This window comes from Budorcas taxicolor, chromosome 19 (assembly GCF_023091745.1).
Source record: "Budorcas taxicolor isolate Tak-1 chromosome 19, Takin1.1, whole genome shotgun sequence".
In the NCBI taxonomy this organism is placed as follows: Eukaryota; Metazoa; Chordata; class Mammalia; order Artiodactyla; family Bovidae; genus Budorcas; species Budorcas taxicolor.
This window is the reverse complement of record NC_068928.1, coordinates 28,248,233-28,536,590: the sequence shown is the minus strand read 5'-3', so window position 1 is coordinate 28,536,590 and position 288,358 is coordinate 28,248,233. Positions and strand designations below refer to the sequence as shown.

The following is a 288,358-nucleotide window of genomic DNA, read 5'->3' as shown; positions in this document are numbered from 1 at the left end:
ATTATTTTTTCCCCTTAAAGAATTTTTTTTTTCATTTTAAACCCAGGGAAGGAGAAATTTCCAAAGGTTATTAGTTCATTAGCTGTTAGAAGGAATAATTGATCTGTCAACTCAAAGGATTTATAAGGATTTGGCTCACAGGATTCATGAAAGCAGTGGCATACGTTTAAGTTCTGCCTCAAAAGAAAACATTTCAGAAGGGGCTTCTCTTACTTTCCTGGAGATAAAAATTAGCATCTCGGTAGTGATGAAAGGCCCCCAATTTTTTTTTTTAAGAGTCTATCTTAAGGCGCTACAGCTGCGGCATGTGCACCCATACCTGAGATAATTGGATGCGTATTTCAACCTAAAGGATGGATTACAAATAAATATTATAAAGTTTTGAGTTTCTTTTACTGTTTTTTTTTTTTTACCCCTACTAAAAGGAATGGAACACAACTAACATTTCTTCAACCTCAAATGGGGTTTTGCTTTTGTTTTTTTTTTAAGCAAATGCACCCAAATTAGGTTTGGTTCACAAAGGAGAGCCTGACTGCGGAGCTAACAGACCCATCATTAGCCACCCCTGCCCTCTCAAATGGCCTGTCCATTCCCCTGCTCACAATATGGGCGAAGGCCGTAAACAAGGGATCCCAGAGCGCTCCGGACAAGAAACATACAATGGAGTGGGATAAATTTCGTTAGCATAAATAGCAGTCTCCAAGGGTGACTGGTGTGAATGGATTCCCGCTGTGAGGGTCTCTGTGCCTACGGAGGAGATCTGTGGCTTTAAGAGCTGTGGTCCCACCCCCTGGGCTGTGGAAGTGCTCAGCTGCCCCCGCTGGGCTTGGTCCGAAGGCCCCCTGTGGGCCTCCTCTTTCCTTTCAAGCTGTGAGTCCTAAGGAACTCTGTGACAGCTCCTCTTTCATTCTGCTGTGCAAATCCTTGAGCTGTTCCTAGTGCTTTCAAAAGGGAAATATAGGACGTTTTACTTATTTTGTCCGGCAAGAGCATTGGAAGCCTGGTAAGACCCAGGATTATTCCGGCAGTAAGCCTGGCAGAGATCTTCCTCTTTGTGATGACTCGAAGTTCCCTAAGATGACCACTAACCCAGTTTATACCTCCTGCCTCCGTTACATCATGCCCTGTGGGCTGCCATGTGTGTGAAGACGTGCTTCCTGCTGGCCAGCGTCTGGATACCCAGACAGGAACTATACCAGTAGAATTAGGTGCATCCAGGGGTACATGTCAAAGGTTAATTTCTTCGCAGCCATGAGCCAGAATATTCAGGTTCTAGAGTAAACCATTACTTTAGAAGAGTTAAACAGTGCATGTTCACTTTTCAAAACAAAACAGTGTCCTGATTCATCCATCCCGATCATGATCCCAAGAGTCAGTCACTTTGAACCGTTTTTGCTTGTTCTTCTTCAAGTGATTCCTTGAGTATTAACACATCATTTTTTATTTCTAAACTTTAGACATTACCTATTGACTTCCTGGTCCGATACATAGGGTTTCACTCACTGGGTGCTCAGCCTCTTTGTTTCTAAGATCGTGGTTTTTATTCCTCTGTGTATTACCATTGTAACTTTCAGTAATACTTAAATCTCGATCTCCAGTTCCTTTGGTGGTACACAGTACATTTGCCTCACGTTTTTTCCCAACCTCTTCTCATCTCACAGCCCTTCACTTCTGTCAGGTGTTGATAATTTGCATTCTATTTTGACCACGATTAAGATTTCTAAACTGTGGTTGTTTCCAAGTTAAAAGCCAATAAGTAGCTTTCAGATTATTTTATCTGTGTGAATGCTGTGGGCTGAAAAACCAAGAGGTGCACTGTGGTTGATTATATGTCCATCTGTGTAATTCCTAACTCATAATCCCTGTGTTAGTCAAAGGAGAATGTTGAGATCTATTCTTTTTTTAAATTCCATCATTGGTTTAAAACCATGCCACATTTTGGTGTGCTAGCATTTTTTTCAGATTTCTTTTTGTTGTTGTTGTTATTTTTTAAATTCTTCTGATTGTTTTTTCTTTTCCTTGTTGTGAGAAGCTTGTCTTTTTCACCATACCTGGTATCTTTTGAATCCATTTCATTCTTCTAGAAGCCCATGAACTTCCTGTTTTCATTTGCTTATTCTAAATTACGTATTACTTATGCCATATAAAACTTACCCTGCCCTTTATATTTCTTGGATATTCTGATAAAATTGCCTTCGATTTTCCATATATTCATTGCCTTTATTTGTCTTGAAGTTTTTCTAAACTGAATCTCCCTTTTTTCCTGGAAACCTACATCCTCAAACCCTCAGGCTTTCTGTTCCAATCTGAGTGGGATTATGGCTCTGTAAACAGTATTTATTGCTAAATCAACTGATATGCCAGTGCTCTATTTTCTATCACTTTTTTCCCCCCAGATAACTGGTTATTCCCTTTCTTTTGTTCACTTTTACATGCATTTGTGGATAATTCTTTCCAATATATCAACATGTCTTTAGAATGCCTCACAGTGCTAATTTCTCTGTTGGAAAATTCATCAGATAATCTCAGTGTTTTTATTCATCTTTAGGTTTGTTTGTTGTTTGTTTTTTGTTCATTGGTTTTCCTAGTAGTTTTCCTTCTAGATGGCTCTTCTTTAAGCTAGGTTATTTTGGGTCCCCTCCACCTGGGGTTTTCAGACTGCTTGTCACCGTGGTATTTCTATTTGTTGTTGTTCTATGTGCTTATACTATTTCCCTGATCTCTCTTTCTCAAAAGTTTTAGTCCTTGTTTTGCTGAACAACGTCCTTTCTAAGAAAAGGGACAAGAATGGTATGCCTTATGAATTCTCACATGTAAAAATGCTTTATTCCATCTTCATGCTCAGTTGGTAGCTTGTCTGAGTATAGAGTTGTGAATTATAAATTACTTCAGATTTTGCTTTAATATCTAGTGTTGCTGATGACAAGTCCACCCAAACTGATTCTTGTTCTTTTGTTTGTGACCTGTTTTTATTTATCATTGACATGCTGCTGCTAAGTCATTTCAGTCGTGTCCGACTCTGTGCGACCCCATAGACGGCTGCCCACCAGGCTCCCCTGTCCTTGGGATTCTCCAGGCAAGAACACTGAAGTGGGTTGCCATTTCCTTCTCCAATGCATGAAAGTGAAAAGTCGAAGTGAAGTCGCTCAGTCGTGTCTGACCCTCCGCGGCTCCATGGACTGCAGCCTACCAGGCTCCTCCGTCCATGGGATTTTCCAGGCAAGAGTACTGGAGTGGGGTGCCATTGCCTTCTCCAATCATTGACATACTGTTTGTTTATTATTCAGGAGCTTTTAGAATCTTTTATTGTTGCTGTCAGAACAACAGAACAATGCATCTGGTTGTGGGTCTTCTAATTTGTAGAAGCTCTTATTCTTGATTGTTCTTTATTTGTTGGAGTCTGTTCTTGTTTTTATAGATGCAATATTTTCCCCAAGTCTCTTCAAGAATACTAGAGTCTTTCGTCATGTTGTATTTTATTTTTCAGTTCTCTTCTTTTATCAGAATTATCTCTGTATCCTCTATGGTCAGTTTTTCTATTTGTTTACTGATGCTTTCTTGGTCATGATACGGACTTTGCTTAACTGCTTTGATGAATCCTCGGGATGAGTGTGTATGCATGAACCTGGAAGTAGAAAGGCTGTGGGAGCTCTGTGTATACAGACAGATCTGGTTGACTGATAGGCCTCATTGCCAGGTTGCAGAGGACCCGCTTCCCACCCCTCACAATATGCCGCAGGCAGAGTACTCAGCTCTAGGACAGCAGCACCCACACTGGCTGCTCTAGTGCCCCAGGGAGCTTTTGCCCAGTTTCCTTAGGGAAAGTGCTCCTCGTTTGTACATAGGTGTCAACACTGGGTTTTGCTGCTTGGCAGGTGGGAAGGTTCATATAAAGATCTTCCGTGAGTCCTGTCCTCAGTTCCATTTCTCTCACACTCTTGCTTGGTGTCTCTCAGTCTGGAGCCTCCCAGGAACCGTGCTTATTATTATTAGCAAGTTGGCACCCTCTTCAGTGGTTTCTCAGCCACTGCTTCCTCCTCACTTTGCATAGCCAGCCCTTCCTCATTTGTCTTCTGTCCTCTAGAAATCGGAGGAAAGCTCTCTTTGACCAGAGCTTCCTCTTCAGTCCTGTTCGTTGTGGTGGGCTGTGCCTCTTCTTCTATGCCTCTCTGCTTTATCTCCTCTTGAACAGTTTCTTTCAGCACAAATCTGATCTTATGTCTGTTACTGCTATTCATCTGCCCAAATACTTACACAGAGATCTTAGTAGGTAGATGTCCTTAGTAAGCTAAAGTTCAGGGCCTGAGATTTAGGCCAGCAAGTATTCTTTGAGTGTATACTACAGTAGGGATTATGGGATGCATAAAGATGTAAATGATACATTCCCAATCTCACAATCTAGTGGGAAGCCCATAGCTTAGGTAGAGCCAGGCCCAGAATTATGGGCATTTTTAGATGTTTGGTGTTTTGGTTGGAAGGAAACTCAAAGGCTTGCCAGGAACAAACCTGGCAATACTTCTCCAGGAATTGATACAGTGAAAAGCCACGTGACAGCTCATTCATTCTTCATAGATTTTAGGATTGTAAGGAACTGTACTAGAAGTTCATCAGGTGCATACCCTGCCTCAAGGGGAAGTAGGATGTGGATCTAAATATTTCAGTAAAGGAGATAAGACACGTATCTAAATATCTCTTCAATACAAGGCAAAATGAGATAAAAGGTATAAGAGGAATACAGGTAAAATGTTACAGGAATTTAAAGAGTGAAGAGGTGACTTCATGCAAGTGTGCATGTGGAATAAACGAAATTAAAACAAACTCATTGAAAGACAGAAGACTTAGACAACCTGGATGAAGGGGAGGAGAGGGCATTACTCAGATGAGTCCAGGGTACAAGGAGAAATTTGTCTCGACTGGGGCCAGAATTTCCAAGATGCTCATCGTGTGTCATCATGAAGTGATACTCCTGCCTTAGAACATTGCTTCATAATTGAAGCATAGGTTTTCTCTGACCACTTGTTGCTCGGTTGAGGGTCTTTATGCTTCCACCAATTTTTGTATCCAGAATCACAAAAATATAGCTCCCCCATTCCTGCCCTCCTGTTATTCCACCCAGGGAAGCCCATGCCACATGAAGTCAGCCTCTCCATTCCAGCCTCCTCTGGCAGAGAGTTTCTGGTTTCCTTTTTTAAGATTTTTTTCAATGTGGTCCATTTTTAAGTCTTTATTGAATTTGTTACAATATTGCTTCTCTGTTTTATGTCTTGTTTTTTTTTTTTTTTTTTTTTCTTTTTGCTTGTGGGATCCAAGCTCCCTGACCAGGGATTGAACTCGTGCCCCCTGCATTGAAAGACAAAGTCTTCACCATGATACCACCAGGGAAATCCCAGGCAGAGAGTTTTGATCGACTCCCTCACCACCCACTTCAGCCCCCTCCTAACTCTCCTCCCTGAATTACAGAGGTTGGAAAGTTACGAGGTACATTTCTCAGACCCCTTGCCCCTGAGATTCCACACCTTTCCTGGCTTCCACTGTAAAGATGTGAAAAAGCAGTGACCGCTGTGAGGTGTCAACGAAACCCTGAGAGACCGGGTCTTCTGGTGGGCATGGGGTTGGGTGCGTTCGGCTGTTGGCGAGGAGCCCAGCAGAGACCTAGGCCAGTTCTTGCTGTCCTGTGTGTCACGGGGCTGGCTGCTGCAGCAGTCGTGCCCAGCTGTCACCTTGCGTGGCGGCCCTCTTGGTCCCGGTTATATATCCTCCAGATCTGGTTTTCGGCTTGTGCTGAAGATCTGGTGCTCCTTTTTTTTTTTAAGCCCCCTTTGCCCGACCTAGCTAGAGTGACTGTTGTCATCAGCAACTAAAACCCCATGGATATGATATGTTTTGACCTTCCAGCCACCCACCCTTGCTCCTTGAGGATTTGAGTGCTCAATCCCAGTTCTCTCTCACTCTGCTTCCTGCCATCCTGCAGTGGGGTGATCCATCTACCATTCTAGCTTCATCCTTTCTCCATCTCCCTGGCTACAGCCTGGCGTCTGTATATCCGGAGTTGAATCACCTGTAAAAGTTTCTCTGCCTCCTCTCATCCCTCTTCCCCACTCCACTCAGAGCGACCTCCAGCCTCACCATCCCTCTCTCTTCTGACATGTCAGTGAAGCTTCCTTTCCCTGTAAGCCCCAACCGAACGAGTATTCATCTCAGCCATACTCCTGCCAGCACTCAAGTGTCTCACCCTTTGGACCTACCTGTGCATTTATTGTCTCTTACGATAACCTTGAAAATGTTCCAGGCTGGTATAGGGTCCCACCGCATACTTATTACTAAGGATATCATATGAGTTAATGCTTAGAAAGTATGTACTATGTTCCCGGCGCTGTTCCAGGCACTTGATTAACAGTCCAAGGAGATGGGAACATTTAATGCCCACATTGTACAGATGAAGAAACTGAAGCACAGAAAGGTTGAATGATTTGCCCAAGGCCGCACAGCTAGTCAGTGGCTGAGCTGGGATTCCAACCATACCCTCTCTGCATTCCCTTAGTCTGTTTTAAAAGATGCCAAGATACCTGTGCATCTTTATGTGGATATTAAGAACATTTTTTTCTATGTAACCATAAATGTGATTAGTATCTCAATGCTATACCACAACTTGTGGTTTCTAAAAGCTGCATCCCATTAATATATATGCCAGCCCTTTTTTTTTTAATGAAAAAATATCTTTTTTTATCTCCCATGTTACTTCCTCACTGTGCATTCCAAATCTCAATTCTGTTGTGAAATCTGGTGTCATACTATCACAGATAAAACTTTCGGGCAGCTGCTGAATAGCTAGGGTAATGGATGTCCCATGCTACCCACTGAGTCCTCATCTCTCAGTATCAATCCTGTTACCCCCCAGTAGTGCATTCTCTTCTAAAGAAAGTCTGTCAACTAGGAAAGGATGTCAATTAGTACTTCTTTCCTCCACTGTATTCCAGGATAAGTCTAGTGTAGTAGGATCATTCTTTGGCTTCAAAACTCAGACCATGGAGACTTGAACGCCAGCTCAAGCGCTGAGACCTGGGATAGGAGACTTAACCTCTCTAAGCTCTAGGCATTCCGTCTATAAAAGTGAGGGTAGCCCTGTTGTAAATTACACTCGAACAGATCGCCCGGGTACACTACCCCCTCCCACCCCACCTCCGCCATCCAGACTTAATCCCAACACATTACACTACACTCTCCTCCCCAAACAAGCACATAACCCATCACCACGCCCATAACAACTCCAAAAATTTTAATAAATTAAAGAATTTATAGAAGGTTTCACACTGAGACAGAACAGGTTGCAGTGTAATTTGTACAAAGCAGATCTTTCCTTTAAATTAAAAAAAAATTTTTAAAGCGCTGCTTTGTCATCCACTACTCTTTCCCCAGAAGCACCTTTGGGCTTCATGGTCACCCTCCTGGCCCATCCTGGCCCAGGCAGGATCTCTGCAGGTCCTCTGCCCTGTCAGACAGGTGTGGGGAAGTGTAAATTCCTGGAAGTCAATGAGTATTCATTTAAAAGAGAAGCAGCAGAAGTATTTCACCCTGTTCAATTATTCCACGCAAAGCTTGACTTAGAGAGTTCATGGTTCCTTGACTTGTTTCCAAGAGTGAAGATGAGCGAGTGCTCCACTCCGGTTTGGAATGCCTCCGGTCGCCGCTGTGCTCCTCAAAGGGAAATGTCATGCCTGTTTATGCCGGCTGTTCACAGTTCAGTTACTGGAAGCAGAAAGTCAGCACTGATACTAACAGCCTCCACCGCCAAGTTCTCTTATTTAGATTTCGGTTATCAGAGCTCCCTGTAGGCTTGTCATTGGGTTGGTTTCTCCCTCCTGCCAGAGAAACAAGGGTTTGTTTTCTGCCTCCAGATCACTTGCATTTATTTCCATTCCTTTCCTGGACATTTTTTTTTTTCCCTCTCTCTCTGAAACATCATTTCAGGCTTTTCGTCAATTTGACCAATAATAGTCAACTTGATTATTGACTAGTGTGTGCTACAAGGAATACTTCCAACAGGGAAGATGTATTCTGTTTGCAATAGGCCTGAACACGGCTATTGGTGGCTATTAATCGCGTATGAAATAACTTGTATCTGCATGGAGTTTACGGGCTTCCCAGATGGCGCAGTGGTAAAGAGTCAGCCTGCCAAATGCAGGAGACACAGAGATGTGGGTTCAGTCCTTGGGTCAGGAAGATCCCCTGGAGTAGGAGATGGCAAACCCACTCCAATATTCTCCTGGAAAATTCCACGGACAGAGGAGCCTGGTGGGCTGCAGTCCATGGGGTCGCAGAGAGTCAGATATAACTGAACACACACAGCACATACAGAGTTTGTGGAGTTAATGCAAGGAGGTTAGGGAAGCCCCATATCTTCCTAGAGTAATCATTTTACTGGCATCAGTGTCTGTACCTCTACTATTTGAGGAAATTTTTTATATCTTCAAAGTCTGATAACCTGCTCCCGCCCCACACCTTTCCTTTCATTTACTTCCTACAGGGTGAACCTCACCCATCAGAACTAAACAACTGTTTGGAAAGTTAAATGAAAATTCATCAGAGTCCGAGTGTTTATTGCTTCCCAAGAAGTTTCTTCATTGTAGATCATCCAGTAATGAATGTGTACTGTCAGGGGCCAGGGATTTTGAGGGATGAATTTCCCAGGGTTTAATCATTTCATAAGGCCTCTGAGTGTGACTTTTTCCCCAATAATCTACTTATCTCAGTAATTTACCCCTCCTCCTGCCTTGCAAGGAAAATGAGTCTCCCAGGTTGTTTGCATGATAAGTAGCTGGGAATTGTGCGAGCCTTTCAACAAGCAGCCCTGAGTTAATTGTAGCAGCCTGAGCTAATGGTTTCCCATGTTAGTTGGCAGGTTAAGTGAAGAAGAGGGCTTGAAAACACCCTTTATCACAAGTACCACGCATTTGAAAAGCTGCAATCTTAAAAAATGTTTGCTTCGTGGAAGATATTTTTCCCTTGCAGCATAAATGGGTGAGAAAAATGTCCTTCCAAAGATAGGACTAGCCATTTTGCAAATAGCTCTGGATGTGGGCTCCCTGGAGGGGTTGGGAGGCTTTTGTTTTTGTTTCTCCAATGGATCATGCTAATTTACCCCCACCTCCTCTTCTTTTTTCAGTCAAGTCAGAAATTGAAGGATAACCTTGTTCATTGCAGGAAAAATCACTTGAAAAAAAAATACACTTCCTAATACTTTCTGGTTGTACCTTTTAAGGTATATTTCACATGCATCCTTGACATTGTTAGTACAGTCACACACCATCCAGCAGGGACAAAATGGATTTTCTATTCAGGGGAAAAGTTGGAATACAGTTTGCTTTGAGAGGAGGGGGCCAGGGGACATTCTGCTGGGTGTCCTCTGAAGGCAGAGGGGGCTGCGTGCCCTTGTCGACTGAAGAGAGGCCCTGGAAGAGGGAAGAACCAGAAACTCCTGCCCTGCTTAGTCAGCGCCCTCCCATCCTTCAGATCTCCAGCTCACTCATCCTTCCTCTAGGAAGCCCTTCCTAATCCCCAGGCTGGGGAGTCTCGTGTGCTCTTCCATCTTTCTTTTATTTTCACAGTTGTTGTTTAGTCACTAAGTCGTGTCTGACTCTTTGCAGCCCCATGGACTGTAGCCTTCCAGGCCCCTCTGCCCATGGGATTTTCCAGGCAAGAATACTGGAGTCGCTTGCCATTTCCTCCTCCAGGGGATCTTCCCGACCCAGGGATCAAATCCTGCATTGGCAGGTGCATTCTTTACCCTCGAGCCACCAGGGAAGTCCATCCATTGCTGTAATTGCACTTTTTTTTTTGTATGGTCTTTTTCTCCTCAAAGTTGTACCTCCTATATGTACATAAGGATCCTGTCTGTCTTTCACATACCATTTTACGCTCAGTATCTAAATTCTCAAAAAATATTTCCTGCATGAATGGCTGGATGAATGAGAGTACAGTCAGAGATACTTCAGTGAACACCATTAAGGTGAATTCACAGGTTAACTGATGACCGTGCAGGAAGAATTTGAGACTTGTTAAGAGGAAGAGAGAAAGGAAGAAAAGAGTCACAAACCTCAAAAGCAAAAGGATACTTGGGAGCAAAGAAAGAATGTGTATGTGACATTCCCTGAATAAAGTGACCTTGGGATATAAAAAGGAGGAAAGAACAAATGTGAGTGGTCTAAGAAGCAGATGACTGAATGGATCAGCCAGGTTTCCAGCGTGAAAGAGATGGCATGTTCATCCGGGTGATTTCCAGGGAGTGTGGGCAGGGATGAGGGCCCAGCTAAGAGGTGCTGGGGCACCAGGGATCAGCCACAGTGGGAAACTATTACTCACTCCTGTCAACTCCCATCCCAAAGGAGCACAAGGGGAAAAACAGTGTTTCTGAAGCTGACTTAGAGCTAGAACCAGAGAAGAGGGCAGCAGACAGGACATGTGGATATAAGGGGGTACAAAACCGCAGTGCTGACACGGGAACAAATAAACCAGCCTTTCCCTCTCCTGACCTGGGATCCAGCCAGTGCCTCCATCGGCCAACCCAACAGGAAGCTAGCAGGCAGGAGAGCCCAGGTGATGTAGTGTGCGGAGATCAGCCACCTGTATCCCCAATCCAGAGTGCAGAGAAGAGGGGGAGAAAGATCGAGAGAAGCAAACGGAAAATAACCAGCCCAGAGAGAGAATTGAGACTCATGGTTTTTTTGTTCATTTTGTTGGAATGGTAAGGATCTGTGTAAGTACGTAATTGAGGCTTCCCTGGTGGCTCAGTGGTAAAGAATCCACTGGCCACTACAGGAGATGTGGGTTCGATCCCTGGGTCAGGAAGATTCCCCCGGAGGAGGAAATGGCAACCCACTCCAGTGTTCTTGCCTGGGAAATCCCATGGACAGAGGAGCCTGATGGACTACATACAGTCCACGGGGTTGCAAAGAGTCGGACACACACGACTGAGCAACTAAACAACAACAAAGTATGTGATTATATACTGTAGTGATACTGATTATTGAAGAATGGCAAATGAGTTGTTTTTAAAAGGCCAGTTTTTCCAAATACCTACCTGTAACTTTACTTTTTAACTTTTCAATTTACTTTTTCTTTTGAATATATATTTTAATGAACAAGATGTACTGTGGAAATTTTACTCCCCTCCTGTCTGCTTCACTTCCTCCTTCCCCACTTAGTAACCACTTTTACCAAGCTTCTCATGTCTTCCCCTAGTGTATCTTTCTTGCAGATTCAAGCAAATATGCATATGTGTGTGTGTGTGTGTGTGTGTGTGTGTGTGTGTGTGTGATATCCCTACCCCCCTTCATACTGTCTCCTGCACTGAGCACATGCATTACTGTAGGTGTCGATGGGGGTGTGATATAGCTGTAGGACAGACTCCCACATGTGGCAGTTTTGATCAGTTTGGCCAGATTGCCCTCTGGAGGGCTTAGTCCTTCCATTGGTATTGCATGAAAACTTCTCCGCAGCCTTGCTGAAAGTGTGTTGCTCAGCTTTTGGAATTCTGCCAATCTGATAGATTGGGGGGAAAAAATTCATTGCATTAGGTTGAACCAAGTGAAACTGCAACGTGTTTTGATCAGTAACATGATTCTCAAAGCTCCTAGGACTCTTTCCCTTTGGACTGCAGGGTTCAGTTGTTCAGAGCGTGCACTGAACAAGTCTAAACCTCAAGGCTTGTCGTTCTTAGGCAGTCACCATAGATCTGTTGAGGACAGCAGATTTATGGTGTGTTGCCATAGGAAGGAGCACTTGTTTCTAGCACACACAGAGTCCCTGTTCGGGTTAGTGGTGGGGTTATATCCCCCACTCCTTCATCTCTACTTCATCTTTCCTGCCTCAGACTGGCTTTGTCTCCCTGGTGGAGAACACGACCGCTGGCAGCCTCACATTCAAGTCCCCCTTGCTCTGCGGAAGGGTTGCTTCTTGAGAACAGTGAGGAAGGTCATAGGGAGGTCTTCTTTCTGACCTGGCTGGAATCTTGTATCTATCCCAAAACATGGGTTATTATGTTCAGCTTAGCCTGTGGTCCAGGGCACAGGCTGGCTGTTTCCTCTGAAGAGTGTGGAGGTTGGTTGGGGTGACAATTGCAAGGCAGGAAAAATTATAGCTACCGACAGGGAAGATTTGATGAAGTGTAGGAATATGCTATCGTCCCAGATCGGCTGGCTTCAGTTAAATTGCAGAGATGTAACTTTTTCCCCAAGTTGATATATAAATTTCACATAATCTGATTCAGAATTCCAAAGGGAGTTTTGTGGGGCTACTTGACATCATGATTTTAAAGTTCATCTGGAAAAACAGACATACGGGTGAGAATAGCTAGGAAAAAGTTTGCCCAGTGAAAAGGAATCAGCTTAATTGGTACTATTTTCATCAGTATTATTTTATCATCTATCCTGGGCTTAAAATATGATCCAGTGTTGACACCAAATTTTTTAAGCTTTCCTCCCTGAACAATTTTTGCATAACCCAAGGAACTCTGAATTAGGTATCCAGAGATCTAATATCTGATAGTCTTACATCACTCAAATTATTCTGTGTATCCGCTGTGCACAAGATGCTGTGGAGTTACATTAGATGCAGAAGGCGTACTCCCTTCCCATCCGTCACTCCTTCTATATTAGTCTTTTCCAGCCAAAGATGGGTAACAGACATTTTAAGTTTGTCATTCCTACATATGATTCAGGGAATACGTTTGCCAAAATGAAAAGAGCAGAAAGAAATGCAAAAGATCCGAGCTGCAATTACACAGATACAAAAAATCTTGGCGGGGATTCCCCTGGTGGTCCAGTGTCTAAGATTCCATGCTCCCAATGCAGAGAGCCTGGGCTAGATCCCTGGTCAGGGAACTAGATCCTGCATGCCTCAGCTGAAGATTGCGTGCCACACCTAAGACCTGGTGCAGCTAACTAAATAGAAATAAAAATATTTAATTAAAAAAAGCTTCTTTGGTTGGTGACAAGCTCTAGCTCCTGCACACTGTTGACGGGGATGGTGGATAACATGCATTTTAAACATAAGGATATTTGTGGAATAGCAGTAAGAAAATTGCAGTTGTGCAGAGTTTTCCAAAATGCCGGAGCTGACTTGAGCAGGAAAGCATGCATTGACTGCCCTAGCCAAAGGAGGGACAAAGGAGGGGAGAGGAAACATCGGTTCAAAGAATGTTTGCCTGGGAAATAAATGCCGGTCAGAAAAACTGACATTTGTGATTCTGTTTTGCGTTTACAAATGGCGCTCTTCTTGGGAAAGTAAACCCATGATTGAAAAAGAAAGCGGATGTGTAATGCATGAAAATGCCTTTGTAAATACACGTCAGGTCTCATTTCTTTGGCTTTTGAAGCAATTGGGGGCTTTTCAACTCTGGAAATTTGTTTAAAAAAAAAATAGGCAGGATAAATGTTTGTCTTCTGTGATGTATGTTCATACCATACCCAGGTTCAAAGTTCTTAATGAGATAACTGCTTCGGGTTCTCTTCATCTCCAGATGTTGGCAACGTTAATTGATGGAGACAAACCTGAACTTAGAAGTAAAGGAGTTTACATTACATTCAGAGAAACGGAGAGCTTGAAAGGAGGGCTTCTAGAAAGAAGTTACCATGCTCCACTGACTGGAAGCACAAGTAGTGTAATCAGCGTTCAATAGCGTTAAGAATGAATGCAGAAACGGACAGTCCCCTCCTCCCTCCAAATCCTGGGGGTTTCGCAGCTCAAACTCAGTCCCCCAGTTGGCTTTGTACAGGAAAGGCAGATATGGTAAGACTCTGCATTTCTAAGGAACATATGTTTGGAATTAATCAAACCACATTTGCCCTAGCTGAAGCTGGAGTTCAGGAAAACGTGGACAACCCTGGTGAGATCTGAATTCAGGAGGAAAGGTCATGGGGCCCGTGCTAAAACCCATGTCGGAGAAAGCTCATCCCGGCCACCAGGGCACCTGAAGCCCCAGAGCAGATGTGAACCCAAGCTGGCCTCAGATGGCCAACCCCCAGGCCAAAGGGAAGCGACCTTCTTCAGCTAACGGGGAGGGAATGAAAGTGAGAGAGAGCCCGCGGAAGACCGACCAGAGAAAAACCAGGTGGGGAGGTGAGCCCATCTGGCTAATTGGTCACAGGCTGTAAATCCACCCTCCCCCACCCCCCCCAACCCCCCCCCCCCCCCGCGAGCATCTTTCTTTTAAGCCACATCTGCTGTGGCCCCTGAGAAGGACCTAGGTCTTCAGAGGAGAGGCAGAAGGACATTTGCAGGGGTGGATGCCCTTCAGTTTGCGGGAGCTTTTCGGTTTGTTTGTTTGCTTTTTCCAACATTTATTTGTTTGGCAGCATCGGGTCTTATTGTGGCTCACGGGATCTCTGTCGCGGTGCTGGGACTTAATTGCCCCGTGGCATGCAGGATCTTAGTTCCCTGACCAGGGACCAACCTGTCCCTGGTACCCTTACCCTTCTTACGTGGCTAAGAAGTCACATATGCTGAAATCAGAAGGGTTTTTCCTCTTCCTCTCTCAGGTACCAAGGAAGCTTTTCCAAGCCCATTTCATTGCCTCCTTCAGCCCTGCTTTAAAACAACAATCTTGTCTGGCATTTTAAGTAGATGAAGAGTCTCTCTATGAAACTGAAGTGGCGGGCAGGGCAGCAGGAATGCGATACATCCATCCTTCAGAAGTGTTTTGTCATTGAATCCTCACATCCACCCAGTGTGACAGACACTCTCATTATCCCCACTTACAAGCTAGAACAAATAGGAAATTCACTGAGTTCTTAACAACTTGGGTGCTCTTCTGTAAGTGTGCTATGCTTCAGCAAAATTTATGTTTAAGAAAATGAGGCCATTTCAGCCCCAAGAAGTGAAGTCACGGCCCCCCCAAGGTCACCTAGCTGGTGTTAACCCTGATGTGAGGGTTCGGCCATCACCTCCATGTCCCTGTAGAGTCCACCCTGCACATTTCCTGGTAAATAGTTCACATAAGTACCTGTATTTGCAAGCTCTTACACAGCTAATCCTTCATTTTGTCACTTCTTCATTATCTAAGAAATGTCTCTTCTTTCAAGGGGTTCAGAGTCTAGTAGGGGCAGACAGACTTTTTTTTTTTTAAGTCAATAAAGCGTTACAGGGTTCTAAGATATAATCTCTTCATGGAAGGGGGGCGTCAAGAAGGAAGTGGCCAGGGTAGAAGAGAATGACCTCATGGAAGAGGTTACTTGGAGTGTTGGAAGGTGAATAAGAGGGTCAGGGGGTAGCAAGGTCAAAGCTCCCATGGTCGGTCTGCTCGGCCGCCATAACAAAGGGCTGCAGACCGACTGGCTTTAGGCAACAAGAATGTATTGTCTCGTGGTTCTGGAGAAAGGAGGTCCAAGGTCACGGTGCCAGCAGAAGTGGTCTCGGGGGAGACCTGTCTCTTGGAGTTGCATGTGGCTGCCTTCTTTGCTGTGACCTCACATGGCCTGTCCTCTGTGAGTGTGCAGAGAGAGAGAGCGAAGTCCTCTTCTAAGGACATCAGTTCACTTCAGTCCCTCAATCGTGTCCCACTCTTTGCGACCCTATGGACTGCAGCACACCACGTTTCCCTGTCCTTCCTATGCCTAAGGACCTATCAGATTAGGTCCCCACCCTGGGATTTCTTTGGAAGGGCCAATGCTGAAGCTGAAACTCCAGTACTTTGGCCACCTCATGCGAAGAGTTGACTCGTTGGAAAAGACTCTGATGCTGGGAGGGATTGGGGGCAGGAGGAGAAGGGGACGACAGAGGATGAGATGGCTGGCTGGCATCACTGACTCGATGGACGTGAGTCTGAGTGAACTCCGGGAGTTGGTGATGGTCAGGGAGGCCCAGTGTGCTGCGATTCATGGGGTCGCAGAGTCGGACACAACTGAGCAACTGAACTGAACTATGTGTGACCTCACTTAACCTTCCAGTTGGTTGGTTGGTGTTCAGTCACTCAGTCATGTCCGGCCCCATGGACTGTAGCACGCCAGGCTTCCCTGTCCATCACCATCTCCCAGAGTTTGCTCAAACTCAAGTGCATTGAATTGATGATGCCATCCAACCATCTCATCCTCTGTCGTCCCCTTCTCCTCCTGCCTTCAGTCTTTCCCAGCATCAGGGTCTTTTCCAATGAGTTGGCTTTTCACATCAGGTGGCCAAAGTACTGGAGCTTCAGCTTCAGCATGAATCCTTCCAATGAATATCCAATGAAAATGCTGCCATTTTCAGGCAGACCATCCTGGACATGATCAAAGACATGATCAAGGGTTGATTTCCTTTAAGACTGACTGGTTTGATCTCCTTGCAGTCTGAGGGACTCTCAAGAGTCAAGCTATCAGGCGTGCACATTTGGTTCCACTGTCTGTCGGATTATTTTCATCTGCCTTGAAAATAATCTCCAGGGAGTTGACTTGCCAGCCAGGTGGAAGACCCGTGCTAAGAGAGAGGGTCGGCAGCCGTGACCTTTGAATACCTAGTGGTGTCTGAGGACTTAGCACAGGAGCTGAGGAGCACATTCTGAAAAAAGAGCCCAAGGATGGCCAGCTCAGAAGGAAATTCTGCCTTTTTCAAACCAGCCTGGGGTAGTTAGGCGAGATGATGTTGCAAGCCCTGGTCAGCCGAAGCCAGCAGTGAGAGCTGTGCTCCCAAGGGGCTCAGTGTGCAAGTGAAAAAGGGGGAGTTCTCTTTCGGGGGGTGGGTGAAGGGAGGAAACCTCATCCTACAGGCCTCACTGGAGCTCAGCCCTTCGCAGGTAGCTCGCGCGCGAAACCTCTGAGTGCTTTTTTTCCTCTTTATTTTGTCTGCCATATGATTATTTTCTGAAATCTGTGTCGTGTTATGAAAGAGACAAGTCGAATAAACAGATTCTATTTTCGTCCAGAGCCGTGGCTCCGGCAAGCGTTCCAAGTCTGAACCAGGAGGAGCCCTCTGGGTCCCGCGCGGCTGTTAGTCTCTCTCCGGCCACACGGTGGCGACACACCTAAGCCGTAGGGGTGGGTCTCAGAGCCAGCAAACAGGGAAGCCCCAGCGCCCGGCACCAAGGTTGGGAGTGTGTCACTGACTTTCTCTTGCCCTCGTAAGAGTCAGGTTCAGTGTCCACTTACTTGTCATGTTTCCCTTTGACCACGAAGAGGAGTTGCCCAGTGGACGGTGGGCGGCATCCATGCCCCGCTGGCCTGGTCCTCCTGGATTCACACAGCTTCTGCCCACAGCTCTAAGTCCCGTTCCCAGATTCAAGTTCTTGTCGGCTTAGCTGCATCCAGCCTGCACTCCGGAACACACAGACATGTGAGGAGAACAGCCCTGCTTCCCCTTAGTTCAACCAAGGCAAGGCTGGGGGATTGCAATGAGAACTATTGCTTGGAAATGGCAGCTGAATATACACAACAGCTTAAATTAGCTGGATAAGTTCACAGAGATTGGCCTGCAGACCAAGACTTGGGGATAAAATAGCACAACAGTGGGCAGTGAAGACCAGCTGGCAAGGCTTGTGGACCATCCAAAGCCACCTCAGGATCTGAGGATCTTGTAGGGCAAACTTAAATATAGCCCAGCTTCTGTCCCAGGGTAGATTTTATTTATAATTTGTAACCTCTGTGCCACAAAGCTGTGAAGTAGCTTACAATAAGACAGGGTGCGCATCTGTGTAAAGTCTCAAAGCTGCTAAAGGAAGAAATTTAAATCAAATTTACAAGAATGTATGTAGAATTTATCAAACCAATAAACTGAGACCATGTTGAAAGTGAAAGTCGCTCAGTCATGTCTGACTCTTTGTGACCCCGTGGACTCTACACCGTCCATGGAATTGTCCAGGTCAGGATCCTGGAGTGGGTAGCCGTTCCCTTCTCTTATCTTCCCAACCCAGGGATCGAACTCAGGTCTCCAGCATTGCAAGCAGAGTCTTTGCCAGCTGAGCCACCAGGGAAGCCCACGTTGGAGCCTCAAATTTAGCACCAAGACTAGAATCCAGGGAAACATAACACAACAAGGGAGACAGGATTATGTGACACAGGACACCATCTAATAGGAAGGAAACAAACTTTTTCCCAAGAAAGGCAATCTTGCTCCTGGTACCAAATATTTATCGCTGTAACTGGAGCATATAATTCAACAGTGATTTTATAGAGCTCACAGAAGCTCTTCCATTCGTTTGATAGCAATATGTGTTTGGGTTGATACTCCATTTAGATCTGACGAAATCCCTGTCTTCCCGGAATTTGTCTCCACACCCACCAGGCTGTGTAACATCCCCTTCTTATTTATTTGTTTGGCTGCGTCAGTGGGATTAGTTGTGGCACGTGGGATCTTGGTTGCGGTGCCTGGACTCCCTAGCTGTGGCTCACAGGCTCCAGAGTGGGAGGACTGAGTAATTGCTCTACAGCAGGTGAGATCTTAGTCCCCTGACCAGGGATCAAACTCTTGACCCGTGCATTGCAAGTCTTGCACCTCCCAGGAAGGCTTAGCACAACCTGACAAGAAGGGTGTGTTTTCTGGACTGTTCCCCACCTCTCCTTTCCCAAATGGGAGCTTTTGGTGGCATGGTCAAGGTGTTGATCTACAAGTGTATATATGTTGGGCATATGGGAGGTGATTAATTACAAATCGTAATATAGAGAACCATGTGTGGCCTGGATGGAGAAGATGGCCATCAACCGGAAATCCAGGGCTTAACAGAGCAGAGCTTCCATGACCGTTCCCGTGTCCAGTAGCGGGTTGTGATGTGAGGTTTCTCTGCCTTTGGGGAGGAGGTGAATGTAGTTTGGTTTGCACTTGGGAGAGCTGTATTAGGATACATGTGTTGTTAGGTTATTGCAGTTTTACACGAGTGTGTGGATCTGTGTGCCCAGGCACACCTATGCCTGCTGGGCAGCCCAGGGGAGGCTGTCATAGGCCTGTGCTTCTATTTTCTGGAGCCCAATACTATGTTTATTCCATGTGGTCCCTGTTCCAGCCACACCTGCTCTCGCTTCCTGTGCCAAGCCATAGCGGTAGGCATTTAACCCAGACCCCAGTCTGGCGATGAGTCAGAATAACACCTAAGCATGGTTTACAAAGACAGATAGTGGTCCAGGGTGCCTTTACCTGCCCTGCTAGCCCTCCCACTCCGAAAGGGAAGTCCCCTCTCTGCCCTGTTTCTTCTTGCTTTTGCTCCTTGTTTCTAAATAATGCGCTTTTACTAATATTACTCGATTGGATTGCAGTTCTGGGTGTCGTCTGTGAACTTCCTTTGTGGAAGACGTTGCACTTATACTTTTCCTCTGTGCCACCAACAGCATTAAATCACAGTTGTCAGTTAAATCACTACTGAGCATTTTCATCTCAGCTGTATTACATTTTTTTTTGGTGGTGATGCCAGGGAGCAAACTCAGAATGTATTAATGTTTATAGCTGAACCATGTAGCTTACTATAATCAGATTTCCTTTCTTACATGCTGTTTCATTATTCCTAAACTTACTGTTATTTTTTCCTCCTTTGCTGTTCATAATGCTTGCCCTAAATTACTTCAGCACTGAGAACTCCCTATGGATATGGTGAGAAGCACATCAAATGACCTGTCTTTTTAATGTTTTCCTTGGGGCTCAGCCCTTTTGTAGCTGAAGAATATCTTTATTCTGCTCCTTGCAGTTGAGTGATTGACCACATCTATAGAACTTTAGGTTGGAGGCAGTTTGTGACTGGAATTTTGTAGGCATTTTTCATTGTCTATCTTTCCTTGTTGATTCTTGAGCCAGGTTGACCACTGAACTTTGTCATGTGCCCTGTTTTGCTCTCAAGAACATCCCTTTAGCCTGAGTCATCTAGATTTCACGTGGAAGGCCTTCCAGTACGGTCTCCCCTTGTCCAACACTGTTGTGTTGGGTACTCGGCCGACCCTTCAGTCTGGAATTCATGCCTTCAGTTCTGGGCATTTTTCATTATATTAACGTCTTGATAATTACCCCCTTGGTTTTTTTTCTTTTTTCTTTCCTTCTGGTACATTCATTAGATGGAAAATGGGCTTTCTCATTTCCTTATTGTCAGGTTGGTCAAGAAGTTCGTTAGGGTTTTTCATAAACTATGAAAGCCCAAATGAATTTTTATGCCAACTCAGTATTTTCTCTCCTATTTTTCCTTTCTTTGGTTTTTGTTCATCTTGGGGGCGTTTCTTCAAAACTTCTCCTGAAATTTCTCTTTTGCTGCTGTTTTTTAAACTCGCAAGTTTCCCGATTTCTTAAATGTTACTGCGTCCTAGTGTTACAGATACAAAGCATTTTATATTACTGAGCATATTAATTATTGTTTCTTTGCTATTTTCTTCTGTTCTTTGCATTGTATCTTTTTACTAAATTCTTTTTTTCTGTTTTTTTTTGGGGGGGGTATGTTTGGAGTCTCATTTTTCCTATAGTCAGGTATCTAGTGATTCATGTCTACCCATTAATATTTAAGAATGAAGCACTGAAGAAATAGCTGAAAGTTTTATATGCATGGGTCAGGCGTGGAGAGTTGTAGGTCTCACAAGAGATTATCGGACAGGGAAGGACCTTTTCATTTTTTCGGGGTCCCCACGTGCTGGCGTCTGTAGGTCTTTTCTCATTGGTTAGTCCCTTTCTGCTGAGAAGGGGCCCTGTGGTCTCCTGCCTGGTGAATAGAGGCTTAGCTATGAGTGTCAGGGAGCCCAGTATTGGGGGTGAGGCGTCTGCTTTCACCCTCCCGTGTGAAAATGTGTGTTTATCTTGTTTCCAGCCTCTTGACTCCTCCCTTCCTCCTCCTGCACCTGTTGCCTCATGCTCAGAACTCCTGTGGTCCCATTCCTCCACTGACCCTCTTTCCCAAGAGGATAGTGCAGTGGTTGGTTGTGCAGGGTGACGGAGGGATGTGAGGTAGAGTGGGGCCTCATGTAATCTTTGACCAGCCCCCCTGTTTTTGGCTCTGTCTTCAGGAGTACCTGGTACGACCGTCCCCTAGCCTTGAGAGGGATCCAGCCCCGTAGCCAACGTCCTCTTCCCACCCCCATCCCTACTCACTTGTTTGTTTCAGCATCTCCTCTCAATCCTTCATCACTTGCCCGTGTGCTTTCCACATTGATACATCTGATTGGATGTCATTTTCTCCCTTATTATTTTCGATCACAGGTTCATGCCATTTCTCCCCCTAGAGATGGAGCCCTGGGGCAGGGCAGAGGTAGCTGCGGGTATTTTGATTGGCCGCGTTTAACAGAACCAGCCCATCGCATACCTTGCACCCTCCAGTCTTCATTACAGTCCCTGCTGTAGGTAGAGGTACTCCCACACTGCAGATAAGGAACTGGAAGTCCCCTCCCCCCACCCAGAGGCAAGGCCCTTTGTCAGGGTCACTACTAATCAGTCACAGAGCCAAGACTTGGACCCAGGTGTGTCTCTGAAACTCACACTCTTCTGGCCCCATCACACTTCTGATTCCCCAGGGCTGCTCAAGGGTCCCTTCTTAGCACACTGCACTATATCCATCAGGACCACATACCACAGGCAATCCCAAGGGGCCATGCCATTCAGCTCACAGGCCTTTTTTCCCCCTTCTTCCCTTTGTTTCCTGAAGCAATTATTTCTCTATTTCATTTAAAGACCTGGCCTCCGCAGCTGCTGCGGACAGCTTAGCGTTGTCTCAAGGTTGAAGACGAGAACCAAGCCGTGAGCTTATGAGCCATCAAACTTGAAAGATGTATTGAGGTGAAATACCACTGCAAAGCCTCCCCACCAAACCTTTTCTTTTTTTCCCCTTAAGTGCCTTTTTTCTTTCCAAAATGAAAAAAGAACCATTTGTACTATACATGCATAATAAAATCCCTCCAGCTCACACACATAAAAATCTTCGGTTCTGGCGCTGCTCAAGACAAGATTTTTTTGGTAACTGCCCACCCCACCCCAACACAGCAGACAGTATAGTCTTCCAAAGCCAAAATTATTGCGTGTCTTACAGCGATACTTTGAGTCAAAGATCAGCGTATGTGTGTGGGCTGAAACACGTGCCTTTCCTTCTCCCCTCCAGAGAAGAATCCTGTCAAATAACATTGTTTTCATACCGAATATTTAAGTTGCAAATGTGAGCCATGTGGGCAGGGGTTTGAAATCAAGACAGCTAAACTGTGAGGTGCTTATGGAGTTCAACCATTTGCAAGAAGCATAGACTGACTTCACGGGGAAGCATGCAAGAGGCGTTGTTCTTCCCCTGTATGATCTTGCTTTATTTTTTCCCTTCTTCCTAGCCTTCCCAAGTCTGGTATTTCCCTTGGCATTCTCCAAGATGTCCCTATAGTTATTGGCAAATGTGAAGCGCAGTGATGCGAGGCTTCCAGAAGTTTGTTGCAGCTTTTCAGCACTGAGCAAATCAGTCACTTTTGAAGGGAAAATGTGAAGGTATTGTTTGTGTTTAAAGTGTTTGTTTTTCTAAGCACAAGTGCCTTAGCAACTGTACGTGAAGACAGGTTTATTTGAGCAGAATTTGTAGTAAACAGGGTGTGTGGTTATGATCCAGCGATGGTACACCGAAGTGTCTCATTTGCGATTTGCAGGCATGCTATAACCAGGCCGTGACCTTTCTCAGAGACAGTTTGCCGCTCCGTGTGTTTCCCAAAGATGATTCTTGCTTCAGAGGACCAGAGGTCCACCCACAGGTGTCCTAGATCTGCCCCATATAGGGTCAGGCGGGCACCCTATGGCCCACGGTGCTTTGGACTGAGCCCTGGCCTCCTGGAGGTCGGCCTTTGAGAAACAGCCCATCCAGTGTAGATCCAGGAAGCAGTTGGGCCTGGGAAGACCAGGATGTCCCCAAATCCCCCCTTTGGATTATGACTTTATTTATTTTTTCTTGGCCATACCACATGGCCTGTGGGATCTCAGTTCCCTGACCAGGGATCAGACTGGTACCCCCTGCACTGGAAGCTCAGAGTCTTAACCACTGGACTGCCAGGCAAGTCCCCTGGATCATGACTTCGGTTTTTCCTGATTCTGTTGTTTTAAGTCCAACCAGAGTCAAGTTTGGCCGCTCATCAACAACCAAAGAGATGTTTCTTACAACCAGATGTCACCTGAGGCACTCATTAAAAATGCAGATTCCCCAGGGGCTTCCCTGGTGGCTGAGTGGTAAAGAATCTACCTGCCAATGCAGGAGACACATGTTCATTCTCTGATCCAGGAAGGTCCCACATGCCTAGGGGCAACTAAGCGCATGAGTCACAGCTGTGGAGCCTGTGAGCTGCAGCTGCTGGAGCCCACGTGCCCAGAGCCCATGCTCCACAACAAGAGAAGCCATGGCTTTAAGGAGCCCGTGCTCCACAACAAGAGAAGCCACGGCTATAAGGAGCCCATGCTCCACAACAAGAGAAGCCATGGCTTTAAGGAGCCCGTGCTCCACAACAAGAGAAGCCACGGCTATAAGGAGCCCATGCACCACAATGAAGAGTAGCCACGGCTATAAGGAGCCCATGCTCCACAACAAGAGAAGCCATGGCTATAAGGAGCCCGTGCACCACAACAAGAGAAGCCCCCGCTTGCTACAACTAGGGAAAGACTGTGCTTCAACAGAAGGCCTAGCACAGCCAAGACAAAAAAGTAAACAGAGTTATTTTCTGAAATGCAGATTCCCGAGTTCAGCCCTAGGCTTCACTGAAGCTGGCTGTCCAGATCCTGAGGCCTGGAAATCAACCTTTCCCTCCTAGCTCCAGTGACTTCCCCAGGCATCCGGCCCCAGTCCCTGCCCCGTTCCCCTCTGCCACCCCCCTACCCCTTGCTTAGGCAAATCATATTATCCAGGACCATATGTTTTCCTTGTTGATAAGGATCACATGATGCTATTATTAAAAATACAGATTCTTGGGCCACATCCCAGAACCATTGAATCAGGATTGCAGGGGTGGAGGGGAAGGGTGACTGAGAAGCAAGGAGCGTGGAACCTAGTATTCCAGAAAACTTCAGATCCTAAGGTTGCCTGCTGGAAACCATCAGAGGGAAGAAACCAAGCCCCATTTGTGCCTTTGAAAGACTTCGAATATATTAATTAAAACATAAAACCAGTGTGGGGGATTCCCTGGAGGTCCAGTGGTTAGGACTTGACACTTTCACTGTCAAGGTCCAGGTTCAATCCCTGATTGGGGAACTAAGATTCTGCAAGCCACACAGCTCAGCCAAAAAAAAAAAAAAGGTGAATGACTGAGGATAACCCAGGTAACCAGGGTCTTTGGGCCCCTGACAAATCACATCAGAACTTCTCATAAGTTACTTTTACCTGTTTCATTTCTAACAACTTTTGAAGCTTTCTAATTCTGCTAAGTTGGAGTCAGAATATAAAATCAGTCCTTATTCTGCTGGTTAAGAAATTAGTGGTGGTGGTTTAGTCGCTGAATTGTGTCTAACACTTGCGACCCATGGATTGTAGCCTGCCAGGCTCCTGGCTCCATGGTATTTCCCAGGCAAAAATACTGGTGTAGACAGCCATTTCCTACTCCAGGGGATCTTCCCAACCCAGGGATCAAACCTGGGTTTCCCAAATTGCAGGTGGATTTTTTTACCTACCGAGTGGGCCACCAGGGAAGCCCTAATTAAAAAGTTAAAGGCAACTTTCAATTTATTTTTCACTAATTATTTCAAAAAGTTCATTTCATTTGCCTTGATTCATCAAAAGCAAGTGTTTGTTTTTATGCTTTTGAAGGAAAAAGAATTTTAACACCCATCATTTCTTGTATCATTTGAAGTTTTCAACTCCATCTGTATGTAAACCATGCGCTTCTAAGATCCAAAAACCATGTACTGTTTGTCTGTGTGGCACCTGTGTGCCGATTGATGCCTTGTGTGTTAAATGACTGCTCCGTGGAGAAGTATATTTTATTTTACTAAGTTGATTTTCTTTAACTAATACTATCACAGTTAAGCTTATCCTCTGTTTCTCTGGTGATGCCTCTGACATGTGGTTGATTATTGGCTTATTAATTTGAAGATTTATGGCTGGGAAAATGCTGATTTTTCTTTTTATTATTTTTTTAAATGTAAAACTGAGAGACAAAACATACAATTGTATATACCTGAAAAAGAGATGTCCAGATCCCCTATATCCTGCTGGGGAAATTTCGTTGCATAAATGGGTTACTATTCGTTGATGGAAAAATTAAGTTAACTGGAATCCCCAATTCACCAATCATGCCAGTTAACTGAGGTATTAGTGTCCTGGGTAAGCTCTTAGAGCTATTAAATTAAATGGTCATGACATGAAACCTCAGAAAAGTCTCATTGTGTCTAGAAAGATTGTGTACAGGTGTTGCTAGCCTGCTTTAGAATAAGAAAAGGCTTCAGTATTCTCAAAAATCATTTCCTCTCCTGAGGAAATGCACCATAGTAAAAAAAAAAAAAAGCCTTCCCCAGTGCAGTAATTGCTGGCTTTCTGCTTCAAAAGAAAAAAAATCCTTGAATATTATTCAAGTTACAGTTTCCATCAGGCTTTTCTGAATAGATGATAATACTTTGGTGTTTGATTAATAAATTCCAGAAAATGAACTAGAATCCCTACAGACAGAAGTTGTGGGAAACATCTAGTTGCTTAAGAACATTGTTTTTCATTTCAAAAGATGCTTACAGTTTAAGCTCAGGAAGTAAAAAGGGTATCTTCCATCTATTGGAAAAGCTCTATATTCGAGTACTTTTCTCAAATTTATACTCTGACCCTATGAAATGAAAACCCTGAGAATTCTGTTTGAAACACAAAACGTTGACTGTTGATCAAAAGGAAAAAGCCTCCCTCGTTTAACGAAAGACATTTCTAATTGTCTACAGCTTCTTGTCAGAGTAAAATGTATTATTTGATGGTGGAGGGTTCAGAAGTTACTACAGGCAGTCCTGAGGGCTCCACAAAGTACTTTCTCTCAAATTCTGATAGCCTGGAGTCACGTTCCAGTTTAGGGGGTCTGTCACTGTGAACCCCTCTTTTTCCTATACCTGATTTCCTGGACTGCCTTATCCTCCAGCATCCCTAGCAAGGTTCTACAACAAGCATCTAAGCTCTCTCGCTTCCACCTGTGCTGGTGGGTGTCTTAGACATCCAGTAGGTACATGCGGTTCTTCGCTTGGTTACCAAAGGAAGACAGATTCATTCCCGTAAAGCCACTGTCTCATTTCACATATTTGAATTTGCAGATTCAACTCTTGGCTCTCAGAAAGGCTTGTTTCCTCTTAGAATCCCTCTTTCAGCTGGGTAGGCTGCCACAGGTGAGCCAGGGAAGCTCAACTCTGCTTCTCTTGCCCAGAGAGTTTGACCAGAGGCGTGTGGAATAGAGGAGACAGCCAGCTTTCCTCTGGCTGACCTTTCGCCACTCTCTGATCAACAGCTCAGTCTAAGGATCAGGGTACACGGGGGATGGTTATAAGTTAAGAAAACAGACACCTGGAGACACTGTTTCATTAATGAAAAAGGATGGCTTCCAATTACGTGCCTTTCCATTGAAACTTTCTTACCAGACTGTAAAACACTGTCATGTTTGGAGAAATACAAGGAGTGAATGCACGTAGCCTAGGATGTCAAAGAGGAGGGACTCTGGTAAGAAAATATCATCAGGGACCAACCAAAATATTATCACATACAAGAACGTAAAGTGAGTATCTGGGAGTCTTGGGAGAGAGGAGAGAAGAGAAAATGGGGAGGCGGTGTGGGGCTTAGCGTCTGAGAGGAGCACGGGCAGGAGACCCCAAGGGCCTTGCAGGGTGGGGTCTCTATCAGCCGTCGGCTAGACCAGTACCCGAGCCCCTTACCACTCTGACAACCGCTCCAACAGGCCATGCCTGCTTCACACTTGGGATCATTAGAGTAGATTGTTGGCTGCCTCCAAACCCCCACCAAAATAGGAAAATTTCCTCAATGGCTGGCTAGCCCAACGGACAAGTTTTATATAATCCCAGTGGAAGAAAAGCAAATACCAGGCTGTCAAAACTTGCTCGAAATAAAACCCAAAATGTCCAGAGTCAGGCTTGTGATCTTCTCCAGCCCTGCTCTTCTTTCTCTATTTGCTGATTTGATGAGCAAGACCACCAAGCACTCAGTTTTTCCAGCCAAATCCCCAGGAGTCGTTTCTGGCTTTCCCCTTGCTCTTGGCCCCCGCGTCCAGTCCGATGCCTGTCCCTGTGGATCCCGCTTCCTGAGTGGCTCTGGAAAAGCCTCACAGGTTTCCTCCAGGTGCCTGCCATCTTCTGGGTCCCTCCTGGCATCTCCTGACCCTGTTCCCTGTCTCCCTTCCAACCCACCCTCCTCACAGAAGCCAGGGCATGCTTCGGGAAAACGTGAATTTGCTTTTAGCAACCTTTTTCCTCTTTGCCACCATTTCTCTCTGCGGAAACCTGTCAGACCCTGTCTGCTTGGTGACAACACTCAAGGCCCTCTATAACCTGCTCTCCTCCTTATCCCCTGCACACACATGTACACACATGCATACACATGTACACACATAGACACAAGCACACGTGTGCATGAGTATGTGGATACACGTGCGTGCATGCATACACACATGCACACACACACAGCTCTGTCGCAGCAAAGGCCCAGTGGTGAGTGTTTGTGTCTCCACACTGATTGTCTTAGACGTATTTCATTTTATTCACCTCTCTAGGCCCTGGTTTCCTTATCTGCAAAATATAGGGATCTCCCTGGCAGATTCATAGTAATTTAGCATATTCCTGAACCCCCGTTGCTGTTTTTATTATGGCTGAGTTAAATGTTTCTGCTGATTTGGAGAGAAGGGACTTGTGCCCAGTGTGGGATCTTCCCGCCCAGGCATATGAGTCTGGCTGCCTTTTTCTTCACACTTATTCTTGAATGTCCATTCAGTATTATGGCATTTTCAAACTATCAGTCCTGCCCATTTATTATTAAGTTCTTTGTTCTCTGTTTATTAGCTGAGTTATGAGTCAGATTTTTTCATCGTGTTTTCTGGTGGCTTGAGACCAGTTCATTAAGAAAGGGTTTGTAGCATTCTGTTTGTTAACTGCCCTGTTTACTTCAGTTCATATAGGTTTTCTGTTGACTGTTCAGTTATCTGCAGGTTAGACGTTCTCATTTTCTGCAAGCAATAATTGTCTCCTTTAGTTCTCGAAGAGAATCCAAGGGCTAGATGTGGTTAGGCCTTGAATTCAGGTTAAGAGGAGGGTTGACTTGAGCAGCAGAGGGCGACTGTGGACCCCTGGTGGTCCTGGAGCAGGAAGGCAGAGTTGTCCCTAGTAGTAGGTTCATCTAGAACCAGGCGGCTGGCAGTGGAAGCAGAGAAGGGGGTTGGAAGGTATGCTGCCGGTGTTCATCCGTAGGACTTGCTGCACCTCTGCACAGTCTTCCGTTCAGTCGCTCAGTCGTGTCTGACTCTGACCCCATGGACTGCAGCACGCCAGGCTTCCCTGTCCATCACCAACTCCCAGAGCTTGCTCAAACTCCTGCCAATAGAGTTGGTGATGCCATCCAACCACACATCTGTACAGTCTTAATGTTACTGCAAAGTTTTGACCATGACTGTTGAAATTGGTGAAACCCAGGTTCATATGCAAGGCCCAACACAAAAGAGCTTTGAAACCTTAGGTAAATCGCTTCACTTCTCTGAGCTTTGGGTTCCGTCACCGGCATCATCATCGTCACAATCGTACTGTCGGTTTGCACGGTTGTTATGGGGCTTTGAGATGATGTACGGAAGATGGTGAGCCGAGTGCCCAGCACATGGTACACTCTCAGCTTCTCTCGTGACTACATCCTAACTTCTGGGTCGCCAGGAGGAGGCGCTCCATCAAAGCAGGTCTGATCATAGCCCCTTGTTTGGCTCCTTTGCACTTACCCATGATTTGAGAGTGTCATGTTGCGTGGTAATTGGGATCTCTCTCTTATTAGCATGGAAGTTCCTTGGGGAGAGGGGTCATGTCTATCTTGACTATTGTAGTCCCAGCCTCTGACGTCGTTCCTGGCACAGGGTCAGTTAGTGATGATGGAGGATGCGTGGCTTCTCTCTGCCCAGCTTAGACCCCATCCTGACCCATGTACATCCTGCCCTCAGTGACCTTCCCCAGCTCTCATCTCCAGCCCTTCCTTCTCTCCTGGCTCCACCCTGTGCTCCAGAAAGCTCCATGATTTCTTATTGGAGACGCATGGATAGGGACGTTCTCCAGAGTGACAAGGACATTAACTGGAAAAGAGTTTGCTTTTCATCCACCTTCAGTCATGAAGACACTGGTTCTGATAATACCTGCAGACCCTGAGAATCTAGATTTGAAAAGGGGGTGGATGTTAAAAGGTGACTGACAAAAACCAGTTTTGTTCATGTCTGAGTTATCTCGCTGATGGCCTAAAAAGTCTGATTCCACAAGTGACAGAAAGCCTCCCTGCGATCTTGCTGATGACCCAAAATGTTGAAACTAGAAATATGTTCCTTCCATCTGACTCTGTCGTTTAAAGCGCATATATCTGTAGCATGATACACATGGTAACTAAACCTTTGTTCTTTGGGAGATCTTTTGGGCTTCCCTGGTGGCTCAGATGGTAAAGCGTCTGCCTGCAATACAGGAGACCTGGGTTCAATCCCTGGGTCAGGAAGATCCTCTGGAGAAGGAAATGGCACCCCACTGCAGTACTCTTGCCTGGAAAATCCCATGGACAGAGGAGCCTGGTAGGCTACAGTCTATGGGGTTGCAAAGAGTCGATTATGACAGAGAGACTTCACTTTTTTTCTTTCTTTCTTTGGTTGGAAACAACACTAGAGTCACTCACATTATCATCGTAATAAGCTCAGTGGGTTTATCCTGAGGACCTGGTTACTGTTGTTAGGGAACACGGCAGACCTGGGGAGCACAGCAGACCTGGGGAACCTGCATTGCTCCCAATCCCCTGGCTTAGCTCCAGAACAAAGAAGCTGTTTGCGCAGCTCAGCCTCACGTGCTGGGCTGAGGTGGGCCAGGTGGGCTGGCTGACCTCTCTGTGTGCCCTGTCCCCATGGCTTCATGGGCAGCATCATGGGGTATAAGTGGCCACTGCCTTGGGCCACCCTCCAGCAGAGCCTTGGTCTAAGCAGATCCCACTGGAAGGGGCTATTGAAATACCAGGAAACATGTCTGGTAAATGCTTAAGAAGAAGAAAAGGCAATGTTTATCATGCACTTACTGTGTTACAGATTCTGTTTCCGGGCATTTTATACAGTACTCTTATCCTCAGTTTACAGGGGAGACCAAGACAGGTTAAATAGCTTGCCCATAGTCACACAGACGGGAAGTAGAGTCGCCAGATTTTGAACCCAAGCAGTGTGGCTCTAGAGCCTTCCATGTCACTGACACTGTGGGTAAAGACAAGGAAATGGGGCACATAAACAGGGAAGGGTGGGGAGGGCAGAGCAACCAGGGAGAGGACCTGAGAGGGGGGAGACGGGGAGCACTGGTGGGCCCCAGTGTCATGGGGCCTCTACTGAGGAGTGACAGGGGAAGTCAGTGCTGAGGGAAGAGACCCCTGCGATGCTTGTGGGTAAGAGTGGGCTATAGTGAGAAGGACACCCCTGGGGTCTGGGTCAGCCACTCAGCCCTGATATGCTGGAGTAAGAGGAGGTCTGATCATCAGAAGCTGAAGAAGTGAACCACTGACTGTAGTAGTTAAGGGATGAAGATTCGGGTGGTTCCTGACCCAGGGACCTTGAAAATAAATTGTTGTGCTTTAGAGGGACTTTGTCTAAACAATGTGGATCTTACCCATAAATTTGGTTGCTTTCCCTTTGGGCATTTACTGATAGAAGTGACGAACAAAAGTCAGGCTGGTGTCAGAACCCTTCTAGAACATTGGTCAAGACCTTCATTACCACCCTGTCCAGCAAACGGGTGATATGTCTGAACAGGAATGCATGTCTGTCCTATAACAAAACCCAGTTAGGCTGAAAAGCAAAATGGGAGAATGGCGAAGTGACATCCATTGGTAAGTTGGACGATTTTAATGAAAAAAGTTACTCACCTGCCTGATTTTCTGGTACCAGAGTCTCACATGCAGTCAGTCACTCATAGTCATTTCCCCAGAAGCAAGGTGAGACCGTGGTGATGGACGTATGGGCTGTGAGTCAGTTGCTCTGATCTTCCATTTGATACCTGAATTCATCCTGGCCAGAAGAACAGCATCCCATATCCAGAAAACTGCTTAAGGGGACCACTTGGAGCCAATGGTAGAGGCTGCCCCAAGACCCACAGGCCTGGAGCCATTGCCTTGAAGTCCAGGCCCGGTAAGCCCTGCTGGCTCCGGGGCAAGGATGACCCGCCGAGATTTCCAGAGTGAGATTCGGCCTGAGCGGGGCCTCGCCAGAGCAGAGGCTTCAGGCCAGTAACGCAGCTAGCCAACAGCCTGTGCTGGCCTCCGCGTTTGTTTAAATAAAACTTGAAATTGCCAGCAAGCTCTTAAGCCAGAGTCTGTCTCTGTGAGGAAAAGTCAGACTGTGTACACCTGCCTAGCACCACGCAGCGTGACCCAGGAGGAGTTCTGGTCTCTCCCGCCACCCCACCAGGAGCAGCGGCATCTGCAGAGAGACCTCTGGCTGTGTGTGGCCTGGCGTGGTCCTCGCTGGTGGGGAGAAGGGGCACCCTGAGGGTGGCCACCAGAGTCAGCACCCAGTGCCCAGGCCCCCTTCGTCACACTGCCTGCCCAGGCCCGGCCCCACCCCCGCATCAGGGCTTGCACACACACACACCCACTACCACACTCACACATTGGAGCCTGTAGAGGGGTTGCTGGTTAGCAGAGACTGGAGCTCGGGGGTGTGGGAAGGGGGACTGCTCCCTCTCTGTTCCAAGATGACCTTTTTTAGACCCAGAAGGGGAAACTGGGCTCCAGTTGCCTTCATCCGAGGCACTCACAGAGTGCTTCCCACGTATCTCGTTTATCCTCACGACACCCCTGAGAGGTACGTTTGTTTGAGATTTCTACACAGTTATGATTATGCCTATAGACTGGAGTTCCTGACTCCGCATCATTCTAAACCCAGAGTCTCATCTCATCTCACTTTTCCTAACACAGCTAAACCCTTCAGGGAATGAAACGTCTCAGGCCTTAGCCCAGCCAAAGGGTGATTTCCACCCCCCCCCTTGCCCTTTCCTTCTTTTTTCTGTTGTTGTTAAGTTTGATTTATTACTTTGCCTTCTAGCCAGGCTCGATGGATGGTCAGAATATTATAAATAATGTGGATTGAAAAGATTGTGCTGAAATGTTTATTGCATTCTTAGAAAGAGAACAGGAGATGGCGTGGAGAGCGTGGCCGTGGGGAAGGAGGGGCGTGGGGGGTGGGGGAGGCAAGTCTCACCCCGAGGCCATGTCAGTGGGTGCATAAAAGACAGCGCTCGAAAAGGAAGGCTCATATATTGCAGCCCCACAATCAAGAATGCAGGAGTGTTCCAGCGGGTGTAAAGAATATACTTCAAGAATGCCAGGACCATAAGGAACTAATCATTAGCCATCCCCCTTCTTGTTTCCCCACCCACGGTGCTTGAAGGAGACGGCTAAAGGAGCAGCCACCATGCTTTATGACCAGATCCCCAGCATCCTGGCTTTGGGGCACCCTCTGGGATGGGGCGGTGTGTGTGTGTGTGTGTGTGTGTGTGTGTGTGTGTGTGTGTGTGTGTGTGTGTGTGTGTGTGCAAGTGCCTCCTTTGACTGACTCAGCACCCAGTGCTTTAGCATCATGAATCTCTATTCTTTGGGTACACCACTAGAAATACACATGTTCTCCAGGATCAGCACCCCCACACACATACACGGTGTGGGAAATAAATGTCACATTGGCCCACTGGCAATCAGTGGTCACCTGTGAAGCTGGAATCACACCAGGCTCTTCTTCCTCTCTCAGGGCCTTCCTTCTGGAAGGAAGAAGGGTCAAAGCTCCTTAGCAACTAAGGCCACCTGGGTCAATCTGATGCTTGATAGAAAAGTCTGGCAACCTAGTGGAGATGGTTCTCTTGTTCAGTCATGTCTGACTCTTTGTGACCGTGTGGACTGTAGCACGCCAGGCTCCTCTGTCCTCCATTCTCTCCCAGAGTTTGGTCAAATTCATGTGTGTTGAGGCATTGCTACTGGCCAACCATCTCTCAACCATCTCTCAGAGGATTCTGCCCCCACCCCCTTCTCCTTTTCCCTTCAATCTTTCTCAGTCTTTCCCAGCATCAGGGTCTTTTCCAGTGAGTCAGCTCTTCACATCAGGTGGCCAGAGGATTGGAGTTTCGGCTTCAGCATCAGTCCTTCCAATGAATAGTCAGGGTTGATTTCCTTTAGGATTGACTGATGTGATCTCCTTGCAGTCCAGGGGACTCTCAAGTATCTTCTCCAACACCACAATTTGAAAGCCTCTATTCTTCACCACTCAGCCTTCTTTATGGCCCAACTCTCACATCTGTACATGACTACTAGAAAAACCATAGCATTGGTTCTTTGAATCGTTCTCTGTTCTAAGCAGGGGTCGTCTTTGGGCCACTCTAGCTGTTGGTTTGGTCCTGCAGAACTCAGAACATAGCTCTCTCAGTCAAGAGGAAAGGAGGCCAAGGTGATATTGGTGTGGGGCTGGGGGCAGGTGGGACTGGTGTGTCAGATACAGCCTGCTCGCCTTCTCACTGTGTGTATCATCAGCTGGGACAGTGACTTTCTTCCTGGCTGGGGACCGCAAGCGTCGTCTATCTAGTACCCAGAGAAAGCCGTGGCTGCTCTTGTGCTGTTAACAGATTTTATTTGATCTTGTGATGTGGAGAACCACCAGCAAGCTTTGATCCTGACCTCTAACCCAGTGGTTCTCAAACGTAAGCGCCAAAATAATCACAAGCAGGGCTTGTTAACACCCAGCTTCCGGGAGGCCCCTCCATCCCGAGACCCGGACTCAGTAAGCATGAGTGGGGCCCTTGAAGCTGCATTTCTAACCAGCTCTCGGGCGATGCTCCTGAGACCACAGCATGAGTAGTACCACTCTGAACACAAGCATGGCGTTGGTAGCATCAGGTAGTTTTTGGTAATGACCTTCTCAGGAATATCAGCAAATGGCAACTGAATAAAAATTCCAGGGAATGAAGGAAATGTGAACAGGAACTGTTCAATGTGATACAAAGAGGGTCCCCTTGGCTGAAAATTCTGAGCCTGAATTGTGTGTTAAAAAGAAGCCCATGAGCATCTGGTAAAATCCTAGCATTTCACCAAAATATAACTGTTCATTTACCTGAAAGATACACATAGAATCTGTTCTTTCCTAGGATTTGATACCAGGTCACTAACCAGTAATGGGCAATGTATTGATTTTGAATTTGGCAACACCATCTTACTTTACCTGTACCCCCTTATAGATTTTTTTAGAGCCAAAATTTTATGATAACCTCTTTTATTGATAGTTTATGCTCTTTCATACTGTTCATGGGGTTCTCAAGGCAAGAATACTGAAGGGGTTTGCCATTCCCTTCTCCAGTGGACCACATTTCGTCAGAACTCTCCACCATGACCCATCCATCTTGGGTGGCCTTATACGGCATGGCTCATAGTTCCATTGAGTTAGACAAGGCTGTGGTCCATGTGATCAGTTTGATTAGTTGTGCGAGTTGGACTACAAAGAAAGCTGAGTGCCGAAGAATTAATGCTTTTGAACTGTGGTGTTGGAGGAGACTTGAGAGTCCCTGCGACTGCATGGAGATCAAACCAGGCAATTGTAAAGGAATCAGTCCTGAGGATTCATTGGAAGGACTGATGCTGAAGCTGCAGCTCCAATATTTTGGCCACCTGATACAAAGAACAGACTCATTGGAAAAGACCTTGATGCTGGAAAAGATTGAAGGCAGAAGGAGAAGGGGACGACAGAGGATGAGATGGTTAGATGGCATCACCAACTCGATGGACATGAGTTTGAGCAAGCTTCTGCAGTTGGTGATGGACAGGGAAGCCTGGCGTGCTACAGTCCATGGGGTCACAAAGAGTCAGACACAGCTGAGCAACTGAGCTGAACTGATGCTCTTGCATGTGTTCACTCACTCATTTATTTCAACATACATCGATCCCTTATTATGCGCCAGGTGCTGTTCTAGCAGTTAAAATATCCACACGAACTACTGCCAAGTTATAATGCATTTGAAATCCATACTGTTGTTGTTTAGTCAGTAAGTCCTGTCCCTCTCTTTCACAACCCCGTGGGCTGTAGCCAGCCAGGCTCCTCTGTCCATGTGATTTCCCAGGCAGGAATATTGGAGTGGGTTGCCATTTTCTTCTCCAGGGGATCCTCCCAACCCGGGGATCCTCCCAACCCAGCAATCCAACCTGTCTCCTGCATTGGCAGGCAGATCCTTTACCCCTGAGCCACCAGGGAAGCCCGAAATCCATTCTACTGTCTCTGAATATCCCAAACGGTATTGGAATCTCAACAATGCGGTGCTATTTAATCAACCAAAACAAAAATACGTATGTGTCGAGCAGATATTAAGTGACATCTGTCCTGGTCACCTGTGGATAACATGTTGGAGACACAGACACGGAAACACAAGGTCTGTCCTCTCAAAGAATTTTCCGGCCATTAGGGAGGTAAAGCCTGAACCCAGTCTCATTAATTTCCCCAAGTGTTAAGTCCATTTCTCTAATGCGCGTGTTCGGTATGCAGAAGCCACCCAGAAAAAGTGGTTCAGAGACCGCCTTGGGCACAGGGGAGGAGTTGTTCCTGGGGGAAGGAATGTTTTTGAGCTGAGGCCCCAAGCCAGTGTTGGGGTGCCGGCTGTAGCAGTTGGCAGGGGGCTCCGAATTGGTGCAAACAGTCCCTGCCAAGGCACCAAGGTGTGAGAGAGGGTGCATGTTGAGTGAGAGGCCGGGGTGGGAAAGCTGGATTATTTCTTTGGGACTGTGTCAGAATTCCACTTTTTGTATTTTGCTTTGAAATGATTTCTGAAATATCTGACAGACCATTTTTTCATGTGAGCCAACAGATATTTCAAAGCCAAACCTGACATCCTGAAATCGTCTCGACTTTTTTTCAGGGGAGTGGAGGAGGAGACATTAATGACATCACTTTAATATTATCCTCAGACACCTGTATCATCTGCCCTCATAGCTCACATCTGAAAGGCAGACTTTCCATGTGTTTTGCTCAGCGTGTCAGAGGCAAACGCCCATCATCAGCTTGAACAGGCTCGTAATGTGTGACCCCTGACACCCTGTGGCCATCAGCGTGCCTTTCTGCGACTGTACTTTTGTGGTCTCTTTAAGTCCCTTACACACTGACCACCTTCAGAGGAAGGAAGAGGACGAGGACTTCTTCCCGGGTTGCCTTATCCTTGAAAGTTCCTTGGTCCACGTGTTGTAGGCCAGCACTGCAGGCTGGTCCTTTGGTTGGGCTGGTTCCCCGTCTTTGAACTCTGCTGAGGGAATCCCTGAGCCTCAGAGACTTCTGTTCACTTTTTCTTGCCAGTAGAATCCTTGCTCAACAGTTGCTAGGCTACTGCATTCTAGAGCATCTGATTGGGGATCTCACCCGTTTGGGTATTTTTTTTTTTCAGTCAGCTCACTGGTGACATCATTGACCCTGAGCACCTGTCAGAGCCACACTGGGGCTAGGAAGGACCAGTGTCCACCCTGAGTGTTCACAGAGGAACCCACACCTGTGCTTCACTAGTTGGTGCTGCTGAAAAGGCGCCTTTCTTCTGTGAAGGTCAAGGTTAATGGATCCTTGCCGTTTGTAGAAGGATGTCTTTGTGGGTGGTGAAGAGCATTAGAGAATGTTGTTCTGGAGGGGGCGCCGTTGCAGGGGTCCACACGACAGTAAGATGGCACCTTCACTCCACAGCGTGAACAGTCCTGTGGTGAGACCACGCATGGGGTGTGTGCTCTGCAGCCTGACCCATCCTGGGTGTTTCCTTTACTGAACTGCAAGCCTGCTGCTGCTTTGAGAAAGGGGCCCTTTTCCATGACCCAGTGCAGAGCAGCTTCTAAATCTTTGTGGTCCTCACCCAACCCATCCTGATGGCGCCCCAGGGCTCACAACTCTTCATGCTGCTCACGGGAAGCTAGCCCCTCACCAGGGTGCTGGAAGGTTGTCAGTCCACCCTTGCAGCCAAGCATCTCACTGCAGTGATGTCATTAAATTCGTGTCTAGAAGCAGCAAGAGGAGGCTCCGGGTAGAAGACTGCATGTCCTTTCTGATGGAGCAAATATGAATTGCATTTATTGATGCCCTCTTAATTTATGATACATTAAGAAGTGTATTTTAATTTTGGGGCATACAGGCAGCTGGAAAATTTTGCATGAGCGTAAATTACAGAATCTGGTTTCCTGGTAGCCTTTGAGGAGTGACAGAGATTTTCAAGAACAGTGCAGCAGTCATATCTGGGTTGTACTGAGTGGTCGTGCCTGAGGGCAGGCGGCTAGCCACATATCTCTCAGAGAACCCTTTCTCCTGGGTGTTGGTGGTGTGAGCTGGAGGGGGCTAGGCAGCATTGGAGGCTTAAGGGGGTCACAGATGGGGGACAGATCAAAGTGTCTCGTGGCCAAGGGTTGAGGACCCTGAGTGTTCGTAGCCACACCAGTGGCGGCCAGTGTCACTCAAGAACACGCCGTGGGCCAGGTCACATGCTCCGTGCCAGGCCTTTTACCTCGTGGTGTCTCCATGACAACCCTGGGAGCTCAGGGTTAGAGTTCTCCCGATTTGGGGCTCAGAAGATTGGTTCCTTCCCCGAGTGACAGAGTTATGATTTGAGCGCGAGCCATCTGGCGTCTCCACCCACGGTGCAGCTCTGGCTCTTCCGCTCTGTGGCCTCCCAAAGAGGGAAAGCGTGCGTCCATGCCCGTCCCCCATCCCTCTGCTGCACGGTTGGGAAGTGCCACGTCCGGCGCTGGGAGGTGGTGGGACAGAGAGCTTGCGGTCACTTAATGGCTGTGGCTCGAAAGCCAGAGTGACCTCTGGCTCACAGTAGGGCTCATTGGGCTGCCTCGGTGATGGGGACGGACTGCGCAGACAGGCTGAGGGACCAGGACACCATTCTGGTTCTCTGGTAAGAGACTTGGCTCTTCACATGAAAGGACCACTCCTGGCTGCTCCCCCCAGCCCTCATTTTTCTCTTCTCCCACAGCTCTTAGCAGTCATCCTTCTTCTGTCCTCCCCACTGTGGCTCTTGGTTATATATAGTCCCTGTCACCTTGGAGGTGACAGAGAAAAACAGAGATTAGGTGGGGGGCCAGTATGACTTCCAAGATGACAGAGTGACCCAAAGCACAAGGAACGTGCTAACCAGCCCCATGTCAGCTGAAATGCATTTACCCAAATTCACCCAAATTTTGGGTGACATCTTGTGTCTGCTCTGTCATCTGACTCCTACCTCCAAACCCCGCCCCTTGCCGCCAACCCCCAGCCACCACCCCGCCCCGCTTCCTCTCGACTAAAGCCCCCAGCTGGTGGCCAGCACTCTGTAAAGTGAGAGGGCCCTGGTTAAGGCAATAGCCCTCAGTTTAAGAAGCACAGTTTTCACCAGGGCATGGAACTACAAACCCAGCCACCTGCGGACACATGGCCTGGACCACACATCCCCGCAGGCCAAGCGGCCGCAGAGTGTGCAGGCCAGGGTCCCCCTGCGCTGGCCAGGGCTGGCCGCCACTGGCAAGTCCTTCCTCTGGCCCACCTTTTCTACACTCCATAATAAGTCCCCCTTCTGTTTCCACTTGTCATTACATCACCCTTCATTCCAGCAAACTCTCGTCATGTGTTATTTCTAAGCCTACATATTATTAGCATTCAAGGCTGGCAGTCCTCTGATGCCGTGTAGGAAGGCACCCTAATCTCACCCGCAGTGTGTTTCCAGGTCCCGCTGTGGGACGACCGGGTTCTGGAAAGAATTAGTGCCCCCTCCCTTCCACATACCCCTGGAACTTGAGTAAGAGGAGAGCATGCCTCAGACCAACGCCCGCCCACAGCCTGCACACTAGGACAACACAGGCGGTGTTCCTCTTTCTCGTTCCCCTTCTGGCACACAGTTTGGCTTCTCTGGTGGCCCAGCAGTAAAGAGTCCACCTGCCAATTCAGGAGACGTGAGTTCAGTTACCTTGGGTCAGGAAGATCCCCTGGAGAAGGGAATGGCAACCCACTCCAGTGTCCTTGCCTGGGAAATGCCATGGACAGAGGAGCCTGGCGGGCTACAGTACATGGGGTCACAAAGAGTCAGACATGTCTGAGGAACCACAAAAGCACGTGGTTTACTTATTTTTGGTTTTGTCTGTTTTCATCCGCTGCACCCCCAACACACACACACACAGACACACACAAATAGCAACTCAGTGAGGCCAGTGATTTGTCTGTTTGGCTTACTGCTGATATAACCAGTGCCTAAAATGATGCCTGGTGCCCTGGACATGTTCTGTCGATGTTTGTGAAATAAATCAGAAGCCTAGAGAGAGAGAACCCAGAGGGTATCGGCACTGTTTCTGCTTTCCCAACCACACTGGCAGTGGGGACCTTCTGTTTCATTTGTGGATTAAACACTGATCAAGCGACTCCATGTGAATGTGTGTAAAGAATCTACATGCCCAACAGCGCTAACGGTGGCACTGGTGGCTCTTGTTAGGACTGTAGTGGCGGGAGCAGCGGGACTTGCTGGATCCAGGCGCCCCATGGGCATACATGGTGCGTCCTGGGGAGGAGGGGACCCCAGTGGGGAGGCTCTGAATGCCTAGTTCATGCTATCCAGGGCTCCTTGTTAGCACTGTTTATAGAGGGTGCTCAGTTGCCCTGATCTTCGCTCCAAATACCTCTTGCCTGAGAATTGAAGGGCAGCTTTTCTTCACTTTGATGCTTCAGGACATCTCTGGCAAATCAGAAAATACTTTAAAATAATAGAAAGTGTGTGTGTGTCAGTCACTCAGTCGTGTCTGACTCTTTGTGATCTCATAGACTGTAATTATAAGATATGTGAATGTAAAAAGGAGTTTGGTCTCCGAGAAGGTTTCTTAATGGCGACAGCTATTTCAAGTGGGACCTCAGCCCATTCGGACTAAGGTGCGAGGTGCACCCCAAGACCATAGGCGCCAGAGAGCTGCGCCTTCACACTGTGCTTTCAGCACTCAACCAGTAAAGCAAAATTGTCCTCATGGGATGCTCATATTTTCCCAAATAATTCGAGACAAATTATTGTTTCTGCTGATGGTGTCTTTACTGAAGAATCTTAGTTACAAGTAAGAGGAAATGACTCTGGCTCCTTTAGGTTAAAGAACAAGTGATTTATTTGAATGACATTGGGTCACCTGTGAGACTCTTTAAGTGTTGCTGGGGCCAGACAAGTCTCAGGAAGAGTTGGAAGACAGTGGCCTACATGTGTGGTACACCCTTCTGGAGTGTCCCCTGGACTGTGGCTGAGCCCCACCTCTGTCCCTCCAAACTCACAAAGTTCCTGGAGAAGCAAGCCTGGTTGTCTTCGTATGGGCTTCACTGCTAGACCTGCCAGCTGTGACTAGGGACAGGGTCAAGTTGAACAGACGTGGCCGCTGCCTCCTCCCCTGCCAGAGGTGTGTTCTTTCGAGGTTTGGGACTCTGAGACTCAGTTCAGATCTGCCACCCAGTAGCCTTTTGCATCTTGGTCAGATGATTTGCTTTAAACAAAACAGAACAGACGGGTAGGCGTCTGGTGTGTTGAGAAAGCCTGCTGCAGGTGGCCAGTCCTCCCTGCCTGTCTCTACCTGAGCCAGGACTTTGGCCTGAGCGCCTTCCTGTCACCTTGCTCATCGTCCCTAATTAACCCCAGGTGATGTTTCCCGGCCCACAGGGCCCAAATGAAGGGGTGAGTAACGGTGAATCCACAGCCTGGCCGGAGCCATCCAGAAATCATCCGACACTTCGTCAAGAGGGAACTGTCAGAACAAGATATCCATAACCAAGCTCCTGACGGCTGTGCTTGGAGACACTTGAATTTCGGCCAGACTCCAGCCAGAGTTCCATTCCCAGGGGTGACGTGCAGCACAGTGAGGGGATATTGCTCAGCAGATATTGACGCGCCAGGGAATTGGCATTCAATTACTGACTTGACAACTCATCATAAGCTGCCTTGGACAGCTGATATGAAGGATTACCTAGTCACAGTTGGATCCTGTTGTTGAATTGCGGCGATCGCCAGGCCGAACTTATTTCAGGGAAGGGAAATGAATGACACTTTAAGAACACAGATGGAGACTAGCAACCAGTCAGCACTCTGTGCAGGAAGCAGCACTAATGGCTGGGTTTTCACACGCTTCCTCCAAGGAATGGTGTCTTCTGTGGGATGTTTTGTTTTTGTTATGGGGAGGTGGGGATGGGTTTGATTTTCCACCTCTCCCATGAGGCCTGTAAAAAGACGACCCATATCTTCACTCCATCACACCTGGCCCACGGTAGGCACTCGGTACATTGTATGGAGTGTGATTCTGGTGTGGGTCAGCCCTCGGTCAGGGCACTTGACCAATATGTCTGGCCGCTCCATCAGAGCCTCGTTTGCCCTGGGCCAGTGCAGTGACCTCTCAGGTCCTCACGTTGGGGCTCCGTGGGCCAAGGGTCAAGTCGCCAGCCGGCAGCTATGACAGGGCCGCCTGACGTCCAGCAAGGCCCTGGTTCCTAGAGCCCAGACACCCGGAGCCTGCCTTTCGCTCGGCCTCGGTCCAGCTCCTCTGCCCCGTCTCGTGCAGTCTTAATTCCTTTTAATTTCCTGTTTCTAGGCAAGTCCTTTTTTCCTCGCCTCTCACCCCCAACCCCTCCCAGGTCACCCTCCCTGCTTCCTGCTGAGAACCACGCTGTCTCTGGCCCCCAGATGTTCCCCGCACCACCCTCCCCTCGCTCAGTCTGCAGAGTTGCTTCCTGGTGAGTTTTTCTGTTTACACAGAGGAGGACTTCCTGTCCACATTGAAACAGGGTGCCCGCTGGGGCGGGGGTGAGTGCTCCCCATGTGATGGGCTGTCAGAGCACAGGGGTGAGTAGCCAGCATCATGTCAGCGCAGATCCAGCCCAGCCATACTCGGGGACGCCGGGCTTGTCCCTCCAGAGACTCACTCCAAGGACGACCCCAGAGCCTCAACCTCAGGGAGCTGGCGCCTTCCAGAATGGCGTCAGTACCAGCATGTGCCAGCCCCTGCCCCCAAGGTGGGGGGGCTGGGAATGTCACATGACCCTCCCACAGCCTGGGGACACGTGTGTCACCTGTCGGCCCCAGGGACCAGAGGGGTGGGGCAGCCGGCTCACACAGGCCAGCACGGGGCCGAGCTGGGCTCTGCAGGTCCTCCCCGTGCTCTGCACCAGGAGCCTAAGCTGAGACCTTCTCTGAGGTCAGACACTCATCCGGTTGGTGTGACGCGAAGCCACGGGAACGTTAAGATCCGTGTGATTCCAGTTTTCTTTATTTTCAGTCTGAACCAAAGCATAGGCACTTTCCAAGCCCGTTCTTTGCCTTCAGATGTGTTTCTTGGTATTTCTAGAGGGGCTGTGCCATCACTTCTGGGTCCCAAGCCCCGTCTTTTCACTCCTTCACCCCCTGGACCTCCGCGGACCACCAGGCCGCCACCTCCTCCCCACCTGACGCTCCATCCCAGCCGGTCCTGTGACTGCTCCCTCCCTCCTGGGCTCTCAGAAGGGCCACATGAGGCGGATCGCCCCGAGACCCCACTTTCTCACCAAGAAACAGGGGAAAGTTATTGCTCTGTCAGCTCATTGCCCAAAGGTGAGAATGCGACTGGGGTGTGAGCACTGGAGAGCTTTCAGAGCACGTGTGCCCCGCGGCAGAACGGGAGCCCTGACGTTTGTACTTCTCGTCTCGCCGTCTTTGTCACGGCTGCTGCCATCGCGAATGGCCCCCGAGTCCCGCTCTGCCCATCCTCCCTTCCGGTCAGACGCATCCCGATGCTGGGCACACCTGCCTGGTGCCCTTTAGCTTTGCTTTTCCGTCTCCCTCTGCCGTCTGCAGCTGCGTCCTCAGCACGCCCCTGCCCTGCCCTTCCCCAAAGGGCTTTCCCATTTCGCTTTTCCACGGCTTCTCTCACCTGGTGTCCACTTGGCTGGGCTCTGCCTGCTTTCTGACCTCAGCCAGCGCCTCGCCCGGCACAGCTGCCCTTCCTGCGGCTAATAACCGACATGGATGCTGCCAGATATTCCACTCTGAGCATCCAGCCTTTCCTGGATGCCCGTCATCACCGCTGGGCCTCGGCTAGGATCGGGCTGCTGCTCAGCTAAATGCCACCCAGGTGTTCCCCTGTTTTTGCTCCTCTTCCTTCCCCTCTGGAGTGAGTGACGTTTGATTCCTGTCGTTAAGCCAAGAGGCCGGCTCGCTCATCTGCCGCACACAAGGCGCCATTCTCGGGCCGTGGGTCACACAAGGAGTCGAGATGACTGTCATCATAGCTGCCATTTATAGAGTGCCAGTTATGATCTCGAGGTTTTATACACTTCCTTTTATTGAATCCTTACAGCAAGCCTATGAAGTCGATACTTTTAGGCTGTTCTGCAGGTGGTGGACCTGAACTCGGTGTCAAGTAACTTTCCCAGCATTTCACGCTGGAAAGTGGGCGTGCTGGAAGTCGGGTCTTCCACACACGGTCCCTGCTTTTGGAGAGCCTGTGACCTGGGGAAAGAAGTGTTAACAAGTAAGATAAGAATTGAAAGATGGAGGCCAGTCAGTGGAGAGCAGTGGTCTGGCTCTGAGTGCGTCTCTGACTTCAGGGAGGTGGGGGTCTCTGTGGGTGGAGAGGTCTTCGTGGAGAAGTGGAATCCAGGCTGGGGTGAGAAAGGGCGTGCACACAGAGGGGCAGGAGGGTGAGGAGGAGGGATGGGAGGTCTGGTGAGGAGATGCGGGGAGCCCGTGAGAGCCTCGGAGGAAGGTCTCCCCAGCAGAGAAAGGGAAGTGCCAGGACAGAACAAAACCAAACTCAGCACATCAGAAGTGACTTTGGAACAGTATTCTGATGAAAGCACAGTTTGGGCAGAATTCAGATAGGGGACTGAGGTGTGAAACAGATTCAGGAGCAGGCAGGCCAGTCTTCCCACTGTGTCTGGATAGACCCAGGCCCCCATGGTGGTTTCTTCCAGCCCGGCCGAGCTGCCAGGTGGGTCGGAGGAAGGCGGCTTGTGCCCACACCCCGTGGCCAATGAGGAAGGCAGACACAGCTCCTTAGTGGGCAGGTCTGGGCCAAGGAGTGAGCTCGAGGGGAACTGCCACGCTTCAGCCCTTCAGCCTGAAAATCAGAATGTCAATACATTCACCGTCTCTGTACTGTGTCTACTCTTTTCATAGCTTATTTGCCTAGTAACAGGATTAAAGAGGATATTTACATGAACTTTTGAAAACAAATATCCAGTTTTGTCTTTCCTCCTGCTTATTCCTCACCCCCAACTCAGGAGGCTGTTGCTGCGAAAAAAAAAAAAAAAAGCCTGTTTGATCAGTGAGAACCCACTGGTTAATACATAAGCAAATGTCACCTATTGGGGGAGGGGACAACTAGAGGAGTCCTCCATAAATGTCCTCTGTGAATCTTCAGCGGCTGCGTGAGGGCTGTTTGAGGCCTGATCCTTCCCGTGAGAAGAACAAAGCAAATCGAATAAGATTCGTTTTGGTTCCAACCAACCGACCACAGCCGGCAGCCAGTATGGCTTTCCTTGTGATGAGCAAGAACCAGATAAAAAGACTTGCAGATAAAGTTGGCCTTTACCCCGCCCGCACCTGCTGCATGTCTCCCCTCCATTCCCCAATCCTCTCCCCTCCAGTGGCTCCCCGCCCCCATGCTGATCACTTGGGTTTTCTTGCAGTTTCCTAAGAGGCACATGTGTGCCCTGTCGCTCAGTCATATCTGATTCTTTGGCAACCCCATGGACCGTAAGCCCACCGGGCTCCTCTGTCCATGGGATTTCCTAGGCGAGAATGCTAGGGTGGGTTGTCACTTCCTCCTCCAGGGAATCGTCCCCACCCAGGGATCAAACCCGCATTGGCAGGCGGATTCTTGACCACTGAGCCACCCGAGAAGCCCTTCCTAAGGGGAGAACTGACCAGCCCAAGGGCCTGCTCCCACTCTCTCAAGAAAAGCCAGACTCCACACCCCGCCTGTCCTCGTCCTCCCCATCAGTAAGCACTCGGAGCCATTGCCCCACTGTGGCAGAGGTGTTGGCCTCACAGCTGCCATAGTTTGCTGGTTTCCACTGTTTCACTGGAAAAAGACCATGGCCCCTGAATCCCGATGAACAATCTCCAGCAAACACAGCACTGTTCCTGAGAGACCATGTTTCATATCCTTTCCCCGTCTGCAAAGGACTTTTTCTCACATCTTTTTGGTAATTGCCATGAGCTGGACTTGTAAATATTAGATGTGGTTGAGTAATACTCATCTGATGAACTGACCAGAGGAAACGGACATTTTTTTTCCACTCTTGGAATTCTGGCACCCCAGGCCTGCCCCCCAAAACGGGGCACTTGGGGATTGGAAGGGAAAGTCTGCCTCTCCCGGTGCCAGCAGGCCCCGCGCGGGGCGGGGTGACGTGTGGGCAAAGGCTCCCGGCGCCCGCAGCCTCGCCAGGTGTTCCTGTGCCGGGCTCAGGGGCAAAGAGCGTTCATTGTTTTGGAAATTGGCAGGTTCCCAGAAGTTCCACTGTCTTTCCTCGGTCTGAAATGTCAAACATTTCCTCAGCGGGGTGGGGGATGGATGACGGGACCCCCTGAGGTTCGAGCCCTGCTCTGAGGCAAGAGAAGGGAGTTCTGTCTCTCACATGTGGCTGAACGCTGTTCCCGTCCTGCCAGTGGCCAGTGGCAGCTCAGCCTCTCTCGTCCTCTGAACTGGATCTTCCTTCCTACATCTGAAGTGTTGGGGGCTCCCCCCTGCCTTTGTCTTTAAGAAATAGCAGCCTCTCTAAGGTTCTGCATGGTGGTGGTGGTGGCAGCAGCGAGTTTTCTAATGATGCCTTTTGGTGATACTTCTTGACATTTCTGTAGATGAAACATGTCTGGGATTTGCTTCCAAAAAATACACCAGAGGAGGGTACGGGTGAGAGGGGCACCGGGGGAGGGTATAGGTGAAACCAGGTGGGCCTCAGATTGACCCTTGTTAAAGCCAAGTGAAGAGTTCATCACAGTTCCATGGACTTCTCTGTCTATTCTTATGTTTGCTTCCATTTTCCCACTATGAAAAATTATAAAAAGGAAGAAAGGGGGAGAAAAGAAGAAACTCTTTATCTCGATTTTTCAGCCCAAAGACCTCTGGGCCTCTCTCTCTGATGAACCCTGTGCTGTATCTGGGATCAGGATTTCCCCCGGACAGGCCCCCCTGGTGCAGGAAAAGGGCAAGAGCATGGCCAAGGGGTCCCCGCCCCCTGATTCCAGTCGCAGCTCTTCCTCTCACCAGCTTTGGGGCCTTGGGTGGTGACAGAGTAAGCCTCCCAGAACTTCAGCCTCCTCATAGAAACTAGAGATGAGAATTACCTATTGCTGAGACTCGAGCGAGGCCACCTGGCCCACATGAATAATCCATGCACGCCATGGCCTAGCTCTCCCGGGCTTTTCAGAGACCCTCAATTTCTCTTTCTGAAACAACCTTCAGAGGAGAGAGACTCTATTCAAAGAAGGTGCCAGAGTTGTGTCCGCATTCCAGAAAAGCGCGAGTCCTTGAAGAGAATGCATTGCAGCGATAAGGTTTGCAAATGTCTGCTCTTTGACCCCAAAGAATCCACGAGGCCGCAGTTGGCTTATCACTGTCACTCGCCACCTTAGAATGACTTCCTCCATCGACCCTGGGTGCACCCCAGTTTACGTAAGCCTGGAAGCCTCATATCCGGAGGAGCCCTGTTTTGCTCTGAAAGGGTTGGACATGTCAGCATCTTATTTGTCATTGCTCTCCAAGTCCCCCTTTTCATCTTTGGATTAGAACCCAGTGTATCGCGTCTTATCGAGTTGCCATCTATGATGTCAGCTGGCGAAGCCCATTTTCTTTCTTCACGGGCCTTGGGGAACCTTGCGCACCTGTCCTGTGGCCCCATCTGTAGAACCCGGCTTCTGTGAGAGAATAAGTGGCAGCTGACAGAGGAATGGCTGTGTTGGTGATGGTTCCGACGGCTCCCACCCCCTGCTCCCACCGCGCTGTGAACCGTCTTCAGGGCCCCGGGGACAGGCTCTCCTCCACCCTCCTGGTGTGGCTGCAGGGTTTACAATTGGGGTCGAGCATCTTTGGGAGTTTGTCTCTTGGCCTCCTTGACACATCTTCCCAGCTCCTCTCTCCCTGTTGTCTGTCCCTTCAGTGTCTTTCTCATTGGCTCTTCTTGTTCCTTCCAGATACTCAATGCATTTATTCCTTTCAAAAAAAATATTTAGTTGTTCTTCAGTTGCTCAGTCATGTCCAACTCTTTGCAACGCTGTGGACTGCAGCACTCCAGGCTTCTCTGCCCTTCACCGTCTCTCAGAGTTTGCTCAAATTCATGTCTGTTGAGTTGATGCCATCCAACTATCTCATCCTTTGTCACCCCTTCTTCTCCTGCCCTCAGTCTTTCCCAGCATCAGAGTCTTTTCCAATGAATCAGCTCTTTGCGTCAGGTGGCCAAAGTATTGGAGCTTCAGCTTCAGGATCAGTCCTTCCAATGAATATTCGGGGTTGATTTCCTTTAGGGTGGATTGATTTGATCTTCTTGCAGTCCAAGGGACTTTCAGGAGTCCTCTCCAGCACCACAGTGTGAAAGCATCAATTCTTCAGTGCTTAGCCTTCTTTATGGTCCAGCTCTCACATCCATACATGATTACTGGAAAACCATAGCTTTGACCAGACAGACCTTTGTCAGTAAAGTGATGTCTCTGCTTTTTAATATGCTGTCTAGGTTTGTCATAGCTTGTCTTCCCAGCAGCAAGTGTCTTTTAGTTTCGTGGAAATATCTTATTTATTTGTCTGTGCTGGGTCTTCATTGTGGCATGTGGGATCTTTAGTAGTGGCCTGTGGGATCTAGTTCCCTCACCTGGGATTGAACCCAGGGTGCCTGCATTGAGAGCGCAGAGTCCTAGCCACCAGACCACCAGGGAGGTCTCTATTTATTCATTTATAGAAAGAAGAACATCTCGTGCTTCTTTCGTGTGCCAGGCCCTGCTCCAGGCACTGGGGACATGGTGGAGAACCCACTGGGCAAAGGCCCTGCCATGGATGCTCCTGTGGTGATAGCAGAGGCAAAGAGTAACTAACCAAGGACGTAAATCAAAGTTTAAGAAGGTTCACTGCAGAGACAGAGGACAAGGTCCATTGCAGGTCACGGAGTAGTTCCTCAAAGCCCAGAAACTGATGCTGAGTTTGGGAAGATGAGCAGGATTCACTAGGCCAGGGGTGCCGGGAGAGAGTGCCTTCAGGACAGCAGGGGTCCAGGCCGGGAGGCAGGGCACAGGGCCCGTGGGAGGACCTGGAGGCCAGGGTGGCCTGAGGACAGGTACAGGGTGTGGCTTCAGGGGTCCCAGGGCCTTCAAACACCATGAAGTGTGTGGATTTTAAGCCATTAGACGGTTTCGAGCCAGGAAGCAGCCTGATCTGATTTCCATTCCAGTTCCCTCAAGGGGAAGGGATCAGGTAAAGGGAGCAGGTCAGTCCCCGCAGCGACCCAAGCAGGAGACGCTGGTGCCGGCGGACGCCCGAGGCCGCTCCCCTTGGACCGCAGGCTTCACACGTGGGAACTCAGACCAGATGTGTGCTGTCTCCTTCCCAGCCTGTTATCGTTCTTGACTCCTTGGTCCTCATCACTTGTTCTGCTTTTCCCATAATCACCCTGATTTAAAAATTCAGGGCCATTTGTGAGCCTCTCCTGTGGGCCATTGCAGCCTCAGTCCGGACTAGAGCCACAGGGGCAGCCTCTCAGGCCGACGTGGCCTCCCAGCTTTGATCCTGGATGAGTGTTGGTGGCATGGCTTCTTCCTCAGCTACCACTCAGCCCATTTTCTCCTCCTCCTTCCTCAAAAAAATGCAGTCTTCCCCCTCATCTTCAGGAAGAGCCCGGGCTTGGGAGGGTCAGAAATTGTCCTGCCACTTCCCATCGGTCCGTCTGCTTCCTCCATTTCCATTATTTTTTAAGGAAAGATATTGCACAATATAAGCCTTTTCCCCAGCCAAGTAGTAGTGGGATTCCTGCCCAAGTGGAGGCTTTGATCAACCTGAAGATGTTTCTGGAGGGAGAAATGAATGAAAAAATGTGTTTTCTTCTGGTTCTGGCAAGATGAACTGAGATAATAGTCACACATACGTACATGCATACACACACCCACCCACCCTTGCTACAAGCATCTTGAAATGCTAGATGAACTATCATACCACCCCCTCGAGTGTTAATGGATGGCTGCGTTTATTAATACAAGGAAGAAAGGAAATGCACAGACGAAAGACGTGGGGAGAGAACCAGAGCCCAGCCCCTGAGGTCATCGTTGGCCGCAGTGACACAGAGCAGGGTTCCGCAGATACCGGAAAAGGCCAGACAGTAAACGCGCTGGGCTTTGCAGACCCCAGACAGTGTATCACATCTCCTGTTTCTTTTTTGACAACCCTTTCAGAATATGAAAACCACTCTTAGCTCATGGGTTGTAGAAAAACAGGCCACAAGCCAGACACGGCCCATGGGCCACAGTTTGCAGACCCCTGACGTAGAGCGTTGGGTTTTATGAAGACAGGAGGAAAAAAAATCATAGGTCCTCAAGAGGAGGTGCTCTCCTCTTGGTTCACTGGAGAAAGAAGGCGTGTGAGAAAAAGTGCACCCACTGTCACAGGGAGGTGACACGTGGAAGCTTGCCGTGAACGTTTTACTCCTTGCTCAGTATTTAAGCCCATGAGCATGGTGTGCTTACTTGGGTTGGGTTTAAAATTTACCCAGCCTGAATTACATTGAACCCTGGGCACCTGTGCATAGCATTCAGGGAGTCCATGAACTTGGATGAGAAATCTACATCCTTGTCTTCACAAGCCTCTGATTGAGCTTTGGCACTTCTTTTCTTCAGTTAAGAAAGCACGCAGCAAACCACAGCAGGGCTAACCGTGCTTGCGATATTGTCACTCACAGGAGTCACAGATGCTTTCACACCAGAATGTAGTACATGTATCCTTGTCAGAGGGACCTGATGGGCTGCAGTCCCCGGGGTCTCATGAGTCGGACACAACTTAGCAACTAAAACCACCACCACCATCACTGTCTCAGAATTTTTAAGAAGTGCATTTCGATAAGCTTGTTTCAGCAAAATTGGAAATCTTAACATCACTTCTAAATAACCATTGGGCCAAAGAAGACATTGTTGAAAAATTTCAAATATTTAGAATTTAGAGGGAATTCCCTGGTGGTTCAGTGATTAAGACTCCGTGTCTCCACTGCAGGGGACACAGTTTTGAGCTCTGCCTGGAGAACTAAGATCCCACATGCCACACAGGGCAGCAAATAAATAAATAATATAACTTAGAAAGTAGCAACAATGAAACTATTTTATATCAAAACTTGTAGATTTAGAGTGGTACTATTTAGAGGAAAGTGGAAAATGAATTAACTTTTAAGTAAAGAAGTTCAAGAAAAACACAACAAACTAAATCCAAAGAAAGTCTGAATTGTAGGATTAATAAAAGTAAATGGAGAAATTAATAAATGAGAAGTGATCAGCAAAGTCAAACTTGTTCTCAGAAAAGGTTCATAAAAAGGCTCATTTGTGGCAAGGTTGGGGGAAAAAAGTGCACAACCAGGTGATGTGAGAAATGAAAAGGACTGAGGCAGATGTGGTGCTAAAATTATTGGAGAATCCAATGAATAGCCTTATGCCAGTAATTTTGGATACTCAGGAAAAAATGGGCAATTTCCCCAAAAAATATAACTCAACAACACCAACTCAAGAAGAAAGCAGAATTCCCCATGTGGGGAGCTGTCCAAGTGTGGCATGAGTGTTGAAAACACATTGAGCAGCTATTCAGTCATTCATCAGTCCAACGGTTGTGCATGGAAATAAATGGCAGCAAATAAAATAATCAGAACTCCACACAGTATGTCCATTTCGCCCAATGGGACTTGCTACAATGATGGCGATGTCTGTCCTGCATTGTCTTTGTCCAGTAGAGTATCCATCGGCCACATGTGGCTCTTTAGCTCCTGAACCCAGATGTGGCCAGTGGTTATCTAGCTAATAAGATCAAGAACACGTTAGCGGCTTCCTACAAGAGAAGAAGTTGCTGAACCCTCGGAACCCTGACCTTTGCCAAAACAGCTCCTCAGCCTGTGGTGGGCAGTCCTGGTGGGCCAAATGGCCACGTGACCCCCGACACCCCAATAGTTTGTAGAGCATGTTCTCTGTCTCATCTCCTCTGCTCCTCACTCCCCTCTCGGAGCCTCAGTGGCTCAGGGGTCCTTCATTTCTCAGTGCTTGCTGTGTCACAGCCATGCCGTGTCTCTGGCATGCCACCTCCATGCTGGCCTCCAGGGTGAAGGAAGCACCGATTGCCCACCGGAGAAGTCAGCATGGAAGCTGGTGAGGGCATCGGGTGAATGGGCCGAGTCCTCCTGGCCCCTCGCTCTTCATCTGCATTGAAGGAATGGGCAGTGGTAGGTTCAGACATGTGAACCAAGGGAGGCGGGGTGGCCTTGGCTGGATGCAGGGAGCAGGCTGGCCGGGAGTACATTGTGGTCCCAGCCAAAAAGTTGAAGTAAAACTAGAGAATATTAATATTTAAAAAAAAAAGTAAAGCAAAGGTCCCTCTCTCAGAATTCTTTCCAGGTGAAAGACATAAGTTTCTTCAGCCCAAGAAGAAAAGGACAAGCCGTGTGGATGGGGAGAAAATGGATTCTAGAATCAGTATTTCTTTGTGAACTCTAAAGCCCTTTGCTTTATCACACCCTCATTAATGAGGACACAAAACATGGCCAGGTTGCACACAGAAGCCAGAGCAAGGCGGGCTGAGTGGGGAGGCCCCACCCGCTCAGGAGCACGGGCACTTTGCCGGCACAACTCTTCAAGTGGCGAGATGGCAGCCCTTTGGGGTCCCTGGAGCCCCTCCCTCCTGCCTGCGAAGCCAGAGGCTGCTGACACCCCTGGCACACCCTGGGGCTCCCTGGAGAACTGCCCCGCTGTCTCAGAAGATACTTCACGGGAGAGGCGAGGCTCTGCTAGTGGAAAGCATTACAGGGGGTCTTGTATGCTTCTGTTTTTCAGGGATGATAATGGTGATTTTACTGCTGCTCGTGGCCATCGTGGTAGTTGCAGTCTGGCCGACCAACTAGTGGCCTTCAAGGGACCACCAACCAGGACACCTGCCAGTGATGGAGTAAAGCCGAGCATCGTCTTGGTACCCGAAAGCCGCTCTCAATAAATTCCCCCAAAGTTCTGACCTCGCCGTGCGTTGCTTCAGCAGAAACAAACCGGGTGGTGCCTCTGCTGAGGTATCGAGCAGGATGGCTCTTTGGGGTTCTGCCTTGGTGATTGGGGTGCTAGCCCAAGGTCCCTCAGCGGTTACTGCCCCTTGGCTGCCAGTAGATTCCGGCCACCCTTTCAGTGTCCCGGGCCACCTATGGGATGATGCTGAATTCCAACTGAATTCTTGGCAGTTTGTAACCTGGAGTGTCTGGTCTGCTCTGGGCAGTCACATGACCACATGGTAGGCCAGCGAGCAGCCACGGCCGCATGTGTCTTGGAGGGAGGAAGGGGCTGTGATGCAGGCAGGGCTCTGTGTAACTGCCCCCCTGCCCCCCCAAGCTTGCCACTCCTAGTGGTGAAGTATCTCTGGGCTCTACTTTGGGAACTACCTTTGCACCTAGAATCACGTGCTTTTTTCCTCCCTTGACGTAGTAAAGCACTTTTCCAAAGCTGATGCATCTCTCTCAGCAGCGGAATCAGGTCTGATGAACCAGGCGGGGAGATGGGAATGACCAAGCAGGAAAGTACCACGTGGGGTTCAAAGAAAGGTGTGATTCTGCAGTCAGATCAGAGCCTTTCTCTGGCTTCTAAACTGGCCCTGACCTGATGCAAAGAGTCGACTCATTGGAAAAGACCCTGATGCTGGGAAAGATTGAGACCAGGAGGAGAAGGGGGTGACAGAGAATGAGATGTTTGGATGGTATCACTGACTCAAATGGACATGAGTTTGAGAAAATTTAGGGAAATGGTGAAGGACAGAGAAGCCTGGCGTGCTGCAGTCCTGGGGGTTGCAAAGAGTCAGACACAACTTAGCAACTGAACAACAGCAAACCAGCTGTGACAACCTTGCGTGTGTATAAGTGTGCACTGCACGCATTGCACACATGTATGCATGTGTGATGATGAGGGCAGACAGATGGGCTAGACCTTGAGCGGAGTGCCAGGCCATCAAGGGTGGTGGTAGATTGGGTGGGAAGGGGCAGAGGGCCAAGCTTCGTGCCTTCCCCCTTGGCTGTCAGAAGGCAGGCCGGGCTGCCAGGCCTTCCTTTGCCATCCATGGCTCAAGGAGAAAGAATTGAGGTTGGTGATAGAAAAATTAGGGTGGTCTCCAAGCACAAAATTTCACTGGAAGAGGCCAGATCAGGTGTGTGGGAGGGGAGTTTTGAGGTGGGGGGTCTCCTGGGGATTCCCTAGAGACCACAAGACAGGCGTTGGAGGGCTATGTGCCCCTGGCACAGCTTTATCTCCTGGGACCCCGAGACCTGAGATGGCAGTGAGCAGGGAAGACCTGGGTCCAGACCCTGGGCCTCCGTCAGGGGAGCCCTGGCTCCGTGCTCAGTCTCTTGTAAGTCACAGTGAAGGGTGGGTGACCTTCTTTCTGACAGCTCTCCCCTCGAGGGGCTGGGTCGCTTCCAGGCCACCTGGGCAGTCCCACTGCCACCTGCACACGGCGCTCTCCCGGGAGGCAGTCTAGCCCTGGGCCTGGCCTGCCCGGGTTGCACCTGGACTTGGCTCTGTGTTAGCCAGGACGGTGTTGCAGTCACAACCCCCACAAATCCCGACGACCTAGATCCGTCCCAGTGTCAGGGCGTCCTCGCTGCTGCTCGTCCACGCAGGTCAGCTGGGGGCCCAGACCCAGGCCCGGGGACAGCCCCACGGCTCTGGCAGAAGAAAGGGGACTCCGGACACCCTCACACCAGCCGTGGATCGCTCTGCCCAGGAGGGAAGCCGTCAGCTCTGCTCACAGCTAGCTCACTGGCCTGACTGTCACCTGCCCTGCTCAGCGAGGGGCCTGGAAGTGCCCAGAAGACAGAGAGCCTGAACTGGGCAGTGACGGCCCCAGTGACCAGCACACCGCTCGTCAGCTGTGTGACCACGGGCCAGGTGCCGTCTGGGCCTGCGTTTCCCCCTTTAGGAAATGGAGAGAAGACGGTCTCCTGCCTCCAGAGCTGCCATGAGGACCAGGTGAGTCGGCACAGAGTGCCCAGAGCAGCTCAGCATAGTCTACACCTGCTGGGCCAGGTGGTCTCCACGTCCAGGGCTCAGGCATCCTCTCCAGCCCAACCTCACTGTCGTGAGGATATGAGAGTGAGCCGGGGCACAGCAGCGGCTCTCCTGTCTGACTGGACCCCACTGACCTCCTGGGCAGCCAGCCCATGCAGACCTGGCGAGGCCCTGGGAGCTGTGTTCAGACTGGGGCCAGAGGGCGGGGAGCAGGGCAGCCGTGAGCGGGAGCCCCACTTTAGGTAGGGATTAGGACAGGTAGTGGAGGAGAGGCCATGGAGGCGCGCTTGCGTCAAGGCCAAGATACCAGCAGAGGGACCGGGCTGGATGGCGGGGGGCGGTTTGGACCTTAAGGGGTCCTGGAGGCATTTTCCCTGTGGGTGGGGGGCGGGGTGGTTGCCAATGGATGCCCCAATGGAAGAGCAAGAATCCAGCCGTCTTGTACTAAACCCCAAATCTGTATAAACAGCGTCTCCTTGGAGTCCCCCACTTCGGGGCTCATGGGAGGGGCATTGAAGGCCTGTTTGACTTTCTCACCTCCTCTTGACTTGCTCAGCATGGAGCCCCGGCAACTCGGAAGGCATCTCTGAGCCAGAGCCCCGGCGGCCTGGCTCAGCCACACGGGGAAGGCCTTTCCGAGCCAAGCGTGGAGCCCAGGTCCTCACACAGCGGCCTCTGTCCGCCCGGCTAAGCACGCTCAAGGCCCGGCCCCCGCACTACTGTAACGGGACCAGTGGCTTCACTTCTCTGGACCCAGGGACAGGGCGGGCGGAAGAAGCTAGTTGGTTGAGACCATGGGATCTGTCATCCAGGCCTAGAGCAGGGCTGGGCAGGGAGGCTCCCCTGTACCCTGGCTTCCTCTGGGTGGGCTTCTCACGGGAGACACCCACCCCACTCTGAACTGAAGGGCGGCCTGAAATTGGCAAGGCATCTCAAGTGGCTGGGCGGAGCCACTTAGGCTCTGCTGCCTCAGGACACACGGTGCAGTTACGTGGCCTTTTCCAGTTGGGTTTGGCCACACCTGGTTTGCCCCCTCCCACCCCCACACCCCACAGAAGCATCAGGACCGGAGTCCCGGGATGGCTTAAGGGCTCTGGATGGGTGGCATGAACAGCTACAACTCTCAGCATAGAAAGAACGGCGAGACCCTATCACCTTGGTTGCATTTTCAATGAAAGTAACTTAATTAAAACAACAGCATAAGTATTGTTGAACTGAACTGATCATTTACTAATCATAAGCCTTTAAAGACTCTTGTTATTTAGTTGCTCAGTTGTGTCCGATTCTTTGTGACCCCATGGACTGTAGTCCACCAGGCTCCTTTGTCCATGGAATTCTCCAGGCGAGGTGTACCATGTCAAGGAATCCAGGTACCTAGTTACAACTGGTACTTTTGTTCTGTTGAAGCCTCGCGATTATCAACAACTGTAACTAAAGCTTAGTTTTCAGTAGCCCCAGGACACCTGCTCCCGGCAAAGCCCTGGACCCTCCTTCCACGGGGCTCCTGCAGGACTCTAGACCATCCTTCTGCTTTGAGAAGTGTTGGGTTCTCTCCTGACCCGTCCTCTGAGAACTGCCGGCTATCCTGTGGCTGGTACTTCCTGCCTCTTGGCATAGACTAGTTCAAGGTCATCTTTTATCTAGCTGGGTTTTCTAACCTAGCCCTGCTGAAGGTAAGTGCAGTTTTTCCCTCCAATTTTTTTTGAAAAGTGGGCCAAGGCTCCTCTTTCCTGTCATTGCTTCTTATGGCCTCAGAGTTCCTCCCAACTGCCTGCAGTAACAGAAGGCATCTCCGTCTTTGCAGACCAGACTTGCTGGCCTGTCGGGTCTCCACTTTTTTTTTCCCCAAACACTGACAGACTTAATTGTGTGTGTGTGGGGGGGGGGGGTGGTTCCCACCTGTGATCCCACCCACTTAAATAAAAAAGTGCATAGAAAAGAGATTTATAAACTTCTGTACAATATCTACATCCTGGACCCCCAGGACCCAGGGGTGATTGCTGGGTGGGCTGGAGGCAGGGCCCTTGGCACCTGTACGCCCACATCCACCTTGACATGAGGGTGGGGGTGAGATGCTCTGTCGAGTCTCCACTTTGATACAGTATTTGAGTGGATTAATTCACTGCTGTACTTCTCACATGGGCGGGCTGTCCTTTCACACCTAGGTTTTCTTGGTGTATTTCTTATACATCTTTATTTAGTCTTAACATGGACAGAGCTGGGTTCAACAGAATCTGAAACCCAGGTGTGTCTCTACCATGAGTAGGCGGCCCCCGTCCACAGTGCTGTCTCAGGCCCTGGCAGGTGGAGACGTGGGGGAGGACTTTAGAAATGTGGGAGCCTCCTCGGCCAGATCCTGGGGAGCTCGCACCCAGCGGGTCTGGGCTTTGGACTGAACTCTGCTGGCCCCGAAGTTCCTGATGGGAATCTCTGGTTCCTTGTGCCTCAGCATTTCAGTCTCTGAAATGGACTTTTCCAACCACCTTGGGTCAGTGCTCCACAGGGAGCCGGCTGATTTCCTGCACTGAGTTTGGCAGATGTCTGTCTTAAATCCGGCAAATGGTCCAGCTAGGTCTGAACTGGCTTTGAGGGGAGCCCAAAGCTGCAGAAAAGCCTCGCTTTCCCCTTGGCCTGTCTGGCCACTTGAGACCTGTATCTTGTCTCTGCCACGGGTGTCAGTGCTGCCCTTATGACGGGGCTTACACCAGGGACCAGCCCTGCAACCACCTGTGCTGGCTTTGACCCCTGGTTCTGAGAGCACAGCTCCCGTGCCTACAGCCCTTAAGGAGGCAGGATGGGCCTTATTCCTTCCTGCGTGTGTGCTGAGTTGCTTCAGACTCCATGGACTGCAGCCCTCCAGGCTCCTCTGTCCATGGGCTTCTCCAGTCAAGAGTACTGGAGTGGGTTGCCATGCCCTCCTCCAGGGGATAGTCCCAAGCCAGGGATTGAACCCGTGTCTCATATGTCTCCTGCATTGGCAGGAGGGTCTTTACCACTGGCATACCCTGGGAAGCCCTTAGTCCTTCCTGAGCAGCAGCTCATGGCCTCCCAGCCTGATCACGCAGGGGGAAGGGCCTTCTGTGCCATACAGGGGAAAGATGAATCTGTGTCGTTGAGACTTGTCTTCAAAACAGCTGGGTGCAGAAATTATAGCTTCCTGGTGACGATCGGTTCCACTTTGCATGGCAACACAACATGTTCCTAATGACTGAATTGTTTATTTAATAGAGAAATCACAACCATTTGGAAGTTTAAATATAGCCTCCCAGAAACCCAGTGAGCTCAGCTCCTGGTGGCGCTGGCCTCGGCCCCATCCCTGCACCTCACGAAGCGTTAGCGACACGATGGCTTGAGAACATTCTCAGGTGTCACTGACCCTGCTGTCTTTGCCGGTGAGTCTCCCCTCTACTTGAATAGAAGAAACTGGTTACATGAAGGGCAATAACTCTACTTACAGGTTCTGAGTCAGATGGGGAAGAGCAAAGGCAGGCTCTGGCTTATCCCCGGGGCCCCCAGTCTCCAGGATCTAATGCCTGATGACCTGAGGTGGAGCTGATGTAATAATAAAGTGCACAATAGATGTAATGCACTTGAATCACCCTGAAACCATCCACCATCTCCCCAGTCCATAGAGAAACTGTCTTCCCCGAAACTGGTCCCTGGTGCCAAAAAGTTTGGGCACCATTGCTCTAGAGCATCATGGGGCCTTGGTCTCAGGTTTGTCTTCCTGGGAGCTCTTAGACCAGAAGCCATATTCCTTAAATGGCCTGAAGACTCGCCAGCCTCTCACCCAGCAGGCTGACCACCCCTAGCTCAGACCACCAATAAAGACTGGGAGACAGAGAACAGTGTACAAGAGTTTATTTAATTGATATCTGAATTTAGTTCTATCATGTGGGGCCCACGTTACAAGTTCCATCTGGGTCCATTACAACGCTAACCAAAAAAAAAAAAAACTTAAAAATCCACAACTTTTTCCATGTCATTAAATATATTCATATATAATAACCATAATATATTAGTATGCATTGGAAAGGAACACTGACCCAAACAATATGTCATGGTCACAACTAAACATTTACAATTCCGAGTGAACAGAACGCAGTGGGGCGTGGGGAGGTGGAGCCACGTCCAGTGACAGGGAGAAGGACTGGCTTGATGCTGGCAGGGGCGAGGCCCTCTAAGTACACACTTCGATACCCTTAGGGCACGACTTGGCTATGGCCATGAACCGTGGCCCAGTAACCCCATCCATGGGTCTAGTTCATCCACTCCCCAGGCTTCCTTTGAGCAGTGAGACCCAAACACTTTTCAGTTGCCTAAAGGGACCATCTCCTGACCCCGAGGGGTCTCTCCTTGATTTCAGTCTCCAGCCTGGGGTTAACCCAAGACAGGATGTACCCATTTCCTGTGGTCACTCTGGGGGCAGAGTGCTAGGTGAGTACCAGAGGCCTTGGGGCAGCTCCCAGCCCCCCCAGCTTGGACTGCGGGGGGCCCTCCCACTTTACCACCAGGACCTGCCTCTCACCCTGCTTTGCTCAGGACAGAAGCCAAGCTGCAGGTGAATCCAGGGGGCAGCCCCCTCATCCTTCTTCCTTCCCTCCACCCCAATCCTTAGCATTACTATGTGTCAGAAAGGCAGGGACCCCGCTGTCAGGGGCTCCAGACCCCCCAGCAGGTAAGAAAAAGGACAACTTGGAAATCTCTTAAAAAAAAAAAAAAAAAAGACTAACCTGGTATGTTTTTCTTCAAACACCTACATATCACAACTCTGGTTAATACACTCTTCAAAAATCTAGTTCCATTTTACATCCTTTCCTAACTGTACAAACCGGAACCTCAATTCCTATTTCCATTTCCACCCGGGAGGGATGGGCGAGGGAAGAAGAGGGGTGCTTTCCCAAGGGGGGGGTGGCTGGATTCAGAGGAGGAGTGGGCTGGGTTCTGGCTGGGTGGGGAAGGCCACCTGCCAAGACTGACCTCCCCCCTGAATTCCCCTCCTCTCTGGCTGACTGGTGGCCCTCACATTCCCCAGAGGCCAGGCTGCTCTGCTCTCAGGGTGCTGAGCCAGAGGGCGAGACTGGCTGAATTTAAAGCAAGATGCATTGCTGCCTGGTGGGCTGCTGGCCGCAGAGACCACCAGTGCAAGTCCCCCTCACAACGGGGGCCGAGACTTGGGCCTGGAGTGGGAGCTGGCAGGGCTGCCATGCCCTCCTGGGCAAAGCAGAGAGGCCAGGCTGGTGTGGACAGAAACAGGATGACTACCCACAGAGGACAGAGCCTCTCGTGGACTGTGAGCCAACAAAACACACCCGAACCACACTGGGGAGGTGGCGGTGGAGGGCCAACTGTGTGGAGAGGGCCCTTCACTTCCAGCCTTGGCCTTGGAGTCAGGCAGCACAGTTACCCCTCCCTGGGCCCATTCTGTCCTTCCCCTGCCCCTGGGGGCATCTCTGGAACCCCTCCAGGCAGCCAGACATCCTTTCTGCCTACACCTTAGGACCAGCCATGGCCTGCCTGCCTGGAACCTGGAGTAAGTGTACACCAGCCTCACACACTGCCCTGGCTGTCACCTCTCAAGATGTGACTGTGCCCATCCCAGCCCCCAGGTCCTGACGTCTGTTCTCCAGGCCAGATGCCATCACCAGGGCCAGCATCTCACGGGTGACTCACTCAGAAGCACCCCCCACAGCCTGCGAGGGAACCAAGGAGGGGTTACAGTGCCCGGTGAGGACCCCTGTCTCAGGGCTGTCGTGAAGATAGTGCGAGGTTACGGGGGTAAAGTGCCTGGCACAGAGCAGGTGCTTGGTAAATGGTGGCGGTGGCGATGCAGGAGGAAGCAGAGGAAAGCCAGACCAGGAGGGCCCGAGCTTCATACTTGGTGTGACCCTTCTGAGCAGCCAAACTCCAGCAGGGAAGATGAAACCAATTTCCTGACTGAGAGAGGAGCCAGGCCTCAAATTCAGAGTGCCGGCTAGGGGGGTGGGGGCCCTTGGCACAGGTCCTGTGTGAGGCCATCAGACCTGGACGTTTAGGGCTGCCGGCTTGGAGATGGTATCTCTCGGAAGCTTTGGAAAGGGAGCCTGACCCCACTAGGGGGCCGCCAGAGAGGAGGGGGCGAGGTGCCACCCAGGCCATACCAGGATGGTGGTGGGAAGCCTCCTCTGTCCGCTCCTTGGGGAGCCAGGAGCGAGGGCCCAGCAGGAAGTGGTCACGGCTTCCCTGGTACCTGGGACCCTAATGGTTCCAGCCCTGCCAGCCGGACAAGGGCACTCCCACGCCTCCCTGAGCCAGCGGAGCAGATCCCCACTCCAGCCAGCGCACTCCCACCCCCGCCAGGCCCAACTGCCTCAGCAGCCTGCCTTCCAGGCCCTTCCCCGCTGTTGACACTGCTGAGGGGCCTTGTGGGAGCTGATGTCATTACACAAATAGTGTCGCTGCCGTAAGCCCAGCCCGTGCCCCATCCCCCTCCCCTGGAAAATGTCATAAAGGGGCTGCTTCCAACTTTCCAGAAAGGAAACTCTCTGGGAGGTTTTGCGTTGGCAATGCCTCCTCCATCGGGCAGCTCTGGCGTGAGCAGTGACCGACCACCCGGCGTGAGCTTCTCAGGGGTGTCCCTGGTCCAGAAGCCTGGCCAAGCACCAACCCCCAAAGCCCGGCCAGGGCAGGGCCAGGAGGGGGCTTCACTGCTCTGGCTGCACAGACTGGAACCCCTCCCCACCCCCCACCGCCGGGAGGATGGCAGGGGCAGGTGGAGACCGCAGACGGCACGGGGAGGGCTGGCTGGACAGGCCACTTCCGCCTCCCCCAGGCGCCCCCAGGCCGCTGCAGACGGGAGCCCCCGTTTTCACAGCCAGGGCTCCTGTGGCAATCCCCCAGGAAGGGTCAGGGGAACCAGACGGGGTTTTCTGCTGGGGCTGCGGGCCTGGGCATCACAGGTCTCCTCCTCACGTGCCCTTCTCTACCCATCGCTGCGGCCCACCTGCGCCAGCCCCGGCCGCCCGGCCGCCCTCCCGCCCCAGGGAAACGCATCTCTGCTCTGGAGGGAGCCCGTGAGGTAGCTAAGTCTCGGTCCTCAATTCTCTGGGGCCTGGGGGCGGGGCCGCCGAGGGCCCCGGCCCCGCCCCCACCCTCCCCCAAGCTGGGAAGCCCCCGCGGGCAAGTCCACGCCGCGGTGGCCGGCCCCGCGCCCAGCCCGCCGGCGCGCCGCTGCCTCCGCGCTAGGCCTTCTTGCACTTGCCCTTCTTCTCGCGCTGCTGGAACTTGCGCAGCCGCCGCGCCCACGTGTCCCGCCACTGGATCACCAGGCTGCTCTTGTCCGCCACGATGCCGCTCTGGTCGGGTGAGTCCTCCGCGTTGCCCAGCAGCAGGTACTTCTTGAGGGGCTTGATTTTCGGGCACTTGCAGGCGATGTCCCGCGAGCGGATCCACAGGTTCTGGTCGCCGCGGCGGATGCGGCTGGTGCCCTGCTTGTACACGGAGATGATGTTCACCGTGAACTTCCACCAGTCCCCCGCCTTGTCTGCCTTCAGGATGTGGATCTGGACGGCTGCAAGGAAGCACAGGCAGGGCATGGGCCTCGGCTGCCACCTGGGCCCCCTGGCTCCTGCCGCCAAGAGGGCCCGGGATGGGGCGGCCGGTTAAATGGAGAAGGAATAGGAGATCCAGTGCTGGGGAGTGGCTGCAAGCAGGAGCCCCACTGGGGAAATGGGTGTGCGGAGGCGAAGCCGATGCTAGAGCCCTGCCTGCTGACACATCGGCCAAGGCCGCTGCTCGGAGAAGTCTTACTTCCTGCCTGTGTTGAAGGTGCCACCCAGCCCTGTCTTTGGGGACAATCCCCCTTAGAGTCCAGGAAGACACTATAGGAACTGACCACACCCCCTGAATTCTGGGCAGAACCCAGCTGTTCGGGCAGGTGCCCTCCATGAGCACAGCGCTGGCCACTGGGGGGAACCAAAGCGGGCAGTACCTCCTGGGCATTTCCAGAGACCCCACCACCTAACATCAAGCCTCACGACACCCCCAGACACACAACCTTGCTCCTGATCCAATCTCAGACTGGGGTCTCAGTGCCCAGGGGCCATGCACCCTGAACAGCCCTCCAAGGCGGCCACAGCACCTCTTCTGAAGTCCAGGGTCCTTGTACTATCCCCTGCCATCCCTGCCAGGCCCCCGTGTCCTCTGGACCCTCCCCAAGCCTCCAGGCCATTCCCCTCCCTTTCGGTTCTCTGCTACTGCTTTCCCTAGTATGGGGGCTCTCTAGCTGGAGCAGGCATCGGAATCCCCTGGACGGCTTGTCACACACACATCACTGGCCTCGCCCCAATTTCCGATTCACCAGGTGTGGAGTGGGGCCCAGGAAGGCACACTTCTGACAAACTCCCAGATGGTGCTGATCCAGGGAACACACTTTGAGAATCAATGCCCTAGTGAATGTCAACAGATGCTATTTCTGCAGGATATAAGGTATAAGAGAAAAACATTTTTAAAGGTGTGTGTGTGGGGGGGTGGATTTTGTTCAAACCACTAGGTGAAATAGTGGGTTAAAGTCAAAAAGTTTTCTTACTGTGGGACTTTTCAGAGCCTTTAATCTACAAATTGTGTGTGCCTGCACAGCTGTGGGTTTCCCAAACAATTCTGACTGCAAGGCCCTTTGGGTGGTTATCTCAAGTCACCAGAGCCCCACAGGGCCTAGCTGAGGAACATTCTGGGTGCAAGGGACACACACCATTCCAGAGGCTAAGTGCAGAAGTCTACACTGTACTAACGTCCAGCCAAAGGAAACTTGCATTCCTCCTCCATCCCCGCGGTCAGAACCCGGCACCTTTCCCTCCACCCCTGGTCAGGCTGAAGGTTCTCCTAGCAGCTGTGTAGACCTGAGCCCTCCTGAGAAAGGGGCTTGTCTCTACAGGTGAAGACGCTGAGACAAGGTGGGCTTAGTGGCTCCAGGAGCCACGCAGACATGCACCCAAGGGAAGGCCGAGCAGTCCCACCTGCCCTCTTAGCTCTGGGCCCACTCACCCATGCTGGCCAGCCTCTCTCAAGGTCTCAGGGGGCTATTCCCTGGGCCCTGCCCACACCCCTTCTCTGCCCATGCTTGGCCCAGGACAACAGGAAGGGGCACGGATGGCTGGGCCCTCCATCAAATCCCACCCTTCTGGGGCGAAGCAAGTGGCGGATTTTCCCATATTTTCATTTCAGCTGTTCCTGGGCATCCTGAACTTTGCACTCCAGTCTGAGGGCTCCAAAGAATGGCTGCCATGGCAACCGTTTCCATGTTTTCGTCACCAAGGGACTCAACACTCAGTGTGAACTCGGAGGAGGGGGTGGGGAGCCCTCCAGCCTGGAGCAGTGGCTGGGCTGTGTGTTTGACTGTGCAGACAGAGGTCACCGTGGCAACTGAGTGCCCCTCAGCTAAGCAAAGGAGGGGAGCCGCCCCCAGCATCCCTGGGAGCCCCAGCTTCCTCTCCTCAGGACTGAGCTGAATGCAGAATGAACCTCCCCCAGGGTGCAGCTGCCGCCTGTGCGGGACCTCAGACCCCCGGCCTAGTCACAGTGTCCCACCCTGCAGCCAGGGTGGGCTGAGGTAGCCCAACAAGGATGCTGCCGGAGGCACCCCGGAAAAAGTGGCTTTGCTTATCTACTGGTGTTACGAGCTGAACTGGGTATTGCTCCCTGCTGGTAAATTAATACACTTGAAGTCCTAACCCCCAGTAACTCAGAATGTGGCAGTGTTTGGAGATAAGGTCTTTAAGAGGTAGTTAACAGGAAGTTCGAAGGGTGGGCCCCAACCCAATCTGACTGGCGTCCTCATAAGATGAGGACACAGAGATCAGGACACAGAAACACATGGAGGGAAGACCACGTGAAGAAAGAACAAAACGACGACCACCTCCAAGCCAAGGAGAGCGCCTGGGGTAACCACTCCTGACCTCTTGATCCAGTACTTCCACCCTGTAAGGCTGGGAGAAAGCAAATTCCTGTTTGAGCCCCTCAGTGGTACTTTGTTCTGGCAGCGCCGGCAAACTCATAACCATTGGAATCAGAGACTCAGGATCTGGGGCCTCAGCTCAGGGCCAGGTGGGAGGGGAGGGCTGTGAGGCCACAGAGAGCTGGCTGGGCAAGGTCAGGCCCTGGGGTGGCCTTCTGCAGGGATGTGGCCCTTCCCAGCAGGAGGCCTGAAGAACCCTGCCCCACCTTCCCTGGTCTGCACCCCCCTGCCTCTCTCCGGGGCAGCCTGCTTCCCCAGCCTGGAGGAGGCCTGCCAACGTGGAGGATGCAGCCTGGAGGGGGACCTGGTGGTGGACACAGGTCGATGGGGATGAAGTGCTGGCCCTCGTCCTCATCCCACCCGAGCAGCACCCTGGCAGCGGGTGGGATGGACCAGGGGCAGGGCAGGGGCCGGTGGTGGTAGATTCATGTGATTATGCTGGAAAGAGTCCATGTTTCCGCTGCCCTTGGCAACGCCTCCGCATATTACACAGCCCACCAAGTATGAGCTGCACACGCAGTGCACAGGCCAAGTCCCCGCGGTGCACACACGGCTGAAAATACTCAAAATACACATTGAAACAGTGACCTCAGGCAGACCAACTCGGCCCCCTCGGGGAGCGTGCAAGACTGAAGACAGCGCGGGGCCGCCACCAGCTCTGACGCCCTGCTGGCTGGGGGCCAGGAACAACCGGCCTCCACTGAGGGCCCACAGCACCGCCCAACTGGGTGGGGGCGGGGTTGCGATGGCCAGGGGCAGCTTCTTGCCCACCCTAGCCGCACGGAAAAAACTAGACGCTGGAAGAGCCCTGATGCTGGGAAAGATTGAAGGCAGGAGGAGAAGGGGACGATAGAAGATGAGATGGTTGGATGGCATCACTGATTCAATGGACATGAGTCTGAGTAAACTCCAGGAGTTGGTGATGGACAGGGTGTGCTGCAGTCCATGGGGTCTCAAAGAGTCCGACACGACTGAGTGAACTGAGGCACACAGGCTCCAAGGCTGTGTCCTTTACACCCACACGACGCTCACTCCAGGCTAACCAGCCTCAGCCCCCGGGACGTCTAAGCTCCACATCCGCATGCCAATGTCCTAAACTGGCCAGAACACGGAGCTTCAGGGAGGATCTCCCACTGCTTATTCAGAAAGAAGGCAGATGGTGAGATCAGGCCGGGGTGATAAGAGGCTTGCCGAGACCCTCCCCTCCCCTCCCCCCCCAGTTCCCCGAAGAAAGAGCGAGGGTCCCAGCACTGAGCTGGGGGTGGGGGGCAGGACTCTGAAGCACAGACTGAGGGAGTGGCTAAAGCAGACTGGCTGGAACAGGAGCCTGCCCCACCTGCTGGTGTCTGCCCACTCCCAGGCTGGGCCACGGTACAGGTGCGCTGCACAGGTCCCACAGATCTGCTCCTGTGCAGTCAGGAGGCATTAGGTGTAGGGAGGAACCCCTGAGGAGACGCAGGTGAGGCTGGCTCCAAAAGGTACCCCTCCACCACAGAAGAGGGGACCTGCAGGATCAGCAAGCAGGCGAAGAGTGCAGCCCTGAGAAAGCAGAGTCAACCTCTGGGTCCCAGGGGCTGGGCTGCACCCGGTCTTCTGGCCTCCAAGTCCCCAGGGCCCCAGAGCTCTGCTGGTGCAGCAGCAGGCAGGCTGGAACAGGGCCCCCTCAGCAACTCCGAGGCTCACGGGAGGGCCTTGAGCTCCAGGAGCCGACCCCAGCCACCAGGGCAGGGCTTAAGAGGGCCGATCTCCCCTGCTGGCCTGTGAGTCTGCCGCCCGGCTACCGGGCACATGGCTCTCCGTCCCTCAGTAGAGGCCTGCCCTTGGCCCTCAAGGGCGGGCTGTGGCTCTGAGAGGGAGAGCAGCGCAGTGTGCACCAGCCCAGGGAGGCAGGGGTCAGCATCGGGCTGGTCTGAGCCATGGGGCCTCGGGCTAGAAGGCAGGGCAGGGGCCTTGCCCAGGCCCATTCCTGGCTCAGCCCGAGGCCCCGACATGTCCTTCCATAAGCGCAGACCTCTGGTTCTCCTTCCCTGGGGCCTCCACCTCCACAGAGTCCTGGCGCTGGGAAAGTGGGAGGCTGGCCAGGGTGAGCTGAAAAGTGGAGCTCGGGGTCCCACCTCGAGCTCAAGCTCAGATTCCTCCAAAGGGAACCGTGCACCCCAAGGCAGCCCGTTTCCTTCAAAGCCTCGCTCTGTCCCCAGCTCTTGCCCTGACCCCGGAGACCAAGGATGGGTCAGCTCTGGACCCTCCGAAGACCAGGCACTGCCAGCACCTTGGACCATCTGTGCCAGGAGGCAGCACTGGGCTGACTGCTGCCCCCCACTCGCAGGTCTGGGAGCTTCTAGGTTCTAGGACCCAGCACGGCCGCTGGGTCAGCGACGAGCACACAGTGCACGTTCATCTGCCGGCCCAGCCGAGGTGGACGACCTGCTGGGTGGGGCCTGGGGCTGTGGCCCTGGGGAGGGGGGCCAGGCCTTTCTCCTCCTTTCCCCACCAGCTTGGGACACCTCTGCACCTAGGCTTCCTGCCTCCTGGAGGTCTCCTTGATTTATGGGCTGCTCAGATGGGGTCCCCAGGGGCTTCCCAGCAGCTGCCCCTCCCAAGGAGGCTTGGGTGGTCAGCCCTGGCCTTCCCCACCCCACCGTGCCCTCCTGATGGGCCAGGCCAGCCCGAGACCCATCTGCCTCCAAGACGGCGGCCAGGACAAAGCAGGGAAGGACACCGGCCCCGCAGAAGCCATTAAAACCATGCGGCCCCATAAATCTTCCGGTATGGAAAGCGTGTCAGGAACTGCAGCTGCTCTCATAAAGCACAGCTCTGACCACATGTTTCCCAGCACCAACACCACCCCCCAACCCCGCCCTGTGAAGGTCAGAAGCAGCCAAGCAGGGCCAGCCTTATTCTCAGGGATGCTAACCTACGGCAGGGGCAGGTGGGCGGAAGGGGTGTGGATGGGGTGTCACAGCAGCCACCCCCCCCCGTTTTCATCCCATCAGGTGGAGGGCTGGAGGTGCACTGTGGTCAGAAAAACCCCAGGGCTGCCACCTCCTGCCACACCCACCAAGGCTCCACCTCAGACCTGGTATAAAATGGGGACCCCCCAACTTGGGGTTAGGGAAGGTTCCATCCTTCCCTCCCTCAGCAGAAGTAATGGTGCACCCTTCTCTCTCAGACCAACGCAGAGGTGGCTTCAGTTTCCCCTGCCGGGTCCTGGTGTTTTTAGGCTCTGTTCTTGGGAAGCGAGAGGGGTGAGGGGGCCTGGGATGAGCTGATTGCCTGGGGCTCCCTGGAGGAGGGGACATCAGGAGATCTGGGTTCAGAAGACCAGACTCTGGGGATGCTAGGGACCCTGTTCCCCAGGGAGATGGCCTGGCACGCCCAGTCCTCAGGCGAGACGAGCTCAAGAGACTGGCCACCCTCTTCTGCAAGAGGCTCAGGCAGGACAGTGGACCCAGGCCTGGCCCTGCCAGTGCAGGGCACTCTTATCACAGAGACTGGTCTCTCCTGCAATCAGCCTAAGGGAGAGAGCACCTCCCCCCACCAAGGCTGCCCCCCTCCCCATCAGAAGGAACTGTAACAGCCCAGCCCACTCCTGACCCGATGTACCCCACCCTCCCATCACGGCATGGCCACAGCTGTCAGAATGTGATCCTGGAGGACAGCAGAACCCCGCCCCCTGCCCCCCAGGGCCTCACACAGCCTCAGGAGATGCCCAACCACCCACACCTACCCCCAAGGCTGACTGCAGCAGCCCGACCCACCCAGCACACACACAGGGCAACAGTGGGGTCACTGCCTGTCTGCCGAAAGGTCCCCCAGGTCAGCTTCCATCACCACTGGGGCTCCAGCCTCAAGGGGAAGAGGCAGGCATGAGAGTTGGTCCCCACGCCCCAGGGCCCACATCCTGGCTGCAAATGCCTACCTGCTTCTCAGAGGGGCCCAGCTAAGAGCCCTCCACCCACAGCCCTGCCAGCAAACCCCACTGCACGGGGCAGCGCCCCCCACCCCAGGCTGCCGCCTGGCCACACCCAAGATGCTGCAGAGAGCCCTGTCCTGGAGGGAGGGCAACCAGCAGGGACTTGGGTCCCTTGCCACCCTGTGAACACCATACTTGCTCAGCTCCTAGAAATCACACCACCCTCAAAGGATGGAACCTGCTTCTCCCAGGACGCCCAGAGAAAGGGCCATGTTGCCCGAAACAGGGACCAAAGCAAATCCTGACCAGAGCTCTGCCAGGGTGGGAGGAGCCCATTCTGGGGTGGCCCTTAGGAGCCTTGGAGAAACTATTCTGTTTTTAAGGCCTCGGCTGCCTCCCCGCAGGTAACCCAGGCTGCTCAGAAGGTGTGTACCCCCGGGGTGCACCCCCTCCCATAGCAGCCTGGGCCTCGCACAAGCAGGTAAAGCAGCAGGAGGGGTGGACCCCGGGAACAGCAATGGGGCTGGGTCCTTGTGCCAAGGCTCTGACCCCAGGGAAGGGGGGGCCGTCAAGACTCACGAGATCCACTCCCCCTGGGGAGAGGTGCCCATCCCAGCCCTGCCTGGGGGTGGGGAGGGACATACTGTGTGATCCTGGAGACAGGTCACTGGGGAGCGGGGAGAAGACAAGTGCTGCCTGTCTGTAGGGGAAGCCAGCTGGTGTCCCCAGACACCTTGGACAGATCACCTTTCCCCACCCCCACCCTGACCCTCGGTCTCCTCATCTGTGAAATGGGAAGAAACATCTTTCACTGGGTGCCCTTCCCTACCCATACCTCCTTCCTAAAAACAAGACGTTCAGAGGAAAGGAAGCACCAGGCCTCAGCACCCACAGCTGTGGGGGCGGCAGAGGTGGGTGCCTAGGCTCTGGGCCCTGTCCGTGGGGATGGGAATCACTGTGGCGGGCAGGGCTGTGCCCACTCCGCCCCCCCCCACAGTGCATGGCGGGAGGCCCCGGTCAGTGTAGCACTCTGCGGGCTCAGGGGCTTCTGCCGAGCTGTCACTGGGGCCTGCTGCCCGCCCAGCCCAACCCAGTGGTCACCCGCATTCTGCGACCTCAGGCTGACTCATGCCGACCCAGCTCCACATCTGGCCTCCATATGGGGCTGGCACTCCAAGGGGGGAGGTCACATCTGGCTGGGGAAATCGGAGGATCCCCAGGGGGCCAGTGACCCGCGCCCCCAGGGAAGGGTCAGTGAGCCTCTGAAACTCCATGCCACGTGCTGCTGGCTGGGCTGCATCCAACTTGCTGAGCTGGGGAGAGTACTGGGGCAGGGTGGGGAGGACTGGCCTCGCCCAGCCATCACCACCAGCTGCCACCCGGACCTGGCTAACCACCCTCGGGGGACAGCCCCCAGGGTGCTCCCCTAACATCTGAACCCCTGCTCCAAGCCGTGAAGTCACAGTCTGCTGCAGACATGGGAACCTGGCCCCCAGAACAGGGTTGTAACCTGCCCCGTGTTCTGCCCTTGAAGGGACTGACCCCGATCAGGAACAGCCACTGACCCCAAGGTCGAGATGAGGAAGGGCAGGAGGTGTAAAGAGGGGCAGAGGCCATCATTTGCCAAGAGGCCTTGTGTCCCTCACGAGGCCTCCCCATCACCCCACTCATCTCGTCCCCGGCCTGAGCATCGAGGCAAGAGCCGGCAGGCGCCCCTCTAATCTACACCAGCTCCACGGGCTTCTGCAGTCCCTCCACCACCAGCATCGTCTCCACTGCCAGCTCAGTCTCCTCCCTCCTCCATCATGGAGCTGCCGTGACCTCCCTCCGCTGCACAGCCAAGCCCACCACTGAGTGGTCATACCCACCCTGCCTCTGCCAGAATCACTGACATCCTCGCCCATCATCTTGCCTTCATCGTCTCCAACAGCCCCCCCCATGGTGACCACTCCTGCTGTTCCCCCACGGAGATGCCTTTCTGGCTTATCAGGAGTGAGAGAGTCAGGGGTCCCGTGGGGGGAACCAGCCCTTGACCCTCAAGCAGGGGCAGCACCCATTCTGTTGCCAAAAGCTCGGCATCCTGGCATGGGAGGCGCTCGCAGGCAGGGCACATAAAATCTCAGGCCTCAGGGGCCCCAATCTTGGGCATGCTCCTTATCTTGCCGAGTCTCAGCATCCCATTGGCCTGAAGAAAAGGCCTTCCCTTCCTAGGTGTTTTTGAGGACTCACCCAGGGTGAGAATGAAGACTGTGAGGTGCCCATCCGGGGCCTGCAGAGGAGGAACAGTCACCGGCCTGACAAGGCCTCATCTCTGGGGTTTCTGCCGCCCCAGGAGAGACAGGGCATCAGTGCTTGGGGGAGGTGGGGTCCACTTAGGTCCCCAGGCTCTCCTCTGCCAGGGGCCCATAAGACAGCACATGTGTGCACACACATGCACACTCACACAGCCTCACAAACCCAGTTCCTCCCCGCAGAAGCCAACAGGACTTCCGCTTGGAGCTGTTATCCTCAGAAATCATCCTTGAGGGATGGTGGGAGGAAGGCGCGAGACCGATCATCTCGTGAAAAGCATTCTGATTTTTCCATCCGTTGGTGCCAAAACGTCTTTCAACAAAGGGGGTGACTAATAGACATTTCTGGGAACGAATCATTTTTCCAAGAACTGGCAAAAGTGAGATGATCTCACCTTTCAGAATACGGCCTGTCTGTCCTCTCCCTCCGCCTCTGAATCCCAGGGAAGCAGAGGTGGGTGGCAGCCTGCTGTGTGCCAGTGTGAGTGGGGCTGGCTCTCTGGTGGCCTCTGAGTGGCTTCTGCACACAGACGTGAACCCTCACCAGCCTCCCTAGCCTCCGCCCCTGCACCCTCATGTGCCCTCTCCTCCCATCTCCCCAGCCTGCTCCTGTCTCTGTGCTCAGACACTTTGCTCCCTCTGCCAGGGAGCCTTGCTTTGACCAGTGAGCACCAATTACCTGGGCTGCCTCCTCCAGGAAGCCCTCCCTCCACACACTCTCTGCAGGATGGGCCAGGCCCCGCTTACACCCACTGTAGGCTAGACCCTGGCCAAGGAGTCTGTGGTCTAGACTGGATGGGGACGGTGGCATGACAGGGGCAGGCTGGCCCCCCTTCCATGTGAATCAGGGGGTAGAAGCCAAGGGGTGTCTTAGCCTGAAGTCACTGTCAAGAGGTGGCCTTTCCTGACAGCCCCCACAGTAAATGCCCCGGGAACAGTGTCATCTGGCCATCCTGTCTCCACAGACCGAGGTTCTGGAGCCCTGGCTTCTAGGTAAATGAGCCACAGAGCCAGTGACTCCAGAAGGGATGGACACGCTCTGCCCATGTGGGAGCCGCTGAGCGAATGTGGGCTTCATGGTGAATGCTCATGGGTGCACACAGGCACACATGCACACATCTCCACACATACACACACTCACTGGGCGCGTTCTACATGAAAGAAGGGCCCCTCTTGGCTAGGTTTTCCTGAAAAGTTGACAGGAAATGCTACTACACTCGAAAATAATAAAAAGCCCCATCTTTGTGCACAACTGCCCCACCCTGAGCCTGCCCTCGAGTGCCTTCTCAGCATTTGCAAGGTGAGCCGATTCCCCTAGAGGGCAACAGAGGACTGAGCCCCAGGACGGGGCGGGGGGGGGCAGCGATGACAGCGGCGCCATGAACGCCCCCTGCTCCTTGGAGATGGCAACAGGGCCACCCTCCTGCCACATCTGGAAGGACAGCGCATCCCTTCATCGACCTCCACTGGACAGAACAGGAAACCAAGGCCCGGCCTGGTCCGAAGTCACACAGCAAATGTGGAGTCTTCCTCAGGTTCTGGGGCCAGTGGCCCTCCCCTACCTACAGATGGGAATGGAACTGCCATCCTTCCGGTCCTGAGGTCTCTCCAGACCAGAAAGGCATGGGGCTTGGCCCTCAGGCCTCCGCAACCCCAATTCCTCCCTGCTTCGTGTGCGGCCCACCCTCACCTGCTGGGCCCTCTCTCACCAGGAACACGGGCAGGACCAGCAGACCCCAACCAGCCCAGGCCACTGCTCCAGCCCCACTTCCCCACGGCCTCCTGCCCACTGGCCACCGCCCGGGTCAGCGGAAACCCAGATCTGGGTGTTCTGGCTGCACAATGTCAAGACTCTCCCGAGCTGGCCTCAGAGGAGGAAGGGGGCCTGGGGCCTGCCCTTCACTGACTCCCACCCCACCCACCCTGCTGAGGTTCTAATTAGCAGCTTCTGGAACATCCAAGCGCCCTAGCTGGAAAGTGGAGGAAATGCGTTTCCTAATTGGCTCCCTACAGGGATGTCAGTCAGAGATAGGGTGGGGATTATGCAGCCCCCTCCCCGACCCTCCTGGGCCCACCTGTACCCCCGCCCCACCCCAGGCCAGCCAACTCCCCTCGCCCCCTTCTCCTGCTCACCTGGCCCAGGTCTGCGGGTGTGGAAGGGACCCCTCCTCCAGGGGCCAGGCCGGGCACGCAGAGCCCAGAGGGAGACCTGGCCCCCAGCCTCAGAGCAAGGCCTGCAGCTGCAGCCCGGCTGTCCCCGCCCAGCCACCCTGGGTGCCACTCACTCCACCCTCCACAAGCCTCTCCCGGCCTGCCCCCGAGCCTGTTGGGGTCTCCCTCCCCAGAAGCCCCTGCAACCCCCACTCTCAACACTTCCTTGTCCTGCCTCCTGCTTGAATACACAGGCCTGGGTGTAGAGCTGGGCGGGCTGCTCACCAACTCTCAGGTAACCCCAAGAGTGCCATGGACAGTGTGGGGGACCCTTTGGGGGATGGGAGGAGCAGCGCCAGTCCGGGCCTCCAGGCCAGGGTGTGGGGATGAGGACCTTAAAGCTGAAAGTGCCATGCTCCACACCTTGTCAGCACCCTGAGAGGGCACCCCGCTTCTCTCCTGACTCTGCGGCTCCTCAAATCTTGCCTGGCAGCAGAAATGTGGACACCTGGGCAGTGGGCTGGCAATAGTGTAGGGCCAGGAGCTGGCGTGGCTGAGGTGAAGTCTAGGAAGACCTGGGTTCGATCCCTAGGTTGGGAAGATCCCCTAGAGAAGGGAACGGCTACCTACTGCCGTACTCTGGCCTGGAGAATTCCATGGACTGTATAGTCTGTGGGGTCACAAAGGGTTGGACATGACTGAGTGACTTTCTTGGTTTTGGGTTGGATGGGGTCCAGGTGATAAACGTGATGGGGGGCAGGAGGGAGGCTGGGGCTCTGCTGGGCCAGTCAGCCAGCCAGACCGGGGCCCCATCTAGGACACTAGCTTCCCTCGGACAATCCAGGAGGAAATCAAGGGCGAGGAAGGGAGGACTGGGTCAGGGAGCAAAAGGCAAGAAGAGCCCAGAGACTGAGTCCCCGCTCCCAATGCACAGCCCTGTTGTCCAGGGTTGGGGGGATGGGGTGGCGCACAGCCAAGGCAGGGCTCAGGGCAGAGCCCCCTGGGTCTATAACAAGAGGGAGCCAGGCCCCCTTCTGCAGAGATAGGGGCCTGCCTGCTGCCAAGGGGTGGGCAGGAGAGTCAGAGGGAGCCGAAGTGCCCCCGGAAGTATCAGGGGTGGGGGAGGCAGAATTCAGTGGAGGAAAGGAAGTCAGAAGAGAACAAAACAAGTCCTAGAGAACCAGGTGGAAGACGGGTCCATTGGGTGATTTTAAACAGAAGTCCAATTTTCCCTTTTCTCACTGGAGGAACAGAATGGGGGCGGTGGTTAACCCTGCACAGAAAGTCTCCCCAGCATCTGTCTGGTCAGAGGACGCTCCACACTGAAATCTAACCCACTCTTCCCCCAGGTGGCCGAGCTGCTCCTTCCTCCTGTTCTCTGCGGGGGAGGGAGATGAGGGGTGGCGGAGTGACAGGCCGGGGGTCTCCTCTGTGACCCTGGCTCTCTGACCCTGGGCATCCACACTTGGCCCCCAGCCCTAAGCCTGGGACACCACAGGACTTTGGGCCTTTTTGCCCACATCCCACCTTGCCAACCCCAGCAGACGCTGACAGCTTAGGGTGGGAGCGCAGGGTCACCCAAGCCTCACCCCAAACCACCGGGGCCTCTTGTGGCTACTGTCACCCTGGGTCAGAGACAGCACTCCCTTTATCCTTAAATCGCCCCAAAATTTGTTTCCAAAATCAAGGTTGTTTTTTCCTGTGAAAGTCGCCTTGGGATACAAGCACTTTAAAGGGGCTTTTTTCAGGAGTTCGCTATGGACCCAGGGCCTGGCTGCTTCGGAATGGACACACAAAACCTACCAGCTGCTCCAGTACGATCATGTACTGGGTTTCCGTGTGGGGTGTGTGAGCACGTACCTGTGTGTACACGTGTGCCTGTGTATATGCACACACAGGCACACGTGTGTGCACAATAAAATGAGGAAGTTTTAAAAGTTCTCAACATTCCTTTGGGCCTTTTCTCTTCCCTTTGCTAAAAGGTCCTGACAACTGTCCTCATTAAAGAAGGATACCTTGCATTTGGTTCAAACAGCTGCCCCGATGAGATCCCGAAGGCCTGGCGTCCAGGCCAGGTTGCCAGAACCCCTGGGGTCTGGGAGGGACACCATGCAGGTTGTGGACAATGAGGTCTCAGCACCAGGTCACTGTTCCCTCCCCAGCCCACTTCTTCCTGCCCTGTCACCCGGCTTCCAGGGACCAGCCAGAGCCACTCTATACCAGGAGCCCACCAGGCACGTGGCCCCATGCTGAGTGCTTCCATATGACACAGTCGGGCATCACCCCCAAATGACAGATAAGGAAACCGCAACTCAGAGACGCAACCGGACTCGCCCCAGTTCCCTCAGAAGGCACTCGATCAAGGCAGACTAGGAAAGATGGGCAGAAAACACGGGTCGCTGGCCTTTCCCCAGAGGGTGACGCTAAAAGGGGCAGGACTGCTGAGGAACAGAGCAGCAAGACCAGGAACACCCAGCTGGAGTGGGGAGGTGCGCAGAGGGAGATGGGCAGAGTCGACTTTCGGGTCCAGGAAGAGGGGGTCCAGCCTCAGCCCGAAATAGCCAGGCCCACCGGGTCAGGAGGAGGGCCCCAGAGTGGAAAGACCAGGCCCCTGGATGGGCGCCCAGGCTGCGGCTACCTCCTACCGGAATGTTGAACACCTTGACCTCCACACCCTGGGCCTCCCCAGCTCCGCCAGCAGACAGCTGGACCATCTCCTCGGGATTTCTGTTCGCCTCTCAGCTATCTGCAGATACCTGCCGGGGGCTGTGAGAGGCTCCCCTTCTCCCGCAGGCCCCCACCCACCCTTAAGTCAGTCTTGACCCTGAGTCCTGTGAGGTCCGGCCAGCCCAGGCTGCCAGCCAGCTCAGGGATCAGAAACCACAGCGCCAGCGCAGCCCTCCCACGGGGCAGAGCTGATGGAAGGCAGCAGAGGAGAGCCTGACAAAGGAGAGGTGCAAGGCCCCCGCCTCCAGGGCACCGGGGTAGATGCTGCAGGAGAGACTGGCGGGCGGGATACTCTTCCCGGCAAGGGAGCCTGAGGCCTGCAGTGCAGAGTCGGTGCAGACCCCAGCTCCCGACAGAAAAGGCCTTCAGTGATCCCTGAGGCTCTGGTCAAACTTCTGATGCATCAGAATTACCAGCGAGGAGTTTAAAATGCAGATTCTCCACCCAGCCCTGGAGGTCCGTTTTGCGGAGTCAATCCTCAAATCGGCATTTTAAATACACCAAGGAGCTCTCTCCCTTTCTCCAATGCCCGAAGGACTCCTCTTTGAGCTGCAGAGCCTCAGGCTGAATGCCCATGAGTACGGATGAGGGTACGGAAGACCAAAGAGGTGAAGCGACTGACTTGCAGCCACACGGCCCCTCAGGGGCAGAGTGAAGCCCAGGACCCCCCAGGGGCAAGGATGCAAGGCCAGGGGGAGAACGCAGTGCCCACACCTGTGGCCACCCACCCCCACCCCAAGGAGGAAGAGCTGGGAAATTCCCAGGCACAAGATCATCCCCCTCAGCTCCCGGCCGGTCACAGGGACTCTGGGACCAACACCCACGCGGGGCACCTTGTACCCCACTGGTCACGTGGTGCCCTCCCCCTCCCCCTCCCCCAACAAGGGGGCTCTCACTCACCATAGTCCTTCTTGCAGTATTTTTTCATGTTGATCTTCAGCTTCCCTTTGGAGGCCTTGCAGTAGGAATCACAGTCTGCAGAGGACAGGAGAGCACGGACAAAACTTAATTAGGGGAAGAATAGGCTGGCAGGTGGGGTGGGCAGCCGCCTCCTTAAATACCCAGAGGCTGGTGATACCCACGAGCCGGGCAGCCTGGGCGGCCATTCAGGGCGGGTCTGGCCCTCTCGAGTAGGGCTGGGACAAAGAGGTCCCCGCCTGACCCACCCCCCCACTGGCCCCCCTGGCCTCCGCACAGGGACTCTGCGGGCTCCTGCATTGTGCCACCCAGGGCTTCGGAGCACCACACAAATTCCCCTGTTCTTAAGACGCACCCGGAGCCTGATTAAAGCCGATAGAGGCCTCATTGTCGCCCTGCGCCCTGGGTCTGTGTCAGGCGCTAGCTTCCATGGCGAGCAGCCTCTGGCTGGGGTCAGGCCCCAACAATAGAGGTCACGGAGGAAATTAGCAGCCTATGAAGCAGGAGAAAACCCCTTTGGTGTCCACACTACTGGAGTGTGCAAATAAAATGCCCCACGAAGAAGAGTTCAGTTCTAATGAGCCCCACCACTGCTGAGAGGCAGGGCTGCTGGGCCTGCGTCTGCAGGGTATCGCTTCAGGGGGGTCCCAGTGAAAGCCGGGCAGGATGTGGGGGGGCCCAGGGGCCTGCTTCCCTTGGGGGTGGCCTGTGTCGGCCCAGCAGGGGCAGACCTCCAACACCGGCCCCACCAGGCCCTCTCCCTGCCAGCTCTTCAGGTGAAAGTGAAAGTTAAAGTCACTCAGTTATGTCCAACTCTGCAACTCCATGGAATTCTCCAGGCCAGAATACTGGAGTGGGTAGCCGTTCCCTTCTCCAGGGGATCTTCCCAACCCAGGGATCGAACCCAGGTCTCTTGCGTTGCAGGCAAATTCTTCACCAGCTGAGCCACCAGGAAAAGACCAAGAATACTGGAGTGGGCAGCCGATCCCTTCTCTAGGGGATCTTCTCAACCCAGGAATCGAACTGGGGTCTCCTGCACTGCAGGCAAATTCTTTACCAGATAAGGTGATACAGTTCCTTTGCCTGATCTGTGTTCGCAAATCAGCTGTTGGCATGATGGCCAGCCCACCATGGAGTCTCAAACATCACTCCAGCCCCCCCTGCACAACCACTCAACACGCTGGCTCTCACTAGATTCTCACAACCCTTCTTTGAGCTGTGGGGATTATTCCCATTCTACAGATTAGGAATCGGAGACCACCTGCCAGTGCAGCCCTGGCAGCTAGCAAGTCAAGGCTGGGCCTTGAACTTGGGTCTGAGGTGGAAGGTCACTGTACCCACTGGAATTGGGCTGGGTGTGTGTCCTGGCGAGGGGACTAGAAAGGTGAAGGGGAAGCACACACATGGCTGCTCCAGAAACGGGTGCCAGCCCCTCAGACTCCAAAGGGGAAAACCTAGGCCCAGGTGGAGTAAGGAGCGATTTGTGTGGGAGCACAGGACAAGCAGCCTAGGCCTCCTGGGCCCCCTGCCCCCCAAACCATCACTTAGATCTGTAGAAGTATTCAGAGAGCACCCCAGAGTCAGCCTTTGGTCCCGCGGGAGATGGCTGCCTCCTTCAGGGTCCTAATTCAAGTTGAAAGAGCTCTATCCTGCTGCCCTGGGAGCCATGGGCCTGGCAGTTCTCTGCTGCCATTGCTGCTGCTGCTGCTAAGTCGCGTCAGTCGTGTCCGACTCTGTGTGACCCCACAGACGGCAGCTCACCAGGCTCCCCCATCCCTGGGATTCTCCAGGCAAGAACACTGGAGTGGGTTGCCATTTCCTTCTCCAATGCATGAAAGTGAAAAGTGAAAGTGAAGTCGCTCAGTCGCGTCTGACTCTTCGCGACCCCATGGACTGCAGCCCACCAGGCTCCTCCATCCATGGGATTTTCCAGGCAAGAGGACTGGAGTGGGGTGCCACCGCCTTCTCCACTGCTGCCATTAGGGCATCCCATTAGGAACCAGTCTCAGGAAATGAGAGAAACAGCCCCTCTTCCTGCTCCCTAGGGTGCGAGTCCTTGGCCCACCCCCTGTGCATCAGCATGCCCTGCCCGGGGGCCCCAGCGTCCACAGTGCCAGCCCCTGCTGCCACCTGGATGGCTGTGTGGCTGCTGGAGTCAGGACCTCTCAGAAGCTGGGGTGTGGAGTATCCTGAGAGAGAGGCCGGGAGTCCACCAGGGACGTTGAGACACCGCGCGACAGTGACCCAAACCCACAGTCAGCGCCACTGGCACCCCTCCCCCACGCCGTGACACCGTACCTCACCGCTGGAAAGAGCCCCTCTCAGCCACGCCTCTGCCAGCTCAGGCAGGTGACGCTCACGGCAAAGCCACTGCTGGGGCTGAACCCAGGCCATGCACAAGTAGCTTTCATTTCTGGCGAGCTGGCTGGAATCCCAGCCTGCTCGCTCCTCTTGGGAAAGAACTGAACTGCCAGCAGTGCTGACGACGTCACTGCATGGATGGCCTTGAACCCACTCATCGCTTTTTCATGATTATTATTATTAGTTTGGCCCACATCATCAGTACTTGTATTCCGGTCAATCACCTGCCATGCCTCCTCTATAGGGTGGAATCTCAGCACCCCCTCAACCACCACCTCCCATCACAGCCCTGGAGGCAGCCCCTGACAGCACACCAGTTCCTCCCAGCCTCTGGGCAGTCCCTTGAGGGAGGGACCATGACTTTCATCCTACAGACAGGACAGGTGAGTTCAGCAAGGCACCACAGTGCTGATTCCAAGTGCGCCCTGCACTGCAGGCAGGAGGGCAGGTGGCCCCTGGGATGACCTGTCCCTGCACCTCCAGCTTCCCCTCCTCCCTTCCCTCCCTTCTGGCAGCATCTACAGCTCTTCTCTTCAAAGTCAAGTATCCACCTGGGCCAGAGATTGTCCCTGAAGTGTGTGGCATCCATCACTGCCTGATTAGATCCAGCTCTGGACCCCGTGAGAGCAATCACAGCCACCCTCGTGAACATTAAAAGTCTGTCCCCCAATAACCACAGCCACCCACAGGGCACTAACCAGGCACGAGGCACTGCTCTCAGCCCTGCCTATGCTTCTAACAGCCTGGTTCCCTACCTGGCTACACAGTGGAATAGCCCAGAAGCTTTAGGAAAACACTGATGCTTGGGTTCCCCGCAAGACATTCTGATTTCACTGGCTTAAAGGATAGCCTGTGTGTCCAGATTTTTAAAGTTCCCTAGGTAAGACCAATGTGCAGCCAGGGTTAGAACCACAGTCTGAACCGTCTGCAGCCGTGGGAGGTAGGCCAGAGTCTCTGCACCCAAGATTTGTAAGGAGGACCCGGGTTGGCAGAGGAAAGGCTCAGAGGAGTGGCTATTGACTCAAACTAGAGTCAGAGGACAACATCAAGCTGCTTTGCCCTTATAGGAAATGGTGCCAGCCTCAACACGTGCAGATTTATAGCTGTATCTGGTTTGTTGTTATTTTTTTGTGGGTCTTATGTTTTTCCTTTCTGCCAGCCAGAAATTCTCATCAGGTCAGTGTGCTTGTCGTTGTCAAATGTGCCCTTGTTATTGTTGTTTAGTCGCTAAGTCGTGTCTCATCCTTTTGTGACCCCATGGACTGCAGCCTGCCAGGCTCCTCTGTCCGTGGGATTTTCCAGGCAAGAATACTGGCGTGGGTTGACATCTCCTTCTCCATGGGATCTTTCCGACCCAGGGATCGAACCCATGTCTCTTGCATTGGCAGGTGAGTTCTTTGCCGCTGAGCCACCAGGGAAGCCCCCACATGTCCCCTACCCTCTACCGATTTGCTGATTCTGATTTGGTTGTGAGCTAGGAAAACAGAAAGACCAGGCTTGTTAGAACTGTATGCAAAGCACGGGTCAATAGGCCTGGAATGAGAGAAGGAACTGCTGTCCTCTGGGCACGGTGAATACCCTTCAGAGCACTGACATCGTAGCAGCTCTGGCTGCGTGCAGACTCTCTGGGTGTGTGCCAGAGAACTGAGGTCACTCGACAAGAGGTCCTCAGATAAGGGAAGTGTTCCTGCATTTTCTTCTTTTATAAAATACACACAGAGCTACAGAGACTGCCTCAAGATGGACCAGACATAGCTTTGAAATGCATCTTTGACTCCTTCAAAATGGCATCTACTTGGCAGTTACCCACATTTCCTCTCCTTGTTTTGTTCCAAAATCGCTATAAAGACAATGAAAAAAATGAAAATTCACACTAATGCCAAGAACTAAATTGACAGATGACCCAACACTGGAATCTGGGAGCAATCTCTATTAATTAAAGACAGATGGTGGTAGAACAAGGAAAACCTGTCCAGGTTTTACCTCAAGACACAGCTCTTTGTCTGATGAACAGAAAAATCCTGGAAAATAGGGAAGATGACAAGGAGACAACAACCAGAAAACAAATGGGCAGGAAGTGGGTGGGGGCGCCATGCAGGTGCCCCTGTCCAGAGAGAGCTTAAGGAAGAGGAGGGACAGACAGGAATGACAGTGTTTGCAGTGGGGACGTGAACTCGTGCTTCTACCTAAATCACTGATGCAGGGAATGAGAAAGTCTGGCAGTGGAGACAGAAGATCACCACCTCCACAGAGCAGAAGCAAATTGAGAGAAAAGGCCGGTAGGGACTAGGAACTGAAGGAGGGGCTGGAGGCATTCCCCTGCCATCCAGCTTGGGGCTGGAATGGGAATCCAGCTGTCACGCCAGGCCAGGGATCTGCAAAATTTTTTTGCAAAGTGCCAAACAGTAAATATTTTTGGCTTTGTGGGCCATACAGTCTCTGTCACAACTATGTGATCTGTCGCCATAGCTCAAAAACAGCCATAGGCGATGTGTACTTGAATGGGTGTGTCAGACTTAAGATATTCTAAAAAACACAGCCTCTATGAAGTAGAAAGAAAAAAAGATATGAGGGAAGGCAAGGTCAAGCTCAAAAGGCCACATGATGATACGAAAAGGGTGACACATGAGAAGAAGAGCTAGAAAAACCCAAACCCAAAAGCCCGGGAGCACAGTGAAAATCGACTTTGGAAGCAATCAAGAAAAGTAACAGTGTAGGAAATGGATTCAGAAACATGGAGTGAATTGTGGAGAGATTCTCACAAAAAGAATAAAGACATAGAAACTGTGAAAGAGAAAATAATAGGGACAGAAGAGGGGAAGTGGACAGATGGCAGAGGCCTGAGAGAAAACTGCAGCAGAAATCAAACAGAACAGAAATGAGAACCAAAGAGAGTGAACCAAAATGAGAACTCCTGAGGTTGAAGGCCAACCTACATATGAAGGAAAGGATGAGCTTAATTTCTGGAAAAAAAGAGACAAAAACATCCACATACATCTTTGCAAAACATACGAAATACCGGATAAAGAAAAAAATATATACACAGATTTAACATCAAGAAGAAGCTCCAGATGACCGTGGAACAAAGTCTATAGGTTGAGAGGAGGGAAAGCTTCGAGTCCCAAGACTTTTATACCTAGCTATATTGTCCTCTCTGTGTGCAGGCCATAATAAACCAAAGACATTCTCTAGTATGCAATATTCCAACCATGTATCCTTTCTGTGAGGAATACCTGGGAACGTTTTTCAACCAACTATGAAATGGATCAAAAATAAGAATTTAAGAGGGGAAAGTCACGGAATAAACACACTGGTGATATGCACAGAAACCAGCAAATAGAGAGGGTTCCAATATGGTTCTAAAAGTGAAGGCAAAGGTTAGAATAATTTTAAATGTTTGAAAGGGAGCATCAGACAATGTATAGGTATGTATAAATAACTATAAAATCTAGTCTGCAACTTTAGATCATATTAACAAAAACTAAGAATGAAATGGGTAATACAACTCTTTGTCTTCAGTAAGTAGAACACCAAAGATGCTATTATTGCATGCTTGACCCTGATCAGTTCAGTTCAGTCGCTCAGTCGTGTCTGACTCTTTGCGACCCCATGAATTGCAGCATGCCAGGCCTCCCCGTCCATCACCAACTCCTGGAGTTCACTCAGACTCACATCCATCGAGTCAGTGATGCCATCCAGCCATCTCATCCTCTGTCGTCCCCTTCTCCTCCTGCCCCCAATCCCTCCCAGTATCAGAGTCTTTTCCAATGAGTCAACTCCTATTAGATCAAGCAGTGCTTTTGAAAACCCCCAAAATAACCACAAAACACTAGAGAAGAGAAGACATGGGTATAAGTAATAAGACAGGAGAAAACACAAACTGGAAAATATAAAAGGCAACTGTGATAAATTCAGATCATAGAAGAGCCACTATGTAAAAGCAAAACAATGACTGTAAACAGATTCAACACCCCTACTGAAAAACTAGTTTTGAAACATTAAATGATTGTTGAAGAGACACTTGAACAAAATTAAAGCAATTCTTTAAAAGCTTACAACTTTTAAAGAAATTGTAAGTTTGTCACTAGGTGACAAAGAAATTCAAACGTAATAAAAAGTTTTTGTTTTTTATTACGTCTTATTGAAATATGCAAAAACTGGAGAAATACAATAAAGAACAGACAGAAACACATAACTAGTAAAAGAATGCTAAATTAATTCCAAGGAGGTGAAACTGCACAGGCCACATTTCCTGACCACAATGTAATAAATATTATTATTAAACAAAAAAGAATGAAAATAAATGAAGTGCTTTCAATTCTAGAAGTTAGAAAATAAGGAAAATAAAACCCAAAGAAGGCATGAGGAAATAATTAGTAACAGGAGTAGAAATTAATACCGTGGGATGCTGAAAAAGCTTCAAAGTTACAAATATACCCAAGAATTGAATCTCAGTAAAGTCCCCAAACCAACAAATACACACACACACACACACACACACAGACAAAACACTGTTATGTCTAATAATGAATAAAAGAGAAAATAGACTCATTAGGAAGTAATGAGAAAGGGGTATAACCACAACCTAAAGAAGATTTTATAAATTACAAGGCTATCGGATACAGCTTTGGGCTGAAATCCTGGTCATCTGAATGAAACGCATTCCTTGTTAGGGAAACATAAGGGACCAAAGTGAACTAAAGAAGCGATACCCAATCTGAATAGATAAAGAATCTTAAGAAATCTCTGGATCCAGATGGTTTCAGAGGCTGACTCCAAGCAAACATTTAAAGGAAGTTTCACGCTCTTCGGTTAGAAAACAGAAAAAGAGGGAATGCTAATAAGATGAACCACATAAAAGTGCCTAAAAATCGATCATTCCTCAACTTTAAAAGAAAAAAGCAGTTTCATATGGTTTGATCTTAAATAAGCACTGCCGTGAGCTTAGACACACAGAACCTGCAGACCATTGGTCGGCCTCACTGATTAACAGGTCTGATATTTTATGCCCTGAAGGGCCCCATTCTCTCTGGACCCAGGGCCCCGCCCCCTCCTCTGCATAGGAAGAAGAGGTGAGCAGGAAGCCCCACCCCCACCCCCACCCCCGGGGGGATCCTGCGGGGCAATTAAGGGTGTGCAGGAAATACTGGAAGATCTGCCGGCGCCCCTGCACCAGGGTTACCCTTCACCCCACCCTCCTCCCCAAGGAGAGGGGAACTGCCAGGGAGGAGAGCTGGCACCGCCCATCTCCTCACCCGGACGAGCTCTGTCCCAGGGAGAGTGCAGAGACCCAGGGCCGCCATCTGTGGCTCGCAGCAGGCCCATCCTGGCTGGCTGGCATCCTGGCCCCTCCTGAGAGCAGCCAACCCTCTCTTTATTCCCCCCACCTGCTCCCCTGACCGACCAGCAGCCAAGAGCGGAGCAGGGAGCCCCTGCCGCCCCACGCAGGCCCCATCCCAGTGGCTGGGCCCCTCCCTCCTCTTCCTTCACCTTGGGTAGCTCACCCTCTGCCCTGCCTCCTGTGCCCCAGGTGCCAAAAGTCCCGCTGGGCAGGGCTGCTCGCCGGATCGAGGCTCAACTCTAAGCATATGGCAGGCGGCGCCCGGCGTCCCCCCGTCGGAGCCAGGGGCGCTGCAGCTGGTACCGCCCCTGGAGCAGGGCGGGGAGCTGGCCAGGTTCTCACTCCTGGCAGCACCCGGGTTCCTCTGCCTCTGGGCTGTCGGCTCGGAAAGGTGGGTGGTGGGAGCAAAGAGCCAGAGACATCCAGCCACTGGGGTCTATCCCAGGCAGAGGCTCCTGGAACTCCCAATCCCCACCCCACCTCCACTCCTGACTCTGCTGGGGATAGAGCTCAAGGGGACGGGGCCACTCAACAGGTGACAGAAGACAGGTGAGGCCAGTCTGCCCAGAGTTTTGGCTCTGCCTGACCTGGATCCACAAAGCCACTTGGAACTCTGCAGGCCAGAGACACCAGCTGTCTGTGTGTGTCATTTTCACACGCAGAGGGTATCTGTAGGTTTCATAATGACGGTGTCAAGGCTGGAAGAGGCACTCCCCTCCAAGCCAGCCTTCACCCTCTGGGTCCTAGGCTGCAGGTGACTGATTCACGCCCCCTGGGGAGACCACCTTCTGAGCACCTCCACCACAAGCACTTTGCCCCTGAGATGGCTGGAGTCCTCAGGGAGCTCCTAAGCACCCACGGTCTCTCCTGGCCTATACTGGTCTCTTATGCCCCCTCCATCACCTTCCAGCCCTGCCTGTCTCCACAGCATGACGTCCATTGAACTCTGGGGCAGAAAAGCCAAGGTCATCCCCAATGAGGTAGTCCCAAGTAATGGACTGTCCATGAGGTGCCTTGTAAAGCTTTGGAGAGAAAACCAAAAGTATTTGCAACATAGAGAGCAAAGTGTGGGTGTCTTTAATATATAAAGAACTCTTCTGAATCAATAAGACAAGCACCCTCACACTCCACGGAGAGGAACAGGCAATTCACAAAAGAGGGGAGTAAGCCGACAAGGAGATGTTAATGATGCTCATCCTCAAATAATCAAAGAAACACATCTTTAATCAAGAGAAATGTAAGACCTTTGCCTAGGGAGGTGTCAAAGCAAACACTCAGACTGAGATAATGTGGTTGGGGTGCAAATCAGTACCAACTTCTCTGAGTGTAACTGCCATAGAAAGTCAAAACCCTGGAGAGCATACACCCTTGATTGCAGCAGCCCCATTTCTAAGAATGTATCATTGCATCATGCACTTCAAAGCTTGGCTAAGAGACTTCCACGACCGGCTCTGGGAGGCGCTAGGTGTGGCTCATGGAATGGTCAGGGGGGGCCTTATAGCAGGAGAGAACATGTCAATGACATGCATGTAACCACAGTCAGAAGAGTGACACTCACAAAATGAAGACAATGCCCAGAGTGCACGCCTGAGCAGAGGATGGAGTTAGGGGTGCAGGTGGAGACCACGTTGGGTGTGAAGCCACTGTGAGGAGGTTACGTCTCGGAGGACGAGGGAGGAGCTCTGTGAAGCAGCCAGGCCAGGAAAGGGCGGGCAGGACTGAAGAACCAACAGAGGATGGGCCTGGAGCTGGGGGTGGGGGGTGGGCAGCCCGAGATTAGACTGCATGGGTCATGGGGGTCCCTAGGTTCTTGTCAACCATGGAAGGGGTTTGAATTCTATTCTAGAAGAATACACTGGGCACCAAAGTGCAGGGAGGAGGGGTTGTGGCTGGTTTCTGTAAACTCCTGCTTCACCTTATCTGTATGTTAAACTTTACGATAACAAATATACCATTTTGGTATTAGAAGAAAAACACTAAACAACACTCTGAGGGGAGTCTCTTCTTCAGTGAGGATGGGGACTGAATGGGAGGAATCCCGTAATGACATTACATTCCTATTCAGCGAGGTGATGTTTCTATTCCTTTCGTAAAATGCTTTATTTTATTTTTGGCTGTGCTGGGTCTTCGCTGCTAGACGCAGACTTCCTCTAGTTGCAGCGAACAGGGGCCACTCTCTAGCTGCGGCATTCAGGCTTCTCACTGCAGTAACTTCTCTTGTTTCAGAGCATGGGCTCTGGGGCGTGCAGACTTCAGGAGTGGTGGTGCACGGGCTTAGTTACCCTGCAGCATGTGTAATCTCCCCAGATCAGGGATCATGCCTGTGTCCCCTGGCATTGGCAAGTGGACCCTTAACTAGTGGAACACAAGGGAAGTCACTGACTTTTTAAATTAAAAAAAAGCATATTTTTGGCCACACCACTTGGCATGTGGGATCTTAGCTCTCTGACCAGGGACTGAATCCTTGCCCTCTGCACTTGAAGTGCTACAGAGCTTCTACTGCTGGGTGGGGGTGGGGTGGGTGAGGGTGTGTGTCCGTCCTCTCTTTCCCTCACGAGAAGTGAGTGATGGCTGGGACAGGGTCAGGGAAAGCTCCCTGAGAAGGTAACGCAGCACCAAGACCCAGGCAGTGCGAGGGAGGCAGGGACAACAAGGCCTGGGGAAGACGGTTTCCAGCAGGAAGGACAGTTTGTGCAAAGGCCCTGAGGCAGGATCGAGCCTGGCAGGGTCCAGGACTGCATGAAAGCCAGGTAGTTTCACACAGAGTGAGCAAGGGGAGGAGCAGAGAACAGTCACACCGGCTGGACGGGCAGGGCAGGGCTGGATAAGCCACCAGAGGGTTCCAGCCTTCCTCTTGGGCCCTCAAGCAGAGCAGGGCGCCCTCTATGCACTCAGCACTCAGGACATGGTCTAGAATTATCTGTCTGCCTCCTCACCCAGCAGGGAATTGGAACCTTGGTTCCCAGCACCTGGTGCGGGGAGGTCACCACTGAACTCCAGTGGAACTCACTGGAATGTAAACTCTGGGTCCCCCCTAAGCCTGTGTCCACAAACAGCGCAAAACAAGGTGAACACATTGTAAAGCAACTTTCCTTCAATTAAAAAAAAAATTGTTTTAAAGCTGAACGCAGTTGCCCCTGTGAGATACCAAGACTGCTCAGACAAACTTCCAAATCAGGCTCCCCAAACAAAAGACAAGCATCCTTCTCGATTATTCTGGTGACACCCATGAGAAAGCCTGGGCATTCAGGCATCTTTTAAATCTGCTAAGCTCTTTGACAACAAAGAGGACATGATTTGGGTTGGCGAGGGCTTGAGTGACTCCAGAAATCGGGGGGGTCCTGATGTCTCTACCAGGAGGCGCAGCTGACACCGGAAGCAGCACCCTGAGTTCTGGATGTGCGGGCTTTGCCCGTTCTCTTCGGGAGGTGGAGTGTCCGTAAGACAGGCTGCCTCTGCCTGGGACCCCAGGATACAACCTGGTGCACTGATAGGCAGGGCCTGTCTCAGAATGTGTATGAGTGTGTGTGTGCTCAATCATGTCCAACTCGTGGAGACCCCACAGACTGCAGCCCACCAGGCTCCTCTGCCCAGGCAAGAATACTGGAGTGGGTTGCCGTTTCCTCCTCCAGGGGATCTTCCCAACCCAGGGACTGAACCCACAGCTCCAGAGACTCCTGCATTGGCAGGCAGGTTCTTTACCACTGAACCACCTGGGAAGCCCTATCTCAAAATACAGATGGGAAAACAGATGGGGATCAGGGCCATGGGATGGAGGAGCAGTCAGCAGGTAGGCTATGGAGGAACTCCAAACACTGGCTTCTCGACTCTTAAGCTGTGTGTCCTTGGGCTTGTGACTGCACATCTCTGAACCTCAGAGTCCTCATTTATTTTTTATTATCCAGACTTATTTTTTTGTTGTTGTAGTTGATTTACAATGTTGTGTTAGTTTCAGGCATATAGCAAAGTGAATCAGCTATACATATACCCACTCTCTACTGGATTCTTTCCCCATATACCTTATTTATTAAATAGGGTAAGAGCATGTAATCCTTTGAGGTGCTAACAAGATGAAGCCTAACAAACTCTTAAAAATGTTACTTGTTATTATTTTTGCTATAATTCAGGAGCCATGACAAGAAAACCAATCTTGTATTCTTGGCACACCCTATTAAAAAAAAAGTTTCTTTTTTTCAATTTCTCACTCTGTGTATCACACGTACTGACTGATGTCTGGCTGCCCCCAAAAGCAAACCCATCTTGGGAGGATCCGGTCTCCCACCCCCAGGACTGTCACAGCGCAGTCTCACACTTTTTCAACATGGTTTGTTTATTGTCTGCCTCCCTCCCTGAAGGCAGGGGCCACTGCCCCATCCACTGCTCTCCCCAGGGCCTGGGATACTTACAAGCTCTCAATAAATATTTGTTGAATAAGCGGGGGACTCAGCCTCCCCCACCATGTGGCAAAGTGACCCTCGGCCCCAGCAATCCCCACACGGCCCCAGTCCTAGGGTGAAGACCCCAGGCCTGCCGGGGAAGAAGCCGCCTCGAGGACAGAGTCTGTATAAACAGCAGGAGAGCAAAGGCCTGAAGCAGGATTCTGAAGGGCGGAAAAAGACAATTCTGGGAAAATGCTGTGAAACACAAAAAGCCGCAGCTTGGCGAGAGCAGCTCTTCGCCTGGGCAGGACAGCAGGAGCCGGCAAGCTTTCCCTCTCCAGGGACTTTGGAAGGGCTTCGGTGTTTTGTTTGGACTTTAATAACAGAGATTCAAAACCTGCTGCCTTACGATGAAAATGTATTTGCTGATTGAACATCCTGGGCCTGGGATTAGGAGGGCAACCCTGGTAGGAGGGGCCAGGGAGGGTCAGAGCTGGGTGGGGCTTTCCTCGTGGGAAGGTGCAGCCCCCTCCCAGGCCGCTGCCTTGGAAGCCTGTCCTGCCTGGAGCACTGGGACCCCCAGAGGGCACAGGCAGGGAGCGGCTGATGGAATAGACAAGCTGGGCTGGGCCTTCAGGAGGGGAGACCAGCACGCCAGGCTTTTTCCCCTTCTGCAGCCCAGCCTGTGAAAAGGGTCAACCTACCCCAGTCCCATCCCTGCCGGGCAGGGTGGCCTGCAGTCTGGTTTGGGGGTGGGGTGACCAAGCTGGACGAGGTCGGGGGTCTACATCAGCCTTATGAGACGGGGAGCAGCCCCTCTTCCCCACTTGGAACAAGAGGGTGCCAGGAGTCCCCAGCACGCTCTTTCTTCTTGCTGAACAAGATGGATTGGAAAACAAATTGGCTCAAATAAAGCATGTAATTAGATTAAAGCCTCTTGCCCAGTGCCTGGGGGACTGCAAAAGCCCTCCCAACTGGAGGCGGGAGACCTCGGCAAGCTCAACCAGTGCCTGGACATCGAGAATTTTCTCTCAGCCCTCAGCTGCCCATGCCCAGTCCTTCCCAGCTGGGGCGAACTACACCGAGGGGCTTCATTCTATCCCAGAGGTGGTCCCCGGTCCTGCACTGCCACCAGCCCCACAGGCCTGGGGTCCCCTCTCTTCTGCCTGCAGACCCCACCTCAGCCTCAGAGGGCGGCTATGTCCAATACTCAAGCCCCATGGCAGCTCAGCTGAACAGCTGAGTGGGTGACTATACCTGGACAGTAGCTACCAGAGCACTTTCCACCCATGACCCCATTTGAGCTGCACAATGACCGGTAAGGAAGTCAGGCGGGTGGCATTAGGACCACCATTTCTATTATACATGAGAACACAGGCCCACAATGTTCTGTATCCCAGGTCACGTCCCCTGGGGACACTTTCCCTGTCACCAACTGCCCCTCACTCCAGGTCAGGGCCACCCAGAGGGGTCTTTGTCCCCAAAGCCTTGGGTGACCTGATGACTGAGCACTGACCCTTAACCTCCCCTGCCTCTGATGTAGGGGACGCCCCTTCTCAAGAGACCACGCTCTCGGCTTCCTGTCCTCAGGCAGAATCCCTCTGCCCACACCCCCCACCCTCAGACATCCCATCACAGCCCTTCCCATAAAGCCAGCGTCCATCACCATGCCCAGTCCTTCCTCCCACCAGCCGTGCCCTTAGGAAACACAACCTGGGGCTGTGATCACAGGTTGCCAGAGGAAGGCAGGAGCAGGCAGGCCAAGTCAAGAAGCTGCTGCACTTAAGGAGTAGATTTCTTTTCCTACAGCTGCTTCTGATGTAGTTCCCCATCAAAATAGCCGATGAGCTTCTGGCCCTCAGAAGTGGATGAAAGCCTCGGCAGAGAAAGCAGGCAGGACACTCTGGAGCCCTAGTTTGAAAAGACTTGATGAGGAGCAACTTATCTCTAGAATAAACACGACAGCTGCCCAAGAAGACAGCGATTGGGAGCAAGCGTGGAAGCAGGAAAAGCAATTCGACAGCACGCACGCTTAATTTGCATGTCCAAGCTCATGGCAGGCATTACTAATCCACCTAAGAACCCAGAGGCCCGGAACTCAATCAGGTGCTCTTGCTGCTCAGTGAGAAAGCTGTCACACTTCTACCAGGTGGCACTAGTGGTAAAGAACAATGCAAGAGACACGGGTTTGATCCCTGAGTTGGGAAGATCCCCTGGAGAAGGAAATGGCAACCCTCTCCAGGATCCTGGCCTGGAGAATCTCATGGATAGAGAAGCCTGGTGGGCTATAGTCCATGGGGTAGCAAAGAGTCAGACACAGCTGAGCAAGTCAGCACTCCGGCCGTTCCTGGTTTATTCTGCCACTTGTCACCGACTGATAGACTGGAGACAGGCCATGGAATCCACCTTATGGGAGCTGAAAGTGGGATCTTAAAAGGCAGTTCACCCTTGGGCCTCCTAGTTCCATCCCACCGTCTGAATCGGCCTCACCTCTGACCCTAGGGTGGTACAGCATGTTCGTCACCTGAGCCTCACCTATTCTGTAACTGCACCCCCCACATCCTTAGTTCCACCTGGAACAGCCCAGCACAAGCCTACCTATCGCCTGTTTAACCAACAGATCAGCCCTCAAGACTTCAGGGAAAGCACCCTGCCCTCCCAAGCTTCTCGGTTTCTTCAAACTCCAAGAACATGGCTTCCTGAACCCTCATCATGCTGGTCTTTCTTAACCTCTCTGTCCCTCAGCTGTCTGATGTGAGAACTGAAGAGGCTTATCCACATTGGGTGTGGAAACACTTCCAGACTGTGAAACACTACCTGCCTGGAGGCCACCTGTCTGTTTCTCTCAGTTCTTTGGGATACAGGTGAGAACACAGAAGGAAGAGTTTGGAAGGAGCCAAATTACAAATTACTAGGGGACGACAGAGGATGAGATGGTTAGATGGCATCACCAACTCGATGGACATGAGTGTGAGCAAGCTCCAGGAGTTGGTGATGGACAGAGAAGCCTGGCATGCTGCAGTCCACGGGGTCGCAAAGAGTCGGACACAATGAGCAACTGAACTGAAATCACTACCACAAAGGAAATCCCTCTAGATCTTCATTCAGCACGTAACCATCCTTAATTCTCAAACACTGATAATAAATGTCATTACCAGACGAGATGGTTGGATTGCATCACCAATGCAATGGACATGAGTTTAAGCCAACTCCAGGAGATGGTGAAGGACAGGGAAGCCTGGTGTGCTGCAGTCCATGCAGCTGCGTCACAAAGAGTTGGATGCAACTGAGTGACTGAACAACCACCACCATTCCCAGATCACAGGACCCTGGGATCTACCTATTTAAAGGGTAGGGAGAGCTTTCTGAAGATTCACCCACTGGCAGGAGGAAGGACTGGCTAGCAGAGAGCAAGAAAGAGACAGAAAACTGTGAAACTATGAACAGCAGATGCAGAATACCTAAGGGCCATTTTGAATAGAGGCCAACACTCCTAAATGGCTGAAAAAGCTTCTTTACAGTATAATCCCTTTTTTGTAATGGCTGTATCATCCCGAGACATTAAATCATGTTCAATGTGCATAGCTGAATATGGCAGGAAAGCTGGCAATATACTTGGGAAAGATTTCCATGCAAAATGGTTTTTTAAAAAAGTTACATGGCATTTCAACAAATTATGGCATCTGAAAAACGTATTTATGGGGGCTGCTCATTCCACAAAAATGCAAGAACCATGGCAGATACTGAAACCCTCCCTTGTCAAGACCAGACTCCACTACCCTCTCAAGTGGAGAATGAAGAGACCACATTTGCTTTGGGGAAAGAAAGGATTCTGGTTCTACTTTGGGTCACCAGCACAGACCCCATGCCTCCCAAGGAAGGTGCTAGAATCTTCACATTCCAGGCAGAAGCATGGCTGTCCTCCCCAAGAGCCACTGCAGACCCTAGAGGGTGATGGTGACCTAGAGGCCAGTGGACTTCACCCCTGCCCTGCCCTCCCTGCCTGGACACGTTCAGGTTTAATAAGACAGCTAAAGTCATCTTCTATAGCAGGCTTCTGTTTCTTACCCATCTCTTCTGCCCCAGGAGCTCCCAAGACATGGAATTCCCAGTCAAGAGCTCCACATCTGTCTCCCTGTTGTCCAGGGCACCCTCTGAGCCTCTGCTGCCCCACTCCCACCCTGGTCAGAGGGTACTGGAACCAGAGGATGGTGTGTCTCAGAGGTCTAAGCTTGGCTGTGGACCCCACAGACCCCCCAGAGCTGCCCTGACCCACTGCTGGGAAGTTCACACTGGGAGAAGCATCCAGTGCGATTCTGGTAGCCAACAGACTAACCGGCTTTCACCCACAGTGAGGCCAGATGTGTCGTTCTGTTCCCCAAGCACCAGCTCCCATTAGTAGCCAGGAAATACCTATCTGGGCCCTGGGACAAGCTAACTGAGACCCTCCTGATCTCATACGCCTCCACTCTCTGAAGTCAGGCTTCATGAAAGCCCTGAGGTCCCAACTACCCTCTTCCCTCCCCTCCCCACTAAAACACATGCACTGAAGCCCTGAGCCACAGAACAGGTTCCAACATCTTTTGTCAAAGATCCAACACCTGCACGAGGTGGGCACTGTGAAGCCCAGAAGAGAGCTCAGGTAAGAGATTCCTACGTGCTTGAAGATGTGCTTGCCTGTTGCATGAGGGAAGTCTGATTGCAGCAGACGGCGGCAGGGTCCCCACCTCTAGGAGGGAAAGACATGGAAGCCAAATCCACATCAGAGCCAGAGGAATACAGCCCCCTCAACCTGGTCTATTTCCCAAGATGCAAATTCTGCCAAGAGACAGACTTTCCAGAAGTTTTGCTTGAAGACCCCAAACTTCTCACTCTGCCATGGGTTCTCCTTATCTGCCATCAGTGCCATGGGCAAACAGCAGCCCAACCGAGGGGTGACGAGCCACCTGGGACTTGAGGCTTTGAGCGAGTGCAGAACAGAGCCGACAGGCTCTCAACAGAGCCTGACACTGGGAGGTCCAGAGACGGCCATGGGGGTATCTGCCGACATGTAAATCCTTGGTTCTGCTCTAACATTCTGACTTAGAGTCATCTATCTGCGCATCTTTCTCACATAAACCACAGTCCCCTGAATTCGAGACTCCACATTCCATCATCTCTGGAACCCCAGCCCCTAATACAGGCCCTCAATAAAGGTGCCTCTGATGAATGAATGAAAAGAAAATGAATCAACGGACAAGTACACAAATCCTTGGCTTGGCATTCCCAAGGAATGCTAAGAGTTGGCAGTGGGGTGGGGTGGGACAATCAAAACCACTCCCAAGCCTGGCTGGACAAGAAATCCCCATTTTTCAGGCTATAGCCCGGATGAGGCCAAGGGAAGGATTTATAGAGCATGGGATCAGTATTTCATAAACCCTTCCGAACTGCAGAAAAGGCTGCACCTGCCTCCGTCCGTCTGCGGCCGCTAATCCCCTGTAACAGCTCCGTGCCCTCCTTTCTGTCTGCCGCACGGAGGGCAGGGCCAGCCTGTGTACTGGCCTTTAACAAGCTGAAGCCATCGGGGCCCTGCATTCACTGCTGTCTGCTCCCACAGGGCCAGCCCCATGGGGTCTCCTTGTCGGCTCTGCGAGTGAACAGGGGATTTTGTGTTCAGCCGGGGAAACAAAGCTGTCCCAACGGGGATCCAGTTGGCCGTGGACACGCTTCTCCAGTGAGAGCCAGCGGTGGACACAGTCTGGAGCTGCCGTCCGTCGGCACTGAAGGGCGATTCAGTGGCGCAGGGGAGGGAGGAGAAGCCAGGCTCCCTGGGAAGGTCAGAAAAGAGAGCAAAGCTGGTGGCCTTGTGGTATTCACCCCACTGGTTGGCTGGCTGGCCGGTGAGCCCAGCTAGTTAGGCCAGTGCCAATGCAGTCACACCTCTGCTGAGTTCCCTGGGTGGGCTACACCTCAACCTGGGCAGCTGTGCAGGCAGGACGTCCACCCCTTGGCCAAGACTGGGCTTACCTGCTTCCTACACAGAGAAAAGGCCCTCAAAGCTCACCATCACTTTCTCATGCCAGTAACAGTGGCACCCTGACGACAGGTGGCCACAGATGCCCCAAAGTCAGCAGAGTGAACAAAAAAAATCTACAGGGAAGACTGTATATAGTTTCCAAACATCTTTTTAGTTGCCTCCTGGGCTTGGAGACTACATTACCCAGCATCCCTTGCAGTTAGGTGTGGTCATGTGACTGAGTTCAGCTCTGGGACTCGGATGGAAGTGATGCAGGTGTTTTCAGGCCTGGCCTGGAGAGTGATCCCATAGTACTCTCTTTTCCAAACCAATGACCCTGAGGCTTCAGGGATGGAAGAGCCACATGACAGAAGGAGCCTGGACCTCGGATTCACTGCTTAGAAGGGAGCTGCCCAGCTAGGAACACCTGCAATGGACTGTTGGGGACGCTTGTTACAGCACAGAGCCTGCTCTGACCACACACCTTCGGTGAGAAGTAAACAGAGTCTGAATCAGGATGGTAGCAGCAGTGTGTGTGTGGCAGAAGGGAGAGATTTGAGGGAGACTGCAAGACTGTCTGTACTGAGTGACTGGTCAGGGGTCAAGAGGGAAGGCACAGGCCCCAGAGAATAACCACCAGGACTTTCCACAGTAGAGCTGTTGGAGAGTTAACAAAACAGAAATCCACTGATGAGACCCCCTTTCCTGGGCCAGTGCACCCACCTCCAGCTGCTGCAGGAGCTGGTGGCCACAAGCTCACACCTGCACTTTCTCTGAAGGTTTGCCCTCGGCTGATGGAAACTGCTCTGCTTGGAAATATCCATATACCCCATCCCAGGAAGAAGTCTACTGCCAACGGCCAGCACTGTGGGCAGGTATAACAAACCAGCCAATCCTAAAGGAAATCAACCCTGAATATTCATTGGAAGGACTGAAGCTGAAGCTCCAATACTTTGGCCACCTGATGCAAAGAGCTGACTCATTGGAAAAGGCACTGATGCTGGGAAAGATTGAAGGCAAAAGGAGAAGGGGGCGGCAGAGGATGAGATGGTTAGACAGCATCGCCAACTCAATGGACATGAATTTGAGCAAACTCTGGGAGATAGTGAAGGACAGAGAAGCCTGGCATGCTGCAGTCCATGGGGCTGCAAAGAGTCAGACATGACTTAGAGACTGAACAACATAACTACCCAGACCTTTTGCTTATATGCAGGACAACTTCTTTGGGTCCTTTGGGGTGACTCACTGTCCAGAGCACCCATGGAGATAGGCTGAGCCCAGTCTTCTCCTGAAGCCACACGTTTTCCTAGCTCCCTCCACCCTGTCCCGCTCCCCTCACTGTTACTGGTTTCTCCTGAGAACATCACCTCAATAAATCGCCAGCACAAGAATCCCTGTCATGGGGCCCCTGACAGCCCAAAAGAGCAGCTGGCACTGTGCCTTATCCCCGTCCACAGCACTACATTCACCGCAAAAGAGGAGGAAGGACAGGAATGAAGTGCAGAGCCAGGACAATCCCGGATTATCAGCCCTAAAAGGACGGCCACTTTCTCAGCGCTGTCTCCATCTGGTGAAGATGTCCTCGCCTGCAGGGAGGTTTCAGATGCTAAACTATGACTTCTCAACCCTGGGACTGAAGGAGGTGGCCTCACGGGACAGAAGGAAGGCTTGGCCAGGAAACTAGGGCCGTGTCCCCCCTGCTGGGGGAGGGGGATAAGACGGCAGTGAGTGAAAATCTAACCCGTCCTGGCTTGAAGGAAATTTTAAAGCAGCTTCCACTAAATCTGCTGCCCCAAACCCTTAAGAATTTCTCACCTCTCTTCAACAAGAGGAATCTTCCAAGTCCCCATGCTGATATCTCTCCACAATTTGAAAGGGTGCTGGCTTGAGACAGTATGGTATGTGGGGAGATGGGAGACCTGGGTCCTCACCTGGATTCTGCCGTCAACCCACTGTGTAACCTCGGCCGTCACTGGCCTCTGGGGCTCAGTTTTCCCACTTGTCAAATGGGGAAGCCAGACTGGATGCGCTAAGTCCAGATTTCATACTGCTATCAGGGGGCAAAATTCCAGTCTCGGGAGGTTTCTGGGGAGAAATGCTGATAAATGTGTAACCACCAGCTCCCTGGGAAGAAAAAGTCTTGATTCACAGCTTGTGCCATTTTCTAAGGTGTAAATATTCCCACCACAGCCAATTTCAAACTGCCAGCACCATGCCCTGAATGCAGAGTTGGAAGAGATGCCAGCAGTCGGCTCTCATGAGCAGGTGTGTGCCAGCTCCAGCACACCACCAATTCTCAGACACGTCTTTACACAAAATAAATTTGTTTCAGACCCTGATTCATTTCTAACCTCTGCAAACAGAGCAGCTCTCTCCTTTCCTTGATCCTACAACACACTTTACTCTTGAGCAGAGCCCACAAAACAATGCAAGTCACACAGGCCACCACCTCCCCTGGGAAGCAGCTGACCTCTCCTTTGGAAGGAACTGGAAGGGGGCAGGGGTCCCCAGAGCCTCCTCAGATTCAGGTCCATGGCTCTAACTGAACTAAAGCTCTGAAGGCCCCTGATCTGTGTGGGTACGTCTTGGGGTAGAGCGGGACCAGTTTCATAAGCCCTGCCCATAGGTTTAGAAACAGTGGGACAAGCAGAGAGAGTCCTGCTTGACAGGAGGTGGGGGGGGGCATAGTGGGGACAGTCCCTCATGCATTTCAGATGGTAGGGGGCAGTTGGTAGCCTCTCCCACCTCAAGACCATACTGGTCCTTCCAGTGCTGAAGCTCTACGTCCACAGCCAGGGAGGATGCTCGATAATGGGCAGACGATGTCCCCTGTCCATTCTCCTCTTCACCTTTCTTCCCCTAGGTCTGGGCACACTTCCTGGTCCAAATCCCACAGATCCCCTCAACACAACCCTGAAAGAGCCCCCAAGGCAACCACTTGTGACCAAAAGGCCAGAATCACTGTCTGCCAACCAGCCAGGACATGGAAATACTGAGTGGGAGGGGACTGAACAGATCATCAGCCCAACGGCTTCATTTCAACGGCAAGACAGATCCCAGAGCTATCAAGTGGTTTGCAGGACACATTCATTGAGTCACTGGTGTAGGGGAGGGTCACGGAATACTCAAAATCTCTGTTTTAAAGTAAATGATGGTATTTAAGAATGCTGTCATCACTGCTTGCCACGGACTGAACTGTGTCCAACCCTCATTCCCGTGTTGAAGCCCGAACCCCCAAAGTGATGGTATTTGGAGGTGGGGCCTTTGGGGAGTAATTAGGGTTTGATGAGGTCATGAGGGTGAGGCCCATGAGGGTGGAATTAGGGCTCTTAGAAGAAGAGACATCAGAGAGCTCTCTCCCCGCCAGGTGAGCACATAGCAAGCAGTCGGCAGTCTGTAAGCCAGGAAGAGGCTCTTTGCCGAAACTGGACCATGTCAGTGCCCTGAACGTGAACTTCCGGCTTCTGGAACTTTGAGAAAATTAAACTTCTGTTGTTTAAGACATCCAGTCTATGGTGTTTTTTCAGTGCAGCCCAACTGAACTAATACACTACTACTATTATTATTATCGCTTTAGGTCTGGAGTAGCTTTTTGTCTTCTTGACTGTGCAGGCTTTTCTCTAGTTGCAGTGAATGGGGGCTATTCCTCAAAGGGGTGCACAGGCTTCACAGGCTTCAGTAGTTGTGGCATAGGGACTTAGTTGCCCTGTGGCATCTGGAATATTCCTGGACCAGGAATCAAACCCCTGTCCCCTGCATTGGCAGGCAGATTCTTAACCACTGGACCACCAGCAAAGTCCAAGTCTGGAGTAGATTTAAACCTGGCAGGGTATTTAAGAAATCAGAGGGACCACTTCTGGGGTTGGTGGGGTGGGGGTCTTTACTAACTTCAGTAGCAAGAGAGGTTTCACAGGGGACAAACCCAAGAGCAAGCAGAGAGGGGACTGACTGTGATGCCTGACACCAGGGCCCAGCCCCGGGCCGCTACAGGAATCCCAAGGGAGGTTCCAGGCACAGCTCTGGGCAGGAGCTGCCCATCGGGGAGGGGGTGGGGGTGTCTCAGCCTCCACCCCACCTCAGCCAGCTCTGCAGCCTGCACGCCCCCAACCCCCCAGCCTCAGCAACAAGGACCCTGTGACATACGCGTGACACAGGGGCGGGCCCCAGGGATTCCAAGCCTCTCTCTCACTGACACCTGTCACTTGTCCCATCCCCACCAGCCATCCCCCGCTTGAGTCCCCTGTGGGAAGAGCCCCCAGAAGGGCTGAATATTCCACCCCCACGTGCTCCCCTGGCCTCTGGGGGCTCATCCCTTTATCTTCCTCCAAGGCTGGTGGCAACTCCACCTGCAAAGGCCTGGCCAAAGAGGAACAATGAGGGTCCTGAAACCCCCCAGGCCAAAGGGCTTCCTTTGTGCTCCCCAGGGTGACTGAGGCCCCCGGTGGTGGGACAGGGGCGGTGCGCTCTCCTGGCCCTGCTCACCCCAGCCTGACCTCTGCCCTCGGCCCTTTGTGCAGGCCCTAAAAAGGGGGAAAAGGGAGGGGGAGGAGATGGAGGGAAAGCGAAGGAATAAGGAAGGTGGCAGAGCAGAGAGGCAGAGACAAAGGCAGAGAAAAGTCTCAGAGACAGACTGACAGACAGAGAAAGTCTGTCCAGCAGGCTGCCCGGGTCTGCTGGCCAAAAGGACAGAAGCAGTCAGTTGAGCTGTGTGAAAGGCCACTTCTGTGGGCCACAAATGCTCAAAGAAAATGGCAATTCCATTCGGTCCAACCTAACACATACAGATCGGTCTGGTCTCCAGCCAGGGCAAGAGGAGTGGGCGGGTGCTGCTCGAGAGAAAGGGGCCTTGGGAACCACTGAGTCCCCTGGCTCAGCCTCTGGTTCCTTTCCCAGAATGTTTTAGGGAACAGCACTGATGTCCGGAAATCTGGGCTTAACCAGAACCCGGAAGTTCTTTACCAGAAGCTGTTTTGCCACCAGAGGATACTGGATGGTCACAACCGTTCAGAGATGCTGAACCAAACGGGAAATACAGGGGACAGCCCCACACCCGAGAGTTCTCCAGCCCCGCACCTGAAGCCACTGCTGAGCGGCTTTTAGCTCCAGCACCCTCAGCTCCCATCACAGAGGGAAATGACAAGGATTTATGATGGTGGCTGGCTCGCTTGTCCCTTCGGCGCGGCCCATTCCTCAGGGACACTCCCCTGAAGGAAGCTCAGAGCTCTCACCCCACCCCTGTCCCCAAAGCCCACGACCCTGTGGCCAGATGTGGCCATCCCCTTAAGATCATGAAGTTAATGATGATGACAGGTAACACACAGGTAGCATTTTCAGTTGACATGGCACTTCACACTCATTCTACCCTCAAAAACAGAACGCTGGCGCACTTCTAAATATAATGCTTCGTGTAGCACATGATTGCATCATGTTGTAATCATTAAACCACTGAGAAGGCCAGCTGTAAAAGACATTTGGGGGAGAACCAAGAAAGCTGGAAGGTGGACTGGGCATCTGATGGTCTTAAAGAATTATTGTTACTTTTGTTAGGTGTAATGAAACTATTGAGAAGATGTAAGAAATGTTCTTTTCCAGAAGGAGGGCTTCCGAAATATTTAGGGGTGAAATGTCATAATGTCTAAGCTTTTCTCGGAAAATCTTTTGGCTAAAAAAAAAAAAATCATTGAAGCAAATGGGGCATGATGTTAAGTGTTAAATCAATGTGATGGGAACACGGAAGTCTAACTCTGTTCTGGCCACTGCTCCGAGATTTCTCATCATAAAAATTTTAACAATCAGTTAAATCACATTAATTCAAAATACAGTAATACATAGTAAAGCTCAGAACTTTGGATAAATTTCATATCTGGTTGGGCTAAAATTCACCATGGAAAAAGGATCAGGCTAACACTTGCCTATGTGAGCATAGCATTACCTATGATTTCTGAAATCACATTTAGCTGATTTCCAAAAATTTCACTTTAGAGACTCCCTTGGTGGCCCAGTAACAGTTGAGGATCCATCTTACAATGGAAGGGACTGCATTCAATCCCTGGTCACAGAAGTAAGACTCCACATGCCCTGGGGCAACTAAGCCTGCCTGCTACAACTACTGAGCCTGCGTGCCACAACTAAGACCCGATGTGCCCAAACAAATAAATATTATAAAAAGAAAAAAAAGAAAAACTTCACTTTCTAGACCTTCGTGCATGTGCGTGCATGCTCAGTCATATTCAACTCTGCAACACCATGGACTGCAGCCCCCCAGGCTCCTCTGTCCATGGGATTTTCCAGAACACAGGAGTGGGTTGCCATTTCCTACTCCACGGGTCTTTCCGACCCCGGGACCAAATCTGAGTTTCCTGCATTGGCAGGCAGATTCTTTACCACTGAGCCACCTACAAAGTCCCCTTCTAAACCCTTAGCAGCATCTGTTTCAATTTGACGCATAACTAAGAAATCACCAGCAGCATCCTGCCTCAGTACTTCTGGAGAGAGCACGTGGATGCTATCTTGCAAAAACACACCTGCCTTCTCAACCTCGGCACTCCTATTACCATTCGGGGCTGGATAATCCATCGCCAAGGAGGCTGTCCTGTGTGATACAGGATGTTCAGCAGCACCCCTGGCCCCAGCCCACTAGATGCCACTAGCACTATCCTACTGACAACCAAAAATGTCTCCAGTAATGGGGCAAAACAGTCCCAGGCTGGGAACTATGTGAATATATGAGCACAAACGAAATAATTTCTCCAAAATGCTGTGTAAGCAAGTCTTTTCACCAAAGTTGACCCTCCGCATGTAATCAGATGTGTAATCTGCTTTCGCGGGTATACTGTATCTTTTCATTTCACAGTCAAATATTCTCCTACAACATAGTTATACAGATGTTTCATAACGGAGTCACTAAAACACTACTGAAAGACATTTGGTCCTTGTAGCCAAGTCTTGCCACACATCACTACTTCCTTAGGCTAAACTCCTATGAGGGAAAGGATGGGGTCAAAAATATATTTTGATACATGATGCTAAATCACCCTTCATCCTTGCCATCACCCCAGCAGGTTTCCTGTTTCCCTAACTCTTTTAACACTAGGAATTATTTTTTGTTTACTAGTGTCAATTTAGTAAGGGTTTTAAATGGTATTCTTTTTTCAGTATTTATTTGTTTGGCTGTGCCAGGTCTCTTGGTTGCGGCATGTGGGATCTAGTTTCTTGACCAGGGATCTAACCCAGGCCCCCTGCATTGGGAGCTGGAAGTCTTAGCCACTGGACCACCAGGAAAGTCCCTAAAATGTATTCTTGCTAATATTATTTCTTTATTAAGCAAATACTTATTTTAAAAAATATTTATTAACTAAAGTATAATACTTCAGATACAACAAACTGTGGAAAATTCTTAAAGAGATGGGAATACAAGACCACCTTTCCTGCCTCCTGAGAAATCTGTATGCAGGTCAAGAAGCAACAGCTAAAACTGGACATGGAACAACAGACTGGTTCCAAATTGGGAAAGGAGTATGTCAAAGCTGTATATTGTCACCCTGCTTATTTAACTTATATGCATCATGTGAAATGCTGGGCTGAATGAAGCACAAGCTGGCATCAAGATTGCCAGGAGAAATATCAGTAACTTCAGATATGCAGATGACACTACCCTTATGGCAGAAAGCAAAGAGGGACTGAAGAGTCTGTTGATGAAAGTGAAAGAGGAGAGTGAAAAAGCCGGCTTAAAACTCAACATTCAAAAAACGAAGATCATGGCATCCAGTCCCATGATTTCATGGCAAACAGATGGGGAAACAGTGACAGACTTTATTTCCTTGGGCTCCAAAATCACTGCAGATGGTGATTGCAGCCATGAAATTAAACGACTCTTGTTCCTTGGAAGAAAAGCTATGACCAACCTAGACAGCATATTAAAAAGCAGAAACATTACTTTGCCAACAAAGGTCCGTCTAGTCAAAGCTATGGTTTTTCCAGTAGTCATGTATGGATGTGAGAGTTGGACTAAAAAGAAAGCTGAGCATTGAAGAATTGATGCTTTTGAACTGTGGTGTTGGAGAAGACTCTTGAGAGTCCCTTGGACTGCAAGGAGATCCAACCAGTCCATCCTAAAGGAAATCAGTTCTGTTTTCATATTCATTGGAAGGACTGATGGTGAAGCTCCAATACTTTGGCCACCTGATGCGAAGAACCGACTCCTTGGAAAAGACTCTGATGCTGGGAAAGACTGAAGGCAGGAGGAGAAGGGGACAACAGAGGATGAGATGGTTGGATAGCATCATTGACTCGATAGACATGAGTTTCAGCAAGCTCCAGGAGTTGGTGATGGACAGGGAGGCCTTGCATGCTGCAGTCCACAGGGTCACAGAAAGTCAGACACTATTGATCAACTGAACTGAACTGAATACTTCAGATACTTATTGCCATTTGAATAACTTCTCTGAATTTCTAGTCCATTTTCTCAGCTCAATTTTGTATTAGGATCTCTTTTTAGGTGAATTGTAAAAGCTATTCATTGAGGATATTAGTCTTTAGTCATTCACGTTAAAAATTGATGTTTCTCAGCTTTTCATTTGCCTTATGTTGGTTAGAGATTTCTGAGGCACAGATGTTTTCCATTTTTATCTACTTAAAATCTTTCCTTTTATGATTTCTGACTTTTGTATACCAAGAAAGCCTTCTTTAATCAAAGATTACATGATACTAACAATGCTTTATCCTAGAATTTTTAAGATTTTAAAAATAAATTTCATCCACTGGAATTTATGTGGGTTCACAGCATGAAGCAGAAATTTAATTTTATTATTATTTAAAAATAAACAGCCAGTTTTCCCAGCACCATTTACTGACTGATTCACCCTTTTCCTCACTGATTTATAATCACAGCTTGATCATATACAAGTTCTTATGTTTATATTTCTATTTCTGGACTTTCTACTTTTTTGTGTGTGTGATTTCTGTTCCTATGCCAGGATGACACTAAAGTAAATATCCTGTTTACAATATTTAAAAAATCTGGTAGGACAAGTCACCTGTCATCACTTTTCTTTTTCTAAAAAACACTCATGGCTATTCTCACTCATTTATTCTCCTAGCTGAACTTAAGAATCACATTCTATCCAGTTGGAATTTTGGCTAGGATGATGCTAAACTTATAGATTTCAGGGAGAACTGACATTTTACAGTATTGAATCTTGACCTCCCAGAACATGGTACGATCTTCCAATTTTTTCTTTAGTGTCCCTTGGGAAATAACCTCTTTATTTCTTTAAAAAAAAATTTTAAGTTCAATTTTTATTTTTGGTCACACTGCACTGCATGTGGGATCTTAGTTCCCTGAGGAGGGATTGAACCCAGGTCCTTGGCAGTGAAAATGCAGAGTCCTAACCACTGGACCATGGGCAAATTTCCAGCTTTACCCTCTTTTTATTTTTTTAATATACACTCTGTACCTTTATTGCTACTTTTATTTCTGTGTATTTGATATTTTTGTTGCTGTTCTAATTGGGAGACTGTTTCCATTACCATAAAAAAAAAGGTATATTCAGTAAACAGTTTCTACAGGCCATTATATGCTTTTCACTGGCTCTGACACAGTTTGTAACTAGGTATCACTGATATAAGAAAAGTTACTGACCTTTGCATGTTAATTCTGTAATGGCTTCCCCGGGTTAGTCTTAGCAGTTTTAACAATTTTCAGCTGACTCTCTGCAGACACTTTTTAGCACATAAGGCTGTGAGGAAGTCACCGAGGCCCTGCCCACCCCCACCCCAACCTATAAGCTGATCCACATGCCCGTCTCACTCAGCTGCCTCGTGACCAAAGGGACAGGTCACTGCTAAGTGGTTCTCCCAAGTCCAGACCCTGTGGCCTCAGGCACGCCAGCCACCCCAGCGCCCCACACCGACCAACCACACTCCCAAGGGGCACTTTAACTGGCACCTGTGGGAGACAGTGGCTTTTAACTGGGTGCACCCCCATCTCTACCTTGATTTTAGGTCCCCTGTGGACACACAAGTTTGTCTTCTCTCTTGGCAGGATGTTACCACAAGGTCATGTGTGTGACTACATGTGTTCATAGTTCATATATATATATATTCATATATACATGTTTATATATTTAAAAAAAATTTTTTTAATTACCCTACACTGACCAACTAGCATGGCTACCAAGAGGTCAAATGACAGGGAGGTTGATGCCACTCACAGGGACTTCCCTGGTGGTCCAGAGGTTAAGAACCCACCTGCCAAAGCAGGCAACACCGGTTCAATCTTTGGTCCAGGAGGACCCCACATGCCACAGCCACTGAGCCCTCACTCCAGAGCCCATGAGACGCAACCACTGACGCCCACACACCCTAGAGCCCACGCTCCACAAGAAGAGAAGACACCGCAAAGAGAAGCCCAGGCCCCGTGACCAGTAGCTCCACTCACTGCAACTAGAGGAAGCCCGAGGCAGCAACGAAGACCCAGCACAGCCATAAATAAACACCACCACTCACAGACCTTGAGGCTGGAATCTCAGCTCACTGACCTCTCCGAGCCTCACTTTCTCCTACGTGAAATCAGGTAATAACAGTACCTACTTAACCTAGGTAAATGAGGTGATTAAATGGCTAAGATTTGGGAAGATTGCCAAGCACGGGGCAGACATTCTGTAAGTGTCATCTCCTTCTCCTTCACTTAGCCAGAATTGCTTTATCTCCGCTCCTGAGTCTGGAGCAAACTCTTCAAGGGGCCATACTTATCTGATGGCCGTTGACTCAGATGGCTGATCCAGGACAGCTCCACATCCTGTTTCACCCCATCTCTTGAAATCCAATTAGCAATCAATTAACAGACCTTGTCCTTACAAGTAGCCAGAGCTGCTTCCAGGTGATTGTGGCCGGGGATCCCAGCTCCCCACTCCCGCCCCCACGAACTCACAGGTCCATTTCTCCTATACCGGGAGTAACAAGGGCTCCCTTACTGGGACCCAGGGAACCACATGCTTCTCAGACAACCCTAAAAGGAGAAGAGGAAGAGGGCTGTGCAGGCAGATCTTTTCAACATAACTCTAAGCCACACAGCCACTGCTGTACATCCAGAAGGTCACAGAGGACGTCCACCATTTCCCCATGTTGGTTGAGCTATTTCTGCTTGGGGACGAACTGAGAAGGTACTAAGCAGCCCCCCAGCCTCAGAAGTCTCCCAGTGAACCAAGGGTCAGGAAGGCAAGCATGTCACCCACTGCTGCCCGAGCCCCAGCACCCCGTCCCCAGGGCTCCTGCTCTCCAGTCAGCCCACCCCAAACAAACCAGATCCACTGCACCCTTCCTTGCACTCTGACCTCAAAAATTCAACTTAAAAAAAAAAACAAAACTGTGGTAAGAACTTCCCTAGGAGTCCAGTGGCTAAGACTCCATGCTCTGAATGCAGGGGGCTCAGGTTCGATCCCTGGTCAGGGAACTAGATCCCACGTGTTGCAACTAAGAGTTCACATAGCCGTGACTAAAGAGCAAAGACCCTGCATGTCGCAACTAAGACCTGGCACATAAATTGTGGTAAAGCACATATACAATTTACCATTTTTAAATGTACAATTCAGTGGCATCAATTACATTCACAGTGTTACTCATCACCACTCTCTAGTCCCAGAATCTTCCATCACCCCAAAAGCAATGCCTGTACCCATCAAACAGTCACTCCCCATCTCTCCCTCCTCCCACTCCATGGCAACCACGAATCTACTTTCTATCCCTGAATTTGCTTATTCTGGGGCTTTCGTATAAACATGCTCATAGACTATGCGGCCTTCTCAGGCTGGTTTCCTTCACTCAGGATAGTATTTTCAAGCTTCCAGCATTTAAACGCTAGCATCTGCGGTACTAGCACTCATACTTTCTTCTAGTATTTTCAAGAGTCTCGCCCTTGCTGGTACTCCATCCCTTTTTAGGGCTGCATGATATTCCATCGTATGGACATGGCACACGGAGTTTATCTGCTCTGCTACCAGTGGACATTGGGCTGTTTCCACCTTTTGGCTATTGTGAAGTCAAGCCCTTTAACTGGTTTCCAGTCTTTAAGAGGGTCTTATGGTCTGTGAGGAGGCCACTTGGCCTCTGTCTTGGGCAGCCCCACCTGCTTCCAATCAAGGTCTTCCCAAGAGCCCTCCCTCTGCACCCGTCCTCATGTAAACCCACAGTCCCAGTGAGGAACGGAGAGACTTTAGCCCAGCTAAGCCCCTCCCTCCATCTTGCTGTTGTTTAGTCACTAATTTGTGTCCGACTCTTCTGCAAATCCAAGGACTGTAGCTCCCAGGCTCCTCTGTCCATGGGATTTTCCAGGCAAGAATACTGGAGTGGGTTGCCACTTCTTTCTCCAGAGGATCTTCCTGACCCAGGAATCAACACCCCAGCCACCCCGACCCCTGCATCGGCAGGCGGATTCTTTACCACTGAGCCACCAGGGAAGCATCTGTATTTTCCATGGCGTTCCATTGTGTTTTTTTTTAACTGAGCACTTATAAGCCCACTGTCGAACTACCGTCTTTACCCAATAACCGTACTCAACAGTGTTATCATCACCCTATTTCACAACAGAGGAAACAAGATCAGGCAAAACTCCCAATTCAGTGCCCTTCACTCCCCCCCCTCACCCAAACACCAGCCAATGTCGTGTTCAAGTCTTACCCCCTCCCCTGGAAAACCAAAGTCTAAAGCGAGACTAATCCAACCCTATCCAGCTCCAGGTCTAGAAAAACCAAACTGTCTTCCAGGAAAAAACAGAGGTGCTGCTGGGTCCCCAGAGGTGACATCTCTAAGCCCACCCCTATCCCTTACATGCACACCCCCACCCCTTTAAACACCCCCACACCTGGGAGCACCTGAGTTGGGGGGGTTGGTGGCTCATGCAGATTTAGCTACCTGGCTCCCCTGAGGGCTGCTGGGGGTGGGGGGCCTTGGAAGTTACCCCTACCCCCGGGCTGGGCCACTGGAGCAGTTGGCAGAGGGCACCACATGGGGCCCCAAAAGGGGTAAGTGCAGCTGGGCTGCAGGGAGAACCCAAGACCAGCTGGGAGGTGGCGGGAGCCCAGGCGTTGGTTGTTCGCTCTCCTACCTCCATCCGGGGTCCAGCTTCCACTTGGATGACAGCCATGTCCCTTCAGACTCGGAGGCCAGCCCAAGCCATCAGCGCCTGGCCTTCTCAGAGGCCACCCTGCCTCTCTCCGGTTTTCTGGTTCCCAAGGCGTCTACATTCTATTTCCGGTGGGGAGGCTCACCTGGGCTTGGTTTACACCAGGGAGAGCACCAAAGGCTAGAAATCACCTCCAGCCAGGCGTTAACTATTTACCTGCATCCTCTGCCCACGGGGGCCTGCGAGGCTCGTGGGAGAAGCAGATCGCCAGAGCGAGTAGGGCAGCGAGCAGGCATTGACACGGAAGAAGAAAGCTTAGCAGAAGTTTATTCCTCCCAGAAGACTCAGGGCAGGGAGGCCCAGGACCAGTGGTCCCATCCTTTCATCCTTCAAGGAGGCAGAAAGCAGTCTTTGCTCTGTTCAAGGCTTCACAGTCAATGCTGGATCAACCCCAGATCTCCTGGCTTTGAGATAGCGCTTGTTCCGCTAAACCCAGGGGCCTCTACAAACCAAACATGCAGACAGACCGATACCTTGGAGCTAATGCACAGCAAGGGGACGCAGGGGTAGAGGTCTCTACAACTACAAATCAGTGGTTTGAAGTGGGTGGTTCCTTGCCTCCCTTCCTCCCAAAATGGGGTACCAGCTGGCTCAGTGAGCAGGTGGACAGCATTCCCAGAGAGAACTGGCCCTTCAAGGGGATGGGTGGGTTCAGGGTGAGGTTATGTCCATCAGCTTTCAGGACAAATTCTCGGCTTTATTAATTCTCCTTCTTTCCGCAGGCAAAAGTAAACAAGCTTTTCTCAGGCAGCCCAGCATGGAGGCCTTCGCTATTCAAACACTGCAAGAATCGACAGGCTCGGATGGACTGAGCTCCCAGGCCCTGCTTCCCAGGGGGCCCCCTGGCCTCCTGCCCACAACTTCCCTCCTGCTGAGACGAGGCGAGCAAGGCCTTTGTGGTTTCAGACCCCAGAGTCCCAGAGCCCATGATCCGGATCTGGCCCAAGTTCCCTGGGGAGAGCATGAGAGATCCCGGGCATCCGGAGACCCAGAGAAAGTCACAACGGGTCTGGCCAAGGACCCAGCATCTCGACAGGCATCACACTTGCTCACCTAGCCCTTCGGTGGAGGAAGCACTTTGTCAAGAGTGTTCATTGACTGTTTGCTTCCACTGATATCATGTTTTCCAAGGTCCAGAAGAAAGATAGGAAATAAATAGTAACAAAACCAAAAGAAATGAGAAAACTGAGAATTAGTAAAGTTTTTTCAAAGGAAGATGCTACAACTTAGTTGCCCAGGAATCTTCTGTCTGGTTGAGCTTTATACCAGCTTCTCGTGGCCTGTAGAGAAATCTCATGAGTTGTTTTTTGCTACTCCTCTATTCCATTTGCACATTTCGAATTTGGAAGGAAGAAGCCAAAAACCACCACGAGAAACCTAAAGTCAAGGTTGGAAGGACCAGCAAAGTGGGAGACGAGAGTGAGCGACCATGACGATCTGCCTTGACCTTGGATGGGCTGTGTTCTCAGCCCGAGGAGCTCATCCCGGTGAGCTTTGCTGGGGCTCATGTCACAGTAAAAGCAAGAAGCAGGACTCCATGACCTGAAAGTGTCTTCTCGATTCTCAACTGCTCTGAAAGTGAAAGTTGCTCAGTCGTGTCCGACTCTTTGCGACCCCATAGACTACACAGTCCATGGAATTCTCCAGGCCAGAATACTGGAGTGGGTAGCCTATCCCTTCTCCAGGGGCTCTTCCTGACCCAGGAGTCAAACCGGAATCTCCTGCATCGCAGGCGGATTCTTTACCAACTGAGCTATCAGGGAGGCCCAGGAGCTGGATGAACTGGGGTTGTCCCTCTGAATCTGTTTTTTATCAAAGAGTGTCCTCACAGGCACCCATGATGCTGTTTCCTCCAGCCCCTTCCCAGCACAATTTCTCCTGTAAGTGTCCCCGAGACTCAATCAAAGGTGCTGAAGACCCAGCAACCTAAGTCCATTATTTCTTTGGTTCTCCCCAGTGAGGCCTCCAGCACTCCCTGACATTTTCTGGCATTTCCTCTTTGAGGGCCGTTTGGTGACTATGAATATCCAAGTTCTGAATCCATTTTCTCAAGTTCCCAGGGACCGGCCGACACTCGAAACAATCCAGTCTATTCTAAAGCATTCAGGTGATCACACGGGTACCCGGGCCTCCCCCACAGGCCAACCAGGAGAGGAGCAAAGGGGGCCCCCGAGTTGACTCTGAGGTCCTCTGGGGACCCCACTGTCACCATTCTTGCCCCCCATGCCCACTCCTACTACAAGCTGTTGTTTAGTCACTGAGTTATGCCCAACTCTTTCGAGACCCCACAGACTAATCCACCAGGCTCCTCTGTCCACAGGATTTCCCAGGCAAGAATACTGGAGTGGGTTGCCATTGCCCTCTCCAGGGGAGCTCCCAGACCTGGGGGCTGAACCCATGCATCCTGTGCCTCCTGCACTGGCAGGTGAATTCTCTACCACTGAGCCACCAGGGAAGCTCCCTACTCCAAGTACCGGTACACAAAAGCCCCATGTGACCCCAGGCCCACGGCACTGGGTACAGCCTGACCTGCTCTCCATCTGGTGCGCCCTCCAGCCAGGCTGGAGCCCTCTCTGTGCCCAAAGCCAGGGTTGGGTGACCCTTCTTGTACCAAGGATGGTCCATGGGCCCTTTCTCACAGTAATATTTCTAAATGCAGAAATAAAATCCACAAGACTACAAAGGAAACTAATCAATACTGAAATACACTTACCCAAATATTTTCAAAACCCCAGATTTATGGTACAGTGATGTAATGTATGTGTTTCTTTATTAATGATTATAAATCAAGATCCCACAGCAGGGCTGGTAACTTTCATCATTTTTAAGCAATTAGCAAGCATAAATAATATTTCATGATACCTGCACCAACTCTAACATGATGTGAAAACGGCTGGGATTTCTGCAGGTGGCCAAATCTCCGATGTTGCTGACCCGGCTGTGGTTTGTGGCCCACCTTTGCAATGGAGGAAACTTCTTTTTTTTTTGGCCACACAGCATGCAAGATTTTAGTTCCCATCCAGGGATAGAACCATGTCCCCTGCAGTACAGTGTTGAGTCCAAACCACTAGACCACCAGGGAAGTTCTTTTTTTTTCTTTCTTTCTTTTTGGAAACTCTTGATTTCAGTTAGAGGGAAGGGACAGTGAGAGCGTGAGTCTCTTCCTGTCCCGATTCACACCCCTCCTCATTCTGTTTGTGGACCCCAGTGCTCTAAGAATGTCCTTTCCATCTCCACCACCCATCTCCTTCCCTCTCTGCAAGAAGGAATTTACAGGACCCTGGCTTGGATGGCCCTGGGCCAGAAGACAGCTTCCCCTCGCTGGCTGAGCAGGAGGACCATGGCTTTGAGGGTCTCAGGCTTGGAAGGCAAGCTAGCCCTAAGCACTAATAAAGGCCCCTCCCCTTTATTCTTAGAAGGGACATCATTGCAGAAAATGCCATGTGGCTCCATCTTGCTCAGTGCAGCCCAGGGGAACCACTGATACCAGCCAGTGCCCCAGTGGTGGCTGGGGAGTCTGGCCCCTCTAACCTCCCTTCCCCAGCCCCCAGCGCACCCCACAGCAAAAAGAAGGAAAGCAGCAAGGGGACCGCTTACCTTCGGGCTCCTCCACGCTGCTGGCTGCAGTGGTCGGCGGTGCCACAGGGATCTCTTTGTGGGGTTCAGGACGGAGGGAAAGGGAAACAAGGTCAGAACACGTTATTTTTGACCTTAGAGAAGAAAAAGCACAGTGCAGATTCCCCCCAACCTCCCCGGGCCCTCCCTCCTGGTCCCACTCTTCACCCCGGGAGATGACGGTCAGGGAGGAAGGGAAAGCCTGGCGTAGGGGCCAGACCACCCCGTTCTCGGCTGGAAGCTGTCCCTCCAGCTGGCAGAGACTGGAGGAGGGGAAGGCAGGACTTTGCCCCCTCTGCTGTCTGTGTGCCATCTACTCATCTCGGGGCCAGGGGCAGACAGAGAGGTCCTTAGGCCCCCCTTATTCACATCAACAGACTCTGAGCTCAGGCTGACCTTGACTCATGGGTGGGGAAGGTGTCTGTGGCATGTGAGGGTGCTGGGGGGTGTTTTCCACATGCAAAGAGGGGTCTGCACTCTGGCCTAGGTTCCCACAGGCTCACACCTCAAGAGCTAAGGCGTTTTCTTAGCAGGGAGAACAGACTGACAATACAGAAGACTGCGGGGCCAGAGAGAAGTGTGCTCTATTGGGGCCGTTCCTCTCCTACTGAGAACAGCAACGCGCTCCTACAAGCTCCAGTTCTGGGCTCAGAAAAGGTGAGGAGCTTCAGCCAGTCTCTAGGAAAGACCCAGACTTCACGGCTCCAGATTCTCTTTCTAGTCAGGGCCAAACCAAGAACCCAAACTCCCTGAGTGGCAGGGAGTCACCTCCCCGGCTGAGTGACCATATGAATGTGGAGTCACAGACACCTCCACGAACCCCACTAATTTTGGCCACCACCTGACTGCTAGGGGTTAAGATCTCCCTTGGACCCCCTCCTCCCAGACTCTAGATCAGCTGCCACCTGGGTCCTGGGGGGTGGTCAAGATGGAAAACTCGGGCCTGGGGGCAAACCTGAGGGTCACCCGCAGAAGCCAGCTCTGCACCTTCAGAAGCAACAGGCAGAGGGCTGGCCCTCGATATGGTGCGGAACCCCTACTCTCGGTTTATCATCGACAGCAAGCTACAGGTGCCCTGTTACAGCAGCTCATTAAGAAGCCGGGCTCCCTCTTGAGTCTTCATGAACTACTTGGCCCCAGCAGGAACATTCCAGAGGGAAATCCAGACAGCCCAGCCTAATCCTGCAAATCCAGGGAAGGGGCTGGGGCCAGTGGCCACGGAGCCACCCTGGCTGCCCGAGCCCCACTCCTCGGGCCTGGCTCTAGGACGTGAGTAGAGGGCCCCATGGCTCCCAGAGCTGTGATCAAACAGACACAAGCGTCCAAGGTCCTGTCTGGACACCTGAAACCCGGTGCCACCAGGAAGAGCTCACAGAAATCCCAGGATGGAGATCCCAGGTCTCTAGGTGGTTGGCAGTGACGCTCACCCCCAGCATCAACCCGCCCTTTTCAAGAGAAAGGGAAAAGGTACAGAGCGTGTTGGAAAGCGGGATGCTTTCTCATCTCCCAAGGTTCCCATCCCTAATTCTGAAAAATCAGCTCCACTTTCAGGCCTTTCCCCTCAAGGATTTGAAATGTTGCTCCCAGCCACCCTGGGAACGCGACAGCTCCTGACTCCCCCTCGCAGGGAGACCTCGTTTGCTTCCCCTACGTTTGCACAAGCTCGGATGGTGGGGCCGATCTCCTCCCAGCTTTCTAAAAATGGTCAGTTTTCTGGAGGGCCAGAAGAGAAAGATACTCGCAAGCTGTGAGACCCGGACAATTAGATGTCGTGAAAACCATCTCAACCTGCTCCACCCTGGATGGACACAGGCTCAATTTCCCGTGGTTCAGATTTGCGGTATCCGCTGTTACCATGGCAACATCTTCTGGTCGTAAGACCTGCTGGAAGCCACGCAGCCTGGAGTGTCCTGGACATGCAGCCACACTCAAGTCAAGTGGATGAGGTGTGGGATGTTGAAGACTCCCACCCAGTGTGGGGGGGAGCGGATTCCCTGCAAGATCCAGGGTCCACTCCAAGGACCCCAAGCAGCTGCCTGGCCCCCAGCCTCCTGCTCTGCTTCATGTTGTTTGTTCCAAGACCCTGGTATCTGATCTGTGAAGCTGGTGCCCACCCAGGACACTGAAAACCATAAAGCAGGGGTCGGCCGACTTCTCCAGCAAAGGACCAGCTAGCAAACGTTTTGGGCCCTGCAGGTCACAGGGGCTATGTCGCCACTACTCAATTCCGCCATCACAGCCCCAAAGTGGCCACAGGCAGTCCGTGAACAAGTGAGCCCGGCTGGGTCCCATTAAACTTTACTTACAGACGCTGAACTTTTCCTTTCATATCATTTTCACATGTCGTAAATTAGTAATCTTTTAATTTTTGTTTTAATCATTTTTAAAAGGTTTTTTAAAAAAAGCCCAGCCAGCCGCACAAAACCAGGCAGTGAGCCAAATCCCCAGGCAGGGTGTGCTAAGCCCTGCTCTGGAGAGGCAGCCTTGTGCCTGGGGTCTGCCTCAGAGGCTGGGATTCGCTCCTCCTTCGTCCTCCCTTCTGAGTTCAGGTCAGCCCTGTATTCAGAATCAAACAGGCCGAGGCTAGGGGCTAGTGCCCACCCAGGCCCCTGGCATCCATGGGAGCTAAACCTCTGCTCATGACACCTCTGCAGTTTTAACATGTTAAAGCTCTCCCAAGCCAAGGCCCTGAGCCACCCCTGATCTCTCCCCAAGTTCCAGCAACTAAGGGGCTGACCACTAGCCTGCAGGGGCCTCTGGAACCCTCAGAGATGCTGCCATTCTTCCTAAAGGCCGCTGGTCCCCACCTGGAGTCCATTCTTTCTGCTCTGAATCTGCCAGGGCAGAGGGGCCTAGAATTCCCACAGCAGCAGCCCCTGATCCAGACCTCTCTCCCAGCCCAGGCCCAGGGCCAAGGTGGATACGGGAAGAGGTGGACATGCTTCCTCTGGCACCCTGGGAGCAGGAGACTGTCAGAACAGAGCCATGGATGGGCCGGCTCTGCTGAGACTTCCATAGGCTTGGGGGTCTCACACAGGGCCCCAGTGAGTGCAGAGATCCACCTCAATGAGCACTGGCCCCCAGACATGGGTGACCCTGAGCCCCCACGTGGCCGGGAGGAGGGGCGCCCCGCATACTTATGCAGGGGGCGATGGGTGAGCGGCTCTGCTGGTAGCCCTTGGCGCAGCGGTTGCAGGTGATGCCGGTCACACCGTCCTTGCAGGGACACTGGCCCGTAGTCTGGTTGCACGTCTTGCCAGCGGCGCCCACGGGGTGGCAATCGCAGGCTGTGGAGGACACACAACAGAAGGCGTGAGAGGGTGGGAGTGACCAGAGCACACCCTCCTCCGAGGCCCTCCCCACCTAGCGGCACCCTCCCAGACCCCACCCCAGGGGAAGAGCTGAGCCGGGTGTGAGGGGCCAACCCACACACATTCCAGAAGCTCTGATCACTGACCACCTGCCTACCTGGAGACAGGAAACGAAAATCAGAATGGACCAACCGGAAAGGACAGTCCGGGCAGAGGAGTCAAGTCGGGGCGCCCTTCTGAAGGCCCAGGAGGAACACCTCACAGCCCGTGGCTGAGTGGGAGGGTAGGAGTCAGATTTGGGGGCACACCTGTCCTTGACAGGCTGCTTTGTGCCCTCTTGCTCCTTTGCCCCCAGCCAGCTCCTAGCGCCCATGCATCCTTGCTAACCTCTGGGTGGGAGGGACAGGGTTTGGGGCCTGATGGAGCCCTGGGATTTGCCAGCTCAGAGGGAGTTAGCAAGGAGTGTCCCTCCCAGGGCTGTTGCCCCACTCTGCTCTGTCCAGCCAACCTGACTGGCAGGCAGGCAGTCTGAGATGCAGGCTTCTGGATCACAATACCAATCAACTGTAGCTCCAGGAAGGGTCAACAACTATCCTTCACTTAAAGGCCCTGATGAAACGTAAAGACTTAGAGGTGAAGGAACCCCTCAGGGCCTTGCAGAAAAGGACTGGCCAAGCTGGGAAGTGCCACGAGGCTCTGTTTCTCAGTTCAGGTGCTGCTGTATCCCACACCCCTCCTCCAGGTTTGCAATGGGCTAAAGAGCTGCGGTTGCCCACCCGTCACACTGCACCCAAGGCTCCCTCCCTATTTCCAGGACCCAGTGACAAAATAGCCAGGGGAGTTTAAGGGGACACGCCCCTATTATGGACTGAATGACTGCATTCCCCCTGCACATTCATATGTTGGAAGCTAACCCCCATTGTGATGGCATTAGGAGGCAGAGCCCTTGGGAGGTAGTCAGGTAGACATGGTCACGTGGGTGAGACCCCATGTCTCTTACGTCTCCTGCATGAGCAAGCAGGCTCTTAACCACTAGTGTCACCTGCGAACTCGATGCCCACTAACTCCACGAGGTTTGAGCAAGAACTGTGGTATCTGCAAACACAGGACACCTGCCTCCCTGGACCTAGGCAGTGGACTTAGGGTGGGCAGAGAAGGGGAGGCAGGAAGGAGCCCAATGCCCTCGCCCACTCCCTGGGGTCTCCCTGGCCCTCCCCCCAGGGAAGAGAAGCCTGGAGAGGGTGAGCAGCTGTCTGCAGGAGGCGACCTGCTCCAAGTTCACTTGGTGCCAGAGCTGCTCTGTTTCTATTCCAAATGGGAAAAAAGTATCCAAGGGAATAAGTGAGAGCAGCACTCCCCGAAGAGCTACACTAACTCCTCCCGAGAGGGTGCCGCTCAGCATGAGGGCACCAGGCCACGGGTGAAGACCCGGCCTCTTCCAGCTGGCCAGCCTCGGGCCCAGGAGGGGCTCAGGAGGAGAATTAGGAAGAGGAAGGCGGAGGGCCAAGGGTGCAGAAAGGACAGGAATGTGAGGAATTGCTTGCTGAAGTTGTGTCTGGACACGTGAGAGCTTCTGGAAACCCTGGGAGTACGGGTCTGGGGGAGGAGGGGGGATGGGGCGGGGTGCTTCAAGCCAGGTGAGGGGAGGGCAGGGGACAAGGCCTAGGGGAGGAAATGGGACTGTCTCAATCCCGCCCCTGTGAACAGCAGCAAACCTTCTATTAGAAATCTCTGTCAAATCTATCCTAAATTCATTTCCCAATGTTTTTTTCTTCTTCCCTCTTTTCTTTCACTCGGCCTCGAAGCGCACTGTGGATGATGCTATGAAGAGGGGATGGCTGGAAGTGACCAATGACCTTAGATCCATCCCTGTGACAGGAAGGGCGATGGGCCACGGCGGCCTCTCTGAGCTGGCCTGGTGACAGCAAAGGCCCAGCACAGGCCCCTGGTGTCCCGAGCCCCTGGTGCAGGCGTGGGCACCACCAGGCGGATATGGACTCCCCAGGCTCCTGCCAGCTGACCTCCCTTGGCCAGCTTCGCAAGCCTGCTGGTAATCCTGAAACCCACGCCAAGACATCCTCCCCTCCATGCTGACGGAACACAGCTGCGTGCCAGTGACTTCTGGGCCTTGGACTCGGCCGGGAGGGGGTCACCAAAGGTTGCATGGTCACTGGAGGGTCCGAGCCAAGTCACCCACAGGCCCAGGTCATCTTCACTGAGGCAGGAGCTGGCCGAGAGCAGAATCTGGGGGGAGCAGAGTGCACTGCCCTCACCTGAGGCCTCTCAAAGCTGGGGACCCCTCAGCCCCCTGTGGTTGGTGAGCTGGCAGGGAGGAGCTGGGTGCCCGCTGAGATGGGCAGAGCGGAGGGCCAAACTCGGTGATGGCAGGGCAGTGTGTCTGCTTCACGGAGCAGGCACGTCCTTAGGCCTAGCCTTTGGTTACAGGAGAGGGCTCTTTGCTGTGCAGTTTCCAAATCATTCTCTCAAGATCTGCAAAGACTCCAAGCAACTGGCCCTTGGTCTGAGAGAAGCAGTGGGCTGACTGTGCTTCACGCAAATCACTGTTACAGGAAGAGAAGTCAGCAGAGTCCCAGGGGGTCCAGGCGGAGGGGTGGGTGGCAGTGAGTGGGAGGCTACTCAGGTCACTGCCATGGTGGGGGGACCATCCTCAGAGGTGGGGCACTCCTGCAACACAGCCCTGCCACTTGGACCCCTGAGCACGTCCACACCCCCACATGCCGTCCTTCTGGTCCTCGCACCAGCCTGTGAAATTAGCATGACTATACCGAGGAGGCCAGGAGTGGAGAGACAGAAAGGGCCTGATCTCTTGAGCATGTCACTGAGGGCCCTCGCCCTCTCCTATGTGTCCCCCTACACTTCCCATTCTGCAAGGAGAAATACACCCTTCCCTGTTGAAACCAAGGCCAGGTGGCATCTCTTACGTGCGGTCAAATGCAGCCCCAACACAGACACTTGCATTGCACTCATTCTCAATTCACAGCCTAATGGCCCCAAAGTAAAGACTTTTCCTCAAACCCCATGATTATGGAAAGCTAAGTTATATCTTCTGGGCAAAGAAAGATGAGCTTCAAAGTGTGGGGAGAACTGATGAATCACAACAGCCCACAGTGGGTTCTCTACAACGTTGGACAAGAGAATCCAGCTAGTAATGCCCACAGGAAGAGGGTCTGAGCTGCCCACCGGTTACACAGGAGACTTCAACCCTGGTCCTTAGAGAAAGCCAAAGGGATTGTGCTGTATCGCCCAAAATCCAAAACACACCCAGATGCACAAACACACATAGATTCCTACAACTCTCAGACACGCAGGCACACAGCACCACAGGGGGCAGGGGAGAGGATGAGGGCAGGCTGAGCTGGGAGGATGTGGACGTGAGCGAGTAGAAGTCTTCTCCTTGGCGGGGGGTCTGGTGAAAGGGACAAAGTCAGAGCCTCCCGGATTCTTCCGAGAACAGGCTCTGGGTCAGAATGTCTTCTCCTGCAGGAAGCCCGGTTCGGTGACTCCCGTTTCCCTGGATGTCAGCCACTCCGCTCGGAGGAGGTCAGGCCCTTCCCCAGCAAGTCATCATCTGCACGCAGCAGGCAGAACCTGGCCCTGGGAAACAACCCACCAGAGAGTTTTTCCATGAAGAGGAAGGTGAGACCAGGAGGAAGCCCAGGGCCCTGAGAAGGCGGCCGGATCAGGTTTCTCATGAACACATGGGCTGGATGGTAGCCCGATGCAGAGAAGCCAGACTGTCCTTGCTTGGGGTCATCAGCCAGATACGAACCGCTAAAGACACACAGATGGTTTCAGATGGGTGTCAAGAGACCCAGGTCTGATCCTGCCCTGCCAGTAATGCAGTGTGACCCTGGGCTAGTGCCTTGCTCTGAGTCTCAGGCAGCTCATCTCTAAGGCCAGAGGTTTATACTTGCACTAAAGTTGCTTCCAACTAAACAGGCTAAGATCCAGGGCAGCATTCTGTCCCCTGGGACCATCACCCACACTGCTGCAGTCCACTGCAGTGTCCCAGCTCAGGGGACCAGGAACATGCTCCTGCTGTACACCAGGCCCTCGCTCCACACCCATGCGGCACCCTGCCCGACACCATGAACTGCTGCACTGGGCTGGACTCTTTGAGATCTGTGTTGTCAGCTATGAGAAGTGCACTGGGGTTACTGAGGGGCCCCACAAAGCTGACCCGCAAGGCAGGCAGCCCTGATCCTCCTCTGTGGTGAGGCCCCTGACCTGACTCCTGACAACCCCGGATCTGTTCTCAGACCCTAGGGCTTCGCCTTTTCAGAATATCTTATTCTGGGATTTATGGAGGTGCAGGATGTATGGTCAGAGAAGGCATTGGCACCCCACTCCAGTACTCTTGTCTGGAAAATCCCATGGACAGAGGAGCCTGGTAGGCTGCAGTCCATGGGGTCGCAAAGAGTTGGACACGACTGAGCGACTTCACTTTCACTTTTCACTTTCATGCATTGGAGAAGGAAATGGCAACCCACTCCAGTGTTCTTGCCTGGAGAATCCCAGGGATGGGGGAGCCTGGTGGGCTGCCGTCTATGGGGTCGCACAGAGGTGGACACGACTGAAGTGACTTAGCAGCAGCCACAGCAGGATGTATGGTGGATGGAATCATACAGCAGGTAATCTTTTAAAATTGGCCTCCTTTATGCCCAGTGCATCTTCCCAGGTGGCGCTAGTGGTAAAGAATCCACCTGCCAATGCAGGAAATGTAAGGGATATGGGTTTGTTCAATCCCTGGGTTCAGAAGATTCCCTAGAGCAGGAAATGTCAATCCATTCCAGTATTCGTGCCTGGAGAATCCCATGGACAGAGGAGCCATAAGGTCGCAAAGAGTCGGACACGACTGAAGCAACTTACCACACACATATGCCCAGTGCATTGAAATGCATCCGTGTTGCCAAGTCAGTCAACAGCGTGTCCAGTTGCATCACTGAGTTAGATTCCACAGTACAGACATACCACTGGTTGGTTGACCATTCACCCACCAGAGCACAGTTGGGCTGTTTCCAGTTTTTGCCAGTTGTGAATAATGCTTTTATCAACATCCATGTGCCGTTTTACCCACTCCAGTGTTCTTGCCTGGAGAATCCCAGGGACAGGGGAGCCTGGTGGGCTGCCGTCTATGGGGTCACACAGAGTCGGACACGACTGAAGTGACTTAGCAGCAGCAGGTGCCATTTTTTGTGTGAAAGGAGATTTCATTTCTCTGGGATAAACATCAAGAGGAAGCATTGCTTGGTATTATGGCAGCTCTATGCTTCACTTCTCCCTGGTGGCTCAGCGGTGAAAAATCCACCTGCCAATGCAGGAGACTCAGGTTCGATTCCTGGGTTGGGAAAATCCCCTGGAGAAGGAAATGGCAACCCACTCCAGTATTCTTGCTCGGGAAATCCCAAGGATAGAGAAGCCTGAAGATCCACAGTCCATGGGGTCACAAAGAGTCGGGGCACGGCTTAGCGACTGAACAGCAACAGCAGGTGGGTGGTGGCATCTCGCCACGGCTCTAGTCTACATTTCCCCAGTGCAGAAGAGTGACGGTTGAGGCATTTATCCATCATCCCTGTATCATCACCGAAGTAGCTCTGCTCAAGTATTCTGCCCCTTTCTAGCTGAGTGGTCAGTATTGCCTAATTGTGCGGTTTTGAGAGTTCTCCACATTAGCTGGATTCAAGTTCTTGGCCGGATATGTGATGCACAAATACGTCCCCCTGTCTGCTCCTTCACAGCAGAAGCTTCTTACAAGGCACGCCATGAGCATCAGTCGGGTCACTGACCCTTAGCCTTGCTGGTGGCCTCTGTGGCTCTCAGAACTGGCCCTTCCTTTACCTCCCTTCTGACCCAAAGCCCTCCAGCCCTTTCCTGCTCTCAGGCATGGGTTCCTCCCCTCCCCACTGCCAGTTACACTATTTCCAGCTTATTTATTTCCTCCATGTAACTCACCACAATCTGTAATAATCCTCTGCTTATTGTTTCTTCTTTATCATCAACCTCCCTCCAGAACACAAGTTCCAGAGGAACCTGTCTGTGCTGGTCACCACTGGACCCCAGTTCCCATGTCGGGCAGGGGATCCACGGATATGGGTTCAATCAGTGCACATACTCAGGGCCACTGTGTCGCCCTCCCTGTGGGAAGAGGCTGTTTCATGGACCCTGAATCTGGAGGAGAAGAGGAGGGACACGCAGGAAAGACCCTCCCCTCACATCTGAGATCACTGGCAACCACAACAACAAACACTCCCCACTTCCAAATTCTCTGTGCTAATGAGGGACGAGGATAATTTAAATCCACAGGTAATCCGCAAACTTCATCTCAGCTCTTTGTCCGCTCCTCCTAGGCTCTGCTTTTCTTTCTCCCAGCAGTTGCTGCTGCTGCTGCTGCTGCTGCTAAGTCGCTTCAGTCGTGTCCGACTCTGTGCGACCCCATAGACGGCAGCCCACCAGGCTCCCCCATCCCTGGGATTCTCCAGGCAAGAGTACTGGAGTTGGGTGCCATCTTCTTCTCCCCCAGCGGTTGCTAAGGAGGCACAAAAGAAGACACATTTCAAGTTGCACAACCTCTCTTTCCCCCACCACTTTTGCATGAAGGTGCAGGCAGCAGGAAGTGGAAGGGGGAGCCCCGGCATCCCAAACTGGGTTATTTGACCCTCTGTGATCTATTAATAGTTAACTACAGTCTTCCTGCAGCTGATTTACAGGTGAAAGTTTCAGATGTGTGTGTGTATACAGATGGGTGTGTGTGTGTATACAGATGGGTGTGTGTGTGTACAGATGGGTCATGCATGTGTGTGTACAGATGGGGATGTGTGTATACAGATGGGGGTGTGTGTGTGTATACAGATGGGTGTGTGTGTGTGTGTGTGTACAGATGGGTGTGTGTGTATACAGATGGGTGTGTGTGTGTGTACTGATGCGTGTGTGTGTATACAGATGGGTGTGTGTGTGTGTATACAGATGGGTGTGTGTGTGTACAGATGGGTGTGTGTGTACAGATGGGTGTGTGTGTGTACAGATGGGTGTGTGTGTGTGTGTACAGATGGGTGTGTGTGTGTACAGATGGGTGTGTGTGTGTGTGTACAGATGGGTGTGTGTGTGTGTACAGATGGGTGTGTGTGTGTACAGATGGGTGTGTGTGTGTACAGATGGGTGGGTGTGTGTGTGTACAGATGGGTGTGTGTGTGTACAGATGGGTGTGTGTGTGTGTGTACAGATGGGTGTGTGTGTGTGTACAGATAGGGGTGTGTACAGATGGGTGTGTGTGTGTGTACAGATGGGGGTGTGTGTGTGTATGTAAAGATGGGTGTGTGTGTGTGTATGTAAAGATGGGTGTGTGTGTGTGTACAGATGGGTGTGTGTGTGTGTACAGATGGGGGTGTGTGTGTGTGTGTACAGATGGGTGTGTGTGTGTGTGTACAGATGTGTGTGTGTGTGTGTGTACAGATGGGTGTGTGTGTGTGTGTGTGTGTGTATACAGATAGGTGTGTGTGTGTGTGTTTGTGTGTGTTGTCTGCATGCACTGGATGCACAGAGCCCAGCAGGCAAGCAGAGGCTGGATGGTGGAGGAGGTGCCAGAGCACCTGGGTGACCGACAGTGGGGACCAGCTCGGGCTTTGCATCTGCCTTTCAGCCCGAGGGCCCTCAGATGCCGCGGGTCTTTCTTAGTGGCACTTTCAGAACCGCACCTGGACACACCCAACCCGTCCCCATCTTCTCCGCTGAGCCCCCGACCCCCACTCCTGCCTGCAGCTGCCAAGCACCCAGCTCTGCTGTTCCAGCCGTTTATCAGTTTTGCTCCCAATATCAAGGGTGTGCAACAGCATTAGGGCAAATTCCTCGGGCCCTGTGCAGTCTGGTGGGAATCAGCTTTCAAGTCCACATGAGGGTTAAGCCCCTCAAATGAGAGGGGCCAGCTGTGCTAGGTACCACGCTCATGGAAAGAACTAAGGCCGCGGGCAGCCTGAGCGATGCTCTCCACATGGTGTGCGTGCTGACAGTAACAGCAGCTCTGGTTCCTCACCTTTCCTTTGCTTGTACCAATGACTGTAACAGTTCCTGGTGTGGTGTGCACGCTGTGTGCCAGACACCTCCTCTACATCATCTCACTTAATCAACTCTGTAACACTTGGGATGAGGGACTATTATTATTGTTGTTGTTGTTAAGTTGCTCAGTCATGTCCGACTCTTTGCTAACCCATGGACTGTAGCATACCTGGCTTCCCTGTTCTTCACTATCTCCCAGTGTTTGCTCAAACTCATGTCAATTGTGTTGATGATGCCATCCAACTGTCTCATCCTCAGTCATCCCCTTCTTCTCCTGCCCTCAACCTTTCCCAGCATCAACGTCTTTTCCAATGAGTCAGTTCTTCGCATCAGGTGGCCAAAGTATTGGAGCTTCAGCACTAGTCCTTGCGATGAACATTCAGGGTTGATTTCCTTTAGGATTGATTAGTTTGATCTTCTAGCTGTCCAAGGGACTCAAGCGTCTTCTTCAGCACAATTCAAAACCAAAGTATTGGAGCTTCAGCACTAGTCCTTGCGATGAATATTCAGGGTTGATTTCATTTAGGATTGATTAGTTTGATCTTCTTGCTGTCCAAGGGACTCAAGCGTCTTCTTCAGCACAATTCAAAACCATCAGTTCTTTGGTGCTCAGCCTTCTTTACGGTCCAACTCTCACATCCGTACACGGCTACTGGAAAGGCCACAGCCTTGACTAGATAGACCTTTGTTGGCGAAGTGATGTCTCTCCCCTGATATCATTTCAATGCGTATTTATCTGGCTGTGCTAGGTCTCAGCTGCATCACTCGGATCTTGGATCCTCTCTGGCAGCATGCAGAGTCTTTAGTGTCAGCATGTGGGATCCAGACCCCTGACCTGGGATTTAACCCGGGCCCCCTGCACTGGGAGTAGGGAGTTTTACCCACTGGGCCACCAGGGAAGTCCCAAGAAGGGACTGTTATTATCCCCATTTTCAGATGGGAAAATTCCTACCCTGGGGCTAGGGACCACCTGCTGCTCTTCTGGTAGCAGAAGTTCCATCCCAAGTAATGTCCCTGTTAAGGGGGGGTGTGGGGGAGAAACAAACATCAGGAAGCTTTTCTGCTCAGACTGGGGACCCCTGGGGGGCTACAGGTCCACTGTTGCCCACAGCTTCCGAGGACTCAGGCACGTTCTCAGCGGCTTGTGATGAGCCATGGTGACTGTGAACTTGAAGGGGGCAGGGCAATGACGGCAAGAAACAGGCCGCTCTGAGCCGGGCGGGCACTAGATGCGGTGGGTAATTTCTCCATTCTCATCACAATTCAGTTCACGGGAGACTCCCGGAATGTCTTTATCCATCACAGATGGTTTGAGGAGATGATAAATTAATATCGTTTAAAGGGAGGCCTGGCTGAAATGGTTAAATGGTAACGTCTTCTTTGCTGGCTCTAAAGAGAAAGAGCCCCCGAGTCCATAAAGAAGACAAACGGTAAACAAAACCGCCTATCCGTCTTGACAGATTCCAGGATGAGTATCACTCACACACCCTTCTGCAGAGAAAGGGGAGAAACTCATCTCGTCTGACTTTGTATAGGACAACAGCCCAGGCCATAATGAGGCCTTCCCAGGGCTGTGAAATCGCACTGAATAGCAGAGAGTGCAGCCGCCTGCTCCCTGGGCATGTTGACTACAGCCCTTTGTATGCACTAGCACTGTCTGGTTCCAAACTAGGGGAGGGGAGAAAGAACCCAACAAATTTGTTGCTACGAAACTTCCCTTGGGGGGATGGCATAATGATGCTTGGGACCGAATGCCCTTGCTCCAAGCTGTTCTTGTCTGGGTCCACCCCTGCTCTCAAATGAACAAGGTCAGGTGTCAGCCCATCACCAGCAGTGTATGGGTGGCCTCAGGCCCATACTTGGGGCTCCTCCCAGGCCCTGGGAAGTCAGGGGCTCAAGGGGCCCCCATGACTTTTCCCAGGCACCCTTAGGTTAATGGCTGAGTTGAATCAAGAGGCACTGCCGGCTGTCCCATTTTCCCCATGAAATGCATTTGAGACAGAGCAAAGAAGTACAGCTTTCACCCCAGGGCTACAATCTACATGATTCTGGAAGCCTCTGACAGTGAACCATCAGGGATCAAAATACTGGGATCAAATGCTGCCACCAAGGGAACCATCTCCTTAAACCGTCTAGCCCTGGGAAGACAAGACAGTGGAATTCTCCGAAGGCGATGAGAGAGACCCCTGTCTGAAGATCTTGAGGGTACACATTCCCCTGCTAGCATCTGAACAATAGCTGGTTCCCCCTAAATCGCAGGGTCTTTCTCAGTGGGGGAACTGTGGACTCCAAGTTCCCACGTCTCTAAGGGGGTGACATCAGGAAAAAAGAGCTAAGGGGAAAGATGCGGAACTTTCAAGAGATGCCTTTCCTCAGAGTGAAATGGCAGGACCTTTCAGGTCACATTCTTCTTCTCACCAATCAGAGAGCGTGTCTTCCATGTGTTGTCTCTTCTCACCAATCATGAAGCAGAGACCTTCAGGCAATGCTCTTCCTCACCAATCAGGAGGCAGGATCCTTGAAACACTGTCTTCCCTCACCAATCAGGAGGCAGGATACTTGAAACATGGTCCTCCCCTGCCGATCAGGAGGCAATGACAGTCTCACTTCTAACACATTTCCCTAGAAGGATAAGCAAGTATTCTTTTGAGCAGATTCCATCCTTAGATTTTTTTCCTCTTCCATGGGTCCTTCTCTCAGAGTTAACATCAAAGTGGTTGCTGTCCAGGGCTGGGAGGAAAGACAAAGCCACCCAGGCTCGCCAGAGCATTTGAAAGAAGCCAGGACCCCACCCTCACCTGCCTGTATCTGTTCTTCCTGGAAACCAGCACAGGAAGCCTGCAGTTCCACACCACGGAACCAGAGTGGCAGAGCCCCAGAGGATGGTCTGCAGGTTCCCAGGACCCTGTGGCCTTCTGAGATCTCACTCTGAGCAGTGCCAGGCCACACACGGCCCTTGTCCCTCGCCACGGCAACAGAGGAAAGGGAGGGGATGCAGATGGCAAGATGACCAAGGCCTTGCTCCTTCCCGACTCGCCAGGGGACATGCCTTTCCTTCTCTGACAGCTCAAACTGGCACTACAGGAAGTGACCACTGCCCTTCCAAACAGAGCCCAGATCTTCTCATTCACGGGCACAGGGCTGCCCACCTGACTGGCCCCCATTGAGTAAATTTTTTTGGCCAAATCCTCAAGAAAACTAAGTGCAGCCAGTTGTTTACAAGACCCCAACTCCAATTTCTTCTGTAGAAAAAAGACAACAAAATACTTGGGCACAAGGCACTGGCTACCTTCCAACTACTGTCTCTGAAAACCCAAAGCCCTCCTTCCCTGGTGCCCCTGCCTTCCTGCTACTGTGGATGCTTCCCGGGTCCCTTTTCCCAGATCACCTTTCTCAATTTCTGGTCAAACTCTCCTGGGGCTTTCTTACCTGGATCAGTTGTTTTTAACATGGAAAACAGCCCAGCTACCTTAATGCTTAAATTTCTCTCAGCAACCACCAGAGGCAGCCTTAGGTCCACAGAACTGGAAAGAGCCACAGGGTCCTTGTGTGAGGGAAGCCACCCTGTTCATCTCTGCTCATTTGGAATCTCAGGGACTTCTCTGGGAGAAGACAGACTGGGAATCTGTTCTTTAGAAAAAAGCTTTCTGCAACAGTAGGGCAGACTGCATGGGCCCCACACTCAGAAGGGCACAAACTAGGCTGAAACTCTGCTTGCCATTTTGAAAGTCTTAGCAATTCCTGAACAAGAAGAAGTCCCATATTTTCATTTTGCACCGGGGCCCACAAATTATGTAATCAGTACTCCACACAAGTGCCCAACATCTGGTGGATTTCCTGTTAAGAAGATGATACTCTGGCTTCATCCAGAGCTAAGCAGTAGCCATAGAAAGACTTCTCTGCTGCAGCTCCTCATCCAGGCCTAGGTTGGCTTGGGTCTCTCCTGCCTCAGGGTCTTTACAGGCCCATGTGAGGACCCCAGCCACACTGGCTTGTGGCCCAAGAGCCCTCGGAGATGAATATCTTCCCAAGAAGTCAGGTTCTCAGCAAGCAGTGTCCCTAGGCCCCAAGTTTTGGACCCAGAGAGCCTTGGTTCCTGGAATTCCCAAAAACAAATGCATGTGGCAGGGTGGGGAGGAGGAGGGGAGCACTTCTCCCCTCCCCCATTGTCACTAAATTCCCTGGCATTTCATCAACTCCTTGGAGTCATCTGATCATAGCTTCATTTTTGTTAGTGGGAGAAAACAAAACTGCAGAAAGTTAAAACATTACAGCTTGCTTCAGTGAACGAAAATAGAGACCCCCGTCTCCGTTTAATTTTTTGTCCTGAGAAGTGAAACTATTTGCAGGTGGATTAAATGCTCCTTCTGAACCCCTGCCTCTCACCCCACTTCCCCCCTCCCCAAGTTGTGGACATCTGTGAAGGTGCGCATCTATCTGAGTGTTGAGGGCTGGAGGAGGGGGCGGGGGGCTGGGGTGGGGTTGGGGGGGTGGTGGGCGCACACCTCCAAAGAAATGCATCTGCGAGGTTTTGGTAAAAGAGAGTCCTTTGTGCAGAGAGTAAGCCGGGAGAACATGACCCCCGCCCTGCGGTATGCGGCACACCTGTGCGGACAGAGGGGGCGGGGCGGGGCCGGGAGCCCTTCACCCTCGCAGGGATCACCACCCCCCTTTCTTCTCCCTGAGTAGCGTCTCCACTGCCCCTTTGTTCCGGCTTACACCTTCAAAAGGCGTGCATGCGTGCGATGATCTCAGTGTGGGGATAAGAATAAAAGAGGTAGAGGGGAGGAAAACAGATAGATAGACAGATATAGATAGATAGATAGATATAGGGAGACAGAAGTGGTGCCGGGGCCTCGCCCCACCTACCTTTGCAAGCCTTGCGGTGGGTGATGGGCTTGCCCAGGTCGCGGTAGTAGCCCTCCTTGCAGTAGTGGCAGTGACGGCCGGCTGTGTTGTGGCGACAGTTAAGGCAGACGCCCCCGCTCTTGCGCCCCGACAGCTTGTAAAGCTCCATGTTGAAACGGCACCGCCGGGCATGCAGGTTGCAGTTACAGGCTGCGGGAGGCAGGGACTCGGGTCAAAAGGGGGCCACCGAAGACTCTGGACATCCCCTCCAGTTCCCCCTCCATGGCCCGACCTCAAGGCAGCCTCTTCTCTGGGAGCTTTTCCTAGGCTCCCCTGTTTGCATCCATCAGCCCCTACAGACCACCTGACTGTGCCTGACCCATTGCCAGGCACTTGCTTCCCTCCCCATGGAGAAGGTTCAATCCCTGCAAAGGATCACCACCTCCACCCTCTATCTATCCCCAGTCAGAGTTGGGAGGTGCGGCTGGCATCCTTCTTGTGCCCAAATCCTGTTTGTCATTGGCTGAACTGTGCCCCTTCTCTGCCCCCATTCATATGCTGAAGCCCTAACCCTAGAATCTCCAAATGTAACTTGTATTTGGAGACATCCTGGCAGACAGAGGGCTTCCCTGATAGCTCAGTTGGTAAAGAATCCGCCTGCAATACAGGAGACCCCAGTTTGGTTCCTGGGTCGGGAAGATCCGTTGCAGAAGGGATAGGCTACCCACTCCAGTATTCTTGGGCTTCGCTGGTGGCTCAGCTGGTAAAAAAGAATACGCCTGCAATACGGGAGGGAGACTTGGGTTCAATCCCTAGGTTGGGAAAATCTCGAGAAGGGAAAGGCTACCCACTACAGTATTCTGACCTGGAGAATCCCATGGACAGTATAGTCAGACAACACTGAACGACTTTTACTTCACTGGCAGACAGAGGACCTACCCTAGAAATGGGGTCCCCTCTCGTTTTAATGAGGACACTAGGGTGGGCCCTAGTCCAAGCACTGGCATCCTCTTTTCATAGAGAGGAAGTCTGGACACACAGAGAGGTGGCAGGGGTGCAAGTCAAGAAGAGAGGTCTCAGGAGAAACCAGACCTGTCCACACTTTGATCTTGACTCCAGCCTCCAAATTATAAGAAGTACACATGTGTTGGTTTACGCGTCCCAGTGGGAGGCATTTTATCACTGCAGCCCAAGCTGATGCACGTACTTCTTCTGAGCATCACTTCGACCCATGCATGCTCCGCACGCCCTTGCGCCCCAGACACTGACCTGGACTCTCCTTTCCCCCACCTCCTCCTGCACGATCTCCCTTCCTGCCATCAACTTCCTCCCACAGTGTGGTGGCCACGCTCCTGCAGCTGGGTCCTCTGGACAGGCCCTCAGCATCCTGCCCCTGGCCTTCACAATTCTGTCTAACCCTGCTTCCCTCTGCCTGTTCCCCACACGAGTGCTCCTGTGGACTTTTCCCCTCGGCTCTGATGCTCTCCCGGGTCTGCCTGGTTCCCCCCTCACAGCAGTGACCACCTCTGTGCTCCTGACCCGCCAAATCCACATTTCCGGCTTCCACTTCGAGGTCTTCATGTGGACCCAGAGGCGCCTCCCCCAGACCCATTCACTGCTCTCCATCCATCAGACCTCAGACTCCGCCCTCCCCCCACCCCCGCTCCACTGAGCCCTCCAGGCTCCCAACACTGTAACTGGAGCAGGAGTTCTGAGCCCCTGTCTGAGGATGTCCAGCACCTACTTGAAATTTTTCAGTGCTCCCCACTGAATAAAACCAAAATCATTTAACACTGCCTCCAGGGCTCTGTATAAACTGGTCCAGCTCCTCTCTCCCACTGTAGCTCTGCTCAGCCCCCCTCTCTTCTTAGGCTTCAGCTGTATCAAACCCTTTCAGTTTCTGGAGCAGGCTGCATATGAGGACCCCTCACCTGTCCCCTCTGTGGGGACAGACATGTGCTGCTCCTTCCCTCCTAGGATTCTCTGCTCTCAAGCCCTCTTCTTATCTGACTGCCTCCTTCCATCAGCCCTTTCTTGGTTTCAATGTCACTTCCAGGCCCATCTTCACCTTCCGCCTGCCCAGCTTACACACAAAGGCTCTGAGCTCCCCAGGCACCCAGGAGGGCCCCACCCCCCTCAGCTTTCCTCATGTTACCCTGTGACACTGTTACCTGTTTCTTCTTTAGGCTTCTAACTCGGGGGTATCTCCAGCTTAAATCTGGCCTAATCTTGCACACTCTACAACGCAACTTGCTTTTGCACTAAGCTTGTTTTAAATAGCCTTTTTTCCCCCCTGACTGCACCACATAGCATGTGGGCTCTTAGTCTCCTGATCAGGGATTGAACCCGTGCCCCTTGCATTGGAAGCAGAGTCTTAACCACTGGACCACCAGGGAAGTCCTAAATCACCTTTTATGCAATTGTTAAATATATGTTTAATACCAGACACTTGAAAAACAAAAGCAAAAAGGTTAAAAAAAAAAACGCACTCAAGTTTCCACCAACTGCTGTTAATATCGGGTCTTTCTCTGCAGGCTTTAATTAACATTTATTCAGCTGTGGAGCTCTTTCTTTCTGACAGACATGGATCATCCATGTACCTCTCGCTTCCTAGCCTATTTTCGCATGATGATGAATATTTTTTAATGTCAGATAACGTCCATCATAATTTTGAAAGTCCTCCACTGTATGAATACACGAAATGGGCTCCTTGGAAACAGAAGTTGATGCAGTAAAAAGCTGGGCCTTGGGACCTCCCTGGTGGTCCAGTAGTTAAGACTCTGCCCTCCAATGCAGGGGGTGTGGGTTCAAGCCTTTGTTGAGGAAGATCCCACATGCCATGAGGTGTGGCCAAAAATCCAAAATAAAAAGCAGCGCCTTCCCGGGTTGGGCAGTTATTTCCAGTTTTTCACTATTATAAACAATACAGTGGTAACCACCTTTGAACACACATATGTGTACTCCGCTCTGATGACTGTCATACAGTAAATTTCTCAGGACAGAATTGCTAGGTTAAATTTTGGTGTTTTTAACTTGAGATCCCAAATGCCAAATTGCCCTCAAGAAAGGCTGTCCTGGTTTACTCTCCCACTAGCAGGATGTGAAAGGTCCTACCTACTCCCTATTCTCCATACTGTTGAAAAGAAAAACAACATGCATTTGGTATCAGCATTCCTTTTTTTTTTTAACCTTTGCCAATTCATCTGGAAAACACACACACACACAATTTTAATCTGTATGTCTTTGATGACCAGTGAAGTTGGACATTTCTTGGTGTGGTTGTTTTTCTACTTATATTTCTTTTTTTGTGTACGCACTGCCTGTTCATGTCATTTGCCCAGTTTTCAAATAAAGGTGGGGGTTTTTTTTCTGATGACATCTACTGTATTTGTATGTTTTATATACCAGTTGCAAATATTTTTTACCAGTTTCTTATTCACATACTACTTCGCTGATTTAAAAAATTTTGCCTCTTTCATTTTTCTCTCTGATGTTATGATAAACTTCTTTAAATATTCTTCCTAGAGCCACTCTCCAAATGACACACTATTTACAAGTAGAGATGGATGAGGGTTTTAGAGGACGTGCTGTGTGTGATACAAGAGAAAAGACCTCAGCTTAAGCCTGAAGTCTGGAAGAAGCATCCAGAAGCCAAATTAGGCCAAAGAATGACTCCCAAGAGCTTTACAAGTCTCCCCTCATCACCTCCAGCCCTCAGGGCTGAGTTCAACTAGATACAAAGAAACCTCTTCAGCCATGCCCTGCCCAGGGAACCATACAAGTTCACTGTCGCTGGGGACTCACTCAGCCAGACTTGGGGAGAGGGTGCTGCTCCGAGGGGTTAAGCAAACTACCAGCCTAGGACCACCGAGCCAGGAAATGTGGGCCCAGGACTAGGGCCCAGGTCTCTCGGTTCCTGGCCAATTGCCCCAAAGGAAAGGACCCAGGTCCCTGGAAGGAACAGCTCGCCCTAGACCAAGGGTCAGAATCCAGATCTTTTCTACTAGGACAGAAGTCACAAGGCCCTGGCACAGGGATCTGGAAGGATCTCCAGGGTGACACTTCCTCAGACCTCTGGGCTAGGAGAAAGGCCTCAGGAGTAGTATCTTCTGGTCCATCTCAGAGGCAGATGCTAAGCTGGTAGTCACATCTGTAAAGTCAGCCCAGCTGTCCCCCGTGACCTCCTGGGAGCTCAGCACCCCGCTTCCCCACTCCAAGGGAAACCTCTGGCTGGTATCTCTCTTCTACCTTCCACGCACCTTCCACCAACCGAAGCTCTTCCCAAACAACCGGTCACACAAAAGAAAGCTCAGAGACTGAACATCAAAAGGCAGGGCTCCCCTGCCCCCCGCGCTGTCCCCCTCCTCCCGGAGCTGTCAGGGGACATCAGTGACCATTGCCCACACTCAGGCTTCTGCAACGCATTTCACAGCTTGTTTTCTTTTCTCTTTGTTTTATTTTCTCTGCGCAAATGGAAAAATGCGTCGGGCCAAGCAGCTCACATCTGGAGCCCTCGGCTGCACACAGGGATGTCGCCTGGCTCCCAGCCTGTCCTCTGCCCCTTCCCTGGAAAGACACCTTAATCCCTCACGCCTTCCTGTTTATCTCCTGCCTCTCTTGGAGGCAAAAATATTGGGTATTAGTTCTGTTATCAGATTTCAAGGCGGGAAGGAAAGGGGAGGTTTGTAAGAATGGAGAGGTCAGCCCGGGAGACCAGGGAGGGCAGAGGGCAGCACAGCTTAGAGGAGCACCTCTGCACCCTGTCCAGGGGGTCCCCTGGCCACTCAAGGGAGCTGGTCTGGCCTGCTCCCCAAGCACCATGCCCTCCTTCAGCTGTTGCGTGGAGATCACCAAGGACATTTCACGGACAGCTGCATTTCAGACCCAGAGGCATGACATGGGGACATCTGGAAAGAGGAAGGAGAAAGCGAGCTCCTCACCCACCACCCAGCAGGGAAAGGGGCCCAGGAGATGGGGTCCCATTTTCCTCTCCTATCGAAAGGTCTTCTAAGCCTCTTCACATATCTGTCACCACCACTCCTTAAGCTTCTATGAACTTCTCCCACCAACCTGGACTATCCAACCCCTCACCACCTCCAGGTGGTTTAATCAACACACAGGTAGGTGCTCCAGCTTTGTGCCACATCCAGTGCCACAGGCCCTGAGGGAGACAGGGGCTCCTGGTATCATAGATGGATAGGGCAGATGAGCAAGCTCTTACATAAAGTGGGACAAATGCTCCCCTCAGTGGGGCTGTTTCCTGGAGGATGAGGACAGTGTTCACCCTTATATCTTCCAGCCCACAGCAGACCTCGAGATGCTTTCATTGTACAAAGGAGAGAAAAAGAGAGTGAAAATAAGAAAGCAAGAGGGAAGATGGATGGATGGACGGATGGATGGATGGGTGGCTGGCTGAGTAGATGGACACATGGATGATGGATGGGCTGGTGGGTGGGTGGGTAGGTGGATGGATGGATGATAGGCGGATGAATGGATGAGTGTATGGGTAGATGGGTAGGTGGGTGGATATATGGATGGGTGGGTAGATGAGTAGAAAGATTAGGTAGGTAGATAGGTGGAAATATAGGATAAGTGGGGGACTGACACCCGTTGCATTTGTGATATTTCTTGTGGCTTTGAACTCCTTTAAACTTGTCCTGCTGTTTTAACTCATTGATTCAGCTCCTGTCTGCTCAAGTGGACTGCAGTGCTCCAAGGAGAAGAACCCGCATTAGGATGCCCTGGACTCCTTCCGGGACCCCAAGGAAGGCTTAGTAAGACCTCACACACCATGGCGACTGAATCCGCACCTGTTGGTTTGATAACAAATCCGTTGGTTTGTTGGTTTTACTAGTCACAGGAGCTGGTCCTCCCCTGAAAGGTGTGATGTGCTAACCCCAGTCCCCCCAGGGCTCTCCCAGGCCCTGGAGAACCCAGCACACGTTGCTAAGCTGGATCCTGGCCCTGTCTCTCAGAGACTCAGGTCCCAGCTCCCCTGAATGCCATGTGGCTCAGGGCCTTGTTCAATGGGCCCCCTCAGAGCTCTGAGCGCAGGGTCCTCCCCACCTTCCCCGCACACAGGATCCATCCTAACATTTCCCCCTGCCTTCCAAGTCAGTACTTCTGAGAAAAGTTGCCCAGGTTAGTCTGGCAGCACAGCAGGGCACTCTGGACTCACATATCTGCAACTGAACTGCCCCAAATAACCGGCCCCTGTGTGCTCCACCCACAGGCTGGGGGCTTTGTATGCAGGAAACAGTCCCTAGCCCTGGGCCGCCTGAGTGCCCATGGAAGCATAGCTCTCAGACCTGCCATGAGACCCCTCACTCATTACTAGTGAGACCAGCCCCTCAACTGTCTGATCCAGCTGTCCCTCCATCAGTGGACCATTCCATGAGCGAAAATGGAGCTAAGAGCAGTCACCACTTTCACTGGTTAAGCATCTTTCCGATTAAAGATTTCAATGTTACTATCATTTTAGACCTGTTGCTTAAGTCACCTGCTTCAAATATGAACATCTCAGGTGTCTCTCCAGCTCAGCTGAGCGCCTGACACTTTTAAGCAACTTGATGTCAAGATTTCAACAACTTAAATGGAATGGACACATTTCCACATGTCCAGGCTACCGGGACAGGTGGGGACACAACGGGCACTTACAGGGTTGGAGGGGGGAAGGGGCTGCCTGTATTTCCAGTTCCTTTGCTAATTTGGTCTGGTGACCAAGGTGAGGCCCACAAGACCTACTCAACGACACAAGAAATGTCCAGAACATTCTAGGTAGGGGATTAGACCGGTGGTTCTCAACCACGGGCCATTCTGTCCCCCAGCAGACGTCAGACAACGTTACTACAGACATTTTTGGATGTCACAACTGCCAAAGGAGCTGCTATCAGCATCTTGAGGACCGACACCAAAGTCCTACCCAGCACAGAGCAGACACAGCCAAGTCATCCCGCCCCAAATGCTAACACTGCCAAGTGTGAGAAAGCCTGGGTTAGAGAAATGGTGAATCCCTCAGCCCAAGGGCAGGGGAAGCTTTACATCCTCAGCTGCTGCCTGTAACAGCAAACTCTGCAGCTTCAAATGCCACCCAGGGAGCTGCAGCCGTTTCTTCCTTCAACAAATGCCAACTGAAGCCTTTAGAAGGACCAGATTGTGGTGTGAGCAGACAAGACAGAGATCTGCCCTCAGGGCGCTTCTGTCTCAGAAGAGAGCCAGACGGCAGTCTGGTAACCACACTGTAGACCTGGAATTTCCAACTGTGCCTAGAGCTATGGGAGCTTCAAGGCTGGCTCAGTGGTAAAGAACCCACCTGCCACTGCAGGAGATGGGGGTTCGATCCCTGAGTCGGGAAGATCCCTTGGAGGAGGAAATGGCAACCCACTCCAGTATTCTTGCCTGGAGAATCCCATGGACAGAGGAGCCTGGCAGGCTGCACTCAAAAGGGTCACAAAGAGTCGGACAGAACTGAGTGCGCGTGCTAGAGCTATGGGGGTACTGATGCTCAGGGAGGCCCTTCTGCTGAGATCAGATAGAGACAGCAGGGCCTGAAAAAAAAAATCAGAGGACAGACAAGTATTCTTGCCATGGCTGCAGATGGAACTCCCTGGGAAACCTGTTCAAATGCAGATTCTGACTCAAAAGGGCCAGGAGGGGCCTGGGAGTCTGCACCTCTAACAGCCACGGCCCCACCCCGGGCACTGCTGCTACTGGTCCACAGACCAGCAGCGAAGGCTAGTGCAATCAGAACTAAACTGAAAAGAAGTCAGCTGGAATAGAAGCCACTCTGGAGAGAGAGCCCATGGGGAGGCGAAGATGGCGTCTGAAACGGAGCTGTGGGGGGAGGTCTGCTTTCAGAAGAAGCCTCTGAAACGACTTGTTCAGAATAGCAAAAACATCTGAGAGTTATTTTTAAGAATTTGGGGTAGTTTGTATTTCCTTTTATTTAGTCTTTTTCTACTCTACTTGGTATACTGTTTATTTAGAAATCGTTTGACCCTTTTTTATAAATGTTAAGTATTCCGCCCCCAGGGCTGGCTTCTTGGGGCCCAGTTCCAGCTTCTCCGAGATGACCAGGCTGAGGTATCATGGCTCCCCACACACCTGGCTCCCGCCAGCACCTGGGGACACTGTGCTGGGCTCTCCAAGGGCTTCGTCCTGGACAGGGGCTGAGGCAGAGCCCACCCAAGCATTTCTGCGGCCCCCACCCCTTCATGTCTACAGGTGAGCTGGGCATAAGAAAAATGATCACTGGCATACGTCAATTTGCAAACTCCAGACTGTAGGTTTCGTTTTTACTAATGGCAAATCTGGTAGCCCATAGGTTTATTTACTCACTCAGTTGTTATTTCCTGGGCACCTACTACATGCCAAGCTCCAGGCAAGGGGCTGGGATAGCACAGTGGGCAGGACAAATGTGGTCCTTCCTTACCCTGGTAGAGTCTTCGGGGATACCTGGTATATGAAAAAGTCTGGTCAATGCTGCTGTCAGCTCACCACTGAGGACTACCCCTTCCCCCTGAATACAGGGCTTAAAGCTTGTCACCTGGACATCAGCTGCCAAAGCGACATGGTGGTGCCCAGCTGGGGTGAGCCAAAGAGGCTGTGCAGCTGCGAAGAGACTAGAAGCATCTCATGGGAGCCATTTGGTTCCAGCCAAGGCTCGAGGGCTTGCAGTCATTTGCAGAGTGCGTTGTGTTGTGTCCAAGTGTCAGCTTCAATCTGAATGACTGTTGAACATACCACCTAGACACAGCCAGGAGGACTGGACAACTCGCTTGTCTGGAAGAAAACCCAACAGTCCAGGCTGGGTGTGACACTGCCCAGCTGAGCTAAGGATTGATCCACGGGGCTCCAGGGGTTCCCAGAAAGACGATGTGACGCCTAAAGACATGAGACAGGACCACCAATGACAACCCCCACCAGACACTGCACACTTCTGCACGAGGGCTTGTCCATCTCTTCATTCAATAAATATCAACAGAGCCCCTTAGATATGCCAGCCTCTGAGTTGGGAAGAAAACCTGGAATGGGACTGATCCTGCTACACTTTGCTTGTTCCAGACTACATATGGTCCTCCTTCCTTCTCTTGAGGTTTGCTTTTGAATTCAAGGAGGCATTAAACCCCTGCCAAGAACCCAACATGGGACGGTTCTCAAACGTGAGTGCGTAGGTGAGTGCGCAGAATCACCAGGAGCGCCTGCCAAAACAGAGGCAGCTGAACCCCACACCCAGGACTTGTTCAGTAGGCTGCAGGTGGGGCATGACCCCCTGTGCTGCTAACACCACCCCAGGTGATGCTGACGCTGCCCGCCCCAGGGCCACACCAGGAGGACCACTGGCTCAGAACATGCAGAGGCAAAAAAAGATGCGTGAAGGCAAAGAAAGGACCTAGAACCTCACACTTGAGTGGAGTTATGATTGTTGCTGTTGTTATTGTTGTTTAGCCACTAAGTCGTGTCCGATTCTTTGAGACCCCATGGACTATATAGCCCACCTGTGTCCTCTGTCCATGGAATTCTCCAGGCAAGAATACTGGAATGGGTTGCCATTTCCTCCTCCAGGGGATCTCCCCAACCCAGGGATTGACCCCGCATCTCCTGCAGTGGCAGGTGAACTCTTTACCACTGTGCCATTATGATTAAGTAAACTCAAAGTGGCACACAACTAATACAACATCACAAGGTTGCAAGGACGAGAGACAAGAGAACTGGAGCTGATTTGGGAGAGCGGGGACCTGAGTGCTACTCCTGGCTCTGCGGCTCACCCCGGTGTCTGTCATTGGAAAGCCCCCGGCCTCTCTGAGCCTCTGTGTTCCCATCAGAAAAATAAGGACATTGGGTCTGATGATCTCCGAGTTCTTTCCCAGCCCTGAAAGTCTATGGCAGAGGGACACCAAAACTCCTGGAGGTTAAGGGGCAGGTTCTACCTGGCAGGGATGCTTCTGGGAGTTCAGGAGGAGTGTGCTCTAGCTGCAAACAAGCCACAAGGGTGGGATTGAGTGGGTCAGGTGTCAGGAAGACCATTTTCAGCCTGCAGGTAGGTCAGAAATAGGGCACAATGGTACCACGGCTCCTGCAGACCATGACCTTGATCTTCTGGAGGTGATGGGGCATTCAGCATGGAAGCAGCCTCAGAAGGGGAGTAGTCGACAAGAATGGTAACCACCTGCTTCATAAGGGTGGACTCTCCAGGGCTCTGGGCAGAGAAAACCATTCTGAGGGAGAAGGTCGTTCGGTGGAGAGTTGATGCAGGAATCTCGGTGAAAGGATTTCCAAGAGGGCTGTCAGCAGTGAGGAACTTCCCTGGGTTGGGGAGGGGGGCGCCGAGAACCCCCTTGAAGCTGAGTTCTCACAGTGGGGAGTCGACCGAGCTTTCTGGAAATCTCTTTGACACCTTCTCTTAGGAGACAGAAGCCCTGCCAAGCCACAAAGCTTTTCTTTTTTTTTTTTTTTAAGCTCCAACTTGAAAACAAAATCTCTGACCCCAGACCTGTGCTTTATCTCTGATATCAGAAACAGAATGGACAAGAGGTGGATCAAGGTGTAAGAAAAAAGAGGAAAAAAAAAAAAAAAAACTAGAAAATGCTTTCAAAATCTTCCCCAGTGTCCCGTCCAGGAGGCTGGAGTTCCCAGCGGCCAAGGCGGGCTTTAGATGGTTCCTGATAAAGTCCCAGGAGAGAAGTGGCCTGTGTTTGTCGAGGGCTTAGAGAGCTTTAGCCGCGTCTGCACACAAAGGGGCCCTCTGTCAACAGTCCTTCAGGCCACTAATAGGGCTGAACAAACACCAGGGTAACAAGCTCTTCACACCTGTGGGGCTTGGGAAAGGCCGGGCCCCTTTGTCAAGACAGCGGACAAAAGAGCTGCTGGGAGCTCTCGCCCCCACCCAGCCAGACCTTCCTGGGCTTCTGAAGCAGGGCCTGGGGTGGGGTTGGGGGGTGCAGACATCTGAGATCTGCAAGCAGAAATGTGAACTCCATTCGGGCAGAGAGACAGTGGATTAACGCGATTCCCGCGCACAGACAGTCAGAGGGCGGACCAGAGGCGGCCTTTCGAGGGCTGGGCTGGGGCCACAGCGGCGGGATGCGGGGTCGCAGGGTGAGAGACCGAGTGTCTTTCTCCCCCGAGGTCTGTGAGGGCGACCGGCCCCTCCCCAGGGGACCGCGCAGAACCATCCCTCGAATGGGCTTGACCTCCCCGTCACTTTTTCCACTGACTTTTTTTTCTCCGTAAACATCGGAGCTTTTTCTTTCCCCTGCCCTTTTTTGGCTGCTGCGCCTCCCCCGAAGGCTTTGAAACGATCCTTCCTAACGTCTCCCAGGCTTTTTTTTTTTGCTGCCGAGGAATAACTCAGGGCTCCTGCCGCACAAACATCCTCCTCTCGGAAATGCCGGGGAGGCTTCAGTGAGCCCTGAGGAGCCGTCTCAGTTCTGGGTCTGCAGCTCCAGTTCCTCACACCCTCACTTCCCAGGGCCCCACCCAGGGCCCTCCCTCGGGGACCTCAGCCCCGGCCTGTGTGTTCTTCCCAACTCCAGTCGGGCCCCACCACCCCGATTCCCTCTTCCAACCCTCCTCTCACCTTGTCACTACCCTGTTCTGGAAACTTCCTCGGCCACCCACTGACTACAAGATGCCAACTCCCCTGCCCTCAAGGGTATTAATTTCAAAAGAGACGTCCGGAGCCTAGGAGTCTTGCTTCTCACTTATAACAGGGCCCACCCTGTGTGAACACCCCTGCCCACCCCCGGTCATGCACAAAAGGAAAATGGCACGTCATCCTCCAAGGGCAAAAACAGCATCTCAGGCTGCTGGGGGCTTCCAAGTTTTTCTAGTTTACCCTCTTGTCACAGAAGAAAGGAGAAAAAACGAGGCCCCGACGGGCAGAGAGACCTTGCCAAGGACCTGGAACTCGTTAGGGAGCTCTTTCCAGACCTCCAGCACAGTGAGGTGGCACGGCCATGGGCAGAAAGAAGCTCGATAAACCCCGTGGTTGCTGGAATTCATTTCCCAAGGCCGAGAGTTTTCAAAAGCAAAGAGATTGTCTGAGCAAAACTGCCCCCACCCCGCAAGCTCCACTCCCCATGAGATGCTGTTTCCTCCCAGCCTCTTCACCCTGCCCAGATGCCTTGTCTAGCAGCGGGGGGCTGCCTTCCAGCCTCCGCTCCCCAGAGGTGGCGCACACGGTCCCCAGGCTTTATTAACAGACACAGGAGAGCTGATTTGCCAGTTGGCCAAGTCTGGCCCCTGGCTCCCCCCACACCAGAGTCATTTCCCATCTGTAACAGGTCCCATAGCCGAGTCTGGCACATGCCAGGCGGCAGCCTCCAGCGCCAGTGGGAGAGGCTGGCCGTGAGGCGCTTTAATGACTTGCAGCCGATTCTGTTCCCCTGACACCAGGCAGGAAAACATGCAACATGCAATTCCCAGGATACCTTCCCCCATGGTGCCACAACCCTGCGCTTCTCTGCTGGACCAGTTAATTGAATTCCACTCTGCAGACAACTTTGACGTGGGCTAGAAGCCTGGAGACCAACCTTGGCTGCACCCTGCACTGCTCTGGGGGATGCGACCCTGCACACAGGACCACGAGAGCCCAGGACACGGAGGTTCCGGCTCATGGACGGGGCCAAGCTGAAGCCAGGGTCCCCACAGACCCTCTCCTGGTCAACACCAGCATGCCTTCTGGCTTCCTAATGTGCTCTCCAACTAGGGTAGCCAGACTTCACAAATAAAGACAAAGGATGCCCAGTTCAGCTGGAATTTCAACAAGCCCTTTTGAGTGAAGGTCTATTCCAAGTATTGCAGGGTGGTCCTATCTTCGTCACCCTCCGGATCCCCATCAAACTGGTGCTTCACCCAAGACGTGATCTGGCATGACAAGCTTTTATCAAAGGTGGCTCTGATCCTCTCGGCACCTGAAAACCCCCAAAGAGGTTAAGAGGGTCCCCCAGTTCATCAGGACCAGGGTGGGGTGCATTCAGGCTTTTCTGAACTGCAAGGGTTGTCTGATTCTCCAGTTCCTGTGTGGTCCGTGCCAGCCTGTCTTGCCCTAATCATTTCCCTTTTCTGCATCGGCTCCATGAGAACAGAAATCCCCGGCCTGAGACCCTGAGGAGAAGTGAGAGAAGGGAAAGACCCTGCCCATCGGATTGCTACCAACCGGCTTTCTGCGACTCCCTAATCAATAGAAATTGATAAAGAGGCCAGACAAGAAATTCAGGCAAGGATTTAATGGGACTGGAGCTGCAACACAAGGGGCTGAAAACAAGTAACTAGTGCTCTTGTTTGCTCTTTGCGGGGAGCTTGTTCCTTATATGGGGTGAGGGTAGCGTGGGTCCAGGGATCAAGCTAGAGCCCCTTTGGCGGATGTGAAGGGGGCATGTGCTTTTGCTTCCAGCTTTTCAGAAGTTGCCTCAGAAGTGGCCCTTGGGTTCTTTTGGTCTTTTTGTATCTTCCTGCCCATAATCTGCACCAACTGCACATACACACAGTTATTTTTTAGTCCCTTATGATTTCTTTGTATTTTGTTGCTGCAAGAGACATCTGTCCAGGTGCAAGCGCTGTAGCAAAGGGTTCAGGCCCCAGCCTGTCTCATGATGACCCAAAAAGTGTTTCTGATGGACACCACCACCAATGCTGAGCAGGCAGCCCACTGCTTTGTCTCCACCAGGCTCTCCAGGGACCCGATGGTTCCCAGCATGCCCCAGTGTCAGATGCAAACAGCCTCCATGGAATCTTACCACCTTCCAGGAAAAAACAGGAGGAAGAAGGCAGTTATGATCTGAATGGTCAAAACTCTTTATCCAAAAAAAGGTCATTTTCATCAGGACATGATAAAACTCAGGACTGATTAAACCCTGAATCCCAAACTTGAATCCAGTTATTTCAATCAAACCAGTTGGTATAGTTTATTTGGATGTATTGGTCAAGTGTGGATGCTATCATAATTGAAGACTTTAAATACCAGCTCACTGAAGAATGTGGGTGGCCTACCACAGGATAGACAGAATGACCGGGAACAGCTGATTCCAGCCAACCTGGAATGGGCCGCCCCCAGGGGAGTGCTCTTGCCGCTCTGGAGGCATTCAAGAACACGGACACAGTACAGGAGATTCTGGCTCTGAGAGGGAAGATGAACCAGATAAAGTCGCTTCCTACTCAATGAGCCTAAGAGCAGACACGGTTCCACGGCTGGGCTGGGAGGTCCTTCCAGGTTTGAGGCTCTAGCTGGAGTCATAAACATTCTTATACATGATTTTGTGGAAGGGGTGTCCTGAGAAGTCCTCCAGCCTGTAAATGACCCTGAGTGAGAAGGAGCCAGCAAAAGAATTTCCCTGTGGGCAAACCTTGGGGAGTTACTTGCAAAAAATAAGTCCAAATGGTCCTTCTGGAATGAGGTCCAGTGTTATCAGCCATTAGCTAGGGAAAACGGCCTGGGGACATGGCCACCTCTCCCTCATAGACAGCAGATAGCTCGGCAGCTGAGCATCTTCTAAAAGGGCTCTTGGACACTGTGTCAGTAAATGGGTACAGTCACTATGGAGAATAATATGGAAGTTCCTTAAAAAACTAAAAACAGAGCTACCATATGACCCTGCATTCCCACTCCTGGGCATATATTTGGGGAAAAAAAAAACATGATCCAAAAGGATACATGCACCCCAATGTTCACTGCAGCACTCTTTATAACAGCCAAGACATGGAAGCTACCCAAAGGTCCATCAACAGAGGAATGGATAAAGAAGATGTGGGACATATATATGATGGGCTATCACTCAGCCATTAAAAAGAATGAAATGACCCAATCTGCAGCAACATGGATGGACTTAGTATCATACTGAGTAAAGTAAGTCAGCCAGAAAAGGAGAAACAGCCTATGGCATCCCTTATATGTGGAATCTAAAGAGAAATGATACAGATGAACTTACAAAAGAGAAAGAGACTCACAGGCTTAGAGAACAAATGGTTGCCAGCAGGAAGGGCTAGTTAGGGAGTTTGGGATGGGCGTGTACACATCTCTGTATGTAAACTGGATAACCAACATGAACCTACTGTATAGCACATGGAACTCTGCTCAATGTTATGTGGCAGCATGGATGGGGGGGAGGGCCGGGGATACATGTTTATGTGTGGTTGAGTCGCTTTGCTGTTCACCTGAAAGGATCACAACATTGTTAATCAGCTATACCCAAGTACAAAATAAAAAGTTCAAAAGGAAAAAGAAATACCTAAAAGGGTTCTCAGATCAGCACAGCAACAGCAGGACAGTGGTGGTTTGGCTAAAAACCAGCCACTTTTTCAGGGCTTCAAAGGCTTTCGGACAGACCAATCTTCTGCAGAAATGCACCAATGCATATACACCAATGTATGCAGCTGGGATCTCTGTGATGGCTGGTGCCAGGAAGTTCTTGTTTCTAGGCATTCTAAGCATCTCCCTTGGATTATTTCTAAATTATTCCATCCCAGTGGCTTGTTGGCTCTGTTGTACTAAAGCTCCAGACCAGAATCCCACAAGAGATTGGCCCTTACAGGAAAAGAGAGGGTCCTGGGATGGGTGAGCCCCTTTGCGCTCCTCCTCCAAATTGTTTTGAGCATCAACAGTGTGGCCAAATGCCTAGCTCACAAACAAGCTGAGAGATTCTGCTGCACTGCTCTGTCTCAGCACCCAGAGGTCCTGAGGGTCCCCAGGGGTGTCCAAAGCCCACGGAGTTTCCAGCCCCCTAACCAGCAGGATTCAGGGGCAGGAGATGGCTGAGCTCTTTGGCTGCTGGCTTCAGGACCAGGTCCCAGAGCGTTAATATGAAAGTCTGTCCCCTCCTTGAGGCTCACCTGCAAGCGGGCAAGAACATCAGTGCTAGAGCGCTTCCAGAAGGGGTGAGGAACCCCTGAAGGTGGCAGGAAAAGGAAGACAGGCCACCATGCCCGGCTGTGGCCTGAAGGATGAGGTTTGGGTAGGGGAACAGAGGGCGGGAGGCCAGAGTTGAGGTCAGTGCCCCAAAGGTAAGTTGGGGACTTCCCTGATGGTCCAGTGGTTAAGACTCTACCATGTAATGCAGGGAATAAGGGTTCGATCTTTGGTCGGGGAACTAAGATCCCACAGGCCATGGAACAACTAAGCCCACGTACCACAACTACTGAGCCTGCACACTCCAGAGCCTGTGTGCCACAACTACAGAGTCCAAGTGCCACAAGACCCGATGCAGCCAAATAAATATTAAAAAAAGAAAAAGATGGAGCGGCTTCTACCTGGCCATCAAGATACACTTCAGTCACTAGACAGTGACAGGTGAGTCTCTATGCACCAGGGTAGCACCAGACACCCACTGTCTTGACTCTTTCTATCCTCCCTGGAGGCGGATTGCAAAGTCCTTCCCGGCACCTGATACCAAGTGGGATCCTCCCTCATGTCCTCATCTGTGAAACAGCACACCCTTCAAGGCATGCCATGAAGGTGAGGGATGCATGTGCAAGGGTGCGGAGGCCCCAACCCTGCACAGCCCGAGCTGCCCGATCAGTGACTTCAGAAACCATCTCTCTGAAAAAGAGACCCTCCTACACTGTTGGTGGGAACACAAATTGGTGCAGCCATGAAGGAAAACGGTGTGGAGGTTCCTCAAAACACTAAAAATTGAGTTGCCAAATAATGCAGCAGCTCCACTCCTAGGTATACATCCAGACAAAACTCTAATTTGAAAAGATACATGCACCCCCTTGCTCATAGCAGCACTATCTACAGTAGCCAAGACACTCCAAAATTACTGCAGATGGCAACTGCAGCCATGAAATTAAAAGACACTTACTCCTTGGAAGAAAAGTTATGACCAATCTAGACAGCATATTAAAAAGCAGAGATATTACTTTGCCAACAAAGGTCCATCTAGTCAAAGCTATGGTTTTTCCAGGAGTCACGTATGGATGTGAGAGTTGGACTGTAAAGAAAGCTGAGTGCCGAAGAATTGATGCTTTTGAACTGTGGTGTTGGAGAAGACTCTTGAGAGTCCCTTGGACAGCAAGGAGATCCAACCAGTCCATCCTAAAGGAAATCAGTTCTGAGTAATCATTGGAAGGACTGATGCTGAAGCTGAAACTCCAATACTTTGGCCACCAGATTTGAAGAACTTACTTTGGAAAAGACCCTGATGCTGGGAAAGATTGAAGGCGGGAAGAGAAGTGGACGACAGAGGATGAGATGGTTGGATAGCATCACCGACTCGATGGACATGAATTTGAGTAAACTCTGGGAGTTGGTGATGGACAGGGAGGCCTCGCATGCTGCAGTCCATGGGGTCACAAAGAGTTGGACACGACTGAATGACTGAACTGAACTGAAGACACGGAAGCAACCTGTATGTCCATCAATCGATGAATGGATAAAGAAGATGCAGTACACATATACAGTGAAATGCTTCGTTGCTGTTCAGTCACTAAGTAGACTGGACATCCAATCTACAACCCCATGGACTGCAGCACACCAAGCTCCTCTGTTCTTCACTATCTCCCAGAGTTTGCTCAAATTCAGGTCCACTGAGTCAGTGATACTGTCAAACCATCTCATCCTCTGCTGCCCTCTTCTCCTTCTGCCTTCAGTCTTTCCAAGCATCAGGGTCTTTTTTCCAATGAGTTGACTCTTTGCACCAGGCGGCCAAAATATTGTAGCTTCAGCTTCGGCAATAGTCCTTCCAATGAATATTCAGGGATTTCCTTCAGGATCAACTGCTTTGATCTTCTTGTTGTTCAAGGGACTCTCTTGAGTCTTCTTCAGCACCACAATTCAAATGCATCAATTCTTTGGCACTTAGCCTTCTTTATGGACTAACACTCACACTCATAAACGACTACTCAGCCGTAATAAAAGAATGAAATCATGCCATTTGCAGCAACATGGATGGACCTAGAGATTACCAAGATGAGTGAAGTCAGAGAGAGACAAATACCATATAATATCATTTATATGTGGAATTTAAAATATGACACAAATGAGCTTATTTACAAAACAGAAACAGACTCGCAGACATAGAGAACAGACTTGTGGTTGCAAGAGCAACTGGGGGAGGGGAGGACTGAGAATTCGGGATTAGTAGATGCAAACTAGTATATTTAGGATGGACAAACAACAAGGCCCTACTGTACAGCACAGGGAACTATATTCAATATCCTGTGATAAATCATAACGGAAAAAAATATGAAACTGCATGTTAGCACTTTGCCGTACAGCAGAAATTATTAACACAACACTGTAAATCAACTATGGGCTTCCCAGGTGGTACTAGTGGTAAAGAACATGCCTGCCAATGCAGGAGACATAAGATGCGGGTTCGATCCCTGAATCAGGAAGATCCCCCGGAGGAGGCATGGCAACCCACTTCAGTATTCTCGCCTGGAGAATCTCATGGACGGAGAAGCCTGGTGGGCCACAGTCCACAGGGTCGAAAAGAGTCAGACACAACTGAAGCAACTTAGCATTCATGCACGCACATAGAACAACTATATTTCAATAAATTATTTTTAGAAACCATCTTTTTACGTCTCCTCTTCACTGGGGACATGAATAGAAAGCTAGCACAAACTTCCCTGCTCTTCAAAACGCCCAGAATGTATAACTTATGTATCTTCATCTCACTAAAGGAAAGCACAGAATGAAAAAAGGTGGAGGACTAGGGCCCTAATCTTATGTACTTTATCCATCCGATGTTTCACAGAGAGCAGGTCAGACAGGCACCCTCGTGCCCATTTTCCAGATGAGGATGCCGAGGCCCCAGGCTTAGCCTCCATGGCTTGCAGAGGAGACTGGATGGAACCCTGCTTGGCTCCAGCCTGGAATCCTGGCATCGTCCTGCTTCCCCAGCAGCGAACAGTGGGGTTTGGCCCGGTCTCCCGGACCTCCGACGGTGACTTGATTGGCTTTATAACCAGAAGAGAATGATTTAAGACACAGGCGGGGCTGGGCTGGCTGGGGTGGCTTAGTGACAACAGTTATCTCAGGTGAAGTCTCTGGATGTCTTCCCTTGCCTTAAAATTAGGGGGTTTGGGAACCAGACAGGTTCCTCGTACAAGTAGGGGGATGGACCCGCGTGTAAACGCCCCACGTTTCTTGGCCTTGGTGCTTCTGGCTGCTTTGGATTTGGCTAATTCCCCGGGCGTCCTCTGTAATTCCACAGTAATGTGGCTTTAATTGTCCCCAAAGCGGGCCATTCTTCCTTTATTGTGCAGTAAATTTCCCTCCAGAGTTCGGATTTCACGTGCCTGCTCCAGCCGGGGAGCCAGGCGCCCCACCGGCCCCGAGGGTGGGGAGGCAGCTGTCCTCACCTCACACAGGCCCCTCGTGCTGGCTGCCGGCCCTTCTCCGGCCTTGGCCGGGCCAGGGGGCTCAAGGTGGCCTGGAGCCACCGTCAGGCCCCTGGGGCGGGCACACTGGCAGGGAGGCGGGGACACTGGTCTGTGGTTCTGTCTGGAAAACGAATTAACTAACAAATGCAAACAAGCTGCTTCACCGGGATTCATCAGGCCGGAGTTGAGACGGGGTTTCATCCGTTTGTCTCATCAGCACGGAGGCAGGAGCTCAGGGGTGCTCAGAGGGGTGCAGGGCCTGCTTGAATCATCCACCTGGGCCACCTGGGCCAGACACCTGCCTCCCTCCCAGCCAGCTTTGCCCATCTGGAATGAAGAGTAATCACAGGCACCCCCTTATCAGATGAGATAAGGCTTGTAAAACACAGTGAGGAGGGTGAGACACAAGAGGTGCGATCCTGTCTGTCACACATGAGCACGTGTACTTGACCTTGGATGTGCTTGTTAAGCTCTCTGGGTCTGTTTCCTTACCTGGATGAGGACAATAAAGGTGCCCACCTGTTAACAGCAGCTAACACACAGGGACAGTACTGAAGTTAACATGATTGTTCCGGTAACATTGTTACCGTGGAAGGTCCGGATTCAGGGACACAATGCTAAGAGACGGTCAGAGCTCTGGGTGGATTCCTCATGGGCAGACAGAGGCAGAAAGCAGTATGCTCACAAATGCGGTCCCCTCAGGAGAGAGGCCCTGTCCCTTGAGAAGCAAGGCCGGCTCCTCTCCAAGGGCCCCTGCGGTTTAAGATACACTGTTCTAGCAGTGGACCGACACAGTTTGTGCTCAGAGGGTTTTTTGTTTTGTTTTTGTTGCTGTTTTCTTTTTGGGGCAGGCAGGCTTCAGTTGCAGCACTCAGGACCTTTCGTTGGGGCACGCAGGCTTCGTTACCGCGCAGCCTGGGGGATCTTAGCTCCCCAACCAGAGATAGAACCCGTGCTGTGTCCTCTGCACTGGAAGGCAGGTTCTTAACCACTGGACCACCAGGGAAGTCCCTGTGCCCAGAGTTTTTAAGGGACTCTCCCTGTGGCCATTTTTCATCTCTGGAACATAAACCATCTAGAACAGAGTCAAGAACAACACAAAAGGGAAAAAAAAAATCTCTAAGCAGTCGAAACGGTGGTCACCACTTTTCTCCACTAAGATGGATGCTCTTTAGTCCCAGAAGGTCCCCTCTCCGGATTCTGCTCTCTGTTCAAACGGAATCCTAACACAGCAAGAAGGGGGAGCAGGAGTTTGACAGGGAGGCAGAAAACAGAACAGGCAAGGTAAGAGCCCAAAGCAGCTCGAGGTGTGAGGGCAACGGAACAGGGGCTGATGTATAAGCAACGCCGCCTCTTCTTTATCCATTCATGTCAGCGGACATTCAGGTTGCTTCCATATCTTGCAGTCAGAGGGTAAGCTGCTATTTCACTCATAGCTGACGCTGATGGCACAGAGTCTGGGCGTGAAATAAAGACACTGCCCTCCTGTACTCTGGGTTTCCCAGGTGGCTTAGGGGTAAAGAATCTGTCAATGCAGGAGACATGAGTTCAATCCCTGGGTCTGGAAGCTCCCCTGGAGAAGGCAATGGCAACCCATCCCAGTATTCCTGCCTGGAGAATCCCATGGACAGAGAGGCCTGGTGGGTCACAGTCCATAGGGTTGAAAAAGAGTCAGACATAACATAGCAACTTTAACAACAACCAACAACTACTGTACTCTCTACAGTGCTGTATAGTAAAGTACATAACAGCATAACCACGTGCAGAAGACGCACACATGTGACAATGTATACCAGACACACGGACTAACGTGACTGTACGTGTAAGTTCACATCTTTGAAAGTTTGCAACTTGAAGGTTCATATGTAGGGGACTTACCGTAGTCTCTAGTGAAAGTGTTAGTCACTCAGTCGTGCCCAACTCTTTGTGACCCCCTGGACTGTACCTCTGTCCATGGCATTTTCCAGGCAAGAATACTGGAGTGGGTTGCCATTCCCTTCTTCAGGGGATCTTCCCAACCCAGGGATTGAACCCGGGTCTCCTGTATTGCAGGCAGATTCTTTACTGTCTGGGCCACCAGGGACACCTCTTGACAGCTCAATGGTATGTTTTTTTAGTTTGTGTTTTTGTTCCTTTAAAAAATATTCTGTCCTGTGTTCAGTTTCATCGCCTTCAGAGGCAGGGCGTCCATTCCGCCATATGCAGTGCAGATACGTCGATGGATGAAACCCAGCAAGGACCTCCCCTTGCCTGGTGACCCAGAGCACACACAGCCCTCCCTGCCAGACGGATCCTTTAAGAAGCACTCAGCTCTCCTAGATGCCCGCCAACACATGTTAAGTGTGCTGCTTTCCAATCCCCAGTGTGGCCAGTGCTTAACACACTGAGATAACAATCCCTCTGTGGGTCACGAGATGGGCTTAGCGGGTTGTGGGACAGGGTTAGAAAAACAGAAGGGAACAGAAAATATCAGGCTGGACCGCTCCTAGCCAGGGTTCATTAAAGTTTTATTTTGGATGGATGGGTGGATGGATGGATAGAGGTATTGGGTCATGATTCATATGGTAAATGTATTTTTACTGTGTGTCACAGTCCAAAAATGCTTCATTGAAATTCCACTGGCTGTGGTTATGCTTCGTCCTTGAGGATGGGGGGCCGTGTTTTCCTTCTTTCCTATTCTCTCGCTGGACATGACCACATGCAGGGCTCGCTGGAGGCTCTTGGCAAACACGGAGAGATAAGGGATTGAGTGAGTTTCTGGACGAGCCAGGGAACTACTGGAAGCTTGCGCCCTGAGGTGTAACACAGGCCCTTTCTCTTGGAACAGGAATCTGGTTGGTCCCAGTATACCCCACATCTGGCCCTTGCCAGGTGAAGGCCAAGTCCATCCTTATACAGCCTCACCTTTGACCCCCGAAGCCAGGGTTCCCTGAAAACTGAACCCTGGGGAGGGTGATAAATCTGGGTGTAGGTGGCAAGTCTGAAAAGTCAGGGTGGCCAATGGGAGGGTCTCTCCATGCCCTCACTCTGCCCACTTGCCACCCACATGGCGTCAGGCCTGGGTCCTGCCACTGCCCTTCCTCCTGCTCCCATGCCACTGCCTAGCAGACAGGTCTAAAGTGGTCTTTTCATCAGGCCCCTTGTGTGTTCAGAAGCCTGCCCAGCTCCTCAGAGCCTAAGGATGTGTCCAGACCCCTTGGCCTGGCATTCAAGGCTCCCTGCAAACTCCCTGATCCCTCGGCCAGTGCCACCCACGATCGCCCCCACTCCCCAGCCCTGCCCAACTACTCACTCCCTGCAAAGGCTCCTCTGACTAAATCCTTTCTCTGTGATACGATGGCCACAGACTTGACCCAGAGCAGCCTCCCAACTTCCTCCACCGCATGCCACACGAACAACAGGATAGGCGGGTACTGGAGCCCGGACACGTCTGCCCACCTGCTCTCAGTGGGAGACTGGCCTGGGCTCCCAGCCACCTGCCACCTGGGCCACACCTGGTGGGAAAAAACAGTCCTAGAGGCTTCTTGGCTTTCCAACCTTCACGGCCCTCTTCCAGTCCCCATCTTCACCCCCCAGGTCCCAGGTTCTCTTCTTCCAACTCCCAATTCCCCCGCCAGAGCTCCAATGGCCTGCCCTTGGCCTGGGACCTAACACAGCTGCCTCGTCTTGTCCACGCTGCCCCCCGCATGAGGGGCTTACCTCCTTGTGTCTTTCGCTCCCCCATCTCCCCGTGACAGTACCCAGGGCCCAGCTGTCAGTGTGACAGTTCTCAATAAGTCGGTGTGAACGGATTGACTGATGGGGGGTGGGGGGGGCCGGTTTGCCAGAGCCCAGGTGGGAGCGAGGGTTCTTTTGGCCTCTGTCTCCCACCCGGGCAGGGCCCTGGGTGACAACATGTTAGGGGTAGGGGCAGGCCAAGGTCAGGGACAGACAGGGCTGGAGTTCAAGGCTGAGCCTTCCCCTGGGGCTGCTCTTGCAGGAGCTGGCGCGGAGAACGGCCCAAGAAAATCGGAGACACCGTCTCGGCCGGACTGAGGCACTGCCACCGTCTCGGCCACCCCATTACAAGGTCTGTTGGAGCTTCCTCGGCCTGGGGCAGTATCTCACCACTAACATTTATGCAAATAAAATAATGAGCAATTTGGGGAAAGGAATGAAATGCACAGCGGGATCCAAACCACCCCAGACACCCGCCTGCAGGGGTTTGCAAGTTGAGCAATCATTTTAAAGACGATTTAAAGTCACTCGCTGGGAAAAAAACACACCGGGATTCCTGCAAACCAGCAGGCCCTGGGGCTTCAGGGGGGGCGGGCCTCACTACAGGAGGTGGAGGAGGCTGGGCAGGGAGGGGATGGGGAGCTGGGCTTCAGGGGGGCCTGCCGTGAGCAAACCACAGGGCCACAGCCCCTGACCTGGGCATTGTGTAACACCCACCTCCTTCCAGAACCAGATCCTGGGAAAGACCCCGGTCTAGCCCCGAATGCCGGAAATGCTTAGCAGCTCTTATTGGTGGAGACGAGCCCGCCCCAGGGATAGGATGCTCTGAGTATTCATTCATTCATTCATTCACTCACTCACTCAACAAATCTTCATGGGACTTCCCTGGTGGTCTAGTGGTTAAGAATCCGCCTGTCAATGCAGAGGACACAGGTTCGATCTGTGGTCTGGGATGATCCCACATGTCTCGAAGCAACTAAGCCCCTGTGCCACAACTACTGAGCCCACACACTCTAGAGCCTACACTCGGTAACAAGAGAAGCCACCTCAATGAGAAGCCTGCGAACCGCAATGAAGAGTAGCCTCCCATTCGCCACAACCAGAGAAAGCCTGCACGCAGTAACAGAGACCCAGCATGGCCAAAAATACATCAATAAATTAATAAATACATAATTAAAACAAAAATTCTTCATGCAGTGCCTACCGCATGCAGGATCTGCTCCTGATGACAGATTCTCTCCCTCCTCCCACCCCTGCCAGGAAACAAATAGTCACTCAGCAAACATTGCCTGCACTCCAGCTGGGGTGGGATAAAATGTCAACAGGAGGCATTGTCTCTGGCATCCAGAAGCTTACAGTCTGATGAGAAAGGGACAAAGCATGGATGAAACTCAGGTTCCTGGCACCAACTGTGCACAAGGAGGGTTTAGAAACGCAGAGGTCATTTCTGATGGGGCCAGCAGAGAGATCTTTCTGGAGGAGGTGTCATCTGAGCTAGGTCTTAAGGAAGGGATAGGAGCTGGATGTGTGAGGGAAGGAAGGAAAGCTCTCCAGGCAGAGGAAATGGGACTGGAAAACTGTAGACCATCATGGGGACTCAGGCTCTCTCCTGAGCCCTGAAGCAGAGAATTAGCCCAAGTGAGCAGTCACTGTGTTTTTTTTTCTTACCGTCCATGTACATTCCTTTTAGGACACTAAAGAGATTGGAATCTCCCATTGCCCTCATCCTGCCCACTTTCTGCCCATAAATGAGGAGCAGGGCAGGGATGAACTGGGCAGGAAGGGTTAGAGGGGCCAGGCTGACACTGCAGAAGGGCCTTAACTTCTGTAAGGACTAAAGGGCAGGGTCTGCCTGCTGGTTCTAGGCCCTCACCTTCTCACCACAGTGCATGCTCCTACCACTCAAGACTGGAGTGCGGGATGAGATGGGGGCTTCATAAAGACCAATTGCTAAAACAAAGAAAAAAAGAGAGAGAAGCTGGGAGAGGGGCACAATGTGTTGGAGGATGGAGACATAAGCATTTATCCCAGCATCCTTTTTTCTTGCTGCTGCGGCTTAGTCACTAAGCCATGTCTGACTCTTTGTGACCCCATGGACTGCAGCTCGCCAGGCTCCTCTGTCCATGGGATTCTCCAGGCAAGAACACTGGAGTGGGTTGCCATGCCCTCCTTCAGATGATCTTCCAGACCCAAGGATTGAACCCACATCTCTTATGTCTCCTGCATTAACAGGCAGGTTCTTTACCACTAGCACCACCTGGGAAGCCCTTACGGAAGGAATAACTGGGTTTTAATTAAAATACTTCAGGAGTTGGATTGGACCACACTCCTGTTGACCCTCAGTCACATGGAGCTTTGTGTTATTAGTGTGGATGCGTCGTTCATTTCTCCATTGATTCACTAAACGTGCAGGTTGGCCTCATGCCAGACACTGTGCCAGGCCCAAGGGCATGAAGGGGCATGGGATGTGATAGCTGGCTTGAAGGGTTCATCTTCGAGCAAAGGAAGGAGGCATGACTTAGCGAGCGGGCCCCCGCTAGAGGGGAGGGACGCACCAGAAAGAAGGGTTCAAGGCAAGTGAGGGATGACTAGGGTTTTGCCAGGGGCCCAAGGGCAAGGGCATTCTCAGCGGGTGGGACAGCAGATGGAACACCAGGAGCCAAAGCTTGGAGATGGGACTGCATTACGTTCATGAAAGCACAGGGCTTTTTAGAGGGCAATGCTGTTGTTTAGTTGCTACGTCGTGTCTGATTCTTTTGCAACACTACAGACTGTAGCCCGCCAGGCTCCTCTGTCCGTGGGATTTCCCAGGCAAGAATACTGGAGTGGGTTGCCATCTCCTATTTCAGGGGATCTTCCTGGCTCAGGGATTCAACTTTCGTCTTCTGTATTGGCAAGTGGATTCTTCACCACTGAGCCATCAGGAAGGGCAAAGTGAGGCATAAGGAGTGTAAGTGTGGGGTGCTGGGGGCACAGAGGAAAGCAGGTACCCGGCTGTGGTTAGGTGACAAGGGATTAGATCTCAAAGGATTCAGTGACAAGGGGATTGGATGAATATACAGAATCTACCCAAAAAGACAGCCTTTCAAAGGCCAAAGTGACATGCTCAGAATTCTATTCAGAGAGAGAATCCCGACAGAGGCTGAGACAATCATTCATTCACCAAAAAGGCATCGAGGAAATACGATGGCCAAAACAAACAGAACAAGGCTCTGCCCTCCAGGAGGCCAGCATCGAGTAGAGAAACTAAAATGAACCATTTAAACATGGGGTAAATGCACGTCATTCATTCATTCAGCAGCTATTTATTGAAAGCCCACGTGCCAGGCACTGTGCCCGGCACAGGAGAATCAGTCGGGAACAGACAAAATCTCTGCTGCCAGTGATTAAGGACAATCAACAAGGCACAGGAAGGGATCACAGGGCGTGCGAGAGGATGATGAGTGTTATGAAGGAAAATGAAGCAGGATAGGAGGACAGAGTGTCTGAGATGCGTGCTGTGAGTATCACAGAGGTGGTAACCCAGTAGGTGACCTGTGAGTGAAGACCTTAAGACAGCTAAGGTGCGAGCCCCGTAGATACACACAGGGGAGGAGCACTGCAGAAGGGACAGCCAGTGCAAAGTCCCAGTGGCAGGAATGTGCCTGGCAGTCTGCAGGAGCAGCATGGAGGCCACTGTTGGAAAGGGCTTCCCTGGTGGCTCAGCTGGTAAAGAATCTGCCTGCAATGCAGGAGACCCCAGTTTGATTCCTGGGTCAGGGAAGATCCCCTGGAGAAGGGATAGGCTACCCACTCCAGTATTCTTGGGCTTCCCTGGTGGCTTAGATGGTAAAGAATCCGCCTGCAATGCGGGAGACCTGGGTTCGATCCCTGGGTTGGGAAGATCCCCTGGAGAAGGGCATGGCAACCCACTCCAGTATTCTTGCCTGGAGAATCCCCATGGACAGAAGAGCCTGGCAGGCTACAGCCCACAGGGTTGCAAAGAGTCGGACACGACTGAGCGACTCAGCATAGCACTGTCGGAAAACAGACAGGAAATACAGGCCGAGACAAAAAAAAGTTCAAGACACTAAGCTAATCGGGACACCACTCTCATGATAGATAAGAATAACCCCTGTGCCACAAGGCCCTGCAAACTTGGGTGGGATGGTGTGGCCTGGGGGCTTGAATCAGAATGGTACAGCCACTGGAAGGGTTTAGGCAGAGGTTAAACACCAGTTTCAACCTTGAGGTTGGACACCAGCTCATGAAGAAGGGGGAGACATCTGAGATGCCCTGAGGTCTTTAGGGTCCAAGAGATGTCAAGGACCAAGGAGAAACCCACAGTGAGGACAGGTCTGGGGGAGCAGATGGATTCAGCCCAGGGTGGTTGAGTTTGAAGGGCAGCCAGTGGGAGGTCTGCCCAGGAGGCAGGTGGCCACCCCAGCTACAACTCTCGGGGAGAGAGACCTCCAAATAAGATCAGAAACTCCTGGGGCTTCCCTGGTGGCTCAGCGGTAAAGTATTCACCTGCCAACTTAGGAAACACAGGTTCGACCCCTGGTCCAGGAAGATCCCACATGCTTCAGAGCAACTAAGCCCAAGTGCTGTAACTACTGAGCCTGTGCTCGAGAACCACAACTACTGAACCCATGTGCCACACTGATTGAAACCCACGCACCTTAGAGCCTGTGCTCCACAAGACAAGCCACTGCAATAAGAAGCCCACACACCCCAACTAGACAGAAGTCTATGGGCCACAACAAAGACTGAGTGCAGCCAAAAAATAAAGTTAAAAAAAAAAATAGTCACAGGCCACGTGTGAGTGATCGAACATGCTTTGCAGGAGGTGACAGTATAAATGATGTGGACACTGAAGATCTGGAGGCATCAGAGATTGGGGAAGATGTATACTGAGAGGGACGCAGTTTAGCTCCTGATTTCACTTGCGTTTTCCTTTTAACTTATGCACAAACCTTAGAACCAAGAGAACCGTAGGCGTGATGAAATTCACAAGGTCGCTCAATGCTGGGGCCAGAAGGGACTACTTCCTCCCTGAGAGGAAAAGTGATAGGGACAATGAAGATAACCAGCAAGCGGCAGCCATGAGGGGACCAGCAGGCATACCTGAGACTGACAATTCTAACTCGCACTTCACGCTGCGCCCTGCGGAGGCTCCACCTCCCTTTCTGACTGCCCCTCCCTCAAGGACAGGCTTTCTGGGATCTTCCAGAAAGTGCCTTTTAATAAGGGCCAGGTTCCCCAGCCACTCTGGAGCCTCGCAAGTCACGATGCGCTGAACGAGGTCTCCAGTGGACCCACTGTAAACCCAGTCCCATGGTGGCTGGAGTGTGTTTCAATTTCCTCAGGTCTGAGTTCTCCAGAGACTTAACTAAGGGCATTAATCTCACCCCTCGATCCATGCTGCTCTAGGTAACAAGAGAAGGGAACCACTTCGGGCCATGTTACTACTGCCAGAAGGGGCTGGGGGATTATAGCGCCAGCACTCGGATTCTATGGGCGAAAAAAACAAGCCCCTGGCCAGGGTCACACAGGGCAGCGTCTAAGACGGGACTTCAGGCCCTTGGTTAAGTTGTAGATTCTCTTTCTTCTGGTCCAGAGCATCTCTGAAAATGTCAAATGCGATTTGGGGGATTTTTTATTTTTTTTTACTCTAGGGATCATTTCTTTCTGTTCTCTCAATGCCTAGAAATTCCAGCAAGATTTTTATTTTGGTCACAACTCTCCACTTGGGTTTAGGTAAACGTCAACCACACAAGCCCTGAGAAGAGGGTGGAGACGGAACATTCTAGAGGGCCTGTGGGATGGGTAAGAGGACTCCCTGGTGGTGTACCAAATGGACCAGGCATGCCAAGGGTTCCACCTCCTCCCAAGACTTGAATCCAAGGAAAACCACCAGGTGCAGGCTTGGGTTCAGATGGAGAAAATGAGTCCAAAGGCCAGAGTCTAAGGGGGTGGGGGCGGGGGGTGAAGGAGGAGGATGTAGAGAGGATGAGGAACACTCCCTCTGCCCTGCACTGACGACAAGGAGAAAATTCATGGGCCAAGTTTAGGTGCCAGGCTGGGGAGCCACCTTCGCCTCCATATCCCTCCAGCTGGCTGCCTCGGTCCAGGGCCGATGGCCAGGAGCGTCGTGGTCACGGCCCACCCTCCACTAGCCTCCCACTCCATCGGTGAGCCGTGGGAACAGTTCTGAGGTGGGTGGATCAGATCAGAAGCCCCAGCTCCCAGACCACAGAGGCCAGGGTGGCCTGGGATACCCTTAGACGAACTTGGACTTTCTCCTCCTGATTCCCAATATTAATTCTGCCCCAAGCTACTCAGGTGAAATCATTGGTGGTTTCCACCATTTCCCTGCGCCGAGCTGCAGGAGGCCTGGGGTCCCTGACACTCGTATCTCCAGCCTCCAGAGTCCACAGTGGTTTCCAAGGTCAAGTGTGCCCAGTGGAAACTAAGTATTCAATACAACCAGAGAAGTCAGGTGACAGAGTCTGGTCTTTCTCCTCTGCATCTGCTGCGCCTCTGAACATCCTGCTCCCCAGTCCATGGAAGCAACTTAAATGTCCATCGACAGATGAAAGGGTAAAGAAGCTGTGGCATGTCTATACAATGGAATACTACTCAGTCACAAAAGAGAATGAAACAATGCCATTTGCACAACATTGACGGACCTGCTGCTGCTGCTGCTGCTAAGTCGCCTCAGTCGTGTCCGACTCTGTGCGACCCCATAGACGGCAGCCCACCAGGCTCCCCCGTCCCTGGGATTCTCCAGGCAAGAACACTGGAGTGGGTTGCCATTTCCTTCTCCAATGCATGAAAGTGAAAAGTGAAGGTGAAGTTGCTCAGTCATGTCGGACTCTTCGCGACCCCATGGACTGTAGCCCACCAGGCTCCTCCATCCATGGGATTTCCAGGCAAGAGTACTGGAGTGGGTTGCCATTGCCTTCTCTGTAGATGGACCTAGAGATCATCAAATTAAGCAAAGTAAGTTAGAAAGAGAAAGACAAATATCATATGATATCACTTACACATGAAATGTAAAATAATGACACAAACGAACTTATGCGTGGAACAGAAACAGACTCACAGACACAGAGAACAAACTGGTGGCTGCCTAGGGGGAGAAGGCTTGGGGGAGGGATGGATTAGGAGTTTGGTATTAGAAGGTGCAAACTATTACACACAGGATGGATAAACAACAAGGTCCAACAGTATAGCACAAAGAATTATATTCAATATCCTGTAATAAACCATTATGAAAAAGAATATATATATAACTGAACCAGGGCTTCCTTGATGGCTCAGCTGTAAAGAATCAACCTGCCAATGCAGGGGACGCAGGTTCAATCCTTGATCAGGAAGATCCCCCGGCGAAGAAAACAGCAACTCTACTCCAGTATTCTTGCCTGGGAATCCGCATGGACAGAGAAGCCTGGCGGATTACAGTCCACGGGGTTGCAAAAGAGTCAGACTCAACTCAGCGACTAAGCAATGACAATAACTGAATCATCATGCTGTACAGCAGAGATTAACGCAACACTGTTGATCAACTATACTTCAATAATTTTTTAAATAAAAAAAAAAATAAAGGACAGACAAATAAATAAAGCTCTCACAGAGCTTCCAGTAGCTAGAAGTGTAGGAAAAATAGCCACATACACGGCAACCACGATAACGCTTACCACAAACACAAAGCATGTGCCAGGCGCCAGAAGATGTCCACACAGACCAACTCATTTAATCCTCACATCATCCCTGTTTTACATCCCCATTTTACAGATAAGGAAACTGAGACACAAAAATGCAAAGTCGTCTGTCTGTGTATCATGGTGGAAGCAGAGTCAGGGTTCAGACGGAAACAGCCAGGTATCAGGGTTTGAGAGCTCAACCACTCGGCTCTACATACTGCCAGGCTCCTCTGTCCATGGGATTCTCCAGGAAAGGATACTGGAGTGGTCTGTCATTTCCTTCTCCAGGGGATCTTCCTGACTCGGGGATTGAAGCCGGGTCTCTTGCACTGCAGGCAGATTCTTGGTACCAACCAAGCTACCAGGGAAGCCAGGTAGCAGGACAAGGCATTGTAAAAGCAGGTTCCTCTAACTGCCCACAGCATCTCCCACTGTTCAGGGCACAGGGTGGTACTCAGTCATTAAACTATGATCTGCAAACAGGAGGCCTCTACAGGATGTCCTCTTCAGCATCCAGCTACTGCCTGGTCATCACCAAAGTCACTGTCATCGTCGGTATCGTTGTCAGAAAAGAAAGCGTTGCTGAGTGTGGCCCAGGCCATATTAGGCCCTGCCCAAGGTGTGGCTACACAGCTCTCGGGAGTCTGGGCAGACCACCCAGCAGGCTTCCACCCACAAGTTCCCTAAAGCTCAGGAAGTGGAATCGGGAGACAAGCTGCCCGGAGGAGGGCACCGGAGGTCGGTCTGTCTTAGAGACTGCCATGGCAATAGCCCAGGGAGGCGAACAGGGAAGGAGGTTCCCTTACTCACTGGACCTCGGTGTCCTCCCCCACATTTCCACCCTGGATTTCCCACCTCGGGAAGGAAAAAGCAAGGATGGTGCCTGGCACTCCCAATTATGGAAGAAAACCATCTGGGAGTCAGAGAACATGAGTCAGCAGAAGAGGATTGCTGATTTTTTCAGAAAAATGGATATAACGATGAGGTGTGGGAATGGAGGGCCCTGTGCTAATACAGACCTGCCTTTCCGGGGGCTCGGGTGCTGTGCGAGGCTGAGGGGCAAGGGACAAGCCCAGCGCTGTTCACAGACCTGAGCCCTCGATAGCTCAGAAGACAAAGTCATTGTACTCAGGATCCAGAGAAACAAGCTTTAAAAAACTTCAGTGAGTCCCCTACATACAAACCTTCACGTTGCGAACTTTCAAAGAAGCTAACGTGCATTCTCATATCTAATCAACATAAGTTAGTCCACGTGTCAGGCGTACACTGTCACATGAGGGCATCCTCTACAAGGGGTTGTGCTTTTGTGTACTGTAGAGCACTGTACAGAGTCCTAAGAGAAGTCAACCCTGAATACTCACTGGAAGGACTGTTGCTGAAGTCAAAGCTCCAATCCTTCGGCCACCTGATGCGAAGAGCAGACTCACTGGAAAAGACCCTGATGCTGGGGAAAATTGAGGGCAGCAGGAGAAAAGGGCGACAGAGGATGAGATGGTTGGATGGCATCGCTGACTCAATGGACATGAATCTGAGCAAACTCCAGGAGATAGTAGAGGATAGGGAAGCCTGGTGTGCTGCAGTCCATGGGGTCATAAAGGGTCAGACACATCTTAGCGACTGAACAACAACACTGTATAGAGTACAGAAGTACGGCACCTTTATTTCAAGCCCAGGATGTCTGGAAGCAAGCATAAAAGCAGCAGTGTATAGCTGATTATGTTAGGTGAGTACTTAGGCTAACTTTGTTGTATTTGCAAACAAATGCACTTAATGAATGCACTCTAGGAACAGAACTCCTTCGTCTGTAGGGGACTAACTGTACGGATGGGTTATTCTCACCAGGGAGGACGGTGATTATAACTATATTCAAAAACTTGGTACAGCAACATGAATACTCCTTTGCTGGTATACAGATCACCAAGCCTCCCGAAGTTTTAGTGTATCCTGAGCCCCAAGAGTCAAACCATTATGAACTGGCATAAGAATGGAGACAAAACCTAATCAAACAGGAAGTCTAAAATAAGATTTGCTTATATCCAGAAAGTATAAGGCAAAAGTAGAGGCAAAAAAGACAGATTAAGTAATAAGTGGTACTGAGGCAACTGGTTGACCATCCAGGAAGTATACTGACTACACTCTACTTCCCTTCCTTCTTCCAAGGAAACTCAGACAGACTTAAAGTCTACATGGAAGAAATGGGGACTTTCCTGATCATCCAGTGGTTAAGACTCTCCCTTTCCAGTGCAGGGGGCGCAGGACTGATTTCTGGTTGGGAAACAGATCCTCATGCTATGCAGGGTGGGCAAAAATAAATTTAAAAATAAATTTAAAAAATTAAGTCTATCTGTAAGAAATGAGGCTGCAAAAACTACTGGAACAAAAAGTAAGTAGCTATATAATCTTGAGGTCCAGATCACTTTTCTAAAGGATGATACCAAAAGCAAAAACTATAAAACGTGTATCTCACTTCAGGACCATTTTAAACTTTTTTGATATATCAAAAAGCACCACAAATTTTAAAATTTCAATAATAAACTTGATTATAACCCAAGAGAAAGATCTGTAAGACCAAAGATGGACTAAAAGTTACAATCTTTCATATAGAAAGAGTTCCTTAAGGAGAAAGATGAGCTCTTACTAGAAGAATGTATGGATATCCCATTAGGTAATCCACAAAATATAAACTTAGGGAAAATGGGAAAATGTTCAACCTTTTTTGTAAGTTCTCAAAGACACACAAATTAAAACAATCAAATACTACTTTTCATCTTCCAGGTTAGCCAATATTTTTTGGAGTAATTAGTGCCCAGTATACATGAATGGCTTTCCTGGTAGCTCAGCTGGTAAAGAATCCACCCACAACGCAGAAAACCCCGGTTCAATTATTGCATTGGGAAGATCTCTTGGAGAAGGGATAGGTTACCCACTCCAGTATTACTGGGCTTCTCTGGTGGCTCAGCTGGTAAAGGATCTGCCCTGCAATGCTGGAGACCTGGGTTCGATCCCTGGGTTGGCAAGATCCCCTGGAGAAGGGAATGAATACCCATTCCAGTATTCTGACTGGAGAACTCCATGGACTATTCCATGGGTTGCAAAGAGTCAGACATGACTGACTGACTTTCACTTTCTTTCTTTCTTTCATACATGAGAAGAAGGGCCTCCACCCATGGCTCAGTGTAAAGAATCCACTTGCAATTCAGGCGACGCACAAGTGGGCTTGATACCCTGGGTCGGGAAGATCCCCTGAAGAAAGGCATGGCAACCCACAACTCACTCCAATATTCTTGCCTGGAGAATTCCATGGACAGAGAAGCCCAGCGGGCTACAGTCCATGGGGTCACAGAGTCGGACATGACTTGAAGCGGCTGAACATGTACACACATCCATGTGAAAATGGGGACAAGCACTCCATGCACTGTAAACTGGGATGATTTAGGGGGAAAACAACGACATGCATTAAGATTTTGTCTTCAACATGTGCTCACTCTGACCCAGCAGATTCACATCTGGGAATTTATCCTAAAGGAACACAGAGTGGCACAAAGATCCACTCAGAAGGATATTCAACCCAGCAAAGCTTAGAGTGCAAAAAATCCGAAAGCAGCCCCAAAGTCCTACTTTAATGCCAGATAAAGTAAGCCGTGGCACATTCACAGATACGAAACTACGCGGCCACACAAAACTCCAGAGCACAAGACTATTCCACAACACAGAAAGATGGCAATGATATATTAAGTCAAAAGCAGTATGACTGTGTATGACAGAAACAAACACTCATAGACAAAGGTCTGCAAGGTGACACGTACTCTGGGGTGTTAGCAGTCACTCGGGCTGGTGGGATTAACTGTTACTTGCATTTTCTTTTTTTCTAGTCTAGCCTTCCAAGTTTTCCACAATGAATAAGCATTGGCTTTGTAACATGAAAAGTAAAACAATAGGACAGTTTAATCGGCTTCCCAGGTGGCTCAAAAAAGAATCTGCCTGGCAACGCAGGAGATGCAAGAGACACCGGTTCAACCCCTGGATTGGGAAGATCCTCTGGAGTAGGAAATGGCAACCCACTCCAGTATTCTTGCCTGGAAAATTCCATGGACAGAGGAGTCCGGCAGGTTACAGTCTATGGGGTCGCAGAGTGGGACATGACTGAGCACACACATACACAATCGGAAACAACAGTGCCAGACGTGGGGGCTGGGGTCGTGCCCCGACAACCCAGCCACTGCTTGGGATATAGGGCTCCCCTAGACCCACTCTTCTGCTCTTCATCAGGGGTCAAGGCATCCTCGTAGAGTGACCAGCAGGATCACTGGGAAATAAAAGCCACTGCTCCATCAGAGTCACCATTTGCTAGTTATGAGCCAAGTTTGAGAGGACTTCTGGGTGTGTGGGGACTGACTGAGTATTGCTGCTAAAAAAAAAAAAGGTAATTCTGGAACTTTAATTCCTCAGAACCCCAAATGCATACAGACCAGGAAAGACAGCGCTCCCTTGACCCTGACTTCGTCATATTCCAGCTCTGCCACATCAACAGAGGCACTGACAAATTAGGAGCTGTAGGGGGAAGGTGACTGAGACCACGAGAGGTCCGGAAATGGTCGCACACAGGAGAATTGGGAGAACTGGCTGAAGTAGGTGTGATGGGGGGGCGGGCAGAAAAGCGCGGGGCAGCCAGTGGAGGGGAGAATGCTTTGTGAAAGCAGGAGGCAGCTGTTCCGGAGTGTCCAGGGAAAAACTTCCTGGCCAGAACTGCCAGCCCTGGGCTGGGCCCTGATGCAGCTGACCAAGGGGTGTGGGGTGGTGGGCGGTGGAGGGGAGATGCTGCAGACCGCATTCCTTTAAGGGGGTGGCACGGGGGGCGGGGCGGGGGGAGCTGGCTGAATGACTCACGGGCACAAGAAGGGGTGGGGGGAGGCAGAAAAGCTTCTGCAGAGCACACGTGAGCGAACACAGATTATCCCAGTGCCAGAAAGGTCGTCATCATGAAAATGCCGAGAGGTCCCAGAGAGAACGTGAGGGCCTGAGCAGACCGGGGGAAGTCACGGAGGAAGCACGCTTACAGCAGGCACGGATTAACGGAGAAGCAGGGGGAGGAATCCAAAATCAGGGTGAGGCACCGTTGCCAGATATCATACTGCGGGATGAAAAATTAACTCTCCGCGGCACAGCGCAGGGAGGGAGCAGCTGGGGAGGGGCTGTTCGAGGGGAGGAGTGAATGCCTCCCCCTCCTCCTCCGGGAACAAGAATCTGAATATAAATGGCCTCGAGGAAAAGGAGGAGGAAATCATCCTTTGGAGCAGACGGGAGTTTTATTACCAGCGGGGTGATTAACAAGCTGGCTGCGGGACCCGGGTCTCTCCTGGGAATTTTAATTATGACTTCCAGCTCTCTGCCCATGTCCATCTGGACCATGGGTGTCCTCATTTTTCCTTGCCCCACCTGGCCCTGTACTGAAACAGGGCCGGCCTCCCTCCTGGTCCCACCACGCAGAGAGTGACATATAGCCTGGGGGCTTAATCCTCAAGCTCTTGGATGGGCTCCTCCCTTGGGACTCACACAGGTCTCCAGTAAGGCACAAGAGATGATGCACTTGGAAGTGCTGCTGCTGCTAAGTCGCTTAAGTCGTGCGACCCCACAGACGGCAGCCCACCAGACTCCCCCGTCCCTGGGATTCTCCAGACAAGAACACTGGAGTGGGTTGCCATTTCCTTCTCCCATGCATGAAAGCGAAAAGTCAAAGTGAAGTCGCTCAGTCATGTCCCACCCTCAGCGACCCCATGGACTGCAGTCTTCCAGGCTCTTCTGTCCATGGGATTTTCCAGGCAAGAGTACTGGAGTGGGTTGCCATTGCCTTCTCCGCAGAAGTGCTGAGGTCAAACCAAACCTGAATTCAATCCTCCGCAAGCACTGCTCAACTCTTGGAAAAACCTGAGTATTTTTAGGCAAGAAGGAAAGGAAAAGGAAAGCATATACAGAGCCTATGAGCCACCTGAGCAAGTGGCAGCTGGTACAGAAACGGTAGGAGGATAACGGGGTGTGATGGAGGCGGGGGTGGGACAGGACCTGGGGCATCTTGATGGGGTTCCCATCGCTGCTGACATCCCCACCAGCAGCCTCTTGGGGGGCTTGAGGATGAACAGAATCCAAAACCTGAGCAGCAAGGAATTCACGGCCACAGGCAGCAGGTGTGGACAGCCCAGCCAGAGGGAGGCAGAAAAACCAAATTGGAAAGGTGCAGGTGGGCGTTTGGCCTGTGGTGGGTTGTAAACATTCCAGCCTCTCCCCGAGTTGGGGGTAGATTTGAAGAAAATAGAAAGGTACCCACTCCTGCATGCCTGGTAATTTATGCAGCATCACCAGCCCCACCTCCATCCCTGAATCCTGCACACAGGTAGGAGTCTGGCATGCCAAATCCAGGGGTCTCTCCCTAACGGTGACTTCCATAAGCTTCTCATGGGGAAGGCATTCCTCTCAAGCACATCTAAGAACTAATGTAACCAATTAAAACGGTAAATGATCTGAATAGACACTTCTCCAAAGAAAATGTACAAATGACCAACAAGCCCATGAGAAGGAGGCTTAACATCGCTGGCCATCAGGGAAATGCCAACCAAAGCCATAATGAGATACCCACCCACTGCATACCCGCCCAGATGAGACAAATATTAACAAGTGCTGGCAAGGGTAAGGAGAAAGTGGAAGCCTCACACATTCCTCCCAGTGCAGCCACGTTGAAAAACAATCTGGCAGTTCTTCCAACAGTTACACAGAGTTATCATGTGACCCAGCAATTCCATTCCTGGGTATATACCCCAGAGAAATGAAAACACACATCCACACAAAAACCTATACACCAATGTTCATAGCTGTATTATTCACAACAGCCAAGAAAGCACAAACAATGCAAACGCCCACTGACTGATGACTGAATAAATAGAATATGGTGTGTCCATACAATGGAATTTTACCTGGCCATAAGAAGGAATGAAGTTCTAATACACACTACTACACAGATGAACCTGGAAATCAGGAGGCGAAATGAAAGAGGCCAGTCACAAGAGACCACAGAGTATATAACTCCATTCATATGAAATCTGTCCGGAATAGGGAAGTAGACTGGTGGTTTCCTAGGGCTGGGAAAAGGGGGGGTTGGGAGAAAATGAGGAGTGACAGCTAGTGAATACGGTATTTTTTAGGGGGAGGAGGGTGACAAAAGTCACCACTGTGGCGATGGCTGCACAATTCTGAATATACTAGAACTGTTAATATACTATACATCGAACTGTTAATACATCCTTCAAGTGGCTGTGTTTATGGTACGTGAATCATGCCTCCGGAAAGCTGTTTTCAAAAAAGAATTAACTTAAACCTCACATCCCTTTGAAGGGGGCACTAATATTAACACTCTTCTACAGGTGAGGAGGGTTTCTTTGGTGGCTCAGACAGTGAAGAATCCATCTGCCAATGCAGGAGACCTGAGTTCGATCCCTGGGTTGGGAAGATCTCCTGCAGAAGGGAATGGCTACCACTCCAGTATTCTTGCCTGGAGAATCCCATGGACAGAGGAGCCTGGTGGGATATAGTCCATGAGGTCACAAAGAATCGGACACGACTGAGCAACTAACACTTTCACTTTTTTCACAGGTGAGGAAACTGAGGCACGAAGATGAACCTGCCCTCCCCCACCCCACCCCAGGTCACTTGGCAAGTGGCAGGGACAGGACTTGGAGCCGGAGGTGTGACCCATGGTCTCTGTTCTTAGACACACTGGAAGCTGCTTGGAGCCCAAGATGGGATACCTGTCCCCCTTCACGGGCAACACGGGAGGGGACAAAGGGAGGCAGAGTTTACCTCTCTCCGTCCTTTCCAAAGGCGGTGCTGGGCCAGATTCCCTTTCCCTTCTGTGGACCCTATTCCTCACCCACCCCAAAGTTTTGGGCGTCTGGGTGGATGGGCAACAAGCCCCCCACAGGGAGGCTTCCCGAGCCGACAGTCACTCCTCTGGGCACAGACTGAGGGCCAGCGGCCCTGTCTGAGGCTCTGCCTGTCCTCATGCTCTGGAATAGTGCAGCCGGACTCCTGGCATCACCAGCCATTCCGTAACCACTCCACCCCATGCCCGGCCTTCCCTCCAGGAGCAGGGTATCCCTTCCTGTTTCCCCTCCAGGCAGCCGCCCAGCCCCTTCGGCCAGGCAGCCCCTCTCTTCGGCTCCCACTAACAGTCTGCTTCACATCCTCCCTGCGTTGTCCCCTGGCTTCCTCTCGATTCACGCGCTGTTTCCTCAGACGCTGCAGTTTTTCCTATAACATCATGTCTGACCCAGACTTTCCTAAAAGCACCCTTTCACACCTCGCAGCTTCTCCAGAGTGGCTCCTGGCTGGGCTGGACCGAGGCCCCTCCTCTGCGGAGCCACCCCAGCCGCTGTGCCTCACCCCATTTAGGGAGTCACAATACACATTTTCATATCAAAAGCCACCCCGTGTACTTCAGGCCACAAACCCTTCCACCCAAAAGCAGACAAGATATCCTCCATCAAGAAGAAATACGATCAACAGGATGTACTCAACATTTAAAAATACTTATATCCCATACTTGTATCTTAACATACTGGAATGTTCTCCCACCTACAACTGCTTGTCTAGCTTCAAAAGAATACATTTATTATCAACTTTCCTGGGGAGGACAAGAGGTATTTTTTCACGTATTCTATGAAAGGCCAGACCCCCCAGGCAATACAAATAAGACTGTCCTGAGGGACGACTGGAAGCTGACCTTCGGGGACCTTCCATAGTGACATGAGTGTGATGGATGGGAGGGTTTTCTGGCCCTGGGTTTTGAGCTGAGGCAGGCATCCTCGATCTTGCCTCCACAGAAGAGCCTGGGGTTTCAGCTTTGGAAATAAAGTCGGGGGAAGTCAGAGAGGTGAGATAGAGAAAGGAGGCAGGGGAGGGGGAGGGGGAGGGGGAAACCCCCACCATCTAGGGCCTCCTGCAATCAACGGTTCACAGAAGAAGCAAAGAGCCAGCAGAGATGCCAGAGACCATCCAGCTGTTCCTTGTGGAGCAAACGTGGGCCCGCGAAGGCCCAGCGACAACATGAAGGTCTGCGGAGGCCACACAGCTAGTCGGTGGGCGGGCAGCCGGGGTGGGGGGCGGGCGTGGGAGGGAGGGCCAGAGTCACTATTCAGGGATGTTCCTGACCCCAGGGGGCCCTGCCCACCGCCCCACACTGCCTGCCCTCGCCAAAGAGCACCTGCTTCCTCACTCCGCGCTCTTCAGGGCCGCCTGCCCATGCGGACAAGGGTCTGAGAGGCTCGCAACCTCGTTTCCAAGAACAACAGAGCCCTCGCCAGCACCAAGAGGCCACGGCGTTCGGTTAACCAAATAAGATGATGAGATCCACAGGCGGCTTTCCGGGCCTCCGAGAAGCTTCCATGGCCTGTCCCCTGGAGAAACAAATGCCGAGGTTGACGGAAGGGCCACCCAGCCTGTCCCTGGGGCCTCCGCCCCTCAGCCCCCGTTTGTTTTGTCTGCAAGAGGAAAATGCTCCGACTGTCCAGAGACAGAGGGCGAGAGGAGGTCCCTCCAGGGCTTGGAGGCCAGTGGGTACCTGGCCCCCATCGCTCCACTCCACTGGAGGCTGCCAGGCCCAGGACCTCAGCGAGGCCAGGCCTGCTGTCCCTGGAGGCTGAGGCCAGGGGAAATGTCAGAGCTGTGTGTCACCGACCCTGGGGGCACATGAGTCAGCACGCAGATCTCGCTCCCGCCTGCCTCCTTTCCCTCAGAGGCCTCCTGATTGTGTTTGTGAAGCTGGTTTTTAGGTGAACTCCAACACACACACAAGTGGGAGCATTTCGAGCATTTATTAAACCCTGCTCCAGATTTCAGCGGGATCTGTCCAGCTCCATGAACCTCTGTGGACAAGGATAGCCTTTCAGCAGGGCCATGGATTTCTCTTCCTGACGCAAGCTCTGCGACCAGTGAGCCGGCTGCCGGGTACCTGGGGAGACATGCTGAGCAGATGTCAACACACGGGACCTTCAGACAATCCCAACACACCACCTCCAATTCCCACACTCCAGCCAAAGCTCCAAAGGTTTTCTCAAAAGCCTTGAAGGAGCCTCGACACACCTTCTGGTCACCAGAATGAATGAACTTGAGGTCATTAGTTCTTTTCTTATTTTTGAATATTTATTTATTTATTTAGGCGGTGCTGGCTCTTAGTTGCAGCTTGTGGGATCTTCACCGCAGCATGCAGACTTCTTAGATGCAGCATGTGGGATCTAGTTCCCAGACCAGGGATTGAACCCGGGCCCCTGGCATTGGGAGCTGGGAGTTTTACATCTTCCCACTTTCACTGGACCCACCCAGATGCTCCCATATGGAAGAAGCTGGGGCTGATGGAGGGAGAAGGGCTACTGAGGCTGGAGCATCCAGACGATGGGGTAGGGCAGGGGCTCCTTGCTTTACCCTCCTCACTAAAGAAGGAGATGGGCACAGATGCAAACGGCTCAGCCATGGGATAAATGATGGGCAAGTCAGTGGGGAACGAGGAACCAGCAGAGGACACGGGAGGAACTGCTTCTCAGCAGCTTACACTGTAAGGCTTTTTCCTCTTTTACTGTTGTTGTTGTTAAGTCGCCAAGTCATGTCCAACTCTCCGTGACCCCATGGACTGTAGCCAGGCTCCTCTGTCCTCCACTCCCAGAGTTTTCTCAAATTCAAGTCCATCGAATTGGTGATGCCATTCAACCATCTCATCCTCTGTCACACCCTTCTCCTCCTGCCCTCAATCTTTCCCATCATCAAGGTCTGTCCCAATGAATATCCTCTTTGCATCAGGTGGTCAAAGTATTGGAGCTTCAGCTTCCAGCTCTTCCAATGAATATTCAAGACTAATTTCTTTCAGGATTGACTGGTTTGATCTCCTTGCAGTCCAAGGGACTCTCAAGAGTCTTCTCTAACACCACAGTTCAAAAGAATCAATTCTTGGGTGCTCAGCCTTCTTTATGGACCAACTCTCACATCTGTACCTGACTACTGGAAAAATCATAGCCTTGACTAATACAGACCTGTATTGGCAAAGTTACATCTCTGCTTTTTAATATGCTAATTTTGTCATTGTGTTCCTTTCAAGGAGCAAGTGTCTTTTAATTTCATGGCTATAGTCATCATTCCCAGTGATTCTGGAGCCCAAGAGAAAAAAATCTGTCACTGCTTCCATTTTTTCCCCTGCTATTTGCCATGAAGTGATGGAACTGGATGCCATGATCTTCTTTTCTAATACTGAGCTTCAAGCCAGCTTTTTCACTCCCCTCTTTTACCCTCATCAAGAGACTCTTTAGTTCCTCTTCACTTTCCTCTTTACCCTCACTTTAATATTTTAACCCAAGTAATAATATCAATATATTTCTTTGCAAAAACTCAAAACACTACAGAAACATATGCATATTATCTACTAAAAGTAACCTTTATCCCACTCTAAATACCTTAATATAGTCATCCAGACCTTTATAAGTAAGCAGATACACATCTTAAAAAAAAGAAATTAAAAATATGATATGCTCACACTATTTTAAATACACTCTTTTCCTTACACCTTGTAAGTCAATAAATAATATGATACAGAGTCATGTAAGTATATATATAATATTATAAAAACAATACCTTAATAGCTGAATCATACACATTTCACTTTACAGTCAGATGAATTTTTTAACTCATCTATTGTTGGACACATTTTTTGCTCCTTACTGCCTGCAAAATGGATTTTGATCCTGCAGTTAATGTTTCAGTTTTCCTGTAACCTTTCCTTATATTTCCATTCCATGGACTCCGTGTCCATTTTATCCTGTTGTTACCCTCAGATCTCTTTAATCTCAGACTGTCCTCCACTGAGGAATGCTGGCTTTGGTTGCATGGAGAATATCTTCTTACCACTGAGGGTGCCAACTTCCTGACATTTGCTCCTAGATCTTTGTCGTTTGATCCCTTCACAGGTGGGCTTTTTTAGATGCAACTGACTCTCTTCTTCGTGGTGGTCACAGTCTGCATGGTTGCGGGAACACTCAGTGTGCAAATACTGAACCATTGCTCCTACGTGAAATGCAGCGTTAGATTCCTATGAACCTCTGGCCGAAGCGCTCTGGCCGCAGCACTGTTGTAGGCTGGTCAGTGCTTAGCCTTGTTGCACGTGTGTATCTGCTTAAAGACACCCTATTTAATATACAGTTGAGTCATGAGCATGGAACTCACAGCCAACGGCACCATAACTCATGCCTGAAGGAAGCTTATTCGACACACAGATTTTCTCCGTGAAGCTCATCTTCTTGCACTTGGGACGCTAGACAGCACTTCAGCCCTACACGTGGGGGCCATTTTAAACAGTGAAATCATCAACAAAAAGCACAGAAATTTCAAAAATGTGGCACCCAGTAGACCGCAAGAAGGAGGCTTGTTTACAGCATGAGCTGAGACAGGAAGGCTGTGCGTCGCCTTGCACGACCTCAGCTGGGAATGTGCCCTTGAGGGGTGACTCAGAGTGCTCGCAGCGCTGCTCTTCCCTGGGTGACTGTGGAAGGGCCGTGCGGACTGTTTCTGGCGGTACAAACGAATTCCAATGAGTAGGTAGCTTCACTAGTATGGAATCCACAAAAAACGAGGGTTGATCGATGGTACTAATTTTTTTCTTGGTTCTGCTCTATTGTTTTCCTATGGGTCCTGTTTGTTTTCCTTTAACTGTAAAAGGCAAGATTTGTGAGTGGACGGAGTAGGCTGCACTGGGTCCCATCTTGGCCTACTTTTGCAGGGATGCGGTCACCTGCTCAGCTCCATAGAGGCCAGGGGGATGCTCAGCCAGGGGGCATCCTCCCTTGTACCCACTGCCTGTTTTCTGGAGCGCTGCACAAATGGAAAATGGGATGAACTACTATGTAAACTACATGCATGGCCACTACAAACTACATGAACTTCAAGCACGGCCACTCTTCTCTGGGGAATGGCACTTCCCAGAATAGACTGCTCCTCTGGGCATGTACTTCTCTTCTGCGTCCTCCAATGCTGCACTCTTTTACACACATACACACTTCTCCTTAGCTACATCCTCCACTGCTGCACCCTCTTACACACACACATAGTTCTCCTCTACATCCTCCAATGCTGCACCCTCTTACACACACACACATACACACACACGTACTTCTCCTTCTCCACGTCCTCCAATGCTGCACCCTCTTACACACACGTACTTCTCCTCTACATCCTCCAAGGCTGTGCCCTCTTACACACACACACACACACACACAACACACACATACATACTTCTCCTCCTCTACATCCTCCCAAGATTGCACCCTCTTACACACACACATACACACTTCTCCTCTTCTACGTCCTCCAAGGCTGTGCCCTCTTACTTACACACACACACACACACACACACACACACACACACACACACACACACCCTGATCTCAGCCCAGTTGTTCTCTGAGATTAACACAATGGGTTGAATAGCCACCCAAAGATATGACCATGTCCTAATTGCCGGTCCCTGTGAATATAACCTTATTTAGACACAGTCTTTACAAATGTAATAAAGATAAGGATCTTGATGTGAGATCGTCCTGGATTTAGGGTGGGCCCTAAATCCAGTGACAGGTGTCCTAATAAGAAACAGAAAAGGGAAAGACACAGAGACACGCAGAAGAGAAGGTCCTGTGAGACAGGCAGAAATCAGAATGTTGCGTCTGTAAGTCAAGGATACCAAAGGTTGCCAGCAGCCACCAGAAGGGGGCAGAAAGTCATGAACTGAATTCTCCCTCAGAGGTTCTAGAAGAAACCAACCCTGCCAACACTTTTTTAAAAATTTACTTATTTTTAATTGAAGGATAATTTCTTCAATTTCTACAATGTTGTGCTGTTTTTTGCCATATATCAACATGAATCAGCCATAGGTATCCATATGTCTCCTCCTTCTTGAACCTCCTTCCCACCTCCCACCTCTTCCCATCCCTCTAGGTTGTTACGGAGCCCCAATTTGAGTTCCCTGAGTCATACAGCAAATTCCCACTGGCTGTCTATTTTACAGATGGTGTGTATGTGTTTCCATACTGCTCTCTCCATTCATCCCACTCTCTCCTCTCTGCCCCCCAGGCCCCTGCCTATGTCCATAAGTCTGTTCTCTCTGTCTGCATTGCCATTGCTGCCCTGCAACTAGGTTCATCAGTATCATCTTTCTAGATTCCATATATAGGGTGTCCCTGGTGGCTCAGACAGTAAAGAATCTGCCTGCAATACAGGAAACACAGGTTCAATCCCTGAGTCGGGAAGATCGTCTGGAGAAAGGGAATGGCAACCTACTCTAGTATTCTTGCCTGGAGAATCTCATGGACAGAGGAGCCTGCCACAAGTCCATGGAGTCATAAACAGTCGGACACAACTGAGTGATTCCATATATGTACATTATACGACATTTGTTTTTCTTTTTCTGACTTACTTCACTTGGTATAATAGGCTCTAGGTTCATCCACCTCATTAGAAGGTGAAGGTGAAGGTGAAGTCGCTCAGTCGTGTCCGACCCTTTGCAACCCCATGGACTGTAACCTACTAGTCTTCTCTGTCCATGGGATTCTCCAGGCAAGAATACTGGAGTGGATTGCCATTTCCTCCTCCAGGGGATCTTCCCGACCCAGGGATCAAACCCGGGTCTCCCACATTGGAGTCAGATGCTTTAACCTCTGAGCCACCATGTGTTCCTTTTTATGGCTGAGTAATATTCCATTGTATATATGTATCATAGCTTCTTTATTCATTCATCTATTGATAGACATCTAGGTTGCTTCCACACCCTAGCTACTGTAAGTAGTGCTGCAATGAACACTGGGGTACATGTGTCTTTTTCAATTTTGGTTTCCTCAAGCCAACCTTGCCAACACTTTGATTTCAGACCTCTGGCTTCCTGAACCGTGAGAAAATAAATTTCTGCTGCTCTAAGTCACCCAGTTGGTGGTGATTTGTTATGACAGTCCTAAAAAACAAACACACTGAGAGAGAAAGCTGTAGGAGGTGGGAAGGAGGAAAAGGAATCCTGCCTTTCCCACTGCAGGGGGCAGGCCTGAAAGCGGTTTCAGGTTTTCTCACTGACGTGGATGCTGAGGTGCTGAGTCAGGCGGCATCCAGAGTGGGGAAGCATGCTCTGCCCTCACTCAAGCATCTGCATGGGGCAAAACCACATCGGAGGCTACAAAGGACAGGAGGGGGAAAGGACCATGATAGACGGGGGGGAAAAGAATGGCAGCACATAAAGCAAAGAACTGGTAGCCAGAATATACAAAGAACTCAACAGGGACTTCCCTGGGGGTCCAGCGATTAAGAATCTGCCTTCTGATGCAGAGGACACAGGTTCAGTCACCAGTTGGAGAACTAAGATCCCACGTGCCTCAGAGCAAATAAACCCACCTGCCGCAACCAAGACCTGATCCAGCCACATAAATAAATATGGAAAAAAAGAACAGATAAATAAGAAAAAGACAAACCAAGACATCCCATACAGATACACAATAGCTATGAATATGCCTGTTAGAGAAAAGGCGACCTAAAAAGCCAATAAACATATGAAAAGATGCTCAGCCTTGCTAATAAGCAGGCATATGCAAATTAAACAGCCACGCAGATGCAAACTGAAACAATATTCCCATTGGACTAGCAAAATTATACAAGTCTGACAATACGAGTGTGTGAGATGGCAGGGAGAAATGAAAGCCTCCCTGTAGAGCTGGTGGAAATTGGTGCAGTCATCTTGGACAGCAATCGGGCAGCATCTAACAGTACTGGAAAGAGCCAAACAATTATGGGTTTTGGTGTCCATCCTAGAAAAATCCCACACATGACCCGCAGGAAGGACAGACAAAGCTGCTTATTGCAGCAATGTTTGTAACAAGAAAACACCAGGAAAAAGGCAAAATGGCCATCAATAAGAAATGGATAAGTGAATTGTAGCTTACTTTTACAATGTCATGTCATATAATCCTTAAAATGAGTGAAGTAGAGCCCAGTGAAGCCACATGGATCCATCACAAAAACACAAGTTATAAAATGATACATCTGGTGGCAATAGTATTTAGATGAAGTCATTAACTCATAAAACAACTCTGCATTGGGCGTCGATATTTATATGCAGTAGAAGTTGAAAAAATACAGAAGGATAAATTGTACTCATTGTATCTGGGAGGAGGGGTATTTAATGGAACTAAATAAGAGAATGAAAGGTACTTCAAAGATACTGTATCAGCAACACTCTCTTATTAAAAAAAAGTCAAAAAGAGAGACAAGGAAGAAAAAACCTGGATGCACATAACCATCAATGAAGGAGAATATAAAAATTCCTAGACAGTAAGCAGATGAAGTGTTCTGAGAAGGCAGATGATAGAGTCCTCCACCTTAAGATGAAGGCTTCCTGAAGGAGGTGGCATGGAGCCTTGAAAGATGGATGGCTGAGATTTTGAGACGAGTCTGAGAATGCTTTCCGTACCACCTTAGGCCTGCTCTCTTGGGCACACCATGTCAGTCTGTTTGCTATGTTTCCTGAATAATGTCTTAAATTCTCAAATTTTAACTTAAAAAGTGAAAGAGTCAGACACTTTCTGTTTATCTTTTAAGGCAAAGCTACCAAAATGGTGGCTATAAGGATCTGATCCACAATCCAGGGTCTGGAGAGCTGGCACTCTTCCCCGACTCCCTTGCAGCTAGGCCTGTGTGTGATCTGGGCTCTGGCAGTTAGGCTCCTGTGTGAGTCTGCAGGAAGAGAGCCATGGCAGGGGGCATCCTTCCATGGGGTGGGCAGTGCAGGGGAGCTGTGGTTCTGGGGCTGCAGTAATGCCTCCACTGCCTGGTTCTGCAACTTCCTGATTGTGGCAGAGACAGCAGCTCCCGGGTGGCTTGTTCTGGGAGACATTTGGGATCTTTGTTCCTGAAAGTCCACTTAAGAGTCTTTTCTTCAGCCCTCTCAACAATTCTAAGAGTTATCTACTCTTTAATGAATCCCCTTTGTGCTTGAGTAGCGGATTCTATTATTTGCAACTAACAATCCTGACCAAAGCAAATTTACCGAAAGTTTCTCTGATTCAAACCTAAAGTCTTAGTTTGCAAACCAACTGCACCATAGGCTAAAAATATACTAAAGCTATCAGCCCAACCTGTAGAGTAGTTGGGAGAAGTCAGTCATACCCCAGGCACTGATGTCCAGCTGAACATGCAAATCTAATCCAATGTCTCCACGTTCATACAGAGCTCCCATCACCCCCCAGACCCCAAACTTTCTCTTTCTCTTAAAATGTATAATCTGGAAACTGTTATAACTAGGAATATAGTATCCTCATGTCCTTCATATTTTTTTGGCAACAACATAAATCACATTTTATTTGAGCATTTAGGATTCTTTTCTTTTAATTGGCTGAGATACATAGAATTTCCATTTTGGTATATAATTAAAATATAATTAAAATGCATTTGGAAACTTAAACTGACACAGACATTCATGTTTATATTATAAAATGCCTTGATACACTTTAACATATGGTAATAATAACTAAACAAATTTGGCACTTACAGGATAACTTCTGTCCCAGAATCATAGAGTTTGGAGTATGTCACAAACACAAAACATACTACAGTTTTACCTAACCACCCAAGTTTTGTAAATAAGTGTAATGCTGGAATTACATGGGCCCCAGTGCAAATTCCATCTCTTCTATTATCCACAGTGAGTGACCATGAGCACCTTACGTACTTATTTTTCCGAGCCTCAGTTCCCTCAGTTTTAAATGAGATTAGTATGTGATTGGTGTGAGATGAGACGACCTGCATATTAAGCACAAGTCATGGATCCCAGTAAGTGCTTGCTTGATAAAGGGTCAATGCTGTGATGATGGTGGCAGTGGTGGCGGTGATGGTGGTGAGGATAATGATGATGCTGAGGATGCGGTGAGTGATGATGGTAGTTATGATGGTGGTAGTTATGATGATGGTAGTATGATGGTGATGGTGAAAATGGTGATGGTGATGTTACTGTAATGGAGATGATGGTGGTGGTGGCGGTGATGGTGGCGAGGATAATGGTGATGATGATGATGAGGATGAGGTGAGTGATGGTGGTAGTTATGATGATGGTAGTATGATGGTGATGATGAAAATGGTGATGTTACTGTAATGGAGGTGATGGTGGTGGTGGTGGTGATGTTGACAACAATGGTGATGACAATGATGGTGGGAATGATGGTGATGGGGCTGGTGGTGAAGATTATGACATTGGTGACGATAATGGTGATGGTAGTAATGATGATGATGTTAATCTAACAGTGATGATGATCGGATGGTACGGATGGTGATAATGGTGATAGTAGTGATAATGACGATGGTGGTGATGATGAGAGTGATGGTGATGCTGGTAGCGCTGGTGGTAATGATGATGATGATAGAACAAAGTATGTTTTGAAATATCAGTGACCAGATGGCAAGTCAAGGATCAAAACCAAGTTCACAGCACTGAGGGTTTCCAGCCTTGTGTGTTAACTCAGAGGCAGGTCTGCAACTTCAAAACTTTTGTTCCCAAGATACACAATGCAAATGGATTCATCCAGGCATAAAATCTTTACCATCAAACATGAGATACTACTGTTCCATCTAATCTACACAGCAGGGGCAAAGTCCTACCTGTACAATTGACTACCTGCAGGATCACAGACAAGCCACTTCACAGCTCTGGGACAGAAAATGTGAGTCAGTTAGTGCTCCCTGCAGACTTCAAGGCTCAGATGAACCACCTGGAGAATTCTGTTAAAATAAAGTAGGTCTGAGGAGGGCCAAGTACTTTGCATCACTAGCAAGTGTCCAGGTGCTGCTTCTGCAGCCTGAGACCACGCTTTGGGAAACAATGTCTTAGAAGATTTCTCAGTTCCTCCACCCCCAGACTAACAAGCTTTGATCAAAACACAAGGGCCCATCTGCTCACCATTCATTCTTTCCTTTTTCCTTCTCTTCAACCCACTCCCCTCTGTCTTTGGGCTGCCCCCTTTTCTACACCACCCATGGGTTTGCGGGTAAGGGGAGGAGTCCCAGAGTTCCTAAATAATCAGAGATCTGTTCTCTATCTACAGCATGAATAGAAAGAGAGAGAGAGTCAGAGAGATCCCAACAAACCCCCTCCAAAATTTTTAAGGTGCAAATCCTATTTCTCCTTAGCATGGAGCCTTCACCCCACCCCAGTCTCCACACAGAAGCCAGGGATAATATCACAAATACTGAGGGCCTCCCACATCCCCACAGATTTGTAACAAAACCATCTCAGCAGGAAAAAGTAATCTGGATTAATGCCTTCTACATCCACCTGCCAGCTAAGAGCATTCTTTTCTAGTCCAGAAATGTTCCTAAACCTTTCCAGGCCACCAATCCCACACCCTTGGCTCCAGAGACCCCCAGACAAGGCCCTGAAGAGGCAGCTGTCCTGGGACCAGCAGGGTGGCCTGAGTTGACCAGCTGGGTTGGCCCCAGAAATCCAGGTGTCAGGACACAGCTCTTCTGGGAACCCTGTCTCTGCTGGAAACAGAGTTATTGCCATGCCTTCCCGTTACAGAGCAGACACTCAGAACAAAACACCTGCCCACAGCTCCCCAGGGTTCTGGCCCAGATGGGAAGTTCTGCCCTCAGTGAGCCTCCAGCTCAGGATGCTTCCCCAGGCCCCCTGAAGCTGGGTCTCTTGCTGCCCACATGGTCAGCGGGGCCTCTGTCCCACAGTGAGTCCCACTGACAGGTCACCCCAGCCCTGCCCCTCCTGGAGACGCTGTGACTGGAGCCTGGGACTGGCACGTTCTAGTCCTTGAGTGGAAGAACTTGACTCTGAAATGTCCTGTGGGCAGCGGGCCCTGGCTGTCAGGTCAGGATTATGGTTCCAACCTCTCACTCCACTGAATAAAGCCCACGTGGGAAATCCTGCCCTGCCATGGGCCAGATTACCTCCCCTGAGGGCTCCTGGCCTCCAGGACCTGCTGGGAACACTGTACAGAGGTCAGAACTCGGCCAGACCCGGGTGCTACAGGGCCAACGCTGGCCAGGAGTGCCAGCCAGAGAGAAGTTTCACTCGGGCTGGCACGAGCACCCTTAAGTGAGCCAGTTTCGACATAATGGCCTGTGTACCCAGCCACTCTGACCCTACCGCCACCTCCAAGGTCATGTCAGGCCTTCCCTACTCTGGGAGAGGTTTCACAAGCCCATCTGTGCTCAGAGTTCCCTTTCTGGACTTCTCATGGTCCCCCAGCTGAGCCGGCTTTGTCCTCTCAGTTGTTATTTGCAGTCATATATTCTATTGTAACGGAGAAGGCAATGGCACCCCACTCCAGTACTCTTGCCTGGAAAATCCTATGGACAGAGGAGCCTGGTGGGCTGCAGTCCATGGGGTAAGACTGAAGTGACTTAGCAGCAGCAGCAGCAGCATTCTATTGCAAAATACACACTGGGCTTCCCAGGTGGAGTTAGGGGTAAAGAATCCACCTGCCAAAGCAGAAGATGCAAGAGATGTGGATTTAATTCCTGGGTCAGGAAGATCCCCTGGTAGGAAATGGCAACCCACTCCAGTATTCTTGCCTGGGAATACTCTACGGGCAGAGGAGCCTGGTGGTCTGCAGTTAATGGGGCCGCAGAGTTGGGCATGGCTGAGCACAAAATAACCAATCACCAAAATCAGTTCAGTTCCGTCACTCAGTCGTGTCTGACTCTTTGCGACCCCATGAATCACAGCAGGCCAGGCCTCCTTGTCCATCACCAACTCCCAGAATTCACTCAGACTCACGTCTATCGAGTCAGTGATGCCATCCAGCCATCTCATCCTCGGTTGTCCCCTTCTCCTCCTGCCCCCAATCTCTCCCAGCATCAGAGTCTTTTCCAATGAGTTAACTCTTCTCATGAGGTGGCCAAAGTACTGGAGTTTCAGCTTTAGCATCATTCCTTCCAAAGAAACCCCAGGGCTGATCTCCTTCAGAATGGACTGGTTGGATCTCCTTGCAGTCCAAGGGACTCTCAAGAGTTTTCTCCAAAATCACAGTTCAAAAGCATCAATTCTTTGGTGCTCAGCTTTCTTCACAGTCCAACTCTCACATCCATACATGACCACTGGAAAAACCATAGCCTTGACTAGATGGACCTTTGTTGGCAAAGTAATGTCTCTGCTTTTCAATATGCTGTCTAGGTTGGTCATAACTTTTCTTCCAAGGAGTAGCATCTTTTAATTTCATGGCTGCAGTCACCATCTGCAGTGATTCTGGAGCCCAAAAAAAAAAGTCTGACACTGTTTCCACTGTTTCCCCATCTATTTCCCATGAAGTGATGGGACCGGATGCCATGATCTTCGTTTTCTGAATGTTGAGCTTTAAGCCAACTTTTTCACTCTCCTCTTTCACTTTCATCAAGAGGCTTTTTAGCTCCTCTCCACTTTCTGCCATAAGGGTGGTGTCATCTGCATTTCTGAGGTTATTGATATTTTTCCCAACAATCTTGATTCCAGCTTGTGCTTCATCCAGCCCAGCGTTTCCCATGATGTACCCTGCATATAAGTTAAATAAGCAGGGTGACAATACACAGCCTTGACGTACTCCTTTTCCTATTTGGAACCAGTCTGTTGTTCCATGTCCAGTTCTAACTGTTGCTTCCTGACCTGCATATAGGTTTCTCAAGAGGCAGGTCAGGTGCTCTGGTATTCCCATCTCTTTCAGAATTTTCCACAGTTAATTGTGATCCACACAGTCAAAGGCGTTGGCATAGTCACTAAAGCAGAAATAGATGTTTTTCTGGAATTCTCTTGCTTTTTCCATGATCCAGCGGATGTTGGCAATTTGATCTCTGGTTCCTCTGCCTTTTCTAAAACCAGCTTGAACATCAGGAAGTTCATGGTTCACATATTGCTGAAGCCTGGCTTGGAGAATTTTGAGCATTACTTTACTAGCGTGTGAGATGAGTGCAATTCTGCGGTAGTTTGAGCATTCTTTGGCATAATACACACCACATAAAGCTTACCATCTTAACCATCTTTGAGCATGCAGTTCAGTGGCAATAAATACATTCATAATATTGTGCAACCATTACCAATGATCCATCTCTGGAATGTTTCCACCTTCCCAAACCGAAACTCAATACCCATCAAACAATTACCCCCCAAATCCCCCTTTCCCCCCACAGCTCCTGGCAACCACCATTCTACTTTCAGATTTCATGAATCTGATTATTCTAGGTACCTCAAATAAGTGCAACTATACAGTATTTGTCCTCTTAGGTCTAGCTTATTTTACCGACGATAATGTCTTCAATCTTCCTCCAAGCTGTAGCATGTGTTACAAATGTCGTGTTGAATGGGCTTCCCCAGTGGTTCAGTGGTAAAGAATCCACCTGCAATGCAGGAGACTTGGGTTTGATCCCTGGGTCAGGAAGATCCCCTGGAGAAGGAAATGGCAACCCTCTCCAGTATTCTTGCCTGGAAAATCCCATGGACAGAGGAGCCTGGCGGGCTGCAGACCATAGGGTTGCAAAGAGTCAGACACAACTGAGCATACAGGCACTAAGACGGAATAATATCCCATTCTACATGTACAGACACATTTTGTCTATCCATCCATCCACTGATGGACACTGGAGTTGCTCTTCCTTTTGGTCGTTGTAATGTCACTATCTGAGTGACACTATCTGAGCACAGATATCTGAGTCCCTACTTTTAATTCTTTGGGGTACATACCCTCTTCAATTGCTTTTCTTTTTGGCTGTGCCAGGTCTTCACTGTAGTACACAGGATATTCACTGTGCCATGCAAACTCTTAGCTGCGGCATATAGGACCTAGTTCTGTTACCTGGGATCAAACCCAGGTCCCATGCACTGGAAGCATGGAGTCTTAGCCGCTGGACCACCTGGGAAGACCCTCTTGTCAACTACTTTTTAACTTGATATACAGTATCTGTCAAAAGATTACTCAGATAAGTGTACTACTCATGGAATTTTCACAAACTTAAGACTCCATGTAATCAGTACCCAGATAAAGAACTAGAATACCACCCGCCTCCTTAGAACTGCCCCCCCAAGTGCTCCCCCTCCCACAGGCACTACCCTCCACCCAACCAGGGTAACCAATATCCTGACAGCATAATTAGCCTTCCCTGTCTTTTCACTTGGCACAAGAGGAATCACACAGCATGTGTGTGACTTATGCAACACTGTGTTCATAATAGTCTTGCACATATTTGTGAGTTAGTCACACTCACTCTTGTATGGCATTCTACTGTATGATATATCACAATTGATTTTTCTGTTTCATTGTTGATGGGTGTTTATGGCTAGTGTCCAGATTGGGACCATCAGAGATAGTGTTGCTGTGAACATTCTAACACATGTCTCTGGTGAACATATATACACATATCTGACCAGTATATACCTAGGAGTGGAATTGCCAGGTCAGAGGATATATACATATCAGCTTTAGCAGACAAAACCAAACAGTTTTCCAAAATGATTGGTCCAGGTTACACTCCTGCCATCAGAGTGCTTCACCAACACTTGCTAGTCTCTTTTTCATTTTAGCCATTCTGGTGAATATGCAGGGGGAGTGTCTTGTGGCTTTAATTTGCTTTTCCCTGATAACTAATGATGCCAAGCACCTTGTCGTGTATATTATTCCCTCTTACATTTTAGCGACAGGTCACAACCCTCAACAAGAAGACACAGCAGGGCTCTCAACGTCTTACATGGCCGGGTCTCCAAGTCTCCCATCTAGCCAGGGCTCATGATGAAATCCAGGCTTGACCTTTGTTATACAAGATAAGGCTGAGTTCTCTACTCACCTGGCCAGGTCTCTATCATGGGCCCTGGGCTGGATTAGACATGGCCAGCCTGGTCCTCAATCACTGTTTGTTCATAACTGTGTCCCAGGGCCCAGGCCTCTTGCCAAAAGTGCCAGATGTCACTGGGTTGGCACTGGCCGATGCCAAAAGCCAACAAACATAAATGTGCAATTCTTAGGAACAATGCATTCCTCTCTGGAAAGCACACCACAAATATGGGGAATTCTGCAATCAGAACTAAGAGTAAACCATGTCTGGTCTTGCTTAAGAGTCATGCCAACCAACTCCCTGAGCTAGACCTGCTCCATTGGTCCACTCAAATTCAACTTGATTCACTCTAGCAAGTATTACTGAGGCACTACTATGAACCAAGCACTGAGATAGATGACGCTAGGGTCACAGACATGAAGATAATCCCACCCCTCAGACAGTTTACAGGAACATAACTATATCACAAGGCAGAATGTGGTAAGTGTCCTAAGTAAGGTATGCACATAATGCAGGCAGAACATCACTAATTTAATGGAGAGAAAATGTCTGGTTACAGAGAATCAAAGAGACTTCATGGAGAACGAGGAGTTTGAGATGAACTCTGAACAACAGGTAGGGTACCTCAACAGCTGGAAACTGATAGGGAAGGCCCTCTGGATGGGAGAACAGCATGAACTAAAACAAAGAGGTTGGGGTGGTAGAGGTAGGCCAGAGGAAGTATTACTTTGGTAGCAGAATGACAAAGGGGAAAACTCATGAAAGAAAAAATACTGATATGACGAAAAATAACCTTTTTATTTAAAAAACCCACAAATATAATTAAAAGGCAAATATCACACTAGAAAAAGTTGTTTGTGTCATAAGGTAGACCAATGGGGTTGTTTACATGAATTCTAGCAATCCACGAAGTCAGTCATTAAAATGATGATGCAGAGCTACTTTCAGACCAGTTCAGATATTGACACATTGCTGAATAGAAAAAGCAGGCTACTAAGGACTTCCCAGGGGAAGAAAGTGGTTAAGAATCCACCTTCCAATGCAGGGGACTGGGATTCAGTCCTGGCTAGGGAACTAAAATCCCACATGCCTTGGGGGAACTAGGTCCACACACTGGAAACTACAGAGCCCATGTGTCCTGGAGCCAGGGCACTGCAACTAAGACCTGACACAGCCAAAAATAAATTAATAAATATGTTACTAAATGACATGGAGTAAAATGTATGCAAAATTACACACAGCAAGATCTCTTGAAGCACTTTTATCAAAATATTAGTGCTGATTAGTTCCAGGTGGAAAAGGATTACTCAGTAACTTTTTCATATTCATATTTTTCTACATTGTTTAACGTTAAAAAAAAATACAGATTATTTTAAATTCAGAAAAAAGCTATTCAACTCTTAAAAATAGTAATTATTTTGCCTAATACATAGGCTGCTGCTGCTGCTGCTGCTAAGTTGTTTCAGTTGTGTCCAACTCTGTGTGACCCCAGAGACGGCAGCCCACCAGGCTCCCCCATCCCTGGGATTCTCCAGGCAAGAACACTGGAGTGGGTTGCCATTGCCTTCTCCAAATACATAGGCAAAGATATTTAAAAATAATAACTCAAATGACAATAAAAACATGACAACTCAAAACCTACGGGATGCAGTGAAAGCAGTTCTTAAGAGGGAAGTTTATAGCAATACAATCCTACCTCAAGAAACAAGAAAACATCAAATAGACAACCTAACTTTACATCTAAAACAACTGGGAAAAGAAGAACAACAACAAAAAAAAACAAACACCAAAATTAGTAGAAGGAAAGAAATCATAAAGATCCGAGAAGAAATAAATGAAAAAGAAATGAAAGAAACAACAGTAAAGACTAATAGATTAATAAAAGTAAAAGCTGTTTCTTTGAGAAGATAAACAAAATTGACAAGCCTTTAGCCAGACTCATCAAGAAAAAGAGAGAAGAATCAAATCAACAAAATTAGAAATGAAAAAGGAGAGGTTACAACAGACAATGAAGAAACACAAAGGATTATAAGAGACTATTACGAATAACTAAATAGCAATAAAATGGATAACCTGGAAGAAATGGACAGATTCTTAGAAAAGTTCAATCTTCCAAGACTGAACCAGAAAGAAATAGAAATTATGAACAACCCAATTACAAGCCCTGAAATTGAAGCTGTGATCAAAAATCTCCCAAAAAACAAAAGTCCAGGACCCGATGGCTTCACAGGAGAATTCTATCAAACATTTAGAGAAGAGCTAATGCCTATCCTTCTAAAACTCTTTCAAAAAATTGCAAAGGAAAGAACACTTCCAAACTCATTCTACGAGGCCACCATCACCCTGATATCAAAACCAGACAAAGACAACACAAAAAAGAAAACCATAGGCCAATACCACTGATGAACATAGATGCAAAAATCCTCAACAAAATTTTAGCAAGCAGAATTCAGCAACACATCAAAAAGCTCATACACCATGATCAAGTTGGGTTTATCCCAGGAATGCAAGGATTCTTCAATGTATGCAAATTAATCAATGTGAAACACTGTATTAACAAATTCAAAGATAAAAACTATATGATAATTTCAACAGATGCAGAAAAAGCCTTTGACAAAATTCAGCACCCATTTATGATTAAAACTCTTCAAAAAATGGGCATAGAAGGAACCTACCTCAACATAGTAAAGGCCATATATGATAAGCCTACAGCAAACATTATTCTCAATGATGAAAAACTGAAATCATTCCCCCTAAGATTAGGAACAAGACAAGGGTGTCCACTTTCATCATTATTATTCAACATAGCTCTGTAAGGCCTAGCTACAGCAATCAGAGAGGAAAAAGAAATAAAAGGAATCCAGATGAGAAAAGAAGAAGTAAAGCTCTCACTGTTTGCAGATGATATGATACTGTACATAGAAAACCCTAAAGATAGTATCAGAAAATTACTAGAGTTAATCTTAATCAGTGAATTTAGTGAAGTTATAGGATACAAAATCAATACACAGAAATCACTTGCATTTCTATATACTAATAATGAAAAATCAGTGGCTACCCACTCCAGGAATTAAGGAATCAATCCCATTCACCACTGCAACAAAAAGAATTAAATATCTAGGAATAAACTTACCTAAGGAGACAAAAGAACTGTACACAGAAAATTAAAAGACACTAATGAAAGCAATCAAAAATGACATAAACAGATGGAGAGAGATTCCATGTTCCTGGATAGGAAGAATCAATACTGTGAAAATTACTATACTACCAAATGCAATCTACAGATTCAATGCAATCCCTATCAAACTACCAATGGCATTTTTCACAGAACCAGAACAAAAATTTCACAATTCATATGGAAACACAAAAGACCCCAAATAGCCAAAGCAGTCTTGAGAAAGAAGAATGGAACTGGAGGAATCAACCTTCCTGACCTCAGATTATACTACAAAGCTACAGTCATCAAGACAGTATGGTACTGGCACAAAAACAGAAATATAGACCAATGGAACAAGATAGAAAGCCCAGAAATAAACCCATGCACCTATGGGTACCTTATTTTAGACAAAGGAGGCAAGAATATACAAAGGGGCAAAAGACAGCCTCTTCAATAAATGATGCTGGGAAAACTGGACAGCTACATTTAAAAAAATGAAATTAGGACACTTTCTAACACCATACACAAAGATAAACTCAAAATGGATTAATGACCTAAATGTAAGACCAGAAACTATAAAACTCTTAGAGGGAAAACAGAGGCAGAACACTCGATGACAGAAATCAAAGAAAGATCCTCTGTGACGCACCTCCTAGAGTAATGGAAATAAAGACAAAGGTAAACAAGTGGGACCTGATTAAACTTAAAAGCTTTTGCACGGCAAAGGAAACTATAAGCAAGGTGAAAATACAACCCTCAGAATGGGAGAAAATAATAGCAAATGAAACAACCAACAAAGGATTAATTTCCAAATATATAAGCAGCTCATACAACTCGGGTTTCCCTGATATCTCAGTTGTTAAAGAATCTGCTTGCAATGCAGGAGACCCTGGTTTAATCCCTGGGTCGGGAAGATCCACTGGAGAAAGGATAGGCTGGCCACTCCAGTATTCGTGGGCTTCCCTTGTGACATAGCTGGGAAAGAATCTGCCTGCAATGTGGGAGACCTGGATTCAATCCCTGGGCTGGGAAGATCCTCTGGAGAAGGGAAAGGCTACCCACTCCAGTATTCTGGCCTGGAGAATTCCACAGACTGTATAGTCCATGTGGTCACAAAGAGGCAGACACGACTGAGTGACTTTCACTTTTACATACAACTCTATGCCAGAAAAACAAACCACCCAATCAAAAAGTGGGGAAAAGACTTAAACAGACATTTCTCCAAAGAAGACATACACATAGCTAACAAACACATGAAAAGATGCTCAGCATCATTCATTATTAGAGAAATGCAAATCAAAACTACAATGATATACACCTCACACAGGTCAGAAGCCATCATCAAAAAGTCTACAAACAATAAATGCTGGAGAAGGGAACCCTCTTGCACAGTTGGTGGGAATGTAAATTGATACAGCCACTATGGAAGACGGTATGGAGATTTCTTGAGAAACTAGGAATAAAACCACCATATGGCCCAGCAATCCCACTCCTAGGCATATACCTTGAGGAAACCAAAACTGAAAAAGACACATATATCCCGTTGTTCACTGAAACACTATTAACGATAGCTAGAACACGGGAGTAACCTAAATGTCCATCCACAGATGAATGGATAAAGAAGTTGTGGTACACATATACAATGGATTATTACTCAGCCATTAAAAAGAACATATTTGAGTCGGTTCTGATGAGGTGGATCAACCTAGAACCTATTATACAGAGTGAAGTGAGTCAGAAAGAGAAAGATAAATATCATACTCTAACACATATATACGGAATCTAGAAAAATGGTACTGAAGAACTTATTTACAGGGCAGCAATGGAGAAACAGACATAGAGAATAGACTTATGGACATGGGGAGAGGGGAGGAGAGGGTTAGATGTAAGGAAAGAGTAACAGGGAAACTTACATTACCATATGTAAAATAGATAGCCAATGGGAATTTGCTGTATGGTTCAGGAAACTCAAACAGGGATTCTGTATCAATCTAGAGGGGTGGGATGGGGCCAGAGATGGGAGGGAGGTTCAAAAGGGAGGGGATATATGTATACCTATGGCTGATTCATGTTGAGGTTTGACAGACAACAACAAGATTCTGTAAAGAAATTATCCTTCAATAAAAAATAAATTAAAAAAAGAAAACTTCAAAAAATAATAATAACTGCTATGGGTAAGAGATTAAGGCATTCTTGGATATATATATATACACAAGAAGTTATGATATATATATGTGATATATATATTTCAATATTACATAATGAAATATTACTCAGCCATAAAAAATGAAGTAATGCCCTTTGTAGCAACATGGATGGACCCAGAGATTATTATACTAAGTGAAGTAAGCCAGACAGAGAAAGACAATTATCATATGATATCACTTATATGTGAAATCTAAAAAATACATATATACAAATGAACTTATTTACAAAACAAGAAGAGACTCACAGACATAGAGAATAACTTGATGGTTACCAAAGGGAAAGAGGTAGGAAAGGGACAAATCAGGAGATTGAGATTAACCTATATACATTACTATCTAGAAAATATTAATAGATAACCAACAAGGACCTAATATACATACAGCACAAGGAACTATACTCCCTATTTTGTAATAACCTATAAGGGAAAAGAATCTGAAAAAAATCATACATATGTGTTTGTATATGTGTACACATATAACTGAATCATTGTGTTATCCACCTGAAACTAATGTGATCCTGTAAATAAACTATATGTCAAGAAAAAAATTTTAAGATTTTAAGACATCCTCATATATTTCTGCTAGAATTATGATTGGTTTGATCATTTTAGAGAGCAAATTTAAATTTAAAATATTCTTATCCTTTGGCCCAGAAATTTCACCTCTAGGAATTTATTATAAGGAAATTAGGAATTTACACAAGTATACAACTAAGATATCCACTGTAGAATCTTTTCAAAGAAAGGAAGAAAGGGAAAACCTGGTTGTCACAAAGCAAGATTATATGAGACTACTGAAATAAGGCTATGGTTTCTCCTGTGGTCATGTATGGATGTGAGAGCTGGACTGTGAAGAAAGCTGAGGGCCAAAGAATTGATGCTTTTGAACTGTGGTGTTGGAGAAGACTCTTGAGAGTCCCTTGGACTGCAAGGAGGTCCAACCAGTCCATCCTAAAGATCAGTCCTGGGTGTTCATTGGAAGGACTGATGCTAAAGCTGAAACTCCAATACTTTGGCCACCTCAGGCAAAGAGTTGACTCACTGGAAAAGACCCTGATGCTGGGAGGGATTGGGGGCAGGAGGAGAAGGGGACGACAGAGGATGAGATGGCTGGATAGGATCATCAACTCGATGGACCTGAGTTTGAGTGAACTCCGAGAGTTGGTGATGGACAGCGAGGCCTGGCGTGCTGCGATTCATGGGGTCACAAAGAGTTGGACACGACTGAGTGACTGAACTGAACTGAACTGTATTGAATTGAAATGTTACAAAATGTCTATTAACATGGAAAATACTTCTAATGAAGCAATTAAAAAGCCCCAGCTACAAAACAGTATATATAATTCCATTCCACTTAAAGATTCATGTATAAAGGAATAGGAAGAAATACCAGAAAAACATATGCCAAAATGTTATTTGTTTTTCCTCTAGATAATAGGATTTCAGATTCTTTTTTCTGCATTTTCTTAAATTTCTCCAATTGGTACTCATTGCTTTTAGAATAAGAAAGAAATGAGCATTAGCGGTCAACAAAAGCTATCCCGCCAGATGGAAAAGAGAGAGAACTGCTCATCAATCTGAAAACCAACTCCCCCATGACCTCGATCTCCAGCAGCATCTCAGGAACCTCCCTGGTCCACATCCCAGTGATGGATGCTGCTTATTTTCTCCGTGTGCAGGTGTGACTGGAAACACACAGCATCATCTCCTGACCTTCTCCAGCCCAGGTCCTGTGAAGACGTCTTCCTGCCCCAGGGTCCTCACAGATGAGATTCCTGCCTGATGCTTGGGCTCCACCCGAGTCTGTTTGCACCCGCTGCATCAAGTAGGATGCTCTGCAATGATTCTTCTCACATCCTTTAGGACCTACTCCACAGCTTCCCCTGCACCCCTCAGTGTTCAAAGTTCAGCTCACTGTGACTACAACTCTTCAACTGCATAGGTGCCTCCCAGGGTATCCAGCTGCATTGCTGGGGATACTGCATGGCCACATAAGGCTCACCTTGCCCACGCACGATGTTGATGAAACTGAATGAACATAAGGGATAGCTATAGTGGATGCAGGTCACATCCTCATCAGGCCAGGTGGCATCAACTTCACCTTTGGGGATGGGAGTGGGAGGAATCATTTAACTAGCAAACTCAGAAGTGAACAGTGGCAAGTGACAATAAAAAAATGAGTAAAACATCCATTTCACAGCCAAATAAACAAAACAAAATACCTAAGATCTATTCACTTTGCTCAACAGACTTGTTAGACTCTCATTCAGAACTATTTATTCTCAGTTTACATTCAGTGTTGAATAGCTCATCTATTTCCTTTCTTGATGAGGTCAGAGTAAGTCGATTAGGAGCAGAAAATCAATAAAGGAGAGAAGAGGCTCATATTATTACAGAAGTTCACTAGCTATTTTTGGTATAGCAAAAAAGTGGGAAAATCTAGGTACATCGGGGACCATATAAATAAATTATATCACCTGCATTCAATGGCATAATAAAGAATCCATATGTGCTGATTTGGAATTACTGTCACAACATATTAAGTAAAACATGCACTTAACTGTATGAATACTGTGCTTATATTTGTGTTTAAAATACAAAGATATGTATTCATATATCTCCTGGTAAACGCATCAAACCAATCTGCAAGGATACAAAACATTGCCTTTTTTGGAGTGAATAAGCATTTGGTATGAGAGGGAGACACTTTTTACTGCAGTGTTTAAAATTTTTGCTTTTGAATTTTTACTTATGCAGTGCTTGGAATGTTTTCCACACTCATGGATTATGACTTCAATTAAAACAATGGTTTAAAAAAAGAAAGAAGGGGCGAGGGATAACTTTTGGAAGTATACCCAGTGACAGCAGAAATAATTGATAACAGACAGCTTGGGAACAAGGGAAGAGATCCAAGGAAAGTTTCAGTAAGTCAATACAGCAAAAGAAAGAGAAAGAAGGTCAGAGAAAAACAGAAGTTTGGGACTCACAAGTCAGGTAGATATGTAACATCCATGGATCCCAGGTGAGATTACTATTATAGGATGATTTTTAATTGTTACTAACAATGCCTCTCAAACACCAAAAGATTAGGTTGTACTTAGCACAAAGAGGGCAGAGAAATTTGAAACACTGGAGACATTCTCGTTTCTGTCAGAATCAAATGAGGACGTCTGCTGTCCTTTCTATTTAAAGTTGTTTTGGCTAGTGCAGCCAATGCAACAAGACAAGAAAAGAGACCAATGGCACAAATGCTGTAAAGCAAGAGACAAAACACGCCAGAGACAAAAGACGAAAGACGCTCAGCAGTAAAGAAGCCACCTACAATGCAGGAGATGTCGGTTTGATCCCTGGGTTGGGAAGTTCCCCTGGAGGAGGAAATGACAACCCACTCTGGTATTCTTGCCTGGGAAACCCCATGGGCAGAGGAGCCTGGCGGGCTACAGCCCATAGGTGCCATGATGATTCACCCATAAAACCCAGGAAGAGAGACCCTCTGTTCAGTGAGCAGACTAATTACTATATAAACATATGAAAATCAATCTTTTTATATATACCAACAGCCAACAGTTAGAAAACAACTGAAAACTGATACCATTCACCTTTCCTGCAAACAATTCATCATACCCAAGGATACATTTAAGAAACGTGCAGGGATCTACATGAGGAAACTATGTAAAGAGCTGACAGACAAACTGAAGTTCCAGAGCAGACCCAATATTACAAAGATGCCAATTCCCTCAGCATTCGTCTATAAACTTAATGCAATTTCAATCAGAATCACAGAGGAATTTTTTTTCCCAAGTTGACCAAATCATTCTAAAGTTCATTTGGAAATAAAATGCAAGAGCACAGCCAAGAAATTTTGTAATCGCAGGAACCATGCCCTAAAATAATTAAAATATTAAAACAGTGTGGAACTGGCAAAAGAACATAGATTCCTATCATTGGACAGAAAAGTCCAGAAACAGAACCAAGAATATACGAGAATTAACACACGACAAAGGTAGCACACTGAACCAACAGGAAAAGGACAACGTCAGGATAATGTAAAGCTGGATTCTTTAACTCACATTAGACGTCTGATCATTTTAGGAATGGATTCAAGATTTAATCCATTAAAAAATTTTTAAATCCACGTGAAAAATTAAGCTATAGATGTGCTAAAATTAACTAAAATGTAGATGAGTATCTATAACATAGTAGGTTGCTAAGAATGACACCAAAGACAGCAGTTAAAAAGAAAACACTTAGACATATCTCTACAAGGAAATAAAAAGCTATTTTTTAGTATCCACAAGCACCAAAAACCAAACTCAGAGCCAAAGGGCAAACTGGAGTAAAACTGTTTGCAATTGATATAACAAACAATTTACATCTTTGATATACAAAGATTCTTACAAATGAATAAGACAATATTAATCCCCCATGGAAAAAATACACAAAGGCCATGAGTAAGCAATTCCCCAAAGAAGAAACACAAATGGCTAACAGACATAGAAATAAAAAATGTTCAAAGAAATGCATACTTCTTAAACCAAGATGCTGTTTTTCACCATTCGGATTGACAAAGATATTTTTAAACAACGATACTCAGTGTCAGTGAGGGATGGGGAAAACCTCTTCAGTGCTGTTGATGAAAATATGAATAACTAAGCAAAACAAACCTGACAAGCAATTTGCCAATACAAGTAAAAGACTCAAAAGATTAAACAATGTGCACACCCTCTAACCCACCAACTGTGGTTGCAAGAATCTATACCAAAGAAAGAATAAACAAATGTACAAAGCTCTGGCTCCAAGGATGCACTTTCCAGGTGGCTCAGTGGTAAAGAATCCGCCTGTCAATGCAAGAGACTTGGGTTTGATCCCTGGATCAGGAAGATCCCCTGGAGGAGGAAATGGCAACCCATTCCAGTATTTCTGCCTGGGAAACTCCACAGACAGAGGAGCCTGGAGGGCTACAGTCCACTGGATTGCAAAAGAGTCAGACATGACTTAGTGACTAAACAACCACCAGTGTGCATTTCACATACTGTTGGTAACAGGGAAACGGGAAAGGTAGCAGGTAGCTGGCTGGATTCTATGGCATATTCATGTGCTAAAATGCTAAAATCATGAAAATCTGCAGCCAGAGTCAAGATAGCAGTAGGTTTGGAAAAAGCAAGTTATGAAATAGTTTGTGTTTGAATATAAAATCTTATCTTTGGAAACTGAGTGTGTTAATAAATGAAACAGAAGTACAGGTACCACAGTGTACACAGATATGGTAGTGATTTACTTACAAAAGTAGTCCAATTCACAGAGACAGAAAGGAGAGGGGTGGATGCCAGGGGCTGGGGAGGGGAATCGGAAGTGTTAAGGAAGACAGAGTTCCTGCTTGGGGGATGACAAAACTTCTGGAGACAGACAGAGGTGATTGTTGCACAGCAATGTGAATGTCCTCAACACTACTGAAAAGCATACTTTAAAACAAAGAAGATGGTAAATTTTATGTGATGTGTATTTTACAATTCTTTAAAAAAAATTAAAAACGTTTGACGTATAGCTTATGGAAAAAACCCGAATGAACTTTGTGGCCAACCCAATAGTTAAACTTTTAAAGTCTCGGGGAAGCGTTTCCGTGCTTTAGAAAAATCGCTTAGGAAGAACAGCTCACGCTCTGATAATGCCAAATAAAGGAGGAGTTATTATAGAAAGTGAGACATAACCAACACTCCAGAGACCTTTCATTTGGCACCACTGACTCCTCTGCCTGGCATCCAGTGCCTTGCTGGGGCAGGAGTTTTCTCAACCCTCCTCCCTGAAGTCAGCCCTGGCCTGCTAGACTGGGGCTGAGAGGTCCCACTGGAGAGTGGGAACCCCTGCCCCCTTTCCTGCAGCAACCTCAGGATGGGCAACCCTCCCCCAAAGAGGGGCAAGCGCCCCCACCTCCACCCCCGTTGTGGCCCCAAGCCTCCTCCAGGCCCTGCCAGCCTCCCTGCCCCCTTCTCTTGGCTCCCAGTCCATAGCGGCATTTGACTTTCTAATTCTTCTCTCCTCACAACAAAAAGCTAAATGTTCCCCCAGGCACTTGGCCTGGTTTCTGTCCCCGGGCAGAGATGGCCGGAGAAGGCAGGCAGCAAGAAGCCAGTCCCAGCAAGTTCCCGAGAGCAGCTGCCTCGAACACCGTCGGCTTCATAAACCAGCACCAGATCGGCCCATCTTCCTGCTCATCAACAGCCGGAGACATGAAGCGACTTCCTTGCTCAGAGACCCACAGTGAGTCCTGCCCTGCTTGGGGAACTGAGAGAAATCAAGTCAGCCCGGGGGAGCAGCCCCAAGGTTCCCATGAGAAGACGAAGCAGCGCCTAAAGGTGGGAGGAGGCAGGTGTCACCCCTATCCTCTGCTCACAACCCTAGCGGGTCCTGGTGCCCCGGCCTGTCCCTGCTGTGTCCTCAAGTGCCCATCTCCTCGCCGGGCCTCAAAAGGATGGGCGAGCACATGGGCTGCAGGACTTCTCGGCACAGAACAGAGCAGTATTCGTTTTGCTAACTAACTGGTGGCTGTGTCCAGATACTTTGTTAATGTTTAAAAAAAAAAAATCTCTTTGGCCACTCTAACAAGTGCTCACCAGAAACAGCAGGAGACTGGTGGTAGGAGCCAGATCCTAAAAGGGAGATGAAACCCCCCAACTGGAAAAAGACGATCACAGGAGAGTGGCTTGCAGCTGTGCACACAGGCCCCGTCTCCAGTCCCTGTGGTGTTGGAGGTGAGTGGAGGGAAAGGATCCCGGTGTGGCTGAGGCAGGGAGCTGACACAGCAGGGCTTCTCAGAGTGGGGCAATTAACACTTAGGGTCAATCAGCAGTGTGCAACCCACCCAGGAACCGGAAGGAGAAGCATCTGAGAAAGATTTAGACGAAACTTTTATTACAGTGACAAGGAGTTAACCCTCATCAGAACTGGCTGCGGCAATGTGTTCTTCAAGGCATAAAACGTAGAAACCAGACAGGAACCAAAATACGTGTGTTCATTCAATGATAGAGAATGGGGAGTGCAAACCAGGCTCCTCAAGCCTGGTTCTCAGTCCTCTGCAATGGAGAAGAGCCTGTCTCCTGGCCTCGGGCGCCCTGACTCCATGTCCGTCACCACCATTCGGGGGGTGGGTCACCCAGGAGCCAGTCATGGGACTTGTGTAGAAATTAATTGGTAAACCCAACCGTTTAAAATAATTCAGACGCACCACGCGCTGCAGGGTGAACAGGTGTGAGAGAGGGCTTTTGTGACGGCTGGCCACACAGAACCTGGAGAGAGGTTGTTTCTCTGGATTTGAAATCGTTTAAACTCTTGGAAGGACCAGAACAGATTTGCAACCCCAAGGTCCTCCACTCTGCTCCCAGCCAGCTCGGAAACAGTCACCAGGACTCAGCCAAGCTGCCAGCCAGGTCTGAAAACCTAAAAAACCCACAAAAAGGGTTAACCGAAGCAGAAAAAGCCTCCATCTGTGACATTGAATGTGGTCCAGGCTTCCAGGCCCACCCTGAGGTCTCCATCCTTAAATGCGGCACCCCTCCCCGGAGGTTAGAGAGGGGTCCAACCAGGAGTCTGTTCACCCATCTGTTTGGGGGCACCTACCTACATGGTAAATGGGGGTGCTGGGATCTCCAGAGAGCCTCCAAGGACTTCTACAGACAACCCCTTGTTTCTCAAAAGCGAGGCTGAGGCCCAGAGAGTGGAAGGGTTGGCCCAGTATTTCCCAGTAAGCCAGGATTATAGCCAGTCTGGACCCAGAACTCATGACCCCAACTCACTAGGGATCCCTCCAAATCTTCAAGGGTAGGATGATGGGGAGTTTCAAGTGGTAGAACAGGTGGCTTTTGAGGCTGGCCTGCAGATGGACACCCACCTGGGCGCCTGCGGGGCCCCTCGGCTCAGCCTCTGGCTGTCCCCTCTCCCCCTGCCTCCCACTGGGGCTGCCTGTTCAGCATGGACAATGCCAGCCTGATGGAGCTGGGTTCCTGCTCACTCACCCAGTGTGTTGTGCCGTGCTCGACTCCGGATGTGGCAGCCCCAACGCCCCCTCACAGGTTGATACAAAGTAAGAGAAAGCCATGCTGCAACCTCAGAGGAGGGGACAATGGCAGACAGCAAGGGAAAAGGGGCTTCGTGTAGCCTCCTAGTGCATCTGGGGCTGCTACTCCTGCTCTGGGCCAGCAGGTGCGTTCCCTGGGGCAGGATGCCCAAGGAGTGTCCTTATTACCTGGGACCTCGGGGACTCCTCCAGCTGCTTCTGGGCCAGACTCTTCAGCCTTGAGAGGAGTGGATCTGATGGACTGCCCTGTCCCTGGACCAGGTTCAAGGGTCAAGAAACCACGGCATAGGAGCAGCTGTGGAGATCTCGGCTCTAAACCCTCCTATTCCCCATCCTGAAAACTGTCAGCTCTATGGGAAGCATAAGTCTGGCTCAATATGGACCCCTTCCTCAGCCTTCACGAAGAAGTGACATAAAAGGCCAGCACTGTGAAGAAGGTTGAGCGCCAAAGAATTGATGCTTTTGAACTGTGGTGTTGGAGAAGACTCTTGAGGGTCCCTTGGACTGCAAGGAGATCCAACCAGTCCATTCTGAAAGAGATCAGCCCTGGGGTTTCTTTGGAAGGAATGATGCTAAAGCTGAAACTCCAGTACTTTGGCCACCTCATGCGAAGAGTTGACTCATTGGAAAAGACTCTGATGCTGGGAGGGACTGGGGACAGGAGGAGAAGGGGATGACAGAGGATGAGATGGCTGGATGGCATCACTGACTCGACGGACATGAATCTGAGTGAACTCCGGGAGTTGGTGATGGACGGGGAGGCCTGGCGTGCTGCGATTCATGGGGTCGCAGAGTCGGACATGACTGAGCGACTGAACTGAACTGAACTGATGGCTTCCTGCATCAGATGAATCCATTGGAAAGTTTATTGGGCAAACGGGCACCGGCCCAGAGCCCCACACAGAGGGAGGGGGTCACTGCCCCGAGGAAGGAAAGTGATGATGAGGCCTCCCCAGCAAGAGGAAGGACGCCCTGAGGGACTCTGAGAATGACCACCTGCTCAGAGGGTGACCCCCTTTTCCAGCCCCAGGACTCTCTTGTGTGGGAGGTAGGTGACTTCAGACAGCCCCCGCCCCAGTCTCCCCATCCTCCACTTTGGGACCAGGGTGGTCCTTCCACAGCTTTACAAAACCAGCTGTGGCTCCCTCTTGTTTAAAATTCTTCAGTATCTTCCTTCTGATGGCATTAGACAAAGTCCAAACACCAGACACGGCCAAGAAGGTCTTGGGGACCGGACCCTGCCATTCGTCCAGCCCCCTCTCAGCCAGCCACAGAAGAGTTTCTGTGGGCCCTCACTGACCCTAGCTCTCTGTCACCTCTGCACCATGCCAGGAACCCTCTCTCCCTGGAATGCTCCCCACCTGGCCAATGCCCACTCCTCCTCCGACCATAGATGGTAGGATGAGGCCCCAAGGCAGACAGCCTGAGCCTGAAACTGACAAACTTACTGTGATCAAACTGCCTAACTTGCAAGGGCCTCGTTTTCTTCACCTCTTAAGTGAGAATAATAACTTTCAAGCATGATGTTAGGCACAAAATGGGATAACGCATGCAAAGAGCACAGTGCCGGGCACACAGGGGGTACCCAATGAACGCCAGCTACCATGGTGATGGTGATGGACAATGATGGTGATGCTGGTGATGCTGACGGTGATGTGATGATGGTGACAGCAATGGCGATGATCTGTTTCATGATGCTTTCACTTCCTCCAGGAAGTCTCCCCTGATCCTGCCCCACACATCTGGGCCAGGTCCTCTTCTTCCTACTTCCTCAGCGCCTGTTCTAACCCTCCTGTGATACTGACCACCCCCTCCTGGAACTGCTGGTGTGCATGCCCCACTAGAGTGTCACTCCGAGGGCAGGACCCATATGGCGGTCTCCACTGTATCCCCATCACTTAGGGCAGACACTAGCATGAGACAGATGCTCCAGAAATCGTAACCGAATGATTTTAAAGCTTGTTTATGGAGGCACCATGACGACTTATCTCCCTACACCTACTTTCTCTTGCTACATCAAAAAAATACAAATAGCCCTCATGAAAAGAATAAGAAAAAGAGAGATCTTTTAAATGAACACAAATGGGATGCTACCCGGTTTTTATGAAGTGGTTTTAATAAACAGCAGAAATCCATCTTACGTAGGCTCTAGTGAAACTGTTAATCGCTCAGTCGTGTCTGACTTTTTGCAACCCCGTGGACTGTAGCCCACCAGATCCCTCTGTCCATGGAATTCTCCAGGCAAGAATACTGGGGTGGGTTGACATTTCCTTCCCCACTGGAGCTTCCCAATGCAGGGATTGAACCTGGGACTCCTGCACTACAGGCAGATTCTTTATCATGTGAGCCACCAGGGAAGCCCAGGCTGTATTACTAATTAGAAAAAGCCACCTGAAGATTCTTACAAGGAGCCCTGACTTGGATACCCCATTTTTGGTATCAGTGAGACCCAGAAAAGAGAGTGGTTAGAAGACAATTCTTCCCGAGCGGGTACCACTGTCTCCCCACTAGAGTGTGAGTTCCCAAGGACTGAGCTTGTCTGGTTTTTCACTGCTGACTCCCCAGTACCTGGAACAAAGAGTAGGCACTCCACACCCATTTGTTGACTGATTGAATGAACACAGCCAAAACGGCAGCTCTTTTTAAAAAAAATTATTTATTTATCTATTGGGCTGCCTCAGCTCTCATTTGTGGAACGTGGGCTTTGCTGCATCATGTGGGATCTTTAGTTACAGCACACGGACTTAGTTGCTCCGTGGTATGTGGGATCTTAGTTTCCCATCCAGGGATCAAACACACATTCCCTGCATTGCCAGGCGGATTCTTAAGCACTGGACCATCAGGGAAGTACCCAGCAGCTCCCTTTTGAGCACCCAACTATGTGTGAGGGTCACACAGCTCCTCCCTCTCACATGTTTTCACAGCACCCTGGTACAAGCAGCCACCCTGCTCTAAGTATTAGAAGGAAGCATTAGTGTGCAAAGAACAAGACCAAAGCCACAGACGCCCACAGGAATCCTGGGGAGTGAGCTACAGGACATTTAGAAGTCTCCTTCCACCAGAACGTCCCTGGTGGTCCAGTGACTAAGACTGCAAGTTCCCAATGGAAGGGGCCCGAGTTCGATCCCTGGTCAGAGAACTAGATTCCACGTGCTGCAACTGAGAGTTCCCAGGCCTGCCACAAAAGACCCAGCTAAAGACCCAGCACAGCCAGATAAACACGTATTTTTAAAAAAGAAGAAAGTCTCTTCCTACCGACAGTCCGTATCCCGGCAGGAAGAGGATTCAGTGGTCCAGGGATGCTGCTCCCCAGACGGAAATCTCCGGAACTCCCCGCTCCCTCAAGGGCCACCCTGTGATCACATCTTGTGAAAGCAACACTCCGGTGGCTGTTTCCACACTAGAATGATGACAGTTTGGGGTTTGGGCTTCCTCTCCCACCAAATGACGAGACAAAACAGTTTCTTCTCATCCGAATCATCCTGTGCCTTTGTGGGAATGTTCTCTTGCCTCAAGTACACCTCATCTCGTGCAACACAGGTGCTCCCAAAACGCTAACAATTCCATGTTGCTATAAAACCTTATCCTTTCAAAAAATGTGTGCAGTGAGCTTTCCATTTAAAGAAGTGCTGTTAGGAATCTACACATAACAGCAGACTGTCACCACTCTTGTCTGTGCTCCTTAAACCTGGAGTCCATACCCCTTCCCCTGCCTAGGGCTCTTTATCAGCCACTCTGCAGCTCCTCAATGCGCCTCAAAAAGACCACGGCCCAGAAGCCCAAGAAGTATTCCACACATACACGCCACCCCCATCAGAAGCAAGGGCTCTCATCTCCATGGCAGCTGAGATTCTCCATGTGCCAAGGAACAGAAAACTGAACTCAAAAGGCTTAAGAGAATGCTATGGGTCCATGTAACCGAAAGATTGAAGGGTAGAGCGGGTCTCATTCAGGGACCTCATCAAGGATTGTTTTCCTCCATCTGTTCCCTTGACCTTTGTGGTATCAGCACCATCCCTGGGTGGGTTTCTCTCTGGTGGCAAAAAAGGGTGCAGCCATTCTAGGCTTCGCATCCACACACCATACCATCCAAGGTAAGAGAGAGAGCTGGAATCTCTCTCCAGAAAAGGATAGGAGATTCCAGAATCTCCTCCAGAAGAGGATAGGAGAATCAGCAGTACTTTATTTTACAAATGTCTCCAGTCAATGTATTCTCATGCCTCATTGAGCCAAACTGGGCCACTTATATGCTCCTGAACCAATTCCTGTAGTCGGGGAAATTCTGTCTATTGATGGATCACCTCCATAGGAAGAAGGATGGAGTCACCCAGATTGGATTAGACAACTCATGGACAATATCCCCGTGGCCACATGGCTGTACAGGGAGGAGGAGGGATGGACAGGAACTGGGGAGATGGTCAGTGACTGAAGATGACATTAGCTTCCGTGGGCAGCCACATTCCATGGGTGACTCACATAAGCCTTTCATTCTACTGAAATCCTGTCTCCCAGATAATATAAGTATTCATCACAATGTAAGGGTGCCATTCATTTTTTTGGACCTATGGCAAAGACTTTAGATTTCTATCCCAGATTTGTCATCTGATCACGTTGTCTCAGTTGATAGTCATCCAAACTTAATACAGAAAACCACTCCTGACCCATCTGGACGCAGCGCACTCGCCAGCGTAGCTTACACTTTGCACCCTCTGTGCAGCCCTGCAACCACTGTCCAAGGTGAGCACTGCTCATGGTGGTGAAGCTCTCACCGGCCACATGTGCAGGCTTTCGTCCCACTGAGAACAGCCAGAGAAGGGTCCTTGTTTCTATGAAAACTCCACTGGAAAGCCTCAACAAAAGTAAGCCGCTAAATTTTCAAAAGAAGGGCTGTCAACGGAGCTGTGGAGGAGCTATCTGGAAAAGACCCGGGAGAGGTTATAAAAAACAGGAGATGCTGAACCCAGATAACTTCCCAAGCTTCTCTAAGGAATCACTTCACTTTAATGAAACTGAAGATGATGTACCACGGGCAAGGTTCATGCAAGAAAGAACACAGAACCAGCAGACGCATACTCAAAAGAAAATGCCTTGGCCCCGCATCAAAAGCTTGGCAGACGGATGCACATCTACATGTCTGAAGTTAAAATCAAATATTTAAATGTTTATCTGACTTATTTGATTATCCAGCCAACTCTGGCCTTCCCACCCCCACCCCAGCTTCCTGCCATTCATAACTTTACTGGCCTGTCATTCATCTTCTCCCCAAAGGAGTAAAAACGTTGAGAAAGGCAAGCTGAGCCTAGAACTCGGTGCCAGCACGTCTGCTTCCTCACTGACGTGATGGAAGGAGATGCTTTATAACCAAGAGTGTGGGTGTGGAGCCAGTGGGATTTGACGGGATCGGGGCAGGCAGGGAAAGAGACTAGTCGGGGGGAGGGCAGTCACATCTCCAGGTGAGCAGAGCTTGGGTGTTGGCAGTGTGAGAGGAGAGGAATAGGTGCAGAAGGACGTTACAAAAAGATAATCAACAAGACCGGGAGATTGCTTGAGAGGTCATAGACCAAGATGGCGCTCCTGGGCGACTCTCAACAGCATAAACAGAGAAGAGCATAGAGGAAGCACATTTTGGTTTATGGATGAGATCTCATACGTTCCAAGTTTGAGATAGCAATATTGTATGTTTCAAGAAAAACCTTGATTCATGGACCTAACATTCCAGGTTCCTACGTAATATTGTTCTTTACAGCATTGGACTTTACTTCCAATGAAAAAAGCTAGTGGAGGTGATGGAATTTCACTTGAGCTATTTCAGATCCTAAAAGATGATGCTATTAAAGTGCTGCACTCAATTTGACAACCAATTTGGAAAACTCAGCATTGGCCACAGGATTGGAAAAGATCAGTTTTCATTCCAAACCCAAAGAAAGGTAATGCCAAAGAATGTTCAAACTACCACACAGCTGCACTCATCTCACATGTTAGCAAAGTCATGCTCAAAATTCTCCAAGCCAGGATTCAACAGTATGTGAACCATGAACTTCCAGATGTTCAAGCTGGATTTAGAAAAGGCAGAGGAACCAGAGATCAGATTGCCAACATCTGTTGGATCCTCAAAAAAATGAGAGTTCCAGAAAAACATCTACTTCTGCTATATTGACTACACCAAAGGCTTTGATTGTGTGGATCACAACAAACTGTGGAAAATTCTTAAAGAGATGGGAATACCAGACTATCTTGCCTACCTCCTGAGAAATCTGAATGCAGGTCAAGAAGCAACAGTTAGAACTGGACATGGAACAACTGACTGGGGAAAGGCTGCATATTGTCACCCTGCTTATTTAACTTCTATGCAGAGTACATCATGCAAAATGCCAGGCTGGATGAAACACAAGCTGGAATCAAGATTGCTGGGAGAAATATCTATAACTTCAGTTATGCAGATGACACCACTCTTATGGCAGAAAGTGAAGACTAAAGAGTCTCTTGATGTAAGTGAAAGAGGAGAGGGAAAAAGTTGGCTTAAAACTCAACATTCAGAAAACTAAAATCATGGCATCTGGTCCCATCACTTCATGGCAAATAGATGAGGAAACAATGGAAACAGTGACAGGCTTTATTTTTTTTGGCTCCAACATCACTGCAGATGGTGATTGTAGCCATGAAATTAAAAGATGCCTGCTCCTTGGAGGGAAAGCTATGACCAAACTAGGCAGCATATTAAAAAGCAGAGATATTACTTTGCCAACAAAGGTCCATCTAGTCAAGGCTATGATTTTTCCAGTAGTCATGTACGGATATGAGAGTTGGACTATAAAGAAAGCTGAGTGCCAAAGAATTGATGCTTTTGAACTGTGGTGTTGGAGAAGACTTGAGAGTCCCTTGGACCGCAAGGAGATCCATCCTAAAGGAAATCACTTCTGAATATTCACTGGAAGGACTGATGCTGAAGCTGAAACTCCAATACTTTGGCCACCTGACGCGAAGAACTGACTCCTTGGAAAAGACTCTGATGCTGGGAAAGATTGAAGGCCGGAGGAGAAGGGGAAGACAGAGGATGAGATGGTTGGATGGCATCACTGACTCAATGGACATGAGTTTGAGTGGACTCAGAGAGTTGGTGATAAACAGGGAGGCCTTGCTTGCTTCAGTCCATGGGGTCGCGGAGAGTCTGAGCAAGTGAAATGACCTGAAGAGAAACCAGAAGATGGACAAATAATCTGGAACCATTTCTGTCTCAGCTCTATAGATGGGAATCTTTGAGACAAGACAGTTAAGTGGGAGGCAGGGCTTACCTCAGGCTTCTCTGGTGGCTCAGACGGTAAAGAATCTGCTTGCAATGCAAAAGATCTGGGTTTGATTCCTGGGTTGGGAAGATCCCCTGGAGAAGGGAATGGCCACCTACTCCAGTATTCTTGTCTGGAGAATCCCCATGGACAGAGGAGCCTGGTGGGCTATAGTCCATGGAGTCGCAGAGTCAGACACGACTGAGCCACTAACGCAACACAGCAACAGGGCTGACCTCAGGACACACCCATGTTTGGGGGGGTAGGGGTGGGTAGAGAAAGACAGCCCTGAGCAGCTACGTCAGGAGAAACCTGGGTCGTCAGGCCAAGAGTGGGGAGAGGTCACACAGGGCCACTTGGTTTGGATCCAGGAGTCATGGCTGCCTGGGGGAACCACTCTTTCACTGCCCAGAAACAGCCAGAAGGTGTGAGGGAAGGGGAGGGTGTTCACAGAAAAAGACACACTGCTTACCGCTGCCACCATCAACACAGTGGGGAGAAGCCACGCTCCCCAGCCAACCTCACTATGCAGGACGCTCTTCAGAGGCCTTGGAACGAGCCCAGAGATCAGGAAGAAACGACACAGACACTGTAGAGGCAGCCGGAGAGGTGGGGGGTGGCGTAGGTGGAGCCCAGCCCCCCTCCCCCAGGATGACGACCCTGGCGTTCTCCAGCAGGACTCCACCCCTCCTGTGAGGCGGTGAGGGTCTACAGGGGAGGCCCTTCCATCAGGACCTACCTTCCAGCAGCACAAAGGATTCTGGGAGCTGCTTTGCCATTCCAGGCTCTGCTTTTGGGGGGTGCATCTCCTCTTCCAGGGCCAGGGGCTGGCACAGGGGCGGGGGATGCTGGACACTCAAGATGACCACAGAAGCCACAGGGAGCTTCCCTACATGTACGATTTCTTTCCAGCCAGATGTACTGTGCATGTGCGTGTGTGTGTGTGTGTGTGTGTGTGTGTGTGTGTGTGTGTTAGTCGCTCAGTCATGTCCCACTCTTTGCCACCCCATGGACTGTAGCTCTCCAGGCTCCTCTGTCCATGGGGACTCTCAAGGCAAGAATACCGGAGTGGGTTGCCATTCCCTTCTCCAGGGGATCTTCCCAACCCAGGGATCAAACCCCAGTCTCCTGCATTGCAGGCAGATTGTTTGCCGTCTGAGCCACCAAGGAAGCCCTGAATGTACCCCAGACCTCCTGTGTTGGTTGCTATGTACCCCCAAGGAAGGGTTCATGGGAAAACAGGAAGGGAGGCAAGGGCAAGAGAACAAACAGAATACTGAGTGTTGACAAGGAGAGCCTGACCACTGTCTGGGAATGGGCACACAGAGCTGAGTAATGATAATAAAACCTGTTACTGAAAGCATCTTCCCTGGGATGACTTTCACACTCCCCACATGGAGCCCAGGAACCCAAAAGCCTCCACAAATACTGACCACCAGGCAGCCCGTGGCCAGGCGGCTGCAGACTCGTCACATCCTCTCTCCTGTATGGGGGAGGTTTGGATGCGCTAAGATCAGAGAAACGTGTGGTTCACACATCATTCCTTCTGCCTTAAATTTCCACCAATGATCCCTCTGCCATCTTTCCAGTCTTCCTGGATATTTCACTAGCCATTAAGTTCATCTTCCCAAACATTCCCTCCTTTGTCTCTAACAGATCACGCCACGTATTGTGAGTGTATGCTCAGTCTTGCCTGACTCTTCTGACGCAGTGGACTGCAGCCCGCCAGGCTCCTCTACCCATGGAGTTTTCCAGGCAAGAATACTGGAGTAGGTTGCCGTTTCCTCCTCCAGGGGATCTTCCTTGACCCAGGGATCAAACCCACCTCTCCTGCATTGACAGGTCGGTTCTTTACCACTGAGCCACCTGGGAAGCCTACCAGATACATCATCTTTACTATTATCATTATTGCTATTATTAGTCACATGACACCTTAAAAATGAAGTGTGTCATCTCTGGCTGAGCTCATCTGGACTTCTCCTGCCCGGGAGCGAGCTGGGAATTCTCATCTCCATCTTACAGGTGAGACCACTGATGCTCAGAAGGCTGAGGTGACCTACTCACAATGCTACAACGAGCTGATGGTATGGCCTGAATCAGAAGCCGAGTCTTCTGTCTCTCCCAGCCCAGGGCTCCACCTCCAACATCCTGTTGCCTCTGGATGCCCGCCCTGTCACCCCAAATGCATCTGAACTTATGTTCTCCTGGGCCTGCTCCTCAAACAACATGTAGCCCAAACCTTGTCCCCCTTCGTAGCCAAAACCTACATCATCTCTTCCACTTCTGTTCTTTTCTTTTTTAAATTTTTCCATCATTTCCAACAGGAGAGCTGGGGCTGGTTGCCCACATTTTGGAGACAATTTATCTCCAGCTGTTATCAGGTCTTTCCTCTCATCTCTCTCTTTGTTCATTCCAAGATGCCCCAAACAGGGAAGAAAATGATAACACGGCTGATCCTCTGTTCACCCAAATGTCTGGCCAGTACCTGCAGCAGAAGAGAGCAGGGCACATTTCCAGGGAAGACGGGGAGAAGCAGCAGTGTGGCCAGGGTTTCAGCTTAAAAAATGCCACCCCTCTCCCCAGTCTGACTCCTATGCAGAGAGCAAAACACTGAGATCCACACCAGGACTCGGTACTCGAGTACTCAAAATCACCATCAGTCAAGAAAATATGATGGGTCCACACTGGAGCTCCCAGAACAAGTACAGGGGAGCTCCCCCACCTCCTTAGCAGGAAAGCACCTCTGACAATGTGAAGCCAGGACACCTGAGCCCTAGCTCAGGAAAGCCCGGCCCTGGATGGCAGCAGGTGGTTGAAAAAGTCACACAGGAGCTGAAAATAACTGATTGTCAAAATAGCCTAAAAAAAATCACTTGAATCACCAATAATAGCACAAAACACACACTGCTGTGTATTCATCTTCACTCTCATTTATTAGACGTGTCGAAGGATGAGAAACCGTGAACTAGTACAAATGTCTCAGCACTCCCATCACTATACCTGCAAGGAATCCCCAGTGCGTGTGCAAGGGGGGCCATCAGGGGACTCTGCAAACTTCTCGCCAGGGCTGAGTCCACCCCATTTTGGCATGAGGGCCCCTTTCATTCATGGAGGAGGTGGCTCTTGAGAGGATCAAAGCACACAGTGGGGTTAGGCGTCATCCATGGGGTCAGGCTCTCCCATCAACTCCCACGAGCAAGGCCAGCTGAGTGACCCTGGGGATCGTTTCATCCCTTCAACCAGCAGTTTCTAAAAGACCTGCAGGGGCCCCAGGATTTGCTGGCATCACCTTGAGGGTTACTCTGGGGTTGAGGGGTGGCCTAGCCCCTGGGGCCTCTCTAACTTCAACCCAAGGAACTCACCTACCAAGGGCAATGAACCCTAATACCAAGCAGGTAAGACTCTTCTTGTTGTTCAGTTGCTCAGTCGGGTCTGACTGTTTGCAACCTCATGAACTGCAGCACGCCAGGCTTCCCTGTCCTTCACCATCTCCCGGAGTTTGCTCAAACTCATGTCCATTAAGTCAGTGATGCCATCCAACCATCTCATCCTCTGTTGCCCCCTTCCCCTCCTGCCCTCAATGTTTTCCAGCATCAAGGTCTTTCCCAATGAGTCAGCTCGTTGTATCAGGTGGCCAAAGTATCGGAGCTTCAGCTTCAGCATCAGTCTTTCCAATGAATACTCAGTGTTGATTTCCTTTAGGATGGACTGGTTGCATCTTCATGCTGTCCAAGGGACTCTCAAGAGTCTTCTCCAGCACCACAGTTCAAAAGCACCTCTTACAGAGCCTCATTTTTACATGATGGGAAAACTAAGGCACAGAGACAGTAGGTAACTTGACCCAGGTCACAACCATCATTAAGGGATGGGCCTGGGATTTGAATTCAGCCTGTCCGGCTCTGGAGCCCATGTCCTTAATCACTGTGCAACACTGCCCCTCAGGGAGAGCCTTGGTGCACAAACCCACTAGGCCTGACCACAACACAGTGAGGCCTTTTTAACAACCCAGAACATTCTGCAACTACACATTGCTTTGAGTCAGACCCTTGGGTGTTGGGGGTGGCAGGGTGAGGACTGTTCATTTACTCCAATACTTGTCTTGGGGCACTGTCCTTGGGGTTTCTGAATATCCAGGTGGCTTCAACCCGCGGGTCTGGACAACACTTTCACATCCAACCCTGAGCTCTGTGTGTCAAATCTGGTGAGCAGGCTCAGGGATAAAGCTCGGGTGATGTTGTTCTTGGATGAAAGCTATCTGTGGATATACACGCACGAATCTGGCCATGCCCCATGGGGCTGGTAAATGGCACTCCAGGCCAGTGGAAGAAGTGTATCTACTCCCAAGGGGACCACTCCAGTGGACCGGACACGTCTCTGGACCTATCAGCTTGGGTCTGTTCGGTGAAAAACAAAAAAGTCGGCTCCCTCCTTAACAGTCACACCTCTGAGGCCAACGAGTCATGAACTTGGAGTTGTTTTTCCAACTCTGGACATGAATTTCCACTGATGTGCACAGCCGCTCACCCGCTCCACGGCTCACCCTCGTAAGGAATGACACACATTTTCGAGAAGGCCAGCCAGGTGAGGGGTTCAGCCCAAGGCCGCGCGGAGAGACACTCGGCGACCCCTGATGGGAATGAGTCACAGCTCAGAGCTCCAACCCCAGCGAGCTGGCCGAGGCCCATCCCTAGTCCTCCTGAAAAATGCAACTGCTGAACTCACACGCCACCCTCGCCAGCCTCCTTCCTTCCCGCGCTGGTTCAATGTCAATGCCTTGAGTGGCCAATGCCATGAGCGGCCAGCACCACTGCCTTCTCTCCGATGCTCCCTTTGGGGCCTAAGTGGCTGCGCTCTGGCTCTCAGCGCCAGCAGACCAATCTCCCCAAGACTTCACACAACCTTTCCACCAATTCCTGGGCCTCTCGTGCTGGTCACTGTCCCCGGACCGAGAGCCCAGGGTGCTGGGCCCCTGGCAACAAGAATCAGGTGTCTTCTAGGTACTACTTCCAAATGAGTTCCCTCTTCCTTGTTTCCCTTGCAAGACAGCTGAAAAATTGTCAGGGCAGGGAGGGGACCAGCTTAGGAAAATAGCCAGAGTGGGGAGCGGGGGAGCTGAACCCAGTGCACCAAGGAAAACTGAGAACCCCGGTAGGCTGCCACCAGGAGAGAAAGCCACAGCCACAATCACAGCAAACACCGGCTTTCCAAGCATCTACTTAGTGCCCATCCCTGACCATGCTGGACCACTGCTGCCCGTGTTATCGGAAGGCACTTCCAAACCAACAGGTGTAATTCCCAGAATCTCTCTCTAAGAACCGGCCCTGAGAGAGGGCAGACACCGGCCCCTGGAGGGACGAGCATTCCCTGTCGGGGTTAACACGAAGGGGATTCCTGCACTGAGTGCCAGGTCAGATGCTGGATCATCAAGAGCGTCCTTCCACCCCTGAAATGTCACAAGTCTGTGACAATCTAACCCAGGGAGAGACACACACGTGCCCCAGGCCTATCACGGACATTGATGCCTTCCTGGAGAGGGCTGAGAATTTTCCCTCCCAGGCTATTCCGGTGGGAGAGCCGCCCTCGAGTCTGTGCCCTGATCTAATGAACTCCCGGGGCAGGAGGTGACGGAGCAGCCTCACGGGGGGGTGCTGGCTATAAGAGTTCAACGTCTTCCCAGATGACTCACTCTTGGCTTCAGCCTTCCAAGCCACCCCGCACACTCCTTCAGCCTCCCCTGTCCCTGATCCCTGTGCTCAGGACACAGGTGCTGGGGACCCAGGTGGAGACCCGGCTCCTCCAGGCCACCATTTGCGGAGTTGTGCCCCACCCCACCCCCCCGCCCTGCCCCATCACCGCCACCTCCTCCTCCTCACCCGGCCTCCTGAGTGAAGCGCCGCTGCCAGCCTGCTTTCAATATCCGCTCGTCCCTCGCTGGCCTACCAGCCAGACGGTCGCCTCCCCACCCCTTTCTCTTTGAAGAAAAGTGATTTAATTTCATGAGACTTTAGGGTAATCATGTTATGATCTTCAACATTAACCAGAACCAACTCCCTGCTACAGGAGGGTGGGGAAGGAAAGGGGAAGAAAAAAGTAAACAGTCCCACTCGGGATTGCCAGAAATGAGAGGAAAAAGAAAATCACAACAGCTGCTCCGCTGGTTCCCCTGATGAGGACGGGCTTCTGCCAGAAACAGGGCCTCAGTGCCAAGGTTTCTGGAAACAAGGAAGTTGGGCTTGGCAGGGCCTCTATTTCTACAGGTTAATCAGCTCAATTCTGGGGGCGGATTGGGGGAGGGAGGAGAGATTGGTTTTCACTCCTTAACCTTCCTCTCATTCCCACCCCACCCCCTAAGCTCCACTCACTCCACGGCATTCCGCACTGTCCCCTCCCCTGAAGCTACCTGACCTCCTTCCTTGCCCATGCTCAGGCCTCCCTGCCTCCTCGGAGGCCAGTGGGTTTTGGGGACCAGGTCAAGCAGCCACTTGAGGTTTTGCTGCAGGACTTCACCTCCACACTTCCCTGGCCTCTCAAAGCTTTCTGAAGAACAAAAGATGAGATGATTGGGTTGGAAGAAGGCAAGAATAAGTCAGAAAGAGCAGAGTTTAGGAAAAGACAAGGATTAATTCAGGGCCCAACCCCAGAACAGTGCATCTAAGGGTTAGCTGGAACTCGCAAGGAATTCTCATGAACAATGGTCCTTCTTGGCAGTCAGTCCCAGGGTGTGGTGCTAGCTTGAAAAAACAGCAAATAACCCAGGCTCCAGGGCCACTAGGAGGGGGCTGGTGTGAGGTGGGAGAACTGGAAAGCTGGAGTGAGGTACAGACACCCAGGAAGTGACAGCCACACTGGAAGGTGCAACCGCTGGGGCCAAGGGACACAGAGTTTGGCCAGGTAAAGAACAGACAGCTCCAGGTCTGCCCTGGCCTCCCTCCCATCACTCAGGGTTGCCTGTCTACTGAGACCATCACCATACCCCATCACCAAAGTTTCTCCAGGACCCTCAAGGCTCTGGACCCTCCTTGAGGATGCTGAAACAGTAACATCTTCCAGGGGCTGTGGCACAGAGGGATCACATAAGGCATCACTCAGTCAGACCCCAGCATCCATTCAGATTCCAAGCCAGGGCTTAGAGTGTCTTAAGAGTTCTGGAGGGAAACAAGGTCCGGACATGGCTTTGGAGACATATGTTTGCAGTTTAAGTCCTTTTCTAGGGAAAACAATACAAGTGAAATTGGCCCCCATGTGACTGCCACACCACCCGCAAACCTCCCTACCAGGTTGCTGGTTGAAGGGCATGCGTGGGGGGTCTCTCTCCACCCGGGCAAGCAGGTGGGCACATCCTTAGACTCAGGGTGGGGGTCTAAGCGAAGTCCTTTGCTCCCTCGACCCTGTGAGGCATGTCAATCATTCATTTTAATAGGTTTTTGTCTTTGCAAGCATGTTTGAGGGGCTTTGTTTGTTTTTCCACCTCATAGAAAAATTTTAATTTAAGATAAAGGTCAAACAGAGTAGAACAGAGGGATTATGAGGTCTAATTAGTGGGAATGTGAAGAGATATCGTTATATTAGAAAAGTGATCAAAACAGGCTTAGAACAAGCCTTGGACCGCGTCCGGAGCTTAAAGCACTGATTCCAGAGACTGCCCTTCTCAAGCTGGAGAAATGCTCAGGGAAGTCACTCCATCCGAGGGTGTCAGTATTGTCGATCCACGTTATGACAGACTTGGATCTGTGTCCCCAGAGAGGGCAGACTCCTTCGGGCAGCTGACGGAGGTGGAAAAGCACTGGGTTCACGAGCCCTGCAGCCTTCGTGGTTTGTGGCGACTCTCTCCATACGGAAAGTTCCAAGAGGCTGGAGGAGCTGAGGTCTGTGGGGTGTGGGGCAGGCTGGGGACCACAGAAGGGCTCCCGGGGGAAGCTGTGTGGCCGTCACATACAGCAGGAACATTCTGCAAGAGGGCACCCCAGAAGTCTGGGGAAGCCCCGATTGCAGGTCAAGTCCCCACCGAGTGATACACAAAGCACATTGCTCTTCAAAGTGAGCTCCTAATCCCCGGCAGCTTAGATTACTGCTAAACGTGCTGGACGAGGAGGTAAGAGATTTAGGTTCTAATTCCATCTTTTCATCACACTGCACTTTTCCAAAGTTTCAGAGGGTCAGGCTAAAGGGGCCGGGACTGCTCTGTGTTCATTCCCCCGTCTCTAGGACCTCTCTAAATAGTGAAGTGAGTTTAGACAAAACTTCCTTTCTGGAAAAGGGCAGAAACAACCGCAGATGAAACATTCTGAATTGTTTTAACCAGCAGCTTTAAGTAAAATCCACCCAGAAGTCTCATCATCACCATTTTTTTTTGGAGCTTTTTTCCCCTTAATTTTATTTATTTCTTGTTGGCTGCACTGGGTCTTCGTTGCTACATGGGCTTTCTCTAGTTGGCTGCACTGGGTCTTCCTTGCTCCGTGGGCTTTCTCTAGTTGCCCACGGGAGCGGGGACTACTCTCTAGTTGTGGCGCACAGGCTCAGTTGCTCCTTGACATGTGGGATCTTCCTGGACCAGGGCTGGAACCCATGTCCCCTGTATTGGGAAGAAAATAGCTGACCCCTGGGCCACCCAGGGAAGTCCATCCACCAGCATTTATTAAGCACTTGCTGGGAACCAAATACTGTCCCAAGCACTAGCTCACGTACCTCACAGCAGTCAATAGTGGGAGGCATTACTACCACCCCTGAGACAGAAGGAGGACCTGAGACACAGCAAGGCTGTGACATCTGCTCAGCATCACAGGGCTAGTACATGAGAAATGTGGGGCTCAAGCCTAGAGAGTCCACGACAGAAGTCCCAGCTCTAAGTCCAAGAGACCACACCGCCTACAAGAACAGCATTGCCAATGTGCTCTGGCCAAAAAAGCTCTCGACCACGTGTCTGGAAACACAGTCAGACTAGCTCATTCTTTTCTCCCGAAAGGGTGCCCACTCATATCTGGATTACCCACCCATCTCTTCCCAGGAGGATGGTCCATAGGTAGTTCCTTTAGTCCATGACTCGGGATGTTGTCACACTCAGCCAGGGAGGCAAAGGTGGAACATATTAGGTTCACAAACAGGGGTGAAGAAAGTGAAAGTTGCTCAGTCGTGTCCGACTGTTTGCAACCCCATGGACTATACACCATGGAATTCTCCAGACCAGAATACTATAGAGTGGGTAGCCTTTCCCTTCTCCAGGACATCTTCCCAACCCAGGGATCGAACCCAGGTCTCCTGCATTGCAGGCTGATTCTTTACCACCTGAGCCACAAGGGAAGACCAAGAATACTGGAGTGGGTAGCCTATCCCTTCTCCAGCAGATCTTTCCGACCCAGGAATCGAACCGGGGTCTCCTGCATTGCAGGCTGATTCTTTACCAACTGAGCCATTAGGGAAGGCCAACAAACATAAAAACAGGGGAGCAAACTTCAAACATTCTAATATGGGGAGTCAACCCCACCAGCCTTTCTTTCTCAGGAGTAACTGGGAGCCCCAGGCAATAGCTCTGCTCTGATTCTTAAGACATTCTTTTTTTTTTTTTTCCTACATTGTCATTTATTTAAGATCATCTGTAAAGAAAGCCAAAATATTCAACCTCCAGTACCTATCTTAGGCTTATTCTTTTCCTAAAGATATTGACATTTTTACAAACCAGTTCCAGCTTAAGAGTTAATACCTTAATTATTTTGGCTTTTCAATAGTTCATATATTTGTTTCTTTTTTCTGTTAATATGTTGATTAATATTTCACAAAAGTAAAAAGAATCAATGTTTATCTGCTATGAGCAACATATTAAGCCTCATTAAGTCATTTATGTCACTATCCTTAATATGGGTGGGTTACATTCATGTTAGTAGTTAAGAACAGTACTTTTCTTTCATAGTTTTTTTCATTTCATACTGTTAAAAAATTTATTTTTTATTGAAGTATAGTTAATTTACAATGTGTTAGTTTCAAGCATGCAGCAAAGAGATTCAGTTATATATGTGCGTATGTATACATATACACATCTATACATTTTTTTCAGATTCTTTTCCATGATAGACATTCTTTCTTTTGGCTGCACTGAGTCTTCATCACTGTGTGTAGGCTTTCTGTAGTTGCAGCACGCGGGGGCTGCTCTCTAATGGTGGAGTGCGGGCTTCTCATTTTGGTGGCTTCTCTTGTCGCGGAGCACAGGGTCAACAGTCGTGGTAGAGTAAGTGCTCAGTAGAGTGAGTGGGCTCAGTAGTCGCAGCTTACGGGCTCAGCTGCCCCACAGCACGTGGAATCTGCCCGGACCGGGGATTGAACCCACGTCCCCTGCACTGGCAGGTGGATTCTTAACCCACGGACCACTAGGGAAGACCCCCATTGTAGACATTCTTACTTCAAGATGCCTTCTGGGGACTTCCCTGGCGGTCCAGTGGTTAAGATTCCACACTTCCACTGCAGAGGGCACACGGGTTCAACCCCTGATCAGGGAAGTTCCACACACTACACGGCAAAGCCAAAAACTTCTTGAAAGATGCCTTTAGGTTCTCCTGTCCCCAAATCCCTGTTGGTGATGAGAAGCTAGGTCTCTGAGATGCAGACAAGGCAAGACCTCCAACGTGGAAAACGTGAGAACTTTCAGGAAGAATGCCATGTAGAAGATTCAAACTCTTCTCAAAAAGGAAATGACCTCCTTGGCTCCATTATTTTGTTTGTCACAAAGTGAAAGTGATTAATCCATCCTCAAACCAAAACAGTTTATACACAGAGTCTGCTGAGGGCTTTTTAATTATGAAATATGAAAGAAAAAGAATGTTCTTCTTCTGCTCTGGAATAACAACGAGTCAGTAAAGTGGAAATTCAACTGATCTTTCAGGAAGATCAGAAAGAAATGTCCCTAAAACTTAATTTCCACTTTTTTTTTTTAGTTCCCATGACTATAAAGTAGTTGAATACTCCTTTCAAATGTTTTAATAGGAAAATTCCTGGGAGAGGAAGTGAGATCTTGGTGTATAAAAGGTTCAAATTCAACAGTTGAGAAAAGTGTCTCAGCAGCCCGCAATCCCCACAGGATTGTGAAATCCATCAACGTGGAGCTCTCAGTCCTGGGTCTTCAAAACAGTGGCAGAGGCCAGGCTGGGAAGCCTGAGCCTGTTTGTTCATTCGTTTTAACCTGTTTTATTGAAGTACAGGCTTTTCAGGTGGCGTTAGTGGTAAAAGAACCCACCTGCCAATGCAGGAGACATAAGAGGTGTGGGTTCAATCTCTGGGTCGGAAAGATCCCCTGGAAGAGGACATGGCAGCCCACTCCAGTATTCTTGCCTGGAGAATCCCACGAACAGAGGAGCCTGGCAGGCTATGGTCCATAGCGTCGCAGAGTCGGACACGACTGAAGCAACTGAGCACGCATGCACACATATATACATATATATATATCCATTCTTTTTCATATTCTTTTCCATTATTGGTTATCACGGGATATTGACTATAGTTCCCTGTGCTCCACAGTAGAACCTTGTTGTCAGAGGATGTTTCTGAAGAGAGAAAAAGTCAGCGTCGGGCTCTGAAAGGCAGACAAGCTTATTCCTAGAGTCACAGAGGGGTGGGTGTGGGCGCGCGTGCAGGGCAGCCGTCAGGGGAGCCGGGAGTCTGTCTGCATCGCTCCCATGTGACCTGGGAGCCAACCCCTCTCCCTTCCTGCATCTCGGGTCACCTGCTGAGAACCTGAGGTTGACACGCTGCTCTTTACCAAGGGTTTAGAGTGAGAAAGGCCTCAGCTAGGGGATATAATCTGACTCTATTCACACCAAGAGGTACTTCCACAAGCTTAACCAATATGCCTTTATGATGCGTCTCTGGCAAGACACTAAGATTTTGCACTGAGAGACACGATCTGAGCTCCATGGAGGCAGAAGTAAGCATGTTGGTCTGCCCTAGAGGATTCGGCATCTGAGCAGGAGCGTCCAGGGCTGCAGGGAGATGGACTCCACGTTTATCCCCCTCCCCCATCTCATCTTATAGAGGGACTGGCCAGGCAGAGCCACCTGGAAGAACTCCAGATCCAGGATTAAGGGGGTTTGTAGAGCACAAGCTCAGTGGGACACAGGAGGTAACTGAACGAGTTAGAAAGATGGGCATTCCAATTCCATGCAAAGGACTTTGGACTAGATTCTGTAAGAGACAAGGATGAAGAATCAGAGTCATGGAAGAAGGCAACTCAGGTGGCAGTGTACCAGGACACAGCATGAGTGTGAATGAAGGCACACAGCGTGTGGTTCAATGGAATGTGCCTTATGCCACTGACAAACGTCTTTATTTTAATGAAAACCTTAAGAGTCACTGCCATTCCATCTGCAACCCTACCAACACTCCATTTTCCAGACTGCTAACTAACACGATCCATGGATTTGACTCGACCATTCTGAATATGTGCTACTGCATTTCCTCTGTTTGAGCCACAAAGAATGCAACCAACATCAGTGTCAGCTTAGGATGTCTTTAATGTAACGAGTGATCTTTTTAACCAGACAATAACCTAGATCATGGCATTTTACTCATTGTTAAGGTCTAATGAATATATCCACACAAAGGTGTCCATTCTACGCTATTCCTCTCCAGGTGTGTAGTTTTCATCTTTCTCCAGACACAGACAAATGTACATAATCTCAGGCTAACGGCAGATATTCAAGCAGAGATGCTGGGATTAGCAAAATGATAAATGAGGAGTTTGTGCATTTACAGTCAACACTGAATCTTGTAATGATTTTTTTTGAATCAAGCTTTCCTGCCTTTCAAGTGAAAGTGTTAGTCACTCAGTTATGTCTGACTCTTTGTGACCCTATGGACTGTAGCCCACCAGACTCCTCTATCCATGGGATTTCCCAGGCAAGAATACTGGAGTGGGTAGCCATTCCCTTCTCTAGGGGATCTTCCTCACCCAGGGATCAAACCTGGGTCTCCTGCATTGCAGGCAGATTCTTTGCCATCTGAGCCACCAGGGAAGCCCCAGGATACTCTGTGACAGTGAAAGTGTCAGTCACTCAGCCACGTCCAACTCTTTGCGACCGCATGGACTGCAGCCCACCAGGCTCCTCTGTCCATGGAATTCTCCAGGCGAGAATACTAGAGTGGGTTGCCATTTCCCTCTCCAGGGGATCTTCCCAACCCAGGGATTGAACCTGGGGTCTCCCACGTTGCTGACAGACTCTACCAACCGAGTCACCAGGGAAGAATTAGGATACTCTGTATAACATCCAATTAATGATGGAAAAAAAAAAATACAGAAAGCATACTGGAAAGCCCTGGGCAAAGTGATCAAATGGATTTCTCTCAGTCCCATAAGCACTGGGCTATGAGAATTGCTCCTTCAGTCTTGGCTAAAACAGAATCTTTAGTAAACACGCATGCTAACTTCCTTCACAGCAAGGTACGGAACCTTTGGATTATGGACTAAATCCCGCCTTGGAGCTCAGACCACGGAGAAACACCATTTTCTGCTTATTATGGCAAAAATATCACAAAGCTTTAAAAGTCACTAATGATACCTATAAAAGGCTACAGGATGCATGGAGATTAGAGTCTTTCCTTTAAAAAAACAAAAAGCATTGATAGTCTTGTCTCTGAAACAGGATTTCTCTGTGGAAATGGAAAAGTACAAGTTCAGAAAGATGTGCTTTCAGATTTTAGACAGGCACGGAATAAATGCTGGAAATGTTTGTAACAACCCCGAATCTTTTTTCTAACATAAAGGCGACATTGGCAAATCTATCAGATTTTACTATGAGTTGACATTGTCACACCTACGGATACACTGAGTGTCAGATATTCTCATCACGTGATCCATAAAATGTAATGCCTGCACATAATTTCATGTGCTATTTTCCTGAGCTTTCTCATGAAAAGCAGGGTGACTTCTTGGGTAGCAGCAATTTACCTTTCATACTTCTGTAAGGAATCAAGGTGCCTGATTGCCTTGAATAACATTCCAGGCTGTCAGAATATTTCAGGGCTATGAATTAGCATTTCAAAACCTTTAGAAACCAGGGGTAGGAGAGCTTTTCCCCTAACTACAGGCTCAGGCTGGCTGGCTGCAAGAAGCCAGTGTTACGTGCACACCTGGAGAAGCTATATTTCTGTAGGAGGATATTGGATGAGGGTCTTAAAAATGTGTCCAAAAGCTCAAGAAATATTCTGCCTCAATAACCATTGAAATTTCCAGGAATGGTCTGAGTTCAAATGTCTCAACACTTTAGGCACAGAAACATTTTCTAGATTGTATCTCCAGTCCCAGAAGGAACATTAAAATTGCTTGTGAGGCTACAGCTCTTAACGTGGAGTTGGGGAGACTTCATATTAAGAAAGTCATCAAAATGTAACAGTGGACTCAAAGATTTTTTTGTTAGCAGGTTGGACATCTGGGACTAAAGATATACTGAGATTTTTCCTCAATCTGAACCTACCTTGTTCTTCCAGGATTATCTGTAGGCAGGAACAACACCTCAGACACCTTCATATTCTACCCAGTGGGGCCTGGACCTGCCACAAGGTAGGCAGGCAATACAATGAATGATGATACAGAGGCCTTACCAGATGCAAAGTGCATTGCTACCTGCTTTACGAACATTACCTAAGTTAAGGCTCACAACAGCCCTGTGAGGTAGGCACTATTGTTACCCTCATTTTTCAGATGGGTAAACTGAGAAGCAGAGAAATTAAGAAATCTGCTCAAAGCCACACAACTAGAAAGTGGAAGAGCCAGGATTAGAACTCAGGCAGTGTGGGCTCTTAAGCCACTACACCATCAGCCTTTCTCATGACCACTTCCCCTGAACTCCTTAAAAATAAACACTTTGGGGTTGGGGTGGGGGTTCCTGAAACCTAGGGTTCCAAAAGCAAAATCAGGTCAAACACGGTAAAATGGAAAACCAGTAAATTAGCTTACAACCGAAAACATCTAGCCTCCTTAGCATCTATTGCCATTTTTTATCCTTTTCTTTAAGCTACTTTTTTTTTTTTTTTTTGAGTGCCTACCATTGGTCAAAGCTATGACAAACCTAGACAGCATATTAAAAGAACATCACTTTGCCAACAGCCCATGTTTTTGTTGTTCAGTCACTAAGTCATGTCTGACTCTTTGCAACCCCATGAACTACAGCACACCAGCCTTCCTTGTCCTTCACTACCTCCCAGAGTCTGCTGAAGCTCATGTTCATTGAGTCAGTGATGCCATCTAACCATCTCAGCCTCTGCCACCTCCTTCTCCTCCTACCCTCAATCTTTCCCAGCATCAGGCTCTTTTCCAGTGAGTCGGCTCTTCGCATCAGGCGGTCAAAGTATTGGAGCTTCGGCGTCAGCATCAGCCCTTCCAGTGAATATTCAGGGTTGATTTACTTTAGGATTGACAGGGTTGATCTTGCTGTCCAAGGGATTCTCAAGAGTCTTCTTCAACACCACAGTTCAAAAGCATCAGTTCTTTGCTGCTCAGTCTTCTTTAGGGTCCAACAATCACATCTATACATGACTCCTGGAAGAACCATAGCTTTGACTAGGCGGACCTTTGTTGGCAAAGTAATGTCTAGCCTCCTTAGCATCTATTGCCATTTTTTATTCTTTTCTTTAAGCTACCTTTTTTTTTTTTTTTTTTTGAGTTACTACCATTAGTCAAAGCTATGAGAAACCTAGATAAGATATTAAAAAGCAGAAACATAACTTTGCCAACAAAGCAGAGACATTACTTTGCCAACAAAGGTCCGCCTAGTCAAAGCTATGGTTCTTCCAGGAGTCATGTATAGATGTGATTGTTGGACCCTAAAGAAGACTGAGCAGCAAAGAACTGATGCTTTTGAACTGTGGTGTTGAAGAAGACTCTTGAGAATCCCTTGGACAGCAAGATCAACCCTGTCAATCCTAAAGTAAATCAACCCTGAATATTCACTGGAAGGGCTGATGCTGACGCCGAAGCTCCAATACTTTGACCGCCTGATGCGAAGAGCCGACTCACTGGAAAAGAGCCTGATGCTGGGAAAGATTGAGGGTAGGAGGAGAAGGAGGTGGCAGAGGCTGAGATGGTTAGATGGCATCACTGACTCAATGAACATGAGCTTCAGCAGACTCTGGGAGGTAGTGAAGGACAAGGAAGGCTGGTGTGCTGTAGTTCATGGGGTTGCAAAGAGTCAGATATGACTTAACGACTGAACAACAAAAACATGGGTGAAAAATGCTATGGGACCCCTAATTCTCATAAAAATCGTGTAAGACAGGCATTAATATACCCATTCTATGGATCAGAAGGAGAAGGCAATGGCACCCCACTCCAGTACTCTTGCCTGGAAAATCCCATGGATGGAGGAGCCTGGTGGGCTACAGTCAATGGGGTCACTAAAAGTCGGACACGACCGAACGACTTCACTTTCACTTTTCACTTTCATGCATTGGAGAAGGAAATGGCAACCCACTCCAGTGTTCTTGCCTGGAGAATCCCAGGGACGGGGGAGCCTGGTGGGCTGCCATCTATGGGGTTGCACAGAGTTGGACACGACTGAAGTGACTTAGCAACAGCAGCAGCAGCATGGATCAGAAAAGTGAGGCTTTTAACACACAACCCTAACTCTTAAGACTTGGCCATCTGGGTTCTTTTAAGGCCAGGACACAGAGTCCAACATGGTTCCATATATTGCATTTAACCTAAAGCAACAAATGACATTCGTGCAGATGATCTGAGCTATTAAGAAAAAGAAAGGTTACGTCTGAAGCACTCTGTTCAAGACGAAAGAGGAATATAAAATGCATTTCAGAAAGACTGTTATTCAAAATGATGAAAATGAAATCAGAAGTGTTGCACTTAAAGCAGCTGTTCATAATTTTCTGGAAAATTTTTCTGCGTGGATCTTCTCAAACCTCATCTTGGAAGGTTGGTCCTGAGCCTGTCCACCTACCTGATGGCTTCATGGAGATGTTTTGTAAACTACGATCAGCAGGTGAACTATAAAAACAAGGAAGGAACAGCAAGCCAAATATTATGGAATGGAAAATACCTGTGAAATCAACGAAGGCAGGGAGATGAAGGAAGATGTGCTGAGAAGAGTGAAAACAGGTCACACACAGAGAGGCAAGCAGGTCACATCACTGCCCTTGGAAAGCAGATCCTATCCTAGCCAGCAAAGCAAAAAGCAAGCAAGACAGTGACAACCCTGGGAAATCACTAGGAAGCAGACTTGAGGGTCAGCAGGGATCTGTGTGCAATCAACACGTCAAATCGAGGATCAAGTGATAAAATTATTTCAGTCAACATAGCCCAGGGCCTGTTATTTACACAGTATATTCAGTGGGTCAAAAAACTGCTGTCCAAGTTGGTCCCAGGTCTCTCTTTACAAACTGCGTCCCCCAGGGCCCTACGGGTCCTCTGGTCCTTCGGGAGGGGGAATGGCAGGGAGAGGGAGCAGGGAAGATGAGAATGGTACCACTCCAGCCCCTTCCCTTCACCAACACCTCCTTCAACCAAAGCAGGTCAACCCTTCCAAGTTTTCCAGTTTCCACATAAAATTTTGTACGAAGAAAGAATTCTGGGGAATTTCCCTGGCCGTCCAGCGGTTAGGACTTTGCTTTCACTGCCTAGGGCCCAGGTTCAAACCCTGATCGGAGAACTAAGATCCCTCAAGCTGTTTGGTGAGGCCAAAATCATGTGGGAAAGGTGGAACCTATCACATCTCAGAGGGTCTTTCCTTGACCAGCCCAGTAGCTGTGGCCACAGTAGCACCCTGTGCGGTTCAAGTTCTCTGGACTTTCTGTCTCGCCAGCTTCTCTATCCTTGGTACTGGTGGTGGTGGTGGTGTAGTCATCAAGCTGGATCCGACTCTTTACAACTCCATAACTGTAGCCCGCCAGGCTCCTCTGTCCATGGGATTTTCCAGGGAAGAACACTGGAGTCAGTTGCCAGTTTCTTCTCCCGACCCAGGGATTGAACCCAGGTGTCCTGGATTCCAAGTCGATTCTTTACCAACTGAGACACCAGGGAAGTCCATCACTGCTACTAAACTGGCCCCCGATCCTAGCAGTTCTTCTTCATAAAACTGACATCTCTTCCACCCTTTGGCCGCTGACCCAGGTCAGTCTGCCCCATCCCCTCGATCTCAACCTTCCTGCTGCCAGCTCTCCCAGCCACCCGTCTACCCTCCACCCTTCTCACCTGCCTGAAGCAAGCTTTCCTGGCGTCACCACTGATCCGAAGGGTCAAAGCACCCTCACTGACCTCAGAGAGGGTCCCAGGGCACTCGGACCAGGCTGATTCCTCACCACCAAGAGGACCATCCAGAGTACTCCCACATCTCAGAGGGCTAAGCATCTTCTTTCTCTCCAGTGCCCCACACCGAAACTGATGAAAGGCCAGTGAAGAGTGTGTCCAAGTTCCACCCTGAGGATCCGTGAGGCGCCCTGAGCCCCTCCCCACTGGCCCGTGTGGGTACCCCGTAGGGCACAGGGTGTGTGACAGAACCAGGAGCTGAGATGTGAAGAGGTTACAGCCTGCATCTGCAGGTGGGATCACCCTGACCTTCACTTTCAGCAAAAGGGTTCCCTCCATCACTGCCGGATAACTGCTCCTACCAAGTTGGGCCTGCAGGCTCTGGCCCTGGAGGCTGCTTCTCACGGGGTTGGTGGTGTTGCTGTTGTTCAGTCGCCAAGTCGTGTCTGACTCTTTGCAACCCCATGGACTGCAGCACGCCAGGTTTCCCTGTCCTTCACTACTTCCCGGAATTTGTTCAAACTCATGTCCTTCGAGTCGATGATGCCATCTAACCATCTCATCCTCTGTCTTCCCCTTCTCCTCCTTCCTTCAATCTTTCCCAGCATCAGGGTCTTTTCCAGTGAGTCAGCTCTTCGCATCAGGTAGTCAAAGTGTTGAAACTTTAGCTTCAGCACCAGTCCTTCCAATGAGTACTCAGGGTTGATTTCCTTTAAGACTGACTAGTTTGATCTCCTTGCTGTCCAAGAGACTCTCAAGAGTCTTCAGCACTGCAGTTCGAAAGCATCGATTCTTCAGCGCTCTGCCTTCTTATGGTCCAGCTCTCACATCCATACATGACTACCAGAAAAACCACAGCCTCTCACAGGGTGTAAATCCTATTTCTGGACTCTGAGCAGAGTGCAGGAAAGCTGAGTTAAGTGCTCTCCTGTTTCAGACTCCATGACCATGTTCACAATGAGTGGGCTCATGGCCTCATTCATCCTCTGGACTGTGCCTCGAGCCAGGAGAATACCCTTCCTTGGCCCCAAGCTGGCCCCAGAATCACATGGCACCCCACATCCCCCCACCCAAGGCTGAGCAACTCCCAGTTCAGAGCCATCAGGTCATCCAGCCCAGGTCCCATCCCTGCTTCTTCTTTGCCCTCATCTCCCAGCCAGACAGGTCACCAGCCTACCTGAAACCCCGAAAGTCCCCCATGGTCCTCAGAATAAAATCCAAGCTTCCAACCATAAAGCCCATCTGATGGCAGCCCTCCTGCCTTCCTCTCTACCCACCAGCCTTTGCTCTGTTCCTCAAGCATGGCAAGCTCCGTCCCTCCTATTCTCTTTTCATTTATCTTTGGTTGCCCTGGGTCTTCGTTGCTGTGCAGGGTTTCTCTAGTTATGGCGAGTGGGGGCTACTCTCTAGTTGCAGTGCTGGGCTTCTCATTGCAGTGGCTTCTCTCGTTGTGGAGCACGGGCTCTAGGGCGTGCAGGCTCGGTAGTTGTGGTGCTTGGGCTTAGCTGCCCTTTGATTTTCCCAGAGCAGGGGTTGAACTTGTGTCCCCTGCACTGGCAGGTGGATTTTTAACCACTGGACCACCAAGGAAGCCTGCATCTTGTTCTCCTGACCTGAAATGCTCCTACATCCAATCTCTGCAAAACTGCCTCCTCTCACTCAGGTCTCAGCTCAAATGCACCGGCTCAGGAGGCCTCCCCTGGCTCCTGCTCTAATGCTGCCCTCCCCCCACACACTCCCTGCCATGTGCTTAGTCACTCAGTCATGTCCGACTCTTTGTGACCCCATGGACTGTAGCCCGCCAGGCTCCTCCGCCCGTGGGAATTCTCCAGGCAAGAATACCAGATCCCCCATCATTTACTCCTTTACTAGCTGCCTCCCCTATAGAACATCCACTCCACAAGAGCAGAAACCCTGTTTGTCCACTGTGGTGTCTGCAGCCTTCAGAACTCTCTGAACATCGTCTGAACTCAGCGACTAAGGCTGAATAAGTGAATGAGTGGATAAGTGAATGAATGGATGAGAAAATGAATAAGTGAATGCATGGCCCGAATGAATGCATGCCAAGAATGAGCGCATGCACAGGTGGCGGGTGGCATGAATGCAGGGAGGCAGACATCCAACCAGGGGTCCTCGGCTCCATACCCTGCCTTTTGCCCGGGGTGGGGGAGGGGGCCCCGACACCCAGCAAACTTGGGCCCAGCCTTGGCTGATCTGCTTGAATACTCACTTAGCCCAACCGAGATGCTGCCAAGAAGACATGTGCACTTGATTCTTCTTTCTCATACCACAGATCAAACTTGCACACTGTCCATTTAAACTCCCATTGTTTGGCCCTCCCCTAAGGAAACTTCAAACCTAAAAATTTCTTTCTCCCCTCATTTTGCCCCTTTGTGGAGAACGAAATGCTCCATTTAGCATTCCTAAAGGGCCATTAGCATCCCAAAGCCCTTGTGTGCGGCCCGGCTGGAGGTGGTTCCCGGCGGAGCGGCTGCGAGCTGCTGCCTGGGGCCCAGCCTGCCACTCCGGGCAGCCTCCCGAATCCCCAGCCTCTTGGCAGAATCTCCCTCCTCCCTCGCCAACTCTGCTGGTCCTCTCATTTCAGATATTCACCACATACCTCCCTTCTCCTTCTCCGACTCTAGTTCCGAAGCATTTTTCCCTCTCCTCCTTTCTTTTGATAAATGCTGCACAGGGGAACTTTTTAATTCCAATAAAAGAATCACCCTCCCGCCCCAACAAGGCAAGATGAATATCCTCATTATAAAACAAACAGGGGAGGGGGTTAATCCTCCCTTCGCCGCCCCCACTTCCTGTGCCCTCCATCCTTGTTCAAAGAGAAAGCCGAAGCCGTGTCCCCACGAGGCAGGTGGGGCAGACCTGGGCGTGAGGCACACACAGCAGTGTCTCGAGACTCGAGAGGGCTGAAGAGGTGGTTCCTCCCCATGTTCACATGTCAGCTTGCCAGAGACGTTGCTCGGTGTGGTACATTGTTCTAGATAATCACCTGCTGTTGAAATTAGCCTGGGAATCAGACAAAATTCCTTCTGGAAAGGGTAACCCAGTTGGCCAGGCTCTTAGGGAGAGAAACTCATGGTCGGTCCTTTAGCTTCCATCAGAGAGGATTCTCCTTTCTCACAGCAGCCTTGCATTTTTCTGTATCCGGTCTAAAACTTCAGGATGCCCACCCCCAATAGGGATCCCTACCAAAGGAACAGGATGACCACTGGTCCCTGGAGACAGCACGGCAGCCTTGAAGACCATGCTGGCCTGTGTGTCCTGGACCTGGTGGGGACCTTGCTGACCTCTGCCTTCATCAGCCCCTAGGGAGGGGAGGCAAGACACTTCTTTCTCATCTGGAAAGTACTAGTGCCATGAGCCATTTGCACAGCTAGTATTTCACTTAGGTGAACCGATTTCCTTAATTTTTGCTGAATGAGGTCAGCATAGGCTGCCTGAGGGGCAAGAGACTGGAGATGATTCTTTTTAAAAAAATACTTTTCATTGATGTATTTATCCACTGTATGTATGTGTGTGTGTGTGTGTATATACATATATATATGTGTGTGTATATCAAGCAGACTTGATCCCCCCAAGGACAGTCCTTTGGCCATTATCTTTGTATCCTCATTATCCTTTATGTATGTATATATATGAGTATATATATACATACACACACATATACAGTAGATAAATACATCAGTGAAAAGTATGTTTTAAATATATATATGTATTTTATACACACACACACATATATATACATACAGTCAAGTTTAAAATATAAAAATATATATTAAATATATATTTTTTAATTGAGCTGCACCAGCTCTGAGCTGTGGCTCACAGAATCTTTTCTCTGTGGTGGCATGCAAACTCTTAGTTGCAGCATATGGAATCTAGTTCCGTGATCAGGGATCAAACCCAGGCCCCCTGCACTGGAAGTGTGGAGTCTTAGCCACTGGACCCCCTGCGAAGTCCCTTCACTGTATACTTAATAAGCACCTACTATGTGCCAGCATCCTGCTGGACCCTGAGGACACAAAGATAATGGCCAAAGGACTGTCTTTGGGGGGATCAAGTCTGCTTCCAGGGGCTACTTCGGAAATTGTGTAATTCTGAAGTGCTGGGGTTAACACCCGAGGAGGACCTACACTGGAAAGGGCGTTGCTCCAGGGCTGCATGTGCTGGAGAGGGAGGGGATGCAGTGACTTTCACAATGACTAATTCATAATGAAGTATCCATCCATTTGGGGGTTTTACAAACAGCTCTTCCAAACTCCACTGAACTATACAGCATGAAATTCTCCAGGCCAGAATACTGCAGTGGGTAGCCTATCCCTTCTCCAGGGGATCTTTCCAACCCAGGAATTGAACCTAGGTCTTCCACATTACAGGCGGATTCTTTACCAGCTGAGCCATAAGGGAAACCCAAGAATACTGGAGTGGGTAGCCTATCCTTTCTCCAAGGGATCTTCCCGACCCAGGTATCGAACCAGGGTCTCCTGCATTGCAAGTGGATTCTTTACCAACTGAGCTACCAGGGAAGCCCCACAGCAGCAACCAGAAGGGTAAATTCCTTTCAACATCCCCCAGACAGTGGAAGAAATGGGGTGGTCTGGGAGAAGGGTCTAAGATACGTTTTGTCTGTGAAACAGCCAGATAATAATTACTTGAGGCTTGGCGGGTTGCAAGGTCTCTGGTGCAACTACTCAAACCCTGCTGTTGTACCGAAAGCAGTCACACACAACCTCTAAACAACAGACATGGCTGTGTTCCAATGAGTATTTACAAAACAGGCAACAGGCAGAACTTGGCCCACAAGCTGTAGTTTGCAAAGACATTGTCTAGTTCAGCACCAAGAAAGAACCCACTCCAGGCCTAGTTCTTCATTAATTTAATAAATCAATGATCCACCTAATAACAACAAACTCACTTGAGTTACAAATTTCCTGAAACCAATGCTACTCCCAAAGCACCAGAGCTAAGACTGGCTAGGGAAAGGTGGAGGAGTAGGAAGAACACCCTGCTCAGGGGAGCACTTCAGTGACAGATGAGGCAGGATCTTGTTTTGATATGTGAGTGATATCACACCCTATATTATGGAGTTCTGTTCCTGGGTGCACACATATATTTATGATTTTAACTGCAGCACTATATTTTAGGGTGTGAACAGACCAGTTTATTTAGCCATTTCCTTACTGTAAGACATGGAGGCTGTGTTCTCTGCCTCTCTTCTCTCTCTCTTTGTGTGTGTATGTAGACATAGACATGGCATAATGGTAAAGAATCTGCCTGCCAATGCAGGAGACACAGGAGGCTGAGGTTCAATCCCTGGGTCCGGAAGATCCCCTGGAGGAGGAAATGGCTACCCACTCCAGCATTCTTGCCTGGAAAATTCCATCGATAGAGGCTGGCAGGCTACAGTCCTTGGGGTCGCAAAGAGTCAGACACGACAGAGCATGCACATACCCATGCTATCCCCCCATACAATAGATATTCTGAGATAAAATTATAGAGATAGATATTAAGATAGACAAATAAATATATACAGTAGATATTTATTGTTGTTCAGTCGCTAAATTGTGTGTCTTTGTGATGAAGACAGTAGAGGCAGTAGATAGACAGATGGATATAGATCTAGATAAATCTGGGACAAATACTTGTTGATACTTTTCTGTGCGCCCTGTGTATTTCTCCAGGGTGGGTATGAAGGGTCAGAATTGCTGGGTCACAGGGAAAACCCACTTAAATGCACTCAGTCCTTCCAACATTCTCTAATGGTGCCTTTAACTGTGGCTCACCTTCTTGTGTCCCTCTGGCCTCGTAGGGGAGGCAAGTGACAGACTACAGAGGGATCCCTATAAAAACAGGGACTGAAGGACTTCCCTGGCAGTCCAGTGGTTAAGACTCCACGCTTCCACTGCAGGGGGCACAGGTCTGATCCCAGGTCAGGCAACTAAGATAACACACGCCACGTAGTGTGGTCAAAAAAAAGGGGGGGCGTACTGAAAAACTATCTAAAGTACATGACCCAATGGGAAGTCAACACGAACTGCTCGGTTTTATTATTTAAAATCATTCAAAAGAAAACCAGGCCAGCACAGCCACCCACATGCTGCAAAGCAGGGAGAGTTGGGCACGGTGGCAGGCGAGAGGGCACCACCTTCGGGCCCGTGGCCGAGTCTCAGCTGTCAGAAGAATAAATGCCAGCAGGGAACCGGCACTGACTTTACTCTAATTAATTTGGACCCGGGGTCAAGGATGGGAGCAGGCTCGGGAGGGGAGCTCTCCTGAAGGTTCTTGGCATTCTCGGAGTGGGGGCAGAGCTACGGGGATGGTCTGGCCTGTCTGTGAGCGCCGAGGACTTGGATTTCTGAATTCAAATGCCAAGCCAGGCCTGGCACCGGCCAGGTTGAGCCCTCCTTTGTGTCTGAAAACCCTTTTTGTTTGAAGTTGGTGTAACTTTAAGCGGCCTGCCAAGGAGAGCCTGTGAGAAAGCTCCCCAGGCCAGACTCCTTTTCCATCTCAACCTCGTCAAACCCCCGCCTTCTCCCGTGATGCAACTTTTCGCGGCTGCCCAGCCCGGGTGCTTAGACGGTTCCCCACCAGGCCAAACACCCCAGCCCAGAGGAACCATCAGCTGATCCTCTCGCTCCGAGAGGGACCTGAGGCTGATTGAGTGGGAGGATAACTCTGAACTGTGGGGGAGGGCTGGCATTTCCTGAACAGCTGATACAAGCAAGGGGCTGTACTTCGCATCTTGTTTACATCCTTTCACTGAACTTTCCAATAATTCCAGGGCACAGAGGTGGATGAATCCCATTTCTCAGATGACAGGTTGAGGCTGAGAGACTCAGGATCTAGATGGAGAGGGTGTTCAGTTCAGGCCTGTCTGATTCCCAAAGCCAGAAATCTTCCTGCTACACCACTGGCTTTCAAACTGGGAATCGTGACACTCTAGGATGGCGGTTTCTTGTTAATTTCATTCTTCAGACAGTAGAGGATCTGTCTACAATGCAGGAGACCTGGGTTCAATCCCTGGGTTGGGAAGATCCCCTGGAGAAGGGAATGGCTACCCATTCCAGTATTCTTGCCTGGAAAATCCCATGGACAGAGGAGCCTGGCGGGCTACAATTTGAAATAATTTCAGACTTAACAAAAAAGTTGCGAAACAGTGCAAAGAAGTCCTGTGTCCCCTTCACCCAGTTTGCCCAAATGTTAATGTCTTCTACCCATCCCATAATGATCAAAACCAGGAAACTGAAATCTTATCTAAAAACATTATTCAAACTTTACCAACTGTCCCACTAATGCCCCTTTCTTAGCCGGGATAGATCTGATCCAGCATCTGATACTGCAGGTAAGCCTCTTGTCTTCTTTTTTCTCCTCCAGGCTGTGACAGTCCCCCAGTCTTTCTTTGTCCTTAATGACTCTGATATTCTTTTTTTGCGGGGGGGGGGGGGGGGGGGGGGGAGTGGCTGCATCAAGTCTTAGTTGGTTCGTGGCATGTAACATCTTATTTTCTACACCTTACCTCCAAGAGATGTGACTTCATTAAGCCAGGAAAATGCTCAGAAACACACATTTTAATAAACATTTTCTTCCCCACACAATTTTTTAAATGAAAATGTCATTCCCATACCATAGAGTTTATCCTTTATAAGTGTACAATTCCATGATTTTTAGTACATTCACAGGGTTATACATCATCACTAATTCTAGAACATTTTCATCACCCCAACAAGAACTCCATACTTATTTAACATTCCCTCTCCACTCACCCCTCCCTTCAATCTCTAGTAACCATAAATCTGCTTCCTAGATGGATCTGCTTATTCTGGACATTTCATGTAAGTAGACTCATACAGTATATGGCCTTCTATGACTGGCTTCCATTTATCATGAAGCTTTTTTTAAAATTTATTTACAAAGTTTTTAAGGTCTACTCATGTATAAGCATACCCAGTACTCTATTCCTTTATATGGCTGAATAATATTCTATTTTTAGGATGAGATGGTTGGATAGCATCACCGACTCAATCGACATGAGTTTGAGCAAGCTCAGGGAGATGGTGAAGAACAGGGAAGCCTGTTGCGCTGCAGTCCACAAGGTTGCAATGAGTCAGACATGACTGAGCGACTGAAGAATACTCTATTCTGTGGATATACCAAACTTTATCCATTCATCTGTTGAGGGATATGTGGGTTGTTCCCACTTTCTGGCTATTATGAATAATGCCATTATGAACATTTGTGTTCAGTGTTTTGTGTGGATATGTATTTTCCTTTCTATTGAATATATACCTAAGAGTGGAATTGCTGGGTCATATGGTAACTCTACAGGCTTCCCAGGCAGCTCAGTAGTAAAGAATCCACCTGCAATGCAGGAAACCAGGGTTCAATCCCTGGATTGGGACGATCCCCTGGAGTAGGGAATGGCTATCCATTCCAGTATTCTTGCCTGGAGGATTCCATGGACAGAGGAGCCTTGCAGGCTACAGTCTATGAGGTCGCAAGGAGTCGGACACGACTGAGCAACTAACTATACTATGCATGGTAACTCTATGTTTAGCATTTTCAGGAACTATTTTCTAAAGCAGTTACATCACTTTACATTCCCAAGAGCAGAGTACCCATGAAAGTTCCAATTTCTCTACATTCTTTTGAACACCTGTTATTATTTTATTGATTGTAGCCAATCCGCCTGCAATGCAGGAGACCCTGGTTCGATTCCTGGATCTGGAAGATCCGCTAGAGAAGGGAAAGGCTATCCATTCCAGTATTCTTGGGCTTCCCTTGTGGCTCAGCTGGTAAAGAATCCACCTGCAATGTGGGAGACCTGGGTTCGAGCCCTGGGTTGGGAAGATCCCCTGGAGAAAGGAAAGGCTACCCACTCCAGTATTCTGGCCTGGAGAATTCCATGGCACTTATAGTCCATGGAGTCGCAAAGAGTCAGACACGACTGAGTGACTTTCACTTTCACTAGCAATCCTAGTAGATGTGAACCAGCACGATTTATATTTCTCCAGTGGCTAATGATGTTGACATCTTTTCACGTACTTATTGGCCATGTGTGTATCTTCTTCGGAGAAATATTTATTTAAATTCTTGGCCTGTTTTTGTCTTTTCGTTGTTGAGTTGTAAGACTTCTTTATATATTCTGAAACTTTTTCAGGTAGTTGATTTGTAAATATTTTCTCCTATTCTGTGGGTTGTCCTTTCTTTTGCTTGAAAATGTCCTCCAAACCACAAGTTTTCAGTTTGATGAAATCCATTGTATCTGTTTGTTTCTTTGGTTCCACAGAAGACTGTGAAGTAGGTCATCTATTTACAGTCTTATGAGACACTCCAAGGGGTTGATCAAGATGCTAGAGGTCATACAGAGTTACCATATGACCCAGTAATTCCACTCCTAGCAATTCCACTTTTTAAATGTATTAGCATAAAGTTGTTCACAGTATTACCTTATTTTTTGTCTCCGTCAGATCTCTAGTTATATATCTTTTTCACTCCTAATGTTATTTATTTGTGCCTTCTCTTTTTCTCCCCCTCCCTCTACCAGTCTTCCAGATATTTGTTTATTTTACTAATCTTCCCAAACAACCAACTTTTGGCTTTGGTCTTCTCTGCTGAGTATTTGTTTTCTGGTTCATTGACTTCTGCTCTTATTTTTTATCTCCTCAGCCCCCACTTTGTTCTGGCTTATTCTGTTCATTTTTTCCCCTAACTCCTTAAATTAGATACTTAGGTCATTAACGTTCAGCCTTTCTCATGGTTCTGGTATCCTGTGAAACACATGCCTCTCTTCAGCATCCCCTCTTTCGTCAATAAATTAATCACCTCTTGGCAAGAGAATGAGGGGGCACAGAGGCCGGCATGGAGCTGAGTAACCTGCCTGTTCCTGTAAGTAAGTAGCCGCCTATGGGAGTGGAGGGGCGGGTCGTATTCCAGAGCCAAACTCAGCCGTCAGGGTCATATTTCATTACAGGAGGTGGCACCCCATGTCAGGGAGTTCTTGTGGCCTCACCAGCTTGTCCTTGCAGACTGACTTCAATTTCAGCACATCTCCTTTGCCAGGCCAAGAGGCAGTGAGGCAGATGCTCCTGTAAAGACAGGAATGAGCCAAAGCAATAAACCCAGCCCCAGCTGTCGGCTCAAACTGCTCCAATCTCAGGAGTCATCCTGTCCTATTCTTTGCTTCTAATCCTTACTCCCAGTTAATTCCCTTCCTGGAGCCACTTAGAAGGGAACCCCAAAACCATCCTCATGGAATGGGAGCACTGGAAGGGACCAGGAAGCATCTGTCAACTCCCTCTTTTCACCACGGAGACCAAGGCCCTGGTGACTTCCATTCACATTCATGCTACGGTGCAGCTCTTCTGAAATTAGCTGCTGCTGCTGCTAAATCGCTTCAGTCATGTCCGACTCTTTGCGACCCTATGGACTGTAGCCTGTCAGGCTCCTCTGTCCATGGGATTATCCAGGCAAGAATCCTGGAGTGGGTTGCCACACACTTCACCAGGGGATCTTCCTGACCCAGAAATCAAATCCTCGTCTCCTGCGGCGCCTGCACTGCAGGCAGATTCTTTACTGCTGAGCCACCAGTGAAGCTCTTCCTGATACCAGTGTAATATAAAATAACCATCTTTGCCCTATTTAATGCAGTCTGCTCTGAACTCTACATTCAAGACACTATTTTGTGACCCCTGCTTTTACTCTGGGTTCAAGCATCATATGGTTTTGCACATCTCTTAATTTTTAAAAGGTTGGAAGACTTTGTCACTTTGTAAACACAAATTAAGAGAGTGATATGTTAGAGTCTACTGTTAACATGGTCTTTTTGTAGGCAAAAATAAAACAAAGATACAGCGTACCTGAAAAACATAATTAATAAAATTGATTTTGATAAATATATTGAACTCTGTAGCCTGAAAACAAGAGCTCTCTTTCAGTTCCCATGGACTAGCAACAGAAGTGACCTTACATACACATATGAGATTATTTAAAAACAAAACAAAAATGTATTTGTTGCAATGAAATGGAATTCCCTGGTGGCTCAGATGGTAAAGCCTCTGTCTACAATGCGGGAGACCCAGGTTCGATCCCTGGGTTGGGAAGATCCCCTGGAGAAGGAAATGGCAATCCACTCCAGGACTATTGCTTGGAAAATCCCATGGATGGAGGAGCCTGGTGGGCTGCAGTCCATAGGGTTGCAAAGAGTCAGACACGACTGAGCGACTTCAATTCAATTCAATTCAATTCAAACAAAACATATACTTTGAGGAGTTAATATCCTAGAAATTAAAACCCAATTCATAAATAACTCCAGAAATGAAAATAATGTCAAAACTACAAAGACACAGTCATTGGAAAAACAGTGACAAGGAGAGCAGTACAAACCACAACCAAGGGTAAATGGTCAAAGCTACTCTAGAAAGGAAAAATCTTTGCCTTATTAAATAGCTGTGCTGCTAAATATGAATAAGGAAAAAAAATAATATTAGTTGAACTGAGCATTCAACTAGAAATGTTAGTAGGACCACAAAAGCCTAAATAAGAAATTAATAAAGATAAAACAGAAATTATAAAATTAGAAAGAATTTAAAAATATCAAAAAATAAGTGGCAGGACTTCCCTGGTGATCCAGTGGTAAAGAATTCGCCTACTAATGCAGGGGACATGGATTCGATTCCTGGTCCAGGAAGATCCCATATGCCACAGAGCAACTAAGCCCGTGGGCCACAACTATTGAAGGAATAGTTGTGCTCTAGAGCCCAGTAACCGCGACTACTGAAGCCCCTTACCGTAGAGCCGGTGCTTCTCAACAAGAGCAGCCACTGCAACGAGAAGTCCACACACTGCAATTAGAGAATAGCCCCTGCTCACCGCAACTGGAGAAAAAAGCCCTCACAGCAACGAAGACCCAGCATAGCCATAAAATAAATTTAATTACTTAATTAATTAAAAAAAAATAAGTGGCAGACTAAAATAGTATGTAAGAGCTCTGACTCTGAGAACAGAGAGATCCTGTTTGAATTACAACTCTGGGCTTTGTAGCTGTGTCTCAGGCAAGTTAAATGCCTGAACTTCTCAACCACCTGTAAATGTGAATAATAGTACTCAACTCACAGAGTTGTTCAGATTCTGAAAAGCAGACAGCACATACGAAATACTTAGCACAGGGCCTGGCACACACTGAGTGTTCAACAGATATTATCAGATGTTATTATCATCACTTTCAAAAATGTCAAACAAACAAACTGAGGCAAAAAGAGAGTGAGAATATTCACTATTAGAAATCAGAACAGTGATACAGCCATATTTTAAAGTTAAAAAATAATTTTTTTAGTGATTGGGAATGGGAAGTGATTACTATACACAACTATGCTTAAAAAATGAAAATCTGGGTAAATCATTATTTTCTTGGAAAATAAATTACTAAATTTGACTCAGAAAGCAGTTGAAAAATTCCTGAATAAACATATAAGCATGGAAGAAATTGAAATGGTTATCAAATAACTCTTCCCAAAATGGCACAGGGCCCAGATGGGCTAATTCTAGCAAATCTTCAAGGAAAAGTTCTTTCTCATGCTACTTAAATTATTCCAGAGCATAGAAAAGAACAGAAACTTCTCACTTAATTTTATAAGGTTAGAACAGCCCTGATACAAAAGACAATAAAAAGAGAAAAAAGTTCAGATAAATTACACATTTGAACAGATACACACACACAAAAAAATCAAACATAAAAACATCACTAAAGAATAATATAACCAAATAAACTTTATTCCAAGAACACTAGAATGGCTCCCATTTAGAAAATCACAAAACCATGATGAGATACTACTTCACCATCACCAGAACGACTATTATAAAAGAGAAAGAACAGAAATATTGATGAGGATGTGGAGACCGTGGAATCTTCATTCGTTACAGGTAAGACTTTGAAATGGAACAGCTGCTCTGGTAAACAGTCTGGCAGCACCTCAAAAAGTTAAATATGAAGTTACCATATGACCCAGCATTTCCACTCTGAGGTACATACCCAAGAGAAATGAAAACACATATTCACGCAAAAACCTGTATATCAGTGTTCATAGGAGCATTACTCCTAGCTGCCAAAAGGTAGAAACAATCCAAATGTCCACTAGCTGAAGGATGAATTTTAAAATGTGACGTATCTAGACAATGAAATATTATTCAGCCATAAAAAGGAATGAAGTGCTGACACATGCTGTAACATGGATGAACCATGAAAACATTATGCTAATTATTTAGCATTAAACATTATGCTAAACATTGAAGTCAGTCAGACACAAAACGCCCCAGGTTATACAATCCTATTTATATAAAATGTACAGAACAAACAAGTCCATAGAGATCAAAAGTAGATTAATGTTTTTCTGGGGCTGGGACAGAAACACAAGCGAAAAGGACTGGGAAGTGACTATTATGGGTATAAGGTTTCTTCTGGTGATGATGAAAATGTTCTTTAATGATGGTTGCACCACTCTAGGTCTTTTCTGGTGGCTCAGCAGTAAAAAATCTGCCTGCAATGCAGGGGCCACAGGATAGATCCCAGGGTCAGAAGATTACCTGGAGGAGGACATGGCAACTCACTCCAGTATCCTTGCCTGGAGAATCCCATGGACAGAGAAGCCTTGCAGGCTACAGTCTACACGGTTGCAAAGAGACAGACAACCCTGAAGTGACTTAGCATGCATGCACACACCACTCTATAAACATACTAAAATCCATTGAGTTGTATGCTTTAAATGGGTGAAGCATATAGTATGAGAATTATATCTCAGTGAAGCTATTAAAATTTTATCAAACCAATTAATATAATTCATTATTTAATATGCTTAAGAAGAAATATTATATGATCACTTCGATTGATATCTAAAGGATTAACATTCTAAAGGAACCACATATCCTTGATTTAAAACAACAGCAAAAAGGAGCAAACCTCCGGTAAGCCAGGAACCAAGGTCATTCCTTTGAGCACAATAAAAAAGATCTATCTGAAACTAGGAACAAATGACATACTTAATAATAAAACTCTAGAAACAATCTCACTCAAATCAAGATCAACATAAAGGTGTCTTACCGTTATTCTATACCGTTGCTTTCAAGTTCTATTCAATGCAGTAAGGCAAGAAAAAACAAAGTCCAAATGCTGAAAAAGAAGAGCTAAAATATTCATGATTTGTGGGTTCTAATTGAATAGAGAAGAGAATTAACTGAAACACTATGAGAATTAATTTTAAAAGAGTTCAGTAAAAAGGCAGGTTGCAAAGTACTAATATAAAAACCAACAACTTTCCTATATGTCAGCAATGTCCAGTTAGAAAATACAATAAGGGTATCCCTGCTGGTCCAGCAGTTAAGAACCCACCTTGCAATGCAGGGGACACTGGTTCCATCTCTAGTCTAGGAAGATCTCACATGGGACAAAGATCTCACAAGAGAAACTGAGCCTGTTCTCTGGAGCCCAGGAGCTGCAACTACTGAGCCCACATAGCAACTACTGAGCCCTAGCACCCTAGAGCCCATTAGTTCAGTTCAGTTCAGTCACTCAGTCGTGTCCGACTCTTTGCGACCCCGTGAATAGAGCCCATATTCTATTCCAAAGAGGAAATGCCAATGGCCAACAGGTACATGAAAAGATGCTCAACAACCTTAATCATCAGGGAAACGCAAATCAAAACCACAATGGGATACCCCTCACACCTGTCAGAATAGTTATTGTCAAAAGGAACGCAAATAACAAATGTTGGTGAGGATGTGGTGAAAAGGGAATGCCAGTGCACTGTTGGTGGGAATGTACATTGGGTCAGTCACTTATGGAGGTGTCTCAAACAAGTAAAGACACGGTTACCCTATGGCCCCAACAATTCTACTCCCAGGTAGATATCCCCCAAAATGAAAACACTAATTCAGAAAGGTACAGGTACCCCAATGTTCACAACAGCATTATTTACAAATGGCCAGATATGGAAGCAAACTAAGTGTTCATAAGCAGAAGAATGAGTAAAGAAGATATATACACACACAATGAAATATTACTCAAAGGAAAGAGTGAAACTTTGCCACCAGCAGCAACATGGATGGACTTGGAAGGCATTATGCTGAAGTGAAATAAGCCAGAAAAAGACAAATACTGTATGAAATATCACTTATATGTGGAACGTAAAAAAAAAACACAACCAACTGGTAAACAACAACAACAAAAGCACACTCAGAGAACAAACTAGTGGTTACCAGCGGGGGCAGAAGGAGGGACAATATAAGAGTGAGGGATTAAGAGGTACAAATGGTTAGGTATAAAATAAGCTACAAGGATATATTACACAACATGGGGAATTTAGCCAATATTTTAATAATAACTATAAAGGGAGTATAACCTTTAAAAACTGTGAATCACTATACTATACAACTGTAACTTATATAATATTGTACAGCAACTATGCTTCAATTAAAAACTTTTTTTTACAAAAGAAAGTTCAAGTCTAGAAGCAGCACTCCACCTCAGGGTCTCTTCTCTATGAGCCTCCTCTAAGCCCCCTCCTTGGGGGTCTGCCCCCTCACTTCCTACCCTACTCCATATACCAGTGAGGTCTGGAGTAGAGTCCCCAGGACTTGCAGGCATTGAAAGCCCAGAGAACTTCAATAACATTCCCAAGGTCACACTGAGAGCCTGGACCCAGGACTTCAACCCAGGCAGTCTGAAGCTGGAGACAGGTTCTCTCAACCATAACCCCTAACACACATCTTGGTATTTCAGACACTATTACACAGAACCCTGTGCTCTCTGATCTTGATTTTAAAACTGAAGTGTTTCTATACAGCTGGAATTATCAGAACTTGCTTTTCACTGAGGGTTGAATTCTGCAGACACCTTCAGTTCAAAACAATGAACAGGGACTTCCATGACAGGGAGTAGAGTGATTGATTAACTGCACTTCCAATGCAGGGGGCATGGGTTCCATCCCTAGTCTGGGAACTCTGATCCTACATGCCACGGAGCGTGGCCAGAAAAATACAATAAGAAAAATAAAACAACAAACAGGTCTCTCATCTTGGTTCCAACAACAAACTGGGGTGAAGAACACAGAGGACATGCAGTCCCGCTCTTCCCTGGCGAGTCTGAGTAGTGCGGATAGATGATCCGCCCCTGAACGTGGCTTAAGTCTCTATGGATTGGAGTGAGAAGCAGTTTCCTTCCTTGTGGCAGCTGGGCAGGCCGAGTACTTTCTCACCATGAGTTCTCCCCGGGTCTGAGCCGAGGAGTGAGACAGGGCTGGGTCTGGGAAGAAAGACTTGGCTGCGATGGATCTGCCCACCTCTGAGGTCTGGCTGCGGGAAGAGGAAACGCGTTGGCCGCAGGACTTGGAGCAGGGGAACCGCTGTCCAACAGCCCTGCCCTGGGGCACCCGACCCAGAGGTACTTTCATGTTTTGGAGGCCAAGCTCTAGATCTGTAAACACAATGTGTTTCCTTTTTCATGCTGGGGTTGAAACTGTTATTGTTCGACACTTTTTCTGCTTCGGCCCAAATGCAAGCAGAGCACTTGCCCTGGGCAGAGTCCTGTCTCTCCATGTCACGCAGACCTTGTTTGGGGTTCTGGGCCTGACTTCTCAGGTGGGAAGAGCCCCAGACCCCCGACCTAGGTTGGGGCATAATTTCCTTCACATTTCAGGGTAGTTCTAGAGTTTTCTCAGTCCAGGGGACCTTGCATGGGAACTTCAGGGCTGACTCTCCTGGGGAGGCCACTCTTCTAAGGGCCCCGCGATCTCTCAAACTGTTGGGGTAGGAGGAAACCAAAATGCTACGACAGAGCAGATGCAGGAAGAAAATGTGAAGTGGACCACAGTGCCATGCCTCCCCAGTACAGGGGCCAAATCCAAAACTCACTTCCTCTCAAGACCTACAGCATCTTCCCTGTGCCCCAAGCATTGAGCAAAACTCCTCACTTGGGGGCCCACCCATGTGTATGGTTCAGTACAAGTGTTTACCACTCACACGCACACCCTCCTTAAAGAGACCACTTCCCACCTGCATGGAGGGCACCATTTCCCCCTCCTTCACATCCCCAGACCCAACAGAGCCACCTGACCACTGACTGCTCCAGAAACGTCCACTTAAGGTTACTTCTTTTTTCAAAAAAAATACTTATTTGGCTGCTCCAGGTCTTTGTTGCAGCACGGGGTATCTTTCTTTCAGTTGCAGCACACAGGATCTAGTTCCCCGACCAGGTATTGAACCCTGGTCCCCTGCACTGGGAGTGCAGATTCCTAGCCACTGGACCATCAAGGAGTCCCCTACAGGCTACTTCTTTGTCTGCAGGCTGGGGAAGCATGGGAAGCTCTTCTGGGACCAAAACTGTCTTGCAGTTTTCATCTCCTAGGCTAATTCTAACTAAACAGTAATGGCTGCCTAGGATATTATACCGAAGGATGTGTTAGTTGCTCAGTCATGTCCAACTCTTTGCAACCCCATGGACAGGAGCCCGCCAGGCTCCTCTGTCCATGGAATTCTCCACGCAGGAATACTGGAATGGGTAGCCATTCTCTTCTCCAGGGAAACTTCCCGATCAAGGGATCATACTTGGGTCTCTGACACTGTAGGCATAATTCTTTACCATCTGAGCCACCAAGGAAGCCAAGAGTCTAATACCCTAAGACCATTTCTGGACTTAGGAAAATGAATACTGTGACTGATTAGTGATATCTGCCCTGGTTTCAGAATTTGGAAAAGATGCATTGCCAAGTACTCACCACAGCCACTCCAAACAGGAAGAGATGAAATCAGAAGTCCCAACAAACATAATGAGGCAGCAGAAAGTGTCCATCTCTTTGGGACAGTCCATCCATGAAATATAATGCAACATATAGGCAGTCAGGAAACTAAAAGAGGTCTACCTCATTTTCTTGTTACCTAAGACTCATTTATTCAAACCCAGCTCCTTCAAAGGTGACTATGGTCCTACAGAGTGTCTAACTTAGGTGTGGAGCCTCTGGAATGTGTGAAAAATTGTACATGATGACTAATACTCTCTCTTATCTGGAGGCAGTAAAGGAGTGGGGAAAATCTAGAAAATCTAGCAATAGCACAGCCAGGAAGGAGCATGAATGGCTCTCAACTAACGCTGGACCCTGCAGAGAGGCTGGTACCTCGCACGCGTTATACAGGCTAGTCCCAAACCGTCCACAGAGACTGAGTTCTAGAGCCTCCTTCCAGGCTGAGTTGGGAGGATTCATTGATTATCAGGTGATATTGTGAACTTTCTGTCCCTCTTAGTGTTACTTTCTGCCTTTCAGGTTCTCACTGAACAAATGTACTTTGACCTCTAAAAAACCACTCATCCTTCCCCTGTTTTTGGCAGCACCATACTGCATGCATGATCTTAAGTTCCCCAACCAGGGATCAAACCCGCGGCCCCTGCAGTGGAAGGGTGTGTGCGTGTGTGAGTGCTCAGTCACTTCAGCTATGTCTAACTCTGCAACCCTATGGACTGTAGCCCTTCAGGCTCCCCTGTCCATGGGATTCTCCAGGCAAGAATACTGGAGCAGGTTGCCATTTCTTCTTCCAGGGGATCTTTCCAACCCAGGGATTGAACTCGTGTCTCCTGCATCTCCTGCACTGGCAGGTAGATTCTCTACCACTAGCACTGCAGTGGAAGTGCAGGGTCTTAACCACTGGACCACCAGGGAAGTCCCCACTCACCCCTTTAAATAACCCAGAGGCCTGGCATACCTACTGAGAAATCTTTCTTCTGGATCGTCTTTATATGCATAAATGCACTGCAAGGGGATTACAGCCTTAGCACCAGCTAACACACTGACCCTAATAGCAAAAGGCTCAGGATCTCTAGGAATGACCCTGACAGAGGCAGAGGCAGTGTACATTTCTCCACTCCTTGGCAGCACTCCTGAACCACTGGTACACCTGTCTCCTTGCTGACATATTCCCTTGTTCCCTGAGGGCCAGTGGATGCATTGGCTAGAAATATCCAACACAAAGGAGGCTTGGAGCAGGTGCGTCAATGCTGGATGAGAAAGGCTCAGACGGAAAGCATCTCACATCTCATCCATCCCATGACCACAGTCCCTTCACTCTGTCAGAGGGCAGAACTGGTACAAAAATAACAAAGTAAAGGGTGAACACACGTTGAATCAAAGACTCCCAGGAGCTGGGGATGGAAAGGAAGTATTATCTCCAGAAGCAAAGAACTGACCAGCTGATGGGTCTCTGCCTTCTGACCTGGGGAAACTCACATTATATAATCATAAAACACTATGTCATTAAATCATTAAATGTTATGTAAATCATGTAACGTTCCAACGCAAAGGAAAATCTAATTCCAAGTTTATAATAGGGCTACATTTTCTGGAATACGAATACAGAAATGCACTCTTGAACTCCCCACGTGGTGCTATACACATCGAACCGAACTGAGACAAGAGACAGACTGGTGGCGAACAGTCCTATGTCCAAGGACTCTCGCGGGCAGTTTCCTTATTCCAGGTGCTGTTCAGAACCATCCCTGGGAGCTGATTACAACAGAATGTGGATTTTATGTGATCAGCCTTTGAGACAAGTGCCACTGGTACCTGCCTGCTCTCTGTGTCTGCAATGGCATCACCGAACAAGCCAAGATGTGCCCTGTCTGAGCTCAGGTTTGTTTGTGCAAAACCTCCGGGCTGGTGGCCAGGACATCTGGTTTGGAAAGGCTTCCGTTTCTCATGGCAATCTGATTCACTGACATAAAGCACATGTAGAGCACCGAGGACGATGCCTGGCACACAGCAGGGGTTTTCAGTCTCTCCTCAGCATGCAACGTGACACACCCTGGGACAGACACTTTAAACTCCCTGGCCACCTAAACCAAAGCTGCATCTTCCGAGGCTGCAGAGACCACAACGGCTGAGGTGTGTCTCTTCAGACCAACAGGCAAAATGCTGTCGGCCACTCTCTAAGTATTAACCTCAAATCTCAAGCATTTCAAAAGCCCACCCCCCGCCCCGAGACCTCCAGTCTCCCTCTAATGAAAGGCACTGCAGAAACTCAAGGTATGATTATCACTTCTGAAAGGAAGGAAAAAAAATACTGGCTCACAAAATACCCGCACCACAGCATCAACAGATAAGACCGTTTTATAATCCAGTTCCCTAGAGAGCCATTTATTTTGGTGAAGCCAGTGTGCATAGCAGACGCCGTAGAAGCCATCAAGATAACAGGAATAACAACCCAGTGGACTTTTGAAGTGTAAACATAAAAGTCTATTAAGAATACAATGTTGGTTTAATCCCAAGACAAAAAATTTACTTAATGAAAAGCACAACTCATCTCCAGGAGGAAATTATCGATACCAGCTGTGAGCAGACAATGAGGGGGTTCCTTCCAGGGAACATCTGAATTGCAACCCACTGCCTTTCCAGTATTTACTCTGGACCTGAAGTCTCAAATACTTTTCTGAGGATCTCATTTTTCTACAGGAGGAGGAGGTCAGGGAGAAGTCTGGGCAGGGCAAAAGGACAGTTTGGCAAAGCCTTGGAAAGAAACAGACGCTCCCCAAAAAGTGTGTCTTGATTCGGCTCTGTCTCACTTCTCTGGGTCAAGGAGTGAGCAGCATCTGGGCCCACCTCAACAGAGACCCTCAGTCCAGCTGCCATGGGGCCCAAAGTGATAAACGATAGCCCTGTGCCACTGACACACGTGCCCTGCACGTACCAGCACCCCGCCAGCGACCAGGATACACCATTAAACTCCTGTCTTTATTTTTAAGACTTTTCTTTTTGATGTGGACCATTTTTAAAGTCTTTATTGAAGTTGTTACTGTCTATGTTTACTGTTTATATTGCTTCTGTTTTTATGATTTTTTTGGTCTTTTGGCTGCAAGGCATGTAGGATCTTAGCTTCCTGAGCAGGGAACAAACCTGCACCCCCGGCATCGGAAGGTGAGGTCTAAACCACTGGACCACTAGGGAAGTCCCTAAACTCCCTTCTTGAACAATACTTCTTAGCCACGTCCTATACTTTTTCCAATATGTCCCAGAGAAGCAACCAGCTACTGAGCACTAGGGAGAAAAGAGAAGCCCTGGTTAAAAAAGGAATTTCTGATTACGAGCTCTGTTCCACCACCTCTGAGAGAGATCACGGGCCCTGAAATCAAAACTCGGCCATGAGCAACACCTGTGCACGCTGACCACCCACACAAAAGTGTTTAAACACTCTGTAGTTACATTTCTAAAAGCTCCCAGCTCCCACGAGGCCTAAAGGCTAACATCAAGGACTTTTTATATACAATTTCATATGCAAGCATTCAAGCATGTATGAACATAGTAAATACGATCTACGGCATCATATGACATACTATCACATAATACAGCACAACTAGGGAACCACCTTTAATTCCAGCAAGAGGCAACAGGTTGTTCCAACTATTGTCCTCTACACACAGACCTCGCTTGATTGTACTGCGCTTTACTGAACTTTGTAGACATCGTGTTTCTTACAGGTTGAAGGGTTGTGGCAACCCAGCCTCAAGCAAGTCTACGGACACTGTAGCATAGACTCACTTCATGCCGCTGGGTCACATTTTGGTAATTCTTAGCAATAGTTCCAACTTTTTATTATTGTCTGTGTTACGGTAATCTATCATCGGTGATCTTTGATGTTACGACTATTAATATTAATATGACTCTCAGAAAGGCTCAGAGGATGGTTAGCATTTTTTAGCAATGAAGTGTTTTTTTAGTTTTATTGAAATATAGTTGATTTATGATGTTGTGTTAACTTCTGCTGTGCATCAATGTTTCAGTCATACATATATAGTAATTTTGCACATTCTTTTCCATTATGGTTCGTCATAAGATATTGAATATAGCTTCCTGAAATGAAGTATTTTTATGAATAACTGAGATATGTACATTGCTATTTTTTAAGACATAATACTATTGCACACTTGATAAACTATAGTATAAACAACTTTTACAGACACTGGGAAACTGAGAAATTCATGTGACTTGCTTTATCGCTGTGGTCTGTAAACAAACCTGCACTATCTGAGTTCTGCCTGTACATGAACTATTCATTCATCCAGCCATCCAGCCATTCATCCATTCTATGGGGAGGCAGCACAGAAGATGCAGTAAAACAAAGCCTAAACTTCAGACGGGAGACCCAGTTCCACCACCTACTAGCTATATGACTTTGGGTAAACCCTTTACCCAAAGGTTATAGTTTCTTCCTCTGTAAAATAAGAACAATAATGGAGCCTAGTATTAGCTTAGTTACAATGATTAAATAACTAAATGTTGGGCAAAAAAAAGCCCTCCAGGGTTAGTCATATAAAGATAATAATTATAATAAACGGTGGTGGTGGTGGTGGTTAGTCACTAAGTCATGCCCAACTCTTTGCAGCCCCGTGGCCTAGCCCGCCAGGTTCCTGTGTCCATGAGACTTTACAGGTAAGAATACTGGAGTGGGTTGCCAGTTCCTTCTTCAGGGGATCTTCCCAACCCAGGGACTGAACCCATGTCTCCTGCAGGTGGAGTCTTTACCACTGAACCACCAGGGAAGCCCATGATAATCACCAGGACTATAAGAATATTCACTTATCTACAGCTATATACCAGACTGAGCAGCAGATCATTTTAGCCTTCTGATTTTGCAAGAGTTTTTATCGGGGCATTAGATTTATCACAGCAACACCTCCCATATAACCTCCCTCTCCTGCCAGGAATGACGGCAGGCCCAGAGCCATTTACAGCCTGAGGACCCCCTCCCAAAGTCATGTTTAAACAATTACAAGCTTTATGGTGCAGGTACCCATGACCATAGGAGGCCAGCCCAGCACAGTGCTCATCTTCCAGAGACGTCTTTTGTGTGGGTTTTGGGTTTCAGCAGGGCAACGTCAAGCCAAAGTGTGAGTCGCAAAACAAGTTTTCATAAGTTCACCCTGTCACAAACCAGGCAGGGGTTCATGCTGACATCCCCACAGTAAGATTAAATAGCATGCTTCATCAGGCACTAAATACTAACACAGCTCCGACGTCAGGGGGACACTGATTAAAACTGATGTCAATAATTTATGGAAACACAATATGGTCTTCAGATGCTCTTTTTTGAAAAAAAAAAAAGGAAGAGGGGGAGGGCCTAGCAACCCAGGTGGTTTAAAACTGTTCATGCATTTTCTCTTGAATGTATACACCCCCCCATGCATGGATGCTTCTTTACACGATGAATATAGATGCACATGTGTATAAGAGCATGTGAACACTGCTGATACATATGGGCGGAAGAAAGTATTTAGTTATTCCACGGAGAGCTGTCGAGGCCGTAACATTATACACAGTCTTGTCTTTCATATTGTTTTGGGTTTTCTTTTCAGGAAGAAATCCAAAATTGCGTTTAAAACAAAATTGGACCTTATAAAAATTCACGTTTACTTCGTAGAGAACTCAACCTTCAAACAACCCTGAAAAGAAAGCTGGACCAAAGAAAAACCTATAGGATATAATATTTTCTTGGCCCTATATAGAACTATTTAGAAAAATAATAATATCGATGTTTTCTTAAAGTTTTAGGATGGGGGGGCGGTGAGACAGTTAACTTAGGGAACAATGTCACTTTATTATGTCGTGTCTCATTATTTTAGAAAGGCAAAGACAGACAGTGATAGTGTTTCATTTTTTTATCAAAACACTTTTGGAGTAGAAAATATACTTCTTTGCCTTAGCTGTAAATAATCTGGGTAGCCTGACTTTCTATGTCAACAGTGTGAAATTCACAAGATAGGATTATTTGTGGGGGGGGGGGAATCTGAGCTGCTGATAGTACAAAAGTTAGTGTTTGAAGGATTTATTAATGCCTTTTCCTAGCACAGTGCCCTGTAGTGTCTCAGAACACCTGTCAAATACTAATTCATTCACGTATCTCCACTTCAGGGCCTTTTCATAAAAAGCTCGACCTTTAATTGTAAATCACTTCTAAATTGTCTTTGCTGGCTTTCTCTTTTGTGAAATGATGGAAAAATCACTAAGACTTCAATTAAGACTTTATGGGAACTTCAACCTGACATTCCCGAGGCTATATCTACAAGGTATCAGAACATCTATTCAAAAAGGAAACTATAAATAACTTTAACATCACTGAATTGGCTTGGCTTTTATGAGATGACTGAATAATTGGCAAGATTTAAAGATACTTTAACTACTGAGAATTAAAATAACTTCGGTGAAACCCAGAAAATATTGTCAGCCGATTATTTGTCATGTAGATTATGTACTTATTAGGCCTAATTAAACTTTTTGAACAAAAAGGCTTACTAATTACGTTAGTTAATATGTTGATTGCTCAATTTGGCTTTAAAAAAAAAACAGTCAATCCAATTTGTGCACAGAGTTAGTGCTTTGGTCAAAAGACAAAATCCTCAACTATGGAGATTATTTCAAGCGCATGGCCATTGTTATAAAATTTCGGGTTACTTCTCCACATACAAAGTGACGGAGAGCTGGAGGTGGGTGGTATCGGAACACCACCACCACAGCTAAGAGGAATCTTCAAGCCAGGAAAACGTTACCATCATAGCCAGCTTATTTGCCTCCATGTATTCACTTGCGTGTTTTCCAATCAGACCCTGCTGGTGACGATGAGAAGTTATCTTTCATATGCACATACAAGCTAACACAGATAGCCAAACCCTGGGAGGCCTTTTAAATGTCAATAAAGGGTTTTCACTCACAAAAGGAAGAAATGAAAAGAGGAAAGGCGAGAAGAAAGAGAAGGGATGGGAAAAACCAACATTTCTGAAGGAATGGAGCAGATTAAAGGCGTTCTATTCTCAAAGACGACTAAGTCGGGGAGTAACCACTGTCTCACCGCCCGAATCCTGAAAAGTCTCTTCCGACCAGCCAGCAGTGGCGTCCCTTACAGGAGCGGGAAGGACAATGAGGTCTGCAGAAGTAGACCCTTGGATGGAGTGCAAAAATGGAGATCTGGCCACGCAACGGGAGAACTGCCCTCTGCAGACCAGGACGCCCGCCTGGGCCTCAGAGCCGATCAAAACATGTTTTCCATTCCGAGAAAGTCTGCATCCACAAGTCATGAGGCACAAACTATTCGACAACAACATGACACAATTAACCAGAACCAGACCTCAAGACGTGTGTTTGTGGGGGCCAGCAAACTTTGTAATGTGCCTCAGAGGCCGAGGCAACTGAAGAAACTCACATGGGCTGTATGGGAGGGGGAGGGAATAACTATTCCACAAAAGATGAATACCCAAGGGCAGATGGCCGAACTGAATGATTTTCCTTAAAATAAAGCGTGGGATTGGTACCTTTACGTCTCATACTGGAAAAGCTGATTATGGTCCAACTACCTACCTTTCCTCTATGTTTTTTCTTCTTCTTCTCCTGAGGAGAAACTGAGAGCTCAGAGTTTCTACTGCAGCAAAGTTGTATGATCCAGAAGCGGAATGCATTTCTTTTTTTTTTTTCAAGCCTCATTTCAGACCCAAGAATATCCACCAGTACAGGGTTTTGTGAGATTTCTCTTTCAGGACCTGAAACCCCATAAAATCAAGAATCTGGGCCCTTAGTTAATTCCCGGGAATTGTTTAATTTCACCTCAACACACACACCCCGCCCCCCACCATGCTAACAACAACAACGAAAATCTGGTACACTTCTTTTTTGGACCGGGGCTGACTTAGTTTAAAATAATTAGTGAACTCTCTTTTGTAATCTGCAGATAGTAATTAATTTAAATCACATCATTCTTTTGCTAGCCCAAACACGCTATCCAAAAGGAAACTATATCTATTTTCAAACCGTAAAAGACAAATGGAGGACGCAGGAGTGATGTTCGTCGTGCACCGAATTAGCACCAAATTGCAAATCCCTTTGCCACCTCCCGAGGGATTTGTGGCCGTGGAGCTGGAACTTCCTGGGAACCGGGCCGGGGTCCCCAACAGCGAGACCAGCTGCTGCCCTGGGGCGGGGTGGGGGGGGTGGATCCCAGAGTCCCGCCAAACTGAGGAGAAGGCAATCAGTGTCTGCCCTTGGATCTGGGATTAGGGGAACTGACTGGTAAATTTTCTGCAAAGCCCACTCCCAGCATCTTATCTTACCGAAGCACACAGGAGGCCAACCCAACTGGCCAGCGTCAAGCGCGCGAGTGGACCGACTCTCCCGGCCCCACCGCCCAGGATTTCCTGGAACGCGCCTCCCACCATCCCCACCACATTCACGCAGCGGGAGATGCTCGCTAGGCCCGGGAGTAGCCGCCCGGGTCCCCGCCCCGTCCGGGTCCCGCCCGCGTCCCCGTGGCGCCCCACTCACCCACGCACTCGTTGGCCTCGCGGGCGGTGGCGCGCTGCCAGGGCCGGTCGTAGTGGAAGGGCTTGCAGCGGTCACACTCCGGGCCGGCCGTGTTGTGCCTGCAGTCGCACACCAGGCTGTCGTCGCGGTCGCGCACGCAACGGGCCGCGTGGCCGTTGCACTTGCAGCGGCCGCCCACCTGCAGGTCGGACACGGCGTAGAAGTACGAGTCGCGCGCCAGCTCCGAGTCGTCCTCGTTCTCGTCGCCGAACGTGTGCAGGCGGCTGAAAGCCACGCGGATGTCGGTGGCCGTAACCCAGTCCTGCAGCACCGGCGAGTTGTCGAAGTCGTGCGCCGAGGGTCGCCCATCCAGCGTGCTGAAAGCGATGAGGCCGCCCGAGAGTGGGCGCATGTCGGTGTGCGAGTCGGTGCACACCGCCTCCTGCTCGTTCTGTTTGGTGATGGGCGCGCGGTGCGGCCGGTTGTACATCTTGCGGCACTGCGTGGAGTAGAACTGAAAGGGCACCCACGTGCGCCCGTAGTCCATGGACTTGTAGATGGCCATGGACTCGGGCCGGGGCGAGCAGAACTGCAGGCTCACGTAGGTCACCTCGAACTTCTTGCCGAGCGACAGCGTGAGCGTGACGTTGTGCGGGAACTGCAGGTAGTTCTCCGACTGCCAGCACGTCAGGTTGTGCGGGTTGTTGAGATCCGTGAGGAAGGCGGGCGGGTGCGCCTTCTTGGGGTCCGACGCGTTGCAGAGGTGGCAGGAGCGCAGCCGCTCCTCGCCGCGCTCGCTCACCACGCAGTAGCGCGCCGGGGGCCGGCCGCAGGTGCTGGACACCCGCACGTCCTTGCCGAAGGCCGCGTTGACAAAGTCCGGGATGCAGCGGCGCGGGTGGCCGTTCTCGTCCGAGCAGGGGTCGGGCTGCGCCGCCTGGCCGGCGAACATACTGAGCCCGGGCCCGCCGCGCACCGCGCCCACCAGGCACGCCACGGCCGCCAGCGCCGCCAGCGCCTCCCACACTGCGCGCATCGTGCTGCGTCCAGCCTGCCCCGGCCCCGCCGCGCCGAGGAGTCGGTCCGCCCGCCGCAGAAAGCGCCTGCGGAGAGAGGGGAGCCGCGCTCAGCCAGCCCGCCCCGCGCCCTCCAACCCCGCGGTGGGGCGGCGATCGGGGACGCGGGCGAACGCCCGGCTTCCCCCGCACCGAACACCCGCCTCGGTGCCCCGCGTCCCGGGGGTAGGCGAATCCGGAGACCCCCAGGCCCCGCACTGCCCGCGCCTCCTCTTCCCCGCCGGCGGCGAGCCGGGGCTGCGGGCAATCGCTCGGTTTCCCCGCCGCCGCCGCCGCCTCCACGCCGCCCGAGGGTCCTGCCCGCGCCCGTCTGCTCGTCAGCCGTCGCCCCGCCCGCACCCCTCAACTCCGGCGCGGGACAACTCGCAGAGCCCCTGAGCTCGCACGGCCCGCGCCCCCTCCTCCCGCAGCCCGGGCTTCCCGCTCAGCTGCCCCAGATCGCACTCCCGGCCGGCGAGTCCGCGTTAGGGACTTTACCTCAGGAGAGGGCAAAAGAGAAAGAAAAGTTTGCCCGGCCCCGGCCGGGGAGCCCGCGCGCCGGACGGCGGAGAGCTTCTCGCTGGTTGCTAGCAGGCGCGTCCTGCCTCAGCGCGGGCTTGCCAGCTCCATGCCCGGCGCGGCCGCCGCTGTCCCAGCCCCGGCCCGGCCCGGCCGCCGCCGCCTCTCCCGGCCGAATGACGACGCGGCCGCCCGGCTCCCGCCGCTGCCGCCGCGGTGCGAGTGCCGCCCAGCCCGCGCCCGGGGCGCACACACTCCCGCTGGCTGGCGCGCACTCACACACGCACGCACGCCCCCGAAGGCTCCGCCGCCGCCGCCGCCGCCGCCACTCGCGCAGGGAGAGGGGGGCGGAGGGGAGCGCGGGGGCGGGGGGCGGGGCCGCCGGGCGGGGCGCCGGCCAATAACGTCGGCGGGCAGCCGCCGGCTCCCGAGCCAAGTTTTCACCCCGGGAAAGAAGAAAGTTAAAGGGAAGCGGCCAGGGACCCGGAGAGAGCGAGGGTACGAACGGGTGGAAAGCCGGGCGCCCGAGAAGGAGAAGCGGAGACAAAGGGAAGCGAGGAGAGCGCCCGGGGAAACCCCGGAGAGGGGGCTGGGCCCGGCGCGCACCCCGCGGAGGGAGGAGGGGCCGGCCGGGGACCGTCCGCTTCGCCCGGCCCCGCGCTGCCCCGGGAGCCCAGCAGGTTTCCGCCGGCCCCACGCCCCTGGGGAGCGCGCAGGCGAGGGAGAGGGGGCGATTTTTCTCCCTCTTGGTCCCGGGCAAACACATCTGTGTTTGTTTTCTTTGCTGAGCTGGGGTCGGGCCTTCCTCAAACCCAGCGTGATGGCCCTGGTGGCACCGCGTCCAGGGCCGTGCCCCGTGGGCAGACAGCCCGGAATCGTGAGGAAGAGGGAGCCTCTGCTGGCTCGCCTCTCCTACCCGCAGCCCCTGGCATCTGGAGGGAAAGAGCGGCTCTGCCGTCCCCTCACAGCTGTCACCCCTCGGTGGGCCAGTCTGTAGAGAAAGCAGCTCCTTTTCTACCTGGGAGTTGTGGTGGGCTGGAGGCTGAAGTGGGACAAAACCAGACAGCACCTGGGCACTGGCCAGCAACCCCCAGGCCTCGGGCTGGAGGTGGCCTAGCCCTCCCCGGATCCACAAGCAGCCTGATAAGGTGCTCACCGGCTCAGTGTGCAAAGGTGCTGTAGCCCATACTATCTGCTGGGAACCCATAACTGCTTTGCAGAGTAGATGTGAAAGTCTGTTTTGCAGATGAGGGAGGAAATAGTTCTCAGGAGGTGAAGAAACTTGAGTAAGATCTCCCAGCCATAGAAACCTGGCTCCTTCCTCTCCTCACATTTGTCAAACGGATCATCCCACCCAATTCTAGTCTAGTGGGACACCCTTGGGGCCACCCAGCTTCTTGCCTCCTTCTCTGCTACCTTCACCGAAGGGCCGAAGACAGTGACGGTATCCTTTGACCCTCTTCCAGCAGCAGCCAAAGCACTTCAGGGGAAAGAAGACACTGGGCTAAGAGTTTTGAACTGAACTGCCTGTTGTTAACTTTTAGATGAGTGAGCTGGTAACAGGCCTGGCTTGAAAACTTGGGATACTGGTTCTGGCCCAACAGCTGGCTTGCTGCATTAGCCCCATTGAGTGTCTTGTTTTGTCTTATTGGTATTTTCATAAACTCTGGGAGTCTAAGAAGGGGCCTCAGGGCTAGTCTGGCCCAGCTCAGTCTGTTTGGAAGACTGCCTACCCCAGCCTCCCTGAGAGATGGCCACCCAAGCCAGCTCTTCTAGGGATGGAAGTTCACTGCAGCCCAAGGAAATAAATCCACTTCATTGCAGCACTGGCTGGATTCATCCTCTGCCCTGGGGTAGAATTTTAACTGTCTTCTTGTGCCGGGTAGCACTCTCTGCACTGTTTGTTTATGCCGCGGCAGAGGGGGATTTCAGGTGACTTACAAGGGTGCTTAAGACAAGGCAAAATAACATAAATTAGAAAGTGAGGTGGAAGAAGGTAAACGTTTCTTTTTTTCTGTTTAACTCCATGGACTGTGAAATCTCAATGGCATCCTGAAAGGCAACGTGGCAGTTTGGAGTTCCAACACCCTTTGGAGTCAGAGTGTGACCTTGGCAACTTTTGCATCTTTCTGTGCCTGGTTTCTTCATTTATAAAAGGGGGACAATAAGCTCTAACTCTTAGGGTTGTGAGCATCAGATGAGTTGACACATACGAATGTTATAGCTTCTAATATGTGTATACAAATATTGTCCTTAGATCATCTCTGTGGGTGTACTTTCATATACATGTATATGTGACTGTACATAAAGCCAGGCACACAAATGGATGTAGACATATTAGTTGGTAGTATGACATTATTAGATCTTCATAGAAATTTTAAGTTGTTTAAAGACATTTAATTACATGGAAAGATATTGGTGACATAAAACGAAAAAAGCAAGTTACAAAACACTATGCCCCCCCAAAAGGTAGGCATGGTATCCTCTCATTTTTATTTTTTTTAAATATGCATAAAAGGACAACACTGATAATTGTGGGTATCTGGATAGTGAGGTTACAGGCGATTTTTGTTTATTTTTGCTTGCCTGTTCTTGATTGTGTATGGTAAAATAAGGAGAACTAAGAGGAGAAAGAAAAACCACAAGGGAAGACAAAGCAGAGATGGGAATCAAGGTAAAGTGGTTCTGGGGCTGCCCTATTCACTTCCTGGGGGTGGGCCACAAATTTGTCCTGAAGCTTTTCCAAAGCGCAAGTGAAAAGAAGACCATGTCAGTCACAAATTCCCAGTGCCTGTGAGAGAAAAACAGACCTATTACTCAAAAGAATTACAACTATTCTTAGTACTAAAATCAGTCAGGAATTTATCCTGGAGGGCCTCCTAAAGAGACCACAGTGTGAGGTAACAAGCAGACACCCTTAAGTATCCCCAAACTTCACGGAGGGTTTCTGTGATGGGCCATCGTGTAAGCTGAGAGCATCACACCAGAACATGAGTCAAGAAGACAGCCTCACAAGGACGGGTCTGAAAAAGGCACGCCGGGCTACCCCACTCCCTTCCAACCCAACATGGTCTCGTTTGGAATATCTTTAAGACCAGATTGGCTAGCGCTCTGAAGCCTTCCTTCTGCTATGTTGTTTCTGTCCCCGAGCTTTTTCTTAAAATATCTATTTATTTGTTTGGCTGTGCTAGGTCTTAGTTGTGGCATGCAGGCTCTAGTTTCCTGACCAGGGATTGAACCTGGGCCCTCTGCAGGGGAAGCGCGGAGTCTTAACCATCGGACTACCGGGGAAGTCCCCCAGTTCTTTCAGTGAGTTCTCACAGGACACTTTGCTGACCACCCACCCTGTAGCCTCTCCTGACGTCCTCTAATTTGTCAGTGTCCCTACAGCAGACTGCCCTTTGAGGAGGCAAATGAAAAAAACAGATGTCCAAATGTTGTGAGAGCTTCTCAAAGTGACAGTTATAAATACACACCCAAAAAGGCGTGTCAGGCTCTGAGCAATGGGATTCACAATACAAACTGATGTTCAAAACACCACAGTGAGTTTCTTGGGTGAGAAAACACATTCCCAGGTGTTTGGGCCAGGAATGCACTCGGGGGTAGGGTGGGGGGTGGAGGACACCATTCTTGACACCTAAGCCTTACCTGGGAAGCCTGAGAATCACCCTAGGAAGATGAGAATGTGGAAGTTTCAGGAAACGTAGAAGTGGCCAGAGTGGTGGTGGTTTAGTCACGAAGTCATGTCTGACTCTTTTGTGACCCCACGGACTGTAGCCCACCAGGCTCCTCTGTCCATGGGATTTCCCAGGCAAGAATACTGGAGCGGGTTGCCATCCCCCAGGGGATCTTCCTGACTCGGGGATCAAACCCATGTCTCCTTCATTGTCAGATGGCTTCTTTAATGCTGAGCCACCAAGGAACACCATACCCAGAATAAGAGGAAGAAAAGCAGGAGACTCAGGTGTCCTAGAAACCAGTGGGCAAGTTTCAAGCAAGGAGGAGTGGTGAGCAGTGTCACATGCCTTCAAGGTCAAGATAAGATCTGAAAGAGTCCTTTGGACTGAATGACAAGGAAGTCCTTGGTGACCTTGACTGGTAGTGGCAGAAGAGTGACATGGACACAAGCCAGACGGCCCCAAGTTATGGATTGAATGGGAGGTGAGAAAGTGCAGATAGCCAGTGAAGACAAGTTTCCAGAAGTGTGAAAACAAGTGGCAGGAAAGAGATAGGGTGATTGGAAGGTGACATGGGAGTGAAGGAAGCTTGGGATTTTTTATTGTTGTTTATAAGATAAGGCTATTTGAACTTGCCTAAATGTTGATAGGAAGGAGAAGAAGGAGGTTGAAGACAGATAAAACTAGCCTCGTTAAAGGGGCAAGTCAGGTGGTCTGAAAGTGTCTCTTGTTTCAAAGACATAAGAAGTAACGCCACCTGCTGAGAGCGAGGGAGAAGATTTGGAAAGGCAGGAAGTCTCGATTGGGTCATTAATGAGAAGGGGACAATGCAGGCCGGTTAGAATTCAAAGACCTATTGAGGTTGGTGACCATCCAGGAGAAAGAATGCCACCCAGGAAAGTCATGCCCCAGCAATGCTCAGTGGCCACTGTAGACCTGGAGAAAGCAGAATGACTGGATTAATCCATAGTTGAAGGTTTGTTTGTTTTCCAGGAGGTGGGGTACAGGGACAAAGGGAAGAAGTTGGCTGATGTGATGGACAACAGAGACAAAACTGAAGAGAGAAGGCAGTGAAGACAGGCCACCAACGGCGGAGGAAATAGAAAGGCCAGGATCTATAGCCATGCTGGTGGCTCAGACAGTAAAAAAAATCTGTCTGCAATGCAGGAGACCTGGGTTTAATCCCTGGGCTGGGAAGATCCCGTGGAGAAGGAATTGGCAACTCACTCCAGTATTCTTGCCTGGAGAATTCCATGGACAGAGAAGTTTTGTGGGCTACAGTCCACGGGGTCACAGAGTCAGACAAAACTGAGCAACTAACACGTTCACTTTTCAAGACAGTAGCCAAGGGGCTTTCCTGATGGTCCAGTGGCTAAGACTCCATGTTCCCAAGGCAGGGGGTACAGGTTCGATCTCTGGTCAGGGAACTAGATCCCACAGGCCATAACCAAGAATTCGAATGCTGAAACTAAAAGATCCTGTGTGCCACAGCTAAGACTCGATATAGACAAATAAATATTTTTTTAAAAAAAAAGCAACCAGTAATCACTCATGGCTCATTTCACTCAATTTGAATGAGCTAAAATGCATTAAAATTTAAAGCTCGGTTCCTCTGTTGCCCTGACTTGGAGAGTGAGTATTGATAAAGAACATTTCTATCATCACAGAATGTTCTGTTGGACAGAGCTGGTCTGGAGGCTCAGGAAGATAGATGACATGAGTTGGGAATAACTGAGGAGACCATGGTCTAAAATTGGATGTCTACAGCAAGAATTCCAGAGGTGGAATAGCTCTAGGTGATGACAAGGCCCCCAGAGGATGAGATGGGTTTCTGCTGGGAAGCAGAAAAGGTGAATGGAGATGATGAAGTCGACCAGACAGACTGTCCACCTAGGGATGGAAGATCCTCAGGACTGGCATCAGGGCTCGCTGACCCAAATGCTTCTGTGGAAACTGAGCAGGACCCTGTAGGGCTCCTGGGCATAGGACCCTTTCTGTTCAGCCTCCTGACCTCTGTGTTCCAAAGGGCGGGTTCACCTAGTTGCTAACCAGGGAAGGGAGGGAATGCAGAGACAAGGGGGGAGCAGTCAAGAAACAGCAGAAGCCTTGGGAGAGGATCCTGGTTCCACCTCAAGGGACGCACAGAGTAATAGCTTCGAGCTTTTCTGCAGAACTGAAACCCCCAACAAATGGAAGATGAGGAAGCATTCACTTGAGGAAGCATTCTTCAGAGAAGATTAGGAGATCAGCTGAGGCCAGATGAAAGGAATCCGGTCTGTACACAGCCTGATCGTATTAGCAACCCCACCCTTGAACCATTGCTCACCAAATTCCACTAGGTCAGGACACACAGTTTTTGAAGGGCACAAACCCACTGTGTCCCACTTTGCCTAGCAATGCAATAAAGCTATCCCTTTTTGAAAAGAAAAGTGAAAGTGTTAGTCACTCAGTTGTGTCCAACTCTGTGACTCCATGGACTGCAGCCCTCCAGGCTCCTCTGTCCATGGAATGCTGCAGGCAAGAATACTGGAGAATTTCCTCCTCCAGGGGATCTTCCCAACCCAGGGATCGAACCGAGGTCTCCTGCATTGAAGGCAGACTCTTTACTGACTGAGCCACCAGGGGATCCCTTTTTACTGCACCCAGAACTCTTGTCTCCGAGATCCGATGCAGCACCAGTGCACACAGGCTGAGCTTTTGGCATCAACGTTTTCAAAGAAAGAGAAGAGTGGCCTGGGTAGAGAGGAGTCAGCATGGACGAGATGTGGACGGGGGAACAGCTGTGTGGTTCCGGCCTTATAGGAGCAGGGGGCTGCTGTCAGCTTCACGAAGATCACAGGAACGATGGAGATTGAGGAGAACAAGAGCTCCCCCTGCCTGGGTGCTGGGTGCCTCTGGTGTGGACAAGAAGAGCCCCTCTGAACAGTGTGAGTGGGGCCTGGGGGAGGGCCAGGCTGGAGGGTCAGCATAAAGGTGGGCTGGGAGGAGCAACCAGAGAACAAGGTGAGGATGCAGGGAGGGAACATCCCGTAATGGGACGGGGCGGGGGGGAGGAGGGGGCGGGGGGGGGGGTGCTGCTCAGGCCATTGGTTCACAAGGAAGGAGGACAGGAAAAGGGCTTCGGAGAAACGAGATGACCTGAGGGACCTTCATCTCTTCTAAGCACTCTGTCAATCATGCACTCATAATCCTTGTAAGAATCTTATGAGATTGGGATAGTCCTAGCTCCATCTTACAGAGACTCGGGAAAGTTGCTGAAGCTCATCTTACTGATGAGTAAAAGAGCAGGAATTGGAACTGAAATGGTCTGGATACAGGGTTCAGAGCTTTTAGTCGGCACCTGTGGGCAAGACGGCCTTGGTTGACGTTATCTGACACAAATGGGTCTCAGCTGTGTCTAGACAAGAGATGGGGTCCAGGTGGACCAGAAGTTTGAGCTGTGGCCTGGCTTGACTGTGCTTCTGAGCATGTCTGGTCCAGTTAAGAGAACACACATTAAATGAAGTGGTTTCCAGGACTCCTGACATAGACTGGAAATTACAGCAGTGGGGGATTTTGATGCGGGTACCTGGCTTCCCCAGAAGAGTCAGTGGGGTCTGAATTGATTGTGTTACTTTTGGAAACAGAAAGAACTTGACTCAAACAAAACTTGATTCCAACTCATAACTTCATTGTGTGACCATGAGCAAGTTGCTTCACCCATCAGGTTGGAAACCCATTGGTTTTCTCCCAGCGAAATGGGGACCATCACACTTACCTTATTGAGTGATTAAAAAAGCACCTGTAAAAGGAAAGAAGCTGGCAGACTGAGTATATGAGAGTTGAGGGTGTTTGAGGTTTGTTTGTTTTTAACTATTCATAATTCTCACTGACTATTCATAACACTATTCATAACTACTCACTCACCCTGGAAGAAGTTAGGGGCCTCCTCTCATTTTGCGGCTTTGAGAGCCCAGCTCACCTGGTCAGCCTCGTGGAGACGCTCAAGGGATCCCAGGCCCCTGGACTTGACGCCAGGAGATCTGACTGTTCTGGAAGGAGTGCAGGAGAGCAGGTGGTCTAGAGCGTAGGTTTCCCCGAGCTTTGTCCGGGCCTCAGTGCTGTTGATCAGCTTCTTCAGCTGCCCTCCCCTAGTGCCGGCTTCTTGGCTGAGGATTCCGGAGCTGGGCAAAGAAGCCCATACAAACCCCAAACCCGCCAAATCCCTTAATCTACCGGAGCTCTTTGAAGGGGTGAAAACCGCCTGTGGATAAGGGGAACCAGCAGATGTAATTTATTTTCATTTGCAAAAAAAGCTTTTGTAAGGTCCCACCCTGAACACTATTACAATAAAGAAAATGGGTCACCGTCCAGGGAAGCTTTGTCAAGGGTGGAAGTCTGGCCATGAAGGAAGGAAACAAAGGGTGAACATAAAAGGACGGTTCTCTGGAGAAGGGGGAAATTATGGGAAACCTCTGGACCCAGAGCTGGGGCTCAGCTCACTGAACACCCAGACACAGTCTGAAGGAGGGAATCCCCTCACTTGTAGAGGTGACACCCGAGCGACATCAGGCAGAAGAAGGTGAACTGGAGGATCTTTAGAAGCTGAATGGTTCATGGGACACAGGTTCGGCAGAAGGTGATGTATTGGGGACAAAATCATCTGAAGGACTCTTAAAAGGTGAAGTGAAGTCGCTCAGTCGTGTCCGACTCTTTGTGACCCCAGGGACTGTACCCTACCAGGTTCCTCCATCCATGGGATTTTCCAGGCAAGAATACTGGAGTGGGTTGCTATTTCCTTCTCCAGGAGATCTTCCCGACCCAGGGATTGAACCCGGGTCTCCCACATTGTGGGCAGACGCTTTACCATCTGAGCCACCAGCCAAACTCAGATTATCAAATACACTTGAAAAATACTATTTTAGGACTGTAGTACCAACTCCTTTCTTAAGGTAAGTACTCCACACAGGTGCTATTGGCATTGGGGCCAGACAGTTCTTCACTGGGCAGACCAGCCCTGTGTCTACTACAGGATGTGCAGTGTCCCTGACTCCTGTCCACTAAAAGCTTCTAGGTCCCACACCCCACATACACACGTCACTGTGACAACTGACAAACGGTTCCTCTCATTTATAAGTCCCCCTAGAAGAGCCGCCACTCAAATCCCATCCTGATCTACTTGAAATTAAGCTCAGGATCTTCCTAAGGCCAGAAAGGTAAGAGAACCAGAAATAAAAACAGAATGTATTTGGGTTTAGGATCTTCTTCTGGGTAGTTCTAGTCATCACATCTCAAAATGATGGGGGTAAGTGCTAGAAACACAAATAGAGCAGAAGAAGGGGGCACAGTGCCAGGAGAGGAGGTGGGTTTTGGCCAAGGTACTTGGGGTAGGAGAGGCTCTGAGAGGGAGCCAGTAGAGCCAAGGAAGGAAGGGAGCCGGGCGGATATGCTGGCAGCAGGGGGACAGCGGGAGTGTGCCTCCCAGTGGAAGGAAACGGCAAGGGCAAAGGTCCTGAGGCAGAGCTTGACTTGTGTAAGGAACACGAACAAAGGGCCTGGTGAGCAAGACGGGAGTGCTGGGAGGTGAGCTCAAAGAAGTCGCTATGCAGGCTAGAGAACACATGGCTTTGCAGATTTTGAGAAGGAATCTCAGCACTCAGTAATGAATTCTGGGTACCTCCAAGGCTTTGGAGGCTCTTCCCATGGCTCTTCATATCATAATACTTCCCTGACTAATCCATCAACTTCTCGAGAGAGGAACTGGGTCTTTACTCTTTGAATCCCCAGAGTTTAACAGACTGCCTGGCACAGGATAGGAATGTACTACAAACTCACTGAAATCAATCAAAGCATGACATTATGGACAACTGATGTCACCATCTGAGGTAGGTTGAAACATGCTCTCCACCCCCACCTTCAGAGATATCTATGTGTTAATTCCTGGAACCTGTGAATGCTACTTTATGTGGCAAAAAATGAATCTCAGCAGATGTGATGAAAGTAAAGGATCCTGAGATGGGAAGATCATCCTGGATTATCTGGGTGGGCCCTAATGCCATCACGTGTCCTTATAAGAGGGAGGGAGGGGGAGATCCAACAAAATAGAAAAGGGAAGGCAAAGACAGAGACAGAGATCAGAGTGATGTGGCCACAAGCCAAGGAATATTGGCAGCTACCAGAAGCTGAAAGAGACAAGGAACTGATTCTCCTCCAGAGCCTCTATAGAAAGGACAGCCCTTGGTTTTAGTCCAGTGACACTGATTTCAAATGTCTGGCCTCCAGAATTGCAAGAAAATAAATTGCTGTTGTTTTAAGCCTCCAGATTTGTGGGAATTTGGTACAGTGGCAGTCAGGACTAATACACCACCAAATAGTAGAAATGCCAGGGTTCAGCAGGTCCCTTGGAAATCTTAGAGGCAAGCTTGGGGTAAGTGAAAGGAACAAAAAGAGGGAGCATTAACACTCTGGCTTTGGGATGTTTCCGAAGTCTTCCTTTGTGTCTTCTTCCCATGGGCTGTGTGGCCACGTCCCCCTGTTCCTTACTTCATGCAATGCTGAGTTCAGGGCCCCCCACTTGCCAGGTCCCTCTTTCTGGAGGCCAGGGTCTCAGAATCCTTTACGATTCAGAACACAGTTCAGAAACAAGTTAATAGTCTCCTGGGCCTTTGAGAGAAGCGTCACCATGATATCCAGGGATTTCAGTTTGCACGGAGGCCAGAATACTTCACTTAGCAGTGTTTATGAGGTCAGGCATCTTCTGTTCTTCCAGGGTCACAGAGAATCACAGATCAGGACCCTAGGGGAATAGGTGACTGGGGGACAGTAACAGGTTGAGAAGTGACTGCTGATGGGAGTATCCATTCCAGCCACCACCCAGGGATCAGGGCAGGTCTTGCAACCACTCAGCTTTCCAAGGGCATTACTGTCTGAGAGCCCAGAGGAGCTAGGAAAGTATAGGAGCAGCCCTTAGTGAACATCCATTGAGTCAGGGCTCCCCTTTAACAATGAGGAGACTGAGGCAGGGAGGCTGAGTGAATTGCCCAGAAGCTGATGTTCTGAGAGATGGCTTCAGAATGACTCCTTGGACTGGCTGTGGGTTACCCATTCAACCACACCTAGGGAATACCTGCTATATTCAATTCTGCTAAATTAGGCGGAGAAAAAAATCATGATTCTGGAGGAGCAAATGATTACATAAAAAGTTTCTATGCTTCAAGAAGTAAGCTTCAGTTAACTGCAAAAATCAATTATGTGGAACACCTTATGTTCCCCAAATGTCAGTAAAATGAGGTATTACGGGTCTACACGTCACACAGGGGGAAGACTTGGGGGACCAATTCCAAGAGGTGGTGCGAGATGAAAACAGCCACGGACCATTGACTCCAAATAGATTGAGTAAGTGCGTGGATAATAAGGTATTAAGGGAAGGTAGGAGTTGGGGGGAGGGGGACCTCTCCCTCACTGACGCTACCAACAAGCAGGGGGCACCACTGTGCTAGGCCCAGAACGATGCCAGAAGCTAGTCACAAGGCTGGGTGGACGTGACCTAGCCTAGGGGACCACCTCCTTGTCTCTGGCTGAGCACCCTGCTTATGGGCCTCCCGGGGGTCCCAGGCCCCTGGGACTGGAGGGACCTGGGACCCCCGGGTTTGCCAGGAGCTGCCTGAGTGGGCGGCAGGATAGTATAGGCCTGGATCATGCTCCAGGCATACACACTTCCTGATCTTCACACCTCTGCAACCGTGGGTACCAAGGACTGAATGACTGTGTCCCTCCCCCAAATTCATTTGAAGAGCCAATACCCAGCACAGTAGTATTTGGAGCTGAGGCCTTTGTGAATGACTAACACAATACTAGATCTTGAAGGTGGAGCCCTCATAATAGGATTAGTGCCCTCATAAAGGAGACATGAAACTCATAGAATGTGACATATCCATTATATCTAAATTGTTTAAATTAAATTGTTTTTTAAAAGACACATGAGAAACAAGACCTTTCTCTCTACCATATGAGGACACAGCCGTCTGCAAACCAGGAAGAGAGCCCTCACCAGTTACCGAATCAGCCAGCACTTTTATCTTGGACTTCCCAGCCTCCAGAACCATGAGAAATGAACATCTGTTGCCCCAGTTGCCCAGTCTATGGTGTTCTGTTAGAGCAGCCTGGACTGACAGTGGGCAAGTCATTTTACCTCTCTGAGCATCAACTTCCTCTTCTGAAAAATGCAGATGGTATTATCATTTGTCCCCTTCCTTTCTTCCTTCCTCCCTCCCTTCCTTCCATAGATATCAGGAGTATAAAGTAAAAAAAAAAGGCATGTACGAAAGACCCTGAGATGTCCGAAGTCTGAAGCCCTAAAGAAATATAATTTTAATAACTTCATGTGAAACCAGCTAACCCAGTGCCTCTACCATCACCATGGTTACCACAAGGATGCTACCCTCTTGAGAGGATGACAAACTGCCCCCAGGCAACAGAAACTCATATACAGGACAGTGCCCCTAGCACTGCAGAAAAACTGGACTTTGGTGTTAATAATGTCAATAATCCTTTCCTAATTACCAATTAATAGTCATAATAAGTCAACAAGCATGAATAATAACTATCAATCAAAAGTATCTGATTCAGCTTGGGGTCAAGGTAGATCTGTCAAGAGTGGAGCCTCAGAGCATCAACCACAGTCATAAACACAACCATAATCACAGCCACAGCCGGAATCACAATCACAACCATCATCACAACCACAGTCATAATCACGATTGTGATGGCAGCTCACACTTACAGAATGCTGCACTCACTGCCAGGTCTGGTCTGGGAATGGGTCTGCTGGATTTCAGCCAGGAAGCTTGTTGAGGCAAGGGCAGTGGTGGAGAGGCTGGAAGGGAATTTGTGAGAAGTTTCTCTTCTTGGAGAAGAGAGGCAGGGGGAGGGTAAGGCAGACCATAAGCCCCATGACTGGGGGCAGCATCATTCTTGCTCACTAGTATCTGCCCAACACCCAGCACAGAGCTTGGCACACACTAGACACTCAAAAAAATGTTTACTAGGGACTTCCCTGGAGGTCCAGTGGGTAAGACACCATGCTTCCACTTCAGGGGGCACAGGTTGATCCCTGGTCGGGAAGCTAAGATCCCACATGTCATGTGGGATGGCATGGCCAAAAAATAGAAAAAACAACAACAAAAGCAAACAAATAAAATTTTTTAAAAATGTTTGCTAAATGAACAGCAAGGGGCCTGGCCAGGATGTCCCTAGAAAAGAAGCAGAGGTTTCTTGTCCAGGAGCACATCTGGGCTTGAGGTTAGTGAATCAAATTCTGCTTCCCTGGGTCTTTGATTCCCAGTAACTCTTCACGTACTTGACGACCACTCACGCTGCAGGTCACATTGGTCTTGCTTGGAGAACTAGATAATCCTGGCATCATCAACATCTACTAACCTATGACACAGGCACGTATGTACACACACATGTCTCCAGGCTGCAGAGTGGGAGCCAGCCCTTTTCAGCAGGAGCCAAGGACCCTCCCTGGGCTGGGTGCCCTCACCCCAGATCCAAAGGGCTCAGGAGGCGGCTGCCTTCTGCCTGGGCCCCCTCCACTAGGATCTGATTTTCTCATCATCTGGATAGTCTCAGCAACTCACAGCAAAGGGATGAACCAGCCTGACCTTTCTGGAGGTTTGTTTAAAGCAGAACAATGTTTGTCTTGTCCAAACACTATGAATTACTCCAGAGAATCCTGCCCAGTTTTACAATCCGCAGCTACAAACGGCTTACATAAATAGGGACTCGTCCCCTCCCCGTCCCCCCTCTGTTCCTAACAGCTTCTCCCCACATCCCAACTTCCCTCCACTTTTCCAGGCCTCCCCCTGTGCCCCCTCACCCTTCCTCTCTTCTGAGCCCCAGCCTGGTGAAGGACAGGTGTCCGTGGTTCCAGGCGACGGCTCGCACCTGGGTTATTGCTGGCACGGATCCCGCTGGTGGGCTGCTCTCCCTGGCATGGGCCAGGTTTGCCTGGCTCGCAGGGAGGGGAGGTGGGGGCGCCTTCTGGGCACATTTGTACTGTCTGTGTGGGGCCTGCAGTGCACAGAGTTAGGTCCAGCTGGGAAAGTGTGTTGGGAAGAGGAGGCCCCTAGGTTTGGGGGCAAAACATCCAGTCACCCTGCAACCCACTTGGACCATTCCTTGTCTGACAGGATGCTCAGCACCCCCACAGCTGCTGCTTCATAGGCTGCGCATTCAGGGGATCTGAGGTTTCTTCTTAGAAGTGCACCCCACTCACTGCGGGCCTCCAGTGGTGGTGGGTGACAGTAAATGTCGTTCTGCCTATCTAATACGGGCCACAAAAAGCAAGCAGGGCCCGTGATCCCATCAGGGAAGGGACTGCTGGGGAAAGAGCTCAGTTTGGGCTGGGCTTCCCTAAGTATAGTTTCAGTCCCACATGCATTGAAAGACTTTGGGGAGCATGTTTTAAATGTAGATTTCTGAGGACTTCCCTGGTGGTACAGTGGCTAAAACGCTGCCTTCCCAATGCAGGGCACCAGGGTTTGATTCCTGGGCGGGAAACTAAACCCCATATGCCATAACTAAGAGTTTGCATGTTGCAACTAAAGATCCTACAAGCCACAACTGGGAAAAAAAAAAAAAAAAAAAGTAGATTTCTGGGCCCCTCCCCCAGCCTAGAAAAGCCTGGAGGGTTGAGGGGACGAGATGATGTTCAGGTCTGGGATTCACCTCCCTGCATGAAATCCTCTCCAGGCAAGTCCCCAGATTAACTAGCTGGATGACACCCGCCAGCCAACCACTTTGAGTCTCAGCTTCCCATCTGTACAAAGCCCGGAGACTGTTTGAAAGGCCCCTTCCAGCTCTTAGAATGTGGTTTCAAGGAAAGCTGGCTACCAGAACCCAGAAGCAGCAAGGCTGGATGGAAGCAGCCAGAGAAAAAACCAAGGGAGTCCTTAAACTCCGAGGAGGTGTTGGTGAAGACTCGGGGAGGTGCCGGGGAGGGTGCTGCTGGTTGGGGTGTGAGTGGTGTGTGGACTCCTTCCACCGAAGGCCCCACACTTGGAGCCAAGTGTGACCTCATTTCATCCTTGTTTTGCAGGCAAGGAAACTGAGACTCAGAAGGGAGGACGGACTTCTGCTCGGAAGCTGGTGAGTGGCGGGGATTCCATCACCGACACACCCTGGAACACCCATCTGGCCATTCCAGAAACGCCCCTTCCAGCCAGCTACTTCCCTTGTTACAGCCTCTCCGAGGAGCACGGGTGTGTGTGTGTGTGTGTGTGTGTGTGTGTGTGTGTTTTAATAGCTCAGTTGTGTCAGATTCTGTGACCCCGTTGACTGTACAGCCTCTCCGAGGAGCACGGGTGTGTGTGTGTGTGTGTGTGTGTGTGTGTGTGTTTTAATAGCTCAGTTGTGTCAGATTCTGTGACCCCGTTGACTGTAGCCCGCGAGGCGCCTCTGTCCAGGGAATTCTCCGGGCAAGAATAGGGGAGTGGGCTGCCATTTCCCCCTCCAGGGGATCTTCCCCACCCAGAGATCCAATCCAGGTCTCCTGCATTATAGGCAGATTCCTTACCGTCTGAGCCACCAGGGAAGCCTATTGCACCTTAGGGACAGAGCTCCTTCTCTTCCCCCAATGGGAGGGTGCCACTGGGTGGGAGGGTGCCACTGGGTGGGAGGGTGCCACTGGGCGGGAGGGCCCTGGGCCAAATCTGTCCCACGAAGTGGATGCGCGGTGAGCCTCCACGGCAGGAAAATCAACTGCCCGGAGCTTCACCCTGGAGAGAGTCAAGCCGGTCTTACCCACCCTCAAGCTCCACAGCCGGGCTGGGGGCGCCCTCGGGGCGAGGTCATTCCGGTTAGGGCTGCGGCTGCAGCGCTCGATCCTCCTTCGCCCGAGGACAGGGAGCCCTGCCAAGGAGAGGCACCAGCTCTCAGAGCCCCGCAGACCGTTCGTGCCCAGCACTCGGGGCGACCCGAGGTCAGAAGATAAAGCCGCCGCCACTCTCTCCGCTGCTGCTCCGGGGGTACACCCTGAGCTGGCAGGAGTGGCGAGCCTGAGGCCGCGGAGGGCACGCTGTCACCCTCCCCAGCCCCGCTGCTGGCAAAGACCTGGTGTCGCGGCAACTCGGGATCGAACGTCTGGTGCGGGTCGGGACAGTATCAGCGCGCCCTGCCTCTACGATCTCTGAGTGTGCACTGGGATCGCATTTCCACTTTCGAGATCCAGAATCTTACCGTGCGACCCCGGGCAGCCGCGCGCGGCTCTGGGCCGCGCGCGATGCACTCCCCAGCCCAGCTCCAAAGTCTGCGCCTCGGATTAGCTGCGCCTCCCTTCCAGTTCAGCATTTGATTTTCTAATCAAGCTCTTTGTCCCCTGCGGCCTGAACCCGAGCCCCCTGCTTCCCCGTTTCCCCTCGGGCCCCGCCTGGGTCTCGCTGTCGCCCGACTTTCCCGTCGAAGGCAGTCGAGTGAGTGATTCGGCAGCCGAGGCCGAGGCCGGCGGGTCCGCGGCGCGGACCGGGCTGTATGGAAATGGCCCGAGGAGCCGGCGGGCGCGGCGGCGATTTATTCTGGGAGTGACAGCCCCTTTGAGCGCTCAGCGAATGGCATTTTCTGTCTGTGAAAGCCTTTCTTCCCACCTCTGTTCAGATTAGCCCGGGGGATGAATGCGCCCATTATCCAGCCCGCTGACCATTCTGAAACGCCAAATTAATTACTAAGCACTGAATCAGGCGCCGGGGCCGGGGCACCGGGAGGTGTGAAAATAGCGAGCGACTGGAGCTGGGGAAGGCGAGGGGCGCAGCGCCGAGAGGCCGGGCGGGGTGGCCTGGGGCGCGGGCGCGGGCGCGGCGGGTCTGGGGCGGGCTTGGCCGGCCGCCGAGCGCGACCTGCCGGCGTGACCGGACGCGACCGCGGGGCGAGCGGGCTGCCGGGGCCCCGGGCGGGCGGCAAGGCGCGGAGCCGGGTGGCGGCTCCCGCCGGTTGGGCTAGCCGGGGGCGCGGCCGGAGAGCGCCAAGTGCGCGGGGCGCGGGGCCGAGGCTGGAGCGTGCGCGGGGCGCCGGTGCCTCCCGGGCATCACCGCCCGGGACAGCTGCCCCCAGACGGCCCCTGTCCGCGGGTGCCCCGCCGTCCCCTCCCGGGCGCTCGCCGCTCCAGCTGCCCTCCGAGGCCTTCACACTTGCGCGCCGCCCGGCCACCACGGCCCCCGGCTCGAGCTCGCCGAGAGCGGGGCCGCCCGGAGGCCGCCTCCCCTGGCCCGGATTCCGGCCCTGCGGACCGCACTTACCTCCCGAGGCGCCGGGCGGGAGAGGGAGGCGAGCTCTCGGCGGCTCCCGCTGGAGTGCGCTGGGCGCGGGGAGCGCGCGCCTTTAAGACTCTTCCCCGAGACTCCGCCAGGTGGTGTCAGGCCGGCCGGGCCCTCTCGGCTCGGCACCCCCGCGGCCACCCTGCTCCCCAGCCCGCCCCGGGCGGAACCCGGACGCTCGCTCCCCCCTCGGCGCCCCGCCGAGCCCGCTCCAGGGGAGTGGAGCCCGAAGCTCGGGGGGACAGGGTGGGCGGTGATCTGGGCACACGCGGATGCTCAAGAGGAAGGCATCCATGCTACCCACTCTACTCTAGCTTGGGCAGATGGAGGAATTTCTCTTTGGCCGGATGCTGGGGGTGGGGGAAGAAGAGGCGAGGATCGAGAAGTCTAGTCCCAGGACGTGGGGTACGGGCCTCACTGTCATCACCCCGGGACGCGCCTGAAGTCCGCGCGAAACCGGCCCTCTCGTCCTTGATCCAAGATGGCGAGTGACACGCCTCCCCCAGTCACCGCTGACATGACCGAAGCGTTAGAGAACTGTCGCCACTTAAAACTGGGGCTATAGGAGATTCACACTTCGGAAACAAAAGTTTTAGAGGACCCATGGGAAGGTTGAAGGAACTCCACCTTGGGCAGGCGAGAAGCCGGGTTCGGCCCGGGATGCGCAAAGAGCACCCCTCTCTCCCGATGCCCTCTAGGAGCCCAGCGGGGTGAGCTCAAGAGCCGCCGGCACCTGGGGACCCTCCGCAGAGCTCACCGCCGGCTGCAGGGCACACGTTTGCAGGCATGTTCTAGCTTCAGGCCATTATTAAAATTTTATATGTGTCTTCTCTTTCAAAAATAATTTTTTGACATTTGTTGAGATTTCGAACTGCACTAATAATTAACTCAGTTTTTCTGTCTTCATCGTTCACTGCTATTTCTTTTATATAAACGTCTTCCTCATCTCTGAGTTCCTTATTTTGAGTAATCTCTCACACAACTGAAACTTACTTTTGAGTAACCCTGGGGCGGGGGAAGGGCATGTGGGTGGTGGGCTTTTCGAGTCTGTGTATGTCAACAGATGTCTCTCTGTTAATTTCTACAGACACTAGTCAGATATAGGATCCTATAGGATATAGGCTCCATACTTTATTTACATTTATGACACTGCAAGATAGGGATGTCTTAGCATAAAGCAGGGAGGCAGGTGAAAAGTACTCACTCTGATCTGTGACCCATGATCTAGGGGAATCCATGAAGTGACTCTTTTTGACTATTATTGATCCATCCATCTTCTGATTTTTATAGTCGCAGAAATTTCTCCCAGGTTCTAGGGAATAACATCATTCGAAGTCTTTCATCTTTTGGGGACCATCTGGCTTCAGTGTACTTTGTTAAAAGAAAAAAATATATGGGTTCTGTTACTTCCTCTTTTACTAATTGCCCCCCAGGGCTAGTCCCATCTCTCTTCACATTCAGTGCTTCTCCCATAAGAAGGAACAAATTGGGCTGCCTGACTGCTGTGGTCCTATCTAGCGTCAATGATCTAGGAGCCTAAAATGCAATGACCCAGCCCAGGGAGAGACCACTTCACACCAACTAGGATGCTATAACAGAAAAGACAGGTAATTACAAGTGTGGGTGAGGGTGTGGAGAAATTGGAACCCTCCTGCGTTCCTGGTGCGAATGGAAAAAAAAAAATGGTACAGCCACTAGAAAAGACTGGCAGTTCCTCAAAAGGTTAAACATGCAGTTTTCACAGGATCCAGCAATTCTACTCCTAGGTATATACTCAAGAGAAAGGAAAACATATGTCCACACAAAAACACCTGTACACAAATATTCATAGTAGCACTAATCACAGTAGCCTCAAAGTGGAAATATCCCACATGGCCATCAATCAATGAATTAACAAATAAAATCTGGCATATCCAAATAATACAATATTATTCAGCTATAAAAAGAATGAAGTACTAATACACTCTACGACATGGATGAATCTTGAAGACAGTATGTTAAGTGAAAGAAATGAGTCACCAAATGTCATATATTGTATGGTTCCATTTACTATGAAATGTCTTTAGAATAGGCAAATCCATAAGAGGCAGAAAATAGATTTGTGGTTGACTATTACTTTGCCAACAAAGGTCCATCTAGTCAAGGCTATGGTTTTTCCAGTAGTCATATATGGTTGTGAGAGTTGGACTGTGAAGAAGGCTGAGCGCCAAAGAATTGATGCTTTTGAACTGTGGTGTTGGAGAAGACTCTTGGGAGTCCCTTGGACTGCAAGGAGATCCAACCAGTCCATTCTGAAGGAGATCAGTCCTGAGTGTTCTTTGGAAGGAATGATGCTAAAGCTGAAACATCCAGTACTTTGGCCACCTCATGTGAAGAGCTGACTCATTGGAAAAGACTCTGATCCTGGGAGGGATTGGGGGAAGGAGGAGAAGGGGACGACAGAGGATGAGATGGCTGGATGGCATCACTGACTCGATGGACGTGAGTCTGAGTGAACTCCGGGAGTTGGTGATGGACAGGGAGGCCTGGCGTGCTGTGATTCATGCTGTGAGTCGGACACGACTGAGCGACTGAACTGAACTGAACTGAGGGCTGGGGCTGGAGGTTGAGTGGGGAATGAGTGCTAACAGGAGTGGGCTTTCTTTTAGGGGTGATCAAAACTGATTGTGGTATGTGCATGCTCAGTCGCTCAGTCATGTCCGACTCTCTCTTTGTGACCTGCCAGGCTCCTATGTTCATGGGATCCAACTCCTGCACTGGCAGGCAGATTTTTCACCACTGAGCCATCTGGGAAGCCAAAATATAGAGAGAAATACTACATTCTGTGTACGTGCTCACGCTCAGTCGACTCCATGAACTGTAGCCCTCTGGGCTTCTCTGTCTATGGAATTTTCCAGGCAAGAATACTGGAGCGAGTTGCCATTTCCTACTCCAAGTGATCTTTCCAGGCCAGGGATCGAACCTGCATCTCTTTCGTATCCTGCATTGGCAGGCGGATTCTTTTACCACTGAGCCACCTGGGAATCCCTATTGGGTTACACTTAACTCTGTGAGTATACTAAAAGCATCATATTGTACACTTTAAGTGGATGAATTGTATGGTATGTGAATTGTGTCTCAATACAGATATTATATTAAAAAATATTTACCATGTCTGTGTTCTCACGAAGCCACAGGATAACTGGGGGATTAGCCAGTTCAGGACCCTATGACCTGCCCAAGGAATCAAGCGCCCTCCTCACACTTACATACAAAGGTTTCCATGGCCCATACAAAGGCAAGACTTTTCCGGACCTTGTTGTTCAGTCGCTAAGTCACATCCAATTCTTTTCTGCATCTTACCATATCCTAATACTTAGGTGTTAACTTTTTATTCTTCTTTGTCTCTGTTGGAAATCCTCCAACTGGCTGCGGGTAGCCCTGCAGACTTAGTAAGCTGATTCTCAGAACAGGGTCTCCCAAGAGAGCAGCCACTTTCAAGACTATAGCACAGTTATTAAGAGTAGCAACGATGGAGCCAGACCTCCAGAGTTCAAATCCCAGACCTGTCTCTCACTAGCTACCTGACACGGTCCAGTCACTTACTTTCTCTTTTGCTCAATTTCCCTATGTGCAAAACGAGGATAACAGTGCCTGTTTCATAGAGATTATGTCAAGATTAAATCAGTTAATATACCTAAGATAGCATCTGGTGGACTATCCTAAGTGTTGCTGTGCTGTGCTGGGCAAGTCGCTCAGTCGTGTCGGACTCTGTGCCACCCCATGGACTGCAGCCCACCAGACTCTTCTGCCATGGGATTCTCCAGGCAAGAGTCCTGCAGGGGGTTGCCATACTCTCCTAGAGGATCTTCATAAGTGTTCAGTTCAGTTCAGTCGCTCAGTCGTGTCTGACTGTTTGTGACCCCACGAATCGCAGCACGCCAGGCCTCCCTGTTCATCACCATCTCCTGGAGTTCACTCAGACTCACGTCCATCGAGTCCGTGATGCCATCCAGCCATCTCATCCTCGGTCGTCCCCTTCTCCTCCTTCCCCCAATCCCTCCCAGGATCAGAGTCTTTTCCAATGAGTCAACTCTTCTCATGAGGTGGCCAAAGTACTGGAGTTTCAGCTTTAGCATCATTCCTTCCAAAGAAATCCCAGGGTTGATCTTCAGAATGGACTGGTTGGATCTCCTCGCTGATGGTATTCCTCAGAGATGCAGGTTAAAGCACAGACCTGCCACTTTCCCATGTCCCACTAGGTGGCGCAATGGCACCACTTTGGGTAATGAAAATGGCCCCTGGGGTCCCTTGCACCGTTAACTCTGGACTTTGATAAACCACACAAATAGTGTTAACTTTGCATAAAGAGTGTCACAGTGGTTCCACCTGTGAACTATATGCAGTAATATCACCTACGGTGCGGCAAATGTCTCTCACCGGTGCCACTCACTGGGAAAAAAGTTCTCTCCGATCCAGAGAAATTAGTGTATATGTACAAATAACATGCATGGTCTGAGTAAAATGTTAGCTCCATTACCAGCTCAGGTGCAGCCACCCAACAAAAGTTGTGAGGGCTTTGTGTATGTAACACACATAATTTCTCACTGTATCAATTCAATGTCCTGATGGTAATATTAGGAAGATATCAAGAGTTACAAAGTAAAATAACTGCATTTCAATATGCAAATACTATGAGCAGAATGAGCAAGAGGACCCTGAGAACAATGATCACTGGTAGGTGTCTGTACCTCTGGTGGTTCAAACACCTTGAGTGATGTTGCCCAGGGCAACATCATTTTCCAAAGTGTTACCAGTTTTTGTTCAAGTTGCCTTCTTGGAAAACACTAGCATGTGTTAAGATTGTGAATCAAAACAAAACAAATGCTTTGTGTTCACAGACAAGATAAAATCAGGCTCCAGGCATAGAGGGTTTCTCATCATTATGAACATCCAGCGGGACATTTAAAATTTGTAGAGGAAGTTGTGTTGTAGTGTCCCCTATATGCAGTGCAGACATCCGGCACCTCTGGTTTCTGACTACTAAATAGTAGTGGAATCCCCCAAAAGCGTGGCAGCCAAGACTACTTCACCACAGATTTTCAGCTGAACAATAGCATCTCCACTGAGAGCCCCTGGTCCAGGGTCAAAATGGCTTTGGGCATTTCCAGCAAAGCTGGCACTCAATCCGCTTTGGACTCAACTCGTAAAAAGGCATTGGCTTTTCTCTAGTCTACACAAATACGCTTGTCTGGGACCAGAGCCGGGACTCGAAGGGGGTTCCAGAGAGAGGGAGGCTGGGGTTTCCTCTAAGTGTCTCCTTTCTTTGTCCAGGAAGAGGAGGCCTGAGGAGGCAGGCTGCTCTCGCCTGCCAATCTTGGGCACAACCCAATGGTCTGTTTGAGACTTTTCCTAAAACCCAGCTGGGAAGTAAATCAGCACAGACATAATCCTGATTTTAGCCACAGGGGCCAGGGCCTCTGAGCAAACCCCTGGCTTATGAGAATTTCCTGCTGTACATTTGCTTGGCATGTCAATCTCAAAGCTATTCTTGCTCTGCTTTCTCAGGGATGGGGCCAGCAGGTCCAGGGCTCCTGGGGACAAGGTTTTGACATACTGGCATGTACAGACTTGCTCGCTGGCTCCATTAATTATGTCCACCTCCACCTGCTATGGGGTGTTTTCCGGTCCTTGCATCTGGTCCCTCCTTTCTCTCAACAGTTATGGGACCAGTTCCCTGCTCCCCGCCCCAACTTTCAGCTTGCTTGTCTTGAGAAGCAGGTATGACATGACCCCTCCCAACACACACACACATACCCCCACTGGTATTCCTGGAATTCAGCTGGTTTAGCAAAGCAAGACTAGATCTCTCCTGAGCAGGGCAGCTGCGTCTTTCTGTACACATTCCATCACTGCTGCCAATTGATGTCTCGGGGCCAGCTGGTCATCTACGACCCAGGTTTTAACGCCTCAAGAATTCCCTCCCAGACTCTCTGGTCTAAAAAGGGCAGCTGAAGGGCCCAGGAGCCTTCCTGTCATCAGACAAAAGGGTCAGAAGCCTGCGACTCTGTGCATTTCTGTTCTGCCGACAGTCCAGATGGTTCCTCACTGAGGCATCCATGCACCTGCCTCTGTAGGCCTACGCAGTGTATCCAGTGACCAGACATTCAGGGACGGCCCCTGGTACGCCACGTGCTCTGGGTGCACTGGGGACCTGGCAGACACAGTTCCTGTTCTCCTAGGATGGACAGCTTATGGGAACAAGAGAGTCACTCAGTAAACAATAATACAAACAGACATGTGATTGCAGCTAAGATGAGCAGTACAAGGAATACAGAAGCAAAGAAGAATCTACAAAGGCTGTGGTGGAACAGTGGACTAGAGCATCACAGAGGAGGCAACATTATGTTGAAACCTGAGAAGACTGGTCTAGTGGTTAAGAATCCACCTGCCAGTGCAGAGGACTGGGGTTCAATCCCTGGTCCGGGATGATCCCACAGGCCGCAGGGCAACTAAGCCTGTACACCTCCACTACTGAGCCTGCGCACCCTAGAGGCCCTGCTCCTCAACGAGAGGAGCCACCGCCGTGAGAAGCTCCTGCTCCCGCAACTAGAGAAAGCCTGTGGGCAGCAACGAAGACCCAGCGTGGCCAAAAGTAAATGAAAAAAATAAGAAAGAAACCCGAGGGAATGAGAAGGTGAAGACAGTGGGGAAGAGCCTTTCCAGTGGTGGGAACAGCTTGGAGTGGTCAGAAAATCATAACAATAGCCAACATCTATGGATCATTCACCATGTGCCCAGCCTGTTCTGTCAGCCTCATTTCACAAAGGAGGACAGAGAGGCACAGAGAGGTTAAGTAATTATCCTAAAGTCCCCCAGCTACAAAGTGGCAGAGCCAGCTTTTGGACTCAGGTCAACCTAACACAGGAGACGGTATCCTTTTTTTTTTTTCTTTAAAATGTTCATTCCTTTGGCTGAATTAGGTCATAGTTTCAGCATGCAAAATCTTAGATCTTCCTTTCTTTAGGTGCAGCATGTGGGATCTATTTCCCTGACCAGGGATTAAACCTGGGTCCCCTGCATTGGGAGCACAGAGTCTTAGCCACTGGACCACCAGGGAAGTCCCCCTATGGGTTCTTTTAGGTCCCGCTGACCTGGAGTCAGGACTATCATTACAGCCAAGGACCTAGACCTGGGTAACCTTGAATAGCCCCCACTGTGTCGGCAAAGCCCTCCAAGTGCTGGTTGGCAGGTGGTTCACGACCAGGAAGCCTCCGTGTCTGTCACAGACAATTACACCAAGAATTATACCTCCACTGTCAACACAGCGTGCCTTTGAGGGTTTGCAGGTGGGTGGGAAGCGAGCAGAAGATGGTGTGAAGCTGAGAGGTCTGAGGCTGGCCCACGAAAAGGCCAGGAGACAGTCGGGGGTAGTTTACTCTGCCTGAGCTAGACGCATAAACGCCTCTTTCTAAAATACCAGCACCCCCTAGTGGGAGTAAGTCTCCATTCACACGAGCCTTTTTAACTGGGAGTTGCATTTAGAAGGAAGAACACACATCTCACTCACACCAATAATGGATATATGTAATACACCACAGGGATGCCAATGAACAGGACCTGTGATATTATCACCAATACATTAACAGGCCTTTTTATATCACATTACAGTTGTTGCAGATAACCTGAAATATCATTTCCATTTATCACGACTTTGAAATTATGCCCGTCTTCTCTCTTCCCCTGGAGCATGTTATTTAGCACATTAATAAAGAAGCACGTATGTTAGCAGATTTCCAATTTGTTTTTATTTGTATTAAACCTGTAATACATGTAATTATTTTCTTTTGAGTCTTATGTTTTTTATTTTATGCATTGAAAGCACTATCCTGAAATGGGGTCCATAGGCTTCACTGGGCTGCAAAAGGGGTCCATTTTTTTTTTCGCAGATTATATTCCATCATAGGTTATTACAAGATATTGGTTACCTTGTAATTCCCTGTGCTGTACATTATATCCTATAGCTTATCTATACCTGATTCTTTTTGTGAATCCCGATGTTTTTATTCCAAATTTATTGCTCTTAGCAACATCGCACAACTCATTAACTACTCTTTCAAAACCAGCATTATTGAGCTAACGTTCACATGCTAGACAACTCACCTATGTATACAGCGAAATGTTTTTCTGTATATTCAGAGTGGGGCAACCATGACTAAAATAGACATTTTCATCACTCCCATCAGCAATCACTCCCCATTTTTCCTTCTCAGCATCCAATCAAATAATTAGACATCTCACCCTTAAGTAACCCACCAGTTTACTATTTTCTGTCTCTGAATTTGCCTGTTCTGACCCTTTTTCATATAAATAGGATTACACAACACAGGGTCCTCTGTAAATGGTTTCTTTCACTTAGAATAAAGTTTTCAAGGTTCATCTATGTTGTCGCTTGTGCCTGATTTCAAAAAGGATGCTAGGGATTTCCCTGTTGGTCCAGTGGCTAAGACGCAGCACTCTCAATGCAAGGGGTCCAGGTTCGATCCCTGGTCAGGGGACTATATCCCTGGTCAGGAAACGTGCTGCAACCAAGACCTGGCAGAGCCAAGTAAGTAAATAAAATAATAAAGAGGATCCCTCAATAATTTCTTATTAAAACTATTTGTGTATTATAGGTATTTGATAGAGATTCTATTTCAGGTTAAGGAAGTTCTACTCCTAGTTTTCTGAGAGGTTTTTTTATTTGTTCATAAATTTGAGAATTTTACCAAATGAATGCCTTCTCAGCATCCAATCAGATAATTGCACAATATTTCTCCTTTTACACTGCTTATATGATGGAGGACACCACAGAATTTCTAGTGTCAAATTACCCTTGCATTCTTAAGATATACCCAAGTGGTCGTAATACTTATTTTCACTTTCTTAATACTTCTGCATCTAGAGTCACAAACAAGATTGGCCTGTAGTTTTCCTTCTTTCTACTATCTTTATCAAGTTTGGATATCAGGGTCATGGTGGCCTCATAAAATGACTTGCGGACTCTTTTTTTCCTTCTTTTTCAGTCATCTGAAACAGTTAGTACATGATTGGAATGAACTGTTCCTTGGACGTTTGCTAGAATTCATCTGTAAAATGGCCTGCGTTTGGGATCGCCTTTGTGAAAAGATTTGAAATTACTGCGTCACCGTTTTAATAAGTTTTGGAATCATAGGCATTGTATTTCTTCTTGAGTTAGTTTTATTGTTATTTTTTCTGGGAAAAAAACTTCCCATTTCATCTAAGTTTTAAAATGCATTCACATGAAGTTACTGGACAATTGTATTATAATTTTCATAACGTTCACTGTATCTATAGCTACATCTCCTTTTACATTCCTATTATTATTTGCTTGTGCTATTTCTCATCTATCTTGCCAGATATATGTTTGCCTTTCCAAAGAACTGTCTTTTGGTTTATTTGGTTCTCTCTGATTTGTATTGGAATTTGGCTTTTATTTATAAAAGCCCTTTTGCGGGGCAGGGTGGGAACTTATTTTGTTATTCTTTGTCTAACTTCTTAGAAACTCAGCTAATTAATTTCAGCCTTTCTTGTTTTCAGATTAGCGTTTAAGAGGCCATACCTTTCCTTCTATTTGCCACTTTTATTGTATCTCACAAGTTTTGAAATGTAATATTACCATTATTCAGTTCTAAATATTAAAAAAAACTTTCCATTGTGATTTTTTTTTCCTGACCAAGAGTCGATTCAGAAACATCAAGGTTTATGGTAATTTTAAACTGTCTATTTGTTGACATCTAATTTAATGGCAGTGCGGTCTGGGAAAGTGGTCTGCATGACATCAGTTCTTTGAAATTTGTGAAGACTTGCTTTGTGGTCTCACAAGTGATGACTTTGGTCATGGCTGCCTGTGCGTGCTTGAGAAGAATGTGATTTTTAAATTATTGAGTGCAAGGTTCTGTGTTCATCAGATCCAGCTTGGTTTTGATCAAATCTTCTACAGTTATTACGTTTTATCTTTTGAAGTAGTAATAACTCAGGGAGGCTTGTTGAAATCGCTTACAATGACGGTGCCTTTCTCAATTTCTCCATGTCCTCCAGTTCATTACTGCTTTATACATATTTTAGATTTTTAAGATTAGTTTTGTACAGGTTTATATATATTTTTTACCTGTTGGTAAATGAAACCACCAGAATGTATCACTCTAATAATGCCTACTTCAATCTGAATTTAAGACAACTAACCACCTTTATTTTAGTTACGATTTGTTTGTTTTTTTTCTTTTTTTTTTCCATCCTTTTACTTTCAACTTTGGTGTCTTAATACCTCAGATATTATTACAGGCTACAAGTAACTGGATTTCATTTTCTCTAATCCAACAATCTCTATTAATAATCACATTATTTCACTTACCTTCATTATGATTATTGGTATCTTTTGGCTTGTTTCTACCACTTTATCTTGGTTTCTATTTGTCTCACTTTTGCTGTTTTTGTCCCCCTTCCTTGCTGTTTCTTGTTTGTTTTTTGTAGTGTGTGTCAGTTTTATTTTTTATATGCTTGTTCATCTGGGAGATTTCACTTCATTGGTTTTTAGTCTGGCTTTGTATTTAAATTGTTTGCTGTTAGACTTTATCCAGTATTTCTGCATTATTAAAAAAGGGAGGAACAATTTCCTTTATCAGTACTGTCTGCCACTTGTATGTATGTACACACATACACTTTCCCTCTCTTTTTCTCTCATATACAAAAATTTTTGTAAGCCTGGTTCCCAGAAATGTAATCTCTAGCTCAAAAGGTTATGCACTATTTTGAAATTATTCAACTTTTAATAGCATTATATAAAAATATTTCGTGAAAGTGTCCTTGAAATATTAATTGCTCACAATATTTTACTATTGTAAAATTAACCATATTTGAAAATGAATTCTCTATTTTTAAACACTAGTTTTGCTTATAATTTATCACTGCTTATACTTATAAGCAAACTGATGACTAATATTCTTGGGCATATTTAATTACTGAATTAATTCAGAATCACTGCATACTCTTTAGAGTACATGTACTTTGACAACCTCATGAACTGTAGCCCACCAGGCTCCTCTGTTTATGGAATTTTCCAGGCAAGAATACTGGAGTAGGTAGCCATTCCCTTCTCCAGGGGATCTTCCCGACCCAGGGAATGAACCTGGATCTGCATTGCTGGCAGATACTTTAACGTCTGAAACACCAGGGAAGCCCATATGTTTCCATACACAATACCAAACATATACTTACAGTCAGAGTTTATGAGAATTTGGGGTCTCCAAATGTTTGAAAATTCTGGGTAATATAATTTCTCTTATCTTTGCCTGGCAGTCAGATAGACGTTTATATCTCACTGTTTAAATTTACATTTTTTCCTTATAAACATTTCTCACATGCTTATGGCTACTTGTATATCTTTGGGGAACTGTCTAATCTGCTAAGACCACTTTTATTTGGGATATGTATTTTTTTATGTAAAAAAATATATTTTACATTAAGGATGGCATGCTTAATACTCATTGCAAACATTTTGCCTTCACATACCATTTCCCTTCTCATTTAATGTTTATGTGATTTTTCATGGACAGAAGTTATTTTACTTTTCTATACACAAATGAGCCTTTTCCTTCATAATTTCTGATTTTGGCCTCACAATTTAAAAGGCCAGCTACAATTCCAATGTTATATACACATTTCCTTTTTTGCTTCTGCACTTCCCTTATTTTCACTTGGACGTATGGATCTAAAATTAGTCAGAAGTGGGGGTGGGATATAAGATTTGAGGTAGAAACCACACTTGTCTTTTGTCTCCTAATGGCTGTCCTAGCCTATTTGTTGGATGATTGAGCCCATCTTCTGTATCATATATTAAATTCCTTCAGATACTTGTGTTTGTTTCTGACTGATCAGCTTAGCCTCACTGATCTTTTTATAAGCTGCAAGCAACTGGATCTCATTTTCTCCAATCCAACCGTCTCTATTAGTGGCCACATTGTTTTTCCTTACATTCGTTATGAGTGTTGGTATCTTTTGGCTTGTTTCTACCATTTTAGCTTGGTTTCTGTTTGTCTCATTTTTTCTGTTTCTTTTTTCCTCCTTCTTGCTGTTTTTGTTTTTTGTAGTGTGTGTTATTTATTTATTTATTTATTGCCTGCTTATCAGTCAGGGAGATCTCATTTTATTGGTTTTTAGTCTGGCTTTGTATTTACATTGTTTGCTGCTATATTTCATCCAATATTTCTGCATTATTAAAAAGAAAGGGACTACTTCCTTTATCAGTACAATCTGCCATTTTTATCTGGAAGACTATGTATGTATGTATACTCTCTCTCATATACTAAACAAGAATTTTTGTGAAAACTCTAATCAATATTTTGTGACAACCTTTTATGAGAAAAGAATCTGAAAAAGAATGGATATATGAATATGTCTAACTGAATCACTTTGCTGTACACCTGAAAGTAATATTATAAATCAACTATATCCAATAAAATTCAAATTAAAAAAATAATTTTTATGAGACAAAGTCCCAGAAATGTAATGTTTTCAACCTGTGGTACATGGAACATTTTCATACGTCAGATGGAAACTTCTACCTCATGACTAAACTTTTTTTTAATGGCTAAACTTTTGAGGGAGTTTCTTGGCTATTCTTGCACAATTATTTTTCATGATGAAATGTGAAGTCATTTTGCCAGTCTCCTTCTCCTCTTCCTACCAGAAGCTTCCTTTGGCTTTTGATTGAAACTATATCACATTTACATACTCCACTGGTAAGAATGAATATTTTTTATAATATCATTTTTCAATCCCAGAACATAAATGTTTTCCTATTAATCAAGGCTTCCTTTGTATCCCATAATAAAGTTTATCATTTAAAAAAATAACAGCTTTTGTTCACTTGAAAGTATCACAACATTGTTAATTGGCTATACCTCAATACAAAATAAAAAGTTTAAAAAAACAGAGATGATCAAAAAATAAAAAATAACCACTTTATTGAGACATGGTTTGCATTCACCATTTTAAAGTGAATGGCTTTTAGTACAATCACCATTGTAGTCAATTTTTTTTAGAATTTAAAAGATATTTATTTATTTATTTAGGCTGTGCCAGGTCTTAGTTGCAGCATGTGGGATCTAGTTCCCTGACCAGGGATTGAACCTCTGGACTCCCACATTCAGACTGTGGAGTCTTAGCCACTGCACCACCAGGGAACTCCCTGCAGTCAATTTTTAAACATTTTTTCCCCCACCACAACAGAGAAATCCCACGCCCATTAGCATCCACTCCCCATTTTCCTCCAATATCCCAGTGCTAGGCAAGCACCAATTTGCTTTGTCTGTATGGATTTGCTTATTCTGAACATTTCACATAAAAGGAATTATACAGTATGAAGACTTTGTAACTAGTTTCTTCCACCTAGCACGATGTTTTCAAGGTTCATTCATTCTGTAACATGTCAGTCCCTCATTTCTCTTTATGGTCAAATAATATTACATGGTGTGAATATACAACATGTTATTTATCCATTCATCAGTTGATAAGACATTTGTGTTGTTTCTACCTCTTGGCTAATAAATAATGCTGCTATAGATATTTGTATGTAAGTTTTTGTGTGCACATGTTTTAACTCCTCTTTGGTATACACCCAAGAGTAGAACTGTTGGATCATATGATAACTTGGACAAAGAAGCCTGGCAGGCTACAGTCCATAGAGTTGCAAAAGGTTGGACACAACTGAAGCAACTTAGCACAGAGAGCACACATGGTAACTCTATTTACCTTTTGAGGAATTGACAAACTGTTTTCCAAAGCATCAGCACCATTTTACATTCCCATCAGCAGTGTATGTATGTATGTTTTTGTCAGTCCCTCTGTCGTGTGTCCGGCTCTTTGCGACCCCATGGACTGCAGCACACCAGGCTTCCCTGTCCTTCACCATCTCCCAGAGTTTGATCAAACTCCTGTCCATTGAGTTGGTGATGCCATCCAACCATCTCATCCTGGGTCGTCCCTTTCTCCTCTTACTTTCAATCTTTCCCAGCATCAGAGTCTTTTCCAGTGAGTCAGCTCTTCACATCAGGTGGCCAAAGTATTGGAGCTTCAGCTTCAACATCAGTCCTTCCAATGACTATTCAGGACTGATTTCCTTTAGGATTGACTGGTTTGATCTCCTTGCTATCCAAGGGAATCTCAAATGTCTTCTCTAACACCACAGTTCGAAAGCATCAATTCTTTGGCACTCAGCCTTCTTTATGGTCCAACTCTCAGATCCAATCATGTACGTACAAGGTCTCCAAATTCTCCACATTCCTGTTGACACTTGTTATAATCTTTTTATTCAATGGGTGTGGTGTTTCCACTGTGGTTTTGATTTGCCTTTCTCTGATAACTAATGATGTTGAGCATTTTTTTGTATGCTTGTCAGTCATTTATAGATGTTTGAAGAAATACCTGATCATATCTTTTGCCCATCTTTCAACTGGCTTTTTAAATTATTCATTTATAGTAATTCTTTATATATTCTAAAGACTCTATCATATTTATATGATTTGCAAAAATTTTCTCCCATTCTGTGGGTTGTCTTTTATTTCTTGATGGGGTCCTTGAAGCACAAAAGTTTTAAATTTTGATGATGTTTGCCTTATCTGTTTTTTCCTTTGGTTGTTTGCCCTTTTGATGTTAGATCTTAAAAACCATTGCCAGGTCCAAGGTCATGAAGATTTACACCTATATTTTCTCCTAAGAGTTTTATAGCTTTAACTCTTATATTTAGGTTTTCGATTCCTGTTTGAGTTAATCTTCATGTGTAATGGGAAGTAGGGATTCAGTTTCTTTCCTCTTTTTGGGATATGGCTATCCAATTGTCTTAGCATCATTTCTGAAAATAATTCTTTCCCTCTTTGAATTGTTTTAGCATCTGCATCAAAAAGAGGGCATGCACGTGTGCTCAGTTGCTAAGTCACACCTGCGACCCCATGGACTGCAGCCAGCCAGGTTCCTCTGTCCGTGGGATTTCCCAGGCAAGAATATTGGGTTAGGTTGCCACTTCCTTCTCCGGGGGATCTTCTGACAGAAGGATCGAAACCATGTCTCCTGCATCACCACTGAGGCCCCAAGAAGGGTGTTGCCTCACCATTGGGGAATCGAATCCTGGTCTCCTGTGTAACAGGCAGGGATACTCACCACTATATTAACAAGAATCAGTTGATTGTAAATGTGAGTTTATTTCTGGATTCTCAACTTTATTCCATTGATCTATAAATCCATATATAGCTCTGTGGGAAGTTTTGAAATCAGGGAGCTTGAATCCTCCAACTTTGTTCTTCTTTTTCACGGTAGTTTTAGCTATTCTGGGTCCCTTGAATTTCCTTTTCTTAGGCTTTTTTTGTTGCCAGGAGGAATGAACTCTCTTTTCTATTTCGTCACTGCTCTGTATAGAAAACTATTGAAAGTCATATGTTTATTTTTGTGTCCAGCTACTTTACTATGCTTGCACATAAGTTCTAAATATTCCCCAATCCATTAGACATGTGTTCTTAGCTAGACAGTCATATCTTTTGCAAATAATAAGCTTGTCTCTTCCTTCCCAAATTCACATCTCATTATTTTTCTTCTCATTGTTTTTCCTTGAATTTCACACTCTTCACAGTGTGACATCCTTGTTTGGCTCCTTGTTTTCAGAGCGTTGTCTTTGTTATCAAGGATTATATTATCCATTCCAGGTCCTCACTGAGGTATCACATTGTCTGTTGCATCGAAATAAATACATTTATCATCTTGACAAAGTCTTTTTATTCCCAGTCACTAAGAGTTTTCATCAGGGTTCATATTATTAGGATAATTACGTGGTTTTTCTCCTGTGTCCTATTCATATGATGAACAATATTAATAAACTCTTAACATTCACACCCCCTCCCCCAGCCCCTTGCATAAACTGTATCTCTTGAGTCAGTGGGAACAAATTAGCTCACATTAACAGGAATAACTGAGGTCTCATGGTGCAGCTCCCACCTGTATAATATAGAACAGATGTCACAAACTGAATGTTGGCAGGTCACGTCTGGTTTGGCTTGCAGGGGGTTGGGGGGGGTAAAATACTGTATTGAATTAGTTTCCAGCATTTAAAAATAAGGAGATTTTGGACTAAGAGCTGCAATTTTTGGTTTCTCTTTACAAATGATAAAATCTGACCATGTGAGTCCTATATTCTCACAGGGTGACAGTGAGATAAATTTGCCTCCTGGGTGAGGGGGCTACTGTAGAAGATTCCTCATTTACATCTTTTTCACATCCTGTTGTCTCCATACCATATTGTTCCCAGACATCAAGGTTGAGGATCAGTTGCCAGACTTTATATTTGTGTAGTTATTTTTCTTATAATGGAATTAGGTGAAAGTGTGTAATCATGTCCCTAGCAAATGCAAAAAAACAAAAGAGACCAACAGGAATATGAGCTTCAGGAGAAATGGAAGCACACATAATTCTCAGGGGAAGTGAAGAATATTCCTATAATGCTCAATACACAAACGGTGCCTGTTGAAAAGATACAATGTGAGATGACACTAGCTAAGAAACTAGTAAGAAGAATATGAAAAAGATGTGTAGGGGAAAGAAAAAGGAGGGGGTGGGGTCTGACATGTCCATTGGGCTTATTTCAGGAGGCACAGAGCACCCACAATGCTATCATGAAATGTCATACTCTACCTAGCAAACCAACACCATCTCGCTAGTTTTGTCCTTGAATCTGAGCTGTTTAGCTCTTGACCCTGCTCTAGTCCTGCGTGGCTGTAGTTCGAAGTCCTGGCCAATAGCTGTCAAGTGCTGATCAGATCTCCTGGTTGTTCTGCCCTCTTGGGATGGGGAGACACAGTCAGAGCTGAGGGGGAGAGTGGAGATGGTTAACAGGCAAGCTGGATCCACTTCTTTTTTCAATTTATTTGACTGTACCCGGTCTTAGCTGTGACATGAGAATTCTTAGTTGTGGAATGCAGGATATAGTTCCCTGACCAGGGATCCAACCCAGGCACCCTGTATTGGGTGTGAGGAGTCTTAACCACTGGACCACTACAGAAGTCCCCCTGATGTGGGATGGGACCAAGTGGGCTTCATGAGATGCCCAGCTCCCTGATAGTGAACCCTAGTGGGCAATTCCGTTTCAGCTTTCCTCCACCTCCAGTTTCAGGGACATCAAGGATATGGAAAAAGTCAAAGATCCCATAACTTCTCCTGTAGCTTTCAAAGCGCTCTCAGGATCCACCATGTCAACCCCGCTCATGCTGTCATTCTTGCTACTAACTTCCCACTTCCAGAGCCCTTCCACCCCTTCCTCCCAACTTCGTCACCTCTGGGCTGCCTCCCTCTCCCCCCGCCTTTTTTTTTTTAAATTTTGTGGTGGAAAAAGTAAGGACTGGGGAGACCAGAGTCCTTGTTTACCCTTCTCAAGATGAAAGACCTCCAGGATGTCTTCTCACAGACTTTGTGGCTCTGGTTCCTTGTTTGTAAAACGGTGGGGGGTGGTGCTCTGGGTGGTCCATGCAAGAGTAGAAGTGCCGGATGGTTCTGAGAGCCTTCCCATCTCGCATAGAGGCTGGGACCAGTTCTCTGTGCTCATTCACGAGTACTTTCTGTTTCTGTGTTTTTGGGGAAGTTGCTTTTTCTTGGTATTGAGTGAGTCAGGAGAAGAAAAATCATTGGCAGTCCCACCTCTCAAAGCCTCAGGTAGGGCTGTGGCTTCTGACAACACTAACGGCTGATCTTGCGGCCGATTTCGAATGCCTCTAACAGATATTGTAACACAAGTCCCATTCAAGAGTGAAAATGGAAATTCCAGCCTCGCCCTTTGTGACCTCTGAAATAAACTGCTATTCTTTCCTGGCCAGAGCTGTTAGCACAACACAGCAGCCAACCTTCTCATTCCTAATTTGTAACGAGGAAACGGAGGCATGGGGAAGAGCAGTGATTTCCGGGATCCCTAAGAGTTCTTCCAGCTCCGGGTAAAAAAACACATCTGCCCGCGTGGCCTGTGGGGAGAACGGGCGGGGGAGAGCGCCAGAAGAGGGCCTGGACCCTGGAGACGACCCCTCCCCGCCTTCAGGAGAAATGGCTGCAGTCACAGCCACTGTTGATGGAAGGTGAGGAAGTCAGACCAGAGGCTGGGGCAGCCGGGCCGAAAGTCTGGATGGGCTGGTATTTCTGGAAAGATTTCTGCCCAAGGACCAAGGGCGAGGGTCGCGGGGCTCGTGTGCACAGCAGGGGTGCAGGCATTTTAAAGGTTAAGAGCACCCGTAGAAAATAGAAGTAGGAGGAGGAAGTGGGGCGCTAGGGCGCAGTGCGAGAAGGAAGCAACTCGTCGGAGCTTCCCCTTTCTCCTCCTTCCCCGAAGCCCCCACCCCAGGCCCCTCGCCCGCTCCGCCCACCCATCCAGCCCTGCCAAGCCGCGCTTCCGCTCCCCCTGGTCCAGCCTCACCTTATTCCTGGGGGCGGTGTAGGGGGAGGGACGCCGGCACTGGCGTCCCTCCGGCCTTGGCCAGCCCACAGCCAGGACCTGTTCCTTCCGATGGCAGAGGAGCTCAGAGCTGGGCGTCCTCATACACGCGACGGGCTCGGGAATCCGAGGATGCTTGAGGTCAGGCTGGCGCCAGGCCGACGCCGCCCGGCCACCAGGTGGCGCGAGAGTCCAGCCGGGCTGTCTGCCCCGCCCCGCCCCGGCATGGCCCCGCCCCCAGTCCGCCGTCCGAGCGGAGCCCCGATCGATGCTGGGACTCGCCGCGCGGGTCCCCAGCTCCGGCGCGGTGGTCGCGACGGTACCCGGAGTCGCAGGGAGTCGCCTCTGGAGAGGGACTCGGCGCCCAGCGGGGACTGCAGGTGTGTGGCCGGGGCGCGGGGACGCGGAGTGCACGCGTAGGGGCTTGAGGCAGAGCCAGAGCTGCCCGCGGACACTTGGAGACAGGTGCGCCCTGAGAGCAGAGGTTGCAGCCAGTGCGCTGGACAGATCCTGCCGTCTTCTGCCTCTGAGAATAGGGCCCACTGCCGGGGACACGACCCGCACATACGCGTGCCCAGTAATCTCACAGACAGAAGGGTATGCCGGCGACTGTCCATCCTTACCTAAGTGGCCACTGCTGGAGGCGTCTGTGCGGTCCGACTGTGACCGCAGCCTCCTACTGCCTCTTTCGAGGCTGCCCATGTCTTCGGGTCAAGGAGTTTGCTCTCCCGTCTGGGAGCACTCTCTTTCTCTGGGAGCCTTGCGGGGTCCTTAGCCACCAGGACCTCCAGCGAGCGTGGGCCCCCAGACAGTGGCTGCTTTTCTCCAGAAGCTCACTCTTGGCGTTGTCAGCTTATCCTGTTTACACCCCTCAGTATCCCTGCGTGACTCTGTGTGCGCGTGTGGATGGGTGTGCGCGTGCGCGTGCGCGCTGGCCCATCCCAGGCCTCGGGTAAATAAAGTTCTTTAGGTCAGTAGGAGGAAGGAGATTATTCAGAAGGAAAAGGAAGGCGAGATGAAAGCAGCAGGATGTGGTATCAAGTAAGTTACAAGCCTCTTGCACAGAGGAGGAGTGGGTTTGGGCGAAATGAGGGCCGGAACTGGGCCAGGTCTATGTGCGCCTGGGTCCATCTTTCCGTCCCTGCAGTGGTCACTCTGCCTTCTCCTCCACACCTTCCCTCCTCCTGGCCCGGGACTGCCCAGAAGGGCACTGGTTCCCAGAACTTGTTAAAACACACTTTCTCCAGGCACCCCTTATAGTACAGCTTTCCAAGGGTGGGGTCTGGAATCTGTATTTTTCTAAAATTTGTCTAAGATCTGTTAAGTGATGCTGGTGCCATTCCTTGGGAACCCTGGATGCTGTGGAAAGGAGGCCGGGGTTCCAGCTGTGCCCAGCTGTGTGACCCTGAGCCTCATGAGCATCACACTGTCCTCTCCCAGCATGCTTTCCCATCTGCAAAATGGGCCCTAACATGCAACCTCAGGGAGCAAATCCAATGGGAAAAGTGTGAGCAGGGCGACTGCACAGGGAGCTGCCCTGGGTGTTTGCAGAACAAGGGAGTGGGTGTCTCGGGCTTACCTGCTTCCTCAGTGGGGAGACTGCGGTGTGGCTCCAGGAAGACAGTTTTGAATGGTCTACTCTCTCTTCCTGCTCAGAAGACCCTCCCCTGCTTCTTGGAGAATAACTAGCCAGGATGGTTATTCTGGGGACAGCGCAGAGTCTTTGTGTGCCAAGCCTCATGGTTTTTTTGTTTGTTGTTTTTAAATTTTGTTTTCAAGGGCTCTTTGTTGCTACGTGGACTCCTGTTTTCTAGTTGTGGGGCAGCTCCGTTGCCCGGGGACCTGTGGGATCTTAGTTCCCCGACCGGGGATTGAATGAACATCCCCTGCATTGAGAGGGGGATTCTTAACCTCTGGACCTCCAGGGAAGGCCCCTCATCAGGGTTTTAAGGCCCTTGCCAATCTCTTAGGTGCGGGACGAACTGTCTTCTCTTTACAAGCTGTAGTGGACAGAGAAAGACCTCTGTCTCTTTGCCTGTCTCTCCCCAGAATGAGCCCCTCCTTTTTTTTCTTTCAAGAAGAATCAAGCGGAAGCTAACCGGGTGACCAGTGTGTTTGGGGTTATTGCAGGGGTCATAATGTGGAGGAGGAGGCTGGCTGTTGGAGGCTGCTTCATGGCCCCAGGTTAGTCATTGATCACCGGCCTTCCAGCAGAGATGCGGAAAAAGGAGAGGCAGTCGCCTTTGCCTGGGCAGCCCAGCGTTAGAGGCTCCAGCTTGGGTTCAGAGGAACACTCAAAGAGCGCTGACTTGGTCTTTGTTCAGAGAGCCTCACCCCCAAAGGACTGAGCTGGCCAGATTTCTGCGGCACCTCTGTGAACTAGAAGACTTGTTTGCCTCAGCTGTGGGTGGACTGAAAGCCTGGATCAGCTTTTTAAGCGAGGAAGTATCTAGAGGGGCAAGATGGAGTGACTGTCATCAGCTCAAGGAAGAGGTTTGAGGTTCTGGCATAGATGGGGTAGGGGGTGAACAAAGGAAAGACTGTGTCTGACTTCTGCCCAGAGGCAAGCTGAGACAGCACAGCAAACATATATTCCTTATTAGAGTATTCCGTTGATGTGAAGATGTACACATTTTCACAACTCTGAAATCATCTTACCATCCATGGCATCTTATCATTATAATAGGCAGCAATATTTCTTTCTTTCTTACTGGCACACAAAATAATGGTGGTGTAGTCACAAAGTCATTGTCCACCTCTTGTAGCCCGCCGGGCTTCTCTGTCCATAGGATTTTCCCAGGCAAGAATATTGGAGTGGGTTGTCATTTCCTTGTCCAGGGGATCTTCATGACCCAGGGATCAAACCTGTATCTCCTGCATTTCAGGAGGATTCTTGACCACTGAGTGACTAAGGAAGCCCAAAATAATGGTACATCTTACAATTGATGGCATCTTTTTTGATTCTGTTAAATATGATGTGTATTTTACAAATATGGGGGGTGCTTTTGATGTACAGGGGTACGCACCGAACTACATCATTCTCATAAGTGAAATTGCACGTATCACTTTTTCCACCAGCTCTACCTTTTAAACACCAAAACTTCTCATGGTATCCAGTTTTTAAAAGAAATCCTTATAAAATGTGTTGCTTACCTTTATAAATCTAGCACATGGTGTGTGATTTAATAATTTCTTGAAAATAGTAAACGGTTCTACCTGTCATTTTGTGCATACCTTGGGTCTGCTCAGGACAAAATTTTTGTCATCTTTCTTATTGTCCTTTCCCCCTTTAGCTATCATTTCATGGTCCTTGGCAGTGGGCTAAGTATTTCTCCATTTCCTTTTCATCTTCACTGCCATACTGAGGTTGCTACAACTGTTATCCACATTTCATGCAGGAAGAAACTAAGGACCAGGATGATACTGCTAGGAAGCGCCAGGGCTGGGTGGATGACCAGAGTTGACCCAGCCCAAGGGGTATTCTGCCTGTGCCTGTGGGTGTGGAGGGCATGGCTTGTGGGGCTGACTTTGGGAGCCTGAATGTGGCCGTCTACAGGTCTTTTCTGTTTGCTTCCAGGCTAGTGACTGGAAGGTTCTGGATGGTTGGGTTAACAGCCAAGTGGCTTCCAGATAAGTGAGGTATAGCTGTAGCAAAGTGCACGAGATTGGAGGATAGGGCCGGTGAATGGGAAGAAGTGGATGGCCAGTGGCACCAAGCAGACATTGGGTCCTTCTTGAGTCTACCACATCTAGCACTTGGGGTGCATGGCTTTGAGCTTTAGGGTTTGTCCTTAGTGGGAGACGCCTGCCTCCAGCTTTCCCCAACTCCCAATCCAGCTTCTCTCATGTTGACATGGGGATATAAGACAACAAAGCTGAACAGGTCACTTTCCAGCTGTAAATCCTCCCAAGCTGCCCTGGCCCTCTTGGGAAGGTACCCTTTAGCATGCCCAGCAAGGCTTCCGCCACCCAGCTTAGGTCACCCTGCCTTCTTCATCTCCTGAAGCTTGGGCAGACCTCAGTACCTTTGCACGTGCTGCTCCTTCCCGC

General features: G+C 49.5%; 2 protein-coding genes and 2 non-coding genes across 4 annotated transcripts in view; 2 read left to right on the top strand and 2 right to left on the bottom strand.

The window, feature by feature from the left end:
* Nucleotides 1-52,285, top strand: part of STX8 (syntaxin 8) — a 199,299-nt gene extending 147,014 nt beyond the window's left edge. Inside the window, exon 8 of the mRNA XM_052658283.1 lies at nt 52,111-52,285. Within this exon, the coding sequence (XP_052514243.1) occupies nt 52,111-52,178 (68 nt within the window). The 3' untranslated portion in view covers nt 52,179-52,285. The remainder of the gene's footprint in view (nt 1-52,110) is intronic.
* TRNAE-UUC (transfer RNA glutamic acid (anticodon UUC)) lies at nt 24,050-24,121 on the top strand. The gene has a single exon. It is a non-coding gene; the product is annotated as a tRNA-Glu (tRNA).
* Nucleotides 52,286-61,535: 9,250 nt separating the features above from the next.
* NTN1 (netrin 1) lies at nt 61,536-248,308 on the bottom strand. Its single transcript, XM_052658337.1, has 6 exons — nt 247,294-248,308; nt 127,428-127,616; nt 114,315-114,464; nt 111,160-111,213; nt 76,289-76,363; nt 61,536-61,864 (listed from the first exon to the last, which is right to left on the bottom strand). The coding sequence occupies exons 1-6, from the start codon at nt 248,306-248,308 to the stop codon at nt 61,536-61,538; spliced, it is 1,812 nt and encodes a 603-aa protein (XP_052514297.1).
* A 24,530-nt stretch (nt 248,309-272,838) lies between these two features.
* TRNAG-CCC (transfer RNA glycine (anticodon CCC)) lies at nt 272,839-272,911 on the bottom strand. Its single transcript has one exon. It is a non-coding gene; the product is annotated as a tRNA-Gly (tRNA).
* Nucleotides 272,912-288,358: the final 15,447 nt, after the last annotated feature.

Excerpts from the sequence above, each read along its gene's own strand:
- NTN1 (XM_052658337.1), bottom strand. The coding sequence starts at position 248,308 with ATGCGCGCAGTGTGGGAGGCGCTGGCGGCGCTGGCGGCCGTGGCGTGC. Across the intron at positions 76,364-111,159 it reads CAGCGTGGAGGAGCCCGAAG|ACTGTGATTCCTACTGCAAG; the intron begins GTAAGCGGTCCC and ends TGTCCTCTGCAG. Across the intron at positions 61,865-76,288 it reads ATACTGCAAGAAGGACTATG|CCGTCCAGATCCACATCCTG; the intron begins GTGAGTGAGAGC and ends GCTTCCTTGCAG.